Source organism: Capra hircus, chromosome 11, assembly GCF_001704415.2.
Source record: "Capra hircus breed San Clemente chromosome 11, ASM170441v1, whole genome shotgun sequence".
Taxonomy (NCBI): domain Eukaryota; kingdom Metazoa; phylum Chordata; class Mammalia; order Artiodactyla; family Bovidae; genus Capra; species Capra hircus.
Window position 1 is genome coordinate 57,877,777 of NC_030818.1, and position 288,358 is coordinate 58,166,134.

Genomic DNA, 288,358 nt, shown 5'->3' on the forward strand with positions numbered 1-288,358 from the left:
AGAATGACTGGTTTAATCTACTTGCTGTCCAAAGAACTCTTAAGAGTCTTTTCAAAAAAAAAAAAAAAGAGTCTTTTGCAACACCACAGTTCAAAAGTTTGAATACTTCAGCACTCAGCCTCTTTATGATCCAACTCTCTCATCTGTACATGACTACTGGAAAAACCATTACTTTTCTTTTTTTAGATGTCAGGAAATTAAATAGTATTTTCATTAAAATCGCAGAGAAATTTTATTTGAGCTAATTTTAGAACATGTAACTTTCCTTGTTCCCCTTAAATATCCACTGCTTGAGAGGAATATCTATAAATATATTTGTAAGCCTTAAAACTATAGAAAGTTGAAGCAGGCAATCAATACTTTTGAGTGCCAAGTATGTAAAAAAGAATAGAGAATGCAATAGTGGTAGAGGTGTTTTAAGTTAGCTATTACCACACAAAGTAGAAACTGCTACAGCCATAGTTGTGCTTTTCTAGTGCAGAAATCTTTTGTCATTTGTCCTTTATATTTTCAAGCCCAAAGCCTGGATCATAATCTTGCAGATAGGAAGCAGTTAAATTCTATGCTTAATTTATACATGGAATTGCTAACTTGGTTGAAAAACTGGTTAAATTAAAAAAAATACAATTTAAATTAAATAAAGAATGGGTATACAAGATGTTCAGAAAAAAAGAAACAAAAAGAACATGCAAAGCCATATGCCTTAAATCACAAAATAATTGCTTTCAATGACAATTGTTTTTTGAACCTAACCTTTTATTTTTTAAAGACACTTAATAGTACCCTGCAGAAACAAAGATTAAGCATATTGGAGTAAACTCTAAGAAGGAGAAAGAAAAAATTTAAATAAACACTATTTTTTCCTCTCTGTATTCTCAGGTAGTGGGCCTTCTCCCATGCTTGCCAGCTCTTGACACAATCTTTAAAAAACTGAAGAAAATTCAGTAGCTTTTTTTTTTCCTTATAAGGCCCATTTAATCTCAAAGGAGATGTATTCTGTAGGTATTTTCATATTTTGTTTGCAACTGAAGCCTCATGATTAGGATACAAGAGAGAAGAAAATGCTTTCTTTTCCTTTTCAACATGAAATGAGTGCTAAGATTTGGATGTAATGTTTTTGGATACTCTAAAACTTCAAATGTTCCCCAAATCTTGGGATGGTTATACAATAGATAGTCAAATTTATGTGGCATACTGAAGTAACATCTGAGATACATAGAAATTTAGGAGAGGGACTCCATTAACATATTAAAAATGACAACTTCTAAAGTTTACACTGGTGTTTTCTCTGTCACTTGGGTAATGTTTTTATCGTGATAGGAGATTAACAATATATGGAAAAAACATAGAATTGCTGGTAAAATTTTCCTTCTTGGAGAGAACAAAATTAGATTATTCATGGTTTCAGTTAGCATAATATAGTCAATCTTTCTCAATATCTCTGTTTCCCTTGCTGACCCAAAACAAATGGCTTCCTATTATTTCTCTATCAAAACATTGGCTTATTCAGAATCAACACTGAATTACAATTAGAGATCTGCAACCATTGTGAGTCACTTGCAAGTACTCTGCACAATGGAAGAGTTGACAGTTCATCATGTACTGGTTTTCAAAGAATGAACGCTAAGCGTATCTCATTAGCAGACCTCTTGCCAGAAAAGATGAGAAAGTTTTCTCCTTCTTTTTGGGAAAGAGGAGACAATACTTCCCGACAAAGGTCCATCTAGTCAAAGGTATGGTTTTCCAGTAGTCATGTACGTATGTGAGAATCGAAGCTGAGCACCAAAGAATTGATGCTTTTGAACTACGTTGTTGGAGAAGGTTCTTGAGAGTCCCTTGGACTGCAAGGAGATCAAACCAGTCAATTCTCAAGGAAGTCAGTCCTGAATATTCACTGGAAGGACTGATGCTGAAGCTAAAGCTCCAATACTTTGGCCACCTGGCTGTGAATAACTGACTTCCTGGAAACCTGATGCTTGGAAAGATTGAGGGCAGGAGGAAAAAGGGACAACAAAGAATGATATGATTGGACAGCATCACCGACTTGATGGACATGAGTTTGAGCAAGCTCCAGGAGTTGGGGATGGACAGGGAAGCCTGGCATGCTGCAGTCCTTGGGGTCACAAAAAGTTGAACACGACTGAGTGACTGAACTGAACTGATTTTCATGGGAAACGAGCTCTCCCTTTACTGGCCTCCTGGCTACTTTTTTGAGATTTTGTTCATTAATTTTTATATTTCCCCCTTTTGATCAAGCTATTTCTCTCAAAGCAAGAGTTAATTTTTTTTGCTTTCAACAGCTTTTTCCCCCACATGCAAGAAAGGTCTTTCCCTGGGCTTAATGTCTCACATCAGAAGGAAAGTGCACAAACTGAAAACTTACTGATGTCACATTCAATTAATAAGGATTGTTAGGAAGGAAAACTCTTAGGCATATTTTATCAAAAGTCAGTGTTATAAAAATCATAGACATTGGAGTAATATGAAGCATTATATTATAACCAATTATTTGATGGACAAACTTCAAACAGGCCTGATTCAAATGTCTTAAGAAAGCTCTATCATAAGTTGTCATCAGTTTCAATTCCTGGAAACATTTACTTTAAGTTTACCAGATGATGTGCAAATCCAGTAAGGACTTGATGCTTTCTTTATCTTTGTCCTGGAAATTTTAGAGTCTATTTCCTGGAATTCAGTGGCACAAGGGTTTGTCAGCAGTACCTGATAGGAAACTTTCCAGTGAAGTTAAAGAGAGTTCTTCCGGAGGTGTCTTTTTCAATAGATGAAATCTCTAGGGTGAAAGATGTGATGTTCAGGGTCTTTTTCTCCTGAGAAAACATTGTGAATAATTGCTATATCAAAACATGTTTGCTTTTAATAGAAACAATATGACTTTTGGCTTTTATTTCAGCCAAAACATTTGTTCAGGTTTTCCCATATAATGCAATGGGAAATTTTGAATGAATTTTTTGGCAAAATCAATAATATTGGAGCATTTCTATTTTTATTATTTGTGTATTAAAAGAACCAAGTGCATTGATGTCCTGTAAATATCTCAAAGGATCAGAGTTTATGAGTTCCAAAAGGAGTGGATCTGATATTTAGAAAAACCAAAGAATGCTTTTGGCAAAGGAATTTGACTTTTGCCAGTTGAGTCTTAGACTAAACAGAGAACTGATGGTGGCTAGTGCAATCAAACTCTTATAAAACTGTCTAATTGCACACCCTTTCTTAACTGCCTGAGTGGCAAAATGGAGTCCTCAATTATTATAAATTTCTAGAGGACTTCCATAGGTAAAGACAATACATTCCGAAAGAATTTTGACCACAGAAGAAGCAGTAACCTGTCTGAAAGGGAAAACTTTAGTCTAGAGTGAATATATAGAGCATGACTAAACATATATCCATGAGACTGAGAATGTAGGAAAAAAAAGTCCCATTGCCAATATTCAAATGGTCTATTAGGTAGTTGAAAGCATTTGTGAGCAGTATGAACAGGCTTTCTTGTTTTGTACTTTGGACCAATGGGACAGTGAAGTAGGCACGTTTCACAAACTTGTTAATCTTTCTCCAGCAATATTGACTCATGAATGGTATTATTTTGTCATTAGACCATTGGTTTAATCTATGCACAGTGGTTAAGAGTTGGAATTTTAGTCACTGATGTAATACTGGGTTGCTATTTGGTATAAATAAGGGCTTTCTCTTTTTATCAAACTAATGATTGTTGAATATGCAATCTTGCTTTTCCTTTATTGAGGCTAAATTGTTGGGTTCTCAGCAAGATTTCTCACAATGTATCATTTGGGGAAATATCTCTTTGAACCATGACAGTAGTTTGGCTGCTATTGGTTCCTATAAGGTGAGTTTTTTTTTGTTTTTTTTTTTTTTTTTTTTTTTTTGTGTGTGTGTGTGTGTGTGTGTGTGTGTGTGTGTGTGTGTGGAATGTCAGCAAGAGGATTTCCCTTAGATTCCAGGGAGTCGAGTTAAAAATGCTCTGGAAATTAATAGTAGTTGAAGCAGCAGGTAAAAATATCACATCCAATAATTTCTGAATATGAGACCATTTCCAATCTTATTTCTGCTAGATGTATGAAAACCATGTTGCTTCTACAATATTCCAAAATCGTGACCTACTCCAAAAGGATATTTACTATCAGTTCAGTCCAGTGGCTCAGTGGTATCCGACTCTTTACGACTCCATGAATCACAGTAACGCCAGGGCTCCCTTTCCATCACCAACTCCCAGAGTTCACTTAAATGTGTGTCCATCGAGTCGGTGATGCCATCCAGCCATCTCATCCTCTGTTGCTCCCTTCTACTCCTGCCCCCAGTTCCTCCAGAATCAGGGTCTTTTCCAGTGAGTCAACTCCACATGAGGTGGCCAATGAATTGGAGTTTAAGCTTTAGCCTCATTCCTTCCAAAGAACACCCAGGACCGACCTCCTTTAGCATGGACTGGTTGGATCTCCTTGCAGTCCAAGGGACTCTCAAGAGTCTTCTCCAACTCCACAGTTCAAAAGCATCAATTCTTTGGCGCTCAGCTTTCTTCACAGTTCAACTCTCACATCCGTACATGACCACTGGAAAAACCATAGCCTTGACTAGACGGACCTTTGTTGGCAAAGTAATGTCTCTGCTTTTCAACATGTTATCTAGGTTGGTCATAACTTTCCTACCAAGGAGTAAGCGTCTTTTAATTTCATGGCTGCAGTCACCATCTGCCGTGATTTTCCCCATCTATTTCCCATGAAGTGATGGGACCAGATGCCATGATCTTCGCTTTCTGAATGTTGAGTTTAAGCCAACTTTTTCACTCTCCTCTTTCACTTTCATCAAGAGGCTTTTTAGTTCCTCTTCACTTTCTTCCATAAGGGTGGTGTCATCTGCATATCTGAGGTTACTGATATTTCTCCTTGCAAACTTGATTCCAGCTTGTGATTCTTCCAGCCCAATGTTTCTCATGATGTACTCTGCATATAAGTTAAATAAGCAGGGTGACAATATACAGCCTTGACATATTTATTTTCCTATTTGGAACCAGTCTGTTGTTGCATGTCCACTTCTAACTGTTGCTTCCTGACCTGCATATAGGTTTCTCAAGAGACAGGTCAGGTGCTCTGGTATTCCCTTCTCCTTCAGAATATTTACTATAGGTATAAATAAATACTGTTAGTTTTGCCATTGGCTAAAGTACAAGCCTGTGTAAGAACATATAATTCAGCTTGTTGGGCTGAAGTATCTGTCAGGAAAAATGTTACCACAAAAGGAGTTAAGCAAAACTAATGCAATATTTGCCGTTGTCACCTTTAAATAACAACCATCAGTGAACCATGAGAAGGGAACATTACCAAAGTGAATTTCTAGCAAATCACTGGAATGAGTTAAGGAGATGATCTATCAGTGATATTCAGTTGTAAGGGACTAAGCCTTTGACAGAGGGGGAGAGAAAAATGGGATAAGATTCAGTTCAATTCATTTGCTCAGTCCTGTCCGAGTCTTTGTGACCCCATGAATTGCAGCACGCCAGGCCTTCCTGTCCATCAACTCCCGGAGTTCACTCAGACTCACGTCTATTGAGTCAGTGATGCCATCCAGCCATCTCATCCTCCATTGTCCCCTTCTTCTTCTGCCCCTACTCCCTCCCAGCATCAGAGTCTTTTCCAATGAGTCAACTCTTGGCCTGAGGTGGTCAAAGTACTGGAGTTTCAGCTTTAGCATCATTCCTTCCAAAGAAATCCCAGGGCAGATCTCCTTTAGCATGGATTGATTGGATCTCCTTGCAGTCCAAGGGACTCTCAAGAGTCTTCTCCAATACCACAGTTCAAAAGCATCCATTCTTCAGCTCTCAGCTTTCTTCACAGTCCAACTCTCACATCCATATATGACCACAGGAAAAACCATAGCCTTGACTAGATGGACCTTAGTCGGCAAAGTAATGTCTCTGCTCTTGAATATGCTACCTAGGTTGGTCATAACTTTTCTTCCAAAGAGTGCCTTTTAATTTCATGGCTGTACTCACCATCTGCAGTGATTTTGGAGTGCAAAAAAAAAAAAAGTCTGACACAGTTTTCCACTGTTTCCCCATCTATTTCCCATGAAGTGATGGGACCAGATGCCATGATCTTCATTTTCTGAATGTTGAGCTTTAAGCCAACTTTTTCACTCTCCTCTTTTACTTTCGTCAAGAGGCTTTTTAGTTCCTCTTCACTTTCTGTCATAAGGGTGGTGTCATCTACATATCTGAGGTTATTGATATTTCTCCTGGCAATCTTGATTCCAGCTTGTGCTTCCTCCAGCCCAGCATTTCTCATGATGTACTCTGCATAGAAGTTAAATAAGCAGGGTGACAATATACAGCCTTGATGTACTCCTTTTCCTATTTGGAAACTGTCTGTTGTTGCATGTCCAGTTCTAACTGTTATTTCCTGACCTGCATATAGGTTTCTCAAGAGTCAGGCACGTGGTCTGGTATTCCCATTTCTTTCAGAATCATCACAGTTTATTGTGATCCACACAGTCAAAGGCTTTGGCATAGTCAATAAAGCAGAAATAGATGTTTTTCTGGAACTCTCTTGCTTTTTCCATGATCCAGCGGATGTTGGCAATTTGATCTTTTTCTTCTGCCTTTTCTGAAACCAACTTGAACATCTGGTAGTTCAGAGTTCACATATTGCTAAATCCAGGCTTGGAGAATTTTGAACATTACTTTACTAGCATGTGAGATGAGTGCAACTGTGTGCTAGTTTTAGCATTCTTGGCATTGTCTTTCTTTGGGATTGAAATGAAAGTTGACCTTTTCCAGTCCTGTGGCCACTGCTGAGTTTTCCAAATTTGCTGGCATATTGAGTGCAGCACTTTCACAGCATCATCGTTCAGGATTTGAAATAGCTCAACTGGAATTCCATCACCTCTAGTTTTGTTCGTAGTGATGCTTTCTAAGACCGACTTGACTTCACTTTCCAGGGTGTCTGGCTCTAAATGAGTGGCCACACCTTCGTGATTATCTTGTTCTTGAAGATATTTTTGCACAGTTCTTCTGTGTATTCTTGCCATCTCTTCTTAATATCATCTGCTTCTCTCAGGTCCATACATTTCTGTCCTTTATTGAGTCCATCTTTGCATGAAATGTTCCCTTGGTATCTCTAATTTTCTTGAAGAGATCTCTACTCTTTCCCATTCTGTTGTTTGCCTCTATTTCTTTGCATTGATCGGTGAGGAAGGCTTTCTTATCTCTTGCTATTTTTAGGAACTCTGAATTCAGATGATTATATCTTTTCTTTTCTCCTTGGCTTTTCGCTTCTCTTCTTTTCACAGAAGAGAATGGCTATTTGTACAGCATCCCCAGACAGCCATTTTGCTTTTTTGCATTTCTTTTCATGAGGATGGTCTTGATCCCTGGCTCTTGTACAGTGTCACGAACCTTATTCCATAGTTCATCAGGCACTCTACCTATCAGATCTAGGCCCTTAAATCTATTTCTCACTTCCACTGTATAATCATAAGGGATTTGATTTAGGTCATACCTGAATGGTCTAGCGGTTTCCCCTACTTTCTTCAATTTGAGTCTGAATTTGGTAATAAGGAGTTCATGATGTGAGCCACAGTCAGCTCCTGGTCTTATTTTTGTTGACTGTATAGAGCTTCTCCATCTTTTGCTGTAGAGAATATAATCAGTCTTATTTAGATGTTGACTATCTGGTGATGTCCATGTGTAGAGTCTTCTCTGGTGTTGTTGGAAGAGGGTGTTTGCTATAACCAGTGCATTTTCTTGGCAAAACTCTTATTAGCCTTTTCCCTGCTTTTTCCACATTTCAAGGCCAAATTTGCCTGTTACTCCAGGTGTTACTTGACTTCCTACTTTTGCATTCCAGTCCCCTATAATGAAAAGGACATCTTTTTGGGGCGTTAGTTTTAAAGGTCTTATAGGTCTTCATAAAACCGTTCTTCAGTGTTACTGATTGGGGCATAGACTTGGATTACTGCGATATTGAATGATTTGCCTTGGAGATGAACAGAGATCATTCTGTCGTTTTTGAGATTCAATCCAAGTACTGCATTTTGGGCTCTTTTGTTGACCATGATGGCTACTCCATTTCTTCTGAGGGATTCCCGCCTGCAGTAGTAGATATAATGGTCATCTGAGTTAAATTCACCCACTCCAGTCCATTTTAGTTCGTTGATTCTTAGAATGTTGACGTTCACTCCTGCCATCTCTTGTTTGACAACTTCCAATTTGCCTTGATTCATGGACCTGACATTCCAGGTTCCTATGCAATATTGCTCTTTAATTGCTTCTATCACCAGTCACATCCACAACTGGGTATTGTTTTTGCTTTGGCTTCATCCCTTCATTCTTTCTGCAGCTATTTCTCCTCTGGTCTCCAGTAGCATATTGGGCACCTACTGACCTGGGGAGTTCCTCTTTTGGTATCCTATCATTTTGCCTTTTCATGCTCTTCATGGGGTTCTCAAGGCAAGAATACCAAAGTGGTTTGCCATTCCCTTCTCCGTGGACCACATTCTGTCAGACCTCTCCACCATGACCCGCCCGTATTGGGTTGCCCCGGGGGTATGGCTTGGTTTCATTGAGTTAGACAAGGCTGTGGTCCTAGCGTGATTAGATTGACTAGTTTTCTGTGAGTATGGCTTCATTGTGTCTGCCCTCTGATGCCCTCTTGCAACATCTACCATCTTATTTGGGTTTCTCTTACCTTGGGCATGGGGTATCTCTTCGTGCCTGCTCCAGCAAAGCCCAGCCGCTGCTCCTTACCTTGGATGAGTGGTATCTCCTTACTGCTGCCCTTCCTGACCTTTAACGTGGGATAGCTCCACAAGGTTATGTTCAAAATCCTTCAAACTAGGCTTTAACAGTACATGATTTGAGAACTTCCAGATATACCAGCTGTATTTAGAAGAGCCAGTGGTACCAGGGACCAAATGGCCAAAATTCACAGGATCATGGAGAAATCAAGAGAATTACATGAAAACATCTACTTCTGCTTCATTGACTATGCTAAAGTCTTTGACTATGTGGATCACAACAAACTGGAAAATTCTTCAAGAGATAGGAGTACCAGACCATCTTACTTGCCTCCTGAGAAACCTGAATGTGGATCAAGAAGCAACAGTTAAAACTGGACAGAAAAAACTGACATGTTCCATATTGGAAATGTAGTACCACAAGGCTGTATACTGTCACTCTCCTTATTTAACTTATATGCAGAGTGCATCTTGCAAAATGCCAGCCTGGATAAATCACAAGCTGGTATCGAGACTGCCAGGAGAAATATTAACATTCTCAGATATGCAGAAGATACCACTCTAATGAAGAAAGTGAAGAGAAACAAAAGTGCTTCTTGATGGGGGTGAAAGCAGAGAGTGAAAAAACTGGCTTGAAACTCAGCATTAAAACAAATTAAGACCTTGGTCTCCAGTCCCATCACTTAATGGTAAGTAGAAGGGCAAAAAGTGGAATAGATGACAGATTTTATTTTCTTGGGCTCCAAAGTCAATGCAGACAGTGACTGCAGCCCTGAAATTAAAAGACAATTGATCTTTAGAAGGAAACCTATTTCAAACATAGACAGTGTATTAAAAAAGCAGAGACATCACTTTGACAACAAAGGTCGATATAGTCAAAGCTATAGTTTTTTTTTTTTTTTTTTTTTTTTCTAGTAGTCGTGTATGGGTGGGAGAGTTGGACCATAAAGAAGGCTGAGCTCTGAACAATCCATGCTTTCAAATTGTGGTGCCAGAAAAGACTCTTGAGAGTCCCTTGGACAGCAAGATAAAACCAGTCAATCCAAAGGGAAATCAACGCTAAATATTCACTGGAAGGACTGATGTTGCAGCTGAAGCTCCAATACTTTGGCCACCTGATGTGAAGAGCTGACTCATTGGAAAAGGCCCTGATGCTGGGGAAGATTGAAGACATAGGAGAAGGGGGTGGCAGAGGATGAGATACTTAGATAGTATTGCCAATACAATGGATATGAATTTAAGCAAACTCCTGGACTGAAGAGCCCGGAATTCTGCTGTCCTTGGGGTTACAAAGAATAGGACATGACTTAGCGACTGAACAATATATCCTATAACATGCTAATTTCCCAGTTGTAGTACTAGAGAGTTTTCAGGATGTTCCTAATTTCTATTTTTAATCTAACTGTGGGTTTTGTTCTCCAAGAACACACATCTAAAAGAGCTGATAATGTTAGGGAAATCAGGTTGATAGGTTTGAATGACTCTGCTAAAACCCTCAGAAAATCTATGAGTAATTTCAGTTACTATTGGACAAGCTCTGAAGAAATTAAGGATTTAACCTCTCAACTTTTCATGACGCTTAATTTTAAATAGACAGATTTGTGTACCCCAATGTTGATTGCAGCACTGTTTATAATAGCCAGGATATGGAAGCAACCTAGATGTCCATCAGCAGATCAATGGATAAGAAAGCTATGGTACATATTCACAATGGAGTATTACTCGGCCATTAAAAAGAATACATTTGAATCAGCTCTAATGAGGTGGATGAAACTGGAGCCAACTATATACAGTGAAGTAAGCAAGAAAGAAAAACACCAATACAGTATACTAACACATATATATGGAATTTAGAACGATGGTAATGATAACCCTGTATGTGAGACAGCAAAAGAGACACAGATGTATAGAACAGTCTTCTGGACTCTGTGGGAGAGGGAGAGGGTGGGATGATTTGGGAGAAGGGCATTGAAACATGTATAATATCATATAAGAAACAAATCGCCAGTCAAGGTTCAATGCAGGATACAGGATGCTTGGGGCTGGTGCATTGGGATGACCCAGAGAGATGGTATGGGGAGGGAGGTGAGAGGGAGGTTCAGGAGTGGGAACAGGTGTACATCCGTGGCGGATTCTTGTTGATGTATGGCAAAACCAGTACAGTATTGTAAAGTAAAATTAAAAAAAAAGATCAAGTTAGCAATGGCATTTTTCACAGAACTAGAACAAAATTTTTATAATTTGTATGGAAACACAAAAGACCCTGAAGAGACAAAGCAATCTGAAAAAAGGAAAATAGAGATGGAGGATTCAAGTTTTCTGTTTTCTGACCATACTACACAGCTAGAGTCATCAAAACTAAAAGGTACTGGCATAAAAACAGAAATATAGACTAATGGAACAGGATAGAAAGCCCAGAGATAAACCCATGTGCATATGGTCACCTAGTCTCTGGCAAAACAAGCAAGAATATACAATGGAGAAAATAGGATCTCTTCAATAAATGATGATTGGAAAATTGGACAATAATAAACATATGTTACAAAAATTCATTTTTCTTAAACTTGAATTGGGAAACTTAGCCCTGAATCTTCTAAAACTGAATGGAATGTTTATTTTGATTGGAAATTGATGGCTTGCAAATGTTATCAAGGGCATAAAATTAAAAAAAAAAAAAGCAATTATAACTGTCCAGGCAGGGTAATAGCCATCAAAAAGTTTCACATGTTTTAACACATTTGTGTCATCAATGTGCCTGGTGGTAAATATTCCATAATTTCTGGGTATCTTTGTGATTTACTGTGATAAAGCTGAAATAAAAATGTATTTTATGTTTATAAGAAGAAATTGATGTACACAGGTTAATAACACTTTTGAATAAACATTTAAAATCTAAATTTAACAATTTTAAATAGTGTTGTTATATAAAAATATAATCTAACAAGCTGTAAGGCATCCAGTCCCATCACTTCATGGGAAATAGATGGGGAAACAGTGGAAACAGTGTCAGACTTTATTTTGGGGGGCTCCAAAATTACTGCAGATGGTGATTGCAGCCATGAAATTAAAAGACACCTACTCCTTGGAAAAAAAGTTATGACCAAGCTAAATAGCATATACAAAAGCAGAGACATTACTTTGCTGACTAAGGTCTGTCTAGTCAAGGCTATGGTTTTTCCAGTGGTCATGTATGGATGTGAGAGTTGGACTGTGAAGAAGGCTGAGCACCGAAGAATTGATGCTTTTGAACTGTGGTGTTGGAGAAGACTCTTGAGAGTCCCTTGGACTGCAAGGAGATCCAACCAGTCCTTTCAGAAGGAGATCAGCTCTGGAATTTCTTTGGAGGGAATGATGCTAAAGCGAAACTCCAGTACTTTGGCCACCTCATGCAAAGAGTTGACTCATTGGAAAAGACTCTGATGCTGGCAGGGATTGGGGACAGGAGGAGAAGGGTACAACAGAGGATGAGATGGCTGGATGGCATCACTGACTCAATGGACGTGAGTCTGAGTGAACTCCAGGAGTTGGTGATGGACAGGAAGGCCTGGCGTGCTGTGATTCATGGGGTCTCAAAAAGTCGCACACGACTGAGTGATGGAACTGAACTGAACTGAACTGAAAGACTTTTTAATAGTATTAAAATTACCCAGAAAGTAATTTGCAAATTTAAAACCACAGTAAAATATAGGTAATAGCATATACCCATGTATTCACTTCAAAAATTGATATTGGCATTTTTATCTATGAAGCTTAATTTTTAAAATCAAATAAATAGAATATGCAGATAAAAATTAAGGGATTTCAAAAGTTTTCCATAATGACCATGGGTATTCTAAATCGCCTTCAGTCAGATTCTTCCATTTATTTAGAAACAACCATGTCCCCTTCTGTCATGTTTCTGTTTTTATTTTTTTCATATTTTACTTTATTTTACTTTACCATACTGTATTGGTTTTGCCATACATCAACATGAATCTGCCACGGGTGTACACGTGTTCCCAATTCTGAACCCCCCTCCCACCGCCCTCCCCATACCATCTCTCTGGGTCATACCAGCGCCAAGCATCTTGTATCCTACATTGAACCTAGACTGGCGATTCGTTTCTTATATGATATTATACATGTTTCAATGCCATTCTCCCAAATCATCCCACCCTCTCCCACAGAGTCAAAAATTCTGTTCTGTACATCTGTGTCGCTTTTGCAGTCTTGCATACAGGGTTATCCTTACCATCTTTCTAAATTCCATATATATGCGTTAGTATACTGTATTGTTTTTTTTTTTTTTTTTCTGGCTTACTTCACTCTGTATAGTCGGCTCCAGTTTCATCTACCTCATTAGAGCTCATTCAAATGTATTCTTTTTAATGGCTGAGTAATACTCCATTGTGTATATGTACCACAGATTTCTTTTCCATTCATCTGCTGATGGACATCTAGGTTGCTTCCATGTCCTGGCTACTATAAACAGTGCTGCGATGGGGTACACGTGTCTCTTTCAATTCTGGTTTCCTCAGTGTGTATGCCCAGCAGTGGGATTGTTGGGTCATAAGGCAATTCTATTTCCAGTTTTTTAAGGAATCTCCACGCCGTTCTCCATAGTGGCTGTACTAGTTTGCATTCCCACCAACAGTGTAAGAGGGTTCCCTTTCCTCCACACCCTCTCCAATATTTATTGCTTGTAGACTTTTGGATCGCAGCCATTCTGACTGGTGTGAAATGGTAACTCATTGTGGTTTTGATTTGCATTTCTCTGATAATGGTTGATGTTGAGCATCTTTTCATGTGTTTGTTAGCCATCTGTATGTCTTCTTTTGGAGAAATGTCTGTTTAGCTCTTTGGCCCATTTTTTTATTGGGTCATTTATTTTTTCTGGATTTGAGCTGCATAAGTTGCTTGTATATGTTTGAGATTAGTTGTTTGTCAGTTGCTTCATTTGCTATTATTTTCTCCCATTCTGCAGGCTGTCTTTTCACCTTGCTTATAGTTTCCTTTGTTGTGCAGAAGTTTTTAATTTTAATTAGATCCCATTTGTTTATTTTTGCTTTTCTTTCCCATATTCTGGGAGGTGGGTCATAGAGGATCCTACTGTGATTTATGTTGGAGAGTGTTTTGCCTATGTTTTCCTCTAAGAGTTTTATAGTTTCTGGTCTCATAAAATCAGCTTGAATCCCCACAGATTAAGGCACCCTCAAAATATGTTGATGCCTAGGATTCTAGTTCTCAAAGGATTTTCTCTATAGGGAAGAATAATTTTCAAATAGCTCAAAGAACTCAAACAGATTAAACAGCTCAAAGAACCTGCAGGCTTAATACTGTCCAGTTCTAAGTGAACAGACTAGTTTCAAAGAAGCCAAACTATGTTGATCAGCACGGTTGTAAGGAAACAGATTAAAGCTTAGGGAATCAGTCTTAACAGGAAATCTCCAACAGGACAGCTCATATTCCAAAATGAGTAAAGAGGAAGGCTAAACTTGCACATATTCAATAAAACAGCTTCTGTTCCTAAAGGAGAATGCCAAAGGCTAACCAGTTCCAGTTGGAACAACCCGACTTCAAAGACAAGGCTGTAGTACCAAATGATAACAAGTTCTTAACAATGAAAGAGGAAGCCTTAAAATAGATTTCAAATAAAATCTAGAGAATTTTAAATACCAGGAAGATATAAGCTCAGATCTAGGTGAAAGACTTACCCTCCACACTTCAAGGTTTGTGAAGCTGCTGGTTTTATCTGCATTCCTGTACTGGCTACCAAAATGTTTAGCTAAAATAAATAACATGCTAAATTATTTCTCCAGCAAAAATGATTTATTTGGTATCAACAAAGAATTACAATTCAGAGTCTGCAACCATGTTGAGACACGCACAATTCCCTGAACAGCAAGGAGAGGAAAATTCTTTATAGACGGGAAAAGGAAGTTGGGAGGGCTATAGAAATGAAATGTCCATTGGAAGCAGTGACAGTTTGAAGTCTGTTGGCTTTTTATTTGACAGACCTCATAATCTCCACTGGCTGAGCTCTGAAGGGGACAGAAGAGGAAGACTTTCTCTTTTCTGTTTGGCTCTGCTATTGTCACAGGACAACAGAACTCCTTCTGACCTCCTGACTCTAATTTAATTGAGGTTTCTGTTTGTTAATTTTTGCACCTTCATTTACCCATCTTCATCCCCAGGGTTAGCCAAATTTTGAAGCATAAGACACAGTGCTATAGAATATCATGTTTTTCCAGGACTTTTGATCCCAACTATAAAGATTTAGGATCCAGTTACATAATTGTAAGGAATATTCTACAGAAGATTACTCTCATTTCTGAAGTCAACTGCAAGATTGGTGTTTTTTAAAACAACCGTCTGATTTGGGTTCAATAATTGAAGAAAAGATTCACAGGATGTACTGAAAGCTGTTGTATTCATGAATAAAGTTTATTATAGGGAAAAGTTTAAAATTAGAACCAGCCAAAGGACAGAATGTAGGAAGATGCCAAATAGAGAGTTTCCATTGTCCTAAGAATGTTTTACCCTCCCAACATTCACCTGTGATAATATGCATGAGGTATTGCCTACTGGAGAAGTTCACCCAAGCTTCAGAGTTCAGAATTTTGAGATGTTGTTGGGTTGGCCTGATTAATTTATTGTCCACATGGTTGAACACTGTCAATTGACATCTCTGACCTTATGCCCTGCTATAAATCACCTGGTTAATCTTTCTGGCATGGCCAACCTCCACCCTAACACTGTCAGGTATGGATGTTCAGACTCTGAGTTAACTCATTAAAGCAAACTATTAGTTGTGGTCAGAAGTCCAGAAGTCTCCACCATTAATTAAAAAAAAAAAAATTCTTATCACTCAGAAATTTCAAGGATTTCAGTTCAGTTCCCTTCAGTCGCTCAGTCGTGTCCGACTCTTTGCGACCCAATGAATCTCAGCACGCCAGGCCTCCCTGTCCATCACCATCTCCTGGAGTTCACTCAGACTCACGTCCATTGAGTCGGTGATGCTATCCAGCCATCTCATCCTCGGTCGTCCCCTTCTCCTCCTGCCCTCAATCCCTCCCAGCATCAGAGTCTTTTCCAATGAGTCAACTCTTTGTATGAGGTGGCCAAAGTACTGGAGTTTCAGCTTTAGCATCATTCTTTCCAAAGAAATCCCAGGGCTGATCTCCTTCAAGGATTTAGATGTTATCAAATAGAAGCCCAGTAAAAATACCAAAAAAACCTCTCTTTGGGCTAGGTCAAATATTCAATATTTTACTTCTCTGTCTCGGTGTCTCTGTTTTTCCTCTGTATTGATCCATATATGTTTCCATTAATATCCTATAAGTAAGTCTGATCATTATGTCAGTGTTTTTCAAAATATGGTTGCTGCACCAGCACTTGGAAATTTTTTGGAAATGCAATTATCGAGCCTCACCCAGACCAAATGAACCAGAAATTCTGAGTCACATCTTTCTGCATTTAATAAGCCCTTCAGGTGATTATCATTCATGCTTAAATTTTAATCCACTATTCTAATCCTAAGACTCATAGTTGTCATAGAATAAAGAAGAAAATGGGAGAGTATTCAACAGCCTTTTTGGTGGTGTGATATCACTAGAAAACTAAGTAATATTTGAATAGACAAATGGCTATTCATTAGTTTCTTGAAATGTGAATCAAATTCTCCATCTTGCATCAAGGGAAATTCACATGTCATTTCCCTTGGTTTCTGATTTAACTCCTTTTAAAAATAACTATTAATTTGAATACTGGAGTGGGTTGCCATTTCTTTCACCAGTGGATCTTCCCGACCCAGGGATCAAACCCAGGTCTCCCACATTGCAGGCAAACGCTTTAACCTCTGCACCACCAAGGAAGCATTAATTTAGGTTAGCTGTAGCCATCATGGAATTGTGCAAAAATAGCTTTAATAAAATAAAAACTGTGCCTTCATTTTCAACATCAAAATTGTGGATGTTTTTATTCCCTTGACTGAAAACAAAGATAATTCTCTCATAAGCGGAGAACTTGTATCATATTCTGAAACATGGAATAACTTTTTTTTTAATAGCTTAGCTATAAACCATTCAACATAGGGGTCCATGATATGAAGGCCGACAGTTGGTAAGGTAGGGTTTAATTAAATTGGGCATTGCTGTAATTAAAGGTTTTGAGTTGTTAATGTATCACTCTGGCAAACATTTAATTTTTAACCTCCTGGTGAAACCCTTATTTAAACAGGATATTAGGGCAGCTAAATAAAATTTGCCAGAGGAGTCATTTGGATTTTTAGATGTAATTCAGCACAATACACTGCTGTGATTGTTTTCTTTTTAAATAAAAAAAGGAGGATTTTGGAAGTCAAGAATATGAGAGCAGTTTGAGATAAGAGAGCAATTTCATTAAAAAAAAAAAGAAAGAAACTAATTTTGAGAAGAATAATTGTACACACCAGTGTCGGAAATCAGTCTATGGTCATCCCAAACCACACTGGCATTTTAGGTTCTTACACTGAGTCTGAAGTTTCAGGTTATTTCAGTATCACTTTTTCTATTTTGACAAATATTTCACTTATTCCATTTGCAACTACAAAAGACAAAAGGGTGGATGCACTATTAACCTGTTGATATATGTTTCCAGTAATACACTATAAGTAAGTCTGATCATTATATCAGTGTGTCTCAAAATATGGTTGCTGCACCAGCACTTGGAAATTTTTTGGAAATATAATTCTCTATATCTATATTGGTCTATCATAGGCTCCAGATGATTCTCTCAAGTAGAAGCGGCTTTGCTAACCAGCATTCCAGTGAAGATTCAGTGATTCTTTCCCTGATTCTTAGATCTGAATATGAAATGCAGAAACTCAGAGAAAATTCTAAGCAACGCTAGCTTCAGAATTCAGTCTGTCATAGAGCAAAACATAGGTAAAATGAAGTTGGTAAATGTTACATTCTGTGTCACATTTGTAAGATTCAAATGATGCAATAGTATATTAAAAAATATGAGGAATCTTGTACTTAAGAATTATAGGACATTTTGTTTATTTCAACATTTGTTAAACTTAATTTACTACAAGGCCTCTCTCCCTTCCCATGATCATTATACTCCCACAGACCACGCAGTGGCAAATATTGTCATAATGAAAAGAAGCCTGATTTAGCATTCAGTTCAGTTCAGTTCAGTCGCTCAGTCGTGTCCGACTCTTTGCGAACCCATGAATCGCAGCACACCAGGTCTCCCTGTCCATCACCATCTCCCGGAGTTCACTCAGACTCACTTCCATCCAGTCTGTGATGCCATCCAGCCATCTCGTCCTCTGTCGTCCCCTTCTCCTGCCCCCAATCCCTCCCAGCATCAAAGTCTTTTCCAATGAGTCAGCTCTTCCCATGAGGTGGCCAAAGTACTGGAATTTCAGCTTTAGCATCATTCCTTCCAAAGAAATCCCAGGGCTGATCTCCTTCAGAATGGATTTAGCATTAAGGGATCCCAAATTAATTCTGCTTCCATTGTTCACTAACTGTGTGAGCTTAGAGAAAGTAATTAAAATGCCTGGAAGATTCAGTTTCTCATCTCTAAAATAAAGTTGATAATTATCATAGAAACATTATAAGGATTAAAAGAATATATAGATTCAGAAACACAGTAAACTTTAAATTGTATTTGAAAAAGTTATTTTAATTTCTTTGCTCTTACTTACTCAGAAATTTGTCGCTAAACCTATGCATTTCCCTGGCACTTTATTTTCTGTCATTCTATGTATTCTACTGGACATCATTTACTATGCAGAAGGTTATTGGGGGATAGGAGGGGTGCCTAGAGTATATTAAGATAGAATGGGTTCACTTCACTAAATATTTATTCCTTGTATATATTCAGGGAGAACTTGAAGAATATTGTCCAGAAAATACTGTTCAAAGTTAATTAATCTCAGGTTCCTTCTTATTCAAAGACGTTGTGAGTTGAAAAAAAGTATTAGAGCTCATGATGTAAATACGCTATTGACATTATCATCCAATGAATAAATATTGGCAAAGCATGGAAAATATTTTTAGGTATAATAAAAGAGGTACAAATTCATATTCTTGTAAGTTTCTACTAGCTACTAACTTTAAAGGAAAGAATATGTATCTATAGACAGATGATAGATGATGGATAGATAAATAAATAAGCAGAAAAAAGCAAAGTCTATGTCAGACGTGTTGCATGAATTAGTTTCAAGAATTTATTCATGGAATAAATATGAAGTTAGTATGATATCTGTAAAGATAGAAGAGTATAAAGTTTTCTTTTGCTTTCTTTTTTTTTTAAACTAAAATGAGGGTTTTCTATGATCAGGTTAAAGACAGAGATGGGAAGTAAATATTTAACATTAATATTCAAAGGACATGCATGTCTGGAGAATGGGAGGTAATAGACAGTTTATATGTAAAGTAATACTTTACACTTTTCATGTAACTGAAAGAATACAAAACTGAAAATACCCAAATTCAGACAATTTCTTTTGGGAACCATGTTTTTTGCATATATTATTCAGAATTTATCTGTTAATACAATATCAAATATGGTTCTAATGCAAAAGAAAGAAATTTCTTTGGAATTGTAATTGATTTTTACTTACTCTTTCAGAATGAAATCCTATATATGTGCTTGATTCCTGTTTGAGTCCTTTAAATTATTAATCAATTTTGTGTCAGTTAAGAACTATTACATGAGCCTGTTTTAACAATTTAACCCTCTAAGTCAACATAAAACAAATATAACATCTTTGTTATTTTATCATCCATTTCCACCAACTATCCAGTTTCCTGTGAACAACATGAGATGCTCTTTCAATGCGTCCAGTAAAAATGGAATCAGATTCTCTACATTTAGATTATTTCTGTATATGTGTGATGTCTCATACTATTGTTAAGCTTCATAAAATGTTAAAAGTGCTATCAAAGTCTGCATTTTTATTGACTTCAATTAGATAGTAATAGTTTCACCTAAGACAGCTTTTATCAGAAACTTTCTCCTTCAGACACTGCAGAGAGGGAAATTCACATATCTTTATACCCCAGGAGGTGACTGACAGTAAATGATTTAACACAAGGTAGTCACATCTAAGATTTAACTGATTTTTCATGAAGAAGAATGTTGAAAACTGACTCTTGTTATTTATAGAGAACATAATGCAGATAAAAAATCTTGAATAAAGGGATTATACATGTTTGAGTTTGCTACTATGGGAAATATTTTTTCACTCCTTGGCTTCTCAAATAGTCGTGATATTGGCAGTATTTATCAACCTTATAAAAATGGCATACTTTAAAAATCTAGTGCAGTATCTTACTTGAATAGTCCCTATTTAAATGCAAATGTTAGGTTCCTTCTGTCATAAAATGAATTTTTCAATACAAAGAGGTATGTATTTTTTAATGCTAATGGCCTGTTTATCTCATTCCATGACTTGGCATTAATATCCAAGCACAGGAGGTTTGTCTTTGGGAGGGGATAAAAAAGATAGATGTACAGGAAAAAAAATTCATACATCTTTGATGGAGGAATTTACTAATACAATACCAAAAAGTTTTTAAAGAGTAATTTTGAAAATGGCCTCACTTAGGAAACCTAATTCTATTTTACAACAAAATATAAAACAAAATCTTAGTGACTGCAGATTTCTGTAGGGGAAAATTTTGAAGTTCTATAAATCTTATTACAGTGTAAAGAAATACAGCTGGATTTGTGAGTGCAAATTTTAAATTGTGTATTTCTTTTATTTTTCTTAATGGCTTACACTTTAAAAATGACTATTTAGTGTCGAAAATGTATTGAAGAAATGTTATTGAAGGCTCCATATTCACAAGGCACCATAATAGTCAATTTGAGGGATGATCAGTCCCTGTTTTGCTTTTTCTACTTTCAGTCCGCTGAGAACACATGCCCCACATTTTCAAGCACTTCAAATTTCTGCAACGATACTAACTAAGCAGGGAATTGGATTAGGGTCACAATCTCCCTGTTTTAAATATAATATTATAACTATGATATTACAGTGCTACTGTGCTTAGTTGCTCAGTCATGTCCAAATCTTTGCGACTCCATGGACTGCAGCCTGACAGGCTCCTCTGTCCATGGGGATTCTCCAGGCAAGAATACTGGAGTGGGTTGTCATGCCCTCCTCCAGGGCATCTTCCCAATCCAGGGATTAAACCCAGGTCTCCCACTCTGCAGGCAGATTCTTTACTGATCCACAAGGGAAAACTAAGTATACTGGAGTGGGTACCCTATCCCTTCTCCAGGGGATCTTCCTGACCCAGAAATCAAACCAAGATTTCCTGCACTGCAGGCAGATTTTTTACCAGCTGAGCTACCAGGGAAGCCCATGATATTACAATAAATCCCCTATATATGAACGAGTTCCATTCCAAGATTGCATCCATAAATTGAACTTGTTCATAAATCCAACAAAGTTAGCCTAGGTGCTCAACTAACAGAATAGGTTATGTTGTACTATACTATAATAAGTTTATAATAATTCTCAAACAATATATAAAAAGCAAACACAATAACTAAAGAACACATTTTTAATCCTACAGTACAGTACCTTGTAAGTACAGTAGTATTGTATTGGCTATATTTCTCCATTTGGTATTCCTTGGGGATTAGCAATTTAGATTAACTCTTCTGAGGACATTAGAAATAGATCTCTTTTCTTTTTTTGTCTGTCTTCCTTAGATTCATCATGGCTTCCTTCATTTCATTATAGAAATAAATGGATATATATTTCGTCAGATTAACAAAAGAATATGCAGCGAGGCCAGGGACCTGAGAGACAAGTCATATCAGGCTCCAAAACATAAAAACTAACTTTATTTACAACTACATTTTTGTAAATAAAGTCTTTAAACAGCAATTCTTACTTCAGAATTTGGCAAGAATTTGGAAACATAATCTGGATGTCATGAGTTATTTCTGGGGATGGATGAGCCATATGGAGAAAGTTACATCAGAGAAGAAGTTAGGGAGTTCAAGTTTTTATCCCTTCATTTCCCATTCTCTCAATTTCCAGTCTCCAGCCAGGAAATGGGTTGTTTCCAGGAGTCAGAAAAAAAGACACCTGAAAATAGACATGATTTTATTATGAAGTCTTCTGGGTCCTCTTCAGTAAGCTTTCAGTTCAGTCCTTCAGTCCCGTCCAACTCTTTGAGACCCCATGAACCGCAGCACAACAGGCCTCCCTGTTTCTCACCAACTCCTGGAGTTCACCTAAACCCATGTCCATTGAGTCAGTGATGCCATCCAACCATCTCATCCTCTGTCATCCCCTTCTCCTCTGGTTCTCAATTTTTCCCAGCAACAGGGTCTTTCCAAATGAATCAGCTGTTCACATCAAGTGGCCAAAGTGTTGGAATTTTAGCTTTAACATCAGCCCTTCCAAAAAACATTCAATACTGATCTCCTTTAGGATGGACTGGTTAGATCACCTTGCAGTCCAAGGGACTCTCAAGAGTCTTCTCCAACACCACAGTTCAAAAGCATCAATTCTTTGGTGCTCAGCTTTCTTCATAGTCCAACTCTCACATCCATACATGACTGCTGGAAAAACCATAGCTTTGAATAGATGGACCATTGTTGGCAAAATAATGTCCCTGCTTTTAAATGTGCTATCTAGGTTGGTCATAATTTAACTTCCAAGGAGTAAGTGTCTTAATTTCATGGCTACAATCACTATCTGCAGTGATTTTGAAGCACCCCAAATAAAGACAGCCACTGTTTCCATGGTTTCCACATCTATTTCCCATGAAGTGATGGGATCAAATGCCATGATCTTAGTTTTCTGAATGTTGAGCTATAAGCCAAAATTTTCACTTTCTTTTTTACTTTCATCAAGAGACTTTTTAGTTCCTCTTCACTTTCTGCCATAGGGTGGTGTCATCTGCATATCTGAAGTTATTGATATTTCTCCCAGCAATCTTGATTCCAGCTTGTGCTTCCTCCAGCCTAGCGTTTCTCATGATGTACTCTGCATATAAGTTAAATAAGCAGGGTGACAATATACAGCCTTGATGTACTCCTTTTCCTATTTGGAACCAGTCTGTTGTTCCATGTCCAGATCTAACTCTTGCTTCCTGACCTGCATATAGGTTTCTCAAGAGGAAGGTCCGTTGGTTACTATGAGTAAAATGACACAGAACATACAAGACATACGAGACACACACAAGAGACACACACTCTTGACAGAGGGACAAGAACTGTGCGCACCAGCGAGCTTGCGGTTTATTATATACCTTCCCTCTGGGGAGAATTCCAGACTGCATGACTAAGCCTTCTTAGTATAGCGCATGTGCATAAATGTTATCATATAGCAAAAGGCAGTAAAATTTCTGCTTACTGCAGAAATTATTCAGGGCCCCTTCTTCCTTCTTATCACAGGAAGGGAATGTTCCCTTGTTGGCAAGTGGCCGTTGAACTCAAGGCTATGTCCATATTCTTTGGCAGAACATCTTGTTCAGCCCACAAAGCAGAGAGCCCCGCCTGCAGGCACATCTCTGCTTTCCCTATTGTGGCTGCATTAATCCTTCACAGGTCAGGTGGTCTGGTATTTCCATATCTTTCAGAATTTTCCACAGTTTATTGTGATCTACACAGTCAAAGGCTCTGGCATAGTCAATAAAGCAGAAATAGATGTTCTTCTGGAACTTTCTTGCATTTTAGATGATCCAGAAGATGTTGACAATTTGATCTCTGGTTTCTCTACCTTTTCTAAAACCAGCTTGAACATCTAGAAGTTCACAGCTCATGTATTGCTGAAGCTTGGCTTGGAGAATTTTGAGCATTACTTCACTAGCATGTGAGATGAGTGCAATTGTGCAGTAGTTTGAGGATTCTAAAGCATTGTTTTTCTTTGGGATTGGAATGAAAACTGACATTTTACAGTCCTGTGGCCACTGCTGAGCTTTCCAAATTTGCTGACATATTGAGTGCAGCACTTTCACAGCATTGTATTTTAGGATTTGAATTAGCTCTGTTGGAATTCCATCACCTCCACTAGTTTTGTTCATAGTGATGCTTCCTAAGCCCTACTTGACTTCACATTCCAGGCTGTCTGGCTCTAGATGACTGGTCACACCATCGTGATAATCTGGGTCAGGCCAGGGACGGAGGTCAGGAGGAGCTACCCTGCGTCCAAGGCCAGGGGCAGCACCTGAGAGGAGCCATCGCACTTCCGAGGCCAGGGGCAGCCCCCGAGGCCAGGGGCAGCACCCGAGGCCAGGGGTAGCAGCCAGAAGGAGCAACCCCACGTTCAAGGCCAAGGTGGCGACCTGGAGGAACACCCCACGTCCAAGGAGTGGTGGCTGCTGGGCGCAGGAAGGCCTAGAGAAGCCATCCCACGCTGAAGGTCAGGAAGGGCAGCAGGAGGAGATACTCCTCATCCAAGGTAAGGAGTAGCATCTGTGCTTTGCTGGAACAGCTGTGAAAAGAACCCATGCCAAGGTAAGAGAAACTGAAGTAAATTGAAGGGATGGAGCCAAAGCAAAAACAATACCCAGCTGTAGATGTGATTGGTGATAGAAGCAAGGTCCGATGCTGTAAAGAGCAATATTGCATAGGAACCTGGAATGTCAGGTCTATGAATCAAGGCAAATTGGAAGTGGTCAAACAGGAGATGGCAAGAGTGAACATCAACATTCTAGGAATCAGAGAACTAAAATGGACTGGAATGGGTGAATTTAACTCAGATGACCATTATATCTACTACTGCGGGCAGGAATCCCTCAGAAGAAATGGAGTAGCCATCATGGTCAACAGAAGAGTCTGAAATGCAGTACATGGATGCAATCTCACAAATGACAGAATGATCTCTGTTCGTTTCCATGGCAAGCCATTCAATATCAGAGTAATCCAAGTCTATGCCCCAACCAGTAACGCTGAAGAAGCTGAAGTTGAACGGTTCTATGAAGACCTACAAGACCTTTCAGAACTAGCACCCAAAAAAGATGTCATTTTCATTATAGGGGACTGGAATGCGAAAGGTAGAAAGTCAAGTAACACCTGGAGTAACAGGCAAATTTGGCCTTGGAATACGAAATGAAGCAGGGCAAAGACTAATAGAGTTTTGCCAAGATAATGCACTGGTCATAGAAGACACCCTCTTCCAACAACACAAGAGAAGACTCTACACATGGACATCACCAGATGGTCAACACCGAAATCAGATTGATTATATTCTCTGCAGCAAAAGATGGAGAAGCTCTATACAGTCAACAAAAACAAGACCAGGAGCTGACTGTGGCTCACATCATGAACTCCTTATTACCAAATTCAGACTTAAATTGAAGAAAGCAGGGGAAACTGCTAGACCATTCAGCTATGACCTAAATCAAATCCCTTATGATTATACCTGGAAGTGAGAAATAGATTTAAGGGACTAGATCTGATAGACAGAGTGCCTGATGAACTATGGATAGAGGTTTGTGACATTGTATAGGAGACAGGGATCAAGACCATCCCCATGGAAAATAAATGCAAAAAAGCAAAATAGCTGACTGGAGAGGCCTTACAAATAGCTGTGAAAAGAAGAGTGGCAAAAAGCAAAGGAGAAAAGGAAAGATATAAGCATCTGAATGCAGAGTTCCAAAGAATAGCAAGAAGAGATAAGAAAGCCTTCCTCAGTGATCATGCAAAGAAATAGAGGAAAAGAACAGAATGGGAAAGACTAGAGATCTCTTCAAGAAAATTAGAGATATCAAGGGAACATTTCATGCAAAGATAGGCTAGATAAAGGACAGAAATGGTATGGACCTGAGAGAAGCAGATGATATTAAGAAGAGATGGCAAGAATACACAGAAGAACTGTACAAAAAGGATTTTCACGACCCGGATAATCATGATGGTGTGATCACTCATCTAGACCCAGACATCTTGGAAAGTGAAGTCAAATGGGCCTTAGAAACCATCACTATGAACAAAGCTAGTGGAAGTGATGGAATTCCAGTAGAGCTATTTCAAATCCTGAAAGATGATGCTGTGAAAGTGCTGCACTCAATATGTCAGCAAATTTGGAAAACTCAGCAGTGGCCACAGGACTGGAAAAGGTCAGTTTTCATTCCAATCCCAAAGAAAGGCAATGCCAAAGAATGCTCAAACTACCGCACAATTGCACTCATCTCACACGCTAGTAAAGTAATTCTCAAATTCTCCAAGCTAGGCTTCAGCAATACGTGAACTGTGAACTCCCTGATGTTCAAGCTGGTTTTACAAAAGGCAGAGGAACCAGAGATCAAATTGCCAACATCTGGTGGATCATGGAAAAAGCAAGAAAGTTCCAGAAAAACATCTATTTCTGCTTTATTGACTATGCCAAAGCCTTTGACTGTGTGGATCACAATAAACTGTGGAAAATTCTCAAAGAGATTGGAATACCAGAACACATAACCTGCCTCTTGAGAAATCTGTATGCAGGCCAGGAAGCAACAGTTAGACCTGGACATAGAACAACAGACTGGTTCCAAATAGGAAAAGGAGTACGTCAAGGCTATATATTGTCACCGTGCTTATTTAACTTCTATGCAGAGTACATCATGAGAAACGCTGGACTGGAAGAAACACAAGCTGGAATCAAGATTGCCGGGAGAAATATCAATAACCTCAACATGCAGATGATACCACCCTTATAGCAGAAAGTGAAGAGAAACTAAAAAGCCTCTTGATGAAAATCAATGAGGAGAGTGAAAAAGTTGTCTTAAAGCTCAACATTTCGAAAACTAAGATCATGGCATCTGGTCCCATCGCTTCATGGGAAATAGATGGAGAAACAGTGGAAACAGTGTCAGACTTTATTTTTCTGGGCTCCAAAATCACTGCAGATGGTAATTGCATCCATGAAATTAAAAGACCCATACTCCTTGGAAGAAAAGTTATGACCAACCTAGACAGCATATTCAAAAGCAGAGACATTACTTTGCCAACAATTGTCCATCTAGTTAAGGCTATGGTTTTTCCAGTAGTCTTTTATGGATGTGAGAGTTGGACTGTGAAGAAGGCTGAGAGCCAAAGAATTGATGCTTTTGAACTGTGATGTTGGAGATGACTCTTGAGAGTCCCTTGGACTGCTAAGAGATCCAACCAGTCCATTCTGAAGGAGATCAACCCTGGGATTTCTTTGGAAGGAATGATGCTAAAGCTGAAACTCCAGTACTTTGGCCACCTCATGCAAAGAGTTGACCCATTGGAAAAGACTTTGATGCTGGGAAGGATTGAGGGCAGGAGAAGAAGGGGACAGCCAAGGATGAGATGGCTGGATGGCATCATGGATCTGATGGACGTGAGTCTGAGTGAACTCCAGGAGTTGGTGATGGACAGGGAGGCCTGGCATGCTGTGATTCGTGGGGTCGCAAAGAGTCGGACATGACTGAGCGACTGAACTGAACTGAACTGAACTGAAGATTTTTTTTTTGTACAGTTCTTATGTGTATTCTTGCCACGTCTTCTTAATATCTTCTGCTTTTGTTAGGTCCATACCATTTCTGTCCATTATTGAGCCCATCTTGGCATTAAATTTTCCCTTAGTATCTTTAATTTTCTTGAAGAGATTCCCGTTCTATTTTTTTCCTCTATTTCTTTGCATTGATCACTAAGGAAGCTTTCTTATTTCTCCTTGCTGTTCTTTGGAACTCTGCATTCAGATGCTTATATCTTTCCTTTGCTTTTCATTTCTCTTCCTTTCACAGCTGTTTGTAAGGCCTCCTCTGACAGCTATTTTGCTTTTTTGCATTTCTTTTCCATGGGGATGATCTTGATCCCTGTCTCCTGTACAATGTCACCAACCTCTGTCCATAGTTCATCAGGCACTCTGTCTATCTTATCTAGTCCCTTAAACCTATTTCACTTCCACTGTGTAATCAAAAGGGATTTGATTCAGGTCACACCTGAATGGCCTAGTGGTTTTCCCCACTTTCTTCAATTTAAGTCTGAATTTGGCAATAAGGATTTCCTGATCTGAGCCACAGTCAGCTCCCGGTCTTGTTTTTGCTGACTGTATAGAGCTTCTCCATCTTTGGCTGCAAAAAATATAATCAATCTGATTTTGGTGTTTGCTATCTGGTGATGTCCATGTGCTGAATCTTCTCTTTTGTTTTGGAGAGGGTGTTTTCTATGACCAGTGCATTCTCTTGGCAAAACTCTCTTAGCCTTTGCCTTGTTTCATTCAGTATTCCAAAGCCAAATTTGCCTGTTACTCCAGGTATTTCTTGACTTCCTATTTTTGCATTCCAGTCCCCTATAATTAAAAGGACATCTTTTGGGGCGGTTAGTTCTCAAAGGTCTTGTAGGTCTTATAGAATCGTTCAACTTCAACTTCTTCAGCATTACTGGTTGTGACATAGACCTGGATTACCATGATATTGAATGGTTTGCCTTGGAAACAAGCAGAGATAATTCTGTCATATTTGAGATTGCATCCAAATACTGCATTTCATACTCTTTTGTTGAATATGATAGCTACTCCATTCTTTCTAAGGAATTCATGCCACAGTATTATATACAATGGTCATCTGAGTTAAATTCACCCATTCCAATCCATTTTAATTTGCTGATTCCTAGTATGTCGATGTTCACTCTTGCCATCTCCTGTTGGCCCTCTGCCAACTGCCTTGATTCATGGACCTAACATTTCAGGTTCCTATGCAATATTGCTCTTTACAGGATCAGATCTTGCTTCTATCACCAGTCACATCCACAACTGGGTTTTGTTTTTGCTTTGGCTCCATCCCTTCATTCTTTCTTGAGTTATTTCTCCACTGGTTTCCAGTAGCATATTGAGCATCTACTGACCTGGGGAGTTCATCTTTCAGTGTCCTATCATTTTGTCTTTTAAATAATAGAGTTATTATTTAATTTGATTAAAGTTCACAACTTCTCTTGTCTGCATTATGTCTAGCAGGCATATAAGATTTGTTTTTAGTAAACATCACCTTTCTTTAGTTTCAATTGCTCCTGCAGGCAATACTTTTTTAATGTTTTCATATTTATGTGCTCTTTGCATTGAGAAACTTCAGTGATGTTAAGAGAAGTGGGCTTGGAGGCATATGCACAAACACTTCTCTATCGGTATGTAATTCAGAGGCTTTCATATAGTGCCTTAAGAACATTCTTGAGAATTGTCAAAGGTAGCAATATTTCTGGTTAAAAAGTGAACCAACATTGATTGAAGGAACCCTTTCCATAGAGAACTCTTTTCTTTCTACAATTAATGGATTTTAAACCACAGACAAAATGTTGAGGAAACGTGAATAAATGTTCAGAAATTTCAAGAGTCAAAGGGTTGCTGGAGGGGTTTTTCTTACCATTTATTTTGGTAGAATAGGAAAAGCTTTGACGTTTATAAAGAGGTGAGAATTGCACTTATAAAATATTCTGTTAATGGTGAAAAGATGTAGCTATATTTACTATTAATAAATTATTAGTGGGAATTATTCAATTCATTCAATTCAGAAATTTAAATATAAAATGTACTTTCATATCTTAATCACAGTTACCCTAAAAATTAGGAAAGGAAAAAGACTTAGAACAGTTATCTAAAACAGAAAGTTTGTTACTGAGATCTCTACAATGTATGCAGTAATTAGTAAACATTAGGTTCTAATACCATACATGAAGATAAGGAGAAGAAACTTCAGGCCATCAGAACTAAAAGATTTCTGTTCAAGTCTTATAAAACTAATTTTGCTAGAATTAACTTACATAAACTCTAGAAACAAGCTAAATTTAGCAGCAAAGGTAAGACTCTCTTATAATTTAGTTGTTATAGCCTATATGAAGGAAATCTAAAACTGATAGGACATCACTAAAAGCAAGTTGATTATATCTTTAAACTGTTGATACAGATCCTAACCATTTTTATATTTCTTTCTCCACCACTACTAATAGGATGAATAAGGGACTTAGAAAACTAGAGATCATTCATTTTATTTATCCATGAAAATTCACTCAGGATATGATTATTTATAATTCTTTATGCTTTTCTATAAAGTATATATACAGAATGTTAGTTCCAATAATTATTTTCATTACACATTATCCATTCAGATTTTTTGAACTACTTGATATTAGATTTTATCCCATTTTTCTTTTTTTTTTTTCTTTGACAATTTAATTATATTTCTTGTGGTGGGAATGCAAACCAGTACAGCCACTATGGAGAACAGAGTGGAGATTCCCTAAAAAACTGGAAATAGAACTTCCTTATGACCCAGCAATCCCAATGCTGGGCATGCATACTGAGGAAACCAGAATTGAAAGAGACATGTGTACCTCAATGTTCATCGCAGCACTGTTTATAATAGCCAGGACATGGAAGCAACCTAGATGTCCAGCAGCAGATGAATGGATAAGAAAGCTGTGGGATATATACGCAATGGAGTATTACTCAGCCATTAAAAAGAATCCATTTGAATCAGTTCTAATGAGGTGGATAGAACTGGAGCCGATTATACAGAGTGAAGTAAGCCAGAAAGAAAAACACCAATACAGCATACTAACACATATATATATGGAATTTAGAAAGATGGTAACGATAATCCTGTATGTGAAACAGCAAAAGAGACACAGAGGTATAGAACGGTCTTTTGGACTCTGTGGGAGAGGGAGAGGGTGGGATGATTTGGGAGAGTGGCATTGAAACATGTATAATACCATATAAGAAATGAATCGCCATTCCAGGTTCGATGCAGGATACAGGATGCTTGGGTCTGGTGCACTGAGATGACCCAGAGGGATGGTACGAGGAGTGAGGAGGGAGGGGGTTCAGGTTGGGGAACACGTGCATACCTGTGGTGGATTCATGTTGATGTATGAGAAAACCAATACAATATTATAAAGTAATTAGCCTCCAATTAAAATAAATAAATTTATATTTAAAAATAAATAAAAATAAAAGAAGGTGCAACATTAGAAAACAAATTAAATATATTCAAGAAAGCCTGAGATTTATTATCTAAGCTGTGATGTTACCCTTTAATGTTTCTCCATTTTTCTATCTTTCAGGAATCTCCTGAGATTCATTTTTTTTCTAAGCTTATTGATCTTTTGTACTGAGCTTTATACTGCTATTATTTACTTTAAAATTTATATTCACCCTAAAGGTTTTCCTATTATGTATTTTATATAAAACAAGCTACAAAGTTCCTCCTGCTTTCTTCATCTTTTAAACAAAATGCCATCTCATATGTTTCTTATTCATTAATCGGTGCCACTTAAGGCTAGAACAAATTTTGGTTTCAATATTGAGGGCTTGTGGAAATGATATTTTTAATTTCCATAATATCTAGAGTACTGTATGAGTAGAATTATCCAGGATCAAAAAAATGGATGGTTATAGAATTCATTTTATTACCCCTTTGCTCAATTTTAATTCAATAACACTGTATTATGCAGGGGGAAAGGTCAATTTACCCTGTTTAAAGATGAAAATGAAAATAAAAGAGAAAACAGAACAGTGCCAAAGTTATCATGTGCATTGAGTTAATATGTTTCCTATTGAAGAAGACACTAAGTAAAATTTCTCAATGACTCTATAAAGGGAAATAACAATCTGCTCAGTATCTCATTCTGGCTTTCAAAGGGAAATTATCATTAAATTAAAAATAAAATTCTTCTTTCTTTACACATTGAAATAAAATAATCAATATTTTTTTAACTGTAATAAAAGTTTTTAGCAATCCTTGATCTTGATCTATAAAAGCAAAATAGCAATATTTGGTTATCTGTGTTTTTCTAACTAGCATATTGTAATGAAAGAAAATGCAATTATTGTTTCATTGCATTTTTCCATTCCTGATTAAGAAAGAATTGCATTTTATATCTTAACTGGAAAGCAGAATCAATTCATATTTTAGAGGCCAAAGCAAGAGATTATTAAAAGAGGAATATTATATATGGCATATTTCATTAAATTATTCTTAGGTTGACATATACAAATTGGCAAATATTAGGCTCTATAGACAGAGCTCAATTATGCTTTCCTCCAGAAGAGCTCAGTCTCATGTTCTCTGGGTTTAGCATACTTGAAATACTTCTGGGCTATAGTTGCCTCAGTGATGGCTTATGTCATTCCAAGGTCATAGAGTTCTTGTTTCTGCTGGTATGACTGAGAATAAGGGTGTCATTAGTAAGCAAACCACACCATTCATCTGAAAATGAAGCAAGAGAAGCAGCAAGATAAACAGGTCTTGAACACATGTCCAGTGAATTTAGTATCTCCAAAGCTCTGGCTTTTCCAAGGCCTCCTGGAGGAGCCAGGGAATATAAATAGAGGTACCAATGAAAAGCAGGGGAGAGGAAGAATTCAACAGAAAAATAGCTTGTCCTTATTCATGACTGTTGAGAAACAATGGCTTTCTTGCAGACTTCTATCATGAACTATAAATCAGCTATTTCCTTAAGAATTATATTCAGCCTATAGTGCATCTCCTTGTGTTTATTTTGCTTCCTCACTCTCCTCAACCTTGCATAGTTTCCCCTTTTCTCTCAATCTGCCCTCTCTGGGATAGCATCTTCTAAAATAGTCTTGGTTTGAAAATGTGCTTTCTGATCTGCCTCCTGATAAAAGCTATTTTTCTTTTCTTGAATATCTTCTTGATGAGCAGTTTAAGGTTTCTATGAAATGATTTATTACTTTTTTTCTACTAAATTACAATTTTTGTGATTTTGGCACCTTTATTCATGTCACTTTTGAGGAAGAAAGATAAGCATATGTCATTTGTGAATGAGGAATTTTCTAAATAATGCTATTATGATCATTTCTCCTTGAAAATATTAAGTAAATAGTATTCAGAAAAGGTCTGTTTTTAATATAAAATGAATCAGTGATAACCTTGTACTGTTAAGCATTAACATGTCACAGAAATATTTTAAAACCCAGCTATTGTTTAGCCTCTTATCTTTTAGGAAAAGCCATTAAAGCAAGGACATTTAAACTTCTAATTATTCTAGTGATTTTAAGAGAAAATAAGACAGGAAACAATAACTCCCAATTCTGATATAAAAACATGGTGGAAGATATTCATTAAGAAACTTCCCTTTGTAGGTAGTGTTGGCATAAAATACTACTCCAAACCACTTCCCCATATGGCCTGAAATGATCTCACATTAGCAAAAATATTATGTAATTCCACATCTTCAGCATTATCTACAAACAGAAAATAAAGAAACTATCAAAATGTTACTGGGGAAAAGATAGAGGGAAAAAGCACAAGTGCATAGTTCTAACATTCTCCTAACCATTCCCACTCTGACACAGAACTTAGTAGGAAAAGAAGAATAAATGTGAGAAACAGATATATGTGGGACACTACAGAAAAATCTTGAAAGTGAGGTGCTGAAAGATGAACACCACCCTACCTATAAAAAATTCCTTAAAATATGAATAACAAGGCATATCAGACTATGAAAACTACACAGAACAAGTTCAAAATACGCAATCCTTAAAGAGGCAAACATCATAAAACATTCCAGGCATTTGGTGTAAAGAGACATGTTCTATAATGAAGTGAGCTAATTAAAAAGGACATGTAAAGTACAAAGTGATAAGCTGATTCCATAAATCTGGAAAAGAAAAAATTCAAAGGGAAGGAAGAAGTGTCCTTTGGTAATTAAATATTGAAGAAAGAAGTATAGGTTAATTCAGAATATTCCAATATAAAACAAAATCACAATCCATGACACCAGACTAAAAAATAAGCACATAAATGTCTTGCTAAAGCTACTGGAACTTAAATGACAAAAAAAACTTCATTCTCAAATTAGGAACCACATAAACATAATAATATAAATATAAAATGAACCAAAGTAGAAACCCTAAAGAAATATTGTAGAAAATCTAAGAAACTAAGTCGAAATAAGGAAAAATAAAAATGAAACAAGGGAAAACTGTAAACTGTATTTCATATAGAGTTAAATATACTCAAACATTTTAATGTGAATAATGACCTTGTAGGAGACATTTTTTAAAGTACACAAAATATTGTTCAGTAGCTCAGTGATGTCCAAAGCTTTGTGACCCACTGGACTGCAGCACACCAGGCTTCCCTGTCCATCACCAACTCCTGGGGTAGGTTCAAACTCATGTCCATCGAGTTGGTGATGCCATTCAACCCTTTTGTCTTTTGTTGTCCACTTCTCCTCATGCCTTAAATCTTTAGAAGCATCCGTGTCTTTTCCAGTGAGTCTGCTGTTTGCACCAGGTGGCCAAATTATTGGAGCTTCAACTTCAGCATCAGTGCTTCCAATGTATATTCAGGACTGATTTCCTTTAGCACTGACTGGTTTGATCTCCTTGCAGTCCAAGGGACTCTCAAGAGTCTTCTCCAACACCACAGTTTGAAATAATCAATTCTTCAGTGCTCAGCCTTTTTTATGGCCCAATTCTCACATCCATATAGGACTACTAGAAAAACCATAGCTTTGACTATACAGAACTTTGTCAGCAAAATAATGTCTCTGCTTTGTAATGCTCTGTCCAGAATGTCATAGCTTTTCTTTCAAGAAGCAAGTGTCTTTTAATTTCATGGCTGCAGTCACCATTTGCAGTGATTTTGGAGCCCAATATAATAAAGTCTTTCACTGTTGTTTCCCTGTCTACTTGCCATGAACTGATGGGATTGACTTTACACATGGACATCACAAAATGGTCAAAAATCAAATTGGTTACATTCTTTGTAGCCGAAGATGGGAAAGCTGTATGCAGTCAGCAAAAACAAGACCTGGAGCTAACTGTGGCTTAGGTCATCAGCTTCTGATAGCAAAATCCAGGCTGAAACTAAGGAAAACTGGGAAAAAATACTAGGCCAGCTAGGTATGATTTAAATCAAACCTCATATGAATTCACAGTAGAGGTAATGAATAGATTCAAGGAACTAGATCTAGTTAACAGTGTGCTGAAGAACTATGGACAGAGGTAAAAAGTATTGTATAGGAAGTTACAAACAAAACCATCCCAAATAAAAAGAAAAGCAAAAAGGCCAAGTGGTTATCTGAGGAGCCATGACAAACAGAAGAATGAAGAGAAGCAAAAAGCAAGGGAGAGAGAGATACATCCAATTAAATGCAGAGTTCCAAAGAATAGCTAGAAAACACAAGAAGCCCTTCTTCAATGAACAGCACTTCAATGAATTGCTTAATAATAGAAGAAAGCAACTAAAGGGGAAAGCCTAGGGATCTCTTCAGGAAAATTGGAAACATCAAGGGATCATTCTGCCCAAAGATGGGCACAGTTAAGGGTAAAAATGGTAGAGACCTAGTAGGCACTGAAGAGATCAAGATGGGATACAAAGACTACATGGAAGAAATGTATAAAAAAGATCTTCCTGAACTGGATTACTATGACAGTGTGGTTAGTTACCCAAAGCCAGACATTCTGCAATTTGAAGTTAAATGGGCCTTAAGAAGTCCTGCTGTTAATAAAGCTAGTGGATGTGATGAAATTCCAGCAGAACTATTCAAATCCTTAAAGGATGATGCCATCAAGGTTTTATACTCATTATATTAGCAAATCTGGAAGACCCAGCAGTGGCCACAGGACTGGAAAAGGTCACTGCTCATCCCAATTCCCAAGAAGGGTAGTACCAAAGAATTTGCTAACAATCAGACAAAATCACACTCATCTCCGATTCTAGTAAGGGCATGCTTAAAATTTTGCATGCTAAGTTTCAGCATCATATGTACCAAGAACTTCCAGATGTCCAAACTGGGTCTAGAAAAGGAAGAGGAATTAGAGATGCAATTGCCAACAATCCCTTGATTATAGAGAAAGCAAGGGAATTTCAGAAAAACATCTCTCTGTTTCATTGATTATGCTAAAGCCTTTGACTGTGTGGATCATGACAAACTATGGAAAACTCTTAAAGAAATAGGGATACCAGACCATCATACCTGTCTTCTGAGAAACCTATAGGAGGGTCAAAAAGCTACAGTTAGAACCCTGAATGGAACAAGTGATTGATTCAAGATTGACAGCAGAGTAAGCCAGGACTGTTCCTGTCACCCTGTTTGTTTAACCTATACACTGAGCACATCAGGAGAAATGCCATGCTGGATGATTTACAAGCTGGAATCGAGATGGGGGGAGAATCATCAACAACCTCATATATGTGAATAATACCAATCTAGTAGCAGAAAGTGAAGAGGAACTAAAGAGCCTTTTGATGAAGGTGAAGGAGGAGGAGAGTGAAAGAGCTAGCTTAAGACTAAATAATGAAAAGAAAAAAAAAACACAAAAAAAATTAAGATTATGTCATCCTCCCCCAATACTACATGGTAAATAGAAGGGGAAAATGTGGAAGTAGTGACAAATTTTCTTTTCTTAGTTTTCAAAATCACCACGGACGTTGACTATAGCCAAGAAATCAGTTGATTGCTTCTTGGCAAGAAAGCAATGACCAACCTAGACAGAATGTTGAAAAGCAGAAACATTAATCTACCAACAAAGGCCCATATAGTCAATACTATGGTCTTCCCAGTGGTCACATATGGTTGTGAAAGCTGGACCATAAAGGAGGTAGAACCCCAAAGAATGATGCCTTCAAACTATGGTGCTGGAGAAGACTCCTGAAAGTCCCATGGACAGAAAGATTAAATCAGTCAATATTAAGGGAGATTGACCCCGAATATCCATTGGAAGGACTGATACTGAAACTTAAGCTTCTGTATTTTGATCATCTGATGCAAGCAGAATCATTGGAAAAGTCTCTGATTATGGGAAAGATTGAGGGCAGAAGGAGGAGAGGGCACCATAGGATGAGATGAGTGAATGGCATCACTGATGCAATGAACATGAACCTGGGTAAACTCTGGGAAATAATGAGGAACAGGGAGACATGGTGTGCTGCATTCCATGGGATCACAAAGAACTGTACACCACAGGGTGACTGACAACAACAACAATGATGGGATCAGATACCCGGTCTTTGGTGCTCAGTGTTTTATATGGTCCAACTCTCACATCCATACGTGACTACTGAAAAAAACATAGCTTTGACTATGCAGACCTTTGTTGACAGAGTAATGTCTCTACTTTTTAATACACTGTCTTGGTTTGTCATAGCTCTTCTTCCAAGGAGCAAGCATCTTTAAATTTCATGGCTGCAGTCACATTCGCAGTGGTTTTGGAGCCCAAGAAATTAAAGTCTTTCCCTGTTTCCATTGTTTCCCCTTCTATATGCCATGAAGTGATAGGACCAGATGCCATGATTTTAGTGTTTTGAATATTGAGTTTTAAGCCAGCTTTTTCACCCTAGTCTTTAACTTTCATCAAGAAGCCCTTTAGTTCCGTTTCCTTTCTGCAATGAGGCTAGTATCATTTGCATATCTGAGGTTGTTGATATTTTTCCTGGCAATCTTGATTCCAGTTGTGAGTCATCCAACTCAGCATTTTGCATGATGTATTACTCTGCGTATAAGTTAAAGATGCCTGGTGACAATATACAGGCTTGACATACTTCCCTAATTTGGAACCAATCAGTTATTCTATCTCTGGTTCTAACTGTTATTTCTTGACCTGCATACAGATTTCTCCAGATACAGGTAAGGTGGTCTGATATTCCTGTCTCTTTAAGAATTTTCCACAGTTTTTTATGATCCACACAAAGGCTTTAGTGTAGAATATGAAGAAATAAATGTTTGTTTGTTTGTTTGTTTGGAATTCTGTTGCTCTTCCTATGATCCAGTGGATGTTGACAATTTATTTTTGGTTTCTTTGCCTTTTCTAAATCCAGCTTGTACATATGCAAGTTCTCAGTTCATGTACTGTTGAAGCCCAGGCCCAGCTTGGAGGATTTTGGCTATGACTTTGCTAGCAAGACAATAAATAAATAAATAAATAAAACACTTATTTGAACTTTGAAATAAAATGAATGGAAAATAAGAAAATTTTCAGAGGAACAAAGAGTTATAAAGTTGCTAAGAGAGAAAGCATGTGCTCAGTCACTCAGTCATGTCTGTCTCTTTGCAATCCCATGGACTGTAGCCCACCAGGTTCCTCCCTCTATGCAACAATACTGGAGCATGTTGCCACTTCCTCCTCCAGGGGATCTTCCTGACCAAGGGATCAAACCCATGTGTCCCATATCTCCTGTATTGGCGGATGGATTCTTTACCACTGAGCCACTTGAGAAATTCAAGGCAAAATATACTCAAATAAATTTTCTTTAAGGAACATGGAAGGCAATCAGTGGAATGGAAAATGTCATAGAAACAGAAGAAAAAATGGAACAGCAGAGAAAATAGTGAAAACAGAAGGCAAAGGCAGAATAATACCTGAATTATTGGCATCATTTAAGAAGAAAAAGAGAAAAATGGGACAGAATTAATACTTAAATCAATATCCCAAGTAAACATAATAGAGATTAAAAAAGAGAATATAAAAAAGTTAAAGGACCCTCTGTGTATTTGGGAAAATCACCAAGAATGATAAACTCTAAGACATATCAGTGAAACTATGAGCTTTCAAAGGTTAAATTTCTCAAGAACTTGAAACAAGAAAACCAAATATTTGATAGTAATGAAAAGTTACAGTGGCAAAATTATTTTTAAAACATTAGCAAGCACAAAAATGGGACAGTGTTTCTTTAAAAAATAAAGTGGGAAACATGATCCAAATGAAATCCAAATACTTTTATACCCAAGAAATGTTATTTAAATACCAGAACTAGTTTTCAACGTATAGGAACTGAGAGAATTAAACACCCATCAACATCTTGAGGAATACACTAAACTGGTAGTCAGAAAACATTACATATGAAGGGCCAGATAGTATCAATAGTTTAAGGTTTGTGAGTCTCTTTTAAAATTACTTGACCACTGTAGGGCAAATATTTTGCAGGATATTTGGGCTTATCTAAAATGCTTATTGAGACATTTGGTCCACAATTCACTCAGTAGTGTCCAACTCTTTGCAATCTCATGGACTGCAGCCCACCAGGTTCCTCTGTGCATGGGATTTTCCAGGCAAGGACATTGGAATGGTTTGCCATTTCCTTCTCTAGGGAATCTTCCCAACCCAGTGATTGAACCTGGGTCTCCTGCATTTCAGGTAGATTCTTTACTGACTGAGTTACCAGGGAACTTCTCGTTAGATAATACAAATATTTAACTTATTTAAAACTTTATTTGCATGGCAGAAAATGAAGAATAACTAAAGAACTTCTTGATAAAGTGAAAGAGTAGAGTGAAAATGCTGGTTTAAAACTCAACATTCAAAAAACGAAGATCACAGCAAATGATCACATCACTTCACCATGGCAAATAGATGGGGAAACAACAGAAATGGAAACAGACTTGGGCTCCAAAATCACTGCAGATGGTGATTGCAGCCATGAAAAAAAAAAAAAAGACTCTTGCTCCTTGGAAGAAAAGTTATGACCAACCTAGACAGCATATTAAAAAATGGAGACATTACTTCACTGACAAAGGTCCATCTAGTAAAAGCTATGATTTTTCCAGTAGCCATGTGAGAGTTGGACTATAAAGAAAAAGCTGAGTGCTAAAGAACTGATGCTTTTGAACTGTGGTGTTGGAGAAGACTCTTGAGAGTCCCTTGGACTTCAAGGAGATCCAACCAGTCCATCCTAAAGAAAATCGGTCCTGAATATTCATTGGATGGACTGATGCTGAAGCTGAAACTTCAATACTTTGACCACCTGATGTGAAGAACTGACTCCCTGGAAAAGACCCTGATGCTGGAAAAGATTGAAGGCAGGAGAAGAAGGGGACAGTGTAGGTTCATAATTTTGGATGGCATTACCGACTCGATGGACATGAGTTTGAGTGATCTCTGTGAGTTGGTGATGGACAGGGAAGCCTGGCATGCTGCAGTCCATGGGGTTGCAAAGAGTCAGACACGACTGAGCGACTGAACTGAACTGAGACAAATTCTGAATTTCACATTTATTCTTATTTTTCTCTGTCATGAAATTCAGCAGGGTGACTCAGGTTGGTAAGTAACTATTCTCAAGTATGCATTCACTTAAGCACTGGCTTTATATTCATTATATCTGTTAACAATTGTGGTAATAGCAATTTGATTTTTATCAATATTGTTAGGCGGAGAAGGCAATGGCACCCCACTCCAGTACTCTTGCCTGGAAAATCCCATAGACGGAGGAGCTTGGTAGCCTGCAGTCCATGACTGAGAGACTTCACTTTCACTTTTCACTTTCATTCATTGGAGAAGGAAATGGCAACCCACTCCAGTGTTCTTGCCTGGAGAATGCCAGGGGCAGGGAAGCCTGGTGGGCTGCCATCTATGGGGTCGCACAGAGTAGGACACAACTGAAGTGACTTAATAGCAGAAGCTGTATTTTTAGGAAGTTTATGGCCATGCTGAAGTGCGATCATCAAGATCCTGGGTGACAACTTGTTCAAACAATTTGCTGTGTTTTGTTTTTTTTTTTTTTTTTTAACTTCAATAAACCTATAAATCAAGAATGATACACTATCAGTAATTGAAATTTGCTGTTCCAGGTTTCCACTATTGTTTGTTCCACCATTTAGTATTAATGTTACTATCATTCCAACTTTATGGTGAAAATCTTGGAATTTTTGATCTTCTGCTTTACCATACCTTCTACAGACATATGTTTTCTCAACATAATCCATTGAATAATCTAAATTTTCTTCTGCATTCTCCAAAATATACTCAAAAGCTTCATTTACATCTTCCAGAGGCACAACTAGGAGCCCAAATAAGTGCAAATGGATGTGAACTTATGAGTATTAATTTCTGTTGTCATATTCTCACATGTCAGACCCAAAGAAGATATTTTTCACCACAGTGATTGGGAAAAGTGAAACAAGCATCATTTTACATGTGTATTTTACATTTTACATGGTAGGAATAGTTGAATCATTCATATTTGCAATTTCAAAATTTATCATTCACAATGAAGAGTCAATGGATTAATGTCAAGGCTTTTTTTTTCTGTGAAAATGCAAACACACACGCACTCTAACACACACACACACACACATATATCTTCTTACCTTTTCATTGTTAACTTATGACTCAACAATATAGTATAACCCAACAGTACGCCATGCACAGAATGAACTGTATCTGTGCTATCCTGAAGGTGCCATTACTGAATAATATGGTACTGGTACTTAAATAACAAATATTACCATAAATTGTACAAATAATAATCCATTTGTCATCTTGAACTCAGAAATTGTACATAAGAAATAGTTGTCTGAATCTGGCTACTTTATACTCCTCTAGAATTTCGATTCCATACAGTTGTGTTTCACTAATCTGTCAATGTTTAGTTTGAACTCTACTTGTCTCTTTAGTTGCTGTTACCATTATTAGAATCATCATCAATACCATGAAGAGTTCTTTGAATATCTACAGTGTTGTATATGATTCTTCTTTTGTGATATTTTACTCTATTTATTATGTCTCCATCAACACCAATATTGTACTGGTGTTTTCCTTCCCCCTCTTGAGTGATATTAATGTTATTGAAATCCTGATTAATTGTGCCTCAGTCAATGCTGATATGCTTCTGTTCTCAGCACTAATATGTTTTACTCCTACTCTGTTAAAGGAATATAAATAAAATTATTTGTGCTATTGGCTCTTGTTTTTGTGACTATGCTATTTCTGCCATATTTCACTGAAAATTTTCAAATGATGATGTCATACTATTAACAGAAAAAAGGTTATGTATATTTTTTTCGTCTGTAGCTGTCTGACCAAATGTCACTGGTATATTGATAGGGAAAACTTTACTAACATCTTATGAATTTAAGAGCTAGTTTGTCCAGGCTGACCAAATGTGGTCCACTGGAGAAGGTAATGGCAAACCACTTCAGTATTCTTGCCTTGAGAACCCCATGAACAGTAGGAAAAGGCAAAATGATAGGATACTGAAAGTGGAACTCCTCAAGTCAGTAGGTGTCCAATATGCTACTGGAGATCAATGGAGAAATAACTCCAAAAAGAACGAAGAGATGGAGCCAGCACAAAAACAATACCCAGCTGTGGATGTGACTTAGATAGAAGCAAGGTCCAATGTTGTAAAGAGCAATATTGCACAGGAACCTGGAATGTCAGGTCCATGAATCAAGGCAAATTGGAAGTGGTAAAACAAGAGATGGCAGGAGTGAACATGAACATTCTAGGAATCAGAGAACTAAAATGGACTGGAATGGGTGAATTTAAGTCAGATGACCATTATATCTACTACTGCAGGCAGGAATCCCTTAGAAGAAATGGAGTAGCCATCATGGTCAACAAAAGAGCCTGAAATGCAGTACTTGGATGCAATCTCAAAAACGACGGAATGATCTCTGTTCGTTTAAGGCAAACCATTCAATATCACTGTAATCCAAGTCTACGCCCCAACCAGCAATGCTGAAGAAGCCGAAGTTGAATGGTTCTATGAAGACCTACAAGACTTTTTAGAAGTAATACCCCCAAAAGATGTCCTTTTCACTATAGGGGACTGGAATGCAGAAATAGGAGGTCAAGAAACACCTAGAATAACAGGTAAATTTGGCCTTGGAATACAGAATGAAGCAGGGCGAAGACTAATAGAGTTTTGCCAAGAAAATGCACTGGTCATAGCAAATACCCTCTTCCAACAATACAAGAGAAGACTCTACACATGGACATCACCAGATGGTCAACACCAAAATCAGATTGATTATGTTCTTTTCAGCTAAAGATAGAGAAGCTCTATACTGTCAACAAAAACGAGACCAGGAGCTGACTGTGGCTCAGATCATGAAATCCGTATTGCCAAATTTAGACTTAAATTGAAGAAAGTAGGGAAAACCACTAGACCATTCAGGTATGACCTAAATCAAATCCCTTATGATTATACAGTGGAAGGGAGAAATAGATTTAAGGGACTAGATCTGATAGATAGAGTGCCTGATGAACTATGGACTGAGGTTTGTGAAATTGTACAGACACCAGGGATCAAGACCATCCCCATGGAAAAGAAATGCAAAAAAGCAAAAAGGCCATCTGGGGAGGCCTTAGAAATAGCTGTGAAAAGAAGAGAAGTGAAAAGCCAAGGAGAAAAGGACAGATATAAGCATCTGAATGCAGAGTTCCAGAGAATAGCAAGAAGAGATAAGAAAGCCTTCCTTGGTGATCAATGCGAAGAAATAGAGGCAAACAACAGAATGGGAAAGACTAGAGATCTCTTCAAGAAAATTAGAGATACCAAGGGAACATTTCATGCAAAGATGGGCTCAATAAAGGACAGAAATGGTATGGACCTAACAGAAGCAGAAGATATTAAGGAGAGGTGGCAAGATACACAGAATAACTATACAAAAAAGAGATTACCAACCCAGATAATCACGAAGGTGTGACCACTCACCTAGAGCCAGATATCCTGGAATGTGACTCAAGTGGGCCTTAGAAAGCATCACTACGAACAAAGCTAAAGGAGGTGATGGCATTCCAGTTGAGCTATTTCAAATCCTGAAAGATGATGCTGTGAAAGTGCTGCACTCAATATGCCAGCAAATCTGGAAAACTCAGCAGTGGCCGCAGGACTGGAAAAGGTCAGTTTTCATTCTAGTCCCAAAGAAAGGCAATGCCAAAGAATGCTCAAACTACTGCACAATTGCACTCATCTCACACACTAGGACTTCCCTGGTGGCTCAGATGGTAAAGCGTCTGTCTACAATGCCGGAGACCTGGGTTCAATCCCTGGGTTCAGAAGATACCCTGGAGAAGGAAATGGCAATCCACTCCAGGACTATTGCCTGGAAAATCCCATGGACAGAGAAGCTTGGCAGGCTACAGTCCATGGGGTCGCAAATAGTTGGATATGACTGAGCGACTCACTTCACTTCACACTCTAGTAAAGCAATGCTCAAAATTCTCCATGCCAGGCGTCAGCAATACATGAACTGCAAACTTCCAGATTTTCAAGCTGGTTTTAGAAAAGGCAGAGGAACCAGAGATCAAATTGCCAACATCTGTTGGATCATTGAAAAAGCTGGAGAGTTCCAGGAAAATGTGTTTCTGCTTTATTGATTATGCCAAAACCTTTGACTGTGTGGATCACAATAAACTGAAAATAATTCTGAAAGAGATGGGAATACCAGACCACCTGACCTGCCTCTTGAGAAACCTATAGATAGGTCAGGAGGCACAGTTAGAACTGGACATGGAACAACAGACTGGTTCCAAATAGGAACATGAGTACGTCAAGGCTGTATATTGTCACCCTGTGTATTTAACTTATATGCAGAGTACATCATGAGAAACGGTGGGCTGGAAGAAGCGCAAGCTGGAATCAAGATTGCCGGGAGAAATATCAATAACCTCAGATATGCAGATGACACCACCCTTATGGCAGAAAGTGAAGAGGACCTAAAAAGCCTCTTGATGAAAGTGAAAGAGGAGAGTGAAAAAGTTGGCTTAAAGCTCAACATTCAGAAAATGAAGATGATGGCATCTTGTCCCATCACTTCATGGGAAATAGATGGGGAAACAGTGGAAACAGTGTCAGACTTTATTTTTTGGGGCTCCACAATCACTGCAGATGGTGACTGCAGCCATGAAATTAAAAGACACTTACTCCTTGGAAGAAACGTTATGACCAACCTAGATAGCATATTGAAAAGCAGACATTACTTTGCCAACAAACATCCGTCTAGTCAAGACTGGTTTTTCCAGTGGTCATGTATGGATATGAGAGTTCGACTGTGAAGAAAGCTGAGCACCAAAAAGTTGATGCTTTTGAACTGTGGTGTTGGAGAAGACTCTTGAGAGTCCCTTGGACTGCAAGGAGGTCCAACCAGTCCATTCTGAGGGAGATCAGCCCAGGGATTTCTTTGGAAGGAATGATGCTGAAGCTGAAGCTCCAGTACTTTGGCCACCTCAGGAAGAGCTGACTCATTGGAAAAGACTCTAATGCTTGGAGGGGTTGGGGGCAGGAGGAGAAGGGGCCGACAGAGGCCGAGATGGCTGGATGACATCACCGATTCGATGGACGTGAGTCTGAGTGAACTCCAGGACTTGGTGATGGACAGGGAGGCCTCGCTTGCTACGATTCATGGGGTCACATAGAGTCACACACAACTGAGTGAATGAACTGAACTGAACTGAACTTGTCCAGGCTGTGTGAGAGTTGATAGGCATCAGCCAAGGGATGGTTGAGTGATCCATGTAAATTGGCAGTAGAACGTACAGTTATCATTGGCAATGATTTTATGACTGGATCAATAAAACATGATAAATAATACATTTTCATATTGGATCATTAACACATTTTTAAGTCTTTTTACTGTAAAGGGCTAAATATCAAGATTATGGGCTATGTGAATGTAGGAATTTTTCTAAATTGAACTTTTTTGATGGTTCAAACATCAAGAACCATTCAACACAGAGAAATATGCTCATAGATGCTTTGAATAAGATTAAATTTCTAAGACCATTTGGTGTGAATCAAATATCTCAGTGGATGTTTTAAACTAGCCTGAATATCAAGAATCTTCTGGCATAGTTCAAATGTCTCAAAAGACATTTTAGATAGGACCAAATATCTATTAAGTATGCAAAAATAGCCACATGTAACACACAAATAAATAATCATGCCTATGTTTCAATAAAGCTTTATGTACGAAAAAGCCAGAGGGCCACATTTGGTCTGTGGTCATAGATTCTTAAACCTGCACAAGAACATGAGCTTTATCCAGCCAACTAATGAGTTGATATTTCATCAAAATGACTAATTTTTAAAAATATTATCAAAATAATTAACCTCCAATTAAAATAAATAAATAAATAAAATACTTTTAAAAATACATAAATAGACATAGTAGACTAAAGCAAAATTAGGGATGAAAGTGGAAAAGTATTTTTTTAATGTTATATATGAGATTAAGAAGAAATAATGCAACCAGAGTTAGAAGGAGAGAATAAAAAAATAAAAATACAAACCTCAAGTATACTTTTTCAAGAGGTTTGCCCAGTGGCAAAGAAACTGCCTGCAATGAAGGAGCCACAGGAGACCCAGTGTGTTTGATCTCTGGGTCAGGACGATCCCCTGGAGGAGGGCATGGCAGCTCACTCTAGTATTCTTGCCTGGAGAATCCCATGAACAGAGGAACCTGGAAGATTTCAGTCCATGGGGTTTCAAAGAGTCAGACACAACTGAAGTGACTTAGTTTGGATGCATGCATACTTTTTAAAAGCCTTAAATAAAGTTATAGATAGCTTAAAATGACATAGTGATGGGTCTTAAGAAGGACATAAACACAAATTTATCCACTAAGACAAAATATGTCTTTCTAAAAAACAAAAATAGCAAAAATTTAAAAAGGCCTATTTTAAAGAAACAGCAAACAAAAGAATATGCACAAAATATAAAATCTTCTGACTAATTTGAAACCAAAACATCAGTCATAATAGCAAGTTTAAATGGGCTCAACTTATATTAAAGAAATGATGACAATTTGTCTCACAACACAACATTAAAAGATGTATCATTTATAGAAAATGCATCTAAAGCAAAATGCTTACAGAATCTAAAATTGTATAAATGTATAAATATATACCTGGCAAATGAAAACAAAGAGAACAAGAATAGCAAAACTTATAATGTCATTAATGAATAATTCAAATTCCCAAAGCAAAGGAAAATATTTAATTCTAAAAGCTACAATTCACAATAAAGATATAACATAAATGACTAGGTATGCATCAAATGGCTCACAGCTACTTTTAAAAACAAAATAATACAGGAAAATGCAAGGATATATAAGTAGCAACATACAAAAAGAACTATTATTCAACATAGTTTTGGAAGCCTTAACTATAGTAATCAAAGAAGAAAAAGAAATAAAAACAATCCAGGTTGGAAAAGAAGTAAAACACACTGTTTGCAGATGTTATGATACTTTATATAGAAAAGGAAAACAATTAATACTAAAAGCTACAATCCACAATAAAGATAAAACAGTAGCAATTATGTATGCATCAAATATGATATAGCAGCTAATTTTTAAATAAAAAATACTAGAAGTGAAATGATATATAAGTAGTAACATGCCAAAAGAGCTATTATTCAACATAATATTGATAGTCCTAGACACAGCAATCAGAGAAAGATAAAGATATAAAAAGAATCCAGACTGGAAAAGAAGTAAAACTCATCTGTTATCAGAGGGCATGAACATGTCACCATAAAATTACTAGAGCTAATCAATGAATATGGCAAAGATGGAGAACATAAAACTTATATGCAGAAATCCATTCTTATACACTAACGATGAAAAATCAGAAAGAGAAACTAAGGAAACAAAAACTTGCATGACAACAAATTTACCTAAAGAGACAAAAGACATGTATGCAGAAAACTATGAGGCACTGAAAAAAGATCAAAGATGACACAAAGAGATGGCAAGATGTACCATCTTCTTGGATTGGAAGAATTAATATTGTGAAAATGGTTATACTACCCAAAGTGATTTACAGACTCAATGCAATCCTTATCAAACTACCAATGGTATTTTTCACAGAAATAGAATGAATAATTTCACAATCTAGACGGGGTAAAAAAAGACCCCGAATAGGCAAAGCATAAGAAAGACTAGAGATCTCTTCAAGAAAATTAGACATACCAAGGGAATATTTCATGGAAAAACAGGCAAAATAAATGATAGAAATGGTATGGACCTAACAGAAGCAGAAGATATTAAGAAGAGGTGGCAAGAATACTCATAAAACTACAAAAAAAGAGATCTTAATGGCCCAGATAACCACAATGGTGTTATCACTCACCTAGAACCAGATACCCTGGAGTGCAAAGCCAAGTGGGTTTTAGGAAGCATCACTATGAACAAAGCTAGTGGACATGATGGAATTCCAATTGAACTATTTCAAATCCTAAAAGATGATACTGTTAAAGTGCTGCACTCAATATGCTGGCAAATTTGGAAAAATCAGCAGTGGCCACAGGACTGGAAAAGGTCAGTTTTCATTCCAATCCCAAAGAAGGGTAATGCCAGAGAATGTTCAAACTACCACACAATTATAATCATTTCACATGCTACCAAGGTGGTGCTCAAACTCCTTCAAGCTATGTTTCAACAGATTGTGAGCCAAAAACTTCCAAATGTACAACCTGGGTTTAGAAAAGGCAGAGGAACCAGAGATCAAATGGCCAACATCTGTTGGATCATAGAAAAAGAAAAGGAATTTCAAAAAAACATCTACTTCTGCTTTGTTGACTATGCTAAGCTTTCAACTGTGTGGATCACAACAAACTGTGGGAAATTCTTAAGGAGATGGGAACATGAAACCACCTTACCTGCCACCTGAGAAACTCGTGTGCAGGTCATGAAGCAACAGTTAGTACCAGACATGAAACACAAACTGGTTCAAAACTGGGAAAGGAGTATGCCAAAGCTGTACATAGTCATCTTGCTTATTTAACTTATACGCAGAGTACATCATTTGAAACGCTGGGTTAGATGGGTCACAAGCTGAAATCAACATTGCCAGGAGAAACTTCAATAATCTCAGATACGCAGAAGATACAAGATTCATGACCGAAAGGAAGAGGAACTAACAAGCATTTTGATGAAGGTGAACAAGGAAAATGAATAAACTGGTCTAAAACTCAGCATTCAAAAAACTGACATCCTGGTGACTGGTTCCATAATTTCATGGCAAATAGATGAGGAAACAATGGAAACAGTGAAAGGCTTTATTTTCTTTGTCTCCAAAATCAATGGGGACAGTGATTGCAGCCATAAAATTAAGAGATGCTTGCTCATTGCCTCTTGAGAAACCTGTATGCAGGTCAGGAAGTAACAGTTAGAACTGGACATAGAACAGATTGGTTTCAAATAGGAAAAGGGGTACGTCAAGGCTGTGTATTGTCAACCTGCTTATTTAACTTATATACAGAGTACATCATGAGAAACGCTGGGTTGGAGGAAGCACATGCTGGAATTAAGACTGCCAGGAGAAATATCAATAACCTCAGATATGCAAATGACACCACCCTTATGGCAGAAGTGAAGAGGAACTATAAAGCCTCTTGATGAAAGTGAAAGAGGAGAGTGAAAACGTTGGCTTAAAGCTCAGCATTCAGGAAACTAAGATCATGGCATCCAGTCCCATCACTTCATGGCAAATAGATAGGGGAACAATGGAAACAAAAATAAATAAAGTGTCAGATTTTATTTTGGGGGGCTCCACAATCACTGCAGATGGTGATTGTAGCCATGAAATTAAAAGACAGTTACTGCTTGGAAGGAAAATTATGACCAACCTAGACAGCATGTTACAAAGCAGAGTCATTACTTTGTCAACAAAGGTCGGTCTAGTCAAGGCTATGGTTTTTCCAGTAGTCATGTATGGATGTGAGAGTTGGACTGTAAAGAAAGCTGAGTGCTGAAAAACTGATGCTTTTGAGCTGTGGTGTTGGAGAAGATTCTTGAGAGTCCCTTAGACTGCAAGGAGATCCAACCAGGCCATCCTAAAGGAGATAAGTGCTGAGTGTTCATTGGAAGGACTGATGTTGAAGCTGAAATGCCAATACTTTGGACACCTGATGCGAAGACCTGACTCATTTGAAAAGACCCTGGTGATGGGAAAGATTGAAGGCAGGAGGAGAAGGGGACGACAGAGGATGAGATGGTTGGATGGCATCACCAACTCGATGGACTCCGGGAGTTGGTGATGGACAGGGAGGCCTGGCGTGCTGCGGTTCCCAGGGTTGCAAAGAGTGGGACACGACTGAGAACTGAACTGAACTGAATTGCTCATCGGAAAAAAAAAAAAATCTATGATAAACTTATGCAGCATATTAAAATGCAGAGACATTGCTTCATTGACAAGGTCCATATAGGGCAAACTACGGTTTTGCCAGTAGTCATGTATGGATGTGAGGGTTTGACCATAAAGACTGAGTGCAGAAAAATTGATGCTTTTTAACTGTGGTGTTGGAGAAGATTCTTGAGAGTCCCGCGGACTGCACAGAGATCAAACGAATCATCATAAAAGAAAGCATTCCTGAATATTCATCTGAAAGACTGATGCTGAAGCTGAAGCCTCAAAGATTTGGCCACTTGATGTGAAGAGCCAAGTCATTGGAAAAGTGCCTGATTTGGGGAAAGATAAAAGGCAAGAGGAGAAGGGGACAACAGAGGACAAGATGGCTGGATAGTATCACTGACTCAACGGACATGAGTTTGAGCAAGCTCTGAAAGATACTTAAGGACAGGGAAGCCTGTCATGCTGCAGTCCATGGGGTCGCAAAGAGTTGGACATGACTGAGTAACTGAACAACAACGACTAGAAAATATGATAATTTATGCTACTTTCAATACAAAGCAGATTAAGTGGACAAAAATAAGTCAGGGAATAAAAAATGCAAGCAACAGAATAAATGGAGTACATTTTTAATGTATCTATTGAAATCCACAGCCTGATCATAAGAATACATATTCTTCTACTTGCCCTTATGCATTCATAAACAGTGTTCATATATTAGATTACAAATAAAATATGCACTTCCTAAAGTAGAAATATTATTAAAAATTCTGATCATAATGCAATTAAACTAGAATTAACTAATAAAACCAAAAACATGGGTCCATTCATATGGAAAAATCTTCTAGTTGAAAAAGTTTTTTAGCTGAAAAAGTGGAACATAAAATAAAATTACAGAAGTTTTTTAAACAAAAAAGTTTATATAACTGTATCTGTAAATTCATGTAAACTGGTGAGGAAGGTAAATTATTTTCATGAAACACTTTGATAGAAATAAACAAGTCAAATGTAAATAATCAAAGTTCCTGCTCAAAACCTAGAATATATCAACCAAAAAGAAAAAGAGAGCACAAAGAAATAAATAATGAAGAAATATAAATTAATAAAGTACCATGTAGAAAAAAACTAATAGGTCCAATCCCTGGTTTACCAAAAACTTTAAAGAAAATATACAAACCGTTGGGTAACTTTATCGGGAAGAAAATGGATGAGCAAGAATATGCACCATAAGAAATAACAAGCAGAAAATAACTATTGCAAGAGGAAAAATTCAAAGAAATCCAAAATTAATGTTAAAATGTTTAAACATACCAATATTTACAAAAGGAAATAAAGATACTAAGGCATACCCTCACGAAAAACGCACCAGGCTCAGACACTTTTACAGAGTAATTCTACCAGTTCTTCAAAGATCAGATTGTCCTAATACTCTATTATTTACTCCAGGCTATTGAAAAAATAAAGGATTTTTTCTAATTATTCTTAATATGCAATGATAAATATAATACAATATAGGAAACTGCAGAACAATATTTATTATACAGAAATTGAAAAAAATAGAAACAATTCAATGTCACATTAAGAAATGCATGATTCTCAAGTGGGATTAATATCAGGAATGCAAAGTTTCTTCAATATTAGAAAGACCATTAACATCACACAACTTGTAAATATATCTAAGGAAAATATATCATTATCTTCATACATCCAGAAGAAGCCTGTAGCAAAATTCAGCATCTATTGTTGACAAAAATATTCAAGAAAATAGGAACTGAGGGTTATATTTCTAAGATGATATTGTTTTACCTTTAAAGTCAGTATATTCTTTCATGAGAAAATCCTAAAGGCATGTACAATGATATTAGGAGCACAGCCAGAACATCCACTCTTTCTATTATATTCAACATAGCACTAAAGTTACTTGTCAATGAAATTTGTCAAAAAAAAAAAAAAAATGGAATAGATGCCTTAGGGTGGGTAGAAATAAGAAAAACTATCTCTAATTATATAGGATATGAAAGTATACCTGGAAAACTCCAGAAAAATAATGGTAAAAAAAATTTAAACAAAATCATGCAATAAATTAGCAAGATATAAAATTAGCATACACACATATATATACAAATAAAGTGAAAAGATAATAGTAAATACGATTTCATTTATTCAAAAAGTACTTAGGAATAAATTTAACATGAAAAGTGCAAAACTGATATTTATGAAGTTTTAAAACACTCTTGAAAGACATAAAATATATTTGAAGAAAATGAAAGATATTCCTATACTTGAATGATATGAAGATATAATATCATGACAATTGCCATTCTCCTTCAGTTCACTTCAGTTCAGTTGCTCAGTCATGTCCAACTCTTTGTGAACCCACGGACTGCAGCACACCAGGTCTCCCTGTTCATCACCAACTCCCGGAGTCTACTCAAATTCATCTCCATTGAGTCACTGATGTCATCCAACCATCACATCCTCTGTCATATCCTTTCCTCCTGCCTCATTCATGACCAGCAACAGGGTCTTTTCAAATGAGGCAGTTCTTTGCATCAGATGGCCAAAGTATTGGTGTTTTAGCTTCAGCATCAGTCCTTCCAATGAATATTAGGCACTGATTTCCTTTAGGATGGACTGGTTAGATCTCCTGGAGGTTCAAGGGACTCTCAAGAGCCTTTTCCAACACCACAGTTCAAAAGCATCAGTTCTTCAGCACTCAGCTTTCTTTATAGTCCAACTTTCACATCCATACATGACTACTGGAAGAACCATAGCCTTGACTAGACAAAACTTTGTTGGCAAAGTAATGTCTCTGCTTTTCAATATGCTACCTAGGTTGATCATAACTTTTCTTCCAAGGAGCAAGCAACTTTTAATTTCATGGCTGCAGTCACCATGTGCAGTGATTTTGGACACTCAAAAAATAAAGTCTGTCACTGTTTCCACTGTTTCCCCATCTATTTGCCATGAAGTGATGGGACTAGATACCATGATTTTAGTTTTCTGAATGTTGAGCTTTAAGCCACTTTTTTCACTCTCCTCTTTCACTTTCATCAAGAAGCTCTTTAATTCTTCTTCATTTTCTGCCATAAGGGTGGTGCCATCTGCATATCTGAGGTTATTTATATTTCTCCCGAAAAACTTGATTCCAACTTGTGCTTCCTCCAGCCCAGCGTTTCTCATGATATAATCTGCATACAAGTTAAATAAGCAGAGTGACACTGTATAGCCATGACATACTCCTTTTCCTATTTGGAGCCAGTCTCTTGTTCCATGTCCAGTTCCTTTTTTTTCCGCCCTTTTTAAATTTTTTTTTAAAAATATAAATTTATTTATTTTAGTTGGAGGTTAATTACTTTACTCTTGCTTCCTGACCTGCATACAGGTTTCTCAAGAGGCAGGTCACGTGGTCTAGTATTCCCATCTCTTTTAGAGTTTTCCACAGTTTGAGGTGGTCCTCACAGTCAAAGGCTTTGACATAATCAATAAAACAGAAATATATGTTTTTCTGGAACTCTCTTACGTTTTCAATGATCCAACAGATGTTAGCAATCTGATCTCTGGTTACTCTGCCTCTTCTATAACCAGCTTGAACATCTGGAAGTTCATGGTTCACATATTGTTGAAGCCTGGCTTAGAGAATTTTGAGCATTATTTTGCTAGCATGTGAGATGAGAAGAATTGTGCAGTCATTTGAGCATTCTTTGGCATTGATTTTCTTTGTGGTTGGAATGAAAACTGACCTTTTCCAGTCCTTGGCCACTGTTCCTTTTTCCAAATTTGCTGGCATATTGAGTGCAGCACTTTCGCAGCACCATCTTCCAGGATTTGAAATAGCTCAACTGGAATTCCATCACCTCCACTAGCTTTTTGCATAGTGATGCTTTCTAAGGCCCACTTCACTTCACATTCCAAGATGTCTGGGTCTAGGTGAGTGATCACACCATCATGATTATCTGAGTCATGAAGGTCTTTTTTGTATAGTTCTTCTGTGTGTTCTTGCCACCTCTTCTAAATATCTTCTACTTCTGTTTGGTCCATACTATTTCTGTCCTTTATTGAGCCCATCTTTGCATGCAATTTTCCGTTGGTATCTCTAATTTTCTTGAAGAGATCGCTATTCTTTCCCATTCCATTGTTTTCCTTTACTTCTTTGCACTGATCACTGAGGAAGACCTGCTTATCACTGAGGAAGACTTGCTGTTCTTTGGAACTCTGCATTCAAATGGATATATATTTCCTTCTCTTCTTTTCACAGCTGTTTTAAAGCCTCCTCAGACAGCCATTTTGCCTTTTTGATTTCTTTTTCTTGGCGATGGTCTTGATCACTGTCTCCTGTACCATGCCATAAACCTCCGTCCATCATTCATCAGACACTCTGTCTATCAGATCTAGTCTCTTAAATATGTACCTCACTTCCACTGCTGCTGCTACTTCTGCTGCTAAGTCGCTTCAGTCATGTCCGACTCTGCGCGGCCCCGTAGACGGCAACACACCAGGCTTCACTGCCCTGGGATTCTCCAGTGTATAATCATAAAGGATTTGATTTATATCATACCTGATAGGTCTAGTGGTTTTCCCTACTTACTTCAATTTAAGTCTAAATTTGGCAATATGGAGTTCATGATCTGGGCCACAGTCAGCTCACGATCTTGATTTTGCTGACTGTATAGAGCTTCTCCACCTTTAACCACAAAGAATATAATCAATCTGATTTTGATGTTGACCATTTGGTGATATCTGTGAGTCGAGTCTTCTCTTGTGTTGTTGGAAGAGGATGTTTGCCATGACCAGTGCATTCTCTTGGCAAAATTCTGTTGTCTTCTTCCCTACTTCATTCTGTACTCCAAGGCCAAATTTGCCTGTTACTCTAGGTGTTTCTCGACTTCCTATTTTTGCATTCCAGTCCCCTATAATGAAAAGGACTTCTTAAGACATTCTCCTTAAGACATTTAAGAATTAAATACAGTTTCATTACAAATATGTTTGCTTGTGTGCTCATGCTCAGTTGTGTCTGACTCTGCAATCCTGTGGACTGTAGCCTGTCAGGCTTCGGTCCATGGAATTTTCCAGCCGAGAATACTGGAGTGGGTTGTCATTTCCTATTCCAGGGGATCTTCTTGACTCAGGGGTCAAACCCACGTCTCTTGTGTCGCTTGCCTCAGTAATAGGATTTTTTACCACTTGAGCCACTGGGAATCACCCTATTTGTTACAAATACCAACAAACTAACACTTTACATGGCCAGGTTAGTTTGTACAAAATGTCATATGCAGAAATAAGATATCCAAAAATGGCCAGGAAACTACCTAAAAGTATCTGCAAAGAGTGTGAAACTCTACTAGATATTAAAGCTTCCAATAAAACTAAAGTGGTAAATAAGCTAAATAATAATAAATAAAAACTAATAAAGGACAAAAGAGACAGTCAAGTAGAACAGAATGTCCAGATTTAAACTCAAATAACATTTAAGGTGATAGAAAGGAAAGAGAATTGGCTGAAATGAACCTTGTTATATTGAATTCAAGTCTAGTATAACAGTATAATTTGGATGGTGATAAGTCCAGATAGATAGGTAGTTAGATGGATAGATAGATAGATAGATAATAAATAGATGTGGGATCTCATTGGAAAATCAAAATAGTCAACCTCAAAATTCTCCAAATGACAAACTAGAATAAATGATATTGTTAATTTTTAAAATAAAATAAGCATCTAAATATTTGTATTTTTGTAAATACAAATGTTTAAATATTCATAAATATATGAGTACATATATTCCATAATGAGCTGAATCAATAATTGATTAACAATGGATCAAGCAAAGTGACTGGTCTTCTTTAATGTGCAAGAGTGAAACAGAAAATCATTATTTGGTAAAAATCACCATAATAATTAATTAACACAGCATCCATTGATGAACATTAAAATAAGTAGGAAAAGTATGAGGATAAAAAAAATAGTACAATTTCAAGGTATATATACAAGTTATTTACTAACTACAAAGGGAATGACAGTAACTTTGCAGCATAGAACCATGGAGAAACCACCTTGCACAAGCCATCAATGTCAACATTACCAATAATACAATATACCAACATCAGTGTGGGATGTAATGCATTGAGAAGAATATGTGGTCATTTCTATGACATTTTTGTCTGGAAAGCAGAATCTTAGTCCATTCATGAGGAAACATGAAACAAATGCAAACTAAGGGACATCTGGAGAAATAAAACCCCAAAAAACTAATCAATGCTCTTCAAAAGTATCAAGGTCATGAGAACAAGGAACGAATGAGGAAATGTGTGGAGACAGTAGGAAACTAAGGAGAATAAATAAACATAAACAATGTGGGACCCTAAATGGGATGCCAGAGTAGATATAAAAATTACACTAGTGAAGAAAGTAGCAAAATTTGAAAACTTTTTATTTATTAGTGCAAGTTTTAATTTCGTAGCTGTGTTATTTGTGCAATGGTTGTGTGTCAGTAAGACGTTAATATTAAGTGAGGAGATATAGGGAAATTCTCTCTACTATTTCTTCAATTTTCCTGTATGTCTAAAATTAATTCCCCCAAAAGTATTTTAAAGTTTTTTGAAAAATCAAAAAGATACTAACCTACTTCTAATGGATAGAAAAGCTGGTAATTCTTTTCTACTCTGTGTTCCTTTTGTTTGTATGAAACCCAGAGATGAAAACTCACAAATATAGCTCTCTTAGAATAGAAAAGCTTGAGACTGCTTCAGATGAAATACAGTCCAGATTGTGTCATAAATATGGCACCAATTGTAAAGTATAAGTTTCTGGAGGAGGAAAACGTCTGGAACAAAAGGATGCCATGCACTGGGATCAAATATGTAAATATATATATATATATATACATATATATATATATATATATAAAATCTTGATATGTTCTTGTCTAAAGTATACCATAATTATGCCTTTCTCTCAAAAGGTTTTTTTTTGGCCTTTTAGAAAATTCTTCTCAGTTTACACTAATTATATGTAGATAATAAATAATCTAAGAATGCTATTTCTGTAGTCTGTTAATTTTGATTACTGAGACAGTTTCTACATATTTATTGTGCAATTCTAGGTTCTCATAGATTTGAATAAATATTCACTTTTTGATTAATATATTTCTCTCTATTTCCTTTTAATTTTAGAAATGGCACAATTGGGATGGATATGGGAACAATTTGATATACGTAAGAAAAGTCTTGCATTGTAGACATATAACTGTACCTGCTTCACCTACGAGGTTCCAAGATAAAAAATCATGTAACCCCATAAGAATGTGAAAACTATATTAAAAAGAATATTAACATGCCAAAGTAACCACTGTTTAAATGAACCCTCCAAGAAGGAGAATTAAAAACAAAAGGATATTACCAGGAGGTAGAGGAGAAGAAAAAAAATGGTGATATCTGTATCAGTTTTGCAACTGTGGGGTAAGAAATGCATTACAAAGCTCTAGGGTTAATTTAGGGAATATCAAATGCATCAAGGGCACTAGAGAACAAACTCAAGAATTTGGAGTGCATGAACAGAAAAATCATGAAACCTCAGACTAAATATTATAATAAAAAGAAATAATCAAAATGTTAAACTTTTCTCTAGATTTCATTTGGATTCTATTCAAACATCTGTGATAACACTAATTTCTTGTATTGTTATTGCTGTACTTATTCTCTCTCTGCACTTAGTCATGAGTTCCTAACTTAGCACAATGCCTGGCACAAAGCAGATGTTCTGTGCGTATTTTAAAGCAATAAATAAAAATAGTGTATTAGTCATTTCAGGACATGTTTCTCAATAGAGTTTCTATTTCTTAAATTTATTGTTTCCAAAATGCTGATTTTATCTAAATGTAAATGTTATGTACATTATTTGGATAATTTGGAAAATTAAGGCAAAAACAAAATGCCCTAGTATAAACTGCTGTTAATGTTTTGGGGATTATGCTTTTAGTATTTGTTTCTGTAAATGATTATGCTTATGTGTAAATGTATGCTTATCTCTTTATCTCTATATATAATATAATTGGAAGTTTCTTTTGCATTCATATGTACATCTTGAATACTCTTCCTATCACTAAATATTTATTTTTTTAATGTTTCTTATAATTATTGCATAGCATTCATTTCAAGTGGGCAAATTATTCAAGAACATGTTTTTAATTATTTATATAATATAAGTACTTGGCTATTATATATAATTGTGTACCATATTCTAGAGACTTGATCTTAGGGCAATTCTTATTAAATATTTCATACTCATCAAAGAAATATTGTTCTGTTCAATGATGTGAACATTCTTAAGTTTTACTCTTTACTCTCCAAAAATATTTCACATTCCTACCAGCATGGATGAAAATACTTTTCATCCAACAAAACATATTCCTTAGTATTACCTGGAATGAATTATTTCAGTTTAAAAGCATCACATTAATTATTTTAAATATATAATAAAGTTAGACCATGGAATAATATGAGCTGTTTAAAGAAGCAATCTAGATGTCCATCAGCAGGTGAATGGATAAAGCTGCGGTACATATACACAATGGAGTATTACTCAGCCATTAAAAGGAATACATTTGAATCAATTCTAATGAGGTGGATGAAACTGGAGCCTATTATACAGAGTGAAGTAAGCCAGAAAGAAAAACACCAATACAGTATACTAACACATATATATGGAATTTAGGAAAATGGTAATGATAACCCTGTATGCGAGACAGCAAAAGAGACACAGATGTATAGAACAGTCTTTTGGACTCTGTGGGAGAGGGAGAGGGTGGGATGATTTGGGAGAATGGCATTGAAACATGTATAATATCATATAAAAAACAAATTGCCAGTCCAGGTTCAATGCATGATACAGGGTGGCTGGTGCACTAAGATGACCCAGAGGGATGGAATGGGGAGGGAGGTGGGAGGGGGGTTCAGGATGGGGAATACATGTACACCCATGGCAGATTCATGTCAATGGATGTCAAAACCAATACAATATTGTAAAGTAATTAGTATCCAATTAAAATAAATTTATATTTTTAAAAAGATTTTTTTTTGTGTGTGTGTTTTTTTTTTAGTTTTTTATTTTTTAAATTTTAAAATCTTTAATTCTTACATGTGTTCCCAAACATGAACCCCCCTCCCACTTCCCTCCCCATAACATCTCTCTGGGTCATCCCCATGCACCAGCCCCAAGCATGCTGTATCCTGTGTCAGACATAGACTGGCGATTCGATTCTTACATGATAGTATACATGTTAGAATGCCATTCTCCCAAATCATCCCACCTTCTCCCTCTCCCTCCGAGTCCAAAAGTCCGTTATACACAGCTGTGTCTTTTTTCCTGTCTTGCATACAGGGTCGTCATTGCCATCTTCCTAAATTCCATATATATGTGTTAGTATACTGTATTGGTGTTTTTCTTTCTGGCTTACTTCACTCTGTATAATCGGCTCCAGTTTCATCCATCTCATCAGAACTGATTCAAATGAATTCTTTTTAATGGCTGAGTAATACTCCATTGTGTATATGTACCACAGCTTTCTTATCCATTCATCTGCTGATGGACAATAATGTGAAAGGATTAAGAGAACTTGTGCATGACCAGTCACTACATTATGTAAACTCTTTGTGACCCCATGGACTGTAGGCCATTATGCTCCTCTGTCAATGGAATTTTCCAGGCAAGAATATTAGACTGGGTTGTCATTTCCTACTCCAGGGGATCCTTCTGACCCAGGGATCATGCTCGCATCTCCTGTGTCTTCTGAATTGGCAGGCAGATTCTTTACCACTACCAGCACCTGGCAGGCCCCTTAAAAGAACTTAAGGTCACTTAGTCATGCCCAACTCTTTGCAACCCCATGGACTGGAGCCCACCAGGCTCCTCTGTCCATGAGATTTTCCAGGCAAGGATACTGGAGTGGGTTGCCATTTCCTTCTCCAGGGGCTCTTCCAAACCCAGGGATTGAACCTGGGTCTCCTGCACTGCAGGCAGATCCTTTACTGACTGAGCTACAAGGGAAACCATAAAAGAACTTTACCTGGTCCATAACATTCACTTGCATTATACCAGTCAGTATTAAACATTTACTTGGAATACTCTTTGCAAGACTGTGTACTCACCTGTCTTAAAATAAAAACCAAGAGCCCAATATCTACACAAATACCATGAAATAAAAGGCACCCTCTACAAATAAAAGCAAAAGAAAAAAGAGCATTATCAAAATGAAATTGAAGATTTTTCTCTCCGAATAATTCTGTAACTATTTTGCTGCCTCATATTGTTTAAGGATATGTAAACTTAGCTGGAGATATATGACCATAGGAAGAGAAGTGGCTGGCAGTTTTCTATGTTCATTTACAACATTTGGAGGCTAAAGACAAATTTACGGGTACAACTGTCAAAGCAAAGAAGACTCTTGCTAAAATTAAAAAGAAAATAAGTACACACAGGTGTAAATATTATACAATAAATCTCTTTACTGTAAAATACTATACCTGTATAAAGAAACATCTCTAAATATATTATTAAAGGTATATGAATAATATAGATAATATTTAACTACATGTATTTATATTATCCACAGGACTGGAAGAAGTCAGCTTTCATTCTAATCCCAAAGGAAAGCAATCCCAAAGAATGCTCAAACTACTGCACAATTGCACTCATCTCACACACTAGCAAAGTAATGCTCAAAATTCTCCATGCCAGGCATCAACAGTATGTGAACTGTGAATCCAAGTTCAAGCTGGATTTAGAAAAGTCAGAGGAAACAGAGATCAAATTGCTGACATCTTTTGGTTCATTGAAAAAGCAAGAGAGTTTCAGAAAACATCTATTTCTACTTTATTAACTATGCCAAAGCCTTTGACTGTGTTGATCACAATAAACTGTGCAAAATTCTGAGAGATGGGAATACCAGACCACCTGACCTGCCTCTTGAGAAACCTATATGCAGGTCAGGAAGCAACAGTTAGAACTGGACACAGAACAAAAGACTGGTTCCAAATCAGGAAAGGAGTACATCAATTCTGTATTTTGTCACCCTGCTTATTTAACTTATATGCAGGGTAATCATGCAAACTGCCAGGCTGGATGAAGCACAGCTGGAATCAAGATTGTCAGGAGACATATCAATAACCTCAGATACGCAGATGACACCACCCTTATGGAAGAAAGCAAAGAAGAATGAAAGAGCCACTTGATGAAAGTGAAATAGGAGAGTGAAAAAGTTGGCTTAAAGCTCAAAATTCAGAAAACTAAGATAATGGCATCTAGCCCCATCACTTCATGGCAAATAGATGGGGAAACAATGGAAACAGTGACATGCTTTATTTTTTTGGCCTCCAAAAGCAGTGCAGATGATGACTGCAGCCATGAAATGAAAAGAGGCTTCCTCCTTGGAAGAAAAGTTATGACAAATGAAGACAGCATATTAAAAAGCAGTTAAAGTAATTAAAAATCATATTACTTTGCTAACAAAGGTCCATCTAGTCAAAGCTATGGTTTTTCCAGTAATCATGTAAGGATGTGAGAGTTGGACACTAAAGAAGGCTGAGTCTCGAAGAATTGATGCTTTTGAAGTGTGATGTTGGAGAAGACTCTTGAGAGTCCCTTGGACTGCAAGGAGATGCAACCAGTCCATCCTAAAGGAAATCAGTCCTGAATATTCATTGGAAGGACTGATGCTGTAGCTGAAACTCCAATACTTTGGCCACCTAATGTGAAGAACTGACTCAGTTGAAAAAATCCTGTTGCTGGGAATGACTGAAGGTGGGAGGAGAAGGGGATGACAGAGGATGATATGGTTGGATAGCATCAAAGACTCAATGGACATAAGTTTGATTAAGCTCTGGGAGTTGGTGAAGGACAGGGAAGCCTGGCGTGCTGTAGTCCATGGTGTCACAGAGTTGGACATGACTGAGTAACTGTGAAATGATACACAGCATTTATTAACTTTTGCAAACACTTAAGAATCTGCTTTCCCATAAAATACACCCTGATAGGGTATAATTACATAAATTTTGAAGCATCTTTCTTAATTTTCTGACTTTAACCTACTCAGAATAAACCAGGCCATATTAATGAAAAACACTTGTCATTGCACAGGGGTGATTCCTGGGTGGTTTCCTTTGCCTTCAGAGTTTGCGCTAACAGAAATTCACTTTAGCACATAATTCTATCTACTTTCAATACATCTGTCATTTTAGGATGTGGTTTAGCAATAGAAATATAAATTGTACAATGATATAGAAATATAACATCAATAAGACAAATATTTTTTAAAACTGCCAGAATTTCAAAGCATTTTAAATTTATTTTATTTTTTACAATAAACTTCCAAGAACAAACATTGTATATACAGAAATATATATATATATATATATATACACACACACACATATATAATATATATGTATGTACCTATTAGTCTCTCAGTCATCTCTGACTCTTTGCAATCCTATGGACTGTGCCTGCCAGGATTCTCTCTCCATGGAATACTTAAGACAAGAATATTGGATTGGGTAACCATTCCCTTCTCCAGGAGATCTTCCTGACCCAGGGAATGAAACCAGGTCTCCTAACTGGCAGGAAGATTCTTTACCATTTGGGCCACCAGGGATGCCCATGAATATTGTTGTCCAGTCACAAAGTTATGGCTGACTCTTTGCCATCCCATGAACTGAAGCAACCAGGTTCCCCTGTCCTTCATTAATGCTATGAGTTTGCTCAAACTCATGCTCATTGAGTAAGTAGTGTCATCCAAGAATTTCATCCTCTGCTGCTCCCTTCACATTTTGCCCTCAATCTTTCCTTGCATCAGGGTTTATTCCAATGAGTCAGCTCTTTAAATCCAGTGGCCAAAGTATTGGAGCTTCAGTTTAGCATCAGTTCTTCCATTGAATATTCAAAGTTGATTTCTTTAGGATTGACAGGTTTGATCTCCTTGCTGTCCAAGGGCTCTCAAGAGTCTTCTCCAGCACCACAGTTAGAAAGCATCAATTCTTTGGTGATCTGACTTCTTTATGGTCCTGCTTTCACATCCATATGTGATTTCTGGAAAAACCATAGCTTTGACCATATAGCTTTGACTATATGGACCGTTGTCGGCAAAATGTTGTCTCTGCTTTTTAATATGTTGTGTAGGTTTGTCACAGGTTTTCTTCCAAGGAGAAAGTATCTTTCAATTTCATGGATGCAGTCACAGTCCAGAGTGATTTTGGAGCCCAAGAAAATGAAATCTGACACTGTTTCCTTTTTTTTCCAATATGTTTGCCATGAAGTGATGAGACAGATGCCATAATCTTTGTTTTATAAACGTTGTGTTTTAATCCAGCTCATTCATTTTCCTCTTTCACCTTCATCATGGGGCTTTTTAGTTCATCTTCACTTTCTGCCAGTTAAAGTGGTATCATCTGCAGTTTGAGCTTGTTGATATTTCTCCCAGCAATCTTGATTCCAGCTTGTGCATCCAGCTCCACATTTCAGTTGATATACTTTGCATATAAGTTAAATAAGCAGGGTGACAATATACCGCCTTTACATACTCATTTTCCAATTTTAAAACAGTTAGTGGACTGGTTCCATGTTAAGCACTAACTGTTGCTTCTTGACCTACATACAGGTTTCTCAGGAGGTAAGTAAGGTAGTCTAGTATCCCCATATCTTTAAGAATATTCCACAGTTTGTTGTGATCCACACAGTCAAAGGCTTTTGTGTAGTAAATGAAGCAGGAGTAGAAGTTTTAGTGAATCCCCATGCTTATTCTATGATCCAGTAGATGTTGGCAATTTGATTTCTGGTTCCTCTGCCTTTTCTAAATCCACCTTGTACATCTGGAAGTTCTCAGATCAAGTACTGTAAAAGCCTAACTAGGAAGATTTTGAGCCTAATCTTGCTAACATATGAAATGAATGTGATTGTGCGACAGTTTGAATATTCTTTAGCATTGACTTCTTGGGAATGGAATGGAAGCTGACATTTTCCAGTCCTGTGGCCATTGCTGAGCTTTCCAAGTTTACTGGTATAATGTCAAGCATGGAAGATCTGAATAATTAGAAGACCTGTGGAATACATAGCCTGGAATATACAAAATAGTTTTACAGACAAGATGTCATTTTATTGGATTTCAAATAGGTTGAATTCCATCTTACAAGAATATTTGCTACAATTGTCATATGTTTGGTATCGAGGAACATTATAAATATCAACATAAATATTATAGTGCTAATTTTTCCATAAGATCAATATTTTTCTGTTTGCTATTAAAGCCCATGGTGAATTTTGAGGTAGCTTTGGTATAAAACATGAAGTTTAGATCAAGATTCAATTTTGCTACAGGTAGATGTTCATAATAGAAAAAAAAAAAAGAATATTCAACCAGAACAGGTGAATTTAGTTCAGTTCAGTTCAGTTCAGTTCAGTCGCTCAGTCGTGTTCGACAATTTTCGACCCCATGCATCGCAGCACGCCAGGCCTCCCTGTCCATCACCATCTCCCAGAATTCACTCAAACTCACTTCCATCGAGTCAGTGATGCCATCCAGCCATCTCATCCTCTGTTATCTCCTTCTCCTCCTGCTGCCAATCCCTCCCAGCATCAGAGTATTTTCCAATGGGTCAACTCTTTGCATGAGGTGGCAAAAATATTGCAGTTTCAGCTTTAGCATCATTCCTTCCAAAGAACACCCAGGGCTGATCTCCTTTAGAATGGACTGGTTGGATCTCCTTGCAGTCCAAGGGACTCTCAAGAGTCTTCTCCAACACCACAGTTCAAAAACATCAATTCTTTGGTACTCAACTTTCTTCACAGTCCAACTCTCGCATACATACATGACTACTGGAAAAACCATAGCCTTGACTAGATGGACCTTAGTCGGCAAAGTAATGTCTCTGCTTTTCACTATGCTATTTAAGTTGGTCATAACTTTCCTTCCAAGGAGTAAGCATCTTTTGATTTCATGGCTGCAGTCACCATCTGCAGTGATTGTGTAGCCCAAAAAAATAAAGTCTGACACTGTTTCCACTGTTTCCCCATCCATTTCCCATGAAGTGATGGGACAAGATGCCATGATCTTTGTTTTCTGAATGTTGAGCTTTAAGCCAACTTTTTCACTCTCCTCTTTCACTCTCGTCAAGAGGCTTTTTAGGTCCTCTTCACTTTCTGCCATAAGGGTGGTATCATCTGCATATCTGAAGTTATTGATATTTCTCCCTGCAATCTTGATTCCAGCTTGGTCTTCCTCCAGCCCAGCGTTTCTCAAGATGTACTCTGCATATAAGTTAAATAAGCAGGGTGACAATATACAGCCTTGATGTACTCCTTTCCCTATTTGGAAGCAGTCTGTTGTTCCATGTCAGGTTCTAACTCTTGCTTGCTGACCTGCATATAGGTTTCTCAAGAGGCAAGTCAGGTGGTCTGGTGTTCCCATCACTTTCAGAATTTTCCACAGTTTACTGTGATACACACAGTCATAGGCTTTGGCATACTCAATAAAGCAGAAATAGATGTTTTTCTGGAACTCTCTTGCTTTTTCGATGATCCAGAGGATGTTGGCAATTTGATCTCTTGTTCCTCTGCCTTTTGTAAAACCAGCTTGAACATCTGGAGGTTCATGTTCATGTATTGCTGAAGCATGCCTTCCAGAAATTTGATCATTACTTTACTAGCGTGTGAGATGAGTGCAATCGTGCAGTAGTTTGAACATGATTTGGCATTGCCTTTCTTTGGGATTGGAATGAAAACTGACCTTTTCCAATCTTGTGGCCACTGCTGAGTTTTTCAAATTTGCTGGCATAATGAGTGCAACACTTTCACAGCATCATCTTTCAGGATTTCAAAATGCCCCACTGGAATTCCATCACCTCCACTAGCTTTGTTCATAGTGATGCTTTCTAAAGCACACTTGACTTCACATTCCAGGATGTCTGGCTCTAGATGAGTGATCACAACATTATGATTATCTCTGTTGTAAACCTCTTTTTTGTACAGTTTTTCTGTGTATTCTTGCCACCTCTTCTTAATATCTTCTGCTTCTGTTAGGTCCATACCATTTCTGTACTTTATCAAGCCCATCTTTGCATGGAATGTTCCCTTGGTATCTCTAATTTTCTTGAAGAGATCTCTAGTCTTTCCCATTCTGTTGTTTGCCTCTATTTCTTCGCATTGATAGCTGAGGAAGTCTTTCATATCTCTTCTTGCTGTTCTTTGGAACTCTGCATTCAGATGCTTATATCTTTTCTTTTCTCCTTTTCTTTTTGCTTCTCTTCTTTTCACAGCTATTTGTAAGGCCTCCCAAGAAAGCCATTGTGCTTTTTTGCATTTCTTTTCCATGGGGATGATCTTGATCCCTGTCTCCTGTAAAGTGTCACAAACCTCAGTCCATAGTTCATTTCTCACTTCTACTGTATAATCATAAGGGGTTTGATTTAGGTCATGCCTGAATGGTCTAGCGGTTTTCCCTACTTTCTTCAATTTCAGTCTGAATTTGGCAATAAGGAGGTCATTATCTGAGTCACAGTCAGCTCCTGGTCTTATTTTTGTATAGAGCTTCTCCATCTTTGGCTGCAAAGAATATAATCAATCTGATTTTGGTGTTGACCATTTGGTGATGTCCATGTGTAGAGTCTTCTCTTGTGTTGTTGGAAGAGGGTGTTTGCTATGACCAGTGCATTTTCTTGGCAAAATTCTATTAGCCTTTGCCCTGCTTCATTCCGTATTCCATGGTCAAATTTGGCTGTTACCCCAGGTGTTTCTTGACTTCCTACTTTTGCATTCTAGTCCCCTATAGTAAAAAGGACATCTTCTTTGGTTGTTAGTCCTAAAAGGTCTTGTAGGTCTTCATAGAACCATTCAAAGTCAGCTTCTTCAGCGTTACTTGTTGGGGCATAGACTTGGATTACTGTGATATTGAATGGCTTGCCTTGGAAACGAACAGAGATCATTCTGTCATATTTGAGATTGCATCCAAGTACTGCATTTTGGACTCTTCTGTTGACCATGATAGCTGCTCCATTTCTTCTGAGGGATTCCTGCCCACAGTAGTAGATATAATGGTCATCTGAGTTAAATTCACCCATTCCAGTCCATTTTAGTTCTCTGATTCCTAGAATGTCGACGTTCACTCTTGCCATCTCCTGTTTGACCATTTCCAACTTGCCTTGATTGATGGACCTAATATTCCAGGTTCCTATGCAATATTGCTCTTTACAGCATTGGATCTTGCTTCTCTCACCAGTCACATCCACAGCTGGGTATTGTTTTTGCTTTGGCTCCATCCCTTCATTCTTTCTAGTGTTATTTCTCTGTTGATCTCCAGTAGTGTGTTGGGCACCTACTGACCTGGGGAGTTCCTCTTTCAGTATCCTATCATTTTTGCCTTTTCATACTGTCCATGGGATTCTCAAGGCAAGAATACTGAAGTGGTTTGCCATTCCCTTCTCCAGTGGACCACATTCTGTCAGACCTCTCCACCATGACCCTCCCATCTCAGGTCACCCCACATGGCATGGCTTAGTTTCATTGAATTAGACAAGGTTGTAGTTCATGTGATCAGACTGGCTAGTTTCTCTGATTATGGTTTCAGTGTGTCTGCCTTCTGATGCCCTCTTGCAACACCTACCATCTTACTTGGGTTTCTCTTACCTTGGAGGTAGGGTATCTCTTCACGGCTGCTCCAGCAAAGCGCAGCCACTGCTACTTACTTTTGACGAATTGCCCCTCCTGACCTTGAATGTGGAGTAACTCCTCTCAGCCCTCCTGCACTGCACAGCTGCTGCTCCTTGGACGTGGGGTTGCTCCTCTTGGCCAACAACCCTGACCTCAGACGTGGGGTTGCTCCTCTCGACTGCACCTACACTGTCACAGCCTGGCTCTCTCGGTCACTGCCCCTCACCTTGGGCATGGGGTATGCAGAGTACATCAGGCCAAATGTTGGTCTGGATGAAGCAGAAGCTGGAATTAAAATTGCTGAGAGAAATATCAATAAACCTTAGATATGCAGATGATACCATCCTTATGGTAGAAAGTGAAGAGGAACTTAAGAACCTCTTGATGAAGTTGAAAGAGGAAAGTGAAAATGCTAGCTTAAAACTCAACACTCAAAAGACAGAGATCATGAAACTGGAGCTGATTATACAGAGTGAAGTAAGCCAGAAAGAAAAACACCAATACAGTATACTAACACATATATATGGAATTTAGAAAGATGGTAACGATAATCCTGTATGCAAGACAGCAAAAGAGACACAGATGTTTCGAACAGTCCTTTGGACTCTGTGGGAGAGGGAAACGGTGGGATGATTTGGGAGAATGGCATTGAAACATGTATAATATCATATAAGAAACGAATACCAGTCCAGGTTTGATGCAGGATACAGGATGCTTGGGACTGGTGCACTGGGATGACCCAGAGGGATGGTATGGGGAGGGAGGTGGGAGGGGTGTTCAGGATTGGGAACACGTGTACACCATGGTGGATTCATGTGGATGTATGGCAAAACCAATACAATATTGTAAAGTAAAAAACAATAATAATAAAAATAAAAAATAAAAGGCACAGAAAAAAACAAAAAAGACAGAGATCATTGTATCTGATCCCATCATTTCATGGCAAATAGGTGGAGAAACAATGGAAACAGTGACAAACTTTATGTTGTTGGGCTCCAAAATCACTGCAGATAGTGAATGCAGCCACGAAATTAAAAGACACTTGTTTCTTGGAAGAAAAGTTTTGACAAACCTAGACAGCATATTAAAAAGTAGAGACATTACTTTGCCAACAAAGTCTGTATAGTCAGAGCTATATTTCTTCCAGTAGTCATATATGGATGTGAGCGTTGGATCATAAAGAAGGCTGAGTACTGAAGAACTGATGCTTTTGAACTGTGCTAGTGGACAAGACTCTTGAGAGTCTCTTGGACTTCAAGGAAATCAAACCTGTCAATCCTAAAAGAAATCAATTATAAATATTCATTGGAGGGACTGATGTTGAAGCTGAAGCTCCAATACTTTGGCTGCGTGATGCAAAGAGCTGACTTGATGGAAAAGACCCTGATGTTGGGAAAGATAAAGGCAGGAGACAAAGTGGATGACAGAGGATCAGATGGTTGGATGGCATCACTGACACAATGGACATGAGTTTGAGCAAGCTCCTGGAGATGATGAAGAACAGGGAAGACTTTTGTGTTCTAGTCTGTGGGGTCGCAAGGATTCAGACATGACTGAATGACTGAACAACAACAACATGGATGTCCAGTTTTACCAGAACCACTTATTGGAAAGGCAATCTTTCCTGAGCTGAGTTGCTTTTGTGTTTTTCTCAAAAATCAGTTTGGCATATTTGCATCTATTCTGGGTTCTCTTTTCTGCTTCATTGATTTGTATGTCTATATATCGGTCAATGCAGAAATGCAAAAAAAGCAAAATGGTTGGCTGGGGAGGCCTTACAAATAGCTGTGAGAAGAAGAAAAACGAAAAGCAAAGGAGAAAAGAAAAGATATAAGCATCTGAATGCAGAGTTCCAAAAAAGAGCAAGAAGAGATAAGAAAACCTTCCTCAGCAATCAGTGCAAAGAAATAGAGGAAAACAGAATGGGAAAGACTAGAGATTTCTTCAAGAAAATTAGAGATACCAAGGGAACATTCCATGCTAAGATGGGCTCAATAAAGTACAGAAATGGTATGGACCTAACAGAAGCAGAAGATATTAAGAAGTGGTGGCAAGAATATGCAGAAGAATTGTACAAAAAAGAGGTTCACAACCAAGAATCATGATGGCGTGACCACTCATCTAGAGCCAGATATCCTGGAATGTGAAGTCAAGTGTGCTTTGGAAGCATCACTACGAACAAAGCTAGTGGAGGTGATGGAATTCCAGTTGAGCTGTTTCATATCCTGAAAGATGATGCTGTGAAAGTGTTGCACTGAATATGCCAGCGAATTTGGAAAACTCGGCAGTGGCCACAGGACTGGAAAAGGTCAGTTTTCATTCCAATCCCAAAGAAAGGCAATGCCAAAGAATGTACAAACTACCACACAAATGCACTCATCTCACACGCTAGCAACGTAATGCTCAAAATTCCCCAAGCCAGGCATCAGCAATTCGTGAACTGAGAACTTCCAGATGTTCAAAAGGCAGAGGAATCAGAGATCAAATTGCCAACATCTGCTGGATGGTGGGAAAAGCAAGAGAGTTCCAGAAAAACATCTATTTCTGCTTTATTGACTATGCCAAAGCCTTTGACTGTGTGGATCACAATAAACTGTGGAAAATTCTGAAAGAGATGGGAATACCAGACCACCTGACTTGCCTCTTGAGAAACCTATATGCAGGTCAGGAAGCAACAGTTAGAACCTGACATGGAACAACAGACTGGTTCCAAATAAGAAAGGGAGTATGTTAAGGCTGTATATTGTCACCCTGCTTATTTAACTTATATGCAGAATACATCATGAGAAACCCTGGGCTGGAGGAAGCACAAGCTGGAATCAAGATTGCCAGGAGAAGTATCAATAACTTCAGATATGCAGATGACACCACCCTTATGGCAGAATATGAAGAGGAGCTAAAAAGCCTCTTGACGAAAGTGAAAGAGGAGAGTGAAAAAGTTGGCTTAAAGCTCAACATTCAGAAAACGAAGATCATGGCATCTGGTCCCATCACTTCATGGGAAATAGATGGGGAAATGGTGGAAACAGTGTCAGACTTTATTTTGGGGGGCTCCACAATCACTGCAGATGGTAATTGCAGCCATGAAATTAAATGCCGCTTACTCCTTGGAAAAAAAGTTATAACCAACCTAGATAGTGTATTGAAAAGCAGAGACATTACTTTGCCAACAAAGGTTCATTTAGTCAAGGCTATGTTTTTTCCAGTGGTCATGTATGGATGTGAGATTTCGACTGTGAAGAAAGTTGAGTGCCGAAGAATTGATGTTTTTGAACTGTGGTGTTGGAGAAGACTCTTGAGAGTCCCTTGGACTGCAAGGAGATCCACCAGTCCATTCTGAAGGAGATCAGCCCTAGGCGTTCTTTGGGAAGGACTGATGCTAAAGCTGAAACTCCAGTACTTTGGCCACCTCATGCGAAGAGTTGACTCATTGGAAAAGACTCTGATGCTGGGAGGGATTGGTGGCAGTAGGAGAAGGGGACGACAGAAGATGAGATGGCTGGATGGCATCACCGACTCGATGACTTGATTTTGAGTGAACTTTGGGAGATGGTGATGGACAGGGAGGCCTGGTGTGCTGCAGCTTATGGGTTTGCAAAGAGTCGGACATGACTGAGATACTGAACTGGACTGAACTGAACTGATATCTGTCAATATGATACTCTAATAAATAATATAGCTAAAGAGTAAGACTTCATATGTACTAGAAGAATGTTTCCTTCTTCATTGTTATTCACCAATTTTGTTTTAGATATTTTTCCATATATTTTTTAAAATTAAAGTTTGTTTATGTATATAAAACCTGTTGGTGTTTTTTTAGGAATTTCAGTAAAGCTACAGATCAATTTGAAGAGAATTTACATCTTTACTGTTTTGAATCTTTTAATCAATGGACATCTTTTTTTTTTTCAATTTTTTACCAGTCTTACTTCAAATTTTTCTGAGTTGTCCTTTGCCTGTCCTTGCATTATTTCCAGAGTTGATATTGTGTTTATTAGGGAGGAACAAAGATAATCTGCGCCACCATATATGAATTGCAAGCCTATTATATCCTTTCATTAACAATTATACGTGTTGTAAAGAAATTAAGAGGGAAGAAAACGCAATCTTATTTTTAACCATATAAGTGACATTAAAGTGTACTCTAATCTTTCCTAAAAATTTGACTTTTACCTGATATAACTTTTCCTAATTCTGAAAAATTTATGTTAACATTTATTTAGTACAAAGAACTGATATCAAATATTCTTATTTTTTTAATCTGAAATTAGTACTTTTAAAGAAGACTTTCATTAGAAATACAATTATGGGTTTTAAAAATTTTTGGACCACTGACTTTTGGAAATTTTTGTCTATAACAGGAAAAATGTTATACTACATGAATATTGTGTGCATGCTCAGTCACTGAGTCATATCTGACTCTTTGAGACCTTGGGCTGTAGCCTGCCAGGCTGCTCTGTCCATGGAATTTCCCAGACAAGAATACTGGAGTGAATTGCCATTTCCTTCTCCAATGTGGATATTAGCACACCACAAATTTAGTTCATAGTTATTTATATATTGTATATTTTATACAAATATCTAACTACAATGCTATAGAATCACAAATACATTTTAATTCTCCTTTTTTAATTGTAGTTTACATGATAGTCTTACAATTAGGAAAATACAGCATGTAATTTATTTTAAAATCTGGGGAGGAAGTGTCTGCATTTTAGATTTTAAAACTTTTTACTGATTTTAAAACTTTTTTTTCCTCTTTCACTTTAGCTAAATTTATTTTTTGCATATTGTATTACTCATGGCTTATAGGTCTATTAAAAATAAGTAAAATAAATTCAAAATACTTAAGATTTATTCCCTAAATTGTACATGGCTAATTATAATGTAATATGTCATTTTCACTTAAGCTTAGCTCCCTTCTTGAATCATAATTTAGTAGCATAGAATACATGAAATCCCTGGATTAAGAAAACAGCAATTTAAATGCTTTGTCTTTTAACTTTAGTACTGCCTTTTTGAGCAATTCATTTAAACAATTCAAAGCTTGATTTCCTTGCCTGTAAAATAGAATGTAATTTCACTACCAAATGTGTGATATGTAATAGATTTCCATAAAATATCATTGAAAATTCCTTAATGTCTACCTAAAGATAAAATGACACTGCATATGCTGAACTATTTTGTAAACTGCCCAAAGCCATAAAATAATCAATTGTAAAACTCACAATTTTGGTGAAAATATATTTTAATGATATTAAAAGCTAGACAATTTTGAGGCAATATTGAGAAATGGGAGAAATGTGGCAACTTTTGTTTCATTTATTTGTCAATCAAATCATATCAATATAGCTTGAAACATATATTGAAGTTTTACTATTCGCCAAATATGGGTCTGAAATTCAGAAGAAATCTAGTCAGGTTTCTTGTCTTGGAGAGGCTTACATATGGGGTAGATGAAAACAGAAAAAAGAAAATGTTTTAATATGATTATGGTGGTGGTTTATTTACTAAGTCATGTCTGACTCTTGTGACCCCATGGGCTTTAGCCTGCCGGACTCCTCTGCCCATGGGATTCTCCAGGCAAGAATATTGGAGTGGGTTGCTATTTCCCTCTTCAGGATATCTTCTCAACCAAGGGATTGAACCCTGTCTCCTGCATTGCAGGAAGATTCTTTGCCAACTGAGCCACCGAGAAAGCCTCTAATATGGTTACAGAGATGTGAAAATCAGGAGGAGATTTCGACCAGGCAGCTGAAGAAAAAAAAAGAAAAAGAGAGAGAGTAGAGTAATTAGCCTGAACATGAGACCTTTTTGAAAGCTCAGAGAATGCTCAAATCTGCCCTCTCAGTGGGATAATTATTCTCACACTGAGCACCCTTTCTCATAAAAGGGACTTTGTGATATACTTCACAACTTAATCCTCATAAAGTAACTTGGAAACATGAGATTGTTAATTTCAGAATTTGCCCACTTTTAGTAATTCTTCTTTCATAATTTATCATTTTCACTAAATCATGACAAAACACTGTATGCATTATTGAAAATGCTACAACTTTCACTTTTCACATACTTGTTATATTTTTATGTAACACTGTACATAAATGTGATATATAAAAACTTTTCAAAGTCAAAAATTTCATCAATAAACATATGATGGCACAAATAAAGCATTTACAGTTAATGTTGCTAAATTAATCTGCTTGCCTTTTGATTTTACTTTCTAATTCAATAAAGAGTGAACCAGGAGAATGGGAACCAATAGCTTGGAATTTAGTGACATTGGATAAAATAGGTCTGATATTTTATATCCTGGTTTTCTCCTTATAGAGTATGTTCTATTGGTGGTGATGATAATGATTTTCCAGAAGATTCAGCTAAAATTACCAGCCATCTGTAAACAAATCTATAAATATTATAAGATAAAATTGTCTTCTATTTTACTAACATAGTATCTCTGTCCAGTTGTGCCAAGTAGTAACTTAAAGCAAATGAAAATATAAATTTTATTTCAGCATTAATCATTCTTATATTCAGGGATGTATTATGGCAAATGCTTATAATCTACTGCTCATAAAACAGCATAATCAGATAAATTTTAGTTTCTAAGTCATGATATATTACCACACTAAATAAGATGCTGATAATATTTTGGTAGTGGTTGAGGAGAAAAAGAATTATTCACTTTTGGATGGAATTTATTGAATTAATTGTACTTTTAGACTGAAATTTTCCACTAATTAAAGAACTCAGGGTTATAAAATTGGATATTTATAACAGATTCTTTAACTGAATATGTACACACACACACATATATATACATCCTCAATTTTATGTATGTTAAAACTTGTCACTTGGTACAGAGAGAAATTATGATTGTGGAAAAGGAAATATTACTTATAGCTTGAGATTACTAAGGAAATAATAATATTGAGCTTTGGCAATAACTTAAACAGGTAAAATTATCAGTATAAATTATTAAAGGAAACATTCAATACATTTTTCTTTCAATTCTTGATAAAATAGAACATTTTGTTGTTTAAATGTTTTATGTTCCTTACAAAAAAAAAAAAAAAAAACAGAAGTCAAAATTTCTACCTCTGACAATGAGCTTGGTTGCTATGGAAATACTTATTACTTTTGGTGTGAAAGGATGAAAAAGCTGGAGAATTTGAAATGTTAAGAAATAAATACACTATTATCATGCAAAACTGCTTGATAGAAAAAGACATTTAAAAGTGTATACTGAATTAATCAGAACTTTTCTAAATAAAGCATTATTCAAAATCTTTAAAGTTTTGGCAGCTTTAAAACTTCAATAAAGTATGGTAAAAGAATAGGTGCTATGCATATGAAGACTTCATATTGGCTCATGAGCTATTTGCAATTAGAAGCAAGACTTTTTAAAAAAAACATTAATTAATTTTTACAATCAAATGCTGAAAACTAAGATTACCTGGTACTATTAATACATGGCTATACAGAATAATATATACATGTGAGTGAAGTCGCTCAGTCGTATCCGACGCTTTGCGACCCCATGGACTGTAGCCTACCAGGCTCCTCCGTCCATGGGATTCCCCAGGCAAGAATACATTACCATTATAGGTCATCATTTTACTTTGCCACTTCAGTGTTGCCGTATCCTTCATGTCTTCATTTCCCTTACAGTAGCTTGTCCATAAAATAATGCCAATATAATATACTCTTTTAGAATATATGTACTCAATTATAAAATAATATGTAATTGAAACCCCTTTTCACATCCTTCCAACAAGAAACTTCTATTAAATATATTTTTGAAAATCATTCATATGTTGAGAATATTCATGGGTGAACACATACAAATATTCTAAGTCTTTGTTTTATGGGGATGTTTGCACTCATTTTTTTTTCTAAATTATATATCACACATATTTTTGTGTTAGTACATAAGTATTTACCCCAGCCTTAAATGGCTGCATATTATTAAAGCAATGGATGAATTAGTTACTTAAAAAATATCTGCTTTACATATATTGAATTTTTTTATATATACATACATATATATGTGTGTGTATATATATATATATAAATATGGCACATATCATATGAATAAACTAGCAATATCAAGCCAATTTTCTTTATACAAATTTTGTAAACACATTATTTGCATACATACTTTCTTGACATAAGGAAGTTAATTTCATAGGCAAACTATTAAGTCATACTGAGAAAATAAGCATATTTTTAAAATCCTTATAAAATTAGCAAAGTTAACCTTCAAAAAGACTGAAACAGTTAATAATATTATTTACTGTCAGTGGTTAGTTAGTTTCAATATTTTGGTGTTGAAATAAATTTATTCTTATATATATATTCATTACTTTTTGAGGCATTTTGTCATATTCCAATAATGAACTAGCTTTTATTATTATTTTTTGTTATACTTTTTTTTTTTAATTTTAAAATCTTTCATTCTTACATGCGTTCCCAAACATGAACCCCCCTCCCACCTCCCTCCCCATAACATCTCTCTGGGTCATCCCCATGCACCAGCCCCAAGCATGCTGTATCCTGTGTCAGACATAGACTGGCGATTCAATTCTTACATGATAGTATACATGTTAGAATGCCATTCTCCCAAATCATCCTACCCTCTCCCTCTCCCTCTGAGTACAAAAGTCCGTTATACACATCTGTGTCTTTTTTTGCTGTCTTGCATACAGGGTCGTCATTGCCATCTTCCTAAATTCCATATATATGTGTTAGTATACTGTATTGGTGTTTTTCTTTCTGGCTTACTTCACTCTGTATAATCGGCTCCAGTTTCATCCATCTCATCAGAACTGATTCAAATGAATTCTTTTTAACGGCTGAGTAATACTCCATTGTGTATATGTACCACAGCTTTCTTATCCATTCATCTGCTGAGGGACATCTAGGTTGTTTCCATGTCCTGGCTATTATAAACAGTGCTGCGATGAACATTGGAGTACATGTGTCTCTTTCAATTCTGGTTTCCTCGGTGTGTATGCCCAGCGGTGGGATTGCTGGGTCATAAGGTAGTTCTATTTGCAATTTTTTAAGGAATCTCCACACTGTTCTCCATAGTGGCTGTACTAGTTTGCATTCCCACCAACAGTGTAGGAGGCTTCCCTTTTCTCCACACCCTCTCCAGCATTTATTGCTTGCAGACTTTTGGATCGCAGACATTCTGACTGGTGTGAAGTGGTACCTCATTGTGGTTTTGATTTGCATTTCTCTGATAATGAGTGATGTTGAGCATCTTTTCATGTGTTTGTTAGCCATCCGTATGTCTTCTTTGGAGAAACGACCCAATCAAAAAATGAACTAGCTTTTAAAATAGACATGGAATGTAAAATCCAGGGGAAGCTAACTTTTAAAAGTTTGATGAATGTTACAATGTAAAAATACTAATTGCTGTTGATAGATATGAACAGTTCTAGAAAATATTTGAGAAGGATCTGAGGGAATCAAGGTTAACTATTTCGCTAATTTGCACATTAATAATAATTTGTTTGTTAGTATTTTTTATATAATTTGAAGTTACACTTGAAGCTCAGTTCAGTCGCTCAGTCTTGTCTGACTTTGTGACCCCATGGACTGAAGCACACCAGACTTCCCTGTCCTTCACCATCTCCAGGAGTTGTTCAGACTCATGTCCTTTGATTCAGTGATGCCATCCAAAGATCTCATTCTCTATTGTCCCCTTCTCCTCCTGCCTTCAATCTTTCTCAGCATCAGGGTCTTTTCCAATGATTCAGTTCTGCACATCAGGTGGCCAGAGTATTGGAGCTTCAGCTTCAGTATCAGTCCTTCCAATGAATATTCAGAACTGATTTCCCTTAGGATTGACTGGTTGGAACTCCTTGCAGTCCAAGGCACTCTCAAGAGTCTTCTCCAACACCGCAGTTCAAAAGCATCAATTCTTTGGTGTTCAGCTTTCTTTATGGTTCAACTCTCACATCCATACATGACTACTGGAAAGACCATAGCTTTGACTAGATAGAACTTTGTTGGCAAAATACTGTCTCTGCTTTTTAATATGCTGTCTATGTTGGTCATAACTTTTCTCCCAAGGGGCAAGTGTCTTTTAATTTCATGGCTACAATCACCGTCTGCAGTAATTTTGGAGCCCAAGAAATTGTTTATCACTATTTCCCTTGTTTCCCCATCTATTTGCCATGAAGTGATGGGACCAGATCCCATGATCTTCGCTTCTTGAACATTGGGTTTTAAGCCAGCTTTTTCACTTTTCTTTCACATTCATCAAGAGGCTCTTTAGTTCCTCTTCACTTTCTTCCATAATTGTGGTGCCATCTGCATATCTGAGGTTATTGATATTTCTCCCAGCAATCCTGATGCTTGTGCTTCATCCAACCCAGCATTTTGCATGATACAGTTATGTTTCACTTATACCTGTAGTTATGCTTAATTTGCTGAAATACCTTGAAGTAATTTTTTTTTTTTCTGAGAATGCGAGTTAATTGTAAAATTCTGAAATCTTGTACCTTGAGACCCAACAATGTTAGTAGTGATGGGCTCCAAAAGATCAGTCAAATAGGTTATTAAAGGCAAATGTTAATCTGCCCTGTGCTTCTGACAAGCTTAGAGGAGCTAATTTTTATGTTTTTTATTGGTTAAGTTTTTCTTCACATTGCCATATGTTTGACAATTACCCTGCTTGTAAGAATAAAAATGCATCCCAATGATAAGTATATAGGTACGGTCAAGGGCAAAGATGGATGCAAGTCTGAAATACAACATTTACCCCAGTGTAGAGGTACTAATACTCAGTGGTCTCACATGAATGACTCAGTTAATATGAGTTGTCAGCAAAAAGTCTGTGGGCAGAACATGAAGAATAAATGTCCCTTCACCAGTTGTTTCAGATGAAAAGCAAATGGCAATACATATGGGCTTGTCACAAATTTGATCAGCACATAGAATCAGTCATGTTGTTAATTGAAAATTAGTCACTATCATGATTATACTTCCACAAGATACAAATAAGCATGTTTTATATCAAGATAAAACATAAACCAAACTGTAGAGTGAGAACACTTAGAAAAATCTACTGCTTCAAGTTCAAGGAATCTGTGATTCAGCAATTATTTTAGTGTCTATATTTTACCAATGAGTTTTGTCTGATTAATATTTGAAACTTACTGGGGTCAGGAAGTTTTTCAAAATCTGGGTGACAGGAACAGCAGTCAAAATTTCTGGGGAACTTCCCAATATTTGGTACCAATAAATATGATTGAGTATTCCAATTTATATTTTGAAAAAGGTGAATAATCCCAGTTTTCACTAAGGCAACTGCAGCCCCATAAGTGGACAACAAAATGGATGTCAGCAACAACAGAATGTCAAGGTGTATTTTCAATGATGATTGTGTTCATATTAGCAATAATAATAACAGCTAATTCATTTACTGCTTAAATGGTCCAGAACTTATGTGTCATACTCTCTAAATTAGGATAGAATAATTTCCTGTTATATCAGGTGAACTTGCACAAACATACACACACACAGAGTTTGTTTCTTACTCACACCACATCCTTTGTTTCTCTGATAAATCTAATGAGAAAGCACATGATCTTCATGTAGCTGCTCAGAAGTGAGTTGCTATGGTTCTGTGGTTCTGGCTTCTCAACCCATCTTCTCTGAAAGGAAAACAAAACAGGAAAAGAAACTCATCACTTCTGCTCTCTGCCAAATGGTTATATGACTATGATATTTCTACATGAGAAATAAAGGAAAGTAAAGAATATCTGACCAGCAGGATCAGGATAATATTTGAATCACCTTTAGCGTTCCTATCAGCTCAGAATAGGAGAAGAAGGTCACCCAAACTTCTCAGGAAGGCTAATATTTGGAGACAATGAGTTTAACTTTTGTATCCTTGTCAATATCTTCAAATTTAACAAAATGCTCAGCATAAGCAACTCAAAGAAATATTGTAAAGCAAGACCACTTATTTAAACTTGTGAATATATGGGATGTATTTATACATTATTCAGAGCCTTTTAAAATAGTTATAAAGTAAAAACTTTTAACATGTCAATGGTAAATAACAGATTTAAATAATATTCAGTATGTGCCTAAGTATGCGAGACAGCAAAAGAGACACAGATGTATAGAACAGTCTTTTGGACTCTATGGGAGAGGGAGAGGGTGGGATGATTTGGGAGAATGGCATTGAAACATGTATAATATCATGTAAGAAATGAATCGCCAGTCTAGGTTCAATGCAGGGTGCAGGATGCTTGGGGCTGGTGCACTGGGATGACCCGGAGGGATGGTGTGTGTGTGGGGGGGGGGTGGGGGGTTAGGAGGGGAGTTCATGATTCAGAACATGCGTACACCCGTGGCGGATTCATGTTGATGTGTGGCAAAACCAATACAATATTGTAAAGTAAAATAATAATAATAATAAAAAGAAACAAAAAATTTAAATAATATTCAGTATGTGCCTAAGTAGGCTTATATAATGAAATAAAACAATATTATAAAAATTAATAAAAACTAATAGTTGAGTAACAGTTTACAAAGTACCTTCAAACCATGCTTTTGTTCGATAGAAAATAGCTGCACACTAGCCCTGGCAGCTGATTGCCAAGTAAATACTTTACTCTGTACTTCTTTATTCTGTCTGTCAAAAGTCAATAAAGATAGGACTCAGTTCATGACCACAGGTGCAAATTAAATAAATGAACACATAGAATGTTCTTAGAATCACATGTGGTACACCGAAAATATGCAATAAATGCTAACTCTTTACATATTGCTGCTATGTAAGCCTAACATTCATTAGTGAAGTTAAAATTATTAGCCAGATTTTTATATCGACGGAAACAACCAGGCTTAGAAAGTATAGTAATTTGTCCAAGTATCATGTACCTAGAAAGAAGTTGAACAATAAAACTTAGGGGTTATTTTGTCTTTAAACATAGCTTTCTAATTCTTTTTCTATTCAAGTCACAAAAATGACTGAGATTTCTGTGCCTACTTTTAATCTTTAGGTTGTGATCATTGGGGACCCATGTTTTAATATGAAAAGCTCATGAATGAATGAAAACTAGCTGTCCATTTTCCTAATGTCTTATAGGAGTCTATTCACAAAATTAAATTTATAAATCACGTATGGACAAATGTATACTATCTCAATGTAAAATCTTCATTAACTTTGTTTTCTTCCTATAACACTCATTTTCTGAGTTCAAGTTGATAGGTGGGGTGTGGAGAGAGATATTGATGTATTTTAGAAAAATAGAAATTTTCTTATTCACACAGATCTAGATACAAAACACTTATGTCACAAATCAACTGAATGATATTGTTGTTATTCAGTCACCAAGTCGTGTCCAGCTCTTTGTGACCACATGGGATACAGTACACTAGGCTTCCTTGTCCCTCATCATTTTCCACAGTTAGTTCATGTGCATTGAATCGGTAATGCCATCCAACCATCTCATCCTCTGTTGCCTACTTCGCTGCCTGCACTCAATCTTTCCCAGCTTCAGGGTATTTTCCAATGAGTTGGCTGTTTGCTGATAATGAATGATAATAGAACTTTTTAAAAATTTCAGCCCTTCTCTATAGAAAAGAAATTAAATAACTTTTCTGAATGTTATTGTGGACATTAAACAGTAGTTTAAGTTCCCAGTGGCAATTTAAAAATAATTCAATGTGTGTATTTTCTGTTGGAACTGAGGTTTTCATGAATTTGTAAAATGGAAAAGTCAAAGACCTGCTAATGGAAATAAGCCACAACTATTACTAAATAAGGGCTTCCCTGGTGGTTTAGAGGAAAAGAATCTGCTATTTTCAATGCAGGAGACATAGGTTCAATCCCTTAGTCAAGAAGATCCCCTGGGGAAGTAAATGACAAGCTATTCCAGTATTCCTGCTTATGAAATCCCTTAGATACAGGAGCCTGGTGGGGTCACAAGAATCTGACATAATTTAGTGACTAAACAACAACAATCAGTTCAGTTCAGTCCAGTCACTCAGTCGTGTCCAGCTCTTTGTGACCCCATGAACTGCAGCATGCAAGGCCTCCCTGTCCATGACCAATTCCCAGAGTTTACCCAAACTCATGTCCGTTGAGTCGGTGATGCCATCCAACCATCTCAACTCCTGTTGTCCCTTTCTCTTCCTGCCCTCAATCTTTCCCAACATCAGGGTGTTTTCAAAAGAGTCAGATCTTCGCATCAGGTGGCCAAAGTATTGGAGCTTCAGGGTCAATATTAGTCCTTCCAATGAACACCCAGGACTGATCTCCTTTAAGATGAACTGCTCGGATCTCCTTGCAGTCCAAGGGACTCTCAAGAGTCTTCTCCAACACCACAGTGTAAAAGCATCAATTCTTCCATGCTCAGCTTTCTTTATAGTCCAACTCTCACATCCATACTTGACTACTGCAAAAACCATAGTCTTGACTAGATGGACCTTTGTTGGCAAAGTAATGTCTCTGCTTTTCAATATGCTGTCTAGGCTAGTCATAACTTAACTTCCAAGGAGTAAGCATCTTTTAATTTCATGGCTGCAATGACCATCTGCAGTGATTTTGGAGCCCCCCAAAATAAAGTCAGCCACTGTTTCCCCATCTATTCGCCATGAAGTGATGGGACCAGATGCCATAATCTTAGTTTTCTGAATGTTGAAATTTAAGCCAACTTTCTCACTCTCCTCTTTAACTTTCATCAAAAAGCTCTTTAGTTCTTCTTCACTTTCTGCTGTAAGGGTGGTGTCATCTGCATATCTGAGGTTCTTGATATTTCTCCCAGCAATATTGATTCCAGCTTCTGCTTCATCCAACCCAGCGTTTCTCATGATGTACTCTGCATATAAGTTAAATAAGCAGGGTGACAATATACAGCTTTGACCTACTCCTTTTCCTATTTGGAACTAGTCTGTTGTTCCATGTCCAGTTCTAACTGTTGCTTCCTGACCTGCATATAGGTTTCTCAAGAGGCATGTCAGGTGGTCTGGTATTCTCATCTCTTTGAGAATTTTCCACAGTTTATTGTGGCCCACACAATAGTTAATTGCTAATAATGGTGCCCAAGTAGTTGTTCAAGGCTCTGGCAGAGCCTACCCTTTGAATAAGCTGATCGTAGGTCAGATGAAGAAAAATAATAGTTGACTTTCTGTACTATTTTATTTAATGAACACAAAGAGTTCTTAAAACTTCACAGTGAATTTCAGCCAAAATAGAGCCACTGGCAGTAAGCCGATGCAATCTGTCCCAAAGCAAGCTGAAATGCCCACGAAGAAACAAAAATTATAAAAAGGCAAAAAACTCTGAAAATTAAGACCAAAAAAAGCCCACTTGAATTTAATCTGTAGTTTTGGAGTCACCACTCAGTGAAAGGCAAATAGCACTGAATTGAAAAAAAAAAAAAAAAATGAAATGCCATCTTGGACAAGATGTTATATTTAATCTATAAAACATAGCATTGTTACTTTGTTGCTGTTGTTCAGTCTCTAAGTCATGTCTGACTCTAGTGCGACACCATGAACTGCAGCACACCAAGCTTCTCTAATCTTCACTATCTCCCGGAGTTTGTTCAAACTCGGGTCCATTGAGTCAGTGATGTCATCCAACAATCTCATCCTCTGTCGCCCCCTTCTTCTCTTGCCCTCAATCTTTCCCAGCATCAGAGTCTTTTCCAAAGAGTTGGCTCTTTGCATCAGGTGGCCAAAGTACTTTAGTTTCAGCTTCTGCATCAGTCCTTCCAATGAATATTCAATGTTAATTTCCTTTAGAATTGACTGGTTTGATCTTGCTGTCCAAGGGATTCTCAAGAGCCTTCTTCAGCATAACAATTTTAAAGCATTGATTCTTTGGTGTTCAGCTTTCTTTAAGGCCCAACTCTCATATTCACACGTGATCATTGGAAAAACCATAGCTTGATCTGTATGGACCCTTGTCAGCCCAGTGATGCCTCTGCTCTGTAACACGCTGTCTAGGTTTGTCATAGCTTTTCTTAAAAAGAGCAAGTGTCTAGTAGAATCAATATGAACATTAAATGGGGGAAGAATAAAAGGAGATAAATAAATTTAAATTTATCAAGTACATCATCAGTCAAGTCACTCAATCATGTCCAACTCTTTGCAACACCATGTACTGCAGCACACCAAGCCTCATGTCCATCACCAATTCCCAAAATTTACTCAAACTCATGTCCATTGAGTCAATGATCCCATCCAACCATCTCATCCTCTGTCATCCCCTTCTCTTCCTGCCCTCAATCTTTGGCAGCATCAGGGTCTTTTCAAATGAGTCAGTTCTTCACATTATGTGGCCAAAATATTGGAGTTTCAGCTTCAGCATTAGTCCTTCCAATGAATATTCAGGACTGATTTCCTTTAAGATAGAATGGTTAGATCTCCTTGTTGCCCAAGGGACTGTCAAGAGTCTTCTCCAACACCACAGGTCAAAAGTATCAATTCTTTGAGGCTCAGCTTTCTTTATAGTCCAACTCTCACATCCATACATGACTACTAGAATAACCATAGCTTTGACTAGATGGATCTTTGTTGGCAAAGAAATGTCTCTGCTTTTCTTTTTCTTTTTTTTTTTTTCTCATTTATTTTATTTTATTTTATTTTATTTTATTTTATTTTATTTTTTAAATTTTAAAATCTTTAATTCTTACATGTGTTCCCAAACATGAACCCCCCCTCCCACCTCCCTCCCCATAACATCTCTCTGGGTCATCCCCATGCACCAGCCCCAAGCATGCTGTATCCTGTGTCAGACATAGACTGGCGATTCGATTCTTACATGATAGTATATATGTTAGAATGCCATTCTCCCAAATCATCCCACCCTCTCCCTCTCCCTCTGAGTCCAAAAGTCTGTAATACACATCTGTGTCTTTTTTGCTGTCTTGCATACAGGGTCGTCATTGCCATCTTTCTAAATTCCATATATATGTGTTAGTATACTGTATTGGTGTTTTTCTTTCTGGCTTACTTCACTCTGTATAATCGGCTCCAGTTTCATCCATCTCATCAGAACTGATTCAAATGAATTCTTTTTAATGGCTGAGTAATACTCCATTGTGTATATGTACCACAGCTTTCTTATCCATTCATCTGCTGATGGACATCTAGGTTGTTTCCATGTCCTGGCTATTATAAACAGTGCTGTGATGAACATTGGGGTACATGTGTCTCTTTCAATTCTGGTTTCCTCGGTGTGTATGCCCAGCAGTGGGATTGCTGGGTCATAAGGTAGTTCTATTTGCAATTTTTTAAGGAATCTCCACACTGTTCTCCATAGTGGCTGTACTAGTTTGCATTCCCACCAACAGTGTAGGAGGCTTCCCTTTTCTCCACACCCTCCCCAGCATTTATTGCTTGCAGATTTTTGGATCGCAGCCATTCTGACTGGTGTGAAGTGGTACCTCATTGTGGTTTTGATTTGCATTTCTCTGATAATGAGTGATGTCTGCTTTTCAACATGCTTGTCTAGGTTGGTCATAATTTTCTTCCAAGTAGCAAAGGTCCTTTAATTTCATGTCTGCAGCACCATCTGCAGTGACTTTGGTGCCTGAAAAAATAAAGTCTGTCACTGTTTACATTGTTTCCTCATCTATTTGACATGAAGTGATGGGATCAGATGTCATGATCCTAGTTTTCTGAATGTTGAGTTTTAAGCCAAATTTTCACTCTTCTCTTTCACTTTCATCACAAAGCTCTTTAGTTTTTCACTTTCTGCCATAAATGTTGTGTCATATGCATATCTGAGGTTCTTGATATTTCTCCCAGCAATCTTGATTCCAGCTTGTGCTTCATCCAACCCAGATTTTCTCATAATATACTCTGGATATAAGTTAAATAAGCAGGGTGAAAATATACAGCCTTGACATACTCCTTTCCTGGTTTGGAACCAGTCTGTTGTTCCATGTCCAGTTCTAACTGTTGTTTCCTGACCTGCATACAGATTTCTCAGGAGGCAGGTCAGGTGGTCTGGTATTCCCATCTCTTGAAGAATTTTCCACAGTATTTTGTGATCTACACAGCAAAGGCTTTGGCATAGTCAATAAAGCAGAAGTCAATGTTTTTCTGGAACTCTCTTGTTTCTTCAATGACCCATCAGATGTTGGCAGTTTGATCTCTGATCCCTCTGCCTCTTCTAAATCCAGCTTGAACATCTGGAATTTCATGATTCACATTTTGCTGAAGCCTGACTTGGAGAATTTTGAGCATTACTTTGCTAGTGTGTGAGATGAGTCCAACTGTGTGGTAGTTTGAGCATTCTCTGGCATTGCCTTTCTTAGGGATTGGAATGAAAAGTGACTCTTTCCAAGCCTGTGGCCACTGCTGAGTTTTCCAAATTTGCTGGTATATTGAATGCAGCACTTTCACAACATCATCTTTTAGGATTTGAAATAGCTTAACTGGAATTCCATCACCTCCACTAGCTTTGTCCATAGTGATGCTTCCTAAGGCCCACTTCACTTTGAATTCCAGAATGTTTGACTCTAGGTTAATGATCACACCATCGTGATTATTTGGGTCATGAAGATCTTTATTGTATAGCTCTTCTGTGTGTGCTTGTCACCTCTTCTTAGTATCTTCTGCTTCTGTTAAGTCCATACCATTTCTGTCCTTTTCTCTGTCCATCTTTGCATGAAGTGGTCACTTGGTATCTCTAATTTTCTTGAAGAGATCTCTATTCTTTCCCATTCTTTTGTTTTCCTCTATGTCTTTGCATTGATCATGGGGGAAGGCTTTCAAGTACATAGTATTTAATTATTGTTAGCTAAATACAGTATGAGTTCACATGAATAAATTACTGTTAGTTAAAACTGGTGATAAAATTATTTTTCAGGCTAGATATTTTTCTCACATACTCTTTAGAAGGCTAGACAAGCAGCAAACTCTCATCTCACTAGAGATCAGTTAAGAGGAAGCCTGGTAGAATGGCAGTTGATGCTAGTTTTCTTTTGAACTTTTTATTAATGGGTTTACCATGTTAGAACGTGCTTATTCATGTATCTACCTCTGCGTATTTACATCTGACTTTCTCTCCTAATAAAAAGAAAATGTTAGCTAGGCTTCCACCAGCTGTAGAAGGTCACCCCTACTCTGTACTGCGGAATCCTGCCCCCAGGCCACAAGTGAAAGGCCTTGTACCAAGGTCATTGTAGTGGAGCCCAGAATCAGCTTCAACTCCAGAACTGGCTGAGTCCCTTTGTAACCATTGCCAATATCCCCCTCAATCATCACCAGCAGGGTTCTCGATCCCATACTTGGCAAAAATGCCTGTATATGCCTACACTATACTCAATGTATAGTGCCCTAACCAATCATCTAATGCTACCCTTACATTAAGAACTTTCTTTGTTTAGAGACTATAGACATTGGCTGCTGCTGCTGCTGCTAAGTCGCCTCATGTCCGACTCTGTGAGACCCCAGAGATGGCAGCCCACCAGGCTCCCCTGTCCCTGGGATTCTCCAGGCAAGAACACTGGAGTGGGTTGCCATTTCCTTCTCCAGTGCATGAAAGTGAAAAGTGAAAGTGAAAAGTAAAATTGAAGTCGCTCAGTAGTATCTGACTCCTAGCGATCCCATGAACTGCAGCCTACCAGGCTCCTCTGTCCATGGGATTTTCCAGGCAAGAGTACTGGAGCGGGGTGCCACTGCCTTCTCCAAACATTGGCTACCAACCCACAAAAAGTTTCAACTCTCACTGGCCTGTCAGGAGGTTGGCATATTGTGCCCTGCTCTTTGTCCTTAATAAGCTCACTCCTCTATGTGATGCTCTATGACTGGAAATTCTTTTCCAACCCATGTTCAGACTGCTATGATATGTACCCTTAGTTCCTCTTCCTTTTCCTCTGGAAGGAAACCACTTTGTCATTATCCACTGCCCTCATTCTTGCTTTGTCATTTTTTTTCTTTTTTTTTTTTTTTTTTTTTTTTTAGTTTCTGTGACATCTTTTCTATCTTCATCTATTAGTTTCTGGGTTATCAAATTTACTTAGTTTTCCCTCCATCTTGCTGGCTGCCCAGTCTCAATCTGGAGGTTATTATACATCTGTTAAGTTAGAGTTAAAATAGTAATGTCAAGTACTCAGAAAAATTGTACCTGTGCAAAATGGAAAAGTTGTTTAAAGACAACATACAGCATTGCTGTTTGTTAACATATTTAGTCCTCAGGACATTCCTGTTATTATGCCCAGTTTTCAAGGGAGTAAACTGAAGCTCTGAAATTTTAGTTAATTTGAATAAGGTCATACTATTAGTGAGTAGTAGAACTGAAAAAAGAAGAACCTGGTAGTCTGGCTTTAGAGCCTGAGCTTTGTGGAAATATCTAGGTCATAAATTAGATAGGAGGATTAAATGAGTTAGTAAATGTAAAACTCCAAGGCAATTTCTATGCACCATTAGTGCTCAAAGAAATTTCTTATTTTGGTTCATAGTGTATATTTTTATGTTTGTGTTTATCTATGGTTTGCTTTCTACATTTTCATATATGAACCAATTTTTCCTTTATTTTATATGTGTATGTGTTTATTTTCTTTTAGTGAATTAGGAAATTTACAATGTTATTTATGCTCACTTTTCATTGTAGTCATTTATAAAAGCATATATTTTTCTAGTAATCAACTTTAAGGACACAGCAATGATTACTTAAATCACATATCTGATCACCCTGCTTATTTAACTTATATGCAGAGTACATCATGAGAAACGTTGGACTGGAAGAAACATAAGCTGGACTCAAGATTGCCAGGAGTAATATCAATAACTTCAGATATACAGATGACACACCCTTATGGCAGAAAGCGAAGAGGACCTAAAAAGCCTCTTGATGAAAGTCAAAGAGGAGAACGAAAAAGTTGGCTTAAAGCTCAACATTCAGAAAACTAAGATAGTGGCATCCGGTCCCATCACTTCATGGGAAATAGATGGGGAAACAGTGGAAACAGTGTCAGACTTTTTTTTTTGGGGGGGGCTCCAAAATCACTGCAGATGGTGATTGCAGCCATGAAATTAAAAGACATTTACTCTTGGAAGAAAAGTTATGACCAACCTAGATAGTATATTCAAAAGCAGAGACATTACTTTGCCGACTAAGGTCCATCTAGTCAAGGCTATGGTTTTTCCTGTGGTCATGGATGGATGTGAGAGTTGGACTGTGAAGAAGGCTGAGTGCCGAATAATTGATGCTTTTGAACTGTGATGTTGGAGAAGACTCTTGAGAGTCCCTTGGACTGCAAGGATGTCCAACCAGTCCATTCTGAAGGAGATCAGCCCTGGGATTTCTTTGGAAGGAATGATGCTAAAGCTGAAACTCCAGTACTTTGGCCACCTTATGCGAAGAGTTGACTCATTGGAAAAGACTCTGATGCTGGGAGGGATTGGTGGCAGGAGGAGAAGGAGACAACAGAGGATGAGATGGCTGGATGGCATCACTGACTCAATGGACGTGAGTCTGAGTGTACTCCGGGAGATGATGATGAACAGGGAGGCCTGGTGTGCTTCGATTCAGGGGGTTGCAAAGAGTCGGACACGACTGTGACTAAAATGAACTGAACTAAACTGAACTGATCACAAATGATATACAGTTTTTCTTACCTCCATTTTATCATGTCTCTTGGATTTCTTGAAATGGCCTCCATCTTTTTTATCTTATGAAGTTTTCTTAAATATTCTTCTAAAAAAGAAAGAAAATGTAAGGAAAATAAAAAGTAAAACTGGCTACAATATTTGAACTGGATATAATAATTTTATATGCACTCAGTTCCTGGAAATATGTGAATGAATGTCGACTACAGAGATCAAGGATGACTTTGCTGGAAGTAGAAGTCACAGTTGACAAAGTATGAGTTAAAAATTGTGTGAATTATTCAGTTACCTTACAATATAATGTTGTGCAGATATTTAAGAACACCCTATTTTGAGATTTAATAGTAAAAATGATTCTGAAGTTAAATGGTCTAAACCCTTAATTTTTTGTGGATTTAAAACTGATCAGGTAATGGAATAGAAATGACCTGTCTGAGTAATACTCCATTGTGTATATGTACCACAGCTTTATCAAAAAGAATACATTTTAATCAGTTCTAATGAGGTGGATGAAACTGGAGCCGATTATACAGAGTGAAGTAAGCCAGAAAGAAAAACATCAATACAGTATACTAACACATATATATGGAATTTAGAAAGATGGTAATGATAACCCTTTTGCTGTATGCAAGACAGCAAAAGAGACGCAGATGTCCAGAACAGACTTTTTAACTCTGTGGTAGAGGGAGAGGGCAGAATGATTTGGGAGAATGGCATTGAAACATGTATAATATAATATAAGAAACGAATCACCAGTCTAGGTTCGATGCAGGATACAGGATGCTTGGGGCTGGTGCACTGGGATAACCCGGAGAGATGGTATGGGGAGGGAGGTGGGAGGGAGGTTCAGGAGTGGGAACTTATGTACACGCATGGCAGATTCATGTTGATATATGGCAAACCAATACAGTATTGTAAAATTAAAAAAAAGATGACCTGTCTACTAAAAGTTTATTCACTATCTTGCTGGAGGAAATTGTTTTCAATAAAACATTTCTATAATTGCTAAGTTCATTTACAATTTTGAGCAACGTTATTAAATAATAAATTTTACCTGATAGAACAGAAAATTAGACAAAGTTCACAAAGGGCAGTAACAAAATAGTAATCTTGAGATATATTCAATATATTTGTAAAGAAAACAAAGTTACATTGCCTTAAAAAATATAAAAGTATTAATAGATCCAAAATTCCTAAAACTTTCTTTATTCTTTGATTTAGTGATTTCACTACATTCATTTATTCCAAAGATATATTCAGAAATATACACACACATACACAACACACACACACCATATATACTGTATAGGTATATATATTTAAAACATATAATATATATGACTATGATATGTATTACTTTATATATGAAGGGTTTTTTTTTTTTACTGTTTGTACTTTATTTTATTTATTTTTTTTTACATTTTCTGTTTTTTTTTTAAATTTTTTAAATTTTAAAATCTTTAATTCTTACATGCTTTCCCAAACATGAACCCCCCTCCCACCTCCCTCCCCACAACATCTCTCTGGGTCATCCCCATGCACCAGCCCCAAGCATGCTGCACCCTGCGTCAGACATAGACTGGAGATTCAATTCTTACATGATAGTATACATGTTAGAATGCCATTCTCCCAAATCATCCCACCCTCTCCCTCTCCCTCTGAGTCCAAAAGTCCGTTATACACATCTGTGTCTTTTTTCCTGTCTTGCATACAGGGTCGTCATTGCCATCTACCTAAATTTCATATATACGTGTTAGTATACTGTATTGGTATTTTTCTTTCTGGCTTACTTCACTCTGTATAATTGGCTCCAGTTTCAAATATTAGTAACAAAACTGAAAACACATTTTCAATTATGAATAATAAATATAGCTAACCAATAATGTCCAGCCATTAAAAAAAATGGTCGACACAGAAAAAAAAACATGTACATGGAAAATGTCTTAATATATTAATAACACCCCTTAAAATTTTATTTATAGCACAGTACATTTAATCCCACTGCTGGGCATAAAAAAAAAAATTCTAAAATGATATATGCAAAATGTTAAAATAATGTGTTCTAGGTATTGATTGTTACTTTAGCTCTTTTATTTTCACTTGTGTAATTATTTTTGAGATTGAACACATTTAATAAAATATTTTTGGAAGTAAAATCCATGTTTAAAAAGCCAACAGATAGGATATTTCTGAATATTTTGTGTTGTATGTGGTATTTAGGGTACAAAATAAAATATTTTTTCTCTAATTAAAAAAATAGTTGCTTTTGTAAATTGCTTCTTTCTCTTTCCAACAATCTCTGCCCCAACTCAGTTTATTTCTGTCTAAAATACAGAAAATATCTGTTTATTGTTTATTTTTTCATTTTTTTTCATTTTTATTTTTACTTTATTTTACTTTACAATACTGTATTGGTTTTGCCATATTTTAATGTTTTGTAAAGCTTCAAAAAGGTGCCACTTTAGATTAGTTAAATTACCTGTAAATAATATGTTTTAAACACATGGAAACTATTATTGGCAATAATAGTAATTTCTCATATCTCACTTAAAATGCCAGGTTAAGGCCATTTTCATATGTGTGTTTTGGCAGAGTTAATAGAGAGAACATGACTGCTGATTGACCTGAGAGCTAGACCCATGCAACTGGAGGCTTGTTACCCTCTCCCCTGTCCTTGGAATGTCTATCCTACCTATTATTCCCACACTAGCCTTGAGAAGTGGTATTGAGACAGTGAACTGATTACATGACTGACCTCCATTAAATCCTCTATATAAACTTAAGATTCTGGCAGGTGGGCACAGGTATCTACTTGTATGTAAGTTTGCCACTTACTAATCTGGAGTGATCTATCTTTTGCTTTGACTTCTCCCTGACCTCCATGTTCTGAAGCCATGTGCTTTCACCCAGGGAACTCCTGAGATTTCTCACCAGCCATTGACAACCCAGCCAGGTGACCAAATAGGTCTTGAGGAAAAGGTAGCCACAGGGGAAATCCATTGGCCACTGACTTCCGGAAGGGATAGTGTGTATGTCAACTGCCGGTAGACTGCCGTGTGAGAACAGGGATGCCTCAAAAAATGCCTGGCCTAAGGATTTGTTTGAGGACTGGCAGCAGAGAGGAAAACGTAAGGTTGTGGAGTGTGTGGTTCCTACTGTGGGCAGGTTGATGGTCCAGCTAGAGGCAGAAGCTCAGGCTAGAGAAGGACTTATGGTGTCCACTGCTCTGTTTCCTTTGGGGATTGCAGACAAGATGGGAGAACAGGATAATAAGCTGGAAACCTTAGCCTGAGGTTTTTGCAAAGCCAGGAGGGTGCACAGGAGGGTGCAGGCTTCGGCAAATAAAGGATTTTATTTTTAATTAATTTGTTTTTTATTGAAGGATAATTGCTTTATAGAATTTTGCTGTTTTCTGTCAAACTTCAACATGAATCAGCCATAGGTACTTGTGGGAAATCCAGATAAAGATACTAAGAGGTGGAATCTGGAGGAAAGTGAGGAGGGCAAAGAAGAGGATGTGTGATGACTGAAGGTGGAACAAATGAAGTGTCCTTTGCCATCCTAGTACAAAAGAAAGCAAAAGCACGGCCAGCGAGGCAGACCTCAGTTCAGGAAAGGTTCACAGTGAGAACTCCTGGAGAGCTTATTGATGTAACTGCCAAGTTCCAGCAAAAAGTCACAGAAAGTATCCAGGCATGATTAGGACGGCAATGGGATATGGGAAGTGCTAGCTTTCTCTGATTAGGCAGGAGGCAGAGAATATGAGCGACATCACCACATGCCCTGCTCTTCCGCTACAGTGGTGGACACTGGAGAATTTAAGGTATTCCCCCCACTTTGTAGATTGGATTATTCAAGTCTGAATGGGGTTGGCTCAATGAGGAGGCTCTTTCTAAACACCTGCAGCCTTGGAAATCTATAGAGGAGGCAACATAGTCTCAGGAAATTGGGGATGAATCAGGCCATCTACACACTTGTCTTTGAAGATCTTGATTGGGCCACACTGACTGTTAGAATGAAAGTCGGTACACTTCAGTTTGTCCCTGGCACCTGATGCAGGATGCTGATATCCATGCTGAGCCCAGTCATGGGACAAGACATTTGTGATGTTGGGCAACCCACTGCTGATCAGGGGAAACTAACAAGCCCAGGAACAAATTGTATACAGCTGGGAAAGACCATAAGCAGAGAGGGAGCTCAAAACCTATGCCAATCCACTGCAAAGCATCATATAAAAGCAACCCAGAAGCAAATGTGGTCTTACTTAATTGCTCCCAGGATTCCACCTGCAAAATAGCATAACAACCCAGCATTGTGTTGGTGTGCCTGTAGAAAACTTTAAACTGGAATGGCAGTTCAGGCCTGCCTCCTGTCCCTACCATCCCTGATGTCTCACCTGCTCCAGTAGAGGCCTCAATGATACAGTCTTACTCTAGTTGAGTTTTTCCTATGCCCCTGGTATAGGATTCTTGTAAAAATCAGCTCCAGTGGATGGCCTTTGGAGGCACTGAGCTTGCTATTCACTGGTCCCCAAGAAAAAAATAAAAGCTCACAGCTCTGGTGCTTACTGGAGCTGAATGTACTCTAATGCACGGTCACCCTCAGGATTTTTCTGTCCCACTCAGTGCTATGGATGAGTATAGAGGGCAGATGGTTAGGAAAGTGACTCTGCATATTAGGCATTTTCCTGCACAACAATATGATATTTCTGTCTTACCAATACCAGAGAACATATTGGACATTGATATCCTACAAGGTCACAGTCTACAAATTTCTAGATATGAATTCTGCCTTCACGTTAGAATAACCAAAGTGCTAAGTGGAATCACCAGGTGAGAACCAGTAAGTCTACCGCTCCTCCCCTCTGGATTCTCCAGTCAAGAGTACTGGAGTGGGTTGCCATTTCCTTCTCCAGGGGACCTTCCCAACCCAGGGATCGAACCCGGTCTTCCCCATTCCAGGCAGACACTTTAACCTCTGAGCCACCAGGGAAGCCCTGGTCTCAAAAGAGTAGTAACTGTCAAACAATATAAATTGCCTGTTGAGCATAAGGAGGAAGGAGAAACTATATAAGAACTATGCTTCATAGGTGTGGTACACATTATCCTTAGTGCTTCAAACAGGCGGTATGACAGGTAAAAAAAAGCCAGAAGACTCATGGAGGAGGACCATGGACTACTAAGAAATAAGCAAGCTAGTGCCGCCTCATCCCCATCCTGTGCCCAACTTTATTGCCATCTTAACTGACTTAGCAAATGCTTTTTCAGTATACCCCGGTCGCTGAGTCCCAAGATCAAATTGCCTTCACCTCGGAGGACAACAATGAGCCATTTAAGCACTTTCCCACGGCTACCTGCACAGACCCACAACATATCATGGGATAGTAGCCCAAGACCTGTCCTTATTACCATTTCCCACCAGTAAAAATGAGGCTATCACATTGATGATATGTTAAAGTGTGAAGACTTGCTTCTGATGCAGGACACTCAGCAGACTTTCCTGGAATAATTCTGCAGAAGAGGATATGTAGTGAACTCAAATAAAACTTAATTTATTTAATTCTAAGGCACAATTGTAAAGTTTCTGAGAGTCATATGGCTGGGTTAGACACATATTGTCCCGGAAACTGTCATTGATAAGGTGATGCAAACCTGTCTACCAGCTAAGAATATAAAAGAGACCTGAGTCTCTAGGGGAATTGGGGAGCTTTAGAAGACTTTTATTCTCCTCCTGGCACAGTGGGGAGGACATCCTTTTTACTACAACAAAGAAAAGGCAATTGTGGAAGTGGGGATCAGAGTAACAAGGTGCCTTTAAGAAGGAAAAAAAATACTAGTGAAGCAGATTAAAGCTCTGAGTATCTCCCACTTGAGTTAACTGTATCCATGACTCCTAGATATATGGAGTGAGCACTGTGGCAGAGATAACAGAAAGATATAGTATCCCACATGCTTTGATCTGAAAGAGAACAAAAACCTAATATACCTCTCCAAAGTGGCAGCTACTAGCAATATACACAGCAATTCTCCAAGTAGGGCATCTCACAAAGAAAGAGCATGTTATGTTAAGAACTTCCTATTCTATGAAGGTGTGGTTTAAGGTTATGATCCATTGGCCCACCTCTGCCATGACTTAAATTTTCACTTTGACTAACTGGCACACCTACTTGTAGCAGAGGAGCACCTGTCTGCCAATCCACTGTCTCTAGAAATGTGGGTGCTACTAGACTTTGTATAGTATGTATCCTCCAAATGCCCCCACTCCCATTCCTGTGGTGCTTCCAAATAGCTTATAGAGAGGAAATGGAGGACATGCTCCCTGGTGGTCTGCTGCTGCTGCTGCTACTAAGTCGCTTCAGTCATGTCTGACTCTGTGCGACCCCATAGGTGGCAGCCCACCAGGTTCCTCCATCCCTGGGATTCTCCAGGCAAGAACACTGGAGTGGGTTGCCATTTCCTTCTCCAGTGCATGAAAGTGAAAAGTGAAAGTGAAGTCGCTCAGTCATTTCCGACTCTTCGAGACCCCATGGTCTGCAGCCTACCAGGCTCCTCCACCCCTGGGATTCTCTAGGCAAGAGTACTGGATGGGGTGCCTTTGCCTTCTCTGCCCTGGTGGTCTAGTGGTTAGGATTAGGCACTGTCACCACTGAAGCCTGATATACTGATAAATCAGGTTGGGTCAACCCATCCCTATGGACTGCAGTTACTAATCAGCTCAACACTGACACCATCTGGATGAAAATAGGAACAAATCGTAGTAGCCAGTAGGTTTGGCTGGTGATCACTCAAGAGAGCTGGATCTTAAAGATACTGTGTTTCCCTGGAAAAGCCTGCATGCTGGTGTGCTAAGTCACTTCAGTTCTGTCCAACTCTTCGCAACAGTATGGGCTATAACTTGCCACACTCTGTCTATAGGGATTCTCTAGGCAGAATATTGGATTAATCATATCATAGTAGCCAGCCCATCTAGTTCAAAGCCATGGTTTTTCCAGTAGTCATGTAGAGATGTGAGAGTTGGACCTTAAAGAAATCTTAGCACCAAATAATTGATGCTTTTGAACTGTGGTGCTGGAGAAGACTCTTGAGAATCCCTTGGACTTCAAGAAGATCAAACGAGTCAATCCTAAAGGAAATCAGTCCTGAATATTCATTGGAAGGGCTGAAGCTGAAGCTCCATTACCTTGGGCACCTGATGCAAAGAACTGACTCTTTGCAAAAGACCCTGATCCTGGGAAAGATTGAAGACAGGAGGAGAAGGGGATGACAGAGGATGAGATGGTTGGATGGCATCATCGACTCGATGGACATGAGTTTGAGCAAGCTCTGGGAGATGGTAAAGGACAGGGAAGCCTGGCATGCTGCAGTCCATGGAGTCACAAAGAGTAGGACATGACTGAGCGACTCAACTGAGCTGAACTGAGTAGCCAGTAGGTTTGGCTGGTGATCACTCAAGAGAGCCAGTTCTATTCATGGGAATTCTCCAGGCCAAAGAGCCTGAAATAGTTTCTATTGCCTTCCAGGTCCCAAGTCATAAGGCACTTATACTCTCTTGGAATTAGGAATTTGATGCCTAAACTTAGGTAAAAGTCGTCACAACTGACCTTTCAAATGATACAGTAGATGACTGGTACATAAGAAGAGTGACCACCATAGGATACAGATAGATTACCCTTGGAACACAGTGACTTGATTAATACAGTAACAGCACATCCTTTGTGTTTTAAACAAGGCCCAAGGCAACAAGTGAAGGAGTCTGGGACTATGCACCAGGGTTTACAACCGGTGAAGGATTAGCAAATTGATTTTGTTGGATCCCTCTCGCTGAGAGTTTTATTTTTTTTATTTTTTGTATTTTTAAAATATTTGCTTATTTTTCATTTATTCATGACTGCTTTACAATATTGGTTTGATTTCTGTCATACATCAACATGAGTTAACCATAGGTGTATATATGTCCCTCCCTCTTGAATCTGCCTCCTACCACCTGCCCATTCCCACCACTCTAGGTTGTTACAGAGGCCCAGTTTGAGTTTCCTGAGTCATTGAGCAAATTCCCATTGGCTATTTATTGAGTATGTGCTTCATGCTACTATTGCCATTCATCTCACCCTGGGAGGTGGAAGGAAGAATCCAGAGGGAGAGGACATTTGTAGATGTATATGTGTCAAGTTGCTTCAGTCATGTCTGATTCTTTGTGACCCTATGGACTCTAGCCCGACATGCTCCTCTGTCCATGGAATTCTCCAGGCAAGAATACTGGAGTGGGTTTCCATGCCTTTCTCCAGGGATCAAACCCATCTCTCATGTCTCCTGCATTGGCAGGTGGATTCTTTACCATTAGCACCACCTGGAAGCCCAACATATGTATACCTATGGCTAATTCATGTTGATGTGTATGGAATAAATCAACATTGTAAAGCAATCATCAAAAAATTAAAATAAATAAATATTTTAAAAATTAAACCCTTAAATATGCCTTGGTTTGTATGGATGCCACATCTGGTCTAACCGAAGGTTTCCCCTGATGTAAAGCAAATCAGGCTGGGGATTAGAGAAGCTGAGGACTACTGTCAAATAGACAATGATTGAAGGTCACACTTCAAAGGTCATATTTAAGACTGGATGAAAAAGCATGACATTGAATGAATTTCCATCTTCCCTATAACATACAAGCAGAAAGTTTGGTAGAAAGGAAAAATGGAATAATAAAGCCTCAGATTAAATTATGAACAGGTAAAACCATTAATACCTTGGCTGAGTGAACTGAAGTATAGAACTAATACATCTGAATGATCAATCAGTGGGGCCTGTTGTTTCACATGCCAGGCTGGGGGCCACTGATGAGATATCCATCATCTTAAAGATACGAAAGTCTCAGGAGATAGCCATTAGTTGACTTTCACATTGAATCAATATGCTATGCTCCTGAGAACGCCAAGTCCCATCTTACCCGGGAAAGGTGTTATTTACTAGAATCTGTAGTGGAAGGCCCCGCTGTTATGGGTAAGGTGGGGCCTTACCACATCTGTGTGAGGTGGAGCTATTCAACCTTCTCTGGGATCCTATTGTTCTGCTACAAGCTGCACTTGTTGAAATGCACCGTATTTGTAACAGAAATATACGCTGTTGAAAGAGGGCAGAAGGCGGGTGTCCTGGTCTGGCATATCTCACCCCTAGTCCATCTCTTCAGGCCTGACAGTGCTGCTGCCCCAGTTGACATGCATGATACGTACACCAGATCAAGGTCCTAAAGCTGCCAACCTCTCTCTCCTCAGGGCCAGATGGATGTTTTCTATTCTCCACCTGCATTTTCATTTGGCCCCTCTATTGGTCTGGAGAATAATGTAGCACACACAGAAGTCCTACTAAAGTCACGCAACAAGCCTCATGTGACGAAGTCTATCTTTACTCAGCACTGAAGCCTCTCTAGTAAGAAAGGCTGTCCACCAAAATAGGATGAGCTTGGACATTTAGTTCTTGTTGTTCAGTCACTAAGTCATGTCTGACTCTTTGCAAACCCATGAACTGCAGCAAGCCAGACTTCCTTGTCCCTCACTATTACTGCCTCTCAAGGAAGCAACTGTGCCATTATCTAAACAGAATCTTCTGTGTTCAGACCTGATGAGTCTACTAATGTATCATCATTGTTAAATCATGTAAGGATACATATGAGTGCCCTGAGTATTCTGAATCCCAGCCTAGGGGTCTTAAATCAGTAGTTCCGATTATGAGGTTTTGGGTGGAAAATATTGTTACTTACTTTGGGAAACATTATCTGAATCTGTGCTTTCTCTTGCATGTACCTATGTTATTGCTCTGTTGTCTGCCTCCAGTGCAGAGAGGCTTCAATGGGCTACATTCATCCTTGTAACACCCCTTGGAAACAGCTCAGGTCACATTTCAAAAAAGGAAAGAGAAATGTGTATGTGCTGGTTAGGAGGAGTAGCATGTTAGGGGAGATCATTGAGAAGCCAAGTGCCAGTTGATCTTAAGAGCTGGACCTGGGCAATTAAAAGGCTCCTTATTGTTTCCCTTATCCCTGGTATGTCCCTCCTACTGGGTCTACTAGTCTTATAACCACCCAAGACAAGCTTCAGTAAACTCCCCTGCTTTCTCTTATTTGGGGACAATCCTGCTAAATAACCTACTTCAATCATGCCATTATTTTATTTGGCATGTGTTTCAAAGGCATCTGCAAAGGAGAAAGAAAATGTTAGTTACTATTTGGACCAAATCTTTCAGTTTGCTGGCAAAGCTCTTCATCACATGGACTGTCTTTGGCCACCTTTGCCTTTTGTTCCTGGTATTGATACTTTAGCACCAGATATTAGTTACATATGCAACTCAATTGATAAGCATGTTAGGAATAATCGATATCTCTTCCTCACATCTGGGAATTTGCAGTATGCATTGGTATTTTAACAAGAAAGCAAGCCAGTTGCATTTGAGGTGGTTCTGTTATTCACATGTTTGTTATTAATAATTTAAGTATTTCCTTTCTAAGATGCAAACTTTCTGTGGTGTATAATTCAGAAAACTCTATAATTTTGGTCTACAATGCTCTGAATTTTAGAAATATATAACGTTTTAAATATAAATTTATTTATTTTAATTGGAGGCTAATTACTTTACAATATTGTATTGGTTTTCCCATACATCAACATGAATCTGCCACAGGTACACAGGTGTTCCCCATCCTGAACCCCCCTCCCTCCTCGTACCATCCCACTGGGTCATCTCAGTGCACCAGCCCCAAGCATCCTGTATCATGCATCGAACCTGGACTGGCAATTCATTTCATATATGATATTACACATGTTTCAATGCCATTCTCCCAAATCATCCCACCCTCTCCCTCTCCCTCTGAGTCAAAAAGACTGTTCTATACACCTGTGTCTCTTTTGCTGTCTCACATACAGGGTTATCATTACCATCTTTCTAAATTCCATATATATGTGTTAGTATACTGTATTGGTGTTTTTCTTTCTGGCTTACTTCACTCTGTATAATAGGCTCCAGTTTCATCCACCTCATTAGAACTGATTCAAATGTATTCTTCTTAATGGCTGAGTAATACTCCATTGTGTATATGTACCACAGCTTTCTTATCCATTCATCTGCTGATGAACATCTAGGTTGCTTCCATGTCCTGGCTATTATAAACAGTGCTGCGATGAAAATTGGGGTACACATGTCTCTTTCAATTCTGGTTTCCTCGGTGTGTATGCCCAGCAGTGGGATTGCTGGGTCATATGGCAGTTCTATTTGCAGTTTTTTAAGGAATCTCTACGCTGTTCTCCATTGTGGCTGTACTAGTTTGCATTCCAGCCAACAGTGTAAGAGGGTTCCCTTTTCTCCACACCCTCCCCAGCATTTATTGCTTGTAGACTTTTGGATCGCAGCCATTCTGACTGGCATGAAATGGTACCTAATTGTGGTTTTGATTTGCATTTCTCTGATAATGAGTGATGTTGAGCATCTTTTCATGTGTTTGTTAGCCATCTGTATGTCTTCTTTGGAGAAATATCTATTTAGTTCTTTGGCCCATTTTTTGATTGGTTCACTTATTTTTCTGGAATTGAGCTGCAATTGAGATTAGTTGTTTGTTCGTTGCTTCATTTGCTATTATTTTCTCCCATTCTGCAGGCTGTCTTTTAACCTTGCTTATAGTGTCCTTTGTTGTGCAGAAACTTTTAAGTTTAATTAGGTCCCATTTGCTTATTTTTGCTTTTATTTCCAGTAATCTGGGAGGTGGGTCATAGAGGATCCTGCTGTGATGTATGTTGGAGAGTGTTTGCCTAACCTGCCTGACTTCAGGCTCTACTACATAGCCACAGTCATCAAGACAGTATGGTACTGGAACAAAGACAGAAACATAGATCAATGGAACAAAATAGAAAGCCCAGAAATAAATCCATGCACCTATGGACACCTTATCTTTGAAAAAGGAGGCAAGAATAAACAATGGATTAGACAATCTCTTTAACAAGTGGTGCTGGGAAAACTGGTCAACCATGTGTAAAAGAATGAAACTAGAACACTGTCTAACACCATACACAAAAATAAACTCAAAATGGATTAAAGATATAAAAGTAAGCCCAGAAACTGTAAAACTCCTATATAACTTTATTTTGGAATTTCACTGGGAAATATTCTGGTGCTTTAATTATTCATTATTTTTGTCAATTTTATTAAAATTGAAAGTGGATATATTTAATTATTTGGATTAAAGTAAATATCTTCAAAAAAAGCAATTGGTTTGCATTTTGACTATTTTTTTATAATAAATATGTTTTACTTTTACATGAAAATAACAAATTCTTTTAAAATTAAATCACTATTTAGTTTGCTTTGTCCAACAGTATTCCCCAAACCCCATGGCTATTTTGTATATTAGCTAAAAAGCATAAAAGTATTCAAAAACATTTCATGGTTTTGCAATGCTTGCCCTTTGACAAAAATATTGTTATCTTTTTCAGATGAACTTGAGTTGTAATTTTCATGAAGCATAGTCACATTTTTAGGTAAAAGGTATGCCTTTTTACAACTTTTGACCTTTCAAATAGTCAGGCAAGGTATGTAATTGATGCTTATTCTTTAATGGCTCTAAAGGAATGAGTAAAAGTGACCTTTTGATAGCAGCTCTAGTTAGTGATTGTGCCAAGGCTACAATTGGCATAATAGAATTTACAAAGTAGGACCCAGGAGTGTGAGTGTGTATGAACGTGTGTGCTCTTTAAATGTCTGTAATGAAATTGAAACACTAACTCAACATAAGCTTTTTGCCAGCTGGCTTTGAACAAGTAACATTCAGCTGTTTTATGATTCACCTTCAGGTGACAGACATTTACATTGCAAGTTTTTATGTCATTGTAGCTGTGTTTCTTATTCAGTTCTGCATACATTTTAGAAGTGTAATGGACCAAAAATTAAGTAATAAGTTTCTCTGATTATAAAAGCACTTTGCATTGATTATCCCATCTACTTTGCTCAGCACACTACCTATTGTTGTTCAGTGGCTCCATTGTGTCGGACTCTTTGTGACCTCATAGATGCAGAACGCTAGGCTTCCGTGTCCTTTACCATCTCACAGTGTTGCCTCAAACTCATGCCCATTGAGTCAGTGATGCTATCCATCCATATCGTCCTCTGTAATCCTATTCCCTTTGTGTCTTCAATCTGCCCCAGCATCAGGGTCTTTTCCATTGAGTCAGCTTTTCCCATTAGATTGCCAAAATATTGGAGCTTCAGCTTCAGCATCTGTCTTTCCAATGAATATTCAGGACTGATTTCCTTTAGGATTGATTGGTTTGATATTGCAGTCCAAGTGACTATGGAGAGTCTTCTCCAATATCACACTTTAAAAACATTAATTCTTCTTCACTCAGCTTTCTCTATGGTCCAACTATCACATCCATACATGACTACTGGAAAAACCACAGCTTTGAATATATGGACATTTCTTGGCAAAGTAATGTCTATACTTTCCAATAAACTATCTAGGTTTGTCATAGTTTTTTTTCTATGGAGCAAGAGTCTTTTAATTTCATGGCTGCAGTCACCATCTGCAGTGATTTAGATTTCTTTGTTACCAAGAAAGTAAAGTCTGTCATTGTTTCCATTGTTTGCCCATCTATTTGCCATGAAATGATGGGACTGGATGCCATGATTTTAGATTTTTGAATGTTAAGTTTTAAGCCAGCTTTTTTACTCTAATCTTTCAAATTTATCAAGACGCTCTTTAGTTCCTCTTGTTTTTCTGCCATAAGGGTGGTGTCATCTGCATATTTGAGGTTACTGATATTTCTCCTGGCAATCCTGACTCCAGCTTGTGTTTCATCCAATAGCATTTTGCATGATGTACTGTGCATATAAGTTGAATAAGCAGGGTGACAATATACACCCTTGTATTCTTTTCCAAATTTGGAACCAGCCCATTGTCCCATGTCTGATTCTAACTGTTGCTTCCTGATCTACATACAGATTTCTCAGGAGTCAGGTCAGGTGGTCTGGTATTTCTATCTCTTTAAACATTTTCCCCAGTTTGTTGTGACCCACACAGTCAAAGGCTTTAGCTTAGTTAATAAAGCAGAAGTAGGTGTTTATTTCTGGAATTTCTGTGCTTTTTTTTTTTTTTTTTTTTTTTTTTGTGTGGTCTTACTGATGTTGGCATTTTTATCTCCGGTTCCTTTGCCTTTTCTAAATCCAACATGAACATCTGGAATTTCTTTGTTAACATACTGTTCATTGGAGAATTTTGAGCATTATTTTGTTAGTGTGTGAATTGAGTGCAATTGGTCAGTAGTTTAAACATTCTTTGGCATTGCCTTTTTTAGGGATTGGAATGAAAACTTACCTTTTCCAATCCTATTCCACTGTTGAATTTTCCAAATTTGTTGGCATGTTGAGTGCAGCACTTTCACAGCATCATCTTTTAGGATTTGAAATAGCTCAACTGGAATTCCATCACTTCCACTAGCTTTGTTCATAGGGATGCTTCCTAAGGCCTACTTGACTTTGCACTGCAGGCTGTGTGATTCTAGATAATTGACACTGTCGTGGTTATCTGGATCATTAAAATCTCTTTTGTATAGTTTTTCTGTGTGTTCTTGCCTCTTCTTAATATATTCTTCTTCTGTTAGGTCCATCATTTCTGTCCTTTATTGTGCCCATCCTTGCATGAAATGTTCCCTTGGTATCTTTAATTTTCTTGAAGGGATCGCCAGTCTTTCCCATTTTATTATTTTCCTCTATTTCTTTGCATTGTTCACTTAGTAAGGCTTTTTTAATCTCCCCTTGTCTTTGTTTGGAACTCTGCATTCAGATGGGTATATATTTCCTTTTTCCTTTGCCTTTCACTTCTCTTCTTTTTTCAGCTATTTGAAAGGCCTTCTCTGACAGCCATCTTGCCTTTTTACATTTCTTTTTCTTGAATATGATCTTTATCACTGCCTCCTATACAATGTTATGAACCTCCGTCCATAGCTCTTCAGGCCCTCTGTCTATCAGATCTAATCCCTTGAATCTATTTGTCACTTCCACTGCATCATTGTAAGTGAATTGATTTAGGTCATACCTGAATGGTGCAGTGGTTTTCTTTACTATCTTTAAGTTTGAAATTTGAATCAAGGAGCTTATGATCTGAGACACTGTCAGCTCACCGATGTTGTTTTTACTAACTGTATGAGCTTCTCCATTTTCAGCTTCACAGAGTGTAACCACTATGATTTTTGTATTGACCATCTGGTGATGCCAATGTGTAGAGTCATCTCTTGTGTGGTTGGAAGAGCGTGTTTCTTCTGATCAGTGCATTTTCTTCGCAAAACTGTGTTAGCCTCTGCCCTGCATTATTTTGTACTGCAAGGCCAAACTTGCCTGTTACTCCAATATCTCTTAACTTCTTACATTTGAGTTCCAGCCCCTTATAATGAAAAGGAATTTTTGTGTTTGTTTGTTTCTTGGTGTATTTAGAAGGTCATGTAAGTTTTCATAGAACCTTCAGCTTCAGTTTCTTCAGCATTAATGGTTGGGCCATAGACTTGTGTTACTGTGAAATTGAATGGTTTGCCTTGGAAATGAACAGAGATCATTCTGTTGTTTATGAAATTGCACCAATGTATGGCATGGTTTTATAAAAGGGAAAGGAACCAGAGATTAAGTTGCCAACATCTGCTGGATCGTTGAAAAAACAAGAGAGTTCCAGAAAAACATCAATTTCTGCTTTATTGACTATGCCAAGGACTTTGACTGTGTGGATTACCACAAACCGTGAAAAATTCTGAAGGAGATGGGAATACTGACCACCTTACCTGCCTCTTGAGAAACCTATATACAGGTCAGGAAGCAATGGTTAGAACTCGACATGGAACAGCAGACTGGTTCCAAATAAGAAAAAGGGTATGTCAAGGCTGAATATTGTCACCGTGCTCATTTAACTTATATGCAGAGTACATCATGAGAAACACTGGGCTGAATGAAGCAAGCTGGAATCAAGATTGCTGGGAGAAATATCAGTAACCTCAGATATGCAGATGACAGCACCCTTATGGCAGAAAGTGAAGAAAAACTAAAGAAACTCAACAAAAGTGAAAGGGGAGAGTGAAAAAGTTGGCTTTAAGGTCAACATTCAGAAAACTAAGATTTTAGCATCTAGTCCCACCACTTCATGGCAAATAGATGGGGATACAGTGAAAACAGTGGCTGGCTTTATTTTGGGGGGCTCCACAATCACTACAGATGGTGATTGCCACCATGAAATTAAAAGACACTTACTCCTCAGAAGGAAAGGAGTAATGACCCACCTAGACAGCATATTAAAAAAATAATAATAATAACAGACGCATTACTTTGTCAAAAAAGGTCTGTCTAGTCAAGGCTATGGTTTTTCCAGTGATCATGTATGAATGTGAGAGTTGGACTATAAAGAAAGCTGAGCACCAAAGAATTGATGCTTTTGAACTGTGGTGTTGGGGAAGACTCTTGAGAGTCCCTTGGACTGCAAGCAGATCCAACCTGTCCATCCTAAAAGAAATCAGTCTTGAGTATTTATTTGAAGGATGGATGCTGAAGCTGAAACTGCAATTCTTTGGCCACCTAATACGAAGAGTTGACTTATTTGAAAAAAAAAAAAAAAAAAAAAAAACTCTGATGCTGGAAAAGATTGAGGGCAAGAAGAGAAGCAGACGACAGAGGATGAGATGGTTGAATGGCATCACCGACTCAATGGACATGAACTTAGGTAGGCTCCAGGAGTTGGTGACGGAAAGAGAGGCCTGGCATGCTGCAGTTCATGGGGTCGCAAAGAATCTGACGCAACTGAGCCACTGAACTGAACTGAACTGATAGCACTTTGGACTCTTTGTTTTCTCTAACAGCTACTCCATTTCTTCTAAGATAGTCTTGCCCACGGAAGTAGATACAATGGTCTCCTGAATTAAATTCACCCTTTCTAGCCCATTTTAGGAGAAGGCAATGGCAACCCACTCCAGTGTTCTTGTCCAGAGAATCCCAGGGACAGAGGAGCCTAGTAGGCTGCCATCTATGGGGTGGCATAGAGTTGGACATGACTGAAGTGACTTAGCAGCAGTAGCAGCAGCCCATTTTAGTTCACTTATCCATTATTCATTATTCATTATTTAGTTCACTGCAACATTATTTTTCACATCTAATATTTCAATACAGAGTTGAAATTCAAGCCCAAGTCTTACAATTTTTTTGTTGTTCTTTCTATCAAAACATACATGTTTATAAGAGAGAAATTCTACAGAATAGTATATGAGAACAATCATGGAAGGAAAAGCATACGAGAAAACTTTAAGATATTTTTTCGCTAAATTACAAAATTGCATTTTACTTTATTAGACTTACATGTTTGGGTAGGAATCCATCAGAAACATGATGAATGCACAACTTAGCATATTAGAGTGGCAAATAAAATCATGCCCTCTTTAGTTTATTCTAACAACACATTTAGTATACAATATAGGAGACTTTTTTTTTTTAACAAATATAAAACTTAAAAGAAAAGCCTACAATTTTCTCATATCTCATTGCCTGACACAGGAACAAAAATAAACGTAGACTCATAGTCATTGTTCTACCTGTAAAGAAAACAAAAAATAATTCTTTTTGTGAGAAACTAGAGGGACAAATTTGGAAGTGAATAAAGTATCTATTTTCTTATTTTTTAAAGAAACATACTTATTTAAGATATAAAAATAATTTACATTTATCAGAGAAAATTTGAAAATTAAAAATGGCTAGAAAAAGTAAAATCACTTCTACTGTTATTTCTGTTATGATATATAAGGGTTTGTAAGATCTTTCCTTCCATAGAAACACTCCATCAATCTTCATAAAAGATTTTCCAGAGGTCATTGTTTGCAAAGATGCACAGATGAATAAGACTCCTTGTCTTTCTTGGATGAACATAGAGTGGTACATGTATCTTCCACTATTTGAAAGTTTGCATTATGCTACTTCTCTTTCACGAAAGACCCACATAGGCACCTGTTTTTGATAAACCAAAGAAATTCTAGGAGAATCTTTCCCTTTACAAAAGACCAAAAGTGAGTCCTTACAAAGGCAGTATGCACCCTGAGCAGGTAGAATTCTTCTAGCCACAAGCTCCTTCCCCTGAAACTATGCTTGACATCTCAGTATCAAACTGCCACAACTTCAAACTGTCTGTGAGCATCTGTGCTTTATCTCAGTTTATTCTGTGCCTCCATTAGCAAGATGTGTCTTAAAGTAATTGCCTCTTTTCCAACAATCATTTTGACTTATGAAAGGTTTCATAGGCCTACTTTTGTAGAATGCAACTTGTGGTAGTATCGTGGGGCAAATACATGGTGTCATTGCAAACAGGCAGATGTTCAGTTCAGTTCAGTTCAATTGCTCAGTCGTGTCCGACTCTTTGTGACCCCATGAACTGCAGCATGCCAGGCCTCCTGGTCCGGAGTTTACTCCAAAAGATGTTGTGGTCTGTTAAATCATCTATGTTGAAGATTGCCTGGCTGAGCTATTAGCAAAAGTGGTGGGGGTGGCAAGTGAAACCTAATAGATTCTGGAAGACTCCTAAATTCAACAATAATTCACCCAGTCTGACAGTTTTTCTTCTCCCACTAAGAATTTAGAAAAATCACTGAAGTTAAATGTTAGTTTAACTGAATTATTAAGAAAGTTGATAAAAATAAAAACAGAGAGAGGAAAATCAAATTATTGATAAGGATTGTTTGAAGAATGTTGTCACATATCCACATATTTTAAAATTTATTGAGAGAAGATGGGAACAAAATTTATTGAAGAAACGAACAACAAATGAAAGGGATTCATACTTAAGAAAAAAAAATTGCTAAATTGACACTAGATGAAATAAACAACTTCACAAGCCCTATTTATAGCATATAGTAAACTTTTTAAAACAATATAGAAACATTCTTGCCAAAATTTGATGGTGAATAATACCAACATTTAATAAAAAAAATAAATTAATGTCATACAACTATGTTAGAAAAATTGCATATGGGAATACATCCAAATATGTTTCATGACCTCTATAAGCCTAATACCATATTCTGTTCAGTTCAGTTCAGTCACTCAATCGGGTCTGACTCTTTCCGACCCCATGCATTTCAGCACGCCAGGCCTCCCTGTCCATTACCAACTCCTGGAGTTTACTCGAACTCACGTCCATTGAGTCAGTGATGCCATCCAGCCATCTCATCCTCTGTCGTCCTCTTTTCCTCCTGCCCCCAACCTCTCCCAGCATCAGAGTCTTTTCCAATGAGTCAACTCTTTGCATGAAGTGGCCAAAGTACTGCAGTTTCAGCTTTAGCATCAGTCCTTCCAGTGAACACCCAGGACTAATCTGAGACTGTCAAGAGTCTTCTCCAACACCATAGTTCAAAAGCATCAGTTCTTCGGTGCTCAGCTTTCTTCACAGTCCAACTCTCATATCCATACATGACCACTGGAAAACCATAGCCTTGACTAGATGGACCTTTGTCGGCAAAGTAATGTCTCTGTTTTGAATATGCTATCTAGGTTGGTCATAACTTTCCTCTCAAGGAATAAGCATCTTTTCATTTCATGGCTGCAGTCACCACCTGCAGTGGTTGTGGAGCCCCAAAAAATAAACTCTGACACTGTTTCCACTGTTTCCACTGTTTCCCCATCTATTTCCCATGAAGTGATGGGACCGGATGCCACTATCTTAGTTTTCTGAATGTTGAGCTTTAAGCCAACTTTTTCACTCTCCTCATTCACTTTCATCAAGAGGCTTTTTAGCTCCTCTTCACTTTCTGCCGTAAGGGTGGTGTCATCTGCATATCTGAGGTTATTGAGATTTCTCCCGACAATCTTGATTCCAGCTTGTGCTTCTTCCAGTCCAGCATTTCTCATGATGTACTCTGCATGGAAGTTAAATAAGCAGGGTGACAATATACAGCCTTGATGTACTCCTTTTCCTATTTGGAACCAGTATGTTGTTCCATGTCCAGTTCTAACTGTTGCTTTCTGACCTGCATATAGGTTTCTCAGAAGGCAGGTCAGGTGGTCTGGTATTCCCATCTCTTTCAGAATTTTCTGCAGTTTATTGTGATCCACACAATCAAAGGTTTGGCATAGTCAATAAAGCAGAAATAGATGTTTTTCTGGAACTCTTCCTTTGTTGATGATACAGTTGATGTTGGCAATTTGGTCTCTGTTTCCTCTGCCTTTTCTAAAACTAGATTGAATATATAGAAGTTCATGGTTCACGTACTACTGAATCCTGGCTTGGAGAATTTTGAGCATTACTTTACTAGCGTGTGAGATGAGTGCAATTGTGCAGTTAAGGACATATGAAAAATTGAAATTTAACATGCAACATCACAAGCATAGTCACCAAAATCCTTGAGTATCAAATTGATTCCAGTAATGTTAATAACAGGAAAATACATTATGATAAAGTGAAATTTATCTCAGAAATGCAAAGGTGATACAACATTTCAAAATCAATTTTACACATTTTTAGAATGTAATTGATTAAAATGTTTTTATCTTATTGATGAAGAAAATCATTCTACCAAATAATTATTTTTTCATGATAAAACTTCTTAGGAAAGTAGAGATGAGCACAAAATTTCTCAAAATGAGAAAGGGCATGTGAGAAACCTATTATCACTATACTGAAATGGTAAAATATGAATTGATTCCCTTCTAAGATTAAGAAAATATCAAGGATATCATCTATAACAATTTCAGTTCAACATTGATTGGTAGTCCAAATTGGTGAAATGAGGCAAGAAAACAGAACAGCATAAAAAGCAGAAAGGGAAAAGTACATTTTTGAACTAATAGTTGATATGATTTTTCAATCTCCAGTTTTTGTGTGTGTTTTTTTTTTTTTTTTTTTTTTTCTGACTGTGTGCAGCTTTTCCATTTTTGGGTACAAAGAATGTAATCAATCTGATTTTGGTATTGACCATTTGATGATGTTCATGTGTAAAGTTGTCTCTTATGTTGCTGAAAAGGGGTGTGTTCTCTTGGCAGAAATCAGTTAGCCTTTGCCCTTCCTGGTAATCACCTACAAATATGAGGGCTGGGCCATAAAGAATGTAGAGTGCTGAAGAATTGATGCTTTTGAACTGTGGTGCTGGAAAAGACTCTTTGAGGTCCCTTGGACAGCAAGGAGATCTTAAGGGAAATCAACCCTGAATACTTATTGGAAGGACTGATACTGAACCTAAAGCTCCAATAATTTGGCCACCTGATGCAAACAGCTGACTCATTGGCAAAGACTCTGATTCTGGGAAAGACTGTGGGCAGGAGGAGAAGGGGTCAGCAGAGGATGAGATGGCTGGATGGAGTCACCAATTCAATGGACATGAACCTGGGCAAACTCCAGGACATGATGTGGGACAATGAAGCCTGGCAAGCTACAGTCCTTTGGGTCACAAAGAGTTGAACTTGACTAGGCAACTCAATGACATGATCATCAGAATAATTTCAATTCCCTGAAAGACTGTAAAAACCACTTGGAACATTTGTTTGGTAGAAAAGAAAAAAAAAATTTAGAAAGAAGAAACTATGAAGTTGCCTGAAAAATGGCACTAGGCAATGGAACAAAACTGTGAAAATGTTGTCCAATAAAGTGTTTGGAATAAATTAAAAATGTGTATTTTATTTTTAAGTAAAAAAACTGAAGGACTTTTTAACCAACCCATATAATAGTTAAAATAATGTCGTGTTTGTGCAAGTTGAGACAATAGTCAATTTAAGAGATGGCAGAATTATCCATGCATATATGCAGGAAAACATTTTTGGAAAGAATGCAAATGAAAGCAAAAGGAATATATATTAATAAATATCACTAGAACATTTGTATTCATATCATAGTAAAGGACCTCAAGTTATTCCTCACACTATACACAATTTGATTGGAATGAAATGTAGATCTAAATATAAAAGTGAAATATCTAGAAGAAAATATTAATTTTAGAATCCATCATAAATTAATTCTAGATATATCTAGAAAGTATTCATGCCCTCATGTAAAAAAAAAAATTATTTTAGACAGACTTCAGAACCACTAAGATAAATTCATTTATTAATATTATCAAAATCAAGTTTCTTATCAAAAGAATAGGTTAGCCTCAGATTTAGGGAAAATACATAGCTGACCAAAATCTCATATCTAGAACATATAAAATAACTCCTAGTCCAATATTTTTAAGTGGGCAAATATTTGAAGACATACTCCAGAAAAGAAGATTTCTAATTGGACAAGAAAAATATGAAGAGATGCCCAATATTATTATTGACAAGTGAACTGCAATTAACAAAAGTGAAATATTACTAGACATCTATTGGAACGGGTAAAATTAAAAGAACAAAAACCAATGTTGGAGAAGATATTTAACAACTGGAGCTCTTATATTGCTGGTAAAAAATTGATTGGTAGTTTCATAATTGTTCAACTTTGAACTAGTATGTTACCCAGTGATTTCATGTTTGGGGGGCATCAGTACAACATAAATCAAAAGTTGATTTCACTTTGGGGAGGACAGTGAATCACTGAAAGCTATAGAAAGGGAGATAATTGGGAAATGGGTTACTCTAGTGTGTATACTTGTCAATAATCATCAAAAATTCATCCAGGGTTTAAATACATGTCAACTAATTTTTTTAAGTGTATTTTGACTTTTACAAGGATAAAATAATTACCTCTAATCCTTAGATTACATTTGTTTTCTTACTATTTCATTATATATTTTCTCATAGTTTTCAAATGTATATTTTTAGATATAAAATACTATTATTAGCCTTTTAAAATTAATATTCAACAAAGAATCGTCCATTATATTTTAGTGTTATTAGCTACTTTTGCTGCATTCCCTCACATATAACACATACGTGCTTTAATAATATAAATATATATATGACACAATATATACTGTCTACAGATTTCCACTCCTATCTACTGCACTTTCATAGAAGTGAAATTAGTGAGTCAAAGTTTGACCATTATACCTACTACTGTGGGTAACAATCCCTTAGAAGAAATGCAGCAGCCCTCATAGTCGACAAAAGAGTCCAAAATGAAGTAATTTGATGAAATCTCAAAAATGGCAGCATGAATGATTTCTGTTCATTTCCAAGGTAAACCGTTGACTATCACAGTAATCCATGTCTATGCCCCAACCACTAATGCCAAAGAAGCTGAAGTTGAATGGCTGTATCATGAACTACAAGACCCTCTAGAACACCAAAAACAGATGTCTTTTTCATCATAGGGGACTGGAATGAAAAAGTAGGAAGTCAAGAGATACTTAGAATAACAGGCAAGTGTGGCCTTGGAGTACAAAATGAAGCAGGGCAAAGGCTAATAGAGTTTTACCAAGAGAAAGCACTGGTCACAGCAAACACTGTCTTCCAACAAGATAGTCAAAACCAAAATTAGATTGATTGTATTCTTTGCACCTGAAGATGGTAAAACTCTATACAATCAGCAAAAACAAGACCAAGAGCTGACTGTGGCTCAGATCATGAACTCCTTACTGCAAAATTCAGACTTAAATTGAATACAGTAGGGAAAACCGCTGAATCATTCATGTATGATCTAAATCAAATTCCTTGTGATTATACAGTGAAAGTGACAGAAAGATGTAAGAGATTAGATCTGATAGCCTGAAGAACTATGGATGGAGGTTCCTGATATTATACAGGAGGCAGTGATCAAGACCATCCCGAAGAAAAAGAAATGCAAAAAGGCAAGATGGTTATCTGAAGAGGCTTTACAAAGAGCTGAGAAGCTAATGTCAGAGGAGAAAAGGAAAGATAAACCTATTTGAATGCAGAATTCCAAAGAATAGCAAGGAGAGATAAGAAAGCTTTCTTAAATGATCAATGGAAAGAAAGAGGAAAATTATAGGAAGGGAAAGACTAGAGAGCTCTTCAAGAAAATTATAGACATCAGGGAACATTTCATGCAAAAATGGGGTCAATAAAAGAAAAAAACAGTATGCACCTAATGGAAGTAGAAAATATTGAGAAGAGGTGACAAGAATACACAGAAGAACTATACAAAAAAGATCGTAATGACAGAGATAATCACAGTGGTGACTCTAATCACTCATTAGAGTGATTGTTCTGGAATGCGAAGAGAAGTGGGCCTTAGGAAACATCACAATGAGCAAAGTTAACAGAGGTGATGGAATTCTAGTTGAGTTATTTCAAATCCTCAAAGATGATACTGTTAAAACGCTGCACTCACTATGTGGGCAAATTTGAAAAACTCAGTGGTTGCTATAAGACTAGAAAAAGTGAGTTTTCGTTCCAATCCCAAAGAAACGCAATGCCAAAGAATGTTTGAACTACCGCACAACTCCACTCATCTCACATGCTAGCAAAGTAGTGCTAAAAATTCTCCAAGTGAGGCTTCAACAGTATGTGAACTGAGAACTTCCAGATGTTGAAGCTGGATTTAGAAAAGGCAGCAGAACCAGAGATCAAATTGTCAACATCCATTGGATCACAGAAAAAGCAACAGAGCTCCAGAAAAACATCTACTTCTGCATTATAGACAATGCCAAAGTCTTTGAGTGTGTGGATCATGATAAACTGCAGAAAATTCTTAAAGAGTTGGGAATACTGAACCATCTTACCTGCCTCCTGAGAAATCTGTATGCAGGTCAAGAAGCACAGAACCAGACATGAAACAATGTACTGGGAAAGAAGTACTTTATATTGTCCCCTTCTTATTTAACTTTCATGCAGAGTACATCATGTGAAATGCCAGGCTGGTGAACCACATGCTAGAATCAAGATTGCTGGGAGAAATATCAATAACCTCAGTTATGTGGATAACACTACCCTTATCGCAGAAAGCAAGAGGAAGCTAAGAGCCTCTTGATGAAAGTGAAAGAAGAGAGTGAAAAAAGCTTGCTTAAAACTCCACATTCAAAAAACGAAGATCATGGCATCTGGTCCCATCACTTCATGCCAAATAGGTGGGGAATCGGTAGAAATAGTGATAGACTTTGTTTTCTTGGGTTCCAAAATCACTGCATTCAGTGACTGCAGCCATGAAATTAAGAGATGCTTACTCCTTGGAAGAAAAACTAGAACATACCTACACAGAATATTAAAAAGCAGAGACATTACTTTGCTGACAAACGTCCATCTGTTTAAAGCCCCTGTTTTTCCAGTAGTCATGAATGGATATGAGAGTTGGACCATAAAGAAAGCTGAGTGCCAAACAACTGATGCTTTTGAACTGTAGTGTTGGAGAAGACTCTTGAGACTCCTTTTGACTACAAGGAGATCCAACCAGTCCATCCTAAAGGAAATCAGTCTTGAATATTCATTGGGAGGATTGATGCTGAAGCTCTAATAATTTAGACACCTGATGCAAAGAACTGACTCATTGGAAAAGATTGTGGTGCTGATAAAGATTGAAGGCAGGAGGAGGAGATGACAGAGAATGAGATGGTTGGATGGCATTGCTGACTCGATGGGCATGAGTTTGAGAAAGCTTTGGGAGTTGGTGATGGACAGGGAAGCCTGGCATGCTGCAGTCCATGGGTTGCAAACAGTCGGACAGACACCACTGTACTGTACTGAACTGAACTGAACTGATAGATGTCAGAAAATTTCTCCTAAATAGAAGAATAAAGATAACCAGCAAGCAAAGTTTATTTTAGTAATTCATAAGTATTTATCCTTGCAGATGTTATTAAGCAGATATATACATTTGTATGTACATAATTTCATTTTATGTGTTACCTTTCAAAAGTATTTGAGACAGGACATCACTATGTATTTAATTCAAGGCTGATTTTCACAGGGAAGTCTGAACTTGAATGTAATCTTCCACTTATAATCATCTTCTTCAAAAATAAAGGATAATTATGTCATTAAGATATGTTCTTTGTTCTGTAGGACTAAAGTCTAATCAATATGTGTAAGTAAACTGAAAACAGATTTAGTATGAAAAATGTTGAATTAAAATGTGTAAAAGGCTTGAAATCATGTATAAAAATGAATTCAAAATTGTAAATGTTCAAGACATCTATATTTTCTATACCTACTCCTTCTCATTTTTTCCTGGTGTTCACATGCAAGCTTCTTCATTTACTTCACTCTGCCTTATTCTTTCGTTTTTCTTCACAGCATTGATCATTCTGTGCATGTGGTGTCTGTGTGCATGTGTGAGAGAAAGAAAGAAGGATAGAGACAGAACATGTTTATTTTCCCCCTGCTGCAATATATCTCCTTGACATCAGAGATTTTGACTCATCTATATTTCTCACTTTTAGGACAATAAGTGGCATGTATTATTTGTGGAATAAATGAATAAATTATTAGTGAGTCCCTGTAGGTTTATATTTTATAGCCTCTTAGGACTGGTATGTCTATCAATATGTAGCATCTGCTTTTATCTCTACCAATGTGTTTCCCTTTAAATGAAACTCATATAGCTACTATAAACATTTATTTTTATTTATAATTTGATTTCATCCATTTTGCTTCATCCTTTTTAAAGTACATGCATATAATAGCTTTTAAGAAATAAGTAACTGGCAATTTTTCTTGGATAATTTGCTAGCTGTTTTTTATTAATTTATTTTTTAATTGGAGAAAATTTGCTTTACAATGTTGTGTTGGTTTCTGCTGTACAACAGAGCAAATCAGTCATAATTATGCATATATAACCTCTCTCTTGAACCTCCCTCCCCTTCCCCGTCCCACCCCCTAGGTCATTAGAGAATGCCAGGCTGGGCTCCTTGTGTTATATAGCAACATCTCACCAGCTATCTGTTTTATACATGGTAGGAAATGGCAACCCACTCCAGTGTTCTTGCCTGGAGAATACCAAGGACGGCGGAGCATGGTGGTTTGCCATCTATGTGGTCGCACATAGTTGGACATGACTGAAGCGACTTAGCAGCAGCAGGGTATATATGTCAATGGTACTTTCTCTGTCCATTCCACTTTTTCCTTCCCCCAGTGTGTCCATAAGTCCATTCTCTATACCTGAATCTCCATTCCTTCCCTTCAAATAGGTTTATTAATACCATTTTCCTAGATTTCACATATATGCGTTAATACACTATATTTATTTTACTCTTTGTAACATACTTCATTCTGTATAACAGGCACTAGTTTCATCCACCTCACTAGAATTGACTCAAATTCCTTCTTTTTATGGCTAATAATCCACTTTATATATATATATATATATATATATATATGTATATATATAAAGTAATTCTTTATTGATAAACATTTATACCAGAATTAGAAACGTCAGTAGAAAAATAAAATTGAAATAATTTCCCATGATACAAACATGTTATTATTTTGACTACATCATTTAGTGAAATAAACTAACTGAAAAGTTAAGTGACAACCAGCCAAACAGACTACAGAAAAAAGAAACGCAGGTACACAGAACCTCCTGCATGTGGACAGCTAATGGCACCAGGACTTCACATCCCGGGAAATGGTCTCCTAGGAAAGGCTGGGTATGCACTGCAGTTGTAATAAGAACTTCATTCAAACCAGAGGAGCAGTTCAGGTGTTAAGGATAAAGTCAGATACTTAATTGCTGCAATCCTGGTTCTTCTGAAGGTCACAGTTTTCAGGCCTTGACCCAGCAGGAAGTGATCGCACTGCCGAAGGGACACTGCACTGAGGTTCTTCTTTCTCATTTTGCTTGAAGACGGATTTCCCTTCTTGAGATGTTTCACCCACTTCCTTAGAAACCCCTGATCCACCAGGAACTGATGACACATTTGAAGGGACATTAGCCTGAGGTTTGCCCTTTACAGTTTGCTTGAATACGGATTTTGCTTCTTGAGAGGTTGCACCCACTTCATTACTCCCTCTGAATAGCCAAGTCATTTTTGGCATTATCTGCAACTTATGCCTGAACTTTGCAATAAGGACCTTATGATCTGAGCCACAGTCAGCTCCAGGTCTTGTTTTTGCTGACTGTACAGAGCTTCTCCATCTTTGGCGACAAATAATATAATCAATCTGATCTCGGTATTGACCATCTGGTGATGTCCATGTGTACAGACATCTCTCGTGTTGTTGGAAAAGGGTGTTTGCTATGACCAGCCTGTTCTGGTAACAAAACTCTATTAGCCTTCGCCCTGCTTCATTCTGTACCCCGAGGCCAAATTTTCCTGTTATTCTGGGTATCTCCTAACTTCCTACTTTTGCATTCCAACCCCCCTGATGAAAAGGACATCTATTTTCGGTGTTATTTCCAAGAGGTGTTGTAGGTCTTCATAGAATCGGTAAATTTCAGGTTCTGGAGCATAGGGAGTTGGGGCATAGACTTGGGTTACTGTGAGGTTGAATGCTTTGCCCTGGAAATGAACTGAAATCATTCTGTCATTTTTCAGATTGCATCCAATTACTGCATTTTGGACTCTTTTGTTAACTATGATAGCTACCCCGTTTCTTCTAAGAGACTGTTGCCCACAGTGATAGATATAATGGTCATCTGAATTCAATTCGCCCATTCCCGTCCATTTTAGTTCACTGATTCCTAAGATATCGATGTTTATTATTTCCATCTCCTGCTTCACCACATCCAATTTACCTGGATTCATAGATCTAACATTCCAGGCTCCTATGCAATATTCTTCTTTACAGCATTGGAGTTTACTTTCTTCACCAGTCACGATCACATTTGAATGTCGTTTCCACTTTTGCTTAGTCGATTCATCCTTACTCGAAGTATTAGTAATTGACCTCTGCTCTTTCTCAGTGGCATGTTGGCCACCTTTTGATCTGGGAGGCTCATGATCTGGTGACATACCAGGCCTTCCCTGTCTCCTGAGAAACCTGACTTTTTCACCAGCAACATCAAACACTTTGGTGACTTTAACTTCTCATTCTTTAGGTTTCTCTTGTTCTGCTTCTTCTCACTTTACTTGAAGCCATCTCTTTATTCTCCTCTCCTGTTTTAACTTGTGTGCTCAGAGGCACTTCTGGTTTTGGTTCTATGTCACTGAGGGAGCTGGCCAACATTTCCTCCTCCTCCTCTTCCCTAGCATCCTCTGACTTGGTGCCTTTTTCCTGCTCTGCAGCTGCATCTTCCTTGTCACTAATACTCCCTCCAAATTCCCTGTTGGCATCCTCCTCGTCCTCGTGTTGTGGTGAGAGGCCACTGTGTTTTCTCTTCCTGGCCAGAACGTTCGCAGCCTTTCTTTTTGTCCCTTCGGTTTTCTGTGTCTCCTCTTCAGCACCCATTTCACCTTCCTTCACTAATTCATTTACAGCATCTTCATGACACTCTCCAAGGGCAAAGCTCTAGGCAGAGAGGGTAGAAACGCTGAGTGTGCGTAGGCGACGCCGGATGGTGGCGGCGGCTCCGGCGGCGAGTGCGCACACGCAGAAACTGCGCTAGGTCGAGAAGCACCTTTTGCCATATATATATATATATGAGAGAGAGAGAGAAAGAGTTTCCTTGGAAGCTCAGCTGGTAAAGAATTTGCCTGCAATTTAGGAGACCTGGTTCAATTCCTGGGTTTGGAAGATCCCCTGGAGAAGGGATAGGCTACCCACTCCAGTAATCTTGGGCTTCCCTGGTGGCTCAGATGCTAAAGAATCAGCCTGCAATGTGGGATACCTAGGTTCGATTGTTGGGTTGGGAAGATCCCATGGAAAACGGCATGAAAACCCACTCTAGTATTCTTGCTTGAAGAGTCCCCATGGGCAAAGGAGCCTCGTGGGCTCCAGTCAGTGGGGTCACAAAGAGTCAGACACAATTGAGTGACTAAGCACAAAACACACACACACACACATATATATACAAATATATGCCACATCTTCTTTATATTCATCTGTTGACATAAATCTTGTTTACATCAGTGTGCTAGATGTTATAAATAGTGCTATGATGAGCATGGGGTACGTGTGCCTTTTTCAGTTATGGTTTTCTCAGGGCATATGTCCAGTGGTAAGATTACTGTGTCATATGGTAGTTTTATTCCTAGTTTTCTCAAGGACTCTCCATACTCTTCTCCATCGTGGCTGTATCAATTTACAGTCCCATCAATAGTAGAAGAGGGTTCACTTTTCTCTACATCCTCTCCAGTATTTATTGTTTGTAGTTTTGTTGTTGTTGTTGTTTTGATGATAGCCATTCTGACTGGTGGGAGGTGAAACCTCATTGTAGTAGCCTCATAGAATTGGGTGGGTAAGGTTCCTTCCTCTGCAATGTTTTTGGAAGCATTTGAGAAGAATAAGTGTTAACTCTTCTCTAAATGTTTGATAATGCTCATCTGAAGAACCGTCTGGTCCTGGACTTTTGTTTGCTGGAGGATTTAAAATCACAGTTTCAATCTCATTACTTATGTTTGATCCATTTATGTTTTCTATTTCTTCATGGTTCAATCTTTGAAGTTAGTATATGTCTAAGAATGTACCCACTTCTTCTAGATTGTCCCTTTTATTAGTACATAGTACAAAAGGATCTTATGATCTTTGTGGTTCATGGTGTTAGTTGTAATTTCTCATTTTCTATGTTAATTGTATTGATCTGAGTCCTCTCCCTTGTTTCTTGATGAGTCTGGCAAAAGGCTTATTGATTTTGTTTATCTTCTCAAAATACCAGCTTTTGGTTGCATTATTCCTTCCTATTGTTTTCTTTATTTCTATATTTCACTTATTTCTGCTCTGATTTATAAGATTTCTTTCCTTCTGCTAAGTTTAGTTTTTGTTTGTTCTTCTTTCTCTAGTAGCTTTAGGTGTAATGCTAAGTTGTTTATTTGAGGGTTTGTTTTTCTTTTTCTTGAGGTAGGGTTGCATTGTTATAAACTTCTCTTTTAGAACTGCTGTTTCAGCATTCCATAGGGTTTTGATCATCATGCTTTTGTTGTCATTGTTTCTAGGTGGTTTTTTTTTTTTTTTTTAAGTTACTCAGTCCCTTGGTTATTTAGTAGCATCAAAAAAACATGTGTTTTTGCTCTTTACAGTTTTTTTTTTCCCATAATTGATTTCTTATAGCATTGTGGCCAGAAAAGATGCTTGATACAATTTCAATTTTCTTAAATGTATCATCTTAAATTGTGACCCAAGATATGATCTATCCTGGAGAATGTTCCATGTGCACTTGAGAAGAAAATTATTTGTTACCTTTCCTTTGCTACTTTTGATACTTTTTATTTAAATTTAATTTTTGTCAGTTTGAATAATATGTGTCACAGCATACTTGGGTTTACCCTTTATGTATTCTTTGCCCTTCCTGAACTCCAGTTCAGTTCAGTTCAGTCACTCAGTCGTGTCCAACTCTTTGCAACCCCATGAATCGCACCATGCCAGGCCTCCCTGTCCATCACCAACTCCCGGAGTCTACCCAAACTCATGTGTATCAAGTCAGTGATGCCATCCAGCCATCTCATCTTCTGTCATCCCCTTCTCTTCCTGTCCCCAATCCCTCCCAGCATCATGCTCTTTTCCAATGAGTCAACTCTTCGCATGATGTGGCCAAAGTATTAGAGTTTCAGCATCAATATCAGTCCTCAGCATCAGTCCTTCCAATGAACACCCAGCATCAGTCCTTCCAATGAACACCCAGGACTGGTCTCTTTAGGATGGACTGGTTGGATCTCCTTGCAGTCCAAGGGACTCACAAGTGTCTTCTCCAACACCACAGTTCAAAAGCATCAATTCTTCAGCACTCAGCTGAACTTAGATGGCTATTTTCTTTCTTAGAAGGAATTTTTAACTATAATCTCCTTAAATATTTTCTCAGAGACTTTCTCCTTCTCTTCTTCTTAGACCCCTAAAATTTAAATGTGGGTGCATTTAATGTTGTTCCAGTGGTTTCTGAGACTACTCATTTCTTTTCATTCTTTTTTATTTATTCTGCTCCATGGCAGGTATCTCCACCATTATGTCTTCCAGCTCAGTTATTTATTCTTATCCCTCAGTTATTCTTCTATTGATTCCTTCTAGTGAACTTTTCATTTCTAATTTTATGTTGTGCATCACTATTTATTTGTTCTTTTAAGTACTTGTTAAACTTTTCTTGTGTTTTCGCAATTTGTGACTTCATTCTATTTCCAAGATGTTAGATCATCTTTACTATCATTCTGAATTATTTTTGATGTAGATTGCCTATTTCCTCTTTATTTATTTAGTCTTGTAGGTTGTTACCTTTTTCCCTCATCTGTAACATAGCTTTTTGTCATCTCATTTTTGTGGGAAGTGATTTTAGTGACTATCTTATTTTCATTAATTCTTGATTTTCCTCAGTGAATGTTTATTGTTTTAGTATTAATATTAAAAAGACACAAGTAATAAAATGTCATTGGCATACTAGGAAAATATCTATAAGTAAAAGATACATATCATTTTTAAATAGAATTTCTTATGGCATAAAGATCCTTTGCATTACTGAGAAAAACATAAGTACCAAAACAGAAAGAACCGTAAATGACCTGGTAAAGCTAAGGAGAGAAAAGCCTTATAATATAATTCCAAGTAGGAATATTGCAATGCTATACCAATTCTGGAATACTATTTACTGTTATGTTTTTTAAAAGTGCTCCATGTTTAATAATCATGTTTAATCAAATCATTGTCTCTTAATGATTTATTGGATTATTTTTGGAAATTTCAATTTCTCTTTTCCAGTTTTGCTGGCTTTCTTATTGATCTCAGTTGCAGAGAGTTATTTTCCTATTTTGACATTACTATCTTATCCTTTTTTCATGCCCTGCTCCAGTGGACCACATTTTTGTGAGAACATGGAATGACAGACTGGTTGAAAATTGGGAAAGGAGTATATCAAGACTGTATATTTTCACCCTGCTTATTTAACTTATATGCAGAGTACATCATGCAAAACGTTGGGCTAGATGAATCACAAGCTGGAATCAAGATTGCTGGGAGAAATAGCAATAACCCCAGATACGCAGATGACACCACCCTTATGGGAGAAAGTGAAGAAATAAAGAGCCTCCTGATGAAAGTGAAAGAGGAGAGTAAAAAAGCTGGCTTAAAACACAACATTCAGAAAACTAAGATCATGCCACTGATCCTGTCACTTCATGGCAAAATGGTGGGGAAAATGTGGAAACTGTCAAATTTCATTTTCTTGGTCTCCAAAATCTCTGCAAATGGTAACTGCAGCCATAAAGTTAAAAGACACTTGTTCCTTGGAATAATAGCTATGTAAAACCTAAAAAGCATATTAAAAAGCAGACAAAGGTTGCTGACAAAGGTCTGTCTAGTCAAAGCTATGTTTTTTTCCATAGTCATGTATGGATGTGAGAGTTGGGCCATAAAGAAGGTTGAGCGCCAAAAAATTGATGCTTTTGAACTTTGAGAAGACTCTTGAGAGTCCCTTTGACAGCAGGAGATCTAACCAGTCATCCTAAAAGAAATCAGCTCTGAATATTCATTGGAAGGACTGATGAAGCTTCAAAACTTTGGCCACCTGATATGAAGAGCTGACTCAATGGAAAAGTTCCCGATGCTGTGAAAAATTGAGGGCAAGAAGAGAAGTGGCAACAGAGAGTGAGATGGTTGCTGTCATCACTGACTCATTGGATATGAGTTTCATGAAACTCAGGGAGATAGTGATGGAGAAGCCTGAATATGCTGCAATTAATGGGGTTACAAAAAGTTGGACACGATTTAATGACTGAATAACAACAGCAATAATGTCACACTCATCACAAAATATTGATATCACTCATTTCCAAAAATAAAGGTTCATATTATTCATGCTTCATTTAAAGTTTTCTATTTTTTATTTGGCTTTATTTTGCCTCTGCTCTGTAATAGACATTAATTTTTAAAAAAAAAAACTTTATTTTATCAATTGCTTCTTAATTTGTTTCACTCTAGCCAAAAGTATTTTACTTCATATCTGTTTACCTCTTGATTTTTTCTTTTATATGTGAATAAGCTCTATAAAACTTTAACACTTACTAAACATATGTCTTATTCAAATAATTATCCCGCACACATAGATATATATGTTCTGAAAGAATTCCATCTTTTATAGATGAACAATAAAGACTAACTATAAACGTAAAACTGGGAAATTATCTATTTTCTCTTTCAATCTCACAGTATATCTCTGAATCCTTCAATGTTAATTATTTTCAAATTGTCTTTATTATTTATCAAAGTAGTATAAGCGACAGAGAATGAGATGGCTGGATGGCATCACAGACTCAATGGACATGAGTTTGGATGAACTCTGGGAGTTGGTGATGGACAGGGAGGCCTGGCCTGCTGCAGTTGATGGAGTCACAAACAGTCGGACACAAATGAGTGACTGAACTGAACTGAATAAGCTCATCATTTATGAAACATGAAATCAGCCTAAAAATACTTTCAACTGAAAACACAATTGTGAACCCAACCCCCTATTCTACTTTAAGTTTCAATTTTCAGTTAACCTCTCTATATTGTTCAGTTGTTTCTCCATGCAGTTCAGTTCAATTCAGTGTTCAGTCGTGTCCGACTCTTTGCGATCCCAAGAATTGCAGCATGCCAGGCCTCCCTGTCCATCACCAACTCCCGGAGTTCACTCAGACTCACGTCCATCGAGTCGGTGATGCCATCCAGCCATCTCATCCTCTGTCGTCCCCTTCTCCTTCTGCTCCCAATCTCTCCCAGCATCAGAGTCTTTTCCTATGAGTCAACTCTTCCCATGAGGTGGCCAAAGTACTGGAGTTTCAGCTGCAGCATCATTCCTTCCAAAGAAATCCCAGGGCTGATCTCCTTCAGAATGGACTGGTTGGATCTTCTTGCAGTCCAAGGGACTCTCAAGAGTCTTCTCCAACACCACAGTTCAAAAGTATCAATTCTTTGGCACTCTGCCTTCTTCACAGTCCAGCTCTCACATCCATACATGACTACTGGAAAAACCATAGCTTTGACTAGACGCACCTTAGTCGGCAAAGTAATGTCTCTGCCTTTGAATATACTATCTAGGTTGGTCATAACTTTTCTTCCAAGGAGTAAGCGTCTTTTAATTTCATGGCTGCAGTCACCATCTGCAGTGATTTTGGAGCCCCAAGAAACAAAGTCTGACACTGTTTCCACTGTTTCTCCATCTATTTCCCATGAAGTGATGGGACTGGATGCCATGATCTTCATTTTCTGAATGCTCATCTTTAAGCCAACTTCTTCAATCTCCTCTTTCACTTTCATCAAGAGGCTTGTTAGTTCCTCTTCACTTTCTGCCATAAGGATGGTGTCATCTGCATATCTGAGGTAATTGATATTTCTTTCGGCAATCTTGATTCCAGCTTGTGTTTCTTCCAGTCTAGCATTTCTCATGATGTACTCTGGATATAAGTTAAATAAGCAGGGTGACAATATACAGCCTTGGCGGACTCCTTTTCCTATCTGGAACCAGGCTGTTGTTCCATGTCCAGTTCTAACTGTTGCTTCCTAACCTGCATACTGATTTCTCAAGAGGCAGGTCAGGTGGTCTGGTATTCCCATCTCTTTCAGAATTTTCCACAGTTAATTGTGATACACACAGTCAAAGGCTTTGGCATAGTCAATAAAGCAGAAATAGATGTTTTTCTGGAACTCTCTTGCTTTTTCCATGATCCAGCAGATGTTGGCAATTTGATCTCTGGTTCCTCTGTCTTTTCTTAAAACCAGCTTGAACAGCAGGAAGTTCATGGTTCACATATTGCTGAAGCCTGGCTTGGAGAATTTTGAGCGTTACTTTACTAGCATGTGACATGAGTGTAATTGTGTGGTAGCTTAAACATTCTTTGGCATTGCCTTTCTTTGGGATTGGAATGAAAGCTGACCTTTTCCAGTCCTGTGGCCACTGCTGAGTTTTCCAAATTTGTTGGCATATTGAGTGCAGCACTTTCACAGCATCATCTTTCAGGATTTGAAACAGCTCATCTGGAATTCCATCACCTCCACTAGCTTTGTTCATAGTGATGCTTTCTAAGGCCCACTTGACTTCACATTCCAGGATGTCTGGCTCTAGATAGTGATCCCACCATCGTGATTATCTGGGTCATGAAGATCTTCTTTTGTACAGTTCTCCTGTGTATTCTTGCCACTTCTTCTTAATATCTTCTGCTTCTGTTAGGTCCATACCATTTCTGTCCTTTATTGAGCCCATCTTTGCATGAAATGTTCCCTTGGTATGTCTAATTTTCTTGAAGAGATCTCTAGTCTTTCCCCTTCTGTTCTTTTCCTCTATTTCTCTGCATTGATCGCTGAAGAAGACTTTCTTATCTCTTCTTGCTATTCTCTGGAACTCTGCATTCAGATGCTTATATCTGTCCTTTTCTCCTTTGCTTTTTGCCTCTCTTCTTTTCACAGCTATTTGTAAGGCCTCCCCAGACAGCCATTTTGCTTGTTTGCATTTCTTTTCCATGGGGATGTTCTTGATCCCTGTCTCCTGTACAATGTCACCAACCTCAGTCCATAGTTCATCAGGCACTCTATCTATCAGATCTAGTCCCTTAAATCTATTTCTCACTTCCACTGTATAATCATAAGGGATTTGATTTAGGTCATACCTGAATGGTCTAGCGGTTTTCCCTACTTTCTTCAGTTTGAATCTGAATTTTGAAATAAGGAGTTCATGATCTGAGCCACAGTCAACTCCTGGTCTTGTTTTTGTTGACTGTAGAGAGCTTCTCCATCTTTGGCTGCAAAGAATATAATAGATCTGATTTTGGTGTTGACCATCTGGTGATGTCCATGTGTAGAATCTTCTCTTGTGTTGTTGGAAGAGGGTGTTGGCTATGACCAGTGCATTATCTTGGCAAAACTCTATTAGTCTTTGCCCTGCTTCATTCTGCATTCCAAGGCCAAATTTTTCTATTCCTCCAGGTGTTTCTTGACTTCCTACTTTTGCATTCCAGTCCCCTATAATGAAAAGGACATCTTTTTTGGGTGTTAGTTCTAAAAGGTCTTGTTCAGTTTAGTTCAGTCGCTCAGTCATATCCAACTCTTTGCGACCCCATGAACTGCAGCATGCCAGGCCTCCCTGTCCATCATCAACTCCCAGAATTCACTCAGACTTGCGTCCATTGAGTCAGTGATGCCATCCAGCCATCTCATCCTCTGTCGTCCCCTTTTCCTCCTGCCCCCAATCCCACCCAGCATCAGAGTCTTTTCCTATGAGTCAACTCTTCCCATGAGGTGGCCAAAGTACTGGAGTTTCAGCTGCAGCATCATTCCTTCCAAAGAAATCCCAGGGTGATCTCCTTCAGAATGGACTGGTTGGATCTCCTTGCAGTCCAAGGGACTCTCAAGAGTCTTCTCCAACACCACAGTTCAAAAGCATCAATTCTTCAGCGCTCAGCCTTCTTCACAGTCCAACTCTCACATCCATGCATGACTACTGGAAAAACCATAGCCTTGACTAGACGCACCTTAGTCAGCAAAGTAATGTCTCTGCTTTTGAATATGCTATCTAGGTTGGTCATAACTTTTCTTCCAAGGAGTAAGCATCTTTTAATTTCATGGCTGCAATCACCATTTGCAGTGATTTTTGAGCCCCCCAAAATAAAGTCTACCACTGTTTCCCCATCTATTTCCCATGAAGTGATGGACCAGATGCCATGATCTTCTGTAGGTCTTCATAAAACTGTTCAACTTCAGCTTCTTCAACGTTACTGTTTAGGGCATAGACTTGGATTTCCATGATATTGAATGGTTTGCCTTGGTGACAGAGATCATTCTGTCGTTTTTGAGATTGCATCGAAGTACTGCATTTCAGACTCTTTTGTTGACCATGAGGGCTACTCCATTTCTTCTGAGGGATTCCTGCCCGCAGTAGTCTATATAATGGTCATCTGATTTAAATTCAGCCATTCCAGTCTTTTATTTTTTCCAAACAATGTTTCTATTGTCATTTTATTACAAATGCTCAAATTGATCTTTTGTATACATGTTACTATTTTTTCCAAATTAAATTCATTAAACATCTAGTGTTCCAGTTTTCCCTGTCACTCACTTACCCAAGGAGATCACCTCACAATGCTCAGTCCTCAAGTATCATCTTAAACTTGGCACTGTCTTGTCTTGATTCAGTCCCCCATTGTAAAGTGGGTATTCTTTTAGCCTCTTTGTAGAGTATAAACCTCTATTTAGCGTATAAATTTGCCCACTTGTTTTTCAGAAGCCGGATCTGAAAGAGGTGTATTGCCACAGTCAATCTGTAGGTTTTGTAATTAAATCTTCAGCTAATAGGTAGCTTCCTTCTGAAGTGGTTTATGCTCCTTGCATCCGGAGTATCTTGCATTCAGTGTACCACAGAATGGATATATGTGCCCTGTGAATGTAAGAAATGGCATTTTCCTGGATGGCTTTCAATACTCCCATTAAAAAGATCTTGAGAGTCCAACTCCTTTGCACTTTGATTTTGGGCAATTATTTCTTCCCAATCCCAGCTTTCTGTGGTATTTGGTTCTTCCACATAAGAAAACTTTAAAGATTCTGTGGAACACTTTTGTTTTTAGCTCATTGTTTTTCACACAACAGGCACCCAGTAATTGCTTCCTGAAGCAGTTAGCACTTCTCTAATTTCCCTTTGTCTTCAAGTGTTGTTGAAATATCAGACATACTGTTGCTTTTTCTCAATTTTCTTTGTCCCTGGGAATATAAAATATTTTATTATTGGTTTAAAAAGATACATGTATAATCAAGCTTCAATCATTCATTTAATTCTTTTCTAATTAAAATTTAGAGAATATTATATATGCCTAAGCTGTTGATTTGTGTTTTGTTGTTGTTGTTGTTGTTGTTCTATTTAATCCTGAAATCTGTGTTTTAATTCTCTAGATAACTAGGCTAATTAGTTTAGAAATATCAAAAATTACTTTCAGCTCTTAGGCCTAGACCCAAGCCAGACACATATAATATTCTACTCTTTCTAGTCCTCAGAATCGGCTTGTCTTCACTTAACCCTGTATATCCTCGGAGGAGCATATGCCAATAAGGAAGGCAAATATAGCTCTCTTTTGCCAATTCAAGTTTGGAAAGAGAGAACAAGAAGTATTGTAAGGAGGACAAAAAGCTAAAGAGTTGTTCAGAAGGAAAAGATCTTTGTACAGTGTTCTTTAACCCTAAAAGATGACACTGAATTTTTTCTCAATATCATTTTTAGTAAATGTGTGACTTTAAAAACCCTTGGTTTGTATATAAAATTAAATTCCACTTAAGCTTAATAATGTGAAGATATTTTCACTTGCAAGGCTTCCCAGGAGGCACAGTGGTAAAGAATCTGTCTGCCAACGCAGAAGACATGGCTTTGATCCCTGGGTCAGGAAGATCCTCTGAAGAAGGATGGCTATTCATTCCATGCCTGGAGAATTCCATGGACAGAGGAGACTGGAAAGCTACGATCCATGGGTTGCAAAGAGTCAGACACAACTGAGTACACACACACACACACACACACACACATTTTCATTTGGTCAGAAATATAAATGGAATTATTTAGCCCTTACTATTGTTAGAAATACACATGAAAGTGAAAGTGTTAGTTGCATAGTTATGTCCAACTCTTTGTGACCTGATGAACTTTAACCCACCAGGCTCTTCTATCCATGAAATTCTTCATGAAAGAATGCTGGAGTGCCTATCCATTTCCTTCTCCAGGGGATCTTCTTGACCCAGAGATTGAACTGGGTCTATCATTAAAAATGGCCAATAAATTTATTTATTTAATGAAAACCAGTAAGTTGCTAAAGATTATTTATAGAATAACCTTACTTCTGAAAAGCAAATAGTAAATTCAACAGATAATAGCATATCAGTGGAAAAATTCTGAAGAGTAATATATTCAGCTGTTCATAGAGGATTACTTTGAATAATAGGAATATCAGTTCAGTTCAGTCAGTTCAGTCGCTCAGTCGTGTCCGACTATTTGCGACCCCATGAATTGCAGCATAGTAGTCCTCAATGTTATGCCTCTATGATGTTCCCATTTTCTTCTACCATGTGATATAATTAGTTTAACTATGAAAAATTAATTATGTCATATTTATTGAATACTTGCCACTTGCCTAGCATGATGCCAGGAATCAAAGTTGTTATAAAGAAAAATAAGGTACTAATTCTAAATTCATGTAACTTGTAATAACAAGACAAGATATACGGACATAAATCACATAATTATGCAAGAAATTATGTGAATAATTGTCTAAATTAGTGATTCTTTTTTAGTTCAATGAGCCAACATTTCCAAGTAGGATAGAATAGGGAAATGATTGAACCTGAAATGCATACTGATAGAAGAATTCTATTTGTATAAGTCAACTAAAGTTCTACAGTGCATTAAAGCAGGGGTTATTCAAGCAAGAAAAGTCCCAATATTTAAGTGATAAATTAATATTAGCAAATCATTTTAACATCCAATAATCATAAGTTGAAAATATTTAGATTTATGAAAAGACAGTGTTAGCATCATGTCAAATGTTTATTTACACTGAAAAGAAGCATATAGAGGAAAAGTTGTTCTTGTCCCAGAAAATATGAAAGGCATATGAAGACAAAAATGTAGTTGTTTTCAACTCTCCATCACCCCCCAATGATTGTTTTATTGGCATAAGTGGTTAGCAACTATAAGGTTTTGCTATTAAAGATAAGGTAAAGCAGCCATAAAATGAGGACAAAAATTATTGTGGATTTGTAACCTGAAGTTTATTTTTTTATTGAAAATCCACTTTTCCAGGATATAACCCAGAGGTAATGATATTTTGAGGAGTCTTAGTTATTTTCATTTGTGGCTCTGCAATTTCTATGTAACTCTTCAAACCAAACATTTGATCCAATATTTCTGCTCCTGTTTCCATTATCAAAATTGTTTTTCCCCTAATGGTGGGAAGAAGAGCCATAATCAAGCAAAAACAACAAGAACTCAACCGTGACTGCCCATTAAAATCACCAGTGACCTTCACAGGACAATTAAATCAGAATCTGTAGGGAACAAGTAAAAAGTAGTTTTCCAGAGCCCCACAGATGATTGCAATGTACAGGAAGGCTGAGTACTACTGAACTTAGTGAACTCAGATCACTGAATGAAAAGTGAATCTGAATAAAAATAAATAAATAAACAAGTAGTTTCCACTGAAATAGAACTCATGGGAAATTCATATGAGAAATTTAAATGCAAGAAAACATTAAGAATTTTTAAGGAAAATAAATTAATAGATAAAAATTTTTAGACACTAAATTTTAGACATCAGATTCAAGAATTTTGGATTTGGAAATGTAATAGCAAAATAGAAATGAGACTATTACTACTAAGAAGCAATTGAATTTTCTCAAATTTCCAGCTGAAGACATATCTTAAAATATGTAGTTAAAGTGTAAAAAGGTATAAAAATGTGTGAAAATGTAAGTACCTTGGTATACTCATACATGAGCAATAACATGGGACATATAAACCTTCCTTAAAAAGAAAAGTATGAGGGGAAAATACAGTTAGACTCAATTAGTACAGAAAAATATTCATTTTGTAACTAAGAAATTTACTCTGAAGAATGGAAGGATTTCACCAGTCCTGGAAAGGATTACTTTTTTTAAAATTAAAATTAAATATCAATATGAATGATTATCAATAGTGGAAATTCAAAATCCCAAGATTAAAGAGAATGATCTTATAAGTGAACAACAAATATCTTAACACACACACACACAAAAATTAACAGATTTCTCCTTTGCAAGAAGAGACTATATAAGTCAACAACAGCATATAGAATAAAAATTAAAGGACAGAGAAAAAAGAATCCTATTCCCAGTTAAAATATCACTTATATGTCAGGAAAAGACATTGTAATTATACAAGTATTAAAAAGTTAGCATATACATAATTAATATGAAGGATGAAGGATATATTTTAGGTAATGTTCTAATCAGCAAATAAAAAAGCATATTTTTTTAAAAAGAGTAATATTATGAGGAAACAAATAGGAAGATATATTTAAAATATTAATATTATAAGAAAGTAAAAGTTTAATAGTATATAAACTAAACTCAAGATGGGGAAGTTGGGAAAAAATAAGTAAAGTAGAGAGAATAGGAATGCATTAATACAGAATTTTAAAAATAGTTATAGTTTTAATGTTAAATTGACCTTTCCACAAAAAGGCTGGAATAGCATAATAAGATGAGGAAATCTTTATCTAACTTTATCTAAAACCTTTATCTAACTTATCTAAAAACATTAAAACAAGAAATGAGTTCAAAGCACAACAAAATTTTAAATGGGCTAGCAATTTTGTTATGGGTGACCCCAGAAGACAAAATAACCCCTAAGTGATTAAATTCTAGACTAATTTATTAAAATACTTTATCACTTACTGACCCAATATATTGATAAATGGAACAAGTTACCCTAGGGATAACAGGCTAGTCCTACTCTAGAGTTCATATGGACAAAATAGTTTATGACGTCAATGTTGGATCAGGATATCCCAATGGTGTAATATATCAATGGTGTGATATCAATGTTTCATTTGTTCCATGATTACAGTCCTACATAATCTGAATTCAGACTAATCTGAATTGGTTTCTGTATATTGCATGTTTCTTGAAGTACAAAAGAATAAGAGAAATAAGACCTACTTTATAAAATTCCCTTCAAACTAGTAGATGATATAATCTGAATTCAATTAATTTATATACAGCCCTGCTGATGTTGGGAAAGATGGAAGGCAAGAGGAGAAGGGGATGACAGAGGATGAGATGGTTAGATGGCATAACTGACTCAACGGACATGAGTTTGGGTAAACTCCGAGAGTTGGTGATGGACAGGGAGGCCTGGCATGCTGCGGTTCATGGGGTCACAAAGAGTCTGACATGACTGAGCAACTGAACTGAACTGAACTGAACTGACCAAGGACAGGATTTCTTAAGGTGGGAGAGCTTTGTAATTGTGTAAAATTTAAACCTTTTTCCAGATGTTCAATTCTTCTTAATAGCATGTTTATTCTCATTCTACTTACCATAGAATTCCTCACATTAATACAGCAAAAAGACTTTGTAGACAATCCCAAAAAGTACCAAACACTGTCAGCCTTTCTGGCCTACTATCATCTATCACCAATGCTATCATAGTATTCATTAAGGAACCATTAAGACCACTAACATCATCAGTGTCTTCCTGTAAAGAGCAGGGTAATAAATATTTTAGACCCTCAAGCCCATGTAGTCTTCAAAACAGCTGCCCATTTCTACCATCATAACTCAAAGTCAGAAAAGGCAGGCATAGACAATACATACACATGTGGGAATAATCATATTCCAACACAATTTTATAAACTTAAGCAGTGAGGTTGATTTGTTTTATGGGCAGTAATTTAATAACCTCTGTTTTAAAAGAAATTTTTTGATGGTGATGAGCACACAGGCCAATGAAAATACCAAAATATAAATGAAAAGGCAGAAAAAAATAGGGAGCACTTCGTGAATGCCAGTATGCAGAGCTCCATGGGTATACTTCCAGTGAAGCAACCATAACTGCTAAAAGTTGTATATAAAATAAAATTCTTGGGAGATTTTCTAAGGGCATACATCAAATGAAAAAAATAATTTATCCAAGAAATTACACTAAATCTCCATAAAAAGTTTGAGTATGTATTACCTAAGCCATATCTACTTCCTGCCTAAAACCTCAGTTCAGTGTGACTAAAGCTCTATTCTGAGTGGATATGCTTAACATTAAGTGCTCTCACCCCCTAGCCTGCACTCAAAGACAGTGATGTTTCCCTGAACGAGGTAAAAACCACCAATATTTCTCATTCCTACAGGCTGCATGTTATAGAAGCTAAATACCAGGTGAATCATGAGCACGTTCTAGACGTTGGAGCTCCTTCCATTTACTAAAGGATACCAGGTCATTTTTCTTTCTCATTCAACACATAGAGATGATGTTCTTCACTGCAAGAAACAAGTCAAAAAGACTAGTATTATTGCCCCTGTGTGCGTGGGTGCAAAGTCATGTCAATCACATCTGACTCTTTGCAACCATGTGAACTGCAGTCTGCCAGGCTCCTCTACCCATGGAATTCCCCAGGCAAGCATACTGGAGTAGTTTGCCATGCCCTTCTCCAGGGGATCTTCCAGACCCAGGGATCAAACCCACATGGGCAGGCGGGTTCTTTACCACTAGTGCCACCTGAGAAGATTGAGTTACCTTAACCCCTTTGTTCTCCAGTCTCTTTTTCTTTTACTTTTCCTACTCCCTTATTTGGGAATTCATGATCCACCATCAATTCTCCTGCTATGGGTATTTATGTACATCAAGTGAGTTTACTATAGGCATAACTAGAGGATCTGTGACCCTCCTACCAGAGCTGGTGCTCTGTACCTGAGAGCAAGAGCTGGAGAAAAACTAGTGCCTTGCAGAAAAGAAGGAAATCTGAGGTCTTTCACTTCAAGCCCTAAGTTCTGATCCTTGGAAAACACAGTTCAGCATCTCTTCAATTTGTTGTGACATTAGGTCAAAGATAACTATGATAGTATTACTTTAGTTTAAAAATAATTTAGAATTAAAAATGTATACAAATTTTAAAATTAAGTGTTGTTAAAAATAAAATGTTTTAAAAAATGCAATGGCATATCCTCACAACATAGAGAAAATAGCCAAAAAAACTCCACAAAAGTTTGAAGAAGGAAAAAACAGTGAGTGATGTAATTAATTAACCATAAAACAAGGACAAGACAGAGATTAAAAAAGTTAAAATTAGCCTCAAAATTTCCACAACTTAATAAACCAAGTGACTACAATGATTACAAAAAGAAAAGGCACAAATAATTAATAAAATAAATTAATGAATATATATCTAGTTCATACATAAAGAGATGAAAAGGCATATCATACAAATATTTTAAGTCTATAAAACTGATAAAGCAAATAATATGGCTATGTCCTAGAAAAATATCTCATAAATAATGACAATAAAGAACAGAAATTTAAAACTTAAAGAACAAAAACTCTAAGTTCTAGAATTAAAAAGATATTAAATATTTTCACTTAAACTGTATCTCAAGCCTTGTTAATAAGCTTTATCCAACACAGAGATTGCCACTATTCTAAATGAAACATTTCCACAGGTTACAAAAAAAATGGACATACTCTAGCATATTTTGTGAAGCCAGTGTGATATCAGTCATAACAAGAATAATAAGAAAAAGGAAACTGTAATTTAATCTTAATCATTAGTAAAAACTTTTAAAATTTTATCAAAAGTTATCCATCTCTTTATATAAAAAAATAAATATGACCAATTTGGATTTATTCTCCATAATGAAAGTTGATCTAACATTTAAAAATAATCAATGCAATTTAAATTAGAGAATGATTAGAGAATAATTGGGAAAGTAAATTATCAATATTGATATAAAATGACTTGATGAAATTCAGAATTCATTTATGACAAAACACATAGCAAAATAGAAAAAGAAGGGAAGTTAGATGAAGTGATAGGGCCTTTAAAAACCCTAATGAAAGTATTGTACTTAACAATATGTTGAATGTTTTTATTTGAGACTAGTAATTACATAAGCATATCCACCATCCCTGTCTTGTCAGTTTGGTAAGATAAGAAAAAGAAAGAAATGATATACAATTGGAAAGGAAGAAACAAAACAGTATTATTCCCACATTATTGTATGACTGATACACAGAAAATTTTAAGGCTTAACAATCAGAATAAATAAGTGAATTTAGCAAAGTTACAGGATACAAAAATGATGTAAAAATTATATAAATTCCTCTATACTTGCAACATACAAAATATAAAATTTTCAAGTGATACCACTTAAAGTAGTATGAAAAACACCAAAAACCTAGAATTAAATCTAACAAACCCAATCAAAAAATGGGCCAAAGAACTAAATAGACATTTCTCCAAAGAAGACATACGGATGGCTAACAAACACATGAAAAGATGCTCAACATCACTCATTATTAGAGAAATGCAAATCAAAACCACAATGAGGTACCACTTCACACCAGTCAGAATGGCTGCGATCCAAAAATCTGCAAGCAATAAATGCTGGAGAGGGTGTGGAGAAAAGGGAACCCTCCTACACTGTTGGTGGGAATGCAAACTAGTACAGCCACTATGGAGAACAGTGTGGAGATTCCTTAAAAAATTGCAAATAGAACTACCTTATGACCCAGCAATCCCACTTCTGGCATACACACCGAGGAAACCAGAATTGAAAGAGACACATGTACCCCAATGTTCATCGCAGCACTGTTTATAATAGCCAGGACATGGAAACAACCTAGATGTCCATCAGCAGATGAATGGATAAGAAAGCTGTGGTACATATACACAATGGAGTATTACTCAGCCGTTAAAAAGAATTCATTTGAATCAGTTCTGATGAGATGGGTGAAACTGGAGCCAATTATACAGAGTGAAGTAAGCCAGAAAGAAAAACACCAATACTGTATACTAACACATATATATGGAATTTAGGAAGTTGGCAATGACGACCCTGTATGCAAGACAGGAAAAAAGACACAGATGTGTATACCAGACTTTTGGACTCAGAGGGAGAGGGAGAGGGTGGGATGATTTGGGAGAATGGGAATTATAACATGTATACTGTCATGTAAGAATTGAATCGCCAGTCCATGTCTGACGTAGGGTGCAGCTTGCTTGGGGCTGGTGCATGGGGATGACCCAGAGAGATGTTGTGGGGAGGGAGGTGGGAGGGGGGTTCATGTTTGGGAACGCATGTAAGAATTAAAGATTTTAAAATTTAAAAAAAAATAAAAAAATTAAAAAATAAATAAATAAATAAATAAATCTAACAAACCTTGAGCACAACTTAATAAAAAGAATCCAATGAATTGCTATAGTTTTACATGGACAAGAAATTATTAATCAACTGGTATGGTAACATATCATTTGGAAATAAATGATTTGTATAATTGATAGCATCTCAATCAATCTTCCAAAAGACTCTTTTGGAAAATTTCTTTTTAATGTATAATTATTCTTAACTTTATATTGAAGGTAAAAGGCCCAGAATAGCCAAGGAACGATTGTAGAAGAAAGATAAAATGGGCATACTCATTATAATTGATAACAAGGTATATTAAAAAAATGTCTGAACTACAGCAGTATATTTGATGCAAAAATATGCAAATAGACCAAATAGAAAACAAGAAATGGACTGACTATTGACTTTAAGGACACTAAACTCATTAATTTGTTAATCTCTTTTCATGGTATCACATCAGGGTAAAGAGAAAGGTTGATCTTTTTAACCTTTTATTGAGATAATGACTATAAATGTGAAGAAAGTATTGACCTACGAACACAAAAATCAGTTTCAAATAGATTGTATACCCAAGTTTAAGCAGCTAATCCAATAGCATTTAAAAGATAGTACAGATGAATATATATAATTTCAAATTTAGAAATGTCCTGTTACATGGAATATTAAATCAATGTCTCCTAGCTCTTGAATCAGGAATGACTTGTATGTCTCCTTGCCAAGGAAATATGGCCAAAGCAATGTTGGACCACGTATAAGATTAAGCTTCAAAAGTCTTTCATGCTTCTGTTCTGGCTCTTGGTCCTGCCCAGCTGCTTAAGTTAACAAGTTCAAGCTAACCTGTTGGATGATAAGGAACATGTGGTTTTGTCATTGCTATTATCCAGCTTATGCTAGCCAACGCCAGAACCAAGGCTGCACTGTTAAGCACGATGAGTGATTGCAATTGCATCAGTGAGTCCAGTTGAGATTAGTCCTAATTATTCATTCACAGACTGTAAGCAAAAGAACTGTTGTTTCAAACTAGTAAACTTTAGGTAGCTTATTATGCAATATGTGTGTTCAGTTGCTCAGTACTGTCTAACTCCTTGCAACCCCATGGACTGTAACCCAACAGGCTCCTGCATCCATGAGATTTGCCAGGCAAGAAAACTGAAGCAGGAAGACATTTTTGACTCCAGGGGATCCTCCTGGCTCAGGGATTGAATTTGCATCTCTTGATTCTCTCCTGCAGATTTTTCACTGTTGAACCCCCAGGGAAACCCCTATTATGCAACAAAATGTAGTAAATAGTGACACAAATTGGCAGGTTATTGAAGAAGATATTCAAATAAAAATCTAATAAAGTTAACAATCACCAAGTGACAAAAAAAACAAGGATAAAACCAAATGCTAACATGACATATTGCAACTGGAATTCTTATACATTGCTTATGGGAGTATTGTTTTATAAAATAACTTGGTGAAGAGGTTGGCATTGGCTAATCAGTTAAAACATTTCCATACTCTATGATTCCAATTCTAATCCTAGGTAAAATTTAACAGAAATGCACACATGCGTGAACATGTTTTGTAGATGTCCATTGCAGCAATAACAATAAAAGAAACTAAATGTCCATTGGCACAATAATGAACAGTTATATATGGTTTATTCATATTAACATGCTATTTTGAAGTACTTAAAATGTATCTACTAAACCCACAAAACATGCATGGAACTCACAAACAGAATTTTGAACTAAAGAAACCAGAAACAAAAATAATATGTACTATTTAATTCCATTATTGTCTGTGTTTCAATAATTCAACAAAGATAGTGCTAATTAGAGACTTTACATTTATCTAATAAAACTTTAAAGGAGGGCAAACAAGTTTTACCTTAATAGTCAGTTTAATGATTCTTTTATTAAAATAATTTTAATTCAAATATAGTTGACATATGACATTGTGTAAGTTTAAGGTATAGAACACATTGATTTAATACATTTATATAATGCAACATGATTGCCATTGTAGTGTTAGCTAGCACCCTATTTATTGACTATGCCAAAGCCTTTGACTGGATGGATCACAATAAACTGTGGAAAATTCTTAAAGAGATGGGAATACCAGACCATCTGACCTGTCTCTTGAGAAACCTGTATGCAGGTCAGGAAGCAACAGTTAGAACTGGACATGGAACAACAGACTGGTTCCAAATAGGAAAAGGAGTATGTCAAGGCTGTATATTGTCATCCTGCTTATTTAACTTATACACAGAGTACATCTTGAGAGACGCTGGGCTGGAAGAAGCACAAGCTGGAATCAAGATTGCCAGGAGAAATATCAATAACCTCAGATATGCAGATGACACCACCCTTATGGCAGAAAGTGAAGAGGAACTAAAAAGCTTCTTGATGAAAGTGAAGGAGGAGAGTGAAAAAGTTGGCTTAAAACTCAAAACTCAGAAAACAAAGATCATGGCATCTGGTCCCATCACTTCATGGGAAATAGATGGGGAAACAGTGGAAACAGTGGCTGACTTTATTTTGGGGGGCTCCAAAATCACTGCAGATGGTGACTGCAGCCATGAAATTAAAAGACGCTTACTCCTTGGAAGAAAGTTATGACCAACTTAGACAGCATATTTAAAACCAGAAACATTACTTTGCCAACAAAGGTCCATCTAGTCAAGGCTATGGTTTTTCCAGTAGTCATAGATGGATGTGAGAGGTGGACTGTGAAGAAAGCTGAGCACCGAAGAATTGATGCTTTTGAACTGTGGTGTTGGAGAAGACTCTTGAGAATCCCTTGGACTGAAGGGAGATCCAACCAGTCCATCCTAAAGGAGATCAGTCCACGTGTTCATTGGAAGGACTGATTTTGAAGCTGAAACTCCAATATTTGGCCACCTCATGCAAAGAGTTGACTCATTGGAAAAGACCCTAATGCTGGGAAGGATTAGAGGCAGGAGGAGAAGGGGATGACAGAGGATGAGATGGCTGGATGGCATCACTGACTCGATGGACATGGATTTGGGTAGATTCTGAGAGTTGGTGATGGACAGGGAGGCCTGGCATGCTGCAATTCATGGGGTCGCAAAGAGTCAGACATGACTGAGCAACTGAACTGAATCGAACTATCACAGAAAACTATATCCTTTCTGTGATTTGAATGATTAACACGTAGTCTCAGTAAGGTTTATGTTTATAATACATTATTGTTGCCTCAAATCACCTTATCATACATTACATTTTCAGGACTTATTTATCTATAAGTTGTATCCTTGTATCGTTAAAAATACCTCTCCTCTTCCCCAACCTCCAGGGTCCGGTAATCACAATTTTGCTCTATGTTTTCAGAACCCACAAATAAGTGACATCACACATTTTTTTGCCTTTTTCTGTCTAATTTATCTCACTTAGGCTAATATGCTCAAAGTCTACAAATGCTGTTGCACATGGCAAGATTTCCTTTATTCCTCATTGACGAATAAATAATATGCTGTTGCAAATATATATTACATTTTCATTATCCACTCACCATTGAGACACACCTATGTTGTCCCCATATGTTGATTACTGTGACTAATGTTGCAATAAATATGGGAATACTTATATCACTTTGATATTCAGTTTTAATTTCTTTTGAGTATATACATCAGTGGAATTGCTGAATCATGGATTAGTTCTACTTGAAATTTTTAAGGAAACTCCATACTGTTATCCGTAGTGACTGAACAGATATACATTCCCACAAACAGTATACTGAATTCCTTTTTTCCCAACATTCTCACCATTTGTTATCTTTCATCTTTTTGATCATTCCGTTCTAACAATCGTCAGGTGATCTCTTCTTGTGATTTTGAGTCCCAATTCCCTGGTGATTAATGACCTTGACCACATCCTCATGTACCTGATGGCATTTTGGATATCATTTTTGAAAAATGTTCATTTAGTTCATATGCCCATTTAAAAATCAGGCTGATTTTTTTTCTCTTTTTGTTATTGAGTTGTATGAATTATTTATGTATTTTGCATATTGATCTCTTTAACCTATGGTTTGGTAATATTTACTCCCATTCCATAGGGTGCCTTTTTCTTTTGTCAATGGTTTCTTTTACTGTAAAAAGTCTTGTAAGGTTGATATAGTCCACTTTGGTGATTTCAGTTTTTGTTCTTTGTGATTTTGGTGCCATATCTGAAACGTCATTGCAGAGAACAATGACAAGGAGTTTCTTGCCAGTTTTCTTGTAGGAGGTTTATGGAATCTGTGATTCATTTCAAGTCAGTTTTTCTGGATGGTGTAAGACAGAGGTCTAATTTACTTTTTCTGCATCTGTTTTTTTAGTTTTCCCAAAACCACTTGTTAAAGAGATGATTCTTTGCATATTGGTGGTTCTTGGTTTTCATGAGAAAAATTGACTATATGTAGTAGCAGAATCCATTTTCTTCTCAGATACACAAGAAGTATTCTAAGAATGTATCATGTGATAAGAAAAAAAAAAAGTTTTAGAAAATTTAAGATTTTCAGTTCAGTCACTCAGTTGTGTTCATTTCTTTCTGACCCCACAGGCTGAAGCACACCAGGCTCTCCTATCCATCACCAACTCACGGAACTTGCTCAAACTCATGTCCATCGAGTCAGTGATGCCATTCAAACATCTCATCCTCTACTATCCCCTTGTCCTCTTGCCTTCAAGCTGTCCCAACATCAGAGTAGTTTACAATGAATCAGATCTTGGCAACAGGTGGCCAAAGTAATGGAGCTTCAGCTTCAGCATCAGTCCTACCAATGAATATTCAGGACCAATTTCCTTTAGGATTGACTGGTTTGATCTCCTTGCAGTCCAAGGGACTCTCAACAGTCTTCTCCAAAACCACAGTTCAAAAGCATCAATTCTTTGGTGCTCAGATTTCTTTATGGTCCAACTCTCCCATCCATACATGACTACTGGAAAAACCATAGCTTTGATTAGATGGACCTTTGTTGGTAAAGTAATGTCTCTGCTTTTTAATATACTGTCTAGGCTAGTCATAGCTTTTCTTCCAAGGAGCAAGTGTCTAGTAATTTCATGGCTGCAGTCACCGTCTGCAGTGATTTTGGAGCCTAAGAAAATTAAGTCTCTCACTATTTCCATTGTTTCCCCAATTTGCCATGAAGTGATGGGACCAGATGTCATGATCTTCAATTTATGAATGCTGAGTTTTAAGCCAGCTTTTTCATTCTCCTCTTTTACTTTCATCATTCTTTAGCTCCTCTTTGCTTTCTGCCATAAGGGTGGTATTATCTGCATATCTCAGGTTATTGACATTTCTCCCTCCTGGGAATTTTTGATTACAGCTTCTGTTTCATGCAGCCCAGCATTTCACATGATGTACTGTGCATATAAGTTAAATAAGCAGAATGACAATATACAGCCTCGATGTACTCCTTTCCCAATTTGGAATCAGTCCATTGTTCCATGTCCAGTTTAGCTATTGCTTCTTGATCTGCATACAGGTTTCTCGGGAGGCAGGTCAGGTGGTCTAATATTCCCATCTCTTGAAGAATTTTCCACAGTTTGTTGTAATACACACAAAGACTTTAGAGTAGTCAATGAAGCAGAAGTAGATGTTTTTCTGTAATTACCTTGCTTTTTCTATGATCCAACAGATGTTGGCAATTTAATCTCTGATTCCTCTGCCTTTTCTAAATCCAACATGAACTTCTGGAATTTCTTGGTTCATGTACTGTTGAAACTTTGCTTGGAAAACTTTGAGCATTACTTTGCTAGTGTGTGAGATGATTGCAATTGTGAGGTTGTTTGAGCATTCTTTGGCATTGCATTTTTTGGGATTGGAATGAAAACTGAGTTTTTCCAGTCCTGTGGCCACTGCTGAGTTTTCCAGATTTGCTGGCATATTGAGTGCAGCACTTTCACAGCATCATCTTTCAGGATTTGAGATAGCTCAACTGGAATTCCATCACCTCCTCTAGCTTTGTTTGTAATAATGCTTCCTAAGGCCCACTTGACTTCACATTCCAGGAGGTCTGGCTCTAGATGAGTGATCACATCATTGTGATTAACTTGGTCATGAAGAAGATCTTTTTTTGTACAGTTCTTCTGTGTATACTTGCCACCTCTTCTTAATATCTTCTGCTTCTGTTAGGTCCATACTATTTCTGTCCTTTATTGTGCCCATCTTTGCATGAAATGTTCCCTTGTATCTCTAATTTTTTGAAGAGATCTCTAGTCTTTCCCATTCTATTGTTTTCCTCTATTTCTTTGCACTGATCACTGAGGAAGGCTTTCTTATCTCTCCTTGCTATTCTTTGGAACTCTGCATTCAAATGGGTATATCTTTTCTTTTCTCCTTTGCTTTTCACTTCTCTTCTTTTCACAGCTATTTATAAGGCCTCCTCAGCAGCCATTTTGCTTTTTTGCATTTCTTTATCTTGGGCATGGCCTTGATTCCTGTCTCTTGTACAATGTCACAAACCTCCATCCATAGTTCATCAGGTCTGTCTACCAGATCTAGTCCCTTAAATCTATTTCTCACTTCCACTGTATAGTCATAAGGAATTTTATTTGCATCATACCTGAATGGTCTAGTGGTTTTCTCCACTTTTTCCATTTCAGTCTGAATTTGGCAATAAGGAGTTAATGATCCGAGTTACAGTCAACTCCCAGTCCTTTTCTTACTGACTGTATAGAGCTTCTCCATCTTTGGCTGCAAAGAATGTGATCAATCTAATTTCAGTGTCGACCATCAGTGATGTCCATGTGTAGTATCTTCTCTTGTGTTGTTGGAAGAGAGTGTTTCCTATAACCAGTGCATTCTCTTGGCAGAACTTTATTATCCTTTTCTCTGCTTCATTCTGTATTCCAAGACCAAATTTACCTGTTACTCCAGGTGTTTCTTGACTTCCTACTTTTGCATTCCAGTCCCCCATAATGAAAAGGACATCTTTTGGGGTGTTCTAGAAGGTCTTCCATAATCATATGGAACTACAAATCAACAACAAGAGGAGAGCTGAAGAATACGTGTGGAACTAATCAACACACTTCTTTTAGGGAAAGAGCAAGTTAGCCAGAAGGGTAGTTGTCAGGCTGTCTTGTCCCGCAGCCTCTTGCTCTCTCCACAGGTGTTGTAAATGCATGGTTATGTAACAGTTGAGGTCACCATAGCACTGCACATGCCCATCACGATGTGCCTGTTTTCACAGGCCACTTTTGTTTTGTAAACATATATAAGTATACTTGAAAATCCCCTGAGGCTATTTTACGACTACATTAAGGCTGTAAGTCTGTGTCTCCTGGGTCAAGTATGAGAGAATACAGGGTGTCTGCTCTAATGGCTGCTGCACCAGTCTGGAGAGAATAAACCTATCTTCAGGTCCTACAGTACCTCAAGTTTTCTTCTAGCTTCTCCACTAATGCCTTGACTACTTTGGGTTCAGTGAACAGTGTGAACAGTGAGATACAATGAGACAATTGGCTTAGTCGACAGGATACTCAGCAGGTAAGGGAGCCCAAGGTTGCAATGGGTGGAGGAAGCCAGTGGTCACTACATAGCATGTGGTACCAGGTGGCCATGGTTCTCTCAGCATCGGCCCTGGTGGAACACTGGGAAGCAGTGAACAGTTCACCAGATAGCACTGAAAAGGTGTTACAGGTTGTGAGTTCCCATTTACTGGACAAGGTGGCACAAACTGCTGCTGGCACAATGAGGTCGTTTTCCTAATTGCCTTGAAGGCCAGTATCGATAGTGCCCTCCATGATGCTGTACAAATGTGTGAACTGTAGAGATGAGAAGAAGAGTTGGAATAGTGCTTATACACATGCTGGAGCAAGAAATGCATAACATTGATGAACCCAGTGCCATGGACAGTGAAGTAATGAGGCACGATGATAACAAACATTGTGAGATTGTGGGTCCCAGCTTGGCAGCAAGGCCCATTGTGCAGTAGAAAGTGAAACATGAGCAGCATATTGTTCAGGGGCATATCCCAAGGGGACTTCAGTGTGACTAAGTTCACAACCTACTGACCATATCTCAGGCAGAATTTCATTGCCTGACTTGGGTAAGCAGTTTAGGCAGAAGCAAGGGAACCATTGGCAGCATGTCTTTTGCAACTCTGGGACACAGGGGTGGGCCGTATCACTTGTTCCAGGGACAAAATAGAATAGTTGGCATCTGTAACCATTCACCCCTCATTGAGACAAAGGTTGTAGAACATTATAAGACTGCGGGTCCCCGCTTGTTAGTGAAACCCATCATGCAATTGAGAAGGGCCTGAAGTTTAAGACAGAAGTTTAACCACCCACCACAAGAGATACGGACCATTACATGAGCTTACCATGTCTGCTGTGACCATGAATATGCAGACTAATGATCTGAGCTGTGAATGCCACAAAAAAATCCCCTCTTTGAAAAGGTGGGCCTGGCATCTGTGGATGGTTTTATGACCCTTACCAAGAGAAGTAGAGGGGTAGCATGTGAGATGCCATTTTGGAAGTGTGAAGACCCCAAAGGGAGGCCAAGCTGGTAAAGGCCACATCCAGGTTATGTGGATGTTTGTGCAGAGGTATACTGTAAAGGCTATGTCCTGTTATGTATGATGTGGAAATAGGCTGTGTCCTATGATGTAGATGTAGAACAGTATATGGTAAATGTGGTGTCTTATGATGGGCTACTAACCTCTGATTCTCTTGTAGATTTAGAATAGTGTGAAAGCATTTGGAATCATGTGAGTGGGCTGTGAACACTTCAAAAAGCCTCTCCTTGAAGAGGTGAACCTGGAATCTTTGGAGGAGATTTGTTGGACCTTAATAAAAACCCAACTCATCTCACACGCTAGTAAAGTAATGTTCAAAATTCTCCAAGCCAGGCTTCAGCAATACATGAACTGTGAACTCCCTGATGTTCAAGCTGGTTTTCGAAAAGGCAGAGAAACCAGAGATCAAATTGCCAACATCTGCTGGATCATCGAAAAAGCGAGAGAGTTCCAGAAAAACAGCTATTTCTGTCTTATTGACTATGCCAAAGCCTTTGACTGTGTGGATCACAATTAACTGTGGAAAATTCTGAAAGAGATCAGAATACCAGACCACCTAACCTGCCTTGAGAGAAATCTGTATGCAGGCCAGGATGCAACAGTTAGAACTGGACACGGAACAACAGACTGGTTCCAAATAGGAAAAGGAGTACGTCAAGGCTGTATATTGTCACCCTGCTTATTTAACTTATATGCAGAGTACATCATGAGAAACACTGGACTGGAAGAAACACAAGCTGGAATCAAGATTGCTGGGAGAAATATCAGTAACCTCAGATATGCAGATGACACCACCCTTATGGCAGAAAGTGAAGAGGAACTAAAAAGCCTCTTGATGAAAGTGAAAGAGGAGAGTGAAAAAGTTGGCTTAAAGCTCAACATTCAGGAAACGAAGATCATGGCATATGGTCCCATCACTCCATGGGAAATAGATGGGGAAAGAGTGGAAACAGTGTCAGACTTTCTTTTTGGGAGCTCCAAAATTACTGCAGATGGTGATTGCAGCCATGAAATTAAAAGACGCTTACTCCTTGGAAGGAAAGTTATGAACAACCCAAATAGCATATTCAAAAGCAGAGACATTACTTTGCCGACTAAGGTCCATCTAGTCAAGGCTATGGCTTTTCCAGTAGTCATATATGGATGTGAGAGTTGGACTGTGAAGAGGGCTGAGCACCAAAGAATTGATGCTTTTGAAGTGTGGTGTTGGAGAAGACTCTTGAGAGTCCCTAGGACAACAAGGAGATCCAACCAGTCCATTCTAAAGGAGATCAGCCCTGGGATTTCTTTGGGAGGAATGATGCTAAAGCTGAAACTCCAGGTAGTTTGGCCACCTCATGTGAAGAGTTGACTCATTGGAGAAGACTTTGATGTTGGGAGGGATTGGGGGCAGGAGGAGAAGGGGACAACCAAGGATGGGATGGCTGGATGGCATCACTGACTTGATGGACGTGAGTCTGAGTGAACTCCAGGAGTTGGTGATAGGAAGGGAGGCCTGACGTGCTGTGTTTCTTGGGGTCGCAAAGAGTCGGACATGACTGAGCGACTGAACTGAACTGAACTGAACTGAATAAAAACCCAACAGTGGTGAGGTTGCCCCTGTGAAGGCTTTCCTATAATCTTGCAAGGATAGATGCTGGACTGTACGTGGCCATGGAAGATAAAGTCACTCCACATGCAGCTGGTGGCTCTTCTAGCCCCATGAGGGCAAGGTGATTTCCAGGTGATTTCCAACATGAGTTCCAGGTGATACCTGGCATTGGGTTTTGCTATGTGTTGGGGCTATAACTGTTTGTTGTTGTACCATCTATAGCTGTTGCCGAATGTGGATTCAAAGGTCAGTATTACTCAGCAAGGGAATATGACAGAAGATGGACTGTGCATAGATTGTGAAGTGAGAGACCTTAAGAGGTGGAATGTAGGGAAAGAGCAAATTAGCCGAGATGGTGGTGGGTCAGGCTCTCTCACCCCATGACCTCTCACTCTCATTCCAGTTGTTGTAAATACATGGTTATATAATAGTTGAGATCATTTATAGCACTGCACATGCACCTCACATTGTACCCAGTTGGTCACAGGCCACTTTTGCCCTGTAACCATATATAAACCCACCTGAAAAGCACTTGAAGCTATGTTATAGCTATTTTAAGGCTGCATTATGGCTGTATCTGCTGGGTCAACTATGAGAGAATACAGCATGTCTGTTATTATGGCTGCTGCATCAACCTGGAGAGAATAAACATGTCTACAGTTCCTACAGCTCTTTGAGTTTTTCTTCCAGGTTCCCCACTTATGCCTTGTTTATCCTGGGTTCAGTGAACAGTGTGAAGAGCAAGATGCTTCTGAAAAATAAATGGGTTAAATAACAAATCAAAAATAAAATCAAAAAAATATTATGAACCTAATGAAAATGAAAGCACAACATACCAAAACCAGCAAAAGCAGTTCTGAGGAGAGTGTTTTGGCAATAAACACATGTAATACATTTTTTAAAATATCTCAAATAAGCAACTTAGCTTTGAACCTCAAAAGAACTAGACGAATAATAAATTAAGCTTAAGTTATCAGAAAGAAGGAAATAATAAAAATATTAGTGCTCAAATAAATGAAATAGAGACTATGAAACAATAGAAAAGTTTAACAAAACCAGGAGCCAGTTTTTCAAAACAAGATAAACAAAATTGACATATTTCAGTTAGAGTAACCAAGAAAAGTAACAGAAGACTCAAAATCAGAAATGAAAGAACATATTACAAATGACACCACAGAAATGCATATGATCAAAAAAGACTAAAATGGACAATCATAGGCCATACAAACTACATAACCTAAGAAAAATAGAAACTTACAACCTACTAACCCTAATCATGATGAAATAGAAAATCTAGCCAATAACAAGTAAGGAGACGGAATTGGTAATCTAAAACCTTCCAAAAAAGAAAACCCCCAAAACAGATTGCTTTGCTAGTGAATTCTACTAAATATTTAAGAAGACTTAATGCCGATCCTTTTCAAACTCTGGAAAAGTAGAAGAAGCAAGAACAATTCCAAACTAATTCAACATTGTTGAATAAACAACATTGTTGAATAAATAAATTCAACAATAAACAACATTGTCATTGCTGTTGTTGTTTAGTCCCCAAGATGTGTCTGACTCTTTGTGACCCCATAGACTGTAACCCACCAGGCTCCTCTGTCCATGAGATTTCTTAGGCAAGAATTCTGGAGTGGGTTGTCATTTCCTTCTCCAGAGATTCTTCCTGACCCAGAGAGTGAATTTGTGTCTCCTGCATTGACAGGCAGGTACTTTACTGCCGAGCCACGAGGGAAGCCCAAGGTCAACAGTACCCTCATAGTAAAGCCAGATAAGAAAATGATAGACCAAGTTCCCTGATGAAGATAGATGCAAAGTTCTCAACAATATATTAGCAAAGTGAATTCAAAAGTATATGAAAAGTATTATACACCATGATTAAGGAGAATTTACCCTTGGGATGCAAGGATGGCTCAACATATGTAGATCAATTAATTATATACACCACATTAACAGAATGAAAGAAGAAAAATTATGAAAAAATTATATTATCATCTCATCAGATGCAAAGAAAAATTGAAAAAAAATCAACATTCTTTCATGATACATATCCTCAACAGTTTGTGTATTTAAGGAAGAAACTCAACATAATAAAGGCTATATACTACAAACCCACAGTTAACATTATACTCAATGGGTGAAAAATTGAAAGCTTTTCCTCAAAGATAAGGAATAAGAACAGAAAGCCCACTCATTCAACGTAATACTGGAAGTCCTAGCCAGAACAATCAGATAAGACAAAGAAGTAAATGAATGTAAATCAGAATGACAGAATTAAAACTGTCTTTATTTGCAGATGACATCGTTTTATACGTAAAGAAATCCCAAAGACTCAGCTTAAAAGCTGTTTGAACTTAAATTCATAAAAGTGGCAGGATACAAAATCAGTATAAAGAAGTTAGTAACATTTCTATGCACAATGAAACATCTGAAAAAGAAATAAGAAAACTCTTCCATTCACAATAGCATCAAAACAATAATATGCTAAGAAAAAAATTTAACCAAGGAAGTGATAGATTAGTCGGATGAGGACTAAAAGTCTTTGTTGAAATAAATTGAAGAACACACAAACAAATGTTTATGAATCAGAAGAATTAATACTGTTAAAATGTCCACACTACCAAAAGTCAAAGTAAAATCCAATGAAATTTCAAAATTCCAGTGGCATTTTCCATAGAAATAGGAAAAAAAAAATCCTAAAATTTATGTGAAACTACAAAAGACCCCTGATAGCCAAAGCAATATGAGACAAAGAATAAAGCTGAAGGCATCACATTTCCTAATTTGAAATTACAATACAAAGGTATACTAATTAAAACTTGTGTTACTAACATAATAATGGAAGCATAGACCAGTGCAACAGAATTGAGAGCCCAGAGTTAATGGTTCTGTCTTAGGAATTAGGAAGGGATGCGATTTAAGTTGAGTATAAGGGGGTTTTTCTGGTATTAACATATTCTACTTCTGGGTTCAGGTTGCAAGTGTGTGTGCTAAGTTGCTTCAGTTGTGTCCAAATCTGTAGGACCCTATGGACCATAGCCCACCAGGTTCCTCTGTCCAAGGGATTCTCCTGGGAAAAATACTGGAGCAGATTACCATTCCCTCCTCCAGGGGACCTTCCTGACCTGGGGATTGAACCTGCATCTCTTATGCCTTCTGCATTGTCAGGAAGGTTCTTTAACACTAGTGTCACCTGGGAAGCCTGGGTTCAGGTTACAAGAAAGTTATTATGTCATAATCACTAAATATTACAATATTACCTTTTTTTTGTTGTTTTCAATTTTTATGAGTGTGTCTGATTCAACATTTTAAAAAGATAATTCATGCATTCATTTCATCCTTACAATAGAATACAGTTAACTAGAGGAAATAAAGTTTAAAAGTCATGACAGAGCAGGTAGAAGTAAAAGATTTAAAAATACCCTTCCTTTTGTTTATTTTACAGGAATGATCAACAGGAGTCCTTTTTCAATAATCAAATATTCATACATACATTGAATATTTTTCTGGAAACTTTATGTTTCATTGTGTATTTTATCAAACTTGACACCAGTTTCCTCACCATTTTGTAGTTTTTCCTCTATAGGTGATTCCATATCTTCTGTCAGACTTACCTTTATTTCATAGTTTGGTGTTATTTTAAATATTATTTTTAATTCCAATTTTTATTGCTAATTGTAGAAATAAAATTCATTTTTGTATATGTGTGGCTTTTCTCAAGAACAAACTTGAGGTGTAACTTTTGGGACTTTTGCTTATTCATTTGTTTTGTATTTCCCTGCTGTTTTTTTTTTTTTTTCTGTGATCTTGTTATTATATTTCATCTATTTATGTTATCTTTCTTTTGTTTTTCTTTTAAGGTTTCTTAAGTGAATGCTGAGTCATTGATTTGAAATCTTTGCTCTTTTTATTACAATATTAGTGTTCTGTGCTATAAATTCCACTAAGTATTATTTTATCAGCATTTCACAACTTTTGATATATCATGAAAGAGAGCTATAACATAATCTAACTACAATTATTGAATTCTCTATTTCTCCTTGTACTTCTGACATTTTACCTCATGTGTTTGGAAACTGTGTGGATCACAACCAACTGTGGAAAATTCTTCAAGAGATGGGAATATCAGACCACCTGACCTGCCTCCTGAGAAATCTGTATGCAGGTCAGGAAGCAACAGTTGGAACTGGACATGAAAAAAACAGACTGGTTCCAAATTGGGGAAGGAGTATATCAAGGTTGTATATTGTCACCCTGCATATTTAATTTATATGCAGAGTACATCATGTGAAATCTTGGGCTGAATGAAGCTCAAGCAGGACTCAATATTGCCAGGAGAAGTATCAATAATCTCTGATAGGCAGATAACACCACACAGAAGAAAGTGAAGAAGAACTAAAGAGCCTCTTGATGAAAGTGAAAGAGGAGAGTGAAAACCTTGGCTTAAAACCCAACATTCAGAAAACTGAGATCATGGCATCTGGTTCCATCACCTCTTGGCAAATAGATGGGGAAACAATAACAGACTGTTTTGAGGGCCTCCAAAATCACTGCAGATGGTGATTGCAGCCATGAAATTAAAAGACGCTTGCTCCTTGGAAGAAAAGCTATCACCAGCCTAGACTTAAGAAGCAGAGACATTGCTATACCAACAAAGTCCGTCTAGTCAAAGTCATGGTTTTTCCATTAGTCAGGTATGGATGGGAAAGTTGGACCAGAAAGAAAGTTGAGCGCCAAAGAATTGATGCTTTTGAATTGTGGTTTTGGAGAAGACTCTTGTGAGTCCCTTAGACTGCAAGGAGGTCCAACCAGTCAATCCTAAAGGATATCAGTCCTGAATATTCATTGTAAGGACTGATGCTGAAGCTAAAACTCCAATACTTTGGCCACCTCATCCAAAAAGTGACTCATTTGAAAAGACACTGATGCTGGGAAAGATTGAAGACAGGAGGAGAAGGGGACAACAGAGGATGAGATGGTTGAATGGCATGACTAACATGATAGACATGAGTTTGAGTAGACTCTGGCAGTTGGTGATGGAAAGGGAAGCCTGACGTGCTGATGTCCATGGTGTCGCAAAGAGTTGGACACAACTGTGCGACTGAAAACTGATTTGGAAACTTTGGTGTGTAAACACTTAAGACTGGTGTATTGTCTTGGATTAATCCTTTATAATTATACAATAAACTTCTTAATCTCCAATAATCTACCTTTTTCTGAAAGTTGCTTTGATAATAATATAGCCATTCTAGTTTTAAATTGTGTTTTAGCTTGGTGTCTGTTTACCTAAAAGTGTGATTTTAGGAGGGAAGACTATAATGATCTTTTGCTTTTTCTAATTTATTCTCACAATCTCTGTTTTATTTATAGGTTTTAGAACATTTAAAATGGTATTATTGATAGTGTTAGGTTTATCACAATCATCTACTTACTGTAAAGTTGTCTCATCTATACTTTGCTCTTTTCTCCTCTTTATCAGTCTTCTTTTAGAATAAAATTTTAAGATTGTATTTCAACTCTTTTAATTTTTTTGTTAATTAGTGACTGATTTGGGCTTTATAATATATATTTGTAAATTTTTAGATTCAGCCCTTATATGATATTATGTCTCATAGGGGCTTTCCAGTGGTTCACTGGTAAAGAAGCCACTTGTCAATGTAAGAGACACTGGAGACACAAGTTTGATCCCTGGGTCAGGAAGCTCCCCTGAAGAAGGAAATGGCAACCCACTCCAGTTTTTGTGCCTGGAGAATCCCATGAACAGAGGAGCCTGGCAGGCTATGTCCATGGGGTCATAAAGAGTCAGACACAACTGAGCACACACACACTCACATGACATGTTTCATACAATATAAGAGACTTACAATATGTTCAGTTCTCCTCTTTTTTTGTGTGTGCTAATTTGTTATATACCTTACTTTTGCATTATTGCATTTTGCAAATAAATTGCAAAATTGCATTTTGCATTATACCATATTATTATGCTAAGCAACTAAGTATCTTTTACTGATATTTAAATAATGATAAAATCTTAAAAATTTACTCGTGTAGCTACTGCTTCCATTATTCTTCATTCATCTGTGCAGGTCAATACTCTTGTCATTTTTCTTCTGTCTTAGTCTTCCTTTATCATTTTATGTAATGCAGTTTTCTTGGCTACTGATACTTGTCTTTCTGCTAATAATCTTTTATTCTTACTCTTGGAACTTAGATATGATATTAAGTTACTTGATAAGAGTTTTATTCAGGGGGTTTGCTTTTAAGATTGTTAGATCCTGAGTCAGTGTCATTCTAGGGCTATTATTCCCCATCATTGAGATACAACTTGCTTTGAACATAAATCCATGTGAGTCATAAGGTTTCAAATCTACCTTGAGAAGAAGCACTATTCTTAGATATGCATGAACACTGCACATAGTTATCTCTAATAATGTCTGGCACTTATTTTCTCAGCATTGAGTAATTTCAGCTAACTATTCAAAGTGTACCATCTAGAGATCTCCAGAGTTCTCTCTTGTTGCAGCTCTTTTTCTGTCCAGAACTCTATCCTATGAATTTTAACTACTCAAATTTTCTGGACTTTCAGATATCTCTTTGATTAAGAGAGAGCCCCAGTCTCCATCTGCATACCCTATTTTCTAGACTCTAAACTTTATCAAGCTAGGTCAATCACAAACTCATCTTATTTGTTTTCCAGCTCTCAGAGATAAGTGACCTTCATTGCTTGAAGTATTTAAGAGGCATTGTTTCATAAATTCTACTTATTTTGCTTATTTCAGGCAGTAGAGTAAATCTATACCTGTTCTTGTATCTCAGCAAAGTTATAATTGCCTGGGGATTGTTTTTGCCTGAAGGAAGTAGTTAAAATGAATGGCTGACTGGTTTGAAGTGGGCAGTCTTGTAATAAAACTAAGGTTTACTTATTTTTCTAAAATTTTCTTTTGGTGGTAGATAAATATTAACCTGTAATTGAAGGATAGCCTTATGGAGCTGAATGATGATTCCCAAATTATCTAATAAACTAGATTTCTGTGCTTTTATTATTTTTAGGAACAATTTCAGTTCAGTTCAGTCTCAGCCATGTCCGACTCTTTGCTACCCCATGAATCACAGCACACCAGGCCTCCCTGTCCATCACCAACTCCTGGAGTTCACTCAAACTCACGTCCATCGAGTCGGTGATGCCATCCAGCCATCTCATCTTCTGTCATCCCCTTCTTCTCTTGCCCCCAATCCCTCCCAGCATCAAGGTCTTTTCCAATGAGTCAACTCTTTGCATGAGGTGGCCAAAGTATTGGAGTCTCAGCTTCAGCATCAGTCCTTCCAATGACCACCCAGAACGATCTCCTTTAGAATGGACTGGTTGTATCTCCTTGCAGTCCAAGGGACTCTCAAGAGTCTTCTCCAACACCACAGTTCAAAAGCATCAACAATTTACATAATGCTAAATCAGCATATGATGATTAAAGTCAGATCAAACCAATTCAGTATATACTAAGTGTACAGATTATATTTGTAGATTGCTGTATTTTTCTCCAAATTTATTCCTGAAATCTATACCATGTTAATTTGTGAATGATTTACAGACTTGAAGAATTTTAAGGCCTATGATTTTAGCTTCAAGTCAGAAAAAATACTTTATATTCACACAGCATAGAATTCCAAACAAGTGGTTAAGCATAGAAGTAAAAATCATCCACCAATAAAGATAATTTTGAAGTTAGAAAAAGAGAAGATGAAATTTTACCAAAGTATAATTGAAATGGACAATACGAGCAACAAAACATATAACCAAGAGCAAAATTCACTGATATACATTCTTGAGATTGCTAGTGCTATACTTGTAATGCATTTAGATAACATAGAGTTAATAATTAAATAATTATAATAGTAACTATAATTGTCATTAGCTTTTGGATTCTAGTCTGAAAGTGTGGGGAGGGAACAAATTGGCCAAGAAGGCCTCTTCAGACTCTCTCGGGCTATGTTTTGTAAAAAACAGTTATGTAACAGCTTTAGATCACTTTTAGCACTGCACATGTGAGACACAAGTTACCTGCTTGATCATGGATTACTCTATGCTGTATACATATGTAAGCTCCACCTAAAGAAGTGGCAGCAATTATGTTTGCGTCAAGGCTGTGTCCATTGGGTTAGCCCTGAGAGGAGAGAATATACTACTGTATACTGTAGAGAATGTCTACTGCTGCAGCTGCTGCGTCAGCCAGGAGAGAAGTTGTGTGTGTCAGGTTATGCTGTGACTGCTCCTACGGCTGCTGCATCAGCCAGTAGAGAGTAAATATGTCTGCAGCTCCTGGAGTCTTCTTCCAGCTTTACAGTTTGCACCTTGTCTACCATGGGTTCAATAAACAGTGTGGACAATGTGAACGGTGAGACAATTGGCACAGTACATAGGGTAGATCAGCAATAAAGAGAGGTTTTAAAAACAACCTAATTTTGATTCTATGTGCATGCATCCTAAGTTGTTTCATTCGTGTCCAACTCTTTGCGACCCTCTGGACTGTAGCCCACCAGGCTCCTCTGTCCAGGGAATACTCCAGGCAAGAACACTGGTGTAGGTTTCTATGCCCCCCTCCAAGGGAGCTTCACAACCCAAGAATAAAACCCACATTTCTAATATATCCTGCATTGGCAGGCGGATTTTTACTACTAGCACCACTTGTGAAACCCAATTTTGATTCCACTTATAATTAAAAACAGATGTAAATTTTCCCATAATATTTTTGACATCTATGGAATTGGATATTCATGTTACCTTTGAGTATAAAGGGAATTGCTATTGAATATTAAAACACCTTGTGTACTTAGAAAGTTTTATTGTTGCTATTGTTGTTAAATGCACAGAAATTTATAGGACAGAAAAAAATTCCAGCTTGAAGTTGGAGAGAAAATTTACCTCATAAAAATAAGTAAATGAATTTAAGCTTTGCTTAAGTCAGTAATCTCAATTATTCTTATGCTAGTCAGTGTTAATATAAACATACATACAGTGTTAATATAACCATAGGTTCTCAATAAAAATTTAATCTAATTGAATTTGAATCAACTTGAGGATGTCAGAACAACTTGGGCAAAACAAAAATAAATACACTCAAATTGGATAAGAAAATAAAGTTCTTCCAAAATTGTCTATTTCTTTACAAGCACACACATGTGTGCACACACAAACCAAAAACACTTCTTAATCCATTTAAAAATTGTTTCTTTAAAGTTCAGCACTTGAGCAACCATCTCTACAGCAGTGTAATATTCATTTTTAAAGTAACTAAATGAGGGGATCATTAGACTAGGGTGACTCTATTGCCTTTGTAGCCCAGTAAGCAAACCAAAACCTAAGCCATAATCAACGTACTTCAATCAGAGACAATGACACCTAAAAACAACTAATCAAAAACAGCCAACTAGGCTTATCCAAACCAGGAACCCACTTAAGCTATAGTCAGTTATATACTTGAAAGCTAGTAAGAGAATATTTCTTAAATATTCTCACCTTAAAATATAGAAGGTAATAATGTAACTGTGATGTTAGCTAATGCTATGGTGGTAATCATTTTATAATATATGTGTATCAAGTAGCTCACCTGGTAAAGAATCTGCCTGCAATGCAGGAGACTCTGGTTCGATCCCTGGGTCAGGAAGATCCCCTTGAGAAGGGATAGACTACCCACTCCAGTATGCTTGGGCTTTCCTGATGGCTCAGAAGGTAAATAATCCTCCTGCTATGTGGGATACCTGGGTTCAATTCCTGGGGTAGGAAGATTCCCTGGAGAAGAATGCTAATTTTAAGCTTACAGAGTTATATGTCAATTACAACTCAACTGAACTGGAAAAAAATAGGAAACCTAAACTTTAACACATACATACACACACGCAATTCTCTCCCTTGAATTCTGTGTCTTCTGTTAAAACCTCTTTGGCCTCTGTCTTGGAGATCTTCTAACCAGGAAATTTAGCATTGCCTGACTCAAACTGATGTAAGCTCAAATAAAATTTTGACATATTTAGCATGCCTCCGTTTATCTTTTAATTATCTTTTATTATCTTTTAATACCTCCTATAGCTCTAGATTTTCTTGCTATAAAAGAAGTGACCCTTAGAGCAGGCTCTCTGTGCATTTTAATTTACATCAACTTGCAATGTGAACTGGTATCTTCATGATGTTCACAGATGCAAACATCCATGAGAATGTCACACTGTTAAAAACTCTACATCTAATCAATTTGGAGAAAAATTATTATAGGAGAACAATACCTCAGATTGTCAGAGGTTAATATCCTTGAAATTGAATGTATTACTACTCTTAGGCTGCCTGAGCTCTTACACACATTTCTGCTTTTGAAATTGAACATAAAACATAGAAAAATTGTTTAAAAGTAATCTAATGAAAATAATATGTCAATTAACATGCATTTTTGCCACGCAATGTGCTTACTCTCATGACTATGTTAGATCATTCTAACATGAATCCATTTTAAATAGAATCTTACTCTAAATTTAATTACAAACTCAACAAGTGTTTGTATAATATACATTAATAAGTATTCACATTTATCTTTATCACTGATCTTTTATCTTTTATTATGTGCAGGTTCTTTGGAAGGAACTGCTGTAGATAGATATAGTGGATGAGCAGACATGGATTTATTAGTTACTGAATGTTAACTAAGGGTGGGTGGCTGTTCTATATTCTTTACATGTATTAATTTATTTAATTTTTCAACACAATGGTATATGATTTATCATTAGTATCTGTAAGGAAAAATCTCAACATTAAAAAATGTTCCAAGGTCACACAGGCAGATAGTGGGAGAATCCAGATATGAGATTCAAAAGAACCAGAAGTATCTTTTGACATGTTACAAATAAATAGATTAGCAACATATGAGAGGCTCAGAACTAAACCTACAAGTAAAAATATCATCAACCAACTTATACTTAGTAACTTTTACCTATGATATAGCCAGAAGGTATCCCTGCAAGGTGAAGTAAGAGTTTCATGCTATCCCCATTTCATTCATACAAATGAAACTCTGTTTTTATAGCACCAATGACACTTGTATGATCCTGTGGCAATAATATGTAATAAAAGTTACTATACACTAAAAATAAAAATAGCTATAAATTGCAGTACATGTTATAAAGGAAAAAATAAGGTACTTGGGCTTTAATACTCTCCCACATTGGAGGCAGACGCTTTAACCTCTGAGCCACCAGGGAAGCCCCATAGTCCAGTGAAATATGAGCCACCGTAGAACCACCAGAACTTACACGGGACTGGAGAAACAGACTCTTGGAGGGCACAAACAAAACTGTGTGCAAAAGGAACCAGGAGAAAGGAGCAGTGACCCCACAAGAGACTGGCACAGACTTGCCTGTGAGTGTTCAGGAGTCTCGGGAAGAGGTGTGGGTTGGCAGTGGCCTGCTGCAGGGTTGGAGGCTCTGAGTGCATGAGACATTTAGAAGGAGGTCAACATTATCTTCATTACCTCCACCATAGTTTGGCCTCAGGTCAAATAACAGGGAGGAAACACAGCCCTGTCCATTAAGAGAAAACTGGATTAAAGATTTACTGAGCATGGCCCCACCAATCAGAACAAGACCAGGTTCTCCCTCAGTCAGTCTCTCTCATTATAAAGCTTCCATAGGCCTCTTATCCTTCTCCATCAGATGGCAGACAGGCTGAAAACCACAATCACAGAAAACTAGCCAATCTGATCACATGGACCACAGCCTTGTCTAACTCAATGAAACTATTAGCCATGCTCTGTAGGGCTACCCAAGACAGATGGGTCATGGTGAAGAGCTCTGACAAAATGTGGTCCACTGGAAAAGGGAATGGAAAACCACTTCATTATTCTTGTCTTGTGAACCTCACAAACAGTATGAAAAGGCAAAAAGACAGGACACTGAAAGATGAATTCCCCAAGTTGGTAGGTACCCAGTATGCTACTGGAGATCAGTGCAGAAATAACTACAGAAAGGATGAAGGGATGGAGCCAAAGCAAAAAAAACATGGATTGTGGATGTGACTGGTGATGGAAGTAAAGTCTGATGCTGTAAAGAGTAATATTGCATAGGAACCTGGAATGTTAGGTCCATGAATCAAGGCAAATTGGAAGTGGTCAACAGGAGATGGCAAGAGTGAACATCAACACTTTAAGAATCAGCAAATTAAAATGAACTGGAATGGGTGAAATTAACTTAGATGACCATTATTATCTACTACTGTGGGCAAGAATCCCTTAGAAGAAATGGAATAGCCATCATATTCGACAAAAGCATCCAAAATGCAGTACTTGGATGCAGTCTCAAAAACGACAGAATGATCTCTGTTCCTTTCCTAGGCAAACCATTCAATATCACAGTAATCCAAGTCTGTGCCCCGACCAGTAATGCTGAAGAAGCTGAAGTTGAACAGTTCTGTGAAGACCTACAAGACCTTCTAGGACTAACACCCAAAAAAGATGTCATTTTCATTATGGCGGACTGGAATGCAAAAGTAGGAAGTCAAGAAATACCTGGAGTAAGAGGCAAATTTGGCCTTGGAGTACAGAATGAAGCAAAGAAAGGGCTAACAAGAGTTTTGCCAAGATAATGTACTGTTCATAGCAATCACCATCTTCCAACAACATAAAAGAAGACTCTATACATGGACATCAACAGATGGTTAATACTGAAATCAGATTGATTATATTATTGGAGCCAAATATGGAGAAGCACTATACAGTCAGCAAAAACAAGACCAGGAGCTGACTGTGGCTCAGATCATACTCCTTATTGCAAAATTCAGACTTTTATTGAAGTAGGGAAAACCACTAGACCATTTATGTATGACCTACATCAAATCCCTTATGATTATACAGCGGAAGTGACAAATATATTCAAGGGATTAGATCTGATAGACAGAGTGCCTAAGAATGATAGATGGAGGTTTGTTACATTGTACAGTAGACAGTGATCAAGACCACCTCCAAGAAAAAGATGCAAAAAGGCAAAATGGTTGTCTGAGGAGACCCTACAAATAGCTGAGAAAACAAGAGAAGTGAAAGGCAAAGGAGAAAAGGAAGGATATACCCCTTTGAATGCAGAGTTCCAAAGAATAGCAAGAAGAGATGAGAAAGTCTTCTTCAGTGATCAATGAAAAGAAATGGAAAACAATAAAATGGGAAAGACTAGAGATCTCTTCAAGAAAATCAGAGATACCAAGGGAGCATTTCATTGAGTGTTGGGCACAAAAAAGACAGAAATGATATGGATCTAATAGAAGCAGAATATATTATGAAGAGGTGGCAAGAATACACAGAAGAACTATACAAAAAATATCTTCATGACCCAGATAATCGAGATAGTGTGATCACTCACCTAGAGCCAGACATCCTAGAATGTGAAGTCAAGCGGGCCTTAGGAAGCATCACCATCAACAAAGCTAGTGAAGGTGATGGAATTCCAGTTGAGCTATTTCAAATCCTAAAAGATGATACTGTGAAAGTGCTGCACTCAATATGCCAGCAAATTTGAAAAACTCATCAGTGGCCACACGACTAGAAATGGTCAGTTTTCGTTCCAATCCCAAAGAAAGGCAATGAAAAAGAATGCTCAAACTACTGCACAATTGTACTCATCTCATACCAGCAAAGTAATGCTCAAAATTCTCCAAGCCAGCCTTCAACAGTACATGAACCATGAACTTCCAGATGTTCAAACTGGATTTAGAAAAGGCAGAGGAACCAGAGATCAGATTGCCAACATCTGTTGGATTATTGAACAAACAAGAGAGTTCCAGAAAAACATCTACTTCTGCTTTATTGACTATGCCAAAGCCTTTGACTGTGAGGATCACAACAAACTGTGGAAAGTTCTTCAAGAGATGGGAATACCAGATCACCTAACCTGCCACCTGAGAAATCTGTATGCAGGTCAGGAAGCAACAGTTAGAACTGGATATGGAACAATAGACTGGTTCCAAATTTGGAAAGGAGTACATCAAGGCTGTATATTGTCACTTTGCTTATTTAATGTATATGCAGAGTATACCATGAGACTACCATGAGAAATCCTGGCTTGAATGAAGCACAAGCTGGAATCAAGATTTTGGGGAGAAATATCAATAACCGCAGATGAGGTTATTGTCATCTATCACATGCAGATGACAGCACCGTTACATCAGTAAGTGAAGAACTATAGAGCCTTGATGAAAGTGAAAAAGGAGAGTGAAAAAGTTGGCTAGAGCTTAACATTCAGAAAACTAGGAGCATGACATCTGGTTCCATCACTTCATGGCAAATAGATGGGGAAACAATGGAAACAGTGAGAGACTTTATTTTGGGGGGCTCCAAAATCACTGCAGATGGTGGCTGCAGCTGTGAAATTAAAAGATGCTTATTCCTTGGAATAAAAGTTATGAGCAACTAGACAGTATATTGAAAAGCAGAGACACTACTTTGCCACAAAAAGGTCCATTTATTCAAAGCTATCGTTTTTCCAGTGGTCATGTATGGATGTGGGAATTGGACTATAAAGAAAGCTGAGTGCTTTTGAATTGTGGTCTTGAAGAAGACTCTTGAGATTACCTCGGACAGCATGAGATCCAACCAGTCCATCCTAAAGGAAATCAGTTCTGAGTATTTATTGGAAGGACTGACGCTGAAGCTGAAACTCCAATACTTTGGCCACCTAATTAGAAGAAGTGACTAATTTGAAAAGATCCTGATGTTGAGAGTTATTGAAGGCAGGAGGAGAAGGGGATGACAGAGGGTGAGATGGTTGGATGGCATCACCAACTCAATGGATGTGAGTTTTACTAAACTCCAGGACTTGGTGGTGGACAAGGAGGCCTGGTGTACTGCAGTCCATTGTGTTGCAAAGAGTTGGACATGACTGAGTGACTGAACTGAACTGAACTACACTCCTTAATACTTAGTAGTAGGACTTAGCAATTATTTATTTGATTATTGGTCTTTTGGGTTTATTCTGTGAACTGCACATTCTTATACCTCTTATCCATTGTGACTTCCCTTCTTGAGTTGTGGATAATCTGAGATTTGCACAAGAGATTCTGGGCACACGATATATGGAAGGAAATACTTGTCTTCATCTTGAGATCCGTCTATAAATGTTTAATGTGTCAGAAGCAGAGATCCTGTGAAAGACTGAGGGAAGGAGGAGAAGGGAGCAAAAATGGAAGAGATGGTCAGATGGTATCATTGAGTCAATGGACATGAGTTTCAGCAAATTCCAAGAAATACTGAAAACCGGTGTGCTTCAGTCCATGGTACTGCAAAGAGTTGGACATGATTGTGTGACTGAACAAGGGAAATTTTTAAATGTTACTTTTACTTCTTTTTCTCCATATTCCCAAAGAGCTTCAGCTAAGTTTCTATATGCTCTGTTGTATAAATTAGGAACTTAAGTTAGTTTTGCCAATAATATCTGCGGTCTCTTTCTACCAATCTGAAACTCTCCTGTAATACTCCAAAAATCTTAATCTAAGAAATAAGAATATTAGAAGGTTGGTGTTTATTTAAATAAAATGACCAAAATTTTACTTTTTGACTTTTATTTTAAAAGGTCTAATCAAGAATATGTGCACTTAAAAAACAACATTTCTCATGTGTAATGAAAAGAAGCAACATTCCAAAGAGACATTAATTCCAACACCCGATATTCACCACTACTTGAAGTTGAAATAGGAGGACTAAACCCAACAGGTTGTGTTGTTGTTGTTGTTGTTGTTGTTGTTACTTTACAATACTGTATTGGTTTTGCCCTACATTGACATGAATCCACCACAGGTGTACTTGAGTTCCCAACCCTGAACACCCCTCCCACCACCCTCCCCATATCATCTCTCTAGGTCATCCCAGTGCACCAGCCCCAAGCATCCTGTATCCTGTATCGAACCTAGACTAGCGATTCATTTCTTACATGATAGTATACATGTTTCAATGCCATTCTCCCAAATCATCCCACCCTCTCCCTCTCCCACAGAGTCAAAAAGTTTGTTCTATACATCTGTGTCTCTTTTGCTGTCTCACATACAGGGTTATCGTTACCATCTTTCTAAATTCCATATATATGTGTTAGTATACTGTATTGGTCTTTTTCTTTCTGGCTTACTTCACTCTGTATAATCGGCTCCAGTTTCATCCACCTCATTAGAACTGATTCAAATGTATTCTTTTTAATGGCTGAGTAATATTCCATTGTGTATATGTACCACAGCTTTCTTATCCATTCATCTGCTGATGGGCATCTAGGTTGTTTCCATGTCCTGGCTACTATAAACAGTGCTGTGATGAACACTGGGGTACATGTGTCTCTTTCAATTCTGGTTTCCTCAGTGTGTATGCCCAGCAGTGGAATTGCTGGGTCATGAGGAAGTTCTATTTGCAGTTTTTTTAAGGAATCTCCACACTGTTCTCCATAGTGGCTGTACTAGTTTGCATTCCCACCAACAGTGTAAGAGGGTTCCCTTTTCTCCACACCCTTTCCAGCATTTATTACTTGTAGACGTTTGGATTGTGGCCATTCTGACAGGCGTGAAATGGTACCTCACTGTGGTCTTGATTTGCATTTCTCTGATAATGAGTGATGTTGAGCATCTTTTCATGTGTTTGTTAGCCATCTGTATGTCTTCTTTGGAGAAATGTCTATTTAGTTCTTTGGCCCATTTTTTGATTGGATCATTTATTTTTCTGGACTTGAGCTGCATAAGTTGCTTGTATATTTTTGAGATTAGTTGTTTGTCAGTTGCTTCATTTGCTATTATTTTCTCCCATTCCGAAGGCTGTCTTTTCACCTTGCTTATAGTTTCCTTTGTTGTGCAGACACTTGTAATTTTAATTAGATCCCATTTGTTTATTTTTGCTTTTATTTCCAATATTCTGGGAGGTGGATCATAGAGGATCCTGCTGTGATTTATGTCGGAGAGTGTTTTGCCTATGTTCTCCTCTAGGAGTTTTATAGTTTCTCATCTTACATTTAGATCTTTAATCCATTTTGAGTTTATTTTTGTGTGTGGTGGTAGAAAGTGATCTAGTTTCATTCTTTTACAAGTGGTTGACCAGTTTTCCCAGCACCACTTGTTAAAGAGATTGTCTTTACTCCATTGTATATTCTTGCCTCCTTTGTCAAAGATAAGGTGTCCATAGATGTGTGGATTTATCTCTGGGCTTTCTATTTTGTTCAATTGATCTATATTTCTGTCTTTGTGCCAGTACCATACTGTCTTGATGGCTGTGACTTTGTAGTAGAGCCTGAAGTTCAGCAGGTTGATTCCTCCAGTTCCATTCTTTCTCAAAATTGCTTTGGCTATTCGAGGTTTTTTTTGTATTTCTATACAAATTGTGCCAGTTGCAAATAATTTCACAAATAATTCCAACAGGTTGTTTTGAATTCTGTTCCTGTTTTTGTTGTTTAGAAACTACTCTGCTGAGCCTGGAAGACTCTTTAAACCAAATTGCAAAATAATAGCAAAGAAAATGATAATCAGAGTAACAACAAAACTGCCTTTTTCATACTCTGACTTCTCTACTAGAAAGATCAAGATATAAAAACATAGTTTTCCATTGATAAAAACTAAAATTTTATTCTGAGATGTATTCAGTTAGATCAGTGAAGCATGCACCTCAATCAAATATAATGAACTGGGAAAAATACAAAATTAAATTCCATCAGAAAAGTTTGTTTCTTGAGTTGTAGAACAGTCTAAAATTATGAATAAACCATCATCAACAAAATTATGCAACATTTAAATCAATTATGCCCTTAAAGATCTTGACAAGTAAGTAGTCAAATCAGTAAAACCTGCTACTTATTCATAAGACAGTGCATCCTGATCATTGCATTATAGTGTTCTATCACCAATGGGTAAATTCACATTGAAAATCATCATATTTATTTTCAATTTTGTACAGGTTCAAAATTCTAGCCTAACAACCATGCCTATAGAGATCATATTACATATGTATTTATTCCCCACATACAAACCTGATACATCTCAAAGTTCACCATTAATTATATTTGGGACCCAGATAATACAGGAATAAATATTAAAGTAAATACTAAATTTAAATATAGTTTTTATTTCTGCAGACAGTCTATGAGCCAGAAGAAAAGTAAACTCATTCTGCACTTTGTAGGTATGTCAGCCACGCATAGTTTCCAGATTCTATTCTTTAGCTAGATCTACAAATGATTTCACCATGATCCCACCAATTTGCAGAGAATAAATTCAAGGTTGTTTTGTATGTGTGTGTGTGTGTGTGTGTGTGTGTGTGTGTGTGTGTGTTTTAATTTGGAAAAGAAAATCGTATTCATGGTTTTAGACAAAGCGCTTAGGGCACAATACTAGCTTTCTTCAGTTTTCAATGTAAAGTAAATTTTTTCTTCTAATTGGAGTCCTTAACAGAAAAATTACAAATGTGGGGAGGTGAGTACTAATCTTTTTTCACCCTTGTCACTTTTTGTTCCTCCATCCTGATTAACTTTTAAAATTAGTGTTATTTTATTTCCAATTTTCCACATTTCTCATGTAGATGGTAAACATAGATCACTCTCCTATACTTATGATTCATCCCTCAATTACATAACTCACCAATATAAACGCCCACATGCCTGAACACACTCTTGTCATGGTGGATCAACTTCCAAAATTGTCAACAATGTGATTGGAGTTATGAATCATAGTGTACGTGAAAGGCCTTTAATATTAAAATAACATGCACTGTAGGTTGTAGTTAGGTGCCAAGTCACCCACAGATTCTCATTCAAAAAGAGTGAAAACAAGATAGAAGTATGAAAGAAGTAAATGTATGATGATATAACAAGATCAAAGTGTGGCAATGAGGGGGTGTAGTGGGGATGGATAAATAAAAATGTGTAAAATTACATCCAAGTATTCTATATAACATTTTGACCTAAACCATAATAAACTTTTGAATATATCCTTAAGTCCTATCTTCCTAAATGCTGTAGTAATGAACCATACCAGAAATTAATTGCCAAATTAAGGTGAGTTTTATAGGATGACCTCATGCCCTGCAGGAAGCAATTGCTCTGGAAATATGTCAAAATGAAGGGTGTCTCACTTGTAAATATTGATGGTAAAAGGCAGTGGTATAGATGGTGAAAAGGCAATGTAACAACCTTCTTGGCTTCTTTGGATATAAATGATTACTTTAGCTAATACATATTGAGCCAAAAAAAATTCAGGAATCTTAACACAGGGATAGTTTATGAAACAGAAAAAGTACCTACTGTTATTTACACTGTGTATCAGGTCCTGTGAATTTAGGATGGGTGATCTAATATAGCATAGTCCATCAGGGAAAGTCTATCTCTAAGCAAAGAGTGGCATATGAGGTAAAAAGTATAATTGGGAACTTAGAAGTTAATTGTTTTCTGGAGCTGAAAGACTTGAGATAAATTTAGTGTGAATCATGAAACAGTTTGAGTACAATAATGAGATGCCTAATTTATTTCAAACAAAGTGAATAACATTTGCAGAGACACAGATTATAAACCTGTGTGATATGTTGAAGGAATAGAGGTTTAGTTAATATGGATGGAGATTGATTATAACTGGAAATTCTCTATGGAAGCTGATTAAAAAAAACTCTATATGTTATATTTGAAGATCTTATAATGGAGAAGGAAATGGCAACCAACTCCAGGGTTCTTGCCTGGAGAATCCCATGGACAGAGGAACCTGGTGGGCTACAGTCCACAGGGGTTGCAAAGAGTTGGACACAACTGAGCGACTTCACTTTTTCACTTTCTTATAATTGAAAGGAAAATTATGCATTTAAGATTTTGAAAAAAAGTTGGGGGGAAGTGTCTGGGAGCTGACTTTCGCTCAGATCATGAACTCCTAATTGTAAAATTCGGACTTAAATTGAAGAAAGTAGAGAAAACCCCTAGGCCATTCAGGTATGATTTAAATAAATCCCTTACAATTATACAGTGTAATGACAAATAGATTCAAAGGATTAGATGTTACAGAGAGAGTGCCTGAAGAACTATGGACGGAGGTTTGTAACACTGTATAGAAGGCAGTGATTGAAACAATACCCAAGAAAAAGAAATGCAAAAATGCAAAATGGTCTCAGAAGGTCTTACAAATAGCTGAAAAAAAAAGAAGAGAAGTGAAAAGTAAAGGAAAGAGGGAAAGATATGCCCAACTGAATGCAGAGTTCCAGAGAACAGCAAGGAGAGATAAGAAAGCCTTCTCAAGCAAGCAATGCAAAAAAATAGAGGAAAACAATAGAATGGGAAAGACTAGAGATCTCTTCAAGAAAATTAGAATTTTCAAAGGAATGTTTCACACAAAGGTGGGCACAATAAAGGAAAGAAAGGGTATGGACCTAACAGAAGCAGAAGATATTAAGAAGAAGTGGCAAGAATACACAGAAGAACTCTACAAAAAAAGGTCTTAATAACCCAGATAAAAATGAAGGTGTGATCACTCACCTAGAGCCAGACACCCTGAAGTATGAAGTCAAGCCAGCATTAGGAAGCATAATTATCAATAAAGCTAGTGGAGGTGATGGAATTCCAGTTGAGCTATTTCAAATCCTAAAAGATGATGCTGTGAAAGTGCTGCACTCAATATGCCAGCAAATTTGGAAAACTCATCAGTGGCCACAGGACAGGTAAATGTCAGTTTCCATTCTATTTCCAATGAAGAGCAAAGCAAAAGAATTTTCAAACTACTGTCTAATTGCCTTCATTTCACACACTAGCAAGGTAATGCTCAATATTCTTCAAGCTGGCTTCAACAGTATGAACTGAAGAATTTCCAGATGTACATGCTGGATTTAGAAAAGTCAGAGAAACCAGTTGCCAACATCCATTAGATCATAGAAAAAGCAAGAGAATTCTAGGAAACATCTATTTCTGCTTCTTCAACTATGCTAAAGCCTTTGACTGTGTGGATCACAATAAACTGTGGAAAATTCTTAAAGTGATGTGAACACCAGGCAACTCTACCTGCCTCCTGAGAAATCTGTATGCAGATCAGGAAGCAACAGTTAGACCCAGACATCGAACAATGGACTGGTTCCAAACTGAGAAAGACTATGCCAAGGCTGTATATTGTCACCTTGCTTATTTAACTTATATGCAGAGTACATCATGTGAAATGCTGGGCTGTATGAAGCACAAGCTGGAATCAAGATTGCTGGGAGAAATATCAATAACCTCAGATATGCAGATGACACCACTTTTATGGCAGAAAGTGAAGAAGAACTGAATAGCCTCTTGATGAAAGTGAAAGGAGACTGACAAAGCTAGCTTAAAACTCAACATTCAGTAAACTAAAATCATGGCATCTGGTCCTATTGCTTCATGGCAAATAAATGGGGAAACAAGGGAAACATTGACAGACTCTATTTTCTTGGGCTCCAAAAATCACTCCAGATGGTGACTGCAGCCATGAAATTAAAAGGCACTTGCTCCATGGAAGAAAACTAGACAGCATATTGAAAACAAAGACATCACTTTGCTGACAAAGCTCTGTCTAGTCAATGCTATGGTTTCTCCAGTAATCACGTATAGATGTAAGAGCTAGATAATAAAGATGGCTGAGTGCTGAAAAATTGATGCTTTCAAACTGTGGTGCTGAAGAAAACTATTGAGAGTCCCTTGGACAGCAAGGAAATCAAGCCAGTCAATCCTAAAAGAAATCAATCCTGCCTATTCAATGTAAGGACTAATTGTGAAGCTGAAGCTCCAATACTTTGACTCACTGGAAAAGATCCTGATCCTGGAAAGTTTGAGGGCAGGAGGAGATGGCAGCGACAGAGGATGAGGTGGTTGAATGGCATCATCGCCTCAATGAACATGAGCCTGAGCAAACTCTGGCAGATAGTGAAGGAGAGGAAAGTCTGGTGTGCTACAGTCCAAGCAGTAGCAAAGAGTCAGACTTGACTGAGTGACTGAACAACAGCAATACATATCAAAAGCAAAATAAAACAAAAAATTCAACTACTCTATCTTGGCTAGAGTAATTATGTTACTATTTATTCAAATATCTAATTCCAAAGAAATATCTTAGTGGCTGTTCTCAGCACATGAATTATCAAATACCAATTAATTATGTTACAATTTAAGACATAAAAGGCCAAAGCTTTGGGAAACATGGTGCTGTTAATCATTTGTTACAACCAACAGTGTAACTCAAAATGATGCAGAAGACATCCTTAGCAATTTCCTGGGTAACATATTATAAGTGTGAGCTCTACAATTCTTAGTAGCACTTCAATGACTGTTCTGTGCAGTTGATAATCAACATATTGTCCTTGATTTCAAAGAGGATAGAGAGATTCAAGATAGAGAGCAATGAGTAGAGTTTAAACGTCAAAGCGTTAGTTAGGCTGGACTATTTCCTGAAAGATTTTGGTCTATAGATTCTTTTTTTCGGCAACAACTGAAATATAAAGTGAAGATTTTGGAGCAGTCCATAAAGGAAATTTTATAAGAGATATAAAAAATATTACATCAGTTAAACAAATACTTCACTTGAATCCCAACAGTAAGAGTTGGCTTTGGGATGCAGTTGGTATTACAAATGTGAGTAAAAGTTGTAACAAAATTTTGGGCCTCTAGAAGGGCTCTCAAAATTCCTAGCTCTTTTATTTCCAAGAAACCTTTCTAAAAACTGTCCCACCAGGATAGCCTTCATCCCAAATGAAGAAACCAGACAAGAGTCCATTATAATAATATTCTTTCACAAAAAGGAACATTGGGAGGGCAGATAGTAGGAATGTATTGTCTTATCAAGTGTTTAGTCGCTTTCTACCACAGTCAGTCTTCTAAACTGCTTTGCGCTGGTCACATTCTTTTGATGATCCTACACTACAGCTCTTTCACTTGCCACACAGGGGAAATTAAGTGTGGTCACAGTGTGTTTTTCTTTCATTACAAATGCTTGCAGTGATTTGAGTTTTGCTGGTTTCTAGCTTCTGTTTCTGTTCAAAATAAACTTTGCATCAATCGTCTCTCTGATGTCCCTCAGCTGAACCAGTTTTCCTAATTCAAAACTGAAGTGACATTTATTTCTTTCTAATAGTCTTATGTTTGGTTCTTTGCCTCTGAAACTAAGTTTCAAAATAATTTCTTTCAGCTGTACCAACCCAGAAAAATCTCAACCCATTTCTTTTTGTCAAGCAATGCTATTGTTTTATTATTCATCCTTTTTGGAAATTTAGTCTTTTTAAATAGTATTATCTCTCCATTTGATCACCCTTTCTTATATTCTCATGCTTGATTTCCTCATCCATAAAGTGATTGTGCATCCTCTTCTTATTTTACAGTATAGTTGAGGACTAAATATGTATGAATAATATATGTGAAAGTGTTTTTTTATCCCTTAAAACACACAAGAATGGAAGTAGTTTAAAGTAATACTCTTGAACTATGCTGCACAGTTTTAGAGTAATGTGGTTTTTGAAAACATATATACAGGTATTTCTTGAATTTTTTCTTGTTGTCTCATTCCTGGATCCTACTCTGTCATTAATTTAGCTTTTCTGTACCTCTATTGCACAAAGAAATAAAGGAAAAACATTGACTTGGGCTAAAAGTGAAACAGACTGGGACCTGGGTCCCTTTGCTTCAGTGTTTGCACCTGGACAAACCTCTCCCCCAACAACAAAATGCAAAGAAACTATAAGGAACTAAAAATAACTATGTGCATGTATGTGCAGTTGGGGCAAAGTATTGATAAAAAGATGCAAAAAAATGAGAAACTCAATAGCCACTTCTAATGAGCCTAGAGCAAAAACAGGGTATGAGGAGCAAAAGCAAGGAACTGTGCATGTCCACTGCACTCCACACCACAAGAGGAGTGGACAAAACACCTCAGCCACACACCGGCCTGATCCCTTGACACAGCCCTACCATTCAGTTCAGTTCAGTTCAGTTCAGTTGCTCAGTCGTGTCCAACTCTTTGCGACCCCATGAATTGCACCACGCCAGGCCTCCCTGTCCATCACCAACTCCTGGAGTTCACTCAGAGTTACGTCCATCGAGTCCGTGATGCCATCCAGCCATCTCATCCTCTGTCATCCCCTTCTCCTCCTGCCCCCAGTCCCTCCCAGCATCAGAGTCTTTTCCAATGAGTCAACTCTTCGCATGAGGTGGCCAAAGTACTGGAGTTTCAGCTTTAGCATCATTCCCTCCATAGAATTCCAGGGTTGATCTCCTTCAGAATGGACTGGTTGGATCTCCTTGCAGTCCAAGGGACTGTCAAGAGTCTTCTCCAACACCACAGTTCAAAAGCATCAATTCTTCAGCACTCAGCTTTCTTCGCAGTCCAACTCTCACATCCATTCATGACCACAGGGAAAACCATAGCCTTGACTAGATGGACCTTTGTTGGCAAAGTAATGCCTCTGCTTTTGAATATGCTATCTAGGTTGGCCATAACTTTTCTTCCAAGGAGTAAGCATCTTTTAATTTCATGGCTGCAGTCACCATCTGCAGTGATTTTGGAGCCCCAAAAAATGTCCCATGAAAAAAAGTGAAAATTTTAATCCCTCAGCCATGTCTGACTTTTGCAACCTAATGGATTCTAGCAAGAGAAGCCAGGTTTCTCTGCCCTTGGGATTTCCCAGGCAAGAATACTGGAGTGGGTAGCCATTCCCCTCTCCAGGGGATCTTCCTGACCCACAGACCAAAGTCAGGTTTCCTGCATTGTAGTCAGATTCTTTAATGTCTTAGCCACCAGGGAAACCTCTCCGTATCCTATATAAGGAACAAACTCTCCCTCCATCAGGGAGTAAGTAAGCAAGGAAACCTGTTACTTGTTCTCACTCTCCCTGCTGCAGCAAGGGCCCTGACAATGCCTGAGTTTATTGTCTCACCTCTTATCAATTCGGGAAGGCCAAGAACCATGGTTGGTATCAAAAGTGGTGAAGAAACTAGTATGTAAACAGACCCCAGGCTTAAAATCAGTGGAACAAATTATTTCCATTCTTGATGACTTTCATTAGACTATCTTCCCACATTATTTCCACCACATTCTTCTTCACACATTACAGGAGTCAACTGCTTCCAATCAAACTGAATTTTTCATATGCTACAGATAGAGCTTAGCCTTTCCCATCTCATCATATTTGTTCAATATAACTTTCATCATGTTGATATCATGACATTCCCAAAGGCCATCACCACTGTCATGATTATTACTGATCTACTTTGTCAAATGTGATCTCTTTCTCCTCATGTTTCAAGGACTTTGCATTTTTCTTAAGGCACTGCTCACACTTGGCCATATATTAGGACTTTGATTTCATCTCTGGGTTTATCTTCTCCCCACATTCTTTAAGTTCTTCAGGGCCAGAGTCTAAATTTACATGTTTCTACATTGTCTAAAAAGCTCAAGTTTCCCACAAATTAACAATTAACCTTTTATTGAGAAATGATTTAGAATAACATACTATAATGAACACTTTAGAAAGGATGTTAAAATGCTTATAACTCAGCCAAGAAAATTCTTAAGCCTAAATTATCCTTGTGAGATTGATTGTATTAGAGTTAAAGAAAAGTTCTGATTGAGAAAGGAATCAGGAGAATTTGCCACTAAGCTATGGCCATTCAGAAATTTAGGTGACAAGAACATCCCATTCCTCTCTCTGTAAACATGCTACACTGGTTCCCTTCTTCCAGACATCCATGATGTAACGAACTTCAAGTCTATAAATTGAAAGGTTTGTAGCATTTCCCCCATAGAATGTGTTTGCTTTCTCTACATAGGTATGAGTTACAACTGTACCTTTGGGTGAATGCTGTGGAAGGCATTTCTCAAATAATGATAAGACACTAAATAAAAATTTACCTTCTAAAACAAAGTTGTAAAGAAATTTCCAGAACTTCCTCAAGCATCTTTTTATTTCTACTACTTTAAGATATATTTCTGACTAAATCACATCTTTGCATTTGCTTTCTAATGTTATCATTGTTAGATCTTAAAAATTACTTTTATTTTTTACCTTTTAAAATGTACTGAAATATAGTAGATTTATAATGTTGTGTTAGTTTCAGAGAAACATAAAAGTGATTCAGTTATACATACATTCTCTTCCATTCTCTTTTTACATTCTCTTCCATTACAGGTTATTACAAGATATTAAGCATGGCTTCCTGAGCTGGCCCCCTGGTCCTTTTCCCTGAGCTGATTCCTTGGTCCTTTGCTTAGCTTATTTCTCTTAGGATGATAATCCCTAAGTCCATCCATATTGCTACAAATGGCATTGTTTCACTCTTTTCTATGGCTGAGTAATATTCCACTGTGTATTTATGCTAAGACTTGAATAATACTTTCATGGAAATACATGGCAATAGAATCTATGTTAATCTTTAGGACTACTTGCTTTATCATCACCCAGTACTCATCAGCTCTCCAGGCCCCTTGAACACAGCAGATTTGGCTATGTTTTTACAAGTGAATAGCATAGAAATCATTCCTCCCCTCCCATAGTTTCTGACAGAGATAGAGAAAGAATGAAAATAAAAATTTAATAACTAATATACAATAATGTTGTACCTGCTATATAGAGTTCTGAGCTAAAAAAATATTATTGCTATCATTTAAAATATTTATGGTAGCTGTGTAAGTCCTTGAGAATGCTATGTTTAACCTTTTATAATAACTGAGCATTATAAATTTCCAGTCCCATACCTCTGCAAACCTAGAGATGAAGAAATAGATTGTTTCATAGCTATGTTTATTATGGCCCCCTAAAATCAATCTCTTCTGCGATAGTTTGTCTGTTACCTTATTAAAAACCTATGCTCAGAAACTGTCTTGCAGAATGCTAGCATAAACATTTTGGTAAGCAATGTTGGTCATGGTTATAATGGTAATAAATAAAATGAAGTGAAACTATAGGTTCCTATAAGAATCTATCACAGAATTTAAAAAGAATATGAAATAAAGATACTACAAAATAGACATTTTCAGACACAAGCATGATTCAGTTTTTTCTTTGAATATTAACATAATGTTACATGAAAAGACAAGGGTAAGAGAATGAACATATGTACAGAATTTATCAACAAGTTATATATTCATTATATAATCACATTTTATATATGTTAAAGAAAACTAAAATTACCTAAACCCAAACCATCAAGATATCAAAAATAACATTTCTTAATAGTGATATCCTTATTTTTTATTTTTTTGCAGTACACAGTATCTATCAAAAACTCAAGACAAAAATTTAATATCTATAGTATAGACTTTTTATTTCACAGGTCAACAAACTATGACCTGGTAGCCAAAGATTTTTTTTTTTCAGATTTTATTTTATTTTATTTTACTTTACAATACTGTATTGGTTTTGCCATACATCAACATGAATCCACCACAGGTGTACACGTGTTCCCAATCCTGAACCCCCCTCCAAACTCCCTCCCCATACCATCTCTCTGGGTCATCCCAGTGCACAAACCACAATGAGGTACCATTTCACACCAGTCAGAATGGCTGCTATCCAAAAGTCTACAAGCAATAAATGCTGGAGAGGGTGTGGAGAAAAGGGAACCCTCTTACACTGTTGGTGGGAATGCAAACTAGTCCAGCCACTATGGAGAACAGTGTGGAGATTTCTTTAAAAACTGGAAACAAACATATTTTTCAAATAAAATTTTATTAGAACACAGGCATGTTCATTTATGTTCATTTGCTTATTTACTGTCTGTGGCTGCTTTTATAATAACAAATTTGAGTAGTTGTTAAATAGCCTACATATTTAGCAGATCTTAAAATGTTTATTATCTAAACCTTTTTACAAAAAGTTTGACTATTCCTGCTTTATTTCATCAATTCTTTCTCAACCTAAACAGAATAGTCTACAGAAAAATTTATAGGCCAACACTTTCTTAAAAGTATAATCTCACTTTGCAAGGAACAAGGCTGTTTCTTAGAATTAAGTTGTTACACAGCCAGTTTAAATTCACAGGTGGAAGAATATGTCAACAGATGCAAAATTTTGACTGCTACTATATTTTTGTAAGCTATTTCAACAGTAATTTGTATTTAGTTAAAAATATTTTTATTACAATTCAAGCTTAAATAAGCTCTATGTCTGTCTGTTATGATACTTTCATATTCTGGCTTTTCTTTTGAAGTCTTTTCTGAATAAAAAACAGATGGGATCCCAGAACTAGGGAAACTGAATGCATATTTGAGTTACTTGTTTAAAAAAAGTTAAAAAAGGAGAGAAGTCTATAGATAATTTAAAAGTAAATGAATAATCCAAAATTTTATATTTTGTGTGCCCATATTTTATGAGGACAGTTGTTGAACTTTAGTTTTTGTATAATTTAATAATATGGTTAAAAATATGTGATTAAGCAACACAACAAAAGATTACACAGATATTTAACAGAGATATCTACCCAAGGTAGATGGTAACAAAAGTGAAAAATGAAATAGAATCAGGACAAATGCTCAATATTTTATTCATGGCCTACAATGCTTACAGATGGGCCACAAAATCAATTAAGATTTCTCATAGACAAAGTGGAAAGGTAGATTTGCTTAGAAACGAAGCACTTTGTTCATAAGCTAAACAGAGATATATTTCCCAAAAGAAGTACAAACATCCTTATGTACTTCATAACCAGGAAGGAATTTTCTCAAGAGGCCTCATAAAGAGGACCCTGAGCTATTGCAAGCCTCCTCCATCAATTCATGCAATAGCTAAAAAAAGAAACTTTATAGAATCTCATTCTAAACTGAAGATGTCATACAACAAAATATATTTATTCTATTAATTTGTTTGTTTTTAATAAAATAATGTTTTTAATGGGATCCCACCTCTTTGGTACTCAGATATGAGGCAAGAATAAATGTTGGAATATATATATAAAATAAGCTACAAATTATTTACTGGTATATAATACATGGGATTCTCTGGTGGCTCAAACAATAAAGAATCCACCTTCAACACAGGAGACCTAGGTTTGATCCCTAGGTTGGGAAGATCCCCTGGAGGAAGGCATAGCAACCCATTCCAGTATTCTTGCCTGGAGAATCTCCATGGATAAAGGACCTTGGTTGGCTACAGTCCATGGAGTCTGAAAGAGTCAGACATGACTGAATGACTAAGCACATATATACTACATAGCATATGTCATACATATGTTTTATGTATATAAATGTACATACATATAATTTTTTCTAAACTACTTTTTTATATAACAGGTAGGAGAGATCTCATAAACTGAAATGGTAAAAATGATAACAATGGATTTGTCATTTTGAGAAGAGAATTGTGTTTGATTTGGTTCATTTCTATTTTTTTGTAAAGAGGTTAAAATAATCATGCTATTTCTATAATAAAAAATAAAATTTCCAATTGCTATTTACCTTAATCTGTCCACTATAATATTCTATCAATTTACTGCTTCTCCTTGATTAAATGTATTACATTTAATGAGGTTGTATTCTTCAGGCATATATTTTTTAATTAATTTATTTTAATTGGCAGATACTTACTTTACAATATTGTGGTGGATTTTTCCACACATAAACATGAATCAGCTGCAAGTGCACATGCCTAGCATTCTGAGAAACCAATCAGAGATTTGAAGCATCCTTGACACCACTAAGTATTAGTGCACTAAAATCACACGAGCAGACTTAGAAGACAATATTAACTTCATATATAAGAGAATGTATCCATAATGTAATTATGACACATGTTGCTGTCATTATTTATTTGCTAAGTTGTGTCTGACTCTTGCAACCCCATGGACTGTAGCCCGTCAAGTCCCTCTGTCCATGGGATTTCCCAGGCAAGAATACTGGGGTGGGTTGCCATTTCCTACTCCAGGGGATCTTCCTGATCCAAGGGTTGAACCTGCACCTCCTTCATTGGCCTGTGAGTTCTTTACCACTAAGCCACCAGGAAAGCCCTATGATACATGATGACAGAGGTACCACCCAATTCAGAGAGAAAAGAAGTTTTTTGTCTGTTTCTCTCACCTTTCTGCGTTCCATTGATCCATCCAGCAGAAATCAACTGACATAGGGCTCCCCACATACAGGTTGCAGGAGTCTCTCTCCTGAGATATAGAGAACAGGGTTGAAATAATTCAGAGAGCAAGCAGGACAAGAACTAACAAATTAGAAAAAAAATTATTATTAATCTTATATCAACAATTCTTGTGAAGCAATATGATGGAACAAATAATACACATTCGTGGAATATTTTGTATTAGAACTTGTAAACATATTCAATATGCATGAAAAATCCATAAGGAAGCATAGTTTTAAAACTAATTCAAATATTTTGAATTTTATTTTTAAAAATCATATTATCATTCATTATACACAGGCTCTTTCTCTTATAACACAAAACAAAACAGGAGAATAAGTTATATATCAGGCACATATTTAATACATATGGTTTGGTTTTGTTGTGTGTGGATGTTTAAATGGTCTTAAATTGTTAAATGGTCTTAATTGTTTAAATGGTCTTAGATATAGACTTTGTGCCTTCAGCACACATACAGTATAATTACTTAACTTTATGTTTTTAGAGAAGACAAGAAAAAATGCCTTCCCAACTGTAAGAGATGTATTAATTTATCATATCCAAACATAACTATTAGATGCCGCATGTTTTTTCATTTCAATTAAGCAACTTTGTTTATGCAGAACTTAGAAGACAATATAATTGGATTTTTTAGAGATTAAAGTGTACATATATTTTTATAAAAGGACTTAAAACAAAATTGTGCTATAAAAAGTTTATTCCTGTTTGATTGAAGACAGAGAAACAAGGGGAGAGTGAACAAGGGGAGGGTGAACAAAGAGAAAGTGAGAATGTTTTCATTGCTACATGGCATGATTAAGGACAAAACCAGGAGTTCGGTTGTGAAAAGTAAAAATGAAAGATCAAATGGAGGTAACCTTAGAAATGATTAAAGTGATCTACAACTGTGTTTCTGATACAAGACAGGCATGTTGAAAAAATCAAAACCCTTTTATGAGAAGAAATGTTTTTTGAAAAAAAGGTTTTATAGAGACAAGGCAACACTTCCCAAATATTTGTTATAAACATGTCTTTCAAATATAATTATTTTAAAGTTTCACCAGTTATCATTGTGTCATCTTCTCTGTAGCAAATCACAACTCATATCTCATGCCATTTTCATGCCATGAACTCCACCCATCCTGAGTATGAAGTCTTTTTCATCTGATTCACACAAAGCCTTTCTCAGAAAGTGTCTTAGGTGGTACTCTGGACACAACATATCTGGAGTTCGATGTATTGGCAGGGTTGATACCAGATACTGATAAGTAAACTTTTTTCCTTCCTTGCTGCAATTCAGTTTTTTTTTTTTTTTAACCTTTAAAATTTTCTATTGAAAATCTTCATAAGTAGAAGATTTTCAGTTCTGAGTCTGCAGTCTTACTAGACACTGTAGCAAGACTGGGCAAGACTGGAGAAGGGGGAATAAGATAACATGCTCACGTTTTGACACTTCAAGTTTTTATTATTTTAACAAGATATGCACATGCGGATGTGTATTTTTGAAATGGAGCTGTAGAACTTGATTAGATTTTAAATCTATAAAAGTGAGTGTTGATTCAAAAATGTCAGTGGGACTGTGAAATAATTCAGAATTTTGATTGTTGTTAAAAATAAATTAGATTTTCATTTGCTTCAGCACATTTAAATGTTCTTCATTTCAAAAGGAATTAATGGAATATTTTCACATCATTACCATTGTAACTAAAAATATTTTTTGAGAATAGCTCATATATTGTACATTTGAACTTTGCTACTTAATATATACTGTATGACAAATTTTATGAATTTGCTTCCTTATAGAGATAAAGATTTGTTTTTCTTCTTCCTTGCTAAATACAGAAGCAGGATTTTTGTTTGTAATTATGACCAAAAAACTGTATCTGAACAAATAGATGATTAATTAATTGGTAAAACATTAAAATTGCCATTATATTGATTTTTTTAGAAAATGTAACTTCTTAAGTACATTCAATTTTGAAACATAAATTAAAAATGACATGTAGTTTTGTAATTATCTATATTGTTTGAGAGTTTTGTCTATAAATATTTGAGGACAGAAGAGGTTGATTACTGTCTCATCATTCTGATATTATAAATCTATATTTACCATGTCAGAAATGAGATAGAAGTTTATTGTTCTGATGCTTTAAAAATACAAAAAGATCAATATATTTCATCATTTTACAATGCATCCTTACCCAGGGAAAATACATGCTCAGTGGCATATATTTGAATTCAATTTTCTTAAATTAATTAAAATTTTTTCTGGAGCAATATGAATTTTGGTACATATAAAGAATGAAATTCCATGGATGTTTAATAGATATTCTTGTGTCATAGATCTGAACAAATCTACATTTCTTTCATACATAACACGTGCCACTTTTCCTAAGCTTTTTTTTCCCCCTTAAGCAATGCAAGTTTTAAAACAGACTAAGCAACAAAAAGATCTGACATTATAAAATTTGATTTCCATGTTCCAATGGTTTATGCTAGGGAAAACACATACATTACTAGGTATTTAGCTTAAAATTGATCTAAAATTATAAAATTGATAGTACTTCTAAAGTGGAAACTAACTTTAACTTTGAACCATCTTTGAATAAAAGTAATTTCTTCTCTTGAAATAATTGCTCCTTTTGGCATGAGCCAGATAAGCCTACTATTTGAAAAAAAAATTAAGTTGTAGAAAATTACTTGATTTTGCTTTCATCTAAGAGAGATATTATGTTAGCATATCATATGATTTTAATATGTGCTTAATCTTCCCTAAGACGGGAAAGACTGGAGATCTATTCAATAATATTAGAAATACCAAGGGAATATTTCATGCATAGATGGGGACAATTAAGGACAGAAATAGTACAGACCTAACAGAAGCAGAAGATATTAAGAACACATGGCAAGAATACACAGAAGAACTATACAAAAAAGATCTTAATGACCTAGATAACCATGATGGTGTGATCACTCACCTAGAGCCAGACATCCTGGAGTGCTAAGTCAAGTAGGCCTTAGGAAACATCAGCACAAACAAAGCTAGTGCAGGTCATGGAATTCCAGTTGAACTATTTCAAATCCTAAAGATGATGCTGTGAAAGTGCTGCACTCAATATGCCAGTAAATTTGGAAAACAGCAGTGGCTACAGGACTGGAAAATGTCAGCTTTCATTCCAATCCCAATGAATGGCAATGCCAAAGAATGTTCAAACTACCACACAATTGCACTCACAACACAAGCTAAAGTAATACTCAAAATTCTTCAAGCTAAGCTTTAACAGTATGTGAACCGAGAACTTCCAGATGTTCAAGCAGGATTTAGAAAAGGCAGAGGAACCAGAGATCAATTGCCAACATCTGCTGGATCACAGAAAAAGCAAGGGAGTTCTAGAAAAACTTCTACTTTTTCTTCATTGACTATGCTAGAGCCTTTGACTGTGTGCATCACAACAAGCTATGGAAATTTCTTAAAGAGATGGGAATACCAGACCACTTTACCTGCCTCCTGAGAAATCTGTATGCAGATCAAGAAGCAACAGTTGGACCCAGCCATGGAACAATGGACTGGTTCCAAATTGGGAAAGGGGTATGACAATGCCATATATTGTCACTCTGTTTATTTAACTTCTATGTAGAGTACATCATGTGAAATGTCAGGCTGTATGAAGCACAAGCTGAAATAAGATTTCAGAGAGAAATATAAATAACTTCAGATATGCAGATGATACCACCTCTATGGCAGAAAATGAAGAAGAACTGAAGAGCCTCTTGAGAAAAGTAAGAGAATAGTGAAAGCCTTGTTTAAACTCAGCATTCAAAAAACTAAGATCATGGCATCCAGTCCCATCACTTCATGGCAAATGGATGGGGAAACAATGGAAACAGTGACAGACTTTATTTTGGGGGGGCTCCAAAATCACTGCAGATGGTGATTGCATCCGTGAAATTAAATGATTCTTGATCCTTGGGAGAAAAACTATGACGAACATAGACAGGATATTAAAAAGCAGAGACATTACTTTGCCAACAAAGTTGGTCTGATCAAAGGTATAAAGTACGCATTTTCCAGCAGTCAGGTACTGAAGTGAGACCTTGGCCATAAAAAAAGCTGAGCACCAGAGAATTTATGCTTTTGAACTGTGGTATTGGAAAAGACTCTTTAGAGTCCCTTGGACTGCAAGGAGATCCAACCAGTCTATCCTAAAGGAAATCAGTCCTGAATATTCATTGGAAGGACTGATGTTGAAGCTGAAGCTCCAATACTTTGGCCACTTGATTTCCATGATTCATTGGAAAAGATCCTGATGCTGGGAAAGATTGAAAGCAGGAGAAGGGGATGTCAGAGGATGAGATGGTTGGATGGCATCACTGACACAATGGACATGAGTTTGATCAAGCTCCAGGCGTTGGTGATGGACAGGAAGCCTAGCATGCTGCAGTCCATGGGGTTGCAAAGAGTTGGGCATGACTGAGTCATTGAACTGAACTGAACTGAAGAGAGATAGTATATGTCAATATACCATATGATTTTAATATGTTCTTAAATTACCTATGAGATTTCAAGTTCAAAAACAAGATTTCAAGTTTAAAAACACTTGTTTTTTTTATGTATTTTTATCTATACGTTTTAATAAAAAGTTATGGCTGTAGAGTTATTGTGTATGTTAATTATATGAAAAAAAATTTGTAATGAAATGAAAACATTTGCAATAACCTCAGAAGGCATTCCTATGTTTTACAAGGCCTTGATTCCATCCTCTATCTTAAACTCTTTTCAGCAACTCTCACTTTAACTCACACTGCTCCAGACTCTATGGCTTTCTCATGTTCTTTCAACATGCCAGGTTCATTGCCATCACCTGGTCCAAATTTATTGCATGTTATGTAACAGATGACTTTACTTTCTCTCTTAACCTAGTTTCTTAATGTAGTCTGTTAATCTAGTCTCAGTTTATTTCCTTAAAATGAGCTATAAAGATTTCCTCATAGTTTTCAAACATAGTTATATGTATCAACAACACAAAAATATACGTAAACACTTTAGATGAAACTATTTCTCAATTCCTCATACAAAAATTTGTAATAAAACTAAATTATCTATCTAGTTTCTTCAATAAAAATGTTATTAAGAAGTTCACAGATAAATTACTGAACAAGTATAAAAATAGTAATTGTATATCTAATCTATTTTATTGTTCTTGTTCAGTCACTCAGGAAGTCCAGCTCTTTTTGACCCCATGAATTGCAGCACCCCAGGCTTCCCTGTCCTTCACTATCACTTGGAGTTTGATCAAACTCATGTACATGACACTAACCAACCATCTCATATGCTGTTGCCCAATTTTCTTCTTGTACTCAACATTTCCAGCATTAGGGTCTTTACCAATGAGTCAGCTCTTCACATCAGGTGGTCAAAGTATTGGAGCTTCGGCTTCAGGATCAGTCCTTCTAATGAATAACCAGGGTTGATTTCCTTTAGGATTAACTGGTTTGATCTCCTTACCATCAAAGGGACTCAAAAGAGTCCTTTCCAGCACCACAGTTCGAAACCATCAATTCTTAGGTGCTCAGCCTTCTTTATGGTCCAATTCTCGCATCTATACATGACTACTGGAAAAATCATTGCTTTGACTAGATGGACATTTGTCGGTAAATTGATGTCTCTGCTCTTTAATATGCTGTCTAGATTTGTCATAGGTTTTCTTCCAAGGAGCAAGTGTCTTTTAAATTCATGGCTGCAGTCACCGTCCACAGTGATTTTGGATCTCAAGGAAATACAGTCTGTCACTGTTTCCATTTTTTTCCCATCTATTTTCCAGGAAGTGATGGGATCAGATGCCATGATCTTAGCTTCTTGAATGTTGAGTTTTAAACCAAGTTTCTCACTCTCCTCTTTCACCTTGATCAAGAACCTCTTTAGTTACTCTTCCCTTTTTGTCATAAGAGTGGTGTTACCTGCATATCTGAGGTTTTTTATACTTCTCCTGGCAATCTTGATTCCAACTTGAGCTCCATCCAGCCCGCATTTTGCATAATGTATTCTGCATAGAAGTTAGATAATCTGCTTAATAATATACAGCCTTGATATACTCCTTTCCCAATTTGGAACCAGTCTGTTGTTCCACATCCAATTCTAACTGTTGCTTCTTGACCTGCATATAGGTGATCTGGGATTCCCTCTCTTTAAAAATTTTCCACAGTTTGTTGTTATCCACACGGTCAATGGTTCTGGTGTGGTCAATGAAGCAGAAATACGTATTTTTCTGGAATTATTTTGCTTTTTCTATCATCCAACAAATATCGGCAATTTGATCTCCAGTTCCTCTGCCTTCTCATCCGGCTTGTACATCTGGAAGTTCTCTATAACATACTGTTGAAGACTAGCTTGAAGGATTTTGACCATTATCTTGCTAGCATGTGAAATGGCTGCAATTGTGTGGTAGTTTGAACATTCTCTGAGACTGCCTTTCTTTGGTATTAGAATGAAAACTGGCCTTTTCCAATCCTGTGGCCACAGCTGACTTTTCCAAATTTGATGGCATGTTAAGCACAACACCTTTACAGCATCATCATTTAGGATTTGAAATAGCTGAGCTGGGATTCCATTGCCTCCATTAGCGTTGTTCCTACTAATACATTCTAAGGCCCTCTTGACTTCACACTCCAGGATGTCTGGCTCTAGGTGAAATGATCATATCATCATGGTTATCCAGGTTATTAACATATTTCTGTACAGTTCTTCTGTGTATTCTTGCCACTCTTCTTAATATTTTCTGCATCTGTTAGGTCCATATCTTCTCTATTATTTATTGTGCCCTCTTTGCATGAAATGTTCTTTTGGTATCTCTAATTTTCTTGAAGTGATCTCTATTGTTTTCCTCTGTTTCTCTGCATTGTTAACTAGGAAGGCTTTCTTATCTCTCCTTGCTATTCTTTGGAAATCTGCATTCTTTGGATATATCTTTCCTTTGCCTTTTGCTTCTCTTCTTTTCATAGCTATTTGTAAAGCCTCCTCAGGCAACCATTTTGCCTTTTTGTGTTTGTTTTTCTTGGAGATGGTCTTGATCACTGCCTCCTGTGCAATGATATGATCCTCCATCTATATTCTTCTGGCACTCTATCATATCTAATCCCTTGAATCTATTTATCACTTCTGGTGGATAATCATAAAGGGTTCGATTTAGGTCATACCTAAAGAGCCTAGTGGTTTTCCCTACTTTCTTCAATTTAAGTCTGAAATTTTCAATAAGGAGTTCAAGATCTGAGCCATAATCAGAATCCAGCCTTGTTTTTTTTCTAACTGTATAGAGCTTCTCCATCTCTGACTGTGAAGAATAAAATCAATATGATTTCAGTATTGACCATATGGTTGATGTCCATGTATAGAGCTGTCTCTTTTGTTGTTGGAAGAAGATGTTTGCTATGACCAGTGTCTTTTCTTGGCAAATTTCTGTTTGCCTTTGGCCTGCTTCATTTTGTATTACAAGGCCAAACATGCCTTGTATTCCAGGTATCTCTTGATTTGCACTTTTGCCTTCCAGTACCCTATGACGAAAATGATATCCTTTTTGGTGTTAGCTCTAGAAGACCTTGTTGGTCTTCATAGAACCATTCACCTTTGGTTTTAGTGGTTGGGACGTAGGACTGGGTTACTGGAAAATTGAATGGTTTGCCTTGGAAATGAACAGAGATCACTCTATCGTTTTTGAGATTGCAGGCAAGTATTGCATTTCAAACTCTTGTTGACAATGAAGGCTACTCAGTTTCTTCTAAGGGATTCTTGCCCACATTAGTAGATATGCGGTCATCTGAATTAAGTTTATCCATTCCAGTCCATCTTAGGTCATTAATTCCTAAAATGTTGATGTTCACTCTTGCCATCTCCTGTTGACCACTTCCAATTTGCCTTGATTCATGGACCTAACATTCCAGGTTTCCTATGCAACATTGTTCTTTACAGCATCAAATTTTACTTTTAACCCTATAAATATCTACAACTGTGTGTCATTTCCACTCTGGTTCAACCTCTTCACTCCTTCTGGAGCTATTTCTCTTCTCTTCTCCAGTATCATTTAGACATGCCCTGACCTGAGGGATTCATCTTTCAGTGTCATGTGTTTTTGTCTTTTCATACTGCTCATGGGGTTTTCAAGGCAAGCATGCTGAAGTGGTTTTCCATTCCCTCCGCCACTGGGTGTTTTGTCAGAACTTTCCACCGTGACCCATCTGTCTTTGCTGGCTCTATATGGCATGGTTCATAGTTTCATTATGTTACACACAGTTTTGGTCCATGTGATCATTTTGGTTAGTTTTCTGTGTTTGTGATTTGCATTCTGTCTGCCCTCTAATAGATGAGGATAAGAGGCTTGTGGAAGCTTCCTGATGAGACGGGCTGGCTGTGGGGAAAACCGGTCTTGTTCTGGTGGGCAAGGCCATGTTCAGTAAGTATTTAACTCAATTTTCAGCTGATGGGTTGGACTGTGTTCCCTCTCTCTACTTTGGCCAAAGTAGAGTGGGCTAATAGCAACCTCTTCCAAAAGGACTTGTGCCAGCAAACATTGCCTTACAGTACTGCTGCTGTCAGTGCCTGTGACCCTGTGGCAGGCCACTGTCAACCCACGGCTCTGCTGAGGAATCCCAAATACTCACAGGCAATTCTGGCTCAGTCTTTTGTGGGATCACTGCTCCTTTTTCCTGGGTATTGTGTGCACAAGGTTATGTTTATGCCCTCTAAGAGTCTCGGTTTCCCCAGTCCTATGGAAATTTTAAAATCAAACCCCACTGATCTTCAAAGTCAGATTCTCAGGGTATTCTCAGTCCCTTTGTCAGATGCCTATGTTGGCAAGTCTGTTGTGTGGCCTAGAACTTTTGCAACAGTGCTAAAACTTGTTTAGTGTAATTTTTCTCCAGTTTGTGAATCACCCACCTGGCGGTTCTATGGGGAGGCTAAAGGTGACCTTATTTAGGAGGACTTATGCCACATGCCATGCCTCCCAGGACAGTTGCTGTCAGAGCCCCTGTCCCCACAGCAGGATACTGCTGATTCATGTCTCCACAGAATACACCCAAATACTCCCAGGCAGGTCTGGCTCAGGCTCTTATTGGGGGGTCACTTTCTTATTACTTGATTGTATAAAAAGTGTTTGTTAACATGATATAATTTAAGGTTACATAATTAGCTAAATAATATTTGATAAATTAAATTTAGATCTTAATTTTAAACCAATGAAAATAAATTTGTCTAGATTTCATGTTGCAAAGCCATTGTCAAATTAGTACTAGGATGTTAGTGATGCAATGTCCTAAGTTAAATTTATAAACTACAAAGGGTTTTATTAATAGAAAATTTTTTCCAAGCTCAAAAGTGAAGCAGGGCATAGAAAAAAACATTGCAAGTTATTTTGTAAGACCAATAGCTTAGATACAAAATCATAATAATGACCTTGCAGTAAAGAAGTCTACAGTCCCATAATTTATAAGAATATCAGTTTTTAAAATACTAATACATTTAAGTAAATTTTATTGAGCAATTTTAACTAAATAAAGTAATATATCCAAAGAATTAAGTATCCTAGAATTTCAAGGATAGTTCAGTCATAGAAATCATAATAACAATTCATTTATTCAGTATATTTTTATTGAGTATGTATTAATGACCATGTGCTACAATAAGTACAAATTTGCCTGCCCTCATAGGACCTGAATTTTGGATAAGGAGAGAGCAAATGATGCAAATAATAATTAATATATATAGTAGGTTAGAAAGGGAAAGTATTTTCAAAGATGCCAGAGATAGGAAGAACTGGAATTATTCACATTAATAGATTCAATGAGAATAAAAGTGTGAATATTGATAGTTGAAGTTTCAGAAAATATGACATATACTGAAAAAGCACTTGGAAAATAATATAGCTATCTCAAATACAGAGAACATTGGTAAAATATGAATAAAATGATGTCTTTATCATAAAAGTATCTGTACCTTAAATTAATAACCAATAAAATATGTTATATTAATGCATATTATTTTTATCTTCTTGTTCTATTTTTTTCTTACTAATTTATAATATTTTGATTTATCCTTTATTATTTATCAGATTGAGCTCCAGCTCTTTTCTAACTGAGATAACTTTTTTTCACCCTAGTTTCAATCTTCATTCATAAAATGAATATTTATTGAGGGCATACCAAATTCTAGACAAAACTGTTTTGTTTGAATCATAAAATATTAAGAAGCAATAAATTGATAAAAAATCAGCTTAGAGATCATGAATTGCCATTTTAAATAGGTCAGTTAGGATAAGCTCATTGAAAATGATAGAACTACAGCAATAATTTGAATTCAAAAAAGGAATTTTCCATGAAGTGGAAAATTGTGTGGTATAATGAAATTGTACCACACAGGAGAATTATTTGGCACTAACATATAATGATGAGAAAATGCTTAGCATGTTTGAGGAAATGTGTAAATTGTGGTAGTGGCAAAGGGTGTGAGGGACAGAGTAGTATTAACAGAAAAGAGAGAATTCTTCTTGCACTGGTTTCTGTGTGTTATTATATAGATATTGGCTTTCACCTTGGGTGAGGTGCAAAACCATCAGGTGGTTTTAAGGGGAAGGAAAACATATTGTACATTAAAAAGATCACTCTGTTCATCCAGGTACAGACTGACGAGGGCACTGTTGAAAACAGGGAAACAGAAATTTATTGCAAAAAACTACCTAAAAGATGATGATTGGTGGAAAGTACTACTACATTTATCATGAGTTTCTAACAGTCATATAGATATATTGTGAAGACAATCAAGGATTTCCTGTAATATTATATTTGGTTTGTTAGTGAAAAATGAGGAAATGTTAAGCTTGAGCAATTAGATTAAGAGCTGTTATTAACTCAGAAGGGTGGTTTATGTATGGAATATGTTTGAGAGACAAAAACAAAAGTTCACTTTGAATATGAAATATTGATATTTATTAGACCAAATGGAAATATTGAGGAAACAGTGTATATGAATTTGGATTTAGAGAAATAAATCTGAGCCATAAACCTAAATGTGTGAGTCACTAGAGTTTAGAAGCTTTTTAAAGACATCACAAAGGGAGTTAGTGTAGTTAAAGCAGAGAAGAAAACCAAGAACTAAATCATGGCATTCTTCAATGTTAAGAACTTTGAGATTAAAAAAAAATGAATAAAAGTTGCTTATAGCAGAAACTAACACACACTGTAAAAAAATTTGTACTCCAATAAAGAAAAAAAATAGCACACACACACAAAGAAAGAATCAGTGTGGTAGAAACACAGCCAGGTGAGTGTGGTATATCAGAAATCAAGAGTAGAAAGGAAAGAGAGATTAACTCTGTCCAAGACTTCAAGTAATATAGTACTTAAAAATAGCCATGTTATATTGATGTAGCAATTATGAAGTTACTGATGACACACATGAACAAGGAATGGTGGAAACAAAAGCCTAATTTGAGTAAATTTAGTATAGATGAATTAGAGGAAAAGATACAATGAATAAATGTATTTCTTTCAAGGAATTTTCTGCAGATGGAGCAAAGAAGTGGGATAAGTCTGGTAGAAAATTCAGGAAATTATGGCATATTATTTTTTATATAATGTTAGAGAGTTAATAATATATTTCCATTTTGAAAGAAATTATAAAGAAGGAAAATTAACAAAGCAGGAGAGAGAGAAGAATCCTTGGAACCACTTATTTAAGTAACTGAGAGGGGATGGAATCTATACACAAGTGGGGATTTTGGCTACATATAGAGCACAGATGGTTCACTATAGTAACAGGTGGGAAGGTAGATATTATGGGTGCAGATGGTAGAGGGTTGGAACATGCAGTTGTGGGAGTTTGTGGACTTTTGCTTCTGATTGCTTAATTTTCTCAGTGAAATAGGAAAAGTTCATCAGTTAAGAGTGAGCATGAGAGAAGCTCTGTTGTAGGTTTCAAGATAAGAAAAGTGATAGTTATCTAGGGAAATGGTAGAATATATGGTTAGAAAAATACAATGGAATTTTTGTACAGCATTTGTTTAACACTGTAAATTTTGTGCATCTTTTGGAGACCATTTCATGATAACAGTCATTGTTTCAAATGGGATTTGTCAATGCAGGGTTTGTTTTTTTTTTTTTTTTTTTTTTCTCTACAGCACTATTTAGTTTCTGGGGTGGGTGTGATGTAGGCTGGATTATATTTAATCAGTATGATTTCATCAAGTAAGCATGATGATAGCGATCTACAGGTGGGAAAACAGTATATTTGCAAGAAAGAGATTATTATGATTACAGAATTTAAGCTGAGGAAGTAGATCAGAGTCAGGAGGGTGAACAGGTAATAGATCACAAGTGTTTAATGGACAAGGAATTGTGGAGATTACGTGGTGGAGGGAATGAGACGGATATATACGCGTTTGTGATCATGTGTTAAGTGAAGTGAAGTGAAGTTGCTCAGTCATGTCCGACTCTTTGCGACCCCATGGACTGTAGCCTACCAGGCTCCTCTGTCCATGGGATTTTCCAGGCAATAGTCATGGAGTGGATTGCCATTTCCTTCTCCAGGCGATCTTCCCAACCCAGGGATCGAACCTGAGTCTCCCGCATTGTAGACAGATGCTTTACCGTCTGAACCAATCATGTGTAAGATGTGCCAAATGAAATTTGAGGACTGATTTCAGTTATTTGACAAGAAAAATGGTAGGGTATGACAAAGCAATATGTACTTGAAACTGGATGATATAAAAGACCACTTTATAAAATGTGATGGGTGAAGACTATGGTGACATCAGGCTTGCATACACATTGCAGCTTCTCGCTTTGGGCTTGTTGGGTGTGTTTGAGGCAGCCAGGCAGGAATTTTCCTTTAAAAAAATTTAATAAAATTTGACAAAAATGGCACTTTATCGTATGATTGTCCTCAAAACTCATGACCCATATCTAGTTAACTACGAGAACATAAAATGGATTTCAGTTGAGAAACATCATATAGTAGGATACCTGATCAGGACTCCTCTCAACTGACAAAGTCATCAGAAATTGGTAGTCTGGAAAAATGTCACAGCCAAGAGGAGCCAAAGGAGACATGACAGTGAAATATAATGTACTCTGGATGGGATCCTGGTTCAGAAACACTACCTAAAAACAAAGGACATTTGAATAAGCTGTGGGCTTTAGATTATAATGACAATTAACATTGATTCATTATAACAAGCTTATCATCCTGTGTTAATAACAGGGGAAATTAGATATAAGTGTACATGGATATTCTGTGTATTATCTTATTTTTATGTAAATCTAAAGCTTTTCTAAATAATAAAGTTCATTAAAAAAAAATGCGATCCTAAAAATCACATTGACTGGTTGCAGTTAGAGCGCCCTACATTGGTAGTAGGTAGAATATTGGTAACCCCTGAGGTGCTCTTTTGTATAATTATTGAATGTTTTCCAAAGTTAAATACTAGATTAGTGATGCAAGGAGTGCAATGGTCTCCAATATCTCAGACATTTAGAATTTAGTACAGAGCATACAATTTTAAAAGAATTGTAGAGTCGAATGCCACTTTTATTGTTCCTAATCATTTAATTTAGTCTAGTACCATTTATTAACTTTTATATAGATCTATTTCATAATCCTTCCTGATAATATCTATATCTGAGATACTCATAGGTCTAATTTTTTTATTTACTTCTGGTTATTCTCTGAGATTTTCATGTGTATTATTTTTTCAGAGACCTGTTGGGTGACCTGATGAGTCTGAGTTTGAGCTATATTCCTCCAGGGAAATTTTTCAATTGCTTCTCTCTAGTGGACTGAAAGACTGCTAACTAGAGAAAGCTTAAAAATATTTCGTGGGGTTGAGGTCTTCAATTCAGAGATAATGAACATTCAAATCCTAAGTATACATTGGACAAGTCTGGGTTTTAAATTCTTGTGGGAAATTGCCCTTTATTCTCCAGCCAGATGTATAATCAAGAAATACAATTTGGCAAGAAGGAAGATATTTTTCTAGCAAGCTCCATCCTACAATAAAGAACTGCAGTGTCTTCAAGAATGTCAATTCTACTTTCCACATTATTGTTGGCCCATGAATTTTTGTCAACAAATATCTTCTAGGCAGCTTTTAATTCATGCAAAGTTTGCACTGGCTGGTTTTCCCTTACTGTCTTAATACCCAAGCCTGTGTGCTTGTGTTTGTGTGGAGGGACTGCACTATTTTATCCAGCATGTTTAGGAATTTAGTAGCTGGAAATTTTTTTCAGAATATACAGTCTGCTATTTTTCTGAAATCTGTAAATTCCAGTGACATCTAGTTTTTAGTATTGTAGATGAGAAGTTGATTCTTATGCTAATATATTTTTTCTTTTATACATAAACGCTTCTCTCTGTATAGGTTAGATATATTTCTCTTTAGCATATGAATTCATAAATTCCACCATGGTACAAGTGGATATTTTTAAAGTTAGTATATCTGACATTCAAACTTTTTAAATCTAAAAACCTAAGTTTGTAGGTTTGGAGAGTTTCTTCTATTATTTATTTCTTCTTTATTATTACTATTTCCTCAAGAATAGCTTTTCATTTTGTATAATATTTTTATGCTTTCTCTTCTATTCAATCATTTTCTTCAGTAACAACTCAGTTGTGGATTTCATATTTTTTAGATCAATATTTCCATTTAAATTATTTCTTCTTTAGTGTAAGGAATGTCTTCTAACCATTATCTATTTTCTCAGTGCCTCCACTTGTGAAATGTGCATGCCATCTTCTAGAAGATAATTTTCTGAGACATACCCTTCTTCTGAATCCTCACAGAACAGTTTTCCTTCCTATTTTTATTCCCAGAGCCCTGACTTCTGATTTGTTATGATTATTACTTTTCTTCTTTAATTTTCCATTTTTTCTTGGTCTTACATTGCAAAGCAGCAAGTTGATCATTACAACCACAGATCATCTTCTACTTATTAAATATTTTCTGCTGGAGATCTTCTATTCTCCAGAAATGAAAGCTTCTCTCACCTCCATGTCCTGACTGTTTCATTGTTGTTCTTTGTTTGTTTTAATACAAAAAATTTAAAAAACTGATCATCACCAAGGAAACCAGAATTGAAAGAGACACGTGTACCCCAGTGTTCATTGCAGCACTTTTGTAACAGCCAGGACATGGAAGCAACCTAGATGTCTATCAGCAGATGAATGGATAAGAAAGCTGTGGTACATATACACAATGGAGTATTACTCAGCCATCAAAAAGAATACATTTGAATCAGTTCTAATGAGGTGGATGAAACTGGAGCTGATTATACAGAGTGAAGTAAGCCAGAAAGAAAAAGACCAATACAGTATACTAACACATATATATGGAATTTAGAAAGATGGTAACGATAACCCTGTATGTGAGACAGCAAAAGGGACACAGATGTACAGAACAGTCTTTTGGACTCTGTGGGAGAGGGAGAGGGTGGGATGATTTGGGAGAATGGCATTGAAACATGTATAATATCATATAAGAAATGAATCACCAGTCTAGGTTCAATGCAGGGTGCAAATGCTTGGGGCTGGTGCACTGGGATGACCCAGAGGGATCGTGTGGGGAGGGAGGTGGGAGGGGGGTTTGGGATTGGGAACATGTGTACACCCGTGGCGGATTCATGCTGATGTATGGCAAAACCAATACAATATTGTAAAGTAAAAAAAAATAATAATAATACTAATAAAAAATAAAATAAAATAAAAAATGATCATCAAAATTGTGTACCTTTCTATGTTTGTTCCTCCCAAAGAACTTACAAAACAGTACTTTGGTTCCTGTATATCAACTGATTTGAGACCAGTGCTATTTTGTAAATCAAAAGGACACATTATAAGAGTGATAAAGGAGGTTAGGTATGGAATAGGCAAAAGTAAACCAAATTCTGGCCTATATTTACAAGTCATGGAAATTCAGTTTCCTTGATAATGTTAGAGCAGGCTCCCTGAAATCTTCAATATATGTATATGCAGTGTGGGAGATATAAATAATCCTTATTTTGTAAGTGGTCTGTTTTATGAGATGGTAGTTGAATAACTTTTTGTTAATTAGCATATGGTGAGTATAGAAATTCTTCAAGGTCTTGCTATTAAATCTGTCATTTGGATAATGAGTTGAGCTTGATGTATTTTATTCTGAAAGTTTCTTTTATGTTTCTAGTATCTTGATAGTTATTTTTAATGACAATTTGGAGAGACTGCACTAGGGACCACCATTCAGATTCTCCTTCTAAGGATTTTATGATTTTATGTTTTCATGCAGATATACCTATTATTGACTTTAGAACCTAATTGCTTCATCAGGAATTGGAAACTGTAAACTTGTTTTTATCATATTTAAACTTGTAGCTTTTAAATGTCCCTTCTGTTAGAGTGAACTTTGAAATTTTTCATGGCCCATGTTTTAAAAGCTCCTACATTTTTCATATTCAGAAGCTAAATAGATTGATTTTGAAAGAAATTAATAAAAAATAAGGACTAAGTACATTTTCATGGGACATTTGGATGTTAGAGATGTTTGCTAATTTCATAGAAATTATGATCGGATATTTGTTAATGCTAAGGTAAAATTATATAATGTTTCATATTTTGCTTACTTTTCTTATCTTACAAAGTTGAAGGGAAATATCTAAAATCAGTGCACAGTGCTCAATTTTAAAACAAGATTGGTTGGTTGGTTTGTGATTTTTAAGAGTATAAGTGGTAAAAATGGTGGAACAGGGAGAGTAAGACATAGATGGTGAAATGAAAAGTGTTAGTTGCTGTAAACCTCATCTACAATTTAATTTTGAATTTTACTAAAAATATTTAGTATAAATAACCTCTCTTTATTTCTTGTTCCTGTTCCCATGAAAGTTCTATTAAATCAAGTCCTTCCTAGCAGTAGAATACAATGGCAGTCTTATGTTTCTGTAGGTATATATGTACTCAAAACAAAATAGAAGCATCAGTGGTGTCCTCAGAATGTGAGAATGTTGCCTAGGTACTGATCGCTGTTCTGTCAACTTTTCTATTTCTTAACAGAGGCTCAGAGTTTATGCCAGCAGACTCTGTTTAACTGGCAGACACAGTTATAAAAATTAAAAATGAAAAAAATATGATAAATTGCATTTCTAGATAACCTAAGACTAGTAAGACTGAGACTGTGTTTTGTCTTTAACTTAACTAACAAAGACAATAAATAAATAAATGCAGATATACTTTGTGCACACGCACACACACACACACACACACATACCATATTTGTTCCTCAGGGAGATTTTGAACAGAAGTTGTTTTAAATTATGTTACTTTCATTCTAAACATAGTTGTTCCCATTCTTAATCTACCACACTTACTGATTTCAAGAAAGGATTATAAAAGAAATTCATAATGATTATAAGATAGAATGAACTTAATATAAGATGCCTTATGACTTAAATATTTAACTAGTAGCTGAAGTACTTCAATATTATTCCTGCAGTTTCCACAAAATTTTGGATTATCTAATGCCAAATATGACCTGCATCTTGATTATAGGTAATAAGTGCTCTGAAAAGGAATTTCGCCATTGTCACTGGCCATCAATCTGACCAATTTGATGTTTAACTGTGTTTCAATGATCTTTTGCTCTATACCCAGCAATTTTCAAAAGTTAGTGGCCTGAAGCAATAGTCATACAAATATATTTCATTATTGTGTGTCTTTGAAATAATGGGGAAAGTTCTACAACGGGATCTTTTAGCTCCAACACAACATTGACAAGAACCACTCAGTGGTATTTAGCTTGTGGTCTGGATTGCCAAGATGGCTTCACTGAGATGTCTGTCAGCTTAGCAGAGATGGCTTGAACACTGGGCATAGCTGGGCCCTTAACTTCCCCAAATAGTCTCAGCCCTCTCATTTGGTCTCTGAAAGAGGGTAGCTAGACTTTTTACGTGATGGCTAAAGGCTTTATGAACGTGAGTTCCTAGAAACCTGGGAAAAGTTTTTATGTCATAAAAACGTCTTTATGACTCAGCCTCAGAAGCCACAGAGTAAAACACATTCTAGCCACATTACATTGGTCAAGCAAGTCTCTGAGATCAATCCATATTCAAGGCCAGGGGAATTAAACCTCACCTCTCAGTGGGAGGAGTGACAATAAATTTGAAGTCATCTTTAATAGTCTAAAACTATGTTAGATACCTCATGCTTAACTCCAAGAGATCCTAAAGAAATGAATCAATAATTTTTGTTTCTAACATGTAAGTTCTTTAAAAACAATCACTGGTATTTCCTGGAAAATTACATTCGGGTGCCACTTCTAGGAATTAAAGTATGCATAAAGTTAAATACACAACCTTTTCTCTGAGGTTGAGAGCATTATCAGGCAAAACAAAGGGGATTCTAAATTATGAGACAGAGGAAGATACAGAGGAGATGAATAGAAAAGCAGTTGGTACAGTGAATCTGAAGACCAATGGAAGCACAGAGTGAAGAGGCAAACTAGGACACCATGAGATTTAGATTGGCAATAGCAGAAAATTAGATCCAAACCTACTCATCTGCTGTTTGGAAACTGTAGCCAATTCATTTTTTAAAGTAGGAATTGACTTTCTAAGCAAGACCCACAATTATAGAAGCTGGTAACAGTTAGGCTTTATACTTCATCTATTTGTTAATACTAATGCAAATTTTATTTTACATTGTTTTACTAAAACATTTAAATAAAGCCTAAAATTTTACTTAAAGGCTTAGTATATTTGAATTACAATTCATAGTGTCTTAATACTAGCAAAATTAGATTATGGCCAGAGAAGTTGATAGAGCACAATGCAGATTGCTGTTTCCAGGTCCAGTGTGGCCCCAGCATCAAGACAGAATTTGGTCATTGTATATAATGCCATGATATACAAATGTCAGAACAAAGTACATGTATGAGTCAAAAAACAAGGATCACTGGAAGCTAACAGTGTCCAGGAAATAAGATGTTAACAAGCCTAAAAATCTTTACATGCCTTCCTTGGCTATTTGTCTATAAGTGATACTGAAGTCAAAAGAGAATAAAATGAAAGTTCCTGTAACCCCTTAAGGTCATCAGTGTCCTTAATCAGACATTCTATTTTACATCCCCAAACTTCTATTTCCCTGTTTGTCCATGCAGATCATTGAAGTGAAACAAAAATGGCCCAGAAACTTCAACCTGTTGGACTAGAGGTACAGCACATGATCAAGGCTATTCCAGATCAAGAGCAGAAGGACCTCAGCTGAATTTCCTGTCACATTTTGAGGCCATCACTGATGCTGCTTTTTGTTTAGCTTTGAGTACATGGAAGAGGAATCTGATGGGCTACTACTCTTCATGGGGTCACAAAGAGTTGGATGCAATTGAGCATATTGACTTGACACCTGCAATACCTTTCAATTCACCAGGGCATACTGCGGAACATCTTTGTTGAAGGAGATCTAATTGGAGACGCTGAAACGATCCACATTTCTAAATATATGTGTCCACTCAACTGGAATGATTAAGAGATTGTGTCAGAAGTTTACATCTGTATCTTACAAATTATTAATTTGAGTAAAATGTTTCTGTGTAAATCTTAATATTTAATTGAAACATCTACTTTGTGTCAAGTATTATATGAAGTACAATGCACTGGATTTACTTGACATAATTAAATTCTGGTGGAGACTTCTCATTGCACCTGTCAATGAGATTGTTCTTAGGGAAAACTGACTTCACTTCATTGGGTCTATCTACTTTAAACTTACTTTGATCTAAAAGACAGAGTCTTCAGTGTTTAATTAAATGCATTAAAATATTGAATGACTTGAATTTTGATGAGGTTTGAAAAATAGCATTGAATAACATAGATATTTTTAAGAAGGTTTCTTAAAGTTTAAGAAGGTTAAAAACCATCATGCAGACAAGACAGACTACAAAAGTAGAGATCTGACAAAGTATCTGTTTAATAAAATTATATAAAAATTTTCTTTGTAGATGACAGAGTTCCTTATTTTTCTTCTTTTAGAAAGATTAAGTAGGATAGGAATAGTTGTCAAGAACTTGCCTTTATTATGGATATTTGAGCATACAGCTGTCTTAAATTTCTTTAGCATTTTGCTATTTTCCATGTACTACATACTTCTTACTTAATTACATTCAAAACCGTATTTTAAAAATTTTTGGAAATACAGTTAATGTACAATGTTGTGTTAATTTCACATGTATGTCAAAATGAATCAGTTAGACATATACAGTGATCAAAACCATCCCCAAGAAAATGAAGTGTGAAAAGGCAAAATGGCTATCTGAGGAACTCATACAAATAACTGAGAAAATAAGAGAAGTAAAAGGCAAAGACAAAAAGAAAAGGTCTGAATGCAGAGTTCCAAATAATGACAAGGAGAGATAAGAAAGCCTTACTAAGTGAACAATCCAAAGAAATAGAGGAAAATAGGATGGGAAACACTAGAGGTCTCTTCAAGAAAATTTGAGATACCAAGGGAAAATTTCATACAAAGATGGGCACAATAAAGGACAGAAATGATATGGACCTAACAGAAGCAGGAGGTATTAAGAAGAGGTGGCAAGAATATACAGAAGAGCTATACAAAAAAGATATTAATGACCCAGATAATCATGATGGTGTGGTCACTCACCTAGAGTCAAACATTGTGGAGAGGGAACTCAAGTGGGCCTTAGGAAGCATCACTACAGACAAAGCTAGTGGAGGTGATGGAATTCCAGCAGTGTTACTTCAAATCCTAAAAAATAATGCTGCAAAAGTGCTGCACTCAATATGTCAACAAATTTGGAAAACTCAGCAGTGGCCACAGGACTGGAAAAGATCAGTTTTCATTCCAGTCCCAAAGAAGCAAACTGCCAAAGAATGTTCTAACTACCACACAATTGCACAATTTTCACATGCTAGCAAAGTAATGCTGAATATTTTCTAAGCCATTTTTCAACAGTACATGAATTGAGAATTTTCAGATGTTCAAGCTGGATTTAGAAAAGGCAACCAGAATACAAATTGCCAACATCTATTGGATCATAGATAAAGCAAGAGAATTCCAGAGAAACATCTACTTCTGCTTCACTGACTATACTAAAGCCTTTGACTGGATGGATAACAACAAACTGGAAAATTCTGAAAAGGCATGAATCTCAGACCACCTTACCTGCCTTCTGAGTAACTTGAATCCAGGTTAAGAAGCAACAGTTAGAACTGGTCATGGAACAACAGACTGGTTCCAAATTGGGAAAGGAGTATATCAAGATTGTATACTGTCATCCTGGTTATTTAACTTATATGCAGACTACAACATGAGAAATGCTGGGCTGGATGAAGCCCAAGCTGGAATCAAGATTGTCAGGAGAAATATCAATAACCTCATGCATGCAGACAGAGAAGGCAATGGCAACCCACTCCAGTGTTCCTGCCTGGAGAATCCCAGAGATGGGGGAGCCTGGTGGTCGGACACGACTGAAGCGACTTAGCAGCAGCAGCAGCAGCAGCAGCAGCAGGTATGCAGATGACACCACCCTTATGGTAGAAAGTGAAGAACTAAAGAGCCTCTTGATGAAAGTGAAAGAGGAGAATGAAAAAGTTGGCTTAAAACTAAACATTAAAAAAACCAAGATCATGGCATCTAGCCCCATCTTTTTATGGCAAATAGATGGGAAGCAATGGAAACAGTGACAGACTTTATTTTCTTGGTCCCCAAAATCACTGCAGATAGTGACAGCTGCCACAAAATTAAAAGATGTTTTATCCCTGGAAAAAAGAACCATGACAAAACTGGTGAAAAGTGAAAGTCACTTAGTTGTGTCTGACTCTTTGCAATCCAATGGGACTATACAGTCCATGAATTCTCTAGGCCCGAATACTGGAGTGGGTAGCCTTTCCCTTTCCCAGGGGATCTTCCCAACCCAGGGATCGAGCCCAGGTCTCCCACATTGCAGGCAGATTCTTTACCAGCTAAGCCACAAAGCAGAGACATTACTTTGCTTATGAAGGTCTGTATAGTCAAGCTATGGTTTTTCCAGGAATAATATATGGATGTGAGAGCCAAAGAAGTGGTGCTTTTGAACTGTGGTGTTGAAGAAGACTCTTGAGAGTCCCTTGAACTGCAAGGAGATCAAACCATCAATCTTAAAAGAAATCAGTCCTGAATATTCATTAAAAGGACTGATGCTGAAACTGATTTTCCAATACTTTGGCCACCCGATGGGAAGTGCCGGCTCATTAGAAAAGACCCTGATGCTGGGAAAGATTGAAGGCAGGAAGGGGAAGGGGAAGGGGACAACATAGGATGAAATGGCTCAATGGCATCACTGACTCAATGGACATGGGTTTGAGTAAGCTCTGGGAGGTAGTGAAGGACAGGGAAGCCTGGTGTATTGTAGTCCATGGGTTTGCAAAGAGTCTGACATGACTGAGTGACTGAACAACAACAGCTCCATAATGATTTTCATAGTGATTGTATCAACGTTTCCACCAATATAATAGAGCTCACTTTTCTTCGTGTCCTCTCCAGTATTAATTTTTACATTTTTTTTGATGGCCATTCTGGTGGGAGGTGATACCTCATTGTAATTTTGATATGGGTTTCTCTAATAATCAGTGATGTTGAGCATATATTCATGTGCTTCTTGGCCATCTGTATTTCTCCTTTGGAGAAATTTCCATTTAGATTTTCTGCCTTTTTTAAAAATCAGGCTTATATACCGAAGCTGCATGAACTGTTTGTATATTTTGGAGATTAGTACCTTGTGGCTGCTTCATTTGTAAATATTTTTCTTATTCTCATTAACCATTTCAACAAAGAATAGAACACCTTGGAATAAACCTATTTAACAGGCTAAAGATCTGTTCTCAGAAAAACATAAGATACTGATAAAAGAAATAAAAAATGACACAGACAAATGAAGAGATATTCCATGTTCTTGGATTGGAAAAGTCAATATTGTGAAAATGACTATTATATTCAAAGCAATCTACAGTTGGTAGTTTTCACAGAGTAAGAACAAAAAAAAAATTACAATTTGTGTGGAAACACAAAAAAACAGTGAATAGCCAAAGCATTCTTGAAAAAGAAAAAAAAAGAAAAAAGGAGCTGGAAGAATCAGGCTCCCCAACTCCAGACTATATTACATAGATTAAGTTGGATATACTTTGTCAGGGATAGGACCTTATGAGCTCACTCTCTGATAGTTATTCAAGAGTTTACATTTAGCTGTTAATATGACAGATCTATTCATTCTGTCACTTATTTAGATAAATGGACATTGTACATGTCCGTCAGGAGAGCAGAAACTGAGTGTAGATTTGAAGTGTTATACCTGAGAATCTAATTGAAGTTGAAACCCAGCCACATAATAGATTCATTCAGATACACAGATACACTTCAAAACGTATCAGTCTAGCTCAGGTCAGAATAAAGAGCCCACTCTAGTTAGTTCAACACATGCAATAAATAGGGATTTCCCCAATGACTCAGTGGGTAAAGAAACCACCTGCAGTGCAGATGACATGGGTTCCATCCCTGGGTCTGGAAGATCCTCTGGATGAGAGGGTGGCAACCCACTCTAGTATTCTTGCCTAGAGAATCCCATGGACTAAGGAGCTTAATTTGCTACAGCCCAAAGGATTGCAAAGAGTCAGAGATGGTTTAATGACTAAGCTTGCAAGCCTGCATGCACACAATAAATGAACTAGTAACTAAAAATCTTTTAAAAGATCAATATACAACAATAGCAACAAAAGTTAATATAATTCAAATTAACTATAGTAGTTCCTACCTTTCTGGCAATGGAAGAGCAAGAGAAAAGGGTCTTACCAAAACCTCCAATGTGAGGTTACTTAGATGAAGTTGGAACAACAATGAGGGCTTCAAGTGGGAACTGTGTTCATGGATGGAAGAACTGTTCCTGGGTGGGAGTGCAGGTGGGAGTGGGTGGAGGCCCAAATCCAGCAGAAATGTAGACAATGACATAGATTCAGCCCGAAATAGAGAGAGTGGAGTCATGAAACCCCTGTCTTCAGTCTCTCACATATCATCTAATTTAAAAATATATATATGGAAAGGTGCCAGGTAAATGTTATTTACAACAATATGGTGAAGCATAATAGACAGCATATTAAAAAGCAGAGACATGGAATTTAGGAAGATGGCAATGACGACCCTGTATGCAAGACAGGGAAAGAGACACAGATGTGTATAACGGACTTTTGGACTCAGAGGGAGGGAGAGGGTGGGATGATTTGGGAGAATGACATTCTAACATGTATACTATCATGTAAGAATTGAATCGCCAGTCTATGTCTGATGCAGGATACAGCATGCTTGGAGCTGGTGCATGGGGATGACCCAGAGAGATGTTATGGGGAGGGAGGTGGGAGGGGGGTTCATGTTTGGGAACGCATGTAAGAATTAAAGATTTTAAAATTTAAAAAATAAAAAAAATAAACAAAACTAAAAAAAAATAAAATAAAAGCTTAAAAAAAAAAAAAGTAGAGACAACTTTGCCAACAAAGGTCTATCTAGTAAAAGTTATGGTTTTTCCAATAGTCACATATGGATACGAGAATTGGACTATAAAGAAAGCTGAGCATTGAAGAATTGATGCTTTTGAACTGTAGTGTTGGAGAAGACTCTTGAGAGTTCCTTGGACAGCAAGGAAGATCCAACCAGTCAATCCTAAAGGAAATCAATCCTGAATATTCATTGGAAGGACTAATGCTGAAGCCTAAACACTATGGCCAACTGATGTGAAGAATTTACTCATTGGAAAGGATCCTGATACTGGGAAAGATTGAAGGCAGAAAGAGAAGGGAACAACAGAGAATGAGATGGTTGGATGACATCAACAACTCAGTGGACATGAGTTTGAGTAAGCTCTGGGAGTTGGTGATGGACAGGGAATCCTGGCGTGCTGCAGTCCATGGGATCACAAAGAGTCAGACACGACTGAGTGACTGAACTGATGGTGAAGAATAGAGGAAGTACAGTAAGTAGATGTGACAGCAATGAGCACAGAAAAGAGTATATACTGCATGCAGTCTAAGAATTGTGGTTCTTGTGTAGTAAGTATTCACTGGCTAGAATTTTAAGGTTTATGTGCAGAAATTCTTTAAATGGTGTTTTGGATAATCTGTTAATCTTGCTTGTTTGAATTACATTTCCACTTTGTATAAACAGAGAGGATTTTTTTTTGCTCTATAAATTGCTGCATCTTTAGGAGATAACCATGTAGCTAAGTCTGGTTTAGTCAGTTAGCCGTAATTTGGAAATTTAATCAGCAGTTCATCAGTGGATGATTGTAAGTTCCACATAGGATATCAAGAAGTTATAGCCTTTGGATCACCTTACGCTATCTTCCAAAAAAACTATGACAATAACAAGAAAAGGGAGAGAGAAAAAAGGAGAGGGGCTAAATAAGTTCACAGACTAGGATTGGAATGTGATAAACTACTAAAAATAAAATGAGAAGACTATCCAAAGCTAAAATCTGGGATACTAATACCAGATAATGCCAGAATAGGACCATGATATTGATGTGCTGGCAAGGAAGGAAGGGGGACTTTGAAAGGGGCCTAGAATATAAAATGAAAGGCTATATCTGAAGTTATGTTAATTGTATTGATTAAAGAAGCAACTTTCTTTTCACATCAAGAAAGTGTTAAAGTGAAGGGAAAGAAAGGCACTACCATATATTGTTTATTACTTGTGTTTTCTCTCTGTAACTAAGGCCATGCCAGAGGATATACTTCCCTCTCCACTCTGTTTTTACAGTATTTGGAAACTGCAAAATACACTTTAGTCCATTTTAGTAAATCAACAATTTATATAAATAAATCAATTTACTCTAATGTGTTTTATGATAACAAATTTGTCATTCTCTCTTCAAATAAGAACATAGAAACTAATACTTTATTTCTCTGCACATATAACATTCAGATCTTTCAGTTCAATCATAATCTTCTCTCCTGAAACCTATGATATAGTCATGGAGTCTTCATCCACTAGGGAAGGCTAGTGTTGTGCTTTTCAAAGTTGTTCTCTGAATGTCTAGATGTTACCATAAGCCAATTCCCACTCCAATATTTATTTAATTGATCTGTTTGGACCCAGTGATGCATGGCATTTAAATTATGGCATGTGAAATTGAGAGCTGGAGAAAATGAGTTTGGAAAGGGCATTGGAATGATACAAAAATACTTTTATCTAGAAGAAAAAAGAAACTCTGTTTCAAGTTATCCTCAGTTAAACTTTACATCTTGGAAAAAGAGTAACGTAATGGCAACTTCAGATCAGTATAGATTCAGAAAAGAAAGGCATAAAAATAGCAGGAAGTTACATTAAAATGGTGATCCATCAGTCCTCAGTAAGTTATATCTGTCAGTAAGTTATTTATAACACAAAAATGTTGGGTTAAGATGAACATCAACAAAAAAACACACAATTAGGTACTCAAAAAAAAGGTGTTAAAAAATGAGAAATATATATGATATAATACAGGTCTATGTGTCACTATTATTAAAGATTTTATAGTCATTCTAAGCTAATTTCATTCTTTTATTTAGTATAGTGAAAGTGAAAGCTGCTCAGTCGTGTCTGATTCTTTGTGACCCCATGGACTATACAGTCCTAGGAATTCTCCAGGCCAGAATACTGGAGTGGGTAGCCTTTCCCTTCTCCAGGAGATCTTCCCAACCCAGGGATCGAACCCGGGTTTCCCACATTGCAGGAAGTTTCTCTACCAGCTGAGCCACAAGGGAAGCCCTTATAATAACACATCAATTTATTTCACTGGGCCGTGCCACTACCAATAACAGACTCACTTTGTCCAAATCCCTTCTCATTCAAACCTGGAGTCGCTACATAAAGGAGAGGTTTTTTGTTTAATTATTTTATTTTGTTTCAATTGATTTTTTTTAAGGAGAAGAGAAAATTTGAGGTCACTATTCTAGATTTTCATCTGCAATGAAAATTTAAAGAAAATATTCTTTACATCATGCATTTCCATTTTCAACTTAAAAAAAATAGCAAAGACAGTCTAAGTAGCCTATAGTAGATCATTTGGGGGCATATGTTTTGGAGAAAGTATGTTGGCTGACATAATCTATCAACTTTGAGCAGCTTTTTTTTTTGTAAGCACTATTTGAAAGTCATCTCAAAGATGAAATTCATAGTTTAAATTTACATTTTATGTCCCATAATAAATTTTTCACAAGTGAAAATGAGACCAGGTAAAGAGGATAGAAAAGTCTGAGAATAAAAGTTTTTAATCTTAGGAGAGTTAGAGTTAAAATGAGTTAGTGAGAGACAGCCTTTAAGAACTGTGTTCAGTTCTGTGCAAAGTACTATAATGACAATGTAATGACTTAGCATGAATTCCAAAGAGAGTAAATGGGAGAATAAAGATACTAAACATCATGTCATATGCAAGTTTTTAAATAACCAGGCCATATATATTCTAGAATAAGTAAATAAGTTGACACAGGAAATATTCCTTCAAATATTTGAAAGGACAAATATGTCCTTTGTAAGAAAGGACATATGGATGGCAGATTTCACATCAATGATAAGAGAATTAGGTTTCAGAATAGAATTGTTGCTCAATAGCAAGAGGGAAGCCCTGTATCTCAACAAAAGCTAACAAAAATTATAAAGAATTTTATTAATTGCATAGAATGAATATAAACAAATAATACTATATTTGAGTGTGTATAAAGCAAAAGATAATAACTAATACTAGGTAGAATTTCTTCATCTCAGTTTCTATGATATGGTGAAATGACATAACCAAAGATACTGACTTTTTTTTAAGATTAATTGACCACACTAAAGTCTTTGACTGTGTGGATTACAACAAACTGTGGAAAATTCCTAAAGGGGTAGAATACCACACCACCATGTCTATCTCCTGAAAAGCAACAGCTAGAACCAGACTAGGAAAAATAGACTGGTTCAAAATTGGGAAGGTAGTATATCAAGGCTGTATATTATATGCAGAGTACATGTTGCAAAATTCAGGCTAGATGAATCACAGACTGGGATTAAGATTTCTGGAAGAAATATCAACAACCTCAGATATGCAGAGGATACCACTCTAATGGCAGAAAGTGAAGATGAACTAAAGAGTCTCTTGATGAGGGTAAAAGAGGAGAGTGAAAAAGCTGGCTTAAAACTCAACATTCAAAAAACAAAGATCATGGCATCCAGTCCCATCGCTTCCTGGCAAGTAGATGGGAGAAAAATGCAGACAGAGACAGACCGTATTTTCTTGGGCTCCAAAATCACTGCAGATGGTGACTGCAGCCACGAAATTAAAAGATGCTTGCTCCTTGGAAGAAAAGCTATGACAAATCTAGACAATGTATTAAGAAGCAGAGACATTACTTTGCCAACAAAGGTCCAATAGTCAAGCTATGGTTTTTCCAGTATTCATGTATGGATGTGAGAGCTGGACCATAAAGAAGGTTGAGTGCCAAAGAACGGATGCCTTTGAATTGTGCTGGAGAAGACTCTGGAGAGTCCCTTAGACAGCAAGGAGATTAAACCAGTCAATCCTAAAGGAAATCAACACTGAATATTCAGTGGAAGGACTGAAGCTAAAGTTGAAGCTCCAATGCTTTGACCACTTGATGCGAATAGCCAACTTACTGGAAAAGACCTGGATGTTTGTAAAGCTTGAAAACATAAGGCAATAGAAGATGAGATGGTTATGAAGCATCACTGACTCAATGGATATGCATCAACCAAACTCTGGGAGATAGTGACGGACAGGAAAGCCTGGCATGCTGCAATCTGTGGGGTTGCAAAGAGTCAGACATGACTTAGTGACTCAATAACAACAATAACAAAAAGATGGGGCAGAAAATTTTTAACACAAATGCTGTGCCAGATAGCTACAGAAATGATTTTCAAATTGTGGGTTGCAATCTATTACTAGACTTGACCAATTTAGGGAGTCAGATGAATAAAATGGAATAGGTAAAATATGGGAAATTTCAATTGAAAAGGATAAATACTGTTTAGTACAATCTGTGTGTGGGGTGTGTGTGTGTGTGTGTGTGTGTACTCTGTAATGACATAAAGTCTATTTTCTATTGTGGAACATGTTCAAAAACTTTTGAAAATCACTTTCTTGGATCATGTCTCCATATGTAACTTGCACAAATTTGATTAAATTGAAAAATGATGCAGTAGGAATATTCTTGTGAACAAGTGGTAAATTACTTGACTTTTTGTCAATGCATTAATTTGAATTATCTTATTTTATTTACTCTCTACGTTGTTTTATATTAGTAGTCTTCTCCCATAGTGTTTCCCCCTTGAAAGTGACTTCAATGCTTTTGAGATGTGATTGAGATATCCTTTGAAACATAGAAGTGCTTGTGGAATAAAATTTCATGCAGCTATATTTAAACCCTTGGGTTAAATGCTCAGATAATTTATAGTTTTAATCAGAACTAAGTTGAGACAAGTTAGTGAGAGAATGAGCTTTAGAACAAGGCATACCTGGGTTCAAATATTAACACTTAGCAGATTTTATTTAACCTTGGACAAATTACTTCACTTTTCTTCTCCTGTATATATACATATGTGTGTGTACGTTTTCATAAAGTTGAATTTCTATGTCATGTCCCTCTACTGCTAACTTCATTAGTGGCATTTAGATCGCAGAGAGCACCAGTACCTTTGCTCTTTTTAGTGGAACTTTCAGTAAAAATGTTAAAAAGAAAGGAAAGAAGGAAAGAAAGAAGGAATAAAACAAATGGAGTCAAATTCTCTTCCTCAGTGTAACGTGTAGGATTATACTATCTTTATTTTTTGGGGCTCTAAAATCACTGCAGATGGTGATTGCAGCCATGAAATTAAAAGACACTTACTCCTTGGAAGAAAAGTTATGACCAACCTAGATAGCATATTCAAGAGCAGAGACATTACTTTGCCAACTAAGGTCCGTCTAGTCAAGGCTATGGTTTTTCCAGTAGTCATGTATGGATGTGAGAGTTGTACTGGGAAGAAAGCTGAGCACCGAAGAATTGATGCTTTTGAACTGTGGTGTTGGAGAAGACTCTTGAGAGTCCCTTGGACTGCAAGGAGATCCAACCAGTCCATTCTGAAGGAAATCAACCCTGGGATTTCTCTGGAAGGAATGATGCTGAAGCTGAAACTCCAGTACTTTGGCCACCTCATGCGAAAAATTGACTCATTGGAAAAGACTCTGATGCTGGAAGGGATTGCGGGCAGGAGGAGAAGGGGACGACCCAGGATGAGATGGCTGGATGGCATCACGGACTCGATGGACGTGAGTCTGAGTGAACTCCAGGAGTTGGTGATGGACAGGGAGGCCTGACTCATGGGGTTGCAAAGAGTCAGACACGACTGAGCGACTGAACTGAACTGAACTGGTACTATCTGCCATTGAGGAGATTATTCCAATCTATTTGTGAAATCCTTTTCTTAACATGGGCGTTTGAAGCCAGAATAAGGTTAGGAAGGAAGAAAACAAACAAGAATTTTTCCTGATAGAAAAAATTGATGGGATTTTTGACAAGAATGTTACTACAGCACATCAAGATAGGACCATAGCTATGATATTCAGACAGAAGTATCATGTAAGAATTAAGTATTATTTTGGCTAATGACAACTATGTTGTGTGTCCTCAGATATCCTGTATTTAGTTTCAGATGGCACTAAGTAGTGCAGGTTTAGAAATTTAGTGCTCTGTGTTTTATAAGGAGCCTTAAAGACAGCCCTCCAAGCTATCAACCAAGACTCACAAAAGAAATATTTTACAATGAGATTTACAGACCCTAGATATAAGTCTAACTACTACAATTTGTTTGTAACAGAGCAGCTTGAATTAACATGCACATACATTCACACCATATATGTATATGTGATTGTATTCGATAATCTCTTGCTGCTGCTACTGCTAAGTCACTTCAGTCGTGTCCAACTCTGTGTGACCCCATAGACGGCAGCCCACCAGGTTCTGCCGTCCCTGTGATTCTCCAGGCAAGAACACTGGAGTGGGTTGCCATTTCTTTCTCCAATACATGAAAGCGAAAAGTGAGAGTGAATTCACTCAGTTGTGTCCGACTCTTAGCGAACCCATCGACTGCAGCCCACCAGGCTCCTCCATCCGTGGGATTTTCCAGGCAAGAGTACTGGAGTGGGGTGCCATTGCCTTCTCCAATAATATCCTAGAGCTGGCTTAAACTGACTCATAAGAAAAAAATTTTTCAATTTTCAATAAGTTTTCAAGCTAATTATTAAACTTAAATTGCATAAATGTACATTTTAATACATTATTTTTAAAGATGCAAATCCTTTAAATACTCAAACTTACTTCCTCATTCCTATATTTTACTGTTATCCATACCCTTAAGATTACATATTCTGCTGTTTCAGTATGTTATAAATAAAATACAATGACTTGCTATTGCCCATTTCCCTCAATGTCGAGTGATATACTCTTAGCTTTAAGTAAACATAGATGGGAATAGTTATACCACAGAAATGGTAAATCAGGGCATTTTTTTGAGTCATTTGTTATACAATTGCCATCATACCAATGGGTTTTTGTCAATTGATTTCACAAAATATCAGTGGCATGCATTTGTGTAGACAAGTCCAGACCAGAAATTTCTACCTATTTGAATTTCATTAATATGCTACCCTGCCAATCATCACATTAGTGGGCAATGGCCCCTTTAGAGGGACATTCAGAAGACTACCATTCTAGGAGACCTGAAGGCCACAGTATATGTCCCTATCTCATTCTGCTGCCTGAGAACAAAGGGAAAAAAAAAAAATACTGTCTTTTTTAGATAAAAAAGCCTAACCAGCCAGAGCGGCATCATGAATAGTTCTTGAGGCAATGAACAAAAACTTGTTTGCCATAGATAGCCATATATAAACTTAACTTTTGTTCATTTTAATTTTTTTCTTCTATTAAAATGAATTTGTTTTTCTCAAGTTGAATAATCTACTCTTGCACAGTTTTATCTGAAACTCAGATAAACATGTTTTGCAAGGGAGAATTCCATGATTGCCTCTAAGTCATGGCTGATCCATGAACAGCCATGTTCCTTTTACTCTTCCTTCACTTGAAAAGTTTTCCTAAAAACAGTAGCCTTGTCCTAACTCTGAAATTTAGTGAAAAAAACAATATGTAACAAAGTAAAAAAAAAGAAAAATCATGAAACAATAAGAACTCTGTTAACACCTTCATAGCAGAGTATAGAACATAATGGTTTTTTTTTTAAGGTGTCTAGAATTGTACTCGTGATGAAAGAGAGTTTATATACAGGGGTTTTCTTTTATTAAAATGAATGTAAAAACTATATTACTGGGATATAGTGAAAAGCTTTTTTTTTTGTTGTTTTTTGTTTTTTTGTGTGCTTTTTGTTTGTTTGTTTTTCAAACTAGAAGGTCAAAAAAGAGTAGAAGTAACAGCCTGTGAGCTTGTGTCAAACTACTTGCTGTGTCTCTGTAGACACATGGGCTTCCCTGGTGGCTCAGATGGTAAAGAGTCTGCTTGCAACTCAGGAGACCCAGGTTCAATCCCTGGGTGGGGAAGATCCCTTGGAGAAGAAAATAGTAACCCACTCCAGTATTCTTGCCTGGAGAATTCCATAGACCGAGGAGCCTGGTGGGCTACAGTCCACAGGGTCACAAAGGATCAGACATACTTTCTGTGGATGCATCTTTAATGCGGTTTATTCTTTTATAATTTCTGCAAAAAAAAAATTATAATATTGAGGTGAAAGAAAGAGATCTGAGAATCCGTCTTTTTCAACTGAATAGTGTGCTTATAGGTTGAAATTTTTCCTATGAGAGTATATAGACTATTCCTGGAGAGGCTCTTATATTTATTCTATAAACACAGGCAGTTAAGAATTTCATAAATGTGCCTGATATAAATATCTTCCACATTTATTTAAATCTTTTCCATGGATATTGAGAGCAAGTGATAATCATTGTCTAATAAGCTGTCTACTCAGGGGGAAATTTAACCAGTTCACATTAAAGTTTTCTATATCCTAAAAGATTCCATTGGATTAAACTTTGGAAATGCACTCCATTTCAGCTTTTGTCAGTTTCCTTGACACTTTTCAAATTCCTCCTCCACTTTTTAATCTAGGAAGTGAGTAAACTTTATAGTTTGTCTTAGCTAATACATCTTTCTTTCTACTAGGAAGTTAAGGCAAGTATATAAATATTTCTGACCCCCAAGTTAAATATGTTGTCTTAAATGCTCCAACTAAGTAACTAATTATATTTTTCACACACAATAAACCAAATAGGAAACTAACTTTAAAAACACCTGGATATGAATAGAGATCCTATAACATTGATTCTCTTCTGGTCTTCCTACTTTACATCATTTAATTTTTTAAAAAGCATCATTGTAGATTTTTTGTTTTTAAAATCCAGAAAACAAAAATTTTTGCAAGCATATTTTTAATATGAATGGTATACTATTTGTTGTCACGATAACATTGACATAACTCATGTCTATTAACTTCACTGAACATTTTATTAACTCTTGGCATACGATCTCATCACTTCATGGCAAATAGAAGGGGAAACAATGGAAACAGTGACAGACTTTTTTTTAACTCCAAAATCAGTGCAGATGGTGAGTGTAGCCATGAAATTGAAAGATGCTTGCTCATTGGAAAAAGGGCTATGACCAACACAGACAGCATATTAAAAAGCAGAAACATTACTTTGCCAACAAAGGTCCATCTAGTCAAAGCTATGATTTTTCCAGTAGTTATGTATGGATATGAGAGTTGGACTATAAAGAAAGGTGAACACAGAAGAATTGATGCTTTTGAACAGTGATGTTGGAGAAAACTCTTGAGAGTCCCTTGGACAGCAAGGTGATCCAATCAGTCAATACTAAAGGAAATCAGTCCTGAATATTCATTGGAAATACTGATGCTGAAGCTGAAGCTGCAATAATTTGGCCACCTGATGAGAAGAACTGATTCACTGGAAAAGATCCTAATGCTGGGAAGGATTGAAGATGGGAGGAGAAGCGGACGACAGAGGATGAGATGGTTGAATGGCATCACCAACTCAATGGACATGAATTTGAGTAAGCTCTGGGAGTTGTTGATGCACAGGGAAGCCTGGCATGCTGTAGTCCATGAGGTCACAAAGAGTCAGACAGAGCTGAGTGACTGAAATGAACTGATTAACTCCAAAGCCTGCTATTCGAAGAAATACTTCACTGCGTCTAAAAATGAACTTAAATTTCAAGTGATGCTTTTTTTACAGATTATAGTCATTTAAAATTATTATAACTATCTTCCCCTGTGCTATACAATGTATTCTTTTAGTTTATATATTTTGAATTAATATATAGTAATTTATATCTCTTCATCATGTACGGCCAAGTTGCCCCCTCTCTTCTTGCCTCTCCTCACTAGTGACTAGTAGCTTTTCTATTTCTGTGAGTTGTTTTGCTACATACCTTCTTCTGTCTTGTATTTTTAGATTCAAAATATGTGTTATCATACATTACTTTCTATCTGATTTATTTCATTAAGCATAATGTTCTCCAGGTCCATTCATTTTGATGCAAATGGCAGAACTTCATTATTTTTAACTGGTAAATGATATTCCACTACATTTATATACACACATATATACCATATCTTCTTTATCCATTCATTTGTTGATGGACACTTAGGTTGCTTCCATATCTTAGCTATTTTACATAGTGCTGCTATGAACATTGGAATGTATATACCTTTTTGAAATAATGTTTCATTTCCAGATACATACCCAGGAGAGGAACTGATGGATACGTTACTTCTCTTTTAGTTTTTTTAGGCTATTCCATACTGTTTTCCATAATGTCTGTACCAATTTACATTCCCACTAAAAGTCTGCAAGTGTTCCTTTTTCTCCATATTCTCTCTAATATTTGCTATTTGTAGGCTTTTGATGATAGACATTTTGACAGGTGTGGGGAGAGTTCTCATTGTGTTTTTATTTGCATTTCTGAGTATCTCTTCATGTGCTTGTTAGCCATCTGTATAACTTCTTTGGTACATTGAAATTGTTTATTTCTTTTCTTTCTTCTTGATTTAGTCTTGGCAAGTATATGATCCTAAAAACGTGTCCATTTTTTCTTGGTTTTTCAATATTATTATATTTTCAATGTTAGATTTATTATTAATTTTGCCTTTATCTTGTTTGCATTTTCCACATTTTATTATTGAAAACATATAATAGGCATCACAAAGAATGTTCTTTGACAATTATTGCAATACAATACTGTTAAAGCAAAATGGTATTCATTGCTGTTGAGTCAGTGTCAGCGGTGTGTTACAAACAGCTTCTACTGGCTTGAAAGAGCCCACTTGAGCATCTTTATTTAACTCTATGTTCAGCAATGTCGTGTTGGTTGGTAGAAATTGATCCTGGTGAACTTTTACACTGTGGAAACCTGAAAATGGTGCATATTTGACTTTTTTATTAGAGAATGCTCATTGTTAAACATTTACTGTCACACCACAGCACTAAGAACAACCAAATAAAGGTATTTCAGACACTATATTTAGTACAAAAAGTCACAATTCTCCTGAAAGTGATAGTTAGAAGTCTATATATATTTATTACTTCAAAAATAATAGCATTCATATTTAATAGCAGCTAGCAAGCATATTCATTTCACAAGTATTATTTTGTTACTCTTGTCATCTTACTTTCCACTTAATCCAAGTTTACTATTTTCATTTATTCTTAAGTCATTTTTGTTTAATGTTTACTCTCATATAGTTATGCAAAAGGCTCTAGTAAGATTCATACCTTTACCAGTCAATATTTATGAAGTAAACAGGTCCTAGAGTAATAACTATACATTTGGTTGCACATAATAACATCATAAAGTGAGAGATATATAAATATAGCATGTATTAATAAAACTGCATCTTGCTGGGAGAAGCTCAGGCTTTTTAAATCACAGGTGCTAATGAGACCTTACCTGCTGAGAGTAAGAGAAGCTGAACATTTTATGTAGATATATGGAAACAACAGACACTGTGGACTTTGTACCAATGTTAGTCAGTCCAATCAATGATGATTTAAAAAGTCATGTAGTAAAATGCAGTTTAATGCTTGCTATTTTAATATAGTTTTAAATTATTTACGTAGATTTCTATAAGCATTTTAATAGCTCCTCCTTAAAAGAAAGGTTAGCTTTTTGAATTGTAAGTGATTAGACCCTATAATCCATTGTTACTTAAAGTGTAGTTCATGGATAAACAGCATCAACATCACCTAGAGCTCGTTAGAAATGTAGCTTCTTAGGCCCCCCTCCAGACCCACTGAAACAGAATCTACATTTTAACAAGATGCCCATGTAATATGTATAGGAAGTTTAAGAAACATTGTTCAAATCTATTCTCAGTGTCCATCTTGGTGGGCAAATTCTTTTTACTTGCTTTGCTGTTACATATCAAAAATTTATTTATAAATTAAATATTTTAGTGAAAGTGATTTACATTTTTGGATTATATCATTATAAAGCTATAAGAAACCATGTATGTAGTACATATGTTATATATAATGTTACCTGTTTAGATGTCATCTTGCAGAGCTATATTTAGGCAAATACAGTCATAGACACATTCAAAAGAGTAGGAAGAACCATGTCTTTGAGGATCAGATTTTGTTTGTATTGTAGCGCTGATACTAACTAGGCATCTCTCTCTCTCTATGACTCAGTTTCCTGAGTCATAGATTACACAGACTGCTTGGTATATCTTTGGGGAAGTTAAACCATTTTATAGAAGAAAGCATCTGGCATGTATTTCTTGATAGAAATCTATCTGTTCTAATCCATTATTATCTAATTGATGAGGTTTGACACTTCTGCTCTTCTTATGTCACTTTATCAAATGAACATCACTCATTTTTATAATAATCTAAGCCACTAGGAAAAAGTTATATAAATTATGGATATTATGAATACTTTCAAAAAACAATAAACTTGCAAACCCAGCATGGTCCATACACTGGAAGCACTCACCACACATGCCAGTGATATTTGTTTGTGGTGTTCCTCCCTCCCCACAACAAAACTGAACAACTGAGTCTAAATAAGTGACCACATTCTTCCGTTGGTTTCAGAGCAGAAATTAGACACTGAAGAGACTTGCAAACAGAGAAAGCCAAAATAAACAAAGAATGGGAACCACTCTAGGAGTGACCAGTACAACAGATTAAAACTCTAGCAAACATTGACTAAGCTTTGGAAGAGGTCTATAGACCTTGAGAAGAAGCATAAGCTGGAACAAGGAACTATCTGAAACTGAACTGACCCAAACAGCTCCAGAGAAATTCCTAGATATATTTTCACTATTATCATTTTTATTTTTTTTATTTTTAAGCTTCTTATTACTCCTTTAATTTTCATTTTTATAGCCTACTATTATCTTGCAAAAAAAGACCATATTTTAAAGCAAATTTCATATATATATATATTTTATAACTTTTATGATGGATTTTGTTTTGTATTGTTAATATTGTATGTTTGAGAGTCTAACCTCTATGCTAAATTTTTAATCTTTGCTTTTTGGTATTTTCTATCAATTTTGTACCTTTAAGAATCTAATCTTCAGTACTCATTTTTACTTAGGAGGGTGATTACTGGCTTGATTTTTCTCTCCCCTTTTGACTCTCCCTTTTCTCCCCCAGGTCACCTCTATCTCCTCCCTCCCCCTTCTCTTCTCTACTAAACTCTGTGAATCTCCCTGAGTGTTCCAGGCTGTGGAGAGCACATAGGGAATTGATTACTGGCTAGATTTCTCTCTTCCTTTTTGACTGCCCCTCTTCTCCTGGTCACCTCTATTTCCCTCCTCCCTCTTCTCTTCTCCATGTAACTCTGTGAACCTCTCTGGGTGTCCCTCACTGTGGAGAATCTTTTCACCATTAACCTAGATGTTTTATTATCTGTGCTATATTGATAGAGAACTCTTGGGACTACTGTAAGAATAAGATTGAAAGCCAGAGGCAAGAGGCTTAAATACAAAACTTGAGAACACCAAAATACACTGGACTCCAAGGAACATTAATTAACAAGAGCTCATCCAAAAGCCTCCATACCTACACTGAAACCAAGCTCCACCCAAAAGCCAACAAGTTCCAGAGGAAGACATACTACACTAATTCTCCAGCAACACAGGAACACAACACTGAACATTAAAATACAGGCTGCCAAAAGTCACACCAAATCCATAGACACCCCAAAACTCACTACTGGACACTCCATTGCATCCCAGAGAGAGAGCGAGAGAGATCTAGCTCCACCCACTAGAACATCAATGTAACCAGGAAACCTTGACAAGCCTCATCCAAACCCACCCACAGGGAGCAACCGCCACAACAAAGAGGAACCACAAACCTCCAGCCTACAGAAAGGCCACCCCAAACACAGCAATCTAAATAAAATGAAAAGGTGAGAAATATTCAGCAGGTAAAGGAACATGATAAATGCCCACCAAACCAAACAAAAGTAGAGGAGATAGAGAGTCTACCTGAAAAAAATTCAGAATAATGATACTAAAGATGATCCAAAATCTTGAAAACAAAATGGATTTTCAGATAAATAGACTAGAGACAAGGATTGAGAAGATGCAAGAAATGCTTAACAAGGACCTAGAATAAATAAAAAAGAGTCAATCAATAATGAATTATGCAATAACTGAGCTCAAAAACACTCTGAAGGGAACCAACAGTAGAATAACTGAGGCAGAAGACAGGGTAAGTGAGGTGGAAATAAATGAAGCAGAGAGGAAAAAAGAAAAAGAATTAAGTGAGGACAACCTCAGAGATCTCTGGGACAATGTTAAATGCCCCAACATTTGAATCATAGGAATACCAGAAGAAGAAGACAAAAAGAAAGTGCATGAGACAATACTTGAGGAGATAACAGTTGAAAACTTCTCTAAAATGGGGAAAGAAATAGCCACCCAAGTCCAAGAAACCCAGAGAATCCCAAACAGGATAAACCCAAGGCAAAACACCCCAATACACATAGTAATCAAATAAACAAAAATCAAACACAAACAGCAAATATTAAAAGCAGCAAGAGAAAAGCAACCAATAACACACAAAGGGATTCCCATAAGGATAACCACTGATCTTTCAACAGAAACTGTTCAGGCCAGAAGGGAGTGGCAGGGCATACGTAAAGTGATGAAAGAGAAAGACCTAGAACCCAGATTACTATATCCAGCAAGGATCTCATTCAAATATGAAGGAGAAATCAAAAGCTTAACAAACAAGTGAAAGCTAAGAGAATTCAGCACCACCAAACCAGCTCTCCAACAAATGCTAAAGGATATTCTCTAGACAGGAAACATAGAAAGGGTGTTTAAACTCAAACCCCAAACAACAAAGTAAATGGCAATGGGATCATACTTATCAATAATTACCTTAAATGTAAATGGGTTGAATGCCCCAACCAAAAGACATAGACTGGCTGAATGGATACAATAACAAGACCCCTATATATGCTGTCTACAAGAGACCCACATGAAAACAAAGGATACATACAGACTGAAAGTGGAGGACTGGAAAAAGATATTTCATGCAAATGGAGACCAAAAGAAGGCAGGAGTAGCAATACTCATATCAGATAAAATAGACTTTGAAATAAACGTTGTGAAAAGAAACAGAAAAGGACACTACATAATGATCAAAGGATCAATCTAAGAAGATATAACAATTATAAATATATATGCACCCAACATAGGAGTACCACAATATGTAAGGCAAATGTTACCAAGTATGAAAGGGGAAATTAACAGTAACACAATGATAGCGGGATACTTTAATACCCCACTCACATCTATGGATAGATCAACCAAACAGAAAATTAGCAAGGAAATACAAGCTTTAAATGATACAATGGACCAGTTAGACCTAATTGATATCCAAAACAATGAATTTCACCTTCTTCTGAAGTGCACACCAAACCTTCTTCAGGATAGATCACATCCTGGGCCAGAAATCTAGCCTTGGTAAATTCAAAAAGATGAAATCATTTCAAGCATTTTTCTGAAACAATACATTAAGATTAGATGTCAACTACAGGAAAAATAATTATTAAGAATAAAACATAAGGAGGCTAAACAACATGCTTCTGAACAACAAACAAATCACAGAAGAAATCAAAATAGAAATCAAAAGATGCATATAAACAAATGAAAATGAAAACACAACAACCCAAAACCTATGGGATTCAGTAAAAGCAGTGCTAAGAGGAAAGTTAATAGCAATAAAAGCTTACCTCAAGAAACAAGAGGAGAATCAAATAAATAACCTAACTTTCACAACTATAAAAAGAAGACATGAGGAACCCCAGGATTAGTAGAAAGAAAGAAATCATAAAAACTAGGGAAGAAACAAATGAAAAAGAATCAAAGGAGACTATAGAAAAATTCAACAAAACTAAAAGCTGGTTTTTGAGAAGATAAATAAAATAGACAAACCATTAGCCAGACTCATTAAGAAAAAAAGAGAGAAGAATCAAATCAACAAAATTAGAAATGAAAATAGAGAAATCACAACAGACAACACAGAAATACAAAGGATCATAAAAAACTGCTATCAGCAACTATTTGACAATAAAATGAACAACTTTGAAGAAATGGGACGAATTCTTAGAAAAGTATAACCTTTAAAAACTGAACCAGAAAGAAATAGAAAACCTTAACAGACCTATCACAAGCACAGAAATCAAAACTGAAATCAAAAATCTTCCATGAAACAAAACTCCAGGACCAGATGGCTTCACAGGTGAATTCTGCCAAAAATTTAGAAAATAACCAACACCTACCCTATTCAAACTTCTTCAGAAAATTGCAGAGGAAGGTAAACTTCCAAACTCATTCTATGAGGCCACCATCACCCTAATACCAAAACCAGAAAAGATGCCGCAAAAAAAGAAAACTATAGGCCAATATCACTGATGAACATAGATGAAAAAATCCTCAACAAAATTCTAGTAAACAGAATCCAACAATGTATTAAAATGGTCATACATCATGACCAAGTGGGCTTTATCCCAGGGATGCAAGTATTCTTCAATATTCACAAATCAATCAATGGGATACACCACACTGAAAATTGAAATTTAAAACCATAAGATTATCTCAATAGATGCAGAGAAAGCCTTTGACAAAGTTCAACATCCATTTATGATTAAAAACCCTCCAGAAGGCAGGCATAGAAGACACATATGTCAACCCTAGAAAAGCCATACATGATAAATCCACAGCAAACATTATCCTCAGTGGTGAAAAATTGAAAGCATTTGCCCTATTACAGTCAGGAACAAGACAAGGGTGCTCACTCTCACCACTACTATTCAACATAGCTTTGGAATTTTTAGCCAGAGCAATCAGAGAAGAAAAAGAACTAAAAGGAATCCAGATTGGAAAAGAAGAAGTAAAATTCTCACTGTTTGCAGATGACATGATTCTCTACATTAAAAAAAAAAAAAAACCTAAAGACACACCAGAAAATTACTAGAACTAATCAATGGATATAGTAAAGTTCCAGGATATAAAATTAACACATATAACTCCCTTGCATTCCTATACTTACAATGAGAAAATAGAAAGATAAATTAAGGAAACAATTCCATTCACCATTGCAACAAAAAGAATAAAATACTTAGGAATAAATCTACCTGAAGAAACATAAAATACCTATATGAAGAAAACTGTAAAACACTGATGAAGGAAATCAAAGAGGACACAAATCGATGGAGAAATATACTGTGTTCATTGATGGGAAGAATCGACATAGTGAAAATGAGTATACTACCCAAAGTAATCTATAGATTCAATGTAATTCCTATCAAGCTACCAACAATATTTTTCACAGAACAAGAACAAATAATGTCACAATTTGTATGGAAATACAAAAAACCTCGAATAGCCAAAGCAAATTTGAAAAAGAAGAATGGAACTGGAGGATCAACCTGCCTGACTTCAGACTATACTATGAAGCTACAGTCATCAAGACAGTATACTACTGGCACAAAGACAGAAATATAGATCAATGGAACAAAATAGAAAGCCCAGAGATAAATCCATAAACCTATGGACATCTTATCTTTGACAAAGGAGGCAAGAATATACAATGGAGTAAAGACAATCTCTTTAACAAGTGGTGCTGGGAAAACTGGTCAATCAACTGTAAAAAAAAAGAAACTGGAACTCTTTCTAATACCATACACAAAAATAAACTCAAAATAAATTAAAGATCTAAATGTAAGACCAGAAACTGTAAAACTCCTAGAGGAAAGCATAGGCAAAACACTCTCCGACATAAATCACAGCAGGATCCTCTATGACCCACCTCCCAGAGTAATGGAAATAAAAGCAGACATAAATAAATGGGACCTAATTAAACTTAAAAGCTTTTGCACAATGAGGGAAACTATAAGCAAGATGAAAAGACAGCCTTCAGAATGAGAGAAAATAATAGCAAATGAAACAACTGACAAAGAATTAATCTCAAAAATATACAAGCAGCTAATGCAGCTCAATTCCAGAAAAATAAACGACCCAATCAAAAAATGGGCCAAAGAACTAAATAGACATTTCTCGAAAGAAGACATACGGATGGCTAAGAAACCACATGAATAGATGCTCAATATCACTCATTATCAGAGAAATGCAAATCAAAACCACAGTGAGGTACCATCTCACACCGGTCAGAATGGCTGCCATCAGTCTACAAACAATAAATGCTGGAGAGGGTATGGAGAAAGGGGAACCCTCTTACACTGTTGTTGGGAATGCAAACTAATACAGCTACTATGAGATTCCTTAAAAAACTTGAACTAGAACTGACATACGACCCAACAATCCCCCTACTGGGCATACACACTGAGGTAACCAGAACTGGAAGAGACACTTGTACCTTAATATTCATCACAGCACTGTTTCCAATAGCTAGGACATGGAAGAAACCTAGATGTCCATTAGCAGGTGAGTGGATAAGAAAGCCATGGTACATATGCACAATGGAATATTACTTGGCTATTAAAAAGAATGCATTTGAATCAGTTCTAATGAGGTGAATGAAACTCGAGCCTATTATACAGTGTGAAGTAATTCAGAAAGAAAAACACCAAAACAGCATGTTAATGCATAAATAGCAAATTTAGAAAGATGGTAGTGATGACCCTATATGCAAAACAACAAAAGAGACACAGATGTAAAGAACAGACTTTTGGACTCCATGAGAGAGGGTGAGGGTGAGATGATTTGAGAGAATAGCATTGAAACATGTATATTACCATATGTGAAATAGATTGCCAGTCCAAATTGGATGCATGAGACGGCACTCAGAGCTGGTGCACTGGAACGACCCTGAGCAAAGGGGTGAGAAGGGAGGTGGGAGGGGGTTTCAGGATGGGGGACACATGTACACCCATAGCTGATTCATGTCAAAGTATTGCAAAAACCCTTACAATATTGTAAAGTAATTAGCCTCCAATTAAAATTAATAAAACAATTAGAAAAAAAGAAAATAATAAAAAAAAGCTTTTTATTTTAGGTTTGGTACTAAGACTGCTTTCTCTAGTCAATCAGTAGATAGCTTGAGATTCCACAAGGAATATTGCTATATCTTGCTAATATTGCCAAAATAAAAGATTTTATGTAAAATACACTTAATATGTTTATATATTTTTTCTGTACTTAGTATAGTAGATGTTATCTGTTTACTGGTTAATAGAAGTTAATACAATTATTTAAATATAAATAATTTTGTAAAAATACAATCACTTCAAAGCATTACCATTTTAATGGGAATAAAACCTAAATCCATAAAGATTTCTATGGAAAAACTGGCACTGAAATCTTGAAGAAGAAAAAGTAGCTGAGTTTCTTTACTTTCTTGGAGTTTCTCTCATCTAATGTTATTAACAGTAACTTAAATATGTTTGAAAATCAAGTTAAACCTTAATTCCTTGCAGAAAAGTCAGTTTGTATTTTCACAAATTTAGTTCTCTTAAACATAATATTTTTATGTTAATAAAATATATAATTGCATAGAAAATAAAACTAACAATATTAGTGAATATTAAGCTTAGGTATCACTGTGTTCAGTATTTTCTATAAGTAGCACATCTAGGTATATTTACCCTGGATTTATCTACTACTTCTGTGATTTGAAAAGCCTGGATAAGAATATTTGTAGTTCTACTTTTAGTTTTTTAAGGACCTTCCATACTATTCACCATAGTGGCTGTACAATTTACATTTCCATGAACAGTGCCAGAGGCTTCCCTTTTCTTTATGTCCTCCTATTGATCAACTTTTCATGTGTTAGTTGGCCAGTTGTATATCTTCTTTGGAGAAATGTTTATTTTCATCTTCCATACATTTTTAATTTGTTTTTAATTTTTGACATTGAGTTGCATGAACTTTTTGTATATTTTTGAGATTGATCTTTTGTCAGTTGCTCTGTTTGCAAATGTTTTCTCCCATTCTGAGGGCTGTCTTTTTGTCTTACTCACTACCGTGTGTGTGTGTGCCCAGTCACTCAGTCCTGGCACTCTTTGTAACCCTATGGACTGTATGTCGCCAGACTCCTCTGTTCATGGGATACTCTAGGTAAGAATATTGGACTGGGTTGCCTTTTCCTCCTCCAGAAAACCATACTCCAGACCCAGGGATCTGATCTGAACCTGTGTCCCCTGTGTTTACTGCATTGCAGGTGGATTCTTTACCAATGAACTAGGGGGAAGGAGGAATACTACTAGGACTACAGGATTGAAATGGGATAGATACAGATGCACTTATTTTAGCTTAGTTAATCCAACAAAATTAAAGAGATGTTTCAGAAGAGCACCAAAAAAAAAAAAAAAAAAAGGCAACGTGAGGAATTGGAAAAAAGTGAGAAATTCTTCAGTTTTGAGTGCAATGGTTATTACTACCAGTATTCATTTCAAGAATCAAGATTCCACTTCTGTAACTTTCCTTAATGCACACTTCTTGTATAGACATTTGTAGATACTTTAGTTTTAATATAGTTTCTGTTTTTCTTTTCTTTCTTCTTGTATGAAGTCCATTATAGAAAACTCAAACAGAAAATAAAACTGATACAATAAGATAAAGCTACAGTTAATGTTTTTTAATATCATCCAAATTTTCCATATTAATTAACATGAAATATCAATTTTGCATACCCATGCACACAAGAACATGCACACACTTACATATGCACAATGGGATAATACTGTTCTGATTTACTACCCTTTTTAATGCTTGCGCTTCAATTCATTTAGAGAATACTACTTACTCTTCATTGTTCAGTCGCTAAGTTGTGTCCGACTCTTAGCGACCCCATGAACTGCAGTGCATCAGGCTTCTCTGTCCTTCACTATCTCCATGAGTTGGCTCAAACTCATGTCCATTAAGTTGATGATACCATCCAACCATCTCATCCTCTATCATCCCCTTATCTTCTTGCACTCAGTCTTTTCCAGGATCAGGATCTTTTCCAGCATCAGGATCTTTTCCAATTAGTCAGCTGTTCACATCAAGTGGCCAAATTTTTTCTTTGTATTGTTCTTGAATTAGTGTCATCTTTGGGGCAAGGACAGTCTGAAGCTTCCTGTTCCTCCAGCTTGCTGGCTTCATGCTCTCTGTAAGTCCTGTTCTTAAAGTTTTCTTGTTAACATGTATAAATGCAAAGGATCTTTTGAAAAATAACTTATAGTCTTAAAACTCTCTAAATTGCTTAGTTCTGCTAACTTTTTTGGTACATTTCTTTCTACACATATGATGATGCAATTTGTGAATATAGTTTTATTTCTTTTCTAATAGCTGTATTTTAAATATTGATTTTTGTCCTTTTGTAATGTTCAGATTATAATGAAAGAAGTGGAGAAGGCAATGGCACCCTACTCCAGTACTTTTGGCTGGAAAATCCCATGGATGGAGGAGCCTGGTAGGCTACAGTCCATGGGGCTGCTAAGAGTCAGATACGACTGGGTGACTTCACTTTCACTTTTCACTTTCATGCATTGGAGAAGACAATGGCAACCCACTCCAGTGTTCTTGCCTGGAGGAACCCAGGGACAGGGGAGCCTGGTGCGCTGTCGTCTATGGGGTCACAGAGAGTCGGACATGACTGAAGTGACTTAGCAGTAGCAGCAGTAGCAATGAAAGAAGTATCAGAAAACTGCATTTAGATATCCTTACCCTTTCCCCAATTCTAAGCATAAGTATTCAGTCTTTATCCAGTTTACTCTTTCAAGATCATGGCCATCATTTGTAGAGAGCTTGGTTAGGGGGATGAAAACCACAAAAGTCCCTTATCAGTCATTGGGAGTGATGGTATGTGGGGTCATTCTTATTTGGAGACAGAATACCTTCTAATAGTCTCTGATTTAATAAATACACTGATTTTGGTGTTCAGTACCATATACTTTCCGAATTGTTTCCTCTGAACTAATGGTTTAGCTGTAACATTTGGAATATTCACACAAGTAAGATGTCAATGACCCAAAACCATTCTCCAAAAAGTATTAATCATTGTACAGTCAAAACAGCAGAATTAAATGAAGATGTTATAGGAATATTCACAATTTCATATTTTAAGACCTTTTGTTAACTGTTTTAATTCCCTATGGACTGATATATTGTTTGGAATTAACTATATGGGAAGATTAGTTCTTTACTGCTCAAGTTGTCACTGCCTACCATAAATAACCCTTATTACAGAAGACAACACACAATTCTGAGTATTATTCCAGACAGTCAAGTGACCAACATTTAATGAAGTTGAAATACCAAAAATTTCTACATGTAATTTTTGAAAAGAAAGAAATCCAAAGATTTAAGGAGAGAAGAATATTCAGCTCAGTCACTCAGTCATGTCTTACTATGCAACCCCATGGACTGCAGCATCCCAGGCTTCCCTATCCATCACCAACTCCCGAATCTTGCTCAAATTTGTCCATTAAGTCAGTGATGTCATTCAACCATCTCATTCTCTGTCATCCCCTTCTCCTTCTGCCTTCAATCTTTCCCAACATCAGGCAGGGCCTTTTCCAATGAGTCAGTTCTTTGCATCAGGTGGCCGAAGTATTGCAGTTTCATCTTCAGTATCAGTCCTTCCAATGAATATGCAAGACTGATTTCCTTTAGGATGGACTGGTTGGATCTCTTTGAAGTCTAAGGGACACTCAAAAGTTTTCTCCAACACCAAGTTCAAAAGCATCAATGAGAGGAATGTTAGATTTGATTTAACCAAAGACCCATTGAGTCAGTCAATCCAGCTATGCCTCACAAGAGAACATGAGGCACACTATATTTACCAAGTTTCCAAAAAATATTTTGAAGTGCAAATGTAGCAGTTTTTGTTTGCATGATGACTGAATATTTATATTTTGCTTGCATGATGGAGAAAATGACTGCAGGTTGTTCATGGACTCACTGGGATCACTATGAAATGAACCCATGCTAAAATCCATTTATTATTCAATACCTTTAACTTTCTACTTTAACTGAAGAATTAAATAGGTGTTCTGAGTTTCCCAAGAATAATATTAACAGAGAGCAAGTGTTCAGTAATTCTCAAAAGATCTGAAAATTTTATTTTCCCCTTGAGCCCAGTTACCTTGTAAACAACTTCTGGTCACCTTGAAGCATGCTAAGAAGAAGATTTACCGTAAATGTGTGTGGAGTACTGCAGAGCCTTTCCTTGTTATTATCAATGTCTTTCTTTATATGAGAGTATCTAAGCCTGTGAACTGAATCATTCTGGGAACTTAATGAAAAATCATGAATGTATCTCTTTCCCAATCAGATTAGAAAGCTATTGTCAGGTATAGTTTTTTGTTGTTGCTGTTCTTATTGTCACAGAAGGTTTTTTCTCCAATTACATTGTTGATAATAGATCTTAAGATTTTCCCATATATTTAATTTCCTATGAGCACAAATGATGCTAAAGCTGAAACTCCAGTACTTTGGCCACCTCATGCAAAGAATTGACTCATTTAAAAAGACTCTGATGCTGGGACAGATTGGGGGGCAGGAGGAGAAGGGGACGACAGAGGATGAGATGGCTGGATGGCATCACTGACTTGATGGATGTGAGTCTGAGTGAACTCCAGGAGTTGGTGATGGACAGGGAGGCCTGGTGTGCTGCGATTCATGGGGCTGCAAAGAGTCGGACACGACTGACCGACTGAACTGAACTGACTGAACTGATGAGAACAAAGATCCATTAACAACCATCTCTTTTTGCTTGGGTCAAATCAGTCTGACCCAAAGGACCTGCTACCTTTAGGAGAACTGCTAAACTCCTGGTCCTTAAATGAAACTGTAAGCTCACATCTTCCATGGAGAAATGGGGAAAACTATTTCAGTGAAATAATTCCCAGTTTCACACCTAGGTGACAAAGCTTTATAAATAATTTTTCATCTACACTTTTTTCGGGGCTCAGTAGAGATTGAGTTCATGGGTGGAAAGGTTAAATCAAACCAACTTCTTTATTCTCATAACGTTTTGAGTTTCTTCCTCAACATTAGACTTTGATTCCTGGCGTTTCAAGTTATTTTACTGTTGGCCACTGTAAAATCTGGGCTGTACTCTCCCAACTGAGCAAGCAAATAGAGTTGTCTCTAGCTAGTGGATGATAATATATGCAATATATTTGATAAATATATCATGTTCACAAACTTGTCCTGATGAAAAATTGTTTCCTCAGCTCTACTATAGCATATTTGAAACCCATTTGGCATTATATTTCTTTGAATACTTGGTAAATTCATCAAAATATTAAGTCTTTTAGTCTATAAGAATTTTCTTTGGTTAAATGGTGTATATAACTAAAGGTGTATATAATTAATGGTGTATATAATTAATTGTTTTTATATGTCTGATGATAGTAGAGTTGATGTAAGAGGAAATAGGCATCACTTTTTGAGATGTTTAAATTATTTCCAAAAAGAAAAGGTAATTTTCATCATGTAGTGGAAGAGAGACTACTATCCAGACAAAAAGATTATAATTTTGGATTCAAGTACTTGAAAACATCTTAACTTTTACATGGAATATTTGAAATGACTGCAAATTCATTGCAATAATTGGAACAATCCAAAGGCTTTAAGTTTGTCTGTATTTGACTCCTTATTTTTAAGATAAATAGCAAAAGACATTGTTTTAAGGAAGATATGAATGAATATTGGTGTTCGAAAAAGCAAGAGAGTTCCAGAAAAGCATCTATTTCTGTTTTATTGACTATGCCAAAGTCTTTGACTGTGTAGATCACAATAAACTGTGGAAAATTCTGAAAGAGATGGGAATACCAGACCACCTGACCTGCCTCTTGAGAAACCTATATGCAGATTAGGAAGCAACAGTTAGAACTGGACATGGAACAACAGACTGGTTCCAAATAGGAAAAGGAGTACGTCAAGGCTGTATATTGTCACCCTGCTTATTTAACTTCTATGCAGAGTACATCATGAGAAACGTTGGGCTGGAAGAAACACAAGCTGGAGAAATATCCATAACCTCAGATATACAGATGACACCACCCTTAAGGCAGGAAGTGAAGAGGAACTAAAAAGCCTCTTGATGAAAGTGAAAGAGGAGAGTGAAAAAGTTGGCTTAAAGCTCAACATTCAGAAAACGAAGATCATGGCATCTGGTCCCATCACTTCATGAAAATAGATGGAGAAACAGTGGAAACAGTGACAGACTTTATTTGGGGGGGCTCCAAAATCACTGCTGATGGTGACTGCGGCCATGAAATTAAAAGACACTTACTCTTTGGAAGGAAAGTTATGACCAACCTAGATAGCATATTCAAAAGCAGAGATATTACTTTGACAACAAAGGTCCGTCTAGTCAAGGCTATGGTTTTTCCAGTGATCATGTATGGATGTGAGAGTTGGACTGTGAAGAAAGCTGAGTGCTGAAGAATTGAAGCTTTTGAACTGTGGTGTTGGAGAAGACTCTTGAGAGTCCCTTGGACTGAAAAGAGATCCAACCAGTCCGTTCTGAAGGAGATCAGCCCTGGGTGTTCTTTGGAAGGAATGATGCTAAAGCTGAAACTCCAGTACTTTGGCTAGATCATGAGAAGAGTTGACTCATTGGAAAAGACTCTGATGCTGGGAGGGATTGGGGGCAGGAGGAGAAGGGGGTGACTGAGGATGAGATGGCTAGATGGCATCCCTGACTCAATGGACATGAGTCTGAGTGAACTCCGGGAGCTGGTGCTGGACAGGGAGGCCTGGCGTGCTGCGATTCATGGGATCGCAAAGAGTCGGACATGACTGAGTGACTGAACTGAACTGAACTGAACTGAATCATACATAGATTTAAGCTTTATCAGTGTAATTTTACTTAGTTAGGTTTTACTACATAGACTGGTATAGTTAATTCCCTCTTGTATCCTGTATTCTTCATTCTCATTAACTTGTTGTTGATAGGCACTTTATTCGAGGCCATTAGAAGAAATTTTGTAACTGATTCTTTTATCTTTACAAGTCACAGCAAACATGGTCAAATGAATAAATACAACAGGTAAATCCACTTCAACATTTATGTATTCCTAAATCTTTATATTTATCTTTCTAATTTTTATAATAATATTATTTTCTTATTGGAACAAATCATCACTGTCTACAAACCCTATCACATGAGACAGCTAATCATGGATTATTACTCGAGGTTTCATTGTCTGAGTTCATTTCTTTTATCAAATAAGAAAACAGAAACAATGGTAGTGTTTTAAATCAAAACATTCTATAATGCAGAACATCAATTTTTACACAGTGTTTAGAACAGTCAAATAAATATTCTGTAATGACACTAGGGAACCCCAGAAATGACTTTCAGAATAGCATTGCCAATCTGGGTTTATCAAAGATGACATTGCCCCTGTATAATTATAAAAATGAGAAATAAGGAATCTTTATATATGATCCAGACATCAGGAATCTGACACTATTACAAGTGTCTGCATCACTGTTTTGACCCAGAGAGGATGTTTGTGCCTTACTTTTGACCCCCAGGAAAACTCAGGGCTTCCTCAATTATGCTAGAGAAGAGAAACATTGGAAGCAAAGAGCAAAGTCTCCTTTTTAAATCGTATACAAATCCTAGTTGTAAAATTGTCTGGAAAAACTGCGTTTTAGCTGACTTTCTCTTCAGTGCAGGTGGACACTGTAGGAGGGTGAAACAGATGCTGAACCATTCAACCGTATTTCATTTTGGATATTTCTAGGTGGGCATATGACACAAATTTTTACTTCAACTCAATGAGCTCATTAGATATGATCATATAAATTATTTAGCAGTTCAAAAAATTTCTGCTGCTATTACTGCTTTCCTGTCCTTGTCTTTTCACTCACTCATTAAATCCCTTAATTCTGTTTCAAAAGGACTGTAATTAATTTACCTCTTCTTCTTCTGCTGCTGCTGCTGCTGCTGCTAGGTCGCTTCAGTCGTGTCCGACTCTGTGCGACCCTATTGACAGCCCCCCATCAGGCTCCACCGTCCCTGGGATTCTCCAGGCAAGAACACTGGAGTGTGTTTACCTCTTCTAGTGCCTAATAAATGACTATCGAAACCAAAATAAATCCTGAAACTCTTGGAAGGATGCTATTGAAGAAGTACATTTTAGAAAATTTTTGCTATGAAAGAAATGCCATTAAATTAGGAACTGATAAAACCACAATCACTATAGCATTTACATCACAGTAAGTTCTTCCAACAGAAAAGCTCAGTTCTGTTTCTGGGTTTCATAAGAATAGAAAGTAAGGAAGGTATTGAAGCAGCCAGGAGGATAATTAATTTATAACTTTTGGAAAAATTGCTTTCTACTCCCACATATTGTGACTTTTTGCCCCAGATAATATATAGAAGTTTTTCTCTTTTTATAATGAAGATAAACTATCAGAAACTTTCATTGTTAGCTAACCCAATTTATGAGAGGAAAAACATGTCAATATTTGCAGGATATTTCCAGCTTTATGAGTGACTATAAAGCTTTCTCTGGAGACATGTACAGTAATGTTTATCTCAGTATAATTTGTTGGTGACCAAGCTTAAAATAATGCCCATGAACCATAGAATTAATGCAGAACTACACTGTAGAATATTCATAAAATGGATTGTTATGCAGCAATGAAAATTAACTGATGCTATATGAAATGACAGGGATGAATCTCAGAAATATAATATTGAGTCAAAGAATGCATATACATATTAATGCACATTACATGATAAGGGTTATATTAATTTCAAAGAACAAACCTAAATGATAGTGTTTACATGATTAGTGATACGTTTTTGAGAGGGTGTGAGAAACATCTGCATGCCTCGATACTGAAGTCCCCTTTTCCCACCCAGACTCACTCATAGAGTTTGGCTCTGGCTCTGTAACACATTCTCTTTAAACCTCCTCCTTCTTCTTTTCCTTTTTTTTTGGAAGCAGCTTTTTTATTGTTATGTTTTAATTGGAGGATAATTGCTTTACCATGTTGTGTTGTTTCCTGCTGTACAACAAAATGAATCAGCTCCAAGTATACAAACATCCCCTCCATCTTGAACCTCCCGCACACCTCCCTCCCTCCCACACTTGTAGGTCATCACAGAGCACTCAGTTGAACTCCCTGAGCTAGACAGCTGCTTCCCACTAGCTATTTATTTTACACATGGTATATATACATGTCATTGCTACTCTCTCAATTCTTCCCATCTGTATACCTGTCCTGCCAGTAGGTTCATAAATATTATTTTTCTAGATTTCTTATATGTGTCAATATATGATATTTGTTCTCTTTCTTAACATGTATAATAGATACAGGATATTCAGCTTGTGGTAAATCCTCAAGCTGTGCAATTTAATTTGTGGGCTTTTTAAAAATATGGCTGCCTTATGATATAGACATAGACATAAGATTTTTAAAAATTGATATGAAATATATTTTTAAAAGAAGATTTTTAAACAGCCTGAATTCAAATCCTTACTCACTATGATAGCCGGGGCTTCCCTAATTAGCATGAGGAATCCATAACTGTCATTTCACTTATGAAAAGCCTCTATCTACTCAGTTGTATGTGTGTATGTATCCATGTAACAGGAATTAGAAAGTTTTTAATGATCACCAACAGTACTGGGACAGTTAGTTAAGAAGAAAATAGGTATTATCAAGCCAAAAATTCAGAAAGAGAGTATGTTTTTTGAAGAAAATAATCAGGTTTGAGTTATTATCCTTCAGAAAAATAAGAGATTTGGTCTATTTGACAGAAAGAAACAGGAGTCAGAGACAGAGCTAGAGGAAGAGAGAGAGAAAGGAGACCTGTCTTTGAAACATTAAGTTCTTTAAGTAATTACCATGTATTTAGGCTAGCTGTTGATAAATATAACAGGAACAAATAGTTACCATATTAGTCACATGAAAAAGTTGATGAGCTCTCCCATAAAATACTCCTACACAACAAATAGTTAAAAAGTATGAAAGAAAATTTAAGATCAGTAATTGATCTGGTGTTTCCAATATTCATATTCATTCATTAAGATTGTAACCACAGGAGGATACAAGATAAAATACACGTGCAGAAATACAAAAGCACAATTGAAGAAAATATGCCAAAACTTATGGGAAAAAAAAATCATGGAAAGAGATCAAAGTGTCTTTCAAAGGTAGTATCATAAATGTGAGAAAACACATCAATATGTACAAAAGAAACAGTTACTGTAAAGATAAAGAGGAAGGAGTAAGTGCCTTATAACTTGAAGAGGAGGAATATATTTACAAAATGATTATGTTATGATTCTTTTCAGACCATTTTTCAGAAATATAATGTACTGAAAATAGTGTAACACTTACCTCAAATTTAAGAATAAATATTTTAACTTAGCATCCCATTCTTGGCCAAACTTTTGATCAAGAAGTAAGCAAGATCTTGACAGTTAAGGATTCAAAACATCACATAGTCTTTCTGAAAAGAAAACTTATATACATATAAAAAAGGAGAAAACATGGGTATAAGAAACATGAGAAGCCAAGTAAGGACAAAAGCATACAATTAGTCTTAAATCCCACAGACAGAGGAGCCTGGTGGGCTACAGTCCATGGGAATCACAGAGAGTCAGACATGACTAAGTGACTTAGTCCAGTTCAGTTCAGTTCAGTTCAGTTCATTCGCTCAGTCCTGTCCGACTCTTTGCGACCCCATGAATCACAGCACGCCAGGCCTCCCTGTCCATCACCAACTCCCGGAGTTCACTCAAACTCATGTCCATTGAGTCAGTGATGCCATCCAGCCATCTCATTCTCTATCGTCCCCTTCTCCTCCTGCCCTCAATCCCTCCCAGCATCAGAGTCTTTTCCAATAAGTCAACTTTTCACATGAAGTGGCCAAAGTATTGGAGTTTCAGCTTTAGCATCAGCCCTTCCTATGAACACCCAGGACTGATCTCCTTTAGGATGGACTGCTTGGATCTCCTTGCAGTCCAAGGGACTCTCAAGAGTCTTCTCCAACATGACTTCATATGAGGAATGATTGCAGAGATTTCAATAGTGAAACTTAGTAACGTTAAGTAAGAATTCTAAAAATAGAAGAATCAAAATGTTTGAATGAATAAAATTTCCCCCCTGAAATACAGAAACAGAAGAAAAAAAAAAAAAAAAGGGCCAAGAAGATTTTAATAAAAAGCAATGAAGAAGATATTTTAGGCAAATGTAACAACAATAAAAGCAAGATTTATAATATTAATATATAAAATAAAATTACACACAATTGTATTAAGCAATCTGACAGTTAACAAAAAATTCTATGTACCTTAAATTGATAATCTTAAACCATAATGATGAAACATTTGATATAAAAGGACAATGGATAATCTCAATGGGCATATTTAATAAACTCCTTTCTGATTTGGTAAATAGATAAGATATGACTCATTTTCTGCTTCCCACTGAATTTCATAATTTGTTTCTTGGTTTTCTCCTATATTACAGAGCTATTTCCCTCTGGCCTGCAGCCTGAAGCTTCCTCCATTGTCTCTTTTGTTAAGTTTCTATCATCTGCCTGTTCTTTCCTAGAAATGCACTGAAACCTTTTGCCCATTATTGCTCAATTCCACTGCTTCCGGCTTCTATGGGTTGGTTCCCTTTGTATTTCTTTACAGAAAATTAAATGTGGCCATCAAATTATTTGAAGCATTAGTTTAGTTCTCCATCTTGAATTAAAAACCACTAAGAGTGTTCAGTTTCTATCTTTCATTAAGAATACAGCTATGGGAGTCTTCCTGATAGGAATGTAAGGCCAGCAATTTTACTAAAATAATTTATTTTTGTTGGGGTATACGTGTTTTGAATAGCAAGTAGGTTCATGACTAGTTACTAAATAAAAAAATATAAAGTGTTTTGCATTTTATTTCATCTACTGGTTTTAATTTAAATCATATGATTTGAGACACATATAAAAACTAATAATCTTATTTAAATTATCCTTTCTACCAGATGTTACCAAGAGTGATGATAAAAAAATAAAATGTACTTTTTCCCAAGAAAGGCAAACATTTACCTGGAAAAGTTTATGGTAATTGACCAAATGATCAAAAATATTTCAGTTTTAATTCTATAATCGTGCATCACTTTGAGCTTACTTATTAAGAAAAGCTTCCTAAGAATATTTTACTATTCAGTAAAAGAAAAAGAGAATAGTTTCACTTCAGTAAATGTCTCAACACCTTCCCCATGTAGTGTTTAATTTAAACAATGTTGGAAAGGAGAGTCAGAAAAAAGAGAAAACATGAAAAAAACCAGCTGGACAATCTTGCAAAGGATGCAAAATGGATCACTCTCACTAAAAGTCTCCAGATAATTCATCACTATCACATTCTATGAGCCCATGATAAAAACTTGAGCATTTACTAGAAGACAAACAATACAATTGTCAAAGCTGAGATTTCAGGGCAGAGCTGCTTTGTATCTTCCTAAGCTAGGAATGGCAAATGATTTAATTAGTTAATTCTCTTGTACATGAAACTTGTCTCTAGTTCAATGATGTCTTATGGAATTTGGTTATTTATGGACATGTAATATTAAATTATCATTTCTTAATGTTATAATATCATACTTATTTGAAAGAACTATCTCAATAAGTCCTTTTGTGCTTGTCCATGATAGAGCAAAAGCAGCCATAATTCCTTGCTAAAGAAAAGGCATTGTTTAGCTGTCTTAAGTGACTTCTGGCTGTTTCTAATAAATAATGAAAATTATGATGCAATAATGTGTTTGTTCTTATTTATTGGGGGATGTCCCAGTGTTCTTTGAAGTGAGAAAATCAGGAAGTTTTTGAAAGGCTAGTACATGACTCCATCACCAGATAAACAGCACTACCTTTTCCTGTCTAATCTATGTCATGCATACCTGTGTTTCTTTCTGGCCTAAAATATTTCATCATCTGCATAATATTTACAAGCTTTTATAAACTACTTTTTCTGTATTTTTTGTCTTGTTCCTTCTTTGTGACCTATATACAGTATTACAATTACCCAGTTCAGTTCAGTTCAGCTCAGCTCAGTCATTAGGTCGTGTCCAACTCTTTGCGATCCCATGAATCACAGCATACCAGGCCTTCCTGTCCATCACCAACTCCCGGAGTTCACTCAAACTCATGTCCATCAAGTCAGTGATGCCATCCAGCCATCTCATCTTCTGTCGTCCCCTTCTCCTCCTACCCCCAATTGCTCCAAGTGTCAGAGTCTTTTCCAGTGAGTCAACTCTTCGCATGAGGTGGCCAAAGTATTAGAGTTTCAGCTTTAGCATCAGTCCTTCCAATGAACACCCAGGGTTGATCTCCTTTAGGATGGAGTGTTTGGATCTCCTTGCAGTCCAAGGGACTCTCAAGAGTCTTCTCCAACACCACAGTTCAAAAGCATCAATTCTCCAGTGCTCAGCTTTCTTCACAGTCCACCTCTCACACCCCTACATGATCACTGGAAAAACCATAGCCTTGACTAGACGGACCTTTGTTGGCAAAGTAATATCTCTGCTTTTCAATACGCTATCTAGGTTGGTCATAACTTTCCTTCCAAGCAGTAAGCGTCTTTTACTTTCATGGCTGCAGTCATCATTTGCAGTGATTTTGGAGCCCCCAAAAATAAAGTCTGACACTGTTTCCACTGTTTCCTGTCTATTTCCCATGAAGTGATAGTACCAGATGCCATGATCTTTGTTTTCTGAATGTTGATCTTTAAGCCAACTTTTGCACTCTCCTCTTTCACTTTCATCAAGAGGCTTTTTAGTTCCTCTTCACTTTCTGCCTTAAGGGTGGTGTCATCTGTATATCTGAGGTTCTTGATATTTCTCCTGGCAATCTTGATTCCAGCTTGTGCTTCTTCCAGCCCAGCATTTTTCATGATGTACTCTGTATATAAGTTATATAAGCATGGTGGCGATATACAGCCTTGATGTACTCCTTTTCTTATTTGGAATCAGTCTGTTGTTCCATGTCGAGCTCTAACTGTTGCTTCCTGACCTGAATATAGGTTTCTCAAGAGGCAGGTCAGGTGGTCTGGTATTCCTATCTCTTTCAGAATTTCCCACAGTTTATTGTGATCCACACAGTCAAAGGCTTTGGCAAAGCCAATAAAGCAGAAATAGATGTTTTTCTGAAACTCTCTTGCTTTTTCCATGATCCAGCAGATGTTGGAAATTCGATCTCTGGTTCCTCTGCCTTTTCTAAAACCAGCTTGAACATCTGGAAGTTCACGGTTCACATATTGTTGAAGCCTGGCTTGGAGAATTTTGAGCATTACTTTACTAGCGTGTGAGATGAGTGCAATTGTGCAGCAGTTAGAGCATTCTTTGGCATTGCCTTTCTTTGGGATTGGAATGAAAACCGACCTTTTCCAGTCTTGTGGCCACTGCTGAGTTTTCCAAATTTGCTGGCATATTGAGTGCAGCACTTTCACAGCATCATCTTTCAGGATTTGAAATAGCTCAACTGGAATTCCATCACCTCCACTCGCTTTGTTCATAGTGATGCTTTCTAAGGCCCACTTAACCTCACATTCCAGAATATTCTACACATGGACATCACCAGATGTTCAACAGCGAAATCAGATAGATTATGTTCTTTGCAGCCAAAAATGGAAAAGCTCTATACAGTCTGCATAAACAAGATTGGGAGCTGACTATGACTCAGAACATAAACACCTTATTGCCACGTTCAGACTTAAATTGAAGAAAGCGCAGAAAAACACTAGACCATTCAGGTATGACCTAAATCAAATCCCTTATGATTATACAGTGGAAGTGAGAAATAGATTTGAGGCACTGGATCTGATAGACAAAGTGTCTGATGAACTATTGATGGAGGTTCATGACATTGTACAGGAGACAGGGATCAAGACCATCCCCATGGAAAAGAAATGCAAAAGAGCAAAATGGCTGTCTGAGGAGGCCTTACAAATAGCTGTGAAAAGAAGAGAAGTGAAAAGCAAGGGAGAAAAGGATAGATATACCCATTTGAATGCAGAGTTCCAAAGAATAGCAAGGAGACATAAGAAATCCTTCTTCAGCAATCAATGCAAAGAAATAGAGGAAAAAAACAGAATGGAAAAGACTAGAGATCTCATCAAGAAAATTAGAGATACCAATGGAATATTTCATGCAAAGATGGGCTCAATAAAGGACAGAAATGGTATGGACCTAACAGAAGCAGAAGATATTAAGAAGAGGTGGCAACAATACACAGAAGAACCTTACAGAAAAGAACTTCACGACCCAGATAATCACAATGGTGTGATCACTCACAATTACTCAGTTTCAGCCAAATTTCTCTCTCTGTGAAGCTTTTTTGTTCCCTGCAGCTGGTTTTTTCAGTTATCAGAAGTTTAATTGCATTTATCTTCTACCTCCCTTATTAAATGAAATTCATGCAGCTCTCTATTTTGTATTTTCACTGAAGTATGGCTTCCCAGACAAATCTTATGAAAAAATACTCTGATTTTTACTTTCACTCTATCATGACACTTAGCCCAGTTCTTTATACATACAAAGCTTATAAGATACTAAGACATAATTGTGAGAAGTGCATCATTATTATTTAAAACTAGGTATTCTCCTTAACCATGTCACCCGAGTTTGACTTACTTTATAACTTCTGATACATTTACAACTATAGACAAGAAGTTATTTTTATAAAAGTCGCTGTTATAGATCAGCAAAAAATATAATAGAAATATATATAATTATTTTCATATAAAATATATAATACTTTATATGTAATATATGCTATATATAATAGATAGTATTTTATATATAATGTGATAGTAAATAATTCTGTAAATTCTTCAATTTATCCATTCAGCCATTTTTTCACTGTTCTATTTGGCTAATGTATATTGATTATATACTGTATATCAAGGTTTTTACTAAATTGTAGGCACAAAATATGACATATATTCACAAATCATTTTGTCTTATGAAGAGATAAGCATGCACTTACAGAAGAGCTTGGTGAGAGATATGATCAGAGATATATCAGATGTTTTAATAATTTAGAGTTTTTATCACATGTCTAAGGTGCATGACCTCTTCAAGTAGGCGCCACTTAAGCTAAGATATAAAGTAAAATAAAAGCAACAATATAAAAATCAAAATAAACCAAGATCAGGAACCATCATGAAAATAAAAATATTACTGTATATCCACAGTGAAGTATTATGTCAAGATGTTTTAGTGGAGAAGGATCCTTGTAAGTCATAGTAAGGCCTTTGGATGCTATCCAAAACTAGGTTCAGCAACATTGAACAGTCCAAATCAGAGATAATTTTATGATTAAACTCAACTCATGGCATTATGATTCTGCCTGGATTCCAATCTCAGTTCTGCCACTAGGATTCATGAGTTTATGGCAGGTAACTGCTGACTGCTTCCATTTGCTCATTTTTTTAAATAATGTAGAATACCTAACTTACAGACTCATTTGGAGGCCAAAATGATTTAGTATTTGAAACTTAGAAAAGTGTCTAGCACATAGTCAGTGTGAAGAGAATGGTTGAAGATAGGACAATTGGAAAACCGTTGTGGTAACATAGTCTAGAAATGGTGGTGATTTACTCTTGAATTGGTATGGTGATCTGTAGCTAAGCAAGCAAGCCAAGTTAGAAAGGGGACCCAGAGACAGGAAAACCAAGAGCCTGTCAGAAGAGAAGGGAGGCCCCTGGAAGAAGGGCAGGCTCGCTGATGTCTGTAAAGGCTCCTTTATGAATTTACAGGAATTGTAAGGACAGAGCCTGGACATGATGAATGCAAGGCATAAGCTTTAGCTAGATGGATAGGACAAAGAACGGTTACACACTTTGAGCACATTTTACAAAGTATTTTTTAAAGTAGTGTCTCCTCATGCTTGTTACCAGTTGTGAATTTAAAAATATGTATATATAAAAGAAAGCCTTCTGAAAATAATCGACTGACAAAACAGAGAAAAGACAGTCAAAATATGCTGGATATTTTCCCCTGAAACTAACGGCACACAGTTCTTGTCCACAAACTCTCCATGTTGATAGATTTCTTTGAACCAAGGTTTCCTTAAGAAATTGCTTTTAAATATGGAGACATGTACAAATACAAATAAAATATTATGCATCAATTATGTTTTTGAACTTCTTTATTGGTAATATTTTTTGTCTTTACTTGGAAATGAGCTATTTTTGTTAAGATGTTAATTTTGCAATTAAGAAATTAGCTAATTAACAGTATTTATCAATGTCAGTGAGAACGTAGGTTTTTCTTCTTAACCTGGTAGTAAACTAATCAGAAGGAGAAGTTTTGAAAGCAAGTACTAGTCCAGGAAAAGTCATGTTATTCACTCTTCCTATAATTTTAAGAAATTAGTAATATTTACTCCTTGGCATTTTGATACTTTATTCATGATTCATTACATGATAAAATATTTGTTTATAGATAAGATGAATTGTGGCTCTTACAGAGAATTTCATTTGCATATTAACTTCTTTAATATGATTTTAGCTCTAGGTGATTTTATTAGCAGTTCACTAAAGAAACTAAATGCAAGAGGAAATTCAGGATGTAAAGTAGAGACTTTTCCCCCTGAAAAAGAGCATCAACATTTACATAAAATAAATGTATCTTTGTTTAAATCTTGGGCATTAGTTTTGTTAAACTCATCAGTATCACCATTATTATTATTACAAAAATATCAGTGAAAAATTATAAAATCTTTCTTAAAAGATTACACTGGTATACTCTTCACATGCATCGACTTAAACGTTGGTAACTTCATCTCTTCAAAATGTTTAAACTTTAGCATATTTAGCTATATGTTCATTAAAATTGTATATAAATGTAAAATGCTTATAATACAGACTTTTGTTTCCTAAATGATTTTTTTTTTTCCAATTTTGGTAATTGCCTGTTTTAATTTACAGCTTCCTTGACCTACATTGTGAAAACGCATTTCTGTATTTTGTATATTAAAGTTCATAGAGGAAGTCTGAGAGCTCTCTTCAAGTGGTTTACAGTTCATAAAATATCCATATTTAATGATAAGTTTAAGAGTATAAGCAATTTAAACTAATATAGTTTATTAAATTATTAATTTTAAACTATAAAATTAAAATCATGTGAAGTGATTCAAGAGACTATATACTATACATTAATGATATAGGCCCTTAGACAAAGCTTTATCAGTTGTTAAAAATAGTATTACATACCTAATCTATTAATTTTCCTTCTAGTTTTTCTTCCTACGTCTTTGCCAATCCATTTCCAGTTGAGTACTATGAGTATTAATCTAGACATAAATATAAAAACCGCTAAAATGTTTTATGATTTAAATGTACATTCACATACTTTGATATTTTTCTAAGCTATTATTGCTCCATGCTGATACAATCATCTTCCCATCTTTCGTTGGAGCAGAATGCACTTATTGTGGGTGACTCAATATCACAACTATATGATTTCAAGTCAATGGAGCCAACAGGCTATATGTTGACTTTTGCTCTTTCTGTTGTTCAGTCGTTAAGTTGTGCCCAAATGTTTGCAACCACACGGACTGCAACAAGCCAGTCTTCCCTGTCCTTCACCATCCCACAGAGTTTGCTCAAGCTCAGGTCCATTGAGTTGGTGATGCCAGCCAATCATTTCATCCTCTGTCGCGCACTTCTCCTCCTGCCCTCAACATTTTCCAGCATCAGTATCTTTTCCAGTGAATCGGCTCTTCACATTAGGTAGCCAAAGCATTGGAGCTTTATTTCAGCATCAGTTCTCCCAGTGAATATTCAGGGTTGATTTCCTTTAGGATTGATTGGTTGGATCTTGACTTGGCTTGTCCAAGGGACTCTCAAGAGTCTTCTCTAGCACCACATGTCAAAGGTATCAATTCTTCAGCACTCAACCTTCTTTATGATCCAACTATCACATTCACAAAAATCATAGCTTTAACTATTTGGATCTTTGTTAGCAAAGTGATGTCTCTGCTCTTTTATACGCTGGCTAGGTGTGTCACAGCTTTTCTTCCAAGGAGCAATCATCTTTTAATTTCATGCCTACAGTCACCAACTGCAGTGATTTTGGAGCACAAGAAAATAAAAATCTGTCACTGTTTCCATTGTTTCCCCTACCTATTTGCCATGAAGTGATAGGACCCAATGCCATGATCTTCATTTTTTGAGTGCTGAATTTTAAATCAGTTTTTCACTCTCCTCTTTCACCTTCATCAAGAGGCTCTTTATTTCCTCCTCACTTTCTGCCATTAGGGTGGTATCATCTGCATATCTGAGGTTGTTGGTTTTTCTCCCAGCAATCTTGATTCTAGCTTGAGCTTCATTCAGACTGGCATTTTGCATGATATACCCTGCATATAAGTGACAATTGTATGACAATATACAGCCTTGATGTACTCCTTTCCCAGTTTGGAACCAGTCCATTGATCCAAGTCCAGTACTAACTGTTGCTTCTTGTTCGGCATACTAATTTCTCAGGAAGCAGATATGGTGGTCAGGTATTCCCATCCCTTTATGAATTTTCCACTGTTTGCTGTGATCCGTACAGTCAACAGTCAAAGGCATTAGGTTAGTTAATGAAGAAAAAGTAGATGTTTTCCTGCAATTCTCCTACTTTTTCTGTGATCCAGTTGATGTTGGCAATTTGATCTCTGGTTTATCTGCCTTTGCTAAATCCAGCTTGTACATCTGGAAGTCGTTGGTTCATGTACTGTTGAAGTTTAGCCTAGCTGTTAGTCATACTACTTAATGAAGAAATGAGATGATAGTTGCTATAATAACAGTCATTGGTAAGACTGGGATGAGGTGATTTTTATAAACCTCATAATAGGTTTCTCATTAAATATTTTAGCATTAATAGTCAATTTTCCATCATATTAGATGTGGAGGATAATCATGTCACTGCTTTGTTTATATATTCTTTCTTTAGCCATCTAAGTGTTTGAGACAAGAAAATAAAATATTTAAGAAATAATTTATTACTCACATATTCAAAAACACTGCCAAATGTCAGTATTTAGTACTTAAGGATATTCTGCAAAATTGGATTATGAAGGAGGAAGGTGTAGAGAAGAAAGGACCAGGAAATTCACTAAGTTAAAGTAAAAAGGAATTTGGAGAATACCTATGTGTGGGTTTAATCACCTTGAGAGATATAAGAAAAATTTATGCCTAATACAACAAACATTAATCTCTTAGAGAACAACAGCTCAGTCAGCTGCAGATAGACAATCTGAACTTGTCTTATAAAACTTATAATATCTTGAGTAATTTACATGAATCTTCTGTATCTTATCAGGTAAGTTCAGGTGCTCAATCATGTCTGACTCTTTGCAACCCCATGGACTGCAGCACGCCAGGCCTTCCTGTCCATCACCAACCCCCGGAGTTTACTCGAACTCATGTCCATTGAGTCGGTGATGCCATCCAACCATCTCATTCTCTGTAATCCCCTTCTCCTCTAGTCTTCAATCTTTCCCAGTCTGAGGATCTTTTTCAATGAGTCGGCTCTTTGTATCAGGTGGCCAAAGTATTGGAGTTTCAGCTTCAGCATCAGTCCTTGCAATGAACATTCAAGACTGAATTCTTTTATGAAGGACTGGTTGGATCTCCTTGCAGTCCAAGGGACTCTCAAGAGTCTTCTCCAACACCACAGTTCAAAAGAATCAATTCTTTAGCACTCAGCTTTCTTTAAAGGCCAGCTCTCACATCCATATATGACTACTAGAAAACCAGAGTGATGATTAGATGGACCTTTGTTGGAAAAGTAATGTCTCTGCTTTTTAATAAGCTGTCTAGGTTGGTCATAACTATTCTTCCAAGAAACGAGCGTCTTTTAATTTCATGTCTTTAGTTATCATCTGCAGTGATTCAGGAGCCCCCCAAAATAAAGTCTGTCACTCTTTCCACTGTTTCCCCATCTATTTGATATGAAGTGATGGCATCAGATGCCATGACATTAGTTTTCTGACTGTTGAGATTTAAGCCAATTTTTTCACTCTCTTCTTTCACTTTCATCAAGAGGCTCTTTAGTTCTTCTTCACTTTCTGCCATAAGGGTGGTGTCATCTGCATACCTGAAATTATTGATATTTCTCCTGGGAATCTTGATTCCAGCTTGTGCTTCATCCAGTCCATCATTTCTCATGATGTATTCTGCATATAAGTTGAATAAGCAGGATGACAATAAACAGCCTTGACGTATTCTTTTTCCTATTTGAACCAGTTGTAGTTCAGTGTCCAGTTCCAACTGTTGATTTTTGACCTGCATACAGATTTCTCATGAGGCAGGTCAGGTGGTCTGGTATTCCCATCTCTTTAAGAATATTCCACAGTTCATTGTGATCCACACAGTCAAAGGCTTTGGCATTGCCAAGAAAGCAGAAATAGATGTTTTCCTGGAACTCCCTTGTTTTTCTGATGATCCAGTGGATGTTGGCAATTTGATATCTGGTTCCTTTGCCTTTTCTAAATCCAGCTTGAACATCTGGAATTTCACAGTTCATGTACTATTGAAGCCTGGCTTGCAGAATTTTTAGCATTATTTTGTTAACGTGTGAGATGAGTGCAATTGTGCGGCAGTTTGAGCATTTTTTGGCATTGCCTTTCTTTGGGATTGGAATGAAAGCTGACCTTTTCCAGTCCTGTGGCCACTGCTTAGGTTTCCAAATTTGCTGATATATTGAGTGCAGCATTTTCACAGTATCATCTTTTAGGATTTGAAACAGCTCAACTGGAATGTCATCACCTCCACTCACTTTGTTCGTAGTGATGCTTCCTAAGACCCACTTGACTTCACATTCCAGGATGTCTGGCTCTAGATGAGTGATCACACCAGTGTGATTATCTGGGTCATGAAGTCCTTTTTTGTACAGTTGTTCTGTGTATTCTTGTCATCTCTTCTTAATATTGTCTTCTGTTGTTAGGTCCACAATGTCCTTCATTGTGCCCATCTTTGCTGAAAATTCCCTTGGTACCTCTAATTTCTTGAAGAGATCTCTAGTCTTTCCCATTCTATTTTCTTCCTCTACGTCTTTCCATTGATCGCTGAGGAAGACTTTCTTATCTCTCCTTGCTATTCTTTGGAACACTGCATTCAAATGAGTATATCTTTCCATTTTTCCTTTGCCTTTTGCTTCTCTTCTTTTCATAGCTAATTGTAAGGCCTCCTCAGACAACCATTTTGCATTTCTTTTTCTTGGGGATTTTCTTGATGATTGCTTCCTTTACAATGTCATGAACCTCTGTCCATAGTCCTGTACCTTATACCTGATATCTATACTATACAGGAAAATAAGTACTAAGTTATAAAGTTTTGTAAGAAAAATGTTAGGGCATATGAAGCTTTAGATATGAGTTGCATTGACTACTTCTATGGTTATCAATATTACGTGAACTTCTATAAGTCTTGTTTAACAGCAAGAACACCAGGGTCTATTAAACAATAGGACTGTTCTTATCCATGTTATCTAAAATCCAGGCAAACACACCACACAAGACTTTATTCACGTTGGAAGTGAATCAGTACTGGGATGTGGAATGTAAGGGAAGACAATATTGGAAGTGAATCAGTATTATGGTATGGTATGTAAGGGAAGGAAATATGGGGCTAGAAATGTAATACTAGATGTATCAGTTGACATTACTTCTGATGGTTTTTATGCATTTAATCCAAATATAATAAATTTCCCTCTTATTTTACAATATTGTTGATACCTTCTGCCTCATACTTGGCTTGCTTTTACCTAGACTGTTCTAATACCTTCTGAATGAAACTAGCTCCTTCTATTCTTCTGCACCCAACTGTATTAATTGCACTTACTCTGCTAGTGAGATTAATAAGTAACATTTGTATACAGCTTAATAATAAATAAAATGCTTACACAGTAATTATCTCACTAAATTTAATTTTCCCACTTATTTCAGTTCAGTTAAGTTCAGCCGCTCAGTCGTGTCTGACTCTTTGCAACCCCATGAACTGCAGCACGCCAGGCCTCCCTGTCCAGCACCAACTCCCAGAATTCACTCAGACTCACGTCCATCGAGTCAGTGATGCCATCCAGCCATCTCATCCTCTGTCATCCCCTTCTCCTCCTGCCCCCAATCCCTCCCAGCATTGGAGTCTTTTCCAATGAGTCAATTTTTGGCATGATCTGGCCAAAGTACTGGAGCTTCAGCTTTAGCATCAGTCCTTCCAAAGAACACCCAGGGCTGATCTCCTTCAGAATGGACTGGTTGGATCTCCTTGCAGTCCAAGGGACTCTCAAGAATCTTCTCTAACACCACAGTTCAAAAGCATCAATTTTTCAGTGCTCAGCCTTCTTCATAGTCCAACTCTCACATCTATACATGACCGCAGGAAAAACCATAACCTTGACTAGATGGACCTTAGTTGGCAAAGTAATGTCTCTGCTTTTGAATATGCTATCTGGGTTGGTCATAACTTTTCTTCCAAGGAGTAAGTGTCTTTTAATTTCATGGCTGCAATCACCATCTGCAGTGATTTTGGAGTCCCAAAAAATAAAAACTCTGACACTGTTTCCCCAATCTATTTCCCATGAAGTGACGGGACCGGATGCCATGATCTCCATTTTCTGAATGTTGAGCTTTAGGCCAACTTTTTCACTCTCCTCTTTCACTTTCATCAAGAGGCTTTTTAGGTCCTCTTCACTTTCTGCCATAAGGGTGGTGTCATCTGCATATCTGAGGTTATTGATATTTCTCCCAGCAATCTTGATTCCAGCTTGTGTTTCTTCCAGTCTAGCATTTCTCATGATGTGCTCTGCATATAAGTTAAATAAGCAAGGTGACAATACACAGCCTTGACGTACTCCTATTCTTATTTGAAAGCAGTCTGTTGTTCCATGTCCAGTTCTAACTGTTGCTTCCTGACCTGCATACAGATTTCTCAAGAGGCAGGTCAGGTGGTCTGGTATTCCCATCTCTTTCAGAATTTTCCACAGTTTATTGTGATTAGATAAATTTATTTTTCTTAATGCAGCTCCAGTAAAATCAACACCAAACTTTCCCAATATTCTTATGCTACACCTAGATTTATTAGTGTTAAATGTTTTAAAAATCATTTTATAGTACCTAGGAAAACAGGGACAGATTTTATCTTCTTGGGGTCCAAAATCATTGTGGACTGTGACTGCAGCCATTATATTAAAAGACACTTGCTCCTTGGAAGGGGAGCTATGACAAACCTAGAGAGCATATTAAAAAGCAAAGACATCACTTTGCCAACAAAGATCCATGTAGTCAGAACTGTGGTTTTTCCCAGTAGACATGTACTGATATGAGAGTTGGATCAGAAAGAAGGCTGAGGGCCAAAGTATTGATGCTTTTGAACTGTGGTATTGGAGAGGACTCTTGAGAGTCCCTTGGCTGCAAAGAGGTCAAATCAGTCAATCCTAAAGCAAATCAACCCTGAATAGTCAAGGACTGATGCTGAAGCTGAAGCTCCAGTACTTTGGCAATCTCATGTAAAGGGTCGATTCCCTGGAAAAGACCCTGATGCTGGGAAAGATTGAGGACAGGAGTTGAAGAAAGCAACAGAGGATGATATAACTGACTCAATGGACATGAGTTTGAGCAAACTCCGGGAGATAGTGAAGGATAGGGAAGCCTGGAGTGTTGTAGTCCACAGGGTCACAAACAGTTGTGAACCACTTGGCTGAACAACAACAACAGAGCTTTCACTAATAATTAAAGAAATTAAAAATACAACTTAAAAAAATACCCATAAAAATATCATCAAGCAGTTAGTGCTCAATTTTTATTTCTCATCTACATATTTCATACTTTCTGAAATTCTGTATTTGCGAAGTATCCAGCAACCATTTGAGTGAAAGGTTAGATAATTGAAGCAAAACCACTTAATGAACAGCCTAATATCTACTGCTTATTTTTGTTTTTTGTTTTTTTTAATTTTTATTTTTACTTTATTTTACTTTACAATACTGTATTGGTTTTGCCATACGTTGACATGAATCCACAATGGGTGTACATGCGATCCCAAACATGAACCCCCCCCCCACCTCCCTCTCCACAACATCCCTCTGGGTCATCCCCATGCACCAGCCCCAAGCATGCTGTATCCTGCATCGGACATAGACTGGTGATTCGATTCTTACATGATAGTATACATGTTTCAATGCCATTCTCCCAAATCATCCCACCCTCTCCCTCTCCCTCTGAGACCAAAAGTCCACTATACACATCTGTGTCTTTTTTCCTGTCTTGCATACAGGGTCATCATTGCCAGCTTTCTAAATTCCATATATGTGTTAGTATACTATATTGGTGTTTTTCTTTCTGGCTTACTTCACTCTGTATAATCGGCTCCAGTTTCATCCATCTCATCAGAACTGATTCAAATGAATTCTTTTTAACAGCTGAGTAATACTCCATTGTGTATATGTACCACAGCTTTCTTATCCATTCATCTGCTGATGGACATCTAGGTTGTTTCCATGTCCTGGATATTATAAACAGTGCTGCGATGAACATTGGGGTACATGTGTCTCTTTCAATTCTGGTTTCCTCAGTGTGTATGCCCAGCAGTGGGATTGCTGGGTCATATGGCAGTTCTATTTGCAATTTTTCAAGGAATCTCCACACTGTTTTCCATAGTGGTTGTACTAGTTTGCATTCCCACCAACAGTGTAGGAGGCTTCCCTTTTCTCCACACCCTCTCCAGCATTTATTGCTTGCAGATTTTTGGATAGCAGACATTCTGACTGGTGTGAAGTGGTACCTCATTGTGGTTTTGATTTGCATTTCTCTAATAATGAGTGATGTTGAGCATCTTTTCATGTGTTTGTTAGCCATCCGTATGTCTTCTTTGGAGAAATGTCTATTTAGATCTTTGGCCCATTTTTTGATTGGGTCGTTTATTTTTCTGGAATTGAGTTGCATAAGTTGTTTGTCTATTTTTGAGATTAGTTGTTTGTCAGTTGTTTCATTCGCTATTATTTTCTCCCATTCAGAAGGCTGTCTTTTCACCTTGCTTATATTTTCCTTTGTTGTGCAGAAGCTTTTAATTTTAATTAGATCCCATTTGTTTATTTTTGCTTTTATTTCCAGAATTCTGGGAGGTGAATCATAGAGGATCCTGCTGTGATTTATGTCAGAGAGTGTTTTGCCTATGTTCTCCTCTAGGAGTTTTATAGTTTCTGGTCTTACATTTAAATCTTTAATCCATTTTGAGTTTGTTTTTGTGTTTGTTTTCTAGATCACTAGAAAGTGATCTAGTTTCATTCTTTTACAAGTGGTTGACCAATTTTCCCAGCACCACTTTTTAAAGAAATTGTCTTCACTCCATTGTATATTCTTGCCTCCTTGCTCAAAGATAAGGTGTCCATAGGTGTGTGGATTTATCTCTGGGTTTTCTATTTTGTTCCATTGAACTATATTTCTGTCTTTGTGCCAGTACCATACTGTCTTGATGACTGTGGCTTTGTAGTAGAGCCTGAAGTCAGGCAAGTTGATTCCTCCAGTTCCATTCTTCTTTCTCAAGATTGCTTTGGCTATTTGAGGTTTTTTGTATTTCCATACAAATCTTGAAATGATTTGTTCTAGTTCTGTGAAAAATATCGCTGGTAGCTTTATAGGGATTGCATTGAATTTGTAAATTGCTTTGGGTAGTATACTCATTTTCACTATATTGATTCTTCTGATCCATGAACGTGGTATTTTTCTCCATCTATTAATGTCCTCTTTGATTTCTTTCATCAGTGTTTTATAGTTTTCTATATATAGGTCTTTAGTTTCTTTAGGTAGATATATTCCTAAGTATTTTATTCTTTTCGTTGCAATGGTGAATGGAATTGTTTCCTTAATTTCTTTTTCTACTTTCTCATTATTAGTGCATAGGAATGCAAGGGATTTCTGTGTGTTGATTTTATATCCTGCAACTTTACTATATTCATTGATTAGCTCTAGTAATTTTCTGGTGGAGTCTTTAGGGTTTTCTATGTAGAGGATCATGTCATCTGCAAACACTGAGAGTTTTACTTCTTCTTTTCCAATTTGGATTCCTTTTGTTTGTTTTTCTGCTCTGATTGCTGTGGCCAAAACTTCCAGAACTATTTTGAATAGTAGTGGTCAAAGTCGGCACCCTTGTCTTGTTCCTGACTTTAGGGGAAATACTTTCAATTTTTCACCATTGAGGATAATGTTTGCTGTGGGTTTGTCATATATAGCTTTTATTATGTTGAGGTATGTTCTTTCTATGCCTGCTTTCTGGAGAGTCTTTATCATAAATGGATGTTGAATTTTCTCAAAGGCCTTCTCTGCATCTATTGAGATAATCATATGGCTTTTGTTTTACAATTTGTTAATGTGGTGAATTACATTGATTGATTTGCAGATATTGAAGAATCCTTGCATCCCTGGGATAAAGCCCACTTGGTCATGGTGTATGATCTTTTAAATGTGTTGTTGGATTCTGATTGCTAGAATTTTATTGAGGATTTTTGCATCTATATTCATCAGTGATATTGGCCTGTAGTTTTCTTTTCATGTAGTATCTTTGTCAGGTTTTGGTATTAGGGTGATGGTGGCCTCATAGAATGAGTTTGGAAGTTTACCTTCCTCTGCAATTTTCTGGAAGAGTTTGAGTAGGATAGGTGTTAGCTCTTCTCAAAATTTTTGGTAGAATTCAGCTGTGAAGCCGTCTGGACCTGGGCTTTTGTTTGCTGGTAGATTTCTGATTACAGTTTCAATTTCCGTGCTTGTGATGGGTCTGTCAAGATTTTCTATTTCTTCCTGGTTCAGTTTTGGAATATTGTACTTTTCTAAGAATTTGTCCATTTCTTCCACGTTGTCCATTTTATTGGCATATAATTGCTGATAGTAGTCTCTTATGATCCTTTGTATTTCTGTGTTGTCTGTTGTGATCTCTCCATTTTCATTTCTAATTTTATTGATTTGATTTTTCTCTCTTTGCTTCTTGATGAGTCTGGCTAATGGTTTGTCAATTTTATTTATCTTTTCAAAGAACCAGCTTTTGGCTTTGTTGATTTTTGCTATGGTCTCTTTTGTTTCTTTTGCATTTATTTCTGCTCTAATTTTTAAGATTTCTTTCCTTCTACTAACTCTGAGGTTCTCCAATTCTCCCTTTTCTAGTTTCTTTAGGTGTAAAGTTAGGTTATTTATTTGACTTTTTTCTTGTTTCTTGAGATATGCCTGTAGTGCTATGAACTTGCCTCTTAGCACTGCTTTTATAGTGTCCCACAGGTTTTGGGTTGTTGTGTTTTCATTTTCATTAGTTTCTATGCATATTTTGATTTCTTTTTTGACTTCTTCTGTGATTTGTTGGTTATTCAGAAGTGTGTTGTTCAACCTCCATATGTTGGAATTTTTAATAGTTTTTCTTCTGTAGTTGAGATCTAATCAATGCATTATGGTCGGAAAAGATGATTGGAATGATTTCGATTTTTTTAAATTTATCAAGGTTAGATTTATGGCCCAGGATGTGGTCTATCCTGGAGAAGGTTCCATGAGCACTTGAGAAAAAGGTGAAATTCATTGTTTTGGGGTGAAATGTCCTATAGATATCAATCAGGTCTAACTGGTCTAATGTATCATTTAAAGTTTGCGTTTCTTTGTTAATTTTCTGTTTAGTTGATCTGTCCATAGGTGTGAGTGGAGTATTACAGTCTCCCGCTGTTATTGTGTTATTGTTAATTTCCCCTTTCATACTTGTTAGCATTTGTCTTACATATTGTGGTGCTCCTATGTTGGGTGCATATATATTTATAATTGTTATATCTTCTTCTTGGATTAATCCTTTGATCATTATGTAGTAGCCTTCTTTATCTCTTTTCACAGCCTTTGTTTTAAAGTCTATTTTATCAGACATGAGTATTGCCACTCTTGCTTTCTTTTGGTCTCTATTTGGGTGGAATATCTTTTTCCAGCCCTTCACTTTCAGTCTGTATGCGTCCCTTGTTTTGAGGTGGGTCTCTTGTAAGCAGCATATAGAGGCGTCTTGTTTTTATATCCAATCAGCCAGTCTTTGTCTTTTGGTTGGGGCATTCAACCCATTTACGTTTAAGGTAATTATTGATAAGTATGATCCCGTTACCATTTCCTTTATTGTTTTGGGTTCGGGTTTATACACCCTTTTTGTGTTTCCTGTCTAGAGAATATCTTTTAGAATTTGTTGGAGAGCTGGTTTGGTGGTGCTGAATTCTCTCAGCTTTTGCTTGTCTGGAAAGCTTTTGATTTCTCCTTCATATTTGAATGAGATCCTTGCTGGGTACAGAAATCTGGGCTGTAGGTTATTTTCTTTCATCACGTTAAGTATGTCTTGCCATTCCCTCCTGGCCTGAAGAGTTTCTATTGAAAGATCAGCTGTTATCCTTTTGGGAATCCCCTTGTGTGTTATTTGTTGTTTTTCCCTTGCTGCTCTTAATACTTGTTCTTTGTGTTTGATCTTTGTTAATTTGATTAATATGTGTCTTGGGGTGTTTCGCCTTGGGTTTATCCTATTTGGAACTCCCTGTGTTTCTTGGACTTGGGTGATTATTTCATTCCCCATTTTAAGGAAGTTTTCAACCATTATCTCCTCAAGGATTTTCTCATGGTCTTTCTTTTTGTCTTCTTCTTCTGGGACTCCTATAATTCGAATGTTGGAGCATTTCATATTGTCCTGGAGGTCTCTGAGATTGTCCTCATTTCTTTTAATTTGTTTTTCTTGTTTCCTCTCTGATTCATTTATTTCTACCATTCTATCTTCTATTTCACTAATCCTATCTTCTGCCTCCGTTATTCTACTATTTGTTGCCTCCAGAGTGTTTCTGATCTCATTTATTGCATTATTCATTATATTGACTCTTTTTTATTTCTTCTAGGTCCTTGTTAAACCTTTCTTGCATTTTCTCAATCCTTGTCTCCAGGCTATTTATCTGTGATTCCATTTTGATTTCAAGATTTTGGATCATTTTCACTATCAATATTCAGAATTCTTTCTCAGGTAGATACCCTATCTCTTCCTCTTTTGTTTGGTTTGATGGGCATTTCTCCTGTTCCTTAACCTGCTGAGTATTCCTCTGTCTCTTCATCTTGGTTATATTGCTGCGTTTGCGGTGGCCTTTTAATATTCTGGTAGTTTGTGGCGTTCTCTTTATTATGGAGCTTCCTCATTGTGGGTGGGGTTGTGTCAGTGGTTTGTCAAGGTTTCCCGGTTAGGGAGGCTTGTGTTGGAGATCTGGTGGGTGGAGCTGGGTTTCTTCTCTCTGGAGTGCAGTGGAGTGACCAGTAATGGGTTATGAGACGTCAAAGGTTTCAGAGTAGCTTTGAGCTGCCTGTACATTGAAGCTCAGGGATGTGTTCCTGTGTTGCTGGAGAATTTGCGTGGTATGTCTTGCTCTGGAACTTGTTGGCCCTTGGGTGGAGCTTGGTTTCAGTGTAGGTATGAGGTGTTTGATGAGCTCCTATTGCTTAATGTTCCCTGAATTCAGGAGTTCTCTGATGTTCTCAGGCTTTGGACTTAAGCCTCCTGCTTCTGGTTTTCAGTTTTATTTTTACAGTAGCCTCTAGATTTCTCCATCTATACAGCACCAATGATAAAACATCTAGGTTAAAGATGAAAAGTTTCTCCACATTGAGGGACACCCAGAGAGGTTCACTGTTTTCGGAGACAATGGTTTGCTTTTCTGGTTGCCTGATGTCCTCTGCCAGATTCAGAAGTTGTTTTGTGGAGTTTGCTCAGCATTGAAATGTTCTTTTGAGGAATTTTTGAGGGAGAAAGCGGTCTTCCCATCCTATTCCTCCTCTATCTTAGCGCAAATCCCTACTGCTTATTTTTAAAGTTGACATTATCACAGGCTTCATTCAAATGATTTCCTGGTTCTTTGTTTCCAAAATTATTTTTTTATTTCACAAAATTCACTTTCAAACTAAGTACCAGAAGGCTTTCATTATTAAAGTTTAATAACATCTTTAAATAACTTATGAGAAGGAGATAGCAACCCACTCCAGTATACTTTCCTGGAGAACCCCAAGGATGGGAAGCCTGGGAGGATATAGCCCATGAGGTCTCAAGAGTCGGACAAGACTTAGCAACTAAGCCACCACCAAATAATTTAACAGGTGATCCTCCATGACTCATCTACTTTACAGTGTTCCTGGCTATCCCCTACATAATATACTTTCAATATGATAATGGTAGCCAATGAATATATATGTTCCTGTATGCGTGTTTGTGTGTGTGTTAACCTTGGTGTAGACTTAGTGTGTTTTAGATGTTTTACTTATTTATATATAAAACAATAACTTTTTCTTTGTGGTTAATTTTAGTTTTTCATACACCAATATTTACTTCTTTCCAAAATCAAATTTCCTATGACCTAATGTATTCTTATCTTAATTAATTAATTTAAATAATTAATTTAAAGTGTATAGTAGGACGTTTTATCTATTATTTATCTATTTATCTATCTAATCTTGTAAATGTACAATGCTATTCATTGCAGCATCATTCGTAAAATATAGTACAATAGCCCTAAGAAGTGTTCATTTGGAGCACATCTAGGTATGGGAATATCAGCTGTCCAGGAGGTCCAGGCTGATCCTTTTAACCTTTTTCTCCAATGGAATAAAACATTTAATCTATGATGGTAAAGGCAACACTCAGGTCTTTCATCTTGATCTCTATCTCTCCCTTTTTAAAGATACTAAACTTTTGCTACACGTAAAAATGTAAAATAGGAAAAATGAGCAAAGGGCAAACATGCTGAACTAATTCATGTCCATCAGAACAAATGGGGAAAGAGTGCACCAAAGAAGCTGCTGAAAGGTAAACACTTACTGAACCTGAAGAAGAGAACAAGGAGGACAAAACAAGGCTAGCTTAAGTGCAGGAGGCTGAACAGGAGAACCTAAAAATTCACACTAACACTCAGGGAGAGTACCTTGCCTAAAGCTTACTTACCCTTATTCAGATAGCAAATCCCATGTTCTACCGTTAAGTTAAGATACTCCAAATTATAAGGAATAGGATAGAGTTGGAAGACACTGGGGATCTGAGAAAGCTTGTAGTTTGTTGTTGCACTGTTTGTCTTCTAGGTACAACAATTGAATTCCTGTAGAGAGAATTTGTATGGTTTAACAGACCATATCAACTTTTTTTTAAGATTCCTCATGTAAGTGATACCATATGATATTTCTCTTTGTCTGTCTGAATTACTTCACTCAGTAGGACAACCTCAGGAACTCTGCTCAATATTCTGCAACAACGTAATTGGGAAAATAATTTGAAAAGAATAGATACATGTATATGTATAACTGAATCACGTCGTACATCTGAAATTAATGCAACATTGTTCATCAATTGACCTTCAATATAAAATAAAAAGTTAAATAAATAAATAAACAGATCTTACTAGTTCTGTTCTGAGTATTATTAGGTCTTTCCTTTGTGTCATACTTCAGAGAGGTCTCTACATAAACTTCTTTACAGTCATGAGATTTTTTCCATAATGATTATTTATGTAAGTACTTTGACACACAGAAAACTCAATTTTTATATAGTTTGTTAACAACTGCATAACTGTCCTGTCAATATTATCATGATTTGCAAATTCATTTTCAACCATTTTCTTCAAGATTATTATCAAAATTTGTATACTGAAAAGCCAATTGAGTAGAAAATCTTAAGTGTTCATTAAAAACTCTTAAGTAGAGTGCAAAGTTATAATATCTTAATTTGGAAGACTCATTTCATTTGTTTATTTTTCTAGTTCTCTTAAAAAAAAAAAAAAAGCATGAGGAAGAACCTCCACTAATTCACATTACCCAAAGGCAGCCCTAAAGTGCTCTGCCAATATGTGACATAAATAAAACCTGCCCTACTCCCTTCCATTGTGATTTACTTTTAAAAAAGAAAAACTGCGTATGCGGTCATACAACTATCTAAGGTTAAAGTTTTGAGCCAGAGTCCTTTGTATTAATAAGAGAATGAATTCAGTTCTGTTAAACTCTGCCAGAGGGATAGTTGGTTAGTTGATGACTGGAGGATTTTTATTTAAATTTGTGTGTTTTAACCTGGAAAAAAAAATTTACTAGCACAAAATCTTCACAAGCTACTTCTTTCTTTCACACGTTCCATTTAGTGATAATTCCTGGATACATCATTGTTACTTTATGGAGTTTCAACTGATACATATGGAGTTTCTCATATGTATCAGTTGCAGTAGAGGGATGTATTCAGTTTTTCAGGCTATTTGAATGCTAAGGAACAGACACAAAGCACACTTCCAGAACTGCTGACAGGGCTTTGGGTCCAGTTAATTGCTGACAAACAGAACTGTCTCTAATGCTCTTTTTAGTTCTGTGTTGATGTGTTGATGTTTGCCTGCAGTTTTCAACAGGGGTTTTAAAATTTCTTTATCTCTGACTCCAGTTGATTGACAGGTAAATCATGAACTGACGGTGTTTGAAGAACTGCACTAGATTTCTATAAAGCTGTGACTATTTCTTAAACCTTACAGAACAAGTTCTAAATACTACATTTTCTGCTGTGATTCTCTAATGCCTGAAAATCACTAAGCTGAAATGCTAGTCAAATATTTTAGTGAGTTTATTCCTTATATAATCCTTTGAAAATGCATTCTATAAGTACAAATTTGATAGTAAGGCATGCTTATTGCAACATTTATTAGCACAGCTTTTAACTACATATTTGTTTACATTTTTGTTTATCAATATAGGATTCTTGCTTCCATTTTGATTTACATTCCAATTTATAACTAGTAATATTAAGAAATATGGGCTTTCCCAGTGGCTCAGCAGTAAAGAATATGCCTGCAATGCAGTAGACACAGGAGATGTGGGTTCAATCCCTGGGTTGGGAAGATACCGCCTGGAGGAGGGCATGGCAATCCAGTCCAGTATTGTTGCCAGGAAATCCCATGGGTAGAGGAGCTTGGCAGGCTACAGTCCATGGGGTCATAGTGAGTTGGACACGATTGAATCAACTAAGCATGCATGCACATTAAGAAATATATCTACAGAATATATTTTAAGTTTGCTCCCTAATTGATTATGTTTGCCAAGTTACAAGTAAACCAGTTACTACTAATTTTGAGGAGTTAGTGTAATTGTGATTTTCTATTGAGGGGACATGTAACATCTGTGTTTGAAATTTAAAGATCACTAATTACAATGTACATTCTGTCTCTCTCTTTTTTGTTTACCTCTGCTACCTTACTGTAATGAAAAAGGGAAGAAATTTTATTCATGTATAATTCTCTGAAATATAGGAATAGTATTTATAAAAAATGGAATTAAAACAGACTATATTACGTATTTTGACCACAAATTATCTGTTTTAACATAGTAGCCATCTTTCATCTGAGAGACAGTAATTAAGACCTTTTTCTCCCTATTATGCAAATCCTTTAAAAATTGTGAAAAAGAACACAGTGACAGGGTATAATCCAATGTGGATTGCAAAGGAAGTAAAATAAATGGAATGTGTGATACCAAAGTCTTTCTTTTATGCCACAGATTTCAGCATTCTGCAGCCAATCTTTTTGAAAAAGAACTTCAAATACTTCTTAAATGCAACTGCACTTTTTGTTTATCATCCATTCCAGAAGTGTAATTTTTTTAAACTTTTTTTTGTAGTATTTAACATTTTCATAAGCTGATTTAATATGAAGTTGTTTTAGGTGTTGGCTGTGCATGTGGACACCACAGTTGATAAGTAGTTCTGTGAAATCAAGAATCAACATTTTTTTATCCTGAAAATAACACAGACTCCTTAGAGACTTGACTTCTTATGCAAATAGTTTGCTTCATTTTAAATAGCATTTCATATTTTCTACATATGATTTAGGGCTCACTCTTTGGTTCTCTTGTTGGGCTGAAGAGAAAATACTAACTCTCAGAGCTCAAACTCCCTGCACATATGAAAATTAGAAGTGTAAGGCATAAAACATAAGGTGAAACACAAACTTCCTTAAGGATATAAATATCTGATTTGGGCAGATATGCAAGGTTACTCCATGATTTAGGACTTCACTAGGTAATATGTGAAGGTCTCAAGATCATCATATCTAAATAGGAGGTTTCAAAGTAATGATCTTAAAGGACTTTGTAGCCTAAAGATTTTCTTATCCAGGAAAAACACATGTTGTCTTTGTAAATGATATAGTTATTCCACATGCACATAGCAATGCTGGACAATAATGTACGCTTGTTCTAATTGTTCTAATGAAATGACGTGTGATTTTACAATGTTACTTTACAATTATTATTTTAAAAATCAGCAACAAAGGAAAGAGTAGCTAATTAACTATATGACAGTGACAGAAAAAGTTATGCATGCTGGAAAATAAAGGCTTTTATTCATGCCTTGGAAAAATTCATTTTGATTTGTAAATCAAAGTAAATAATACTTAAGCAATAACTCTTGATCAAGTTATCTAACCACATAGAATATTGAAATTTGATGACTATATGCTGCCTTCTAGTAGAACAGATAGAATATCAGAGTAAAATTAGCCAACTGAGGAAAAATGAAAAGGTACACAGTTCTGCAAAAATAAATTCTTTCATAAGAGCTATATGTTATATTATTATGATGTACACCTTAAACTGATGTAATGTTATAAGTGATTTATATCTCAATAAAACTGGAAATAAAATTGTGGAGAATTTACTATACCTTAAAAAGTGTCCAATTATTTGGCACTTCACAGATTTATAAAAAATAATAAATAAAAAACAAACACAAAACCAAAGAGTAAGAGATCCCATGTATATATGGGATATACATATATTACAGATGATTATTAAACAATGTTTAAAATGATATTGAAATGATGTCCATCAATTTGGAAAATAGTTAAGTTTTTAACCTATGTTTTCTCATATACATAAAAAATTAAGATAAATGAAAGATTTTACCAGAAGAGTACATACACATATATACACACCCAGATGTATAAACATGTATGTATTTGCATGCTAAGTCACTTCAGCTGTGTTGGACTCTTTGCAATCCTATGGATTGTAGCCATAAAGCAAATCATCAGTTGAATTAACCATATGGAAATTAAATCAATTTTAGGTGGCAAAGGCAATATGAGCATTCTGAAAATATGATGTTCTGAAAAATAAGAAAGACTGGATGCATTTTTTGAATAAATAATAGACTGCTAAGCTTCTAAATCACTTCAGTTGTGTCCGACTCTGTGCGACCCCATAGATGGCAGCCCACCAGGCTCCCCTGTCCCTGGGATTCTCCAGGCAAGAACACTGGAGTGGGTTGCCATTTCCTTCTTCAATGCATGAAAGTGAAAAGTGAAAGTGAAGTCACTCAGTCGCGTCCAACTCTTCACGACCCCATGGACTGCAGCCTACCAGGCTCCTCTGTTCACAGGATTTTCCAGGCGAGAGTACCGCAGTGGGGTGCCATTACCTTCTCCAAAATAATAGACTAGAACAGTAATACAAATATTTGTGTCAAAGCTATAAGGAACGAGGTAACTTCATTGGTGGCTGAGATGGTAAAGTATCTGCCTACAATGAGGGAGATGGGTTCAATTCCTGGGTCCGGACGATCTCCCAGAGAAAGAAATGGCAACTCACTCCAGTACTCTTGCCTGGAAAATCCCATGGTGTTGCAGAGTCAGATATGACTGAGTGACTTCACTTTCTATAAGAAAAGAGTCAGTACCACAGGGGGATAAAAAAAAAAAAAAAACAGGGAGCAAAGCTATGAACTGTCATTATGGACTTGAGTCTGTTAACATAAGAAGTAAGACAAATTGTCCATAAACTAAATGAGCACATTAAATGCATTAAGCATCTCAGGTAATATCTAAAATTAAAATTAAAATACTTGTGTAATACCATTGAGGTAAGCCAATTAAAAATATATATATAAAATTGTTAATTGGCAAGATTATGGGGAAGCACTCATTCCCTACCCAATTGTTGGAAGTTTAAACTGGAATAGCTCTTTGAGATGATTTTTTACTAACAAATATAAAATGTATACTATTTGACCTGCCAATTACATTTCTTCTATTTATTAGAAACACTGGCACCAGAATACAAAGTTATTTGCTCAAGGACATCCATTGTGATATTTTATGTAATAGAGAAAATTTGGAACAGAATAATGACCACTATTAGGGAAAATTCTAAAGAACATTCTACTTTACTTGAAAGGAAAATGATAGATCTATTTTTCAAACAGGAAAATATTTTCAAAGCATAATTCCGCTTAGGTGAAATTGAAATGCAGAGAAAAAAAGCAAACACGTGGTATATAGAGAAATATCTAGCAAAAGTACTTGCATGCTTGAATAGTGCTCTCTGAGGTGTGTCATGGTATTAGTTGAGAAGCTGGCTGAGTCACTTTAACTTTGGCATCCTTAAATTTTGGTACTATTTGTACATTTTAACAGTAATAATCATATATTAATTTTTCAAAAATATTCTTCCTTTTGTGGATTTAACTATTACTAGATTATGACATTACTTATTTTGAGTTTTAATATGCACTGGGATGTATTATGAATGATATTTAATATTTTTCTATAAATGTAAAATAATATATTCACATAGAATCTGTTTGGCTGCCCATTATCTTCATGCTAATCACAGTAGAATAACTTGGCATGTGTGTATTTTGAGGGACTAGAATTTTGAGAGAACAAAAGATTTCTTAAACTGTGGTACAAATTGCATGATTATTTTCCATGAATAACAAAACATCTGCAGAATAACATGACTAATGTCTGCAGAATAATGCAAATAAAATGTCTGTGGGATAAAAGATCCATTACTGGAACAGGAAACAAAATATTATATTCTACCCTTATCTCAATAAGAATTAGCTATATGACTAAAAATAAATGTTTAACCTCTCCAGGTCTCCATATGGTAATTATCTAATAAAAGGAAGGGCTATGCAACACCTACATTCCATTCAGCCTTTGTTTCATATTTGTCAAATTCTGTTTTCTAAAAGCCAAGTTAGAAACTTGATTAACCTCCTAAAAACTGCAGTCATATTTTTTTCATGGGTAGTGAAAAATAGTTAAAAACTCTAACAAGGATTACTAAGTTCTTAAAAATTCAAACACTGAATCAAGAGGAAGGCATATTTTAAATTTAAATTTTAGTACCAAATCATCCTCAAAATGTATGTATCAAGCTGTAGTAGGTATATTATATAAAAACAACCTCACCCTCTTATCTTTGGTATCACTGAAAATATAGCATTTTTTAAAAGTTGTGACAATATGAATGTATTATCTATATTTTGCTATTGGATTTTTAGAGCCAAATTCAATTATTTAAAATTCTAACATTATAACTTTGCTGCTATGATATTAAGCAGTTAAAATATTAGACAAAAACCTCTTTGGCTAGGTTAATAAATATGTAAAGAGGCGATTATGAGAACTGATTAGATAATTCACATAAATAATAGAGTATTTTACAGGGAGCATCTGTGGTGTTTTGCCACAGCATCGCAGCAGGTAGGGACTGAAAGTGGTTGACGCACAGTTTGGGAAAAAGAAGCTAGAGACAGAATTAAACTTGTAAATATGGGACTGGGGGACTCAAGACCTCTTGGATCAAGAGTCCTGTTGCTCAGAGCCACATCACTTTTATTTAGTGTCTTGGAAAGCAGAAAGTATCTGTTGTGCTACAATGAAATCAGCCTTCTGTGTCCCCGATCACCTCTCCCATTTTACTGATTACTTTCAATTGTCTTTGTTATTTTCTTGTACAAGGGCTATCACCTAGCTGGAAATCATGGACCCATATATGCTTTGGGAAAACATCTTAGTGTGTACACAGCAGTGTTCTGAACTTGCGCCGACCTGGCGATTGAAGGTCCACACTGTTTTTCCTTACCTTAGCAGGGTATGCCGACCCCAACTAATCAACCCGATGTACTTTTATTGGGGTTATGCTGTATTGCTCTATTTTACTTTTATTTTTTTCCCATGGTGATTTTCTTATGGCTTAGCCGGAGCAACAGGCAGCTGACTATTAAACCCTGCAGTATGTATTATTTTTAGTTTCTTTACTTAATATGGCCTTATGTGCACTTAAGATTATAAATATATTCATAAAGAGTATTCTAAAATACTTCCGTAAGTCATTTAGAATCGATTCTTTAATGTAGTATGAGGTAAAGAAAGAAAGTGAAAGTGAGGTCATTCAGTCCTGTCCGACTCTGCGAGCCCATGGACTGTAGCCCGTCAGACTCCGCTGCCCATGGTAGTCTCCAGGCAATAATACTGGAGTGAGTTGCCATTTCCTTCTCCAAGTATGAGTTAAGGATTCTTTATTTTTTTCCCCAAAATTAGATCCTCCATGTTTTCCTGAGTTGTGTCAATTTTCACTGTTAAAATTCCCTAATAGATTCCTATAGCTAAATGTATCTGTTTTCAATTTATATAGATAAATGAAAATACACCATCGTCCTGGGGAAAAATTAGTATTTAACTGCAATTTTACTCTGCTTATCTGCTTATACCTTTAGTCTCAGATTTTGAGGTGTAAACCATATGGTGGGGGTTAAATTATTCCATTTTAACAACACTGAAATATTAACCTTTAGCTTTATTCACTGAAAAATTTTCAACCATACTTTTCATAAAAGTAAAGTTACATTAAGCATAGGTACCTCAATTATATTAATATCACGGGGGTTTTCAAGGGCAGCAAAATTTTAAAAAACGATCCTAAAAATACACCAAGAGTTGTAATGATGTGATGAGTTTGGGAAACACTTCATACTCCCCCTCCCCCCTTATTACTGAGTTAAGTATTAGGGAAAATTGAATAAGTTATTTAACCTTGTCTGCACAGAATTTTGCTAAACAAGTTCAGTCAGCCAACTCAAAATAATCTTTCATATTTCATGGAATACTGTTTTCTATAGAGTATAGCTTAAAAATATGAAATATGGATTAATATTATTTGATTAAAACAAAAAAAAATAGATACCAACTCATGCATTCGATTTCCCCCTTGTTGGAAACCAAAGCGCAGAAATCTATAACCTTCATGGTGAATAATCAAGTAAACTGTATTATCCAATTTATAACCTGATGGGGTCAAGTCCTCATTCCCTTTTTCCTGCAGTAGTGAAAGAAATTAGTCTTCCTGAATGAATGGTTTCCAACCTTACCTTACAGAAGCAAACATATTTTGAGACTTGGTTTTCACACTATTCTACCTGTCTAGATGTAGTAATCTAAACTCATAATAATATCATAAGGAACATTCAAGTGATAACTATGTGAAAAATAGTAGAGAGTGCTTGTAACTCAAGAATTCTAATGTTTGGATTAAAATCTGATGATCTACCCTTTATGAGTTATGTGACATTAGGAAAATTGTTTAAATTCCATGGACCTCAGTTACTTGATCTAAGTAAGTCAGAAATAACATAAGCACGTGTATGTTTTTATGTGTGGAATGAATGATTTAATGCATGTAAATTTCTTTGAAGAGTTTCTGGTATATAATAAACATTCAACAAATAAAAAGTTACTTATTGTCATTCTGTACTAGCAGATTTTAGTTCCTCTTTAAAAAAGAAGCATTAACATTGATTATTTTATTCCAGCTGTATATATGATTTGTAAAATGTTTTTTAAGCCCATATCCTACCTAATTAATGTGGGATATTTGTTTGTATTAAATCAACTTAATTTTTTAGGGCAGTTTTAAGTTCACAGCAAAAATTTGGTATATGATACAAAGATGTCTCCTATATGTCCTGCCCCAACTCATGTATTGCCTCCGCCATTATCAATATCCCTCACCAGAGTGGTACATTTGTTACAACCAATGAACTTACATGATCATAATCACCCACAGTTCATAGTTTATATTAAGAATCACTCTTGGTGTTGTAATTCATGGCTTTGAACAAACGTAATTTGTAGTTTCATACAGAGTAGTTTCTGTGCTGCATCTATTCATCTCTATTTCACTCTCAACCTCTAGCAACCAGTAATTTTTTACATTTCCATAGTTTTACCTTTTCCAAAATATCATATAGTTGAAATTATACAGCATTTAGTTTTTCAGGATTGGCTTCTTTCACTTAAGAGTGTGCATTGGAGTTTCCTCCATGTCTTTTCGTGACTTGATAGCACATTTCTTGTTAGTATTGAATAATCTACTGTCTAAATATATATTAATGTGTTTACCCATTCATATCCTGAAGGACAATTTGGTTGTTTCAAAGTTTTGACAATCTTGAGTAAAATTGCTATAAAAATATCTGTATGCAAGTTTTTAACTCCTTTGGGTAAATACCAAGGGTTGCAATTGCTCAATTATATTGTAAGAGTGTGCTTAGTTTTATTAAAAAAATTGCCCAGTGTTTTCCACAGTGGCTGTACCATTTTTCACTATCACCGATAGTGAATGAAAATTCTCATTGCTTCACATTGTCACCATTATTTAATGGCATGAGTGTTCTGGATTCTGCCTATGCATTTCCTTTTGACTTTAGGGGGTTTTCTTTTTTCCCAGAAACTTAGATTAATAGTATCTTAAATGTAGATTAAATAAACTTAATAGTAGATTAAACTATATCAGCTTAACTATTTAGCTATGCATTTTAATGTCTTATTTCAAGAAAGGTACATATGGAACAAAAAACATAATCTTGGCAATTTACCCTATAGAAATCCTAGAGTTATAAAATTGGGCCACTTATCTCTTTTCTCTCAAATCCATTACAGTTGAGAAAAAGGGGGAAAAAAAAAAAAGGCTCTTCTTGCTCATTCCAGACTACTACTCAAACTCTTTCTGGAAAAAGATGTATTTGCATATAATTTATTACTTATAATAATCTTAATTAAATTTATATATATTTATGCATGTATAAATGCAGTTAAGTAATACATGTATTTACAAATATTAAAGCATATATATATGTGTGTATATATATATATATGGCTATTTGTGTGTATATGTGTGTGTACACCTTTGTTATATAAATTATCTGACTATACTAGTTTGATTCTTGGCTTATGTTCTTTCAAACTGGCTCTCTCCCACTGCTTTACCTAATATTTTACCCCATCTAACCTACTCCTTAAGTGTGTTTTTGTTTGAGATTTTGATACGTTAAATCATACATTACAGCCAATTATTTTTATGTCATTTCTAAGAGATATTTGTTCTCCTCACCTATTTTTTTCTCTCACCTATTTTCAAAAGACTATACAGTTTTTCATCAATTAAAAAGAGTTTAGACCTGATCATTAGTCTTCAATTTGTATTCCTCCAGTTTAAATATTTTACTACCACAATTATTTTACTTATTCATATAGCAATAAATTATCATAATCTCCACAGCCTTTAACTTATACTTGGTTAAAATTGTAACTGAAATCACGAGCCACATATTTCAATGGAACTTAATGAAAATTCAAAATGATTTTTTTAAAAGTGTTTATTTGTTTTCATTTGAGCTCCACCTGTATCTGCATGATTTTTCTCACTATATAGACTTGTAAATAGTAGGAACCATATCATATTCACTGCAACACCTTGTGTACAGTAAATACGCTAAAAATGTTGATTATATTGAAGCTGAATACACAGACTCCTTAAGAAAAAAATACAATGGGCTAAATATATATAATATGTTATATATTATGCAATTAATATCATAATATATATTATATTATTATGTGCTTTCTGTGTGTGCTTAGTTGATCAGTCATTTCCAAATCTTTGCAAACCCTTGAACAGTAGCCTGCCAGGCTCCTCTGTTCATGGGATTCTCCAGGCAAGAATACTGGAGCAGGGTGCCATTTCCTATTCCAAGGGCTCTTCCTGACCCAGAGATCAAACCAGTGTCTCTTGCAACTCCTGCTTTGGCAGACAGATTCTTTACCACTGTCCCACCTGGGAAACCTATTATATAAATATATATGATTAATAACAGTATATTTATTATATTATTATTGCCTTATTATACAAAGAAAACTTTAAAATGTCATTCTTTTACACATGGTTGACCAGGTTTCCCAGCACCATTTGTTGAAGAGACTGTCTTTCCTCTATTGTATATTTTTGCCTCCTTTCTCAAAGATAAGGTGTCCATAGGTGTGTGGATTTATCTCTGGACTTTCTATTGTGTACCATTGATCTATATTTCAGTCTTTGTGCCAATACCATACTGTCTGGATGACTGTAGCTTTGCAATATGGTCTGAAGTCAGAAAGTTTGGTTCTTCCAGTTCCATTCTTCTTTCTCAAGATTGCTTTGGCTATTTGAAGCTTTTTGTGTTTCCATAAAAATTGTGAAAGTATTTGTTCTAGTTTTGTGAAAAACATGTTGGTAGTTTGATAGAGATTTCATTGAATCCATAGATTGTTGTGGGTTCAGTTCAGTGACTCAGTCATGTCCAACTCTTTATTATCCCATGGACTGCAGGATGCCACGCTTCCCTGTCCATCACCAACTCCTGGAGTTGTTCAAACTCATGTCCATCAAATTGTTGATGCCATCCAACCATCTCATCCTCTGTTGTTTCCTTCTCCTCACACCTTCAATGTTTCCCAGCATCAGGATCTTTTCCAATGAGTCAGTTCTTAGCATCAGGTGGTCAAAGTATTGGAGTTTCAGCTTCAGCATCAGTCCTTCTGATTAATATTCAGGACTGATTTCCTATAAGATTGACTGGTTTGATCTCCTTGCAGTCTGAGGGACTCCCAAGAGTCTTCTCCAAAACCACAGTTCAAAAGCATCAATCCTTTGGCACTTGGCTTTCTTTATGGTCCAACTCTCACATCCATACATGACTACTGGAAAAACCATAGCTTTGACTAGATGACCTTTGTCAACAAAACAATGTCTCTGTTTTTTTAGTATGCTCTCTAGGTTTGTCATAGCATTTCTTCCAAGGAGCAAGTATCTTTTAATTTCATGGCTACAGTCACCATCTGCAGTGATTTAGGAGCCCAAGAAAATAAAATCTGTCACTGTTTACATTGTTTTCCCGTCTATTTGTCATGAAATGATGGGACTGGATGCCACGATCTTAGTTTTCGAATGTGAGTTTTAAGCCAGCATTTTCACTCTTCTCATTCACTTTCATCAGGAGGCCTTTTAGTTCTTTGCTTTCTGCGGTAAGGGTGGTGTCTTCTGCATATCTGGCATATCTCCCAGCAATCTTGATTCCAGCTTGTGCTTCGTCCAGCTCAGCATTTTGCATGCTGTACTCTGCATATAAGTTAAATAAATAAGCAGCATGATGATTTGCAGCCTTGACATACTCTTTTCCCAATTTGGAACTAGTTTGTTATTCCAAGTCCTGTTCTAACTGTTGCTTCTTGACCTGCATGCAGATTTCTCAGGAGGCAGTAAGGTGGCCTGGAATTCTCATCTCTTTAAAAATTTTTCATAGTTTGTTTTGATCCACACAGTCAAAGGCTTTGACATAGTAAAGCAGAAGTAGATGTTTTTCTGGAACTTTCGCTTTTTCTATGATCCAACAGATGTTGGCAATTTGGTGTCTGATTCCTCTGCCTTTTCTAAGTTCAGCTTGAAAGGTTCCTCCCCACCCCTCCTTTTTTTTCCTTTGTCTCTCTGGGATTCCTATGGTTTGTTTTGCTATGTCACATTAGCTCCCACAGATTGCCCTCAGGGCATTCAAGCCAAGTCCTTACCCTAAGGACCAATAATGCAGTCCGCACCTCTGTGCCCAGCCCCAACTCCCTCCTGGTAGATGGAAGCATCTGAGTTGCTTCTCCACTAGTAATGGCAGTTAGGTGCATATTCTGTGTGTGTCTGTGTGTGTGTGTGTGTGTGTGTGTGTGTGTGTGTGTGTGTGTGTGTTTCTGTTTGGTTATATTGTTTTCTGAGATTCCAAAGCTCCCCACTGACCCCATCATGAGACGGTTTCTTATTGTATGGAAAGTTCTGCTCCTTCACTACTCCCTTCCCAGAATGGGTGCATCCCTAAATCCTTTGTGTCCCTTTTCGTCTTTTATATTTCTTTCTGCCTCCTTCTGAAGACACTGGGTTGTCTTTCTGGGTGTCTGTTGCCCTTTGCCAGTGTTCAGAAGTTGTTTTGTAGATGTTTCTTCACATTCACATGATCTTTAGATGAATTTGTCGGGGGAGAAAATGGTCTCCCGATCCTAACCTTCCACCATCTTAGGATCACCCGCTCAAATTTCTTACATGTTAGAATAATCTCACTAGGACATTTAAATTATTATAATTAATATAGTGAGAAATGTAGTGGCAAAAGTGAAACAACTTATATGAGAAAGTTAGGATTTTCTGAAAATGATGCAAAATTTAAGAAAGGAAATGCAAAAATACATTTTTTAATGATGTTATGCAAAAAAGTCCTCAGTGGACACATTAGTAGACTCAACAATGCTGAAGATTCAATGATTCAACCTATGTGCAACTGGAGTCTCAGATAAGAACAAGGAGAAGAAAAGGAATTATTTAACAAGATATTTGTCAATAATTTCCCTGAAATAATAAATGATGGCAAAGCACATATTCAAGAATCTCAGATCATTTCAAGAAGGATAAATATAAAATAAAACACAGCTATATACATCATATTTAAAGTATTGTAAATGAAAAATAAAGGAGATTCTTGAAGGGAGCTAGAAGATACGCCTTATCTGGAGAGGGCAATAATGAAGATCATTGCACATTTCTTGTCAGAGCTCTAAAAGTAAGAAGATGATAGTGTGATATCTTTGAAGTACAGAAAGAAAATAAATAAATAAATAAAACCTTGTCAAAACAGACTTCTATGCACAGTAAGAATATCTTTTGAAAACGAAGTGGATAAGGACATTTCTAAAGACACAAAAGTTTAGTGAATTCACTTCCAACAGACTTGTGCTACAAAAAATGATAAAAGGATGTTCTTAAAACAAGCTATATGATACCAGAGAAAACGTGGATCTATATAAATAACTGAAAACCTGTGGTAATGGTAAAAATGGAGGTGAATATATAAAATGTTTTTCTATTCATCTTCTTTCCTAAAAATGTAACTTAATGTTTGAAGCAAAAATTAGTAAGAATTTGCTGTGGGTTTATGACATATATAAAAATTGTAAAGCTTTTGTACTATATGTGAACTGGTCTAATCTTACCTAAAGACAGGTTATGATAAATTAAAGACATAAATTATTAACCCTAGAGCACTTCAAATTATAAAGATTATAACAAGTAAGCCAAAGGAGAAGATATAATGGAATAAAATGAACACAATCATATAGCAAACAAACATTGGAAAAGGGAACAAATAGAAAACAACTAAGTATCATGGTTGATACAAATATGATTATACAAGTTGTTGCATTAAAGCAGATACCAAACATCCCCAAATAAAGTAAAGATATTACACAATTTTTAAAATAGCAAGACTAACTATGTGTTTAAAAATCTACCCACTTCAGTATTCTGGCCTAGAAAATTCCATGGACTATATAATCCATGGGGTCACAAAGAGTCAGACACAACTGAACAACTTGCATTTACTCAATCATACTATCACTAAGTTAAAAAAGATGAACTTATATATTATTATATATTATTGTTAGGTAAAGTAATTTAAAGAAAATAATATGATCAGGGATTAAAAATAAACATAATATAAAGTTATCATTTCATCAGAGATTTAAAGAAAAAATTATAGAAATAGACTAATATAAGTTATATTTGAAGACTTCCACAGTCTTCTCTCTATAATAAATGAAACAAATAGAGATAACATCAGTGAAACATATGAAATGCCTAAAGAAAACTGTTAGGTAACATAATCCAACTTCTATTTATGTAATACTCTATTAAATAACATAAAGTATCTATTCTTTTTAAGTACACATAGAACCTTTACCCATATAAACCCCATTATGGACCATAGAAAAGCCATCAGCAACTTAAAATGATTAAAATAATAAAAACATGTTCTCTATAGAAGGAATTAGACTAAAAATTAAGAAAAGATAATGTCCAGACAGTTGAAAGCAAAACATTCTAATCTTAAGCTCTCTTGATTCAAATAGGAAATCACAGTAAAATTTGAAAATATTTTGATGAGAATTAAAGTTGGAGCATGGTGTATAAAAAAAGGATAAGCTGTGGATGAAGGCTTGTTTAGAGAAAAATTAATACCACTATTAACAAAGTCTCAAACCAATGCTCTAAACTTCTAGCTAAAGAAGGCCTGACTCACAGTCTACAAGAGATCATATAGCCACTCAAAGAATGTTAGAGATGGAACTGGTGGACACAAATGAAAACTAAGTAATATCAAACTTCTTACACTAGCCACTAAAAATCACTTCAATGACAAAATAGTTAAAAATAAGAGATTACCTGGAGATATGAAATATATTTATAATGTTTTCTTCCTTGCCTAGACTTGATCAAATGAAAATAAATGTTGATTATAAATCCACATTATAAATTTAACACTTCAATTTCAGGTATTTTTTTGTTTCAATTTCTTTCTTTTACATTAATTATAAATTGTCACTATTTTAATGGATTCTTTTCAGAAGTATTTCTTTCTTTCCTTGAGTCTTTTCTATCAGGAAAATCTTTTGAAGAACCCAATAGCCTGTGTTTTCTGTCTTGGCCTGGAAATAGCGAAATTTTGCATGAGGGACATTGAAAGAAAAATGAGACATGTTAAGAGGCTACCGTGATCTTCCAGGCAAGAAATGGAGGCACTTGGACTACAAAAGTCAAAGTAGAAGTCATTCTATGTGGTCAGACTCTGAACATAGTTTGAAAATTAGTCCCTTCGATAAAGGGTTGGATGTGAATGAAAGAGAAGCACAGAAATAAATAATGACATCATGGTTTTGTGTGTTGGCAACTTAATGAAAATTGGTACCAATTATAGAAATGGAAATGCTTGTGGAAGAAATTTGTGGATAAAGGGATGGATGTAGAACTCAGTTAAATCTGTTTGGAATTTGTATAGTTTTCTAAGCCTATTATATATTAAAATTAGATTAATTAGGGAGTTGGTATATAAGTGAAACTAAACACCTGGAAAAGTATTTTATACACTATACTCCTAAAAATCTCACTCAGGGTAATACAAGCATAAGTTTAATTTCCTAAAATTGTAGAATATATTTTGTTTGCTTGTTTTGATGTTTTGCTTTTACCTTAGAGGAATTTTTGTCCATTTTGTTATGCAGTAGAGTTTAACATACCAAGAAAAATATACCCTGGCATACATTGTCCAGTGCAGCTTCTCTAGTATTGATGTCAATAAACTGAATAACATTTTTAAAAAATGACTTTAATATGCTCTTTGTCTTGCCCATTCTCTTTCCCACTGATAATTTTAGAATTTTTACAATATTTTTTCTTAATTTATTTGAACAATTTTAGGACATAATATTAAACTTGGCTATTCTTTGCATTGTACCACTAGTGCATGCTGAGTTCAAAATCACTTTTTACTTAAGCAAATGAAGGGAGAACATAAAGAGTTTTTTTTTACTTTCCTTTTAAAGAAAATTTTCATCAGGCAAAGGAGATGCGGAGCATAAATAATTTTCTATACATTTTGGTGGTTTAAGATGATACAAAATCTCTGAATTCTCAGTTATATCATCATTCTTATTGTTAAGATGCTATTTTTCTCTGTTCATATCCTAGGTTTCAGGGAGAAGGAAACACTTCAAAAGACAATGTACTCAATTGTTGTTTATCCCCAACTGTCTGAAATTAGTTGCTGAGTTTAATACTGAGTAATATTCTCTATACAGGTTTAAGCACTAAACTTTGGTGCTAAAATTCTTGCATTTTATCCCATACCTTGAGGCAAGAATTTCAAATTTGTGTTTATCACTTTCTCATTTTTAATGTTGCTATGAGCAACCTCCATTTGTGTAGTAGGAAAGATAATGATCAGGTTTCCTAAGGACAGTCAAAATAGCAGCGGCTGAACAAGATAGAATTTTAAAATTCTCTCAGCTTATAGTCCAAATATAAGGAACCAAGGGCTCTGTAAATGTTTCTTAGTGAAGCTCAGACATCTTAAATTAATGGATTCGATACTGTGCTGTAAAATTGTTTCTACCTCCTTTTACCAACACTATTTTCTAGCCAGTGGAAAGTTGGAAGGAATGAAGATCTTGCTTGCCCCTTCACTTCCTTAGTATGACCCAGAAATTTCACAAATGCTTTTGTTTCACACCATTGACTGGAACTCAGGCAAGTGGCCATACCTAGCTGCAGGTAAGCTACAGTCTTTGACTAGTGGCCCTATTCTGGAAAAAATCTTGTCATTTTCACTCTAAAGAAATAAGAGCAACATAAAGGTGAGCAAAGGGTTGTCTTTATTAAAATTGACAGTGTTCATCTTTAAACTAACCTCTCTTCAAATGACACAGTTCAGTTCAGTTCAGTCACTCAGTCATATCTGACTCTTTACGACTCCATGAACTACAGGACAGGCTTCCCTATCCATCACCAACTCCTGGGGCTTGCTCTAACTCATGTCCATTGAGTCAGTGATACCATCCAACCATCTCATCCTCTGTCATCACCTTCTCCTCCTGCCTTGAATCTTTCCCAGCATCAGGGTCTTTTCCAATGAGTCAGTTCTTCACATCAAGCTGCCAAAGTATTGGAGTTTCAGCTTCAGCATCAGTCCTTCCAATGAATATTCAGGACTGATTTCCTTTAGGATAGACTGGTTAGATCTCCTTGCAGTCCAAGGGACTCTCAAGAGTCTTCTCCAACACCACAGTTCAAAAGCATCAATTCTTTGGCACTCAGCTTTCTTTATGGTCCAACTCTCACATCCATACATGACTACTGGAAATATGACACAGTAATCACAGGTTTTATTCTCAGTAAGTATGTTGGTGATTACTTGAATATCTGGTTCCTCAATGTATACTGTATAATGCTATCCTACTCAGGATTTATATATAGTCTGTAATCCTCTATTTAAACCCATCTTTTCAACAATTAATTGTGAATGTGCTATTTCACTTGAGTCATTTGCTTGCATTCCTCTTTATCAAATGGACTTCTTGTAAGAAATAGAAACCAAATCTGGCTAACTGAAAAAATAAATAAATAAAGGATGATAATGAAAGAATATTGATGTCTCACTGTTATCAAAGGACAAGGTAAAAAGCAGGCTGTGCCCAAGATTTCACCAGCATGAATTCATGAAACTTCATCGAGGGCTGTCAATAATAATTCAACTCCAACAGCCTTTAGTCCCTGAACCTTCCCTCATGATTCAAATGCACAGGTAAGAAAGTCTGGTTGAGTAACTTTGGCCACAGTTTCATCCCTCTTTTCCTGGAGTGTGTGTCAAGAAAGAAAAGAAAGGGCAGGATTGGAGCAGAGTAGGTATAGTTCCTGGAGAAGGCAATGGCACCCCACTCCAGCACTCTTGCCCGGAAAATCCCATGGACGGAGGAGCCTGGTGGGCTGCAGTCCATGGGGTCACTAAGAGTCGGACACGACTGAGTGACTTCACTTTCACTCTTCACTTTCATGCATGGAGAAGGAAATGGAAACCCACTCCAGTGTTCTTGCCTGGAGAATCCCAGGGACGGGGGAGCCTCGTGGGCTGCCGTCTCTGGGGTCACACAGAGTCAGACGTGACTGAAGAGACTTAGCAGCAGCACCAGCAGCAGGCATAGTTCCCTAAAGAGAGCGATGACGAGCGGCAAACATTAGGGATATCTTCTGTCTTCCTTTGAAGATACAGCCACTTTTAATTTTCTATGTATTTGAGTATTTTACTAACTTCTATGAGGAGGCAAATCACAACTTTTTCAAAACACCACTTTATCCTCTGTTCTCTTGGGTAAACTTTTACTTGCTTTAAGTATAAATTTTATTATTTTGAGTTAGAATGCTACTTCTTGTAAGTTCCTTTATATGTTTACATCAGAAAATTTCTAACATGTCAGTCATATTTTTGGACTTAGAAATATTAGTTTTCATACTTATTAAATTAATGAGCATTACAAATAGATTTGTTGTTGTTGTTCAGTCTCTAAGTCGTGTCCTACTCTGAGACCTTATGGGCTGTACCCCTCCAGGCTTCTCTGTCCCTGGGATTTCTGGAGCGAGATGCCATTTCCTTCTCTAGGGTATCTTCATACCTCAGGCATCCCAGGGGTCAAATCCAAGTCTCCTGCATTGGCAGGGGGGTTCTTTACCACTGAGCCACCAGGTGGACACAGAATGATTTATGTGGTTACTAATCCTTGCAGTTTTATTTCTTTTCTCCCTTTTTGGTTTATGTATAAAACAATAGACTTAATAAGAGATCACTTACTAAGATTTTATCTTCTGGAAAGCATAATTCAGTGCTAATAATTTATTTACGATTCCATATGTGCTTCTTTATTAGTTTCATTTAAGTTTTTCAACTGCTGTAGTTTTACTAATTCTTCAGATTAAAAGGTTAAGAAAGTTAATTTATTAAATAAACAACCTCATATCTATAACCCTTCATATTTCAATATCTGTTGATCAGTCAAAGCTATGTGAAGTTGGATAAGGAGGTTTTTGAGTCTTGATTAAGTGAGATTCAGTGGGAAAAGTTATTTTTGAGCTTGTGGCAATATGTATGGTTGCTTAAAAAATACTAGCACCTCATGTGTGACATGAAGCATCTAGGAAATGACAAAATGCAGGTTCTGCTTCTTATGGTCTGGGGTGGGACACAGATTTTGTATTTTAACAACCTGTCAAGTGATGTGAATGAAGGCTGCTCTTCCACAGACTGCACTTTGAGTATAAAGGACATAAATGTTTATTAATCAACCAGACAATTTCTCACTGAGTTTTTGGCTTTTATAAATGAAGATTTATGTGTGCATGCAGAAATTTTTATTGAAACTTCACTATATACCAGGCAACTTCCTAAGTTTAGGAATATAGCCATGAATAAAACAAGTCCCTGTTCTCACAGGTCTTATATTCCTGTCTGCATGTGAGCATGTACATGTTTGTGCATGTGTATATGAGTTTAAGGGAGGGAGAAGAATAGGTCAGGAAAGAGCAGAATGTCAGAAATTAAACAACTACAAATATAAACTAGTATCTAAACAAAGAGTATCTTGCTCTGGGAATAATTACTTCAATTTCCCTTTTCATTTTAGCAGCAAGTATATCCAGTTTTCATTATAACATACACATGCCCATTTACAAATAATACACCAAACTGAATAAAATTTGGATACCAAAATGAAGATTTGTTCCAACTGACATCATGCCTTCTGTATACAAGCTTAAGCCTTTCTTTAACAAACATAACAGGTTAAAAAACAGTGAAAACAGTGCTTGACATCCCTATGATCTTTCTATCCTACTTAGGTACTGTTGAGTTTGCCCTGAGTTATATTATGGCAAAATGGATTCCAGTGTCAGGTGCCAAAATTTGATAATATCAAAATGGGCCAGCTGCATTAAAACAATCAGTAATCTAGGGAACAGTCTAGGTGCTCCCCACTGCAGAGACAAGTTGTCATTTGCAGGACCCAGCCTACTATTCCTTTTTGCTATTATAATGAAAACTCAGTAAGATCTTCACTCACATAGCCATTATTCAAAATAGCAAAATTTCTGAAGAGGATGGACAGTCAGAGGGGAGAACTCAACTATGAAAAATGTGTATACTGAAGTCATCAAAAGGGACTATTTAATTAATTATGAAAAGGTTGACTTAGAATTAGTATTTAAGCTGAAATAAGACATTAAAGTAGAAGGAGATGAAGTATTGTTCGCTGACAAATCTAAGTGTGTTTGTTACCCAACAGGGTGGGAGCTAAAAGAATGATAGAGAAGTGACAAAAAAAAGTTACATTTTTTAAAAACATTTGATCACATTATATATTGCTACAGAACCCATTCTTAAGATCCTTCCCTCTGTACTCCTTAGTAAACTACCAGTGAAGGAGATGCAAGAGATGTGGGTTACATCCCCAGGTCAGGAAGTTCCCCTGGAGGAGGAAATGACAACCGACTCTAGTACCGTTGCCTAGAGAGGATGTCCAGTACTCTTGCATGGCCAGGAGTCTGGCTGGCTAGAGTCCATGGTGTTGCAGAGAGTCATACACAACTGAGAAACTTGAGTATACAGGCATGCAGCTACAGGTGACCTTGGTACTATTACTCAACTGGGCACATTATTGACAAAAGCAAAAACAAAAAACTCCATAGTCCTACTAGGATGTTATGATTTTTCTCAAGTCATAGCACAAAGAGAAATTCAATGCCGAAGCTAGATGGCCACAATTTGAAAATAGTTTCTCTAAGGGATGTCAGCTCTAGTTTGAGTTTATTACCCTTTCCTGAGATGTTCTAAATCCTTACATCTCACCTATGGAGTAACATAGTACAAAATTAACAATGTTCATAATTCATTTGGCACACTTTTGAAGAAAACATATATTCTAAGGAAGCACAATATTATATACCAAATTATACATTTTCTTATTAGAAATAAAGGTAGCATTTTAGTCTGAAGTTCCTGGTTTGCTCACTAATCACAGGTGCAACAAGGACAATGTAGGTCTTGTCACATACCCTCATGCCTTAAAAAGTCCAATCTACCACTTTCTGTCCCAGATCATAGTTAGTAATGTTTCCTAAAAAGAAGTTCTAATCTCCAAATTAGAGACTATAAATTTGCTTAATACTAGTCAGTTTTATAGCTGAAAGTACAGTTGAAATTTAATGCTTACCAGGTATTCCTTTAATCAATCTAGTGCCTAATTTCCTCTTTTCTCTTTCCTTTCTTCATCCCTTCTTAACTTTCTGTGCTATGCTTCATTGCTCAGTCATGTCTGACTCTTTGCAACCCGTGGGTGTAGCCTGCCAGGCTCCTCTGTCCATGGGGATTCTCCAGGCAAGAATACTGGAGTGGGTTGCCATGCCCTGCTCCAGGTGATCACCCCAACTCAGGGATGGAACCCAGGTCTCCCACATGTCTAATATTTCTTTCCTCTTCCCCACTTTCTTGATTTTCTTCCTTTCTTCCTTTCTTTTGTTCTTTCTTTCTTTTATAGTGTACAACTTAGCTTGAAAAGTAACAATTGGTTTAATGATTTTTAGTACAATTAACTTAATGAATACAATACTATAATACTTTAAAATATTATATATATTAGCCAATAAGGGAAAATGAAAAAAAATATTTCATTCTCTTTAACCCTTTTTTCTTTACCTCTGATTGAAACAGTATTAAATACATTAATTTTCTGAGAGGAATAGCATATAAGAGTCTTCATGGTTCAGACTGTTTTGAAAAAGTGTCCAAGGATAAACATTGTTCTTCATGAAGTATTATTCTTGTAAGATTAAAAAAAAGGTAAGAAAACATATATCCTATTATTGATGTGAAATAGATTTTTTACTTGAAGAAAGAAGGGAATTGGCCCTTAGGGCTTAAAGGAAGTGTTAAACTCACAAAAGTCAAATGAATGTTTCTTCTGAAGTTTAAATATTCTAATTATCTATCGTAAAAATAATCATAAACTGTCCTACATTTTATATCCTGTTATACTTTCTAAATGCTTTCCCATATGTTTTGATATAATTTTGTCCTCATAAATATCCTTGTGAAGGAGGGTGGGGAGTTATTAATTTTCTCTTTTATTCTCAGAAGCAGCCTGGAATCCTCACTGAGTAGATTAAATATGCATAACTTCATTTTTCATTCCCTGACTGATTCCAGAGTCAATATCTTAATATTGCTAAGAGAAGTTGCCTTCTTTAAACTAATGCCTCTGTGATACATAAGGAATATTTATAAGGTAATAAGCAAAGCATTTTTATGAAGAGGAGTGCCAGTATTATGAAGAAAACATTTCACATTTATTATAAAATTTTAATTATTAGAAAATATTTCAACCAGGTACCCAAGAATTTTACATATTAAAGTGAGTATAATTTTATTAAAATGCATTTTGTTTGAAAATGAATTTTTGTATATCCTGAGATTTAACTCTTGCACATCTCTTAAGATTCTAAGTCTTTTACAGATTCAGGAAGGATTTGCTTCACAAGTTAGAAACCTGTAAAAAAGAACAGAAAACCTAGTGTTGGAGGTTACAATTTTGTTTTGTGCAGCAAGGTATGGAATGGAAATCAGGGCATTTGGGGAATGTAAAAGAAACTTCACAAACAAATTCAAGCTCAGAAGTGTGGAGAATGAAATTAATTCCATTAAAGTCCAGGTCAAATGATGTTAAAATATACCCTTGGAAATTGAAGAAGACAATTTTTCAAGGAGCAATGATTATCACTCTTATTTCTAAGAAGTTCGTCAATAAAAGAGAAAAATAAGCCAGGTAGATATCTTAGCACATCTCTAAAAGGCTTATTGTTCAAGATAACTGTAAAAAATTATATCACTCAGAAATAGTCATTATTTGAAGGCATGTTTTTGAAGATCTTTTTTCCATGTAAATGCATGTATTGACATGTATATCCGTACTTAAGGGCTTTCCTGGTGGCCTAGATGCAAAGTCTGCCTGCAACGTGGGAGACCTCAGTTTGATCCCTAGGTCAGAAAAATCATCTGGAGAAGGAAATGTCAACCCCTCCACTGTTCTTGCTTGGAAAATCTATATCTATGTATTTTGTCACCTACATAAGAAAAAGGTGTATATACAAGTTAAAATTTTAGTGATCACATTTAAAACTAAAAATTAAAGTTGACATTAATTTAATAATACATGTATTTAATGCAATATACATACAGTACTACAATGTCAACATATGTAAAAACTTGTGATATGTGATATATACATTAATTATATGAAATCAGTATAAAAAGTTAAGGTAATTTTCCGTTACAATCTCAGAAGTGAAGGATGATGAAGAATGCAGGCAGTTTGAACATCTGAAACATGAATCAAAAATAAAGATCTTTCTTAATAGCCATACAGCATTCTTTTGTAATATTTAGCAAATTGGATTAAATTGGTTATTTGTTAAAAGTTCTTGCTCATATTTTACATTACATACAAGATTAATAATCATTTTTGTATATATGTCTTTGCCTAAATGTATGTAAAAATCTTTGTAAAGGCGCGTTGTGTGAAAAATAAGGATGTATATAGATATTATAAAGCTGGGACTAAGATATCTTGAAATGTACTAATGTTCTCATATCATTCACATATTGGAGGAAAAGACACACACAGGAGACAATGAAATACAATGGACCATGTGACTTGGCAACTCTGAACTTTGAGTGCAATGAAGTGCTCTAGTGGGAGAGATTTGACTATGTGGAAATATAGTATTATTTATCTTGAGAAACCTATATGCAGGTCAGGAATCAACAGTTAGAACTGGACATGGAACAACAGACTTTTTCCAAATAGGAAAAGGAGTATGTCAAGGGTACATCAAGTACCCTGCTTATTTAACTTATATGCAGAGTACATCATGAGAAATGCTGGGCTGGAAGAAGCACAAGCTGGAATCAAGATTGCTGGGAGAAATATCAATAACCTCAGATATGCAGATGACACCACCCTCAAGGCAGAATGTGAAGAGGAAATAAAAAGTCTCTTGATGAAAGTGAAAGCGGAGAGTGAAAAAGTTGGCTTAAAGCTCAACATTCAGAAAACAAAGATCATGTCATATGCTCCCATCATTTCATGGCAAATAGATGGGGAAACAGTGGAAACAGTATCAGACTTTATCTTTTTGGCTCCAATATCACTGCAGATGGTGATTGCAGCCATGAAATTAAAAGACACTTACTCCTTGGAAAAAAAGTTATAATCAACCTAGATAGGATATTCAAAAACAAAGACATTACTTTTCCAACAAAGGTCCATCTGGTCAAGGCTATGGTTCTTCCAGTAGTCATGTACGGATGTGAGAGTTGGACTGTGAAGAAGGCTGAGCACCAAAGAATTGATGCTTTTGAACTGTGGTGCTGGAGAAGCCTCTTGAGAGCCCCTTGGACTGCAAGGAGATCCAACCAGTCCATTCTGAAGGAGGTCAGCCTTGGGATTTCTTTGGAAGAAATGATGCTAAAGCTGAAACTCCAGTACTTTGCCACCTCATGCGAAGAGTTGACTCATTGGAGAAGACTTTGATGTTGGGAGGGATTGGGGGCAGGAGAAGGGGACGACAGAGGATGAGATTGCTAGTTGGCATCACTGACTCGATGGACGTGAGTCTGAGTGAACTCCGGGAGTTGGTGATGGACAGGGAGGCCTGGCGTGCTGCGATTCATGGGGTCGCAAAGAATCTGACACTTCTGAGCGACTGAACTGAACTGATGCTAAAAAAAGATGTAGAAATATATTAGACAATATCTTCTTAAAGGTTAGAGAGAGTTTGTTAGGGCCACAGATACAACCTCATCTTTTTATACCCTGTGATGAACAAAAATATTTGCATGTGCATGCACTAATGTAACAAGGGTGTAAAACTTCCTCCTCATACAATCCTTGGTGCTCTGCCAGAGCCTCTTTCTTAACTACCGAAAAAGCAAGACTCTGGTTCAGCAGAATTGTGAAAGATAGAGCAATCGGATTATAACATGCAGGAAATCTACTTAAAATATTTGATTATCTCAAATACAAAATTTTATAATTCCACAGTAGTTAATAGAAACAAGTTGTTAACAATGCAATGGTTTGGTCATTTCGTCATTCTCCAAAATGAAGTCACTGACTTTTACAAATTGCTTTGCTTCCATAATAGAAAATGTCTTGTGAGTATAGCAAGACTGTCACTCATACAGACAAAAGCAAATGAAAGTTTAAATTGCAAACTTCTTGTGGCATATTTAACTCAGATTTATTTTGCTTTCTTCAAACACAAGAAACCACAGGCTTTAAAAGGTGTTATACTAAAGTATCTAGAGAAATCTGGGTTGGGAAAAATCAACATCAAAAAAACTTAAATAGCTTTAAATGATCCATTTAAACTTCTAAAATAAATTTCTGGGAAAATTAATGGACTCTCTAGGTACAAAGTGAGATCAACTCCATAACAGTCATTTAGGAGGCTGGCAGGGGAAAAGCTTGAAATGGAAAAGAAGATAAATTATCAAGACCAAGGATTTACAAATAGAAAATTAGGAAGTATGGAAAATTTTCTATACACCAAAATGTTCATGGTGGCTATTTGCTGTTAAGCTTATTTTTTTGTTTGTTTTAATATATTTTCCAAAATATTTGCAGTGTCTGTGCAATAAGTTTATTAACTAGAACATAAATAAATGATATGAAATACATAGACCATTTTAAATAAGATTGGAAGGAATTGAAAACAGTTACAAAAACATTATCAAATAATAAAACTCCATTTAGATGGTGTCTCACTATTTCATTCAAACTTTTGGAAGACAAATTATTACAAAAACAAACATTCAAAATTTGCATAGTACAACTTAAGGCATATTTTTAACCAAAATTATGCCTTTAAAAACAGGCAACTACAGTAAAAGAGTACTGGAAAACAATCTTTTTTAATGAATCAATATGCAAGAAAATACTAAGTGCTAGAAATAAACAGCATTTAAGAATATCAACTGAAAAGACTAAGAAGAAATTAATACATGGAGCAAAAAGTTGTCTTAATATGAGAAACTTAAGTCTAAGTTACTACAGATATAAAAACAGAAGCACCACACAAAAAATAAACAATATTTTGTGTTATTAAAATTTCTAAGTAGTTGCCCCTCCATCCTGCTACTTTGCATTCAGAAAATTGCAAACTGTTCCTTCCCTGGAACTCACCACAGTGCTAGTCTGCTTTAGGGCATAAAATATGTGGAGTCAATCCAAGGCTGTGTTTATCACTCTAAAATTTTTTAATAGAAAAATTATGTTCATTAAAATAAGGTACTAGATAATTTTTGTATATAGGCAAGTCCTTCCTATCCTCTTGACAGTATTTTTTTTTTCCTTTGAAGTATGTTCAGGAATATTTTTAACAAAAACTCATCAAGATGGTAACTATATAAAATGTAAATATATTTTTGTATGTTTATAGGGCAAATTTAATGCTTTCTGACTTTATTTTATTTTTTAAGTGTACTATTTTTATAGTGAAGATGCCTTCCAAATAATTTATATAATTACCACTTTAGTTATAAAATCACACGAATTAGCTGGCTACAAATCATTATAAAATATATACCTTAGTCAAAATGAATAAATTATTAATGTTATAGGAAAGTGATGGCACTGTGATAAAAAGGTAGAGAATACTTTTAAATTGTTTATTTTATTTTACCCATTGTCCTCCTTATAAAGAACACTCCTACACCCACATACTCTGTTTTTCCAACTATAAACAGTTTAGTCCTCTGCTGCTGAAATAACTGGGGAAACTCATAATGATTAAACCAAACTCAAGTTTATGATCATGAACCATGTGCTTCCCTCAGTGACTCCAAGCAGTTGAATTTTAAATCCTTAAGCCACTCACACTTTGTGTGTTCTTCTTTTATAGTAGACTTCTGTTTCTCATCCTTTGACTTTATCCTTCAGTTCAGTATCTTCTCTTCCAATGTTTTTCTCTGTTAATGGTCCTTGCTTTCTATTTCACTTGAAATATAGCTGCAGTTAGGCTAAGAGGAATGAGAACCCTTGATATTGACTGTCTGTCACATGGCCCAGCTATTCTCTTTTTAAGGACTTTCCTGCAAAGTCTTCCTACCTCCTAGCTCTTTGGCCTTGCCTTCTAGAGTTGGCAAATGGGTTACAGGTGAGACATGTTTTACTTTAAGTATACCAGCTAATATGCTAAGGGAAGGGGGTCTAGCTCAATTTCTATCTCAAAACAGATTCAGGAGGGCATGACTCACTTGGAGGTTCAGTTCTGTGACTAAAGAATGATAAGAGCTATTGGCATTATGGCTAACATAGTGATTCTTTCTCCCAAAAGGTACAAGAAGGGTAGAGTAGACACTACAGACACTACCAACAAGAAGAGAATATGTATACCCATGGCTGATTCAGGTTGATGTTTGGCAGAAACCAATACAATAATGTAAAGCAATTATCCTTCAATTAAAAGCAAATTAAAAAAGAGCAAGAGAGAATAGCAGATGCCCCTAGGATGAGAGGGAAGAAGCATACAGACTGTCACCTTAAGACATTTGTCCTTGAGAACCTCATTGTGATCCTTTTAATCTCAGTGAGGTTTTAACAGTTTTTGATCATTGGCCCTGGAACTGTAGAATACCAGATGTGTCCAGATTTCTAACAGTTGATGTTTCCCGAGCCATATGTGTCTTCCTAAGTTGTCCAGGACCATAATTAGAATGGTGTGTAGCAGACAGAGAAAATATACTTTCTTTTTTATATATCCAAATTATCAATCTGGCTTTCTTCTGAGAAAAAGAAATAAGTACATTAAGTAAGAAAACATGCTTTATTATAACTGGCTTTAATTAAAACAATTAATATCATGATTTCTTATGTTGGTAATTCATCCTAATTTTGTTTTTATATATGTTTGAACAAAAGCATAAAAGCATTTTAAGCCTACCAGTGTCAACTGCTTTGCTTTATCTACTGGAGAGACTGACACATTTCAAATATGATTAATACTGCCTTCGTAAAATTGTATCAATACAATTCACCACTGTATATTTCAACTCTAGTGATCCAAATTGCTTTTTTATATAACATTAGGAGACACGGGAGACAGGACTTCAATTCTTGGGTTGGGAAAATCCCCTGGAGGAGGAAATGGCAACCCACCGCAGTATTCTTACCTAAAAAACCCATGGACAGAGGAGCCTGGTGGGCTATGGTCCAAAGGGTCACAGACGGGCAGACATGACTGACAGCCTGAGCACGAGCGTATCAAGATGAGGCCAGCTTTGAAAAAATAAATTTTTCTCTAGGCCCAGTTTATGACAGAAAAGAAAGGAAATGGAAGCATTGATCATGTTTTAATTGGGTGGTACATTTCCTTTGATCACCATTTCTCAAGGTGATGAAAATACCCTTTAATTTTTGCTGGTCTGTCAATATTCTTTCTGAATGTTTCAAATTGCTCAGAGGAATTTGACACCTTTTTAGATGATGAAAAATTATATTTCATCTAGTTGTAATGCCCTTATAATTCTGAAGAACTGAACATTTAAAAATTATATTTAAATACCTAAGCCTAAATTCTGCTTCATAACCACTTCTGAGATAGACAGACATAGTCCATTCTGAAGAATAGATCCACTCAAGTTCTACAGTATGTTTTTTTCCTTTCTTTTTAGTTGTTTGCGATCTCTCTTCCACCCTTGAGCTTGTTCTCTCTTCTTTCCACCGTCTCTCACTTTGTGCTTCCTATCCCTCCCTTTTATCCTTTTTTTTTTTTTCCCCAAACTTCGCTTATCAAAACTAACTGGTAGCCCAGACAGTAATGAATCTGTCTGCAATGCAGGAGACATGGGTTCGATCCCTGGGTCGGGAAGATCGCCTGGAGAAGGGAATGGCTACTCATTCCAGTATTCCTCCTTAGAGAACACCGTGGACAGAGGAGCCTGGCAGGCTAGTCTATGGGGTCTCAAAGAGTGGGACAAGACTAAGCTACTAACACTTTCACACTCTTTCACAACTAAACACTTAAATCCGCTTGGTACCTTAACAGAAAACTCTCCACATGCACTGTGCTTCCACACACTTTCTACATGCAGAGTCCTGACGGCTCAGGGAACTTCTCCTGACTCTTCATTTCATCACGTCTTTCCTCTACCCTCTTAGGAGGATTGCTCCTCAAGCTCGAGATGTGCCTCTTCATACTTTGGCTTGGTTGCATCTTCTATTGGAATTTGGTTTTTGTTTCAATCCCAGATATTCCCCCCACTCCCTGTAGGATAATTTTGGGTTCACAGTCTGAAGCCTGTCCTTCTCTAGCACTGGTCTCATGTGTGTGTGCATACTAAGTTGATTCAGTCATGTCCGACTCTTTGTGACACTATGGACCATAGGCTACCAGGTTCCTCTGTCCATTGGATTCTCCAGGGAAGAATATTGGAGTGGATTGCCATGTCCTTCTCCAGGGGATCTTCTCAACCCAGGGATCAACCCTGTGTCTTTTATGTCTCCTGCTTTAGGTGAGCTCTTTGCCACTAGTGCCACCGGGGAAGCCCTAATCTCCTTACCTATGCCTGTAAAGGAGGGAGTATGGGGAAAAACAAAATGGAAAGAAAATCAGAATGAGACAAGGTAATGCAAAGTGAGTTTATTTCCTGTTATATTGGTATAGAAAAGAAGGTAAAGGACTGATGTTGAAGACCTTTATTGCCAAAATATATGTCATCAAAGGAGTTTATGGAAGCCTTTGTTATTAGAGTGGTAAAGTGTTGAAAGTAGTAAAGTTTAATTTAATAAAAAAAAAGAAAGTACAATAATAAAAATATATATATATAATGCTGAAAAGACAGAGCCCAAATAGGAGACAGTGTGATATGGAAGTGTGGTCAATAGCCAAGTGGTATCATGAAAATGGGATTTTCCGTCTCTTTTTTGAACTCATGCTAAATGCATTAATTAACGCAAACCTAGTGCATTAAAAAAATCTATTAGATTTAAAAATGATATTGAATATCCTTATAGTTTTATAATTCATTTGTTTCTACTTTCCAGCTCTGTATTTTTAAGACAGTGCTCATTTCTTAACAACTGTTTCCAAGAATTCAATTTGCACCTGTGTCTCTTCAGTTTCTTGAATTTTTCAGCTTTTCAGTCCTGTGAACATGAATCTATGTTTTGATAAACCCTTAAAAGAGAATTTTTCTGACCTCCCTTTGAAATTATTTTTTGAAGCTCAAGTAATTAGAAAATAATTTTTGTTGAAGACTATGTTCCTTTTTTTGCTATGGATTATATATCTGCCCTACTTTTAGAAATTTAAAAGCTGCTACAGATCAAAGGAAGCAATAAACTTGGTGGCAGGGTCTGCACATGAAACATGATCAATTATATGTTCTGCATCTTTGTTCAAAGTGATAAAATAGAAAAACATAATGAACCTGATGAGAAAAGCCAATATTTTAGTTTTCTATGTATCTGTTAAGTTCATTGTATTTCAGGAATGATAAATGCCTTACTAAGGAAAAATGTGTTTAGTTTGCTTACATATTATCAGATGATAAAGACTAACACAGCAAGGATCAAATAGCCATTTTTCTTAATGAATATGTTTTAGAATTAATGTGGAAGTGTTATATAATCCTAATACATGTTAACTAGAGCTGTGGACTTGTGGCTTGTTATGCATAGAACTATTTTGCAATGGAATGTGTAATTTCCAATTTGGGATGGAGTGAGAAAGAAGCTTTCATCCACAGCACCATATTTGTAAGAGAGAAAAATAAGAAAGAAATAAGTTAAATGATTTATCCAATGTCTCTTGGCCTGTCATAACTGAATCAGGGCTAGAACTGTGGTCTCCCAGCTCACTCTCCTTAAAATTTTATTCAAGATAATCTTCCTTTATTTCTGAATGACATCCCCTATTTCTTTCCTGCAAAATAGGAAACAAAAAATCAGATTTGTCTTTTATTGTTTAAACATATCACCAGCACAGAAGTTTGACCACCCTTATGCATAAATATTACATTTAATTAAAAAGCACAAATGTTTTCTTTTCCCCAATCACTGACTTGTTCTCTGTAGTCACTTACTATCATGTGTGTTCATACGTACGAAGTCGTTTCATGTTTTAAGTAGTATTTTAAGTGTATGATTATAAAGCGTATAAAATTTTGTTCTACGTACTAATCACTAACTCCTAAAAATGACATCCTTTTTTCCTAGCCAAAGTAGAGGAAATTAGAAAAAAGATAGATTTAAGTAACAAAGAAAAATATTTAGCAACATGATTATTTTTAAAGTAAGTCAGGGAATTTTTACTTTATTCATTTTTTTAATTTTTAATGAGAAGACATCACCATTCTTTTGGATTTCATGTGAAAGATTTTAGGTCTTGCATTTTATACAGGTCATATATTTTGTAGCTTGGAAAATGTTTTATTTAAGGAATAGATGTTATGGGGCTGGCAGGAATCAGATCTCCTTACATAGTCTATATAAGTGTTTTTAGGAACATGAAAAATGCAAGGGAGTTATGTTACTTTAATAAAATAAAAATAATAATTTAATTTGTTTTACCCATTAGCCACTTTTAGCTCACAAGCCTTATTAAAAGAGGTCATATTTGTGATACCTGGCCTAATCTGCTTTTTTCAAATAGAAATATAATGTAAACCACAGATTTACTTTATAGAGGTTCATTTTCATATTTTATTTGATTAAATATATACAAAATATCAATACATTGTAATCAATATAAAATTATTGAAACATTTTACTTTCTTTTATTTTTACACTATGCTTTCATAATCCAATGTGTATTTTTCACTACTATTGTTTTAATTTTGACTATTCATATATTGCATATTAATAGCTACATGTGATCAGTGGTTGGGTTTCAGATGTGGCTCAGAGGTAAAGAATTCACTTGCCAGTGCAGGAGCCACAGGGACACCTATTTGATCCCTGGGTGGAGAAGATCCCCTGGAGGAGGAAATGGCAACCCACTGTCAGTATTCTTGCCTAGGAAACACCATGGACAGAGGAACCTGGTGGGCTACAGTCCCTGGGGATGCAAAGAGTTGAACATAACTAAACGACGGAGCACTCACATTTAGTGGTACTGTGTTAGACAGCACAGGTCTAGTCATTTGGAATACCAGGTGTCCAAAGCAGAGCCCTTGATCTTTTTCCCATAAATTTGATTCTCTCAAGATTCCTCGGGGAAGGCAATGGCACCCCACTCCAGTACTCTTGCCTGGAAAATCCCATGGACGGAGGAGCCTGGTAGGCTCCAGTCCATGGGGTCGCTAACAGTCGGACACGACTGAGCGACTTCACTTTCACTTTTCACTTTCATGCACTGGAGAAGGAAATGGCAACCCACTCCAGTGTTCTTGCCTGGAGAATCCCAGGGACGGGGGAGCCTGGTGGGCTGCCGTCTACGGGGTCGCACAGAGTCAGACACAACTGAAGCGACTTAGCAGCAGCAGCAGCAAGATTCCTTGAGTCTACAAAATGTGACCCTCCCATTCGCTTAAGTTCCAACACTAAACTATATTCTTTTTCTTCTATTTTGTATTTATTTACCATTAAGTCCTGCTGTTCTTGCTCCAGACAGAAATCTAGACTTGTTCTACTTCTTTCCATTTTCCAGGCTCTGTTTCAGACCACTGCTAGATAATTGCAATGGCCATATTTCTACTTTTGTTAGTTCTAATCTTTCTCCAGCATCATATTATTATTTAAATCTGCCTCATATTATTTCACTTCTCTTCTTTAAACTTGAAAATAGATCCTGTCACTCTTAAAATCCAACCTCCTTGTCATGGTGTACAAGGTCATGTAAGTTCTCTTTCTGTCACTCATCCATGCCATAAATTAACATGAATCTCACAGGGTTATTGTGATGACTAACTGATTTAATGAATATTGAAAAATATGTAAAGTTTGTGTAGTCTGCCTTAATATAAGTTCTTATTTATCCACAAATGACAGGATCAGCCTAGCTTCTGAATCAAAGTGCTAGTGTATAGGTATTTAATGAAATCATCTGAGAGCTGATACAAGAAATGGAAAACCAACAGAAACATGGAACAATAATGACAAATTTATATTTTCTGAGGATTACAAGCAACTGAGTAAGATTTTGTCATTACATTATTTAATGATGTGAGCTAAATAAATTTCTCAATGCCGAAAAAATTGCTGACAAAGCATATTTGATTATTGAAAGCACTATTTCTCAAACTTGTATTACTTCACTTCCAGAGACAATGTGAATAAATTGAAGGCCAATATGTTTGTTGTCTAAAGTTTATAATAGCATTTAAAAAAAATATTTATTTATTTGACTGCTGTTTCTTAATTGCTGCATCTGGGATCTATTCCATGGCCAGGGACAGAACCCAGATCCCCTGCATCGGGAGCATGGAGTCTTAGCCACTGGACCACCAGGGAAGTCTTTAGAATAGCATTTTTACAAGGAAGGAAGAATTATTTGAAATTACTTGAAATTATATGTTCCACTTTATTGGATGACTCTGTTCAGTTTTTATGAAATATTAGAGTATTTGTCATAAAAATTCATATGTGTACATGATAATTTAAATACCTTTAGCATCAACTTACAGAGATAAAAACTTTGTGCAAAGAAATCTATGTGTCACTCAAAAGAACTATAAAAGAAATAACCTGAAGTATTCTGTTAGCTTAAACTTTTTGAGAATTAGATTTAGGTCAAAAATAGAGTTTATTACTGTTACTGATTTAATATATGTAGTTTTGTTAAATCAAAGATTTCTGAGTTTCAATCACAAAGCTTGAGAAGCCAATTAATAACAAACTTCCTCAAGGTCCTGCTCTGCAAACAATAGCCACTGCAGAGAAAGAAATGCCTTAGGTTGAACTTTATCTAAATTTGTGGAAGTTGAACAGAATGATTTTACTATAATTTAATTTTATCAAGGCATCAAAATATATTTAAAATTTTAATATAATTTGGAATTATAACATATGTTAAGTATAAACATATCAGTTCAGTTCAGTTGCTCAGTCGTGTTCGACTCTTGGCGACCCCGTGAATCGCAGCACGCCAGGCCTCCCTGTTCATCAGCATCTCCCGGAGTTCACTCAGACTCACGTCCATCGAGTCCGTGATGCCATCCAGCCTCGGTCGTCCCCTTCTCCTCCTGCCCCCAATCCCTCCCAGCATCAGAGTCTTTTCCAATGAGTCAACTCTTCGCGTGAGGTGGCCAAAGTACTGGAGTTTCAGCTTTAGCATCATTCCTTCCAAAGAAATCCCAGGGTGACCTCCTTCAGAATGGACTGGTTGGATCTGCTTGCTGTCCAAGGGACTCTCAAGAGTCTTCTCCAACACCACAGTTCAAAAGCATCAATTCTTCGGTGCTCAGCCTTCTTCACAGTCCAACTGCCACATCCATACATGACCACAGGAAAAACCATAGCCTTGACTAGATGGACCTTAGTCAGCAAAGTAATGTCTCTGCTTTTCAATATGCTATCTAGACAGGTCATAACTTTTCTTCCAAGGAGTAAGTGTCTTTTAATTTCATGGCTGCAGTCACCATCTGCAGTGAATTTGGAGCCCAGAAAAATAAAGTCTGACACTGTTTCCACTGTTTCTCCATCTATTTCCCATGAAGTGATGGGACCAGATGCCATGATCTTTGTTTTCTGAATGTTGAGCTTTAAGCCAACTTATTCACTCTCCTCAATCACTTTCATCAAGAGTCTTTTTATTTCCTCTTCACTTTCTGCCATAAGGGTGTTGTCATCTGCATATCTAAGGTTATTGATATTTCTGCCGGCAATCTTGATTCCAGCTTGTGTTTTTTCCAGTCCAGCATTTCTCATGATGTACTCTGCATTTAAGTTAAATAAGCAGGGTAACAATATACAGCCTTGATGTACTCCTTTTCATATTTGGAACCAGTCTGTTGTTCCATGTCCAGTTCTAACTGTTGCTTCCTGACCTGCATACAGATTTCTCAAGAGGCAGGTCAGGTGGTCTGGTATTCCCATCTCTCTAAGAATTTTCCACAGTTTATTGTGATCCACACAGTCTAAGGATTTGGCATAGTCAATAAAGCAGAAATAGATGCTTTTCTGAAACTCTCTTGCTTTTTCGATGATCCAGCGGATGTTAGCAATTTGATCTCTGGTTCCTCTGCATTTTCTAAAACCAGCTTGAACTTCAGGGAGTTCACGGTTCACGTATTGCTGAAGCCTGGCTTGGAGAATTTTGAGCATTACTTTACTAGCATGTGACATGAGCACAATTGTGTGGTAGTTTGAGCATTCTTTGGCATTGCCTTTCTTTGGGATTGGAATGAAAACTGACCTTTTCCAGTCCTGTAGCCACTGCTGAGTTTTCCAAATTTGCTGGCATATTGAGTGCAGCACTTTCACAGCATCATCTTTCAGGATTTGAAACAGCTCAAATGGAATTCCATCACCTCCACTAGCTTTGTTTGTAGTGATGCTTTCCAAGGCCCACCTGACTTCACTTTCCAAGATGTCTGGCTCTAGATTAGTGATCACATCATCATGATTATCGGGGTCATGAAGATCTTCTTTGTACAATTCTTCTGTGTATTCTTGCCACCTCTTCTGCTTCTGTTAAGTCCAGACAATTTCTGTCCTTTATTGAGCCCATCTTTGCATGAAATATTCCCTTGGTATCTCTAATTTTCTTGAAGAGATCTCTAGTCTTTCCCATTCTGTTCTTTTCCTATATTTCTTTGCATTGATCGCTGAAGAAGGCTTTCTTATCTCTTCTTGCTTTTCTTTGGAACCCTGCATTCAGATGCCTATATCTTTCCTTTTCTCCTTTGCTTTTTGCCTCTCTTCTTTTCACAGCTATTTGTAAGGCCTCCCAAGTCAGTTATTTTGCTTTTTTGCATTTCTTTTCCATGGGGATGGTCTTGATCCCTGTCTCCTATACAACGTCACCAACCTCATTCCATAGTTCATCAGGCACTCTATCTATCAGATCTAGGCCCTTAAATCTATTTCTCACTCCCACTGTATAATCATAAGGGATTTGATTAGGTCATACCTGAATGGTCTAGCAGTTTTCCTTATTTTCTTCAATTTAAGTCTGAATGTTGCAATAAGGAGTTCATGATCTGAGCCACAGTCAGCTCCTGGTCTTGTTTTTGTTGACTGTATAGAGCTTCTCCATCTTTTGCTGCAGAGAATATAATCAGTCTGATTTCGCTGTTGACCATCTGGTGATGTCCATGCGTAGAGTCTTCTCTTGTGTTGTTGGAAGAGGGTGTTAGCTATGACCAGTGCATTTTCTTGGCAAAACTCTATTAGTAGTAGATATAATGGTCATCTGACTTAAATTCACCCATTCCAGTCCATTTTAGTTCGCTGATTCCTAGAATGTTGACGTTCACCCTTGCCATC

General features: G+C 36.6%; 1 pseudogene; it reads right to left on the minus strand.

Annotated features, from left to right (window-relative positions):
- On the minus strand, positions 116,062–118,244 carry LOC102174311 (annotated as a pseudogene).